We start from the raw sequence: 288,358 nt of genomic DNA, 5'->3' as shown, positions 1-288,358 counted from the left end.
GGGTTCAATTTTTGTAGCTCTGGGCAGGCATCAAGCCTGTATTGGAGTCGATGAAATACAGTGACCAAACTGTCCTCTTGAAATGAATTTCAGAAGAGCTAGAACTCTGCTCCTATTCCCTTCTGGAGCTCTGAAATTGCTTCCTTATCTTTTACCTTTCTTTTTTCCCCAGGAAGAATGATTAAGTTGATCTGCAGTTTCTCCTTACTCCCTAAAGAAAGACCAATTGCTCCAAAGGTATTTTGAACTCTTTCCTATTTTAAATGCTGTCTCCCTGTGAAGCCAAAATAGACCCACCTGTCTTTCAGTTTAACCCCTTGGGAGGAAAAAAAGTGAGTCAGAATCAAGTCTTTTTGCAAAAAGGACTGCTGAGTTTTCTACTCATTTGGGCTGGAAAACAAGATCTCCTGTCTGACAATGAGAATACACACAAGAAAGCAGGGTGTCCCCTTGTCCAAGCATCAGGCGCCTCTGTACTGGAGGTGGGCTCAGGAGACCCATCAGGCCTGTGTCATTTCTGGTTTTCTCGTCTGTCTTCCCCTCCACATGTCAAGCAGGGTCTGAGTCTAACTCATCTCTGCAAGGGCACTGCCTGTCACAGTGGATGGTGCACCATCATAAGGACAACTTCAATTCAACAATTCAACTTCAATCCATCCTGGGCACTGGGCCGGCTGCTCCAGGAAGGTACGGTGGTGCTTAATTTACTCAACATTCCCATTTTACAGATGGAAAGGATATGATCCCCATTTCACATATGGAAAACTGAAGCTCACGAGGTTTATTCAACTTACTCAAAGTTACATACCCAGGAAGTGTCAGCAAAGATTTGAGCTCACTCCTTATAACTCCAAACCCACACCCTTTCCACTCACCACGCTACCTCCAAAGGGGTGAACTGGTTGCTATTTGAGGGCTTCCATTCTGAGCTAATTCTCCAAAGTCCAAGTACTGTGTGTGGACTGATTCGCTTGACATAATTATGTTTTAAAGCAAATGTCTATAAGCAAATTCAAACTTCCATTTGACTTGCACTATAAAATTTTAAAATATATATATTTTTATTGGAAAAATATCCCCTGTAAGACCAAAGTGGAAACTTTTTAGCACAGCAACTGTAACAGACTCCTAGAACATGTTACTCAAAGGACGAGCCTCAGACCAGCAGCAGCAGCTGGGAGCTTTATAAAAGTGCAGAATCTCAGGGTCCACGATATTGGATCAGAGTCTACATTTTAATAAAATTAGGTGATTGGCACGTGCATTACCATTTTAGAAGCACTGACCTAGCCTTCTTAAACCTTCATAGCATGTTCCCCAGTTACCCCCTATGTTATTTATCTCACCATCCCCGCTCCTCTCCCAGACTCCAGACAGCCTTTCCATATATAGGATTTCTGTGACCTCACCCTCACCCATTGATATGAGTAGATTACATGGCATCATGCCTATGGTAGGTCTCCCTAAGGATGATTGACGAATGAATACTTACAAACAAACTCAGAACCACAATCTAGCCACGATGTACTTCAATAAACTGGTTTCCACAAATGGAATCAGTAATTTAATCCAGTGGTTCTGAACCCTGGACTCACATTAGAACCACATGGGGAACTTTCAGAAAACACTGACACCCAGGTTCCACCTAAGCCCAATTAAATCAGATTCTAACGTGCAATAGAGTCGAGAGCTTGGCCTGGCTTGTCAAATCCTGTGTCTAGTAAACACTCAATAAGTGCCTGTTGAATGAATGAATCCGTTAAAGTTGAAATGCCATTATTTACCCATAGTGATATTTAAACTCACTGAGAATCCAGTTTTTATTCAAGTCACTTATCCAACTGGAATTTTGCTTTCCCTGACTTAATCACAAAACGAATCCTCTTGTTTCTTACTAGAATATTGTGTGTCTAAATTAGCAACTCTGGATTTCCAGGCATTATGCTTACAAGCAATTCATGACAGTGACTACTCCACAATAGTAGTAGGAAGTGAGGACAGACACAAGCCGGGATGGGCGTGCTCAGGTAGGATTCTAGTTAGAGCTGCATTTGGGGTTTGAAAGCCTCTGAGCACGCTGTTAAATAGTGTGGCAGCTTCATGCATTTTCTGCCTGGGGAGTATGGTAGGCTGATTGCACTGATGGCCCAGTTAAGGCTTTCTGGGTCTCCATGCTCCCTGCAATGTGATTTATGGCTCCTCCCATCACAATCTGGAGTTTCTTCCCCACTTCCTGCATCTGAGCTTTGACTAACAGAACACAACAGGTGTGATGGAGCCCTTGTTCCAAGCCTGGTCCGCAGGAGTCCTTGCACATTCCCACTCTTTTCTTTTGAAACCTTCCATGACCATGTGAACAAATTGGGCTAGCCTGCTGGAGGATGAGACCACATGGAGGAGAACCGGTTATTCCAACAAAGCCCACAAAAGCCCAGCCAAGATCAGCAGAGCAGCATGCCCATCCCACAGCTGGCTGAAGTCACATTTGTCAGCCAGGCTAAGACCAGAAGGATCATCCAGCTGATGGGTAGACCATCGGCAATAAGAAATGCTTTTTTTTTTTAACATCTTTATCGGAGTATAATTACTTTAAAATGGTGTGTTAGTTTCTGCTGTATAACAAAGTGAATCAGCTATATGTATACATATATCCCCATATCCCCTCCCTCTAGCGTCTCCCTCCCACCCTCCCTATCCCACCCCTCTAGGTGGTCACAAAGCACCAAGCTGATCTCCCTGTGCTATGCAGCTGCTTCCCACTAGCTGTCTATTTTATATTCAGTAGTGTATATATGTCCATGCTACTCTCTCACTTCATCCCAGCTTATGCTTCCCCCTCCCTGTGTTCTCAAGTCCATTCTCTAAGTCTGTGTCTTTATTCCTGTCCTGCCCCTAGGTTCATCAGAACCATTTTTTTTTTTTTTTTTAGATTCTGTATATATGTGTTAGCATATGGTTTGTTTTTTTTTCTGACTTACTTCACTCTGTATGACAGACTCTAGGTTCATCCACCTCACCACAAATAACTCAATTTCGTTTCTTTTTATGGCTGAGTAATATTCCATTGTATATATGTGCCACATCTTCTTTATCCATTCATCCGATGATGGACACTTAGGTTGTTTCCATCTCTGGGCTATTGTAAATAGACCTGCAGTGAACATTCTGGTACATGACTCTTTGTGAATTATGGTTTTCTCAGGGTATATGCCCAGTAGTGGGATTGCTGGGTCATATGGTAGCTCTATTTTTAGTTTTTTAAGGAACCTCCATACTGTTCTCCATAGTGGTTGTATCAATTTACATTCCCACTAGCAGTGTAGGAGGGCTCCCTTTTCTCCACACCCTCTGCAGCATTTATTGTGTGTAGATTTTTTGATGATGGCCATTCTGACCGGTGTGAGGTGATACCTCATTGTAGTTTTGATTTGTATTTCTCTAATGTTAGTGATGCTTATTGTTTTAAGCTAATTTGGGGGTAGTTTGTTATGCAGCAATAGCCAACTGAGGCAAGGCAAGTGAGTGATGGGGCTGTTTCTTTAAGATCAGAATGGTTTAACTTGGTAATGAATGCTGTTGGGCTGCACCCCACAGACCTACAAGGACTGCACTTGCCCAGCTTCAAGACCGAAGAAAGAAACCAGAGTCAGCAATAGGGACATTAATGGGTTAATGGATGGGGGAGCTTACATGTCTGGAGCAAGGTCCTGGAGCGACACGTCACCATGTGCAGCAGATGGCGTGCAGGACATGGCGGCAGGCTTCGCTCCAGGGAGGGAAGGGGAAACTACCAGTTATAGGGGAACTGACATCAGGTGGGCTCATTAGTAATCAGGGAAACCAGCAGAGGGGCACACCCCTCACCGCCCCTTTGATAATAATCACTAGCTGGGGCCTGGGGCAAGTACATAGGAAGGTCAGTCTTGTGTGTGGGGTGTGGGTGAAGCAGGCACTGGTCAGGCAGGGGATGTACAGAGAGCAAGAGAACGGCCATCTTGAGTGGCCTGTCCATACAGAGGCTAAGTGTCATCTTCCTGGTTCCACATCAGTATAAAATCTATCTCTGTAAAAACTAGCAGTTTCTTATTTCTTCTCCCAGGAAACATTAGTATTATGAATGCATACATGCTCTGTTTACCAGTTAATATATATACTTTTTTCCTTATTACCCTGCCAGTTGAGCACAGAGCAATGATCGTCAAGTCTGTCCTGTTAATAACCACATGTCATATTAACTACTGAGCTGAATTAACTTTGGTGCTCTGCTAAGTTTTCAGTCAATACAACGGGCCAAGCACAAAGACTGCATCAACACCTTCACAGTGCTTTTCAAAGAAGTCACCTCTGCCCAGCTCATATGCAAGTCATGAGAAGGATTTCACCCTACTAAGCAGAGGTCATAAGCCCACAGTTCTTCCCTCAGGGAAGAACCAGACAGCTCCATTCCAGCTCTGAGCAGAATCCCAGGAGTTCTTCCCTGGAACACTTTGAGACTCCCCAGAGCACACAACAGCTCTTTGATCTTCTTTGGTAGAGACTCTTGTTTTATGAGTTAATATTATTTGCCATTTATTGAATTTTAACAATGTGCTGAGCACATTCAGGGAGCAAGGACTGGGTGCAAATCCTGACCAGAATGCTGGTCATATTACCAAGGCGAGCTTTCAAGTAATGTTATCTTCCAAAAATTCAGGAGGAATAGAACAGAAACACCTTTGCAGTTGAATAATGGCTCCAGTACGTGGTCCCTCTGGTAAACAGAGATATAAGAAGATGTGAACTAGAAGTTTTAGTTGAGGCACCAGAACTAAAATTGCCACATTCTAGAGTGGATGTGAGACAATCGTGTGTAGGATTTACATTCAAGGTGATCAGAGCTCATTCATGTGACTCAGACCTTTGAACCACTCTCATATCTCACACCCAGGCTTCTCTCACATAAAATGATAAGGGTTAGAATTAGGAGAAACATTTATGAGAGACCTATTGGTATGCTGAGCCCAGATACTTCTTCAGGGGGTCTCTGGCTTCAAGCCTAAGGACAGGGGCCGCAGCAAGAACACCTGGAGAGTCTGACATCTGGTATGGCTGCTTCGGTGGCACAGCAGAGGATGAGGGTGTGTCAAGCACTACAAGGCCGCCTGAGCACATCGTTGAGGACTAGACGCAGGTCCCTCTTGTGAGGGCACCAGCAGGAGGCCCTCTTAGATGCTCTCGCGGATGGCTGCCTAAAGGGGCAGCAAGATGCCAGAAGCACCACCAGATGCCTAGGGCTGAGCAAGAGGAGGCAACAAACCACACTGGGAGCACTGCCCTCTCTAAGAGAAAGTGCAGGTGAGAGATCACCGGCCGTTGGGATGAGCAGAAGCAGGTGGGGATGGGAGGTCTCTGAAGAACCTACAAAAGTGCAAATAAGGAAAGGAGTCCACTTTCAACACCTGCCAGACTCGAGGACAGAATGCCAGCTCCTCATGGCGTCAGTCAAGCTCCAGCTTTCCTGGCCTCTTCTCTTCTACTCATGCTGCTACCCTGGAGGGTCAGAAAGTGAGGTTAGCAAGATGGACAAGGGCAAAATATAATGTCGGGGAAAGTGAAAAAGCAGCCCAAAGCAAGGGCAAGGCTTCAGTGCGTCTTGGTGGGGGAAAATAACTGGAATGGATTCTCACAGTCCTGGAGGCCCAAAGTCCAAAATCGGTTTCACTGGGTCGAAACTGAGGTGTCTGCTGGCAAGGCCACGCTCCCTCTGGAGAGTCTACGAGAGGGTCAGTCCCGCTTCTCGCAGCTTGTGGTGGCCGCCAGCATTCCTTGTCTCGGGGCTGCATCACTCCAATCTCTGTCTCTGTGGTCACACCACCCTCTCCTCTTCTGTCCGTGTAATAAAACTTCCCTCGGTTTCCCTCTTATTAAGGATATGTGTGACGGATTTAGGGCTCACCCTGATTATCCCAGATAATCTCTCTACCTCAATATCCTTAATTTAATCCCATCTTTTGTCCTATAAGTTATAATTCACCCTTTTACTATATAGGGTAGTATTCGCAGAGTCCAGGGATTAGAAAGTCAAGGAAGTGTGAAGGAAATTAAAGAAGGTGTTTAAGGTGGGGTTAACACCTGATGAATAACCTGAGGCATAGAGAGGTTAAGGAACTTTCCTAAGGTCACAGAAGCTAAATACCGCATAAGTCAGGTCTTGAAGAAGCTAGTCAAAAGCTTTGCCTCCTATCATACGCTCTGAGCAATGGCATTGGAATCCTTTGCATGCTATAGCTATTTTCAAGTATTACTCAAGCGTCCTATAATAGTTTCCTCAAAAAAAAAAAAAAAATCTCCATTTGGAGGCTTCTAGGAAAACATGAAAGAAAGGAGATTCCTTCAAATTCAGTTCACTGGAGTTCTCATCCATTTCTACTCCAGTATCGTTGAGAGACCTCCAGGCCAAAAAAATAAAATATGGGATTTCTTTTCTGGGAGGAGAAGAGCTGGAGATACAATAAAACACCACCAAACAGAGTTCATGGAGTCTAACTGTGCAGAAAGTATTCAGTGTGTGCCTATTTCCAGCAGAACCTTGTCCGATCATTTACTGCAAAATTGCAGAAGGGACGGGCCAGCAGCCTTCCCTATTATGTAAATGTAGACAGGGAGTGCTCATTAGGGGTCCTTGTGCCTTGGATGTGTGACTTGTAGCCCAGACTGAAAGCAGCAGAGAGGACGAGCCCAGTGCTGGTGAAGGGTGAGGATAATCATCAACATTTGGAGAAGTCACCAAAGCACCTCCTCGCTGAACCTTTACAGGGCAGAACCTTTACACCTGTGCGTCTCCACAAGCCCTGTGTTAGCATGGAACCATGCTCCAGGGAGGTGCAACACAGAAACCCATCAGAGGTGACACAAGAATCCAAGAGCCCGAGAAAATGGAACATAGCCGTCAGCAAGTTAGTGTCGAGAGAGGGGCTGGAGTGGAAAAGAGGGGGGGCACCGGGGAGCTGTGAACTGAGGGTTGGCTCCTGGAGGCCACCTCTCTGGAGACCAGGAGACAGTGTGTGAAAATGGATGGACTGAGGTGGAACAAATTCACAGAATGTTGCAGGGATTAGTGCCCCAAAACAAGAGTGGGAAGCTTAATTTCCTTGACAGTTTTACATAGGGTGACGGTAAAGGAAAGCCAAAGACTGTTTAAATAACGTGAAAAGCTCTTGTCTTAGTCATCATGAGATCTTTGCAAACTGCGCTCATTTTTAAATCAATGGCTGTCAACATGCTAAATGCTAAAAATATAACCATTCCCCCTTTTTCATCTTATAGACATGAAAATATTGACGTGATAAGGGTGTTTCCACCTCTGCCGCCCACTTAGTGTCAATTCAAAGGAGAAACTGTTATAATTAGTCCTTTTCAAATGATCTTGACTTTCTTCTATCGTCTTCCAAATTCAGAAATACAAAATCTGTTGAAAGGGAACTTGCTTCTCTCAAAAAAACTTGTCATCTAATTATATCCTTGAGTTGAGCAAATCTTTGTTGCTTTTCTCTTCTTGAAATCAGAAAAATCACTCCTTCCCTTCCTGGGGTGCAGATGGGTGTAGTTACTCTTCCTGGATTTTCCACTGAACCCCGATCTCTGAGGTCTCCAGACCGACTCTCTAACAAAAAAGGGGAATCTTTGCTTTTATTGATTTTGTACAGCTTAACACAACACTGGAAGCAGACACAGGGGACCTGACCCTCACACACAGCCAATAGCAGTAGAAAACGTCTGAGCTGACTTGGACCAGTGACAGCTCTCATCTCATTCCTAAGCTCACTCTTTTTATAGTAGCTACAAAATTCTGCTCATTGGGCCCACTGGTCCCTTTGCTGACCTGTCCTGTGTTACCCTATTTTCCACATCAGTTTTCAGCGTAAAGTCAACGATAGCCAACCTTATAGCCTTTGCAGGTCAGAACGACGTTACCTTTCAACAGGCACATTGAGATTTTGCTGCAGACACTTCAGGCAGAAAACAAACCTTGCTTAGCATTTTAGACCACCTCTGGATCATAAATGGCAAAGAGGATCCTATCTGCTTATCAACACCGATTGAAATGAATTTAAAGCCATGCTGGGAAGGATTCTGAGGCTATAAACTGGCTCAGTGGGAAAGAATGCTGCGATCACTTAGCAAGGGCCTGGCAGCACCCAGGGCTATTAATTTGCCAATCTTGTTCAAGATGGAGCCGTCTTAAAATCAACATCACCTGATGAAGTGTATACTTGTCTCATATGCAGGCTTCTGGATGCTCGAACCAGACCTGTGGTTGACTTCTGTGATTTCAGACAATATCTTTGTTTCACTTCCTCCTGCAGGAACACATTCTGTTGACAGTAATCCCTCTCAGAGGTGCTTGAAGATGAATGGGTTAATTTTAAAGTATTTAGGGCTCTTTGAAGGAAAAGCACTATATAAATCCCAAGCAACTGTACTGTTATTGTCTGGGTTACCTATATAAAGAAATAAGTCTCTTAGGTCATTGGGCTTCTTTGACTGGATTTCAGTCTGTGAGGCGCTAAAAAAAAAATTGCTATCGTATGTGACTAAGACAAATTGACCAAAAAGAATACTATATGGGTTGGAAAGCTGTTGCATTTCTTTACACTAACAATGAAATATCAGAAAGATAAAGTTAAAAAAAAATTCCTGTTTAAAATCATGTCAAAATAAATAAATAAATAAAATACCTATGAATAAACTTAACCAAGAAGGTGAAAGACCTAATCACTAGGAACTAAAGAACGATGTTCAGACTTCCCTGGTGGTCCAGTGGGTAAGACTCCATGCTCCCAGTGCAGGGGGCCTGGGTTTAATCCCTGGTCGGGGAACTAGATCCCACATGCATGCTGCAACTAAGAAGTCCACATGCCACAACTAAGAAGTCCACATGCCACAACTAAGAAGCCCCCGTGCCGCAACTAAGAAGCCCACGTGCTGCAACTAAGACCTAGTGTGGCCAAAATAAATAAATAAATAATAAATAAATAAATATTTTTTAAAAAGAAAGAAAGAACATTGTTAAAGGAAATTGAAGATAATACAAAGAAATGGGAAAATATCCCATGCTGTTGAATTGGAAGACTTAATAATGTTAAAATGATCATACTACCCAAAGCAATCTACAGATTTAATGTAATCCCTATCAAAATACCCATGACATCTTTCACAGAACTAGAACAAATAATTCTAAAATGTATATGGCACCACAAATGACCCAGAATACCAAAAGCAATCCTGAGGAAAAAGAACAGAGCTGGAGGCATAACCTTTCCAGACTTCAGACTATAGTACAAAGCTATAGGAATCAAAATAGTGTGGTATTGGCAAAAAGAAATACATATAGATTAATGGAACAGAATAGAGAGCCCAGAAATAAACCCACACACCTACAGTTAATTAATCTTTGACAAAGGAGGCAAGAATATACAATGGATAAAAGACAATCTCTTCAACAATTGGTATTGGGAAAGCTTGACAGTTACATGTAAATCAGTGAAATTAGAACACTCCCTTACACCATATACAAAAATAAACTCCAAATGATTTAAAGACCTAAATATAAGACATGACACCATAAAACTCCTAGAAGAAAACATAGGCAAAACATTCTCGACATAAATTGTAGAAATATTTTCTTAGATCAGGCTCCCATGGCAAAAGAAATAAAAGCAAAAATAGACAAATGGGACCTAATCAAACATAAAAGCTTTTGCACAGCAAAGGAAACCAACAACAAAATGAAAAAACAACCTAAGGAATGGGAGAAAATATTTGTAAATGATGCAAATGACACAAATGACAAAAGGTTAATTTCCAAAATATATATACATACAACTCATATATACTCAATATATATACTCATACAACTCAATATATATACTCATACAACTCAAAATCAAAAAAACAAACAACCCAATCAAAAAATGGGCAAAAGACATGAATAGACATTTTTCCAAAGGGGACATGCAGATTGCCAACAGGCACATGAAAAGATGCTCAATATCGTTAATCGTCAAAGAAATGCAAATCAAAGCCACAGTGATTTATCACCTCACACCTGTCAGAATGGCTATCATCAGAAAGAACACAAATAACAAATGTTGGATAGAATGTGGAGAAAAGGGAACCCCTGTACACTGTTGTTGGAACTGTAATTTGGCGCAGCCACTACAGAAAACAGTATGGAGGTTCCTTAAAAAACCAAAAATAGAACTACCATATGATCCAGTGATCCCACTCCTGGGAAAAGATGAAAACTCTAATTTGAAAAGATACATGCACCTCAAGGTTCATAACAGCACTATTCACAGTAGCCAAGACATGGAAGCAATCTAAACAAACACAGTATAGTAAATCAACTATACTTCAATTAAAAAAAGAATACTATATAGGTTAGATCCATAACTGGATAGTTTGACATGCTCTGTTAACATCATCTGGTCAAACCTCTGGCATTTTGACTAAGAGAACACAGTAATGGTGAACGTGGTCCTCTCAAGAACAAGCTGGAGAGGGCCTCTTACTTTCATGCTGTGAGGCTAGTGGAGCCTGGAACTCCCCTGCATGCCCCACTGGACCATCGTTCTGGTGCTCATCATTATTGTTTCAGCCACCTGATTTAGCCCTGCGTCCAAGGAGCAGGGTCAACGGACTCACCAAAAAGTAATCCCATGGCTCAGTAATCCATAGGTTCAAAGCAGCAGATATGGGGACTTCTGTAGCTGGCACCCTGGATGGGAAGCAAGTATTTGCAATGGCCTAAAACATGTTTGTGTCATGGGCATTGGGGAGAGTAAGAAATAAGGACAAATCTGTCTTTAAAATGCTGTGTTATACACACAGTGACAACAGTAGAAAGAGAAGAGACATACTGCAGAGTTGGCTGGATAATGATGAGAACCTGGAATTAAGGAGATGAAACCCAGGCTCTGGTCCTTGCTCTGCTCTCCACTGGCTGGGCAGCCTGGGATGCGTCACTTTACCTCTTCGTTCCCTCATTGGTATAGGAAGAACTTGGACTAGATGATCTTTAAGGTTCTTCCAATTTGAACTTTCTGTGAATCCATGATTCTAGTATTAGTTACTAGGCAAGGTGAGAAGCCCCATGAGCATATCCTTCTGGAATCCACATGAAACCTTTCCACCCCCAAGGGATTCAGCCATAGTAGTTGGGCATTTCTAGGTGTGAGGGCCACCAGGGGAAGAAAATATCAACGCAGCTTCCTTCAGGAGGCTGGGGACTGTGTTGTCCTCTCTCCCCACACTGGAACCAGTAGAGCAGGAGGGCAAAGCCATCTAGATGCTGTCAAGGATGAGGGTGAACAAGTGGGTCAACCTTTGCACCTTCCGATGGGACCACAACCCAAAGAGACCCGAGATACGAAGTTTTTTGAACATAAAATAAAAAATTGGGGGAGCGAGTCACCAGAGCCACTTGGAGGTGAGATGGCCCCTCTGCATACACTTTCTGTTAGTCAAAAGGAATTAAACAGTGGGAGTTCCCCTGACCACTCCCCCAGTGGACTTCCACTCTCAAGGCCTGAGCTTCAGAAGCGGGAGGACAGCCTCTCCTCCGTAAGTGAGCAGAGGCACTCTTGCCCTCTGCGGGGGACGGTATGGGCAGGGAAACAGATGTCATGAACCAAAGAGACCAGGGAAGATTTCTTTCTGAGGCAACGATCCCCTTTGTCCCCTCTTGGGGTCAGACGCTGGCCCTGGAAGTCAGCAGTAGATCTGGCATTGCAGATTCCGCTCCTGATAAACAATGGTTTAAATAAATTGAAATATGACTTAATTACGCTTCTATGTAGCACTTCAGCCTGAGCGACTCCAAAAAGGGAAGCAACTGTTGTGCATAAACCCTACTAAAAGCCCAAGTCAGCTGCCCTACTTCGAACTCTAGAGAGCTGTCGTGGCTCATGACCATTCTTTCCCATCTGAAGAGCTCTCCTGAACTTTGTTTTCAGTCAAGAACTGAAGCCCTTTCTAATTGCTTCAGCATACAGATTTTTAAAATAATTTTGTTTTAAGTGTTTTCACATCTGATTTTGAAATAATATTCCCCATGATCTTCCAAAGGGCGTTCACCCAATAACATGACTACACATGGATATGGTGCTATATGGTTCAAAGTGTGCTTCCCAACGGGCTATCTCATACGACACTCAAAAGAGTAGACCCTCCTCCACTGTCCCATGTTACAATGCAGGCCAATTCCTTGTATTAAATAAGTAGATAGATGGATAGGTAGGTGATAGATAGATAGACAGACAGACATAGATAGCCTCTCTGGGGGTTGGTGACCCAGCGCAGCCCAGCTTGGTGCTTATTTTGCTCTAAGGTTACCTTTGTAGCACTTTAACCCTCTTCCTGTCCCCTGAGGAAATCCTGGGATGGCTTTGCCAAAAAGTCCCATACCCAGCATGAATTTATACTTATTTCTGGGAGCTACAGGCTGAGAAGGAAGAGCTGTGTTCATGATCAACTTCCCTTTTGAAACTTGAATAAACCTGACACAAACTCATGATAATAACATGGGCTTGACTGGCCAAACACATTACTGTAATTGTTTTCTGAAGGAGGATTTTTAAAAAGCATGAGTCAGCATAAGTTCTTGAAACTTCTGCGCTGTATCTTGGTTGGACCAGCTCAAACCAACCTCCAGGCATCGGTTCCCCTATTCAACTCTCAACTCTCCAAGAAGTGGAGGCTCTTCCTGCCCACGGAGCCTCCACAGAGGCTTTCCCATATTTCACCAAAATCTGAAAAAGAGCTGAATTAATCTGCTGTTGGCCTCTTGATGTGAACATGTTGCTTACCTTCATACCTCTCCTGAGTGTTTTTTATAAACTATTTTTCTAATATTGAATAAAAGGAAGATTTTTTTCTGTTGTTAATAACATTTTAAGCATTGGAAGTAGTTGGAGTATTTGGAGGGGTTAGGAGAAGGGACAAAGAAACTTCCCAGACCCCAGGAGGTGTTTCTTATCTGAGAAAGGCATCTCAGTACACACATTCTGACTCTGACCCAGAGTGGAGTGGTGCCCAGTTTTAGATGATACCCAGCAAAAACATGAAGTCACCCCAGTTATTAAGATGACTGACTTTACTGTCCCATTTTTCAAATTTTGCCTTTGCCTGAACTGCAGGAATTCTTGATGTGTAAATGTACATGTATGTGTGTGGAGTGTTGCATGTGTGTGTGTGCATATGTGTGTGAGTACACATGGGCATGGAGATGGAAAATTCTGCAATGTATAAAGCTTAAGCTAAATTGTTGTTGGGAATAATAATCACTTACAGGTGAAGAACCTGAGCGGCAAGGAAGGGGACGTGGCATTTTTGAGCCTTGAGAACAAGTCCCTGTGAAATGAGAGACGGGTCACCCATCCACAGCCCCCAAAGCTGTTTGCAGCCCACTGACTCCTGGCCCCCTGCCCTTAAGCTCAGTGTTTCTCAGAGTCTCACCAACATACTTTTAGTATTTTTCATATGGGTCACAACTGGGGTAGACTGTTATTCTATTTGCAGATTATTAGATTAGAAAATTATAGGTTTACTGAGTTAGCTTACTATTCCACAGTCCATAAGGAAGGACCAAGGAATGTGTTCAGACCTTGTGAACACTTGTTCAGCCTCTTTTTCTACCCTACACCTCATTCTAGGCCCTGTGTGATGAGTTTTCTAATGTGCCGACTTGGCCGGGCTATAGTCCCAGTTGTTCAATCAAACATTAATCTAGGTGTTGCTGTGAAGGTATTTGGCAAATGCAATTGAGGTCTCTAATAAACTGACTTTGGTTAGGGAGATGATCCTGAAGAATCTGGGTGGGCCTGAGGAATCAGTTGAAAGGCCTTCAATGCAGAGCTGAGACTTTCCCTAAAAGAGAAGAGAGCTTCCTTCTGTGAATTCCAGCTTGTGATCTTGGAATCCTGGATCCTGCCCTATGGGTTGCAGACTTGCTTTGCCAGCTCCAATTACAGAGGCCAATTCCTTGTATTAAATAAGTAGATAGATGGATAGGTAGGTGATAGATAGATAGACAGACAGACATAGATAGATACAGATATAGATATATGGGAAAACATACAGATATATAAATATATAGATATAGATCTCCTACTGGTTCTGCTTCTCTAATAGAGATTTGGTACCAGGAATAAAATATGAACAAATGAAGATATGGTTAAACCCTGACTAATATATCCAGGTCTCTCTAACGTCCATGACTGTGAAACTTGAAGCAAAACAAAGCAAAAACAAAAGTGAGAATTAAGGAGAAGAAAATAGCCTCATTGTCAACCTTCCCTGGGCTTTAAAGAAAGCTTGGGGGTGATTTATATAAAAGCTAAGTGACATTGTAAAAAGAAAGCAAAACAAATCCTTCAGCTACTTTTTCTAAGCCTCTAAAACCTAAAAATGTAAAGTGTCCTTCCCCAAGAAATAAAAGGTCTGCCTTCATTAAAATGCCAGTAAATTCCATAATAATAAACTGAATCCTAATCAGTGGAATCATTCCTCAACTGAAGGAAGAGACATGGTCCCCATGTGGAAGTCCCTGCCATCTGGCAGATGAAGATCTGATGACGAAGTCCCCTGGCCTCATGCACATGCCTTTCCCACTTTAACTCCAACTCTAAAGCCATGAGATGTCAGCTAAGAGTCTGGTGTATGTTTTCCTGGTTCTGCCTCTCCATTCCCACAAAGATGACCAAATCCATGGTCCTGGAAGGTCATTCACCAACAAGTTTTATTGACACCTACTCTCTCCAGGCTCTTCTCTGGGTGCTGAAGATAAGTTATTGTCTTTGAGAGCTTGCTTTGTGGTTGGGGAAATAATTTTTTTGTTTACTTTTATATATATTTTTTACTTTATTCCCTTATTTTACTTTAATATATGAATAGGTTAGTAAGTAATTAACTTGGGGATCTAGTAAGGGTTATGATGAAAACGAAGTTGGGTCATGGGGTGGAAGTGGTGACGGGGCGAGAGAGCACAGGGCAGACTCCCTAAGGAGATAAGACCTGGAGGATGAGGTGGAGGGAACCAAGCAGAGCTCTGGAGTGTGGAAGATTGTGAAAGCAGCCACAAAAGCTAATGCGGCGCTAGCAAACAAGATGCAGTGGCTTGGAAAGTACGTGCACATCAGGCTCACTCTCTTGCTGATCCAGAAATCCTGTGACTGCGAGCATGTGAAGACGCCTGGGCCAGCTAAATAAAGTGGTTGTTATTTTAAACTATTAAGTTGTGGGATGTTTGTTACATACCAAATGCTCACTGATACATGGAGGTCCTCACTTGTTACATTTGAGATGGGGTCTAGGGAATTTTATAAAGTCCACCTTCTCGCTCAGCATTCAGCTTTATCCACACCTCCGTGAGCGCCTCCTCTTTGTCCTGACTCACTCTTGGAGGTAGCTCTCAATGGGAGGCTGATGTTTCTGTGTGTCTTGCAAGCAGAGGCATTGACTGACTTTGTTCCAGAATATCTTTTCAAGTATTTTTGTTTAGTGAACAGCCTTGGGAGACAGAGATAGTGTGATGCTTCGGAGCACAGGGTAAGCGTGCTTACTCTGTAAAAGATGCGAGTTCCTTAAGCTCCAAGGTCCTTTCCTATATGTGCACATCACCTTGTCCTGTTCACATCACCTGGTAAGAATTGGGACTTGGGGAAGGGGGTACAAGAAATCGCCAATATTCTGGCCACTGCTGATGCTGTGAGCAATAAAGTCCTTTGTTTCTCACTCAGGAGTTTCCAGTCTCTGCCGGCATCCATGAACCTGGGGCAGGACAACTCGTTAAGTTGCAAGAAGGCAAAATCTTAGACCGTTCACATTTCCTGACACCAATTAATCAAAACTTCCATAAAACTATCAGCCAAACTCACGTAGGGGATGCTTCTCTGAGTGTCTGTAAAGGTACATTTCTCTGCAAATTACCCTGAAAACACATTAAATCATTAAAGAAAAAGGAAATGGTGGGCTAGATACAGATATACTAGAAACACAGAGCTTTAAAGGCAAAAGAAAAATATAGCTTGTCTCTCCACTTCCTGCTTTCTCTTTCCACCCACGCCCCCAGCACACAGCGAAAAGGAAGCTGACCCGAGCTGTATTATGCACGAACTCCATCACAGGGGCACGTGGAGTAAGAAACCAGTGAAGCCAGAAAACGTTTTAAGTCTTTATTATAACAACCTAAGAAAAACAATCAGAGTTCTCGCTCCATTGGCTACTTACACAAAATTTTCATGCATCCTAGCATCTTAACACAATTCAAATCTCCATTTTCAGAGCAAGAGAGATATATATTTATTCCTAACCCCATTCTCCTCAGTTCAGCCTTTCTACCAGGAAGCTGTGTCTATCCATTTAACGCGTTCTCAGGTTTGTCAGATAAGTTATTGCTCTTAGACTAGAACGCTGGTAGGGGAAGGTTGACGGAGGAAAGATGCTGAGGCTCTCAGGAGAATCCACTTAGGGCATCAGTTAAATGCCCGCTGAGACGTCCTACAGAGGAGCAGTTACTGAATCAGACCAGAGTTGAGCACCTGAGCTGAGCTTTCAGAAAATGTCCTTGTCTCCTATCTTTGGGTAAATGTGTTTGCGAGCCAATAGCTTTTTCCCACAAGGCTCAGCCAGGACATAATCCACCCACAAGCTCCATCAGCCATAAGGTACCAATTCCTCTAAGTATAAGCAGAATGGTGGTTTTCAACCTTGGTTGCTCAATAGAAACTCCTAGGGAGCTTTTTAAAAAATACTGATTTCTGTAGGCCCACCCTAGGCCAATTAAGTTAGAATCTCAGGGGGAGCCAGGAATGAAAACCTTGTTAGAGCATGACAGTAGAGTATAGCTCTGGGCATATAAATATCAAACCAAATGCCTTTCTTCCCAATCCATCCTATTCTAGAGGGGGAATTAGTCAAGTTTTAAGATATGTATTTCTTTAGCCTGAATTGGAGATCAGAACTCTCGTTCACTTGTTCATTCAATAAACATTTGTTGATCACCTGGTAAATGTCATATACACCCTCAAGGAGTCAGAATCACAGGGGAAGACAGACAAGAGAGCCAGCAACTTCAGTGCCTCGGAGGGGAAGGCAGATGCTACACAGCACAGCGGCGGGGCACCCACAGATCACGTGTCTTTCTTCTCCTGCCCATCTCAGTCCTTGGCCTCCTCGCCCTCACCCCTGAACCCCAATCCTGATGCACTTGTGATTGTTAGGTCCCGATTGTAAGGGGATGTTCATCACTCAACAATCATCTACCCAAACCAGACAGTGCTTTTAATAAATCTTGTGAGCACCTGAATAGCCTTTTCCTCTCTTATTCAAAACAGAAAGAAAAGGAAAAAACAACTGACATTCCTAAACCCCAAGGTTACATGGAAATTCGGAAGTGACACATTCTCAGTGGGTTTCAAGCTAGAGAAAAGGCTGACGAAATGGGCCCCTGGCATCCTCTGCATGGAGGAAACCAGTGCCCGTGGCAGAACCTTTTATGGAAAAATATCTGACCGGAGCACAGCTGCCAAGGAGCACAAACAAACCAGAGCTGGAGAAGACGAAGGCGCTCTCAGACCTATAAGATACGGGGGGAGCGGGTGTTACCTGTTCTCAGCACACAGGGAGTAACGTCTTACAGCCACATTATCAGAGAGTATAATCTGCCTTATTTTTTTTTTTTTACATAGACTACCAAGCATCCTCCACAAAATGAGCCAGACAGCCAGACTTCTTTTTTGGGAATGCTGAATCTTATAGTGTACTTTTTAACATTTTCTGGAATAAGCACTGCTATGTGTACCCTTCACGCTGTGCTGTGATGAAGAGGAAAATTGGACTTGAACATCTGCTCCATGACTTAATAGTTGGATATCTTAGGAAAGTAATTTCTCCGAATACTTACATCCCTGGTCTGTAAGTTGGGGAAAATGATCACAGGATTATTGCCGAGACTGAATGAAATGATACCTGTAAAGCCCTTACTTCAGTGTCTGGCACACAGTAGGTATTCAGAAAGAGTAGCTATCAGTGTCTCCACAATCCAAACCCACACTTGGAAGGAGACAAAATATAGCAACTTTGAATTTCTGGTTTCCTGCAGCAGTGTCCTACGTGTTTCTCCTTGCCTAATAAAGAAAAAAGAAAAATCCTGCGTTTAATAAACAGTATCTCCCAGATCAGGCCCATGTGGTACTGAGCAGATATGGGACAATATCTGGGATGACACATCAGGATCCTGCTCTCACACACTGTGAGACAGTAAAACGTCTGTAATATCCTGTTGCTGCATATCTGTGTAGACTCTTCCACATTATCACTTGTAAGCCAACTTTTCAGAACACTCCGGTAGACAAATGGAGAAAAATAGGACTTCCTCTCAAGTTAGAAAATGTTCCTTTATTTTATTTATTTATTAATATATTTTAGGTTTTCTTAAAATTTTTATTGGAGTACACTGTTGCGTTAGTTTCTGCTGTACAGCAAAGTAAATCAGCTATACATATACATACATCCCCTCCCCTCTTTTTTGGCTTTCCTTCCCATCTAGCTCACCACAGAGCACTAAGTTCCCTGTGCTATACAGCAGGTTCTCATTAGTTATCTATTTTATACATAGCAGTGTATATATGTCAATCGCAATCTGCCAGTTCATCCCCCGCCCTTTCCCCCTTGGTGTCCATACATTTGTTCCCTATGTCTGTGTCTCTATTCCTGCTTTGCAAATAAGTTCATCTGTACCATTTTTCTAGATTCCACATATAAGCGATATTATACAATATTTTTTTCTCTTTCTGACTTACTTTACTCTGTATGACAGTCTCTAGATCCACCCATGTCTCTGCAAATGGCACAATTTTGTTCCTTTTATGGGTGAGTAATATTCCATTGTATATATGTACCACATCTTCTTTATCCATTCCTCTGTTGATGGACATTTAGGTTGCTTCCATGTCCTGGATATTGTAAACAGAGCTGCAATGAATATTGGGGTGCATGTATCTTTTTGAATTATGGTTTTCTCTGGGTATATGCCCAGGAGTGGGATTGCTGGGTCATATGGTAGCTCTATTTTTAGTTTTTTAAGGAAACTCCATACTGTTCTCCACAGTGGCTGTATCAATTTACATTCCCACCAACAGTGCAAGAGGGTTTCCTTTTCTCCACACCCTCTCCAGCATTTATTGTTTATAGATTTTTTGATGATCGCCATTCTGACAGGTGTGAGGTGATAAATAATTCTGGTTTTGATTTGCATTTCTCTGATAATTAGTGATGTTGAACATCTTTTCATGTGTTTGTGCCTTTATTTCAATGTTCTTTTATTTAAAAACCCTTTTCCAGAGTCAGGCCCACCGGTGTGAACTGAAGGAAAAGAGCAGGGAGTGAGGTGATGATGAGGCTAAGAGTTCTTGAAGAGCAACAAACACAAGGAGAAGGGACAGAGGCAGGCACCCAAATGGGGCACATCTGGGACCCAGGTTCTCTGGGCCCAGGAACAAGCTGAGGGGAGCCAGCGCCCAACTGCGGGAGTTTTAAGTGGCACGTGCTCAATCCAGGCCCAGCATCCATTTCTTCAAATCTTCAGCATGGCTCCTCTAGGTGCAGAAGGACCAGCTCCAACCATTCATGTAGAGCAGCTCCCACAGGGACTTCCAACAGTTCACTGTGCAGCCAGAAATCAAGATCTCGTGGCCTCAGTTCCCACGATAAATGGAGCCACTTGTACCTGTAGAGAGGCGTTGTGTGCAAGCAAAGTTGGATTCGGGAAGCAACTTCTTGCCATCTTTCAGCCTAACCTTTTCTTGGGTACTGACTAAGGAATGCGTACAGTTAGACATTACGCTTTTTCCTGCCTTCTCTTAGTCAGCTGGCCACATCTCAAGCACTGAGCTAACTCTATATTGTCTTTTAGAAACAGGACGCTACTCAGGAACATACATCACTTCAAAATGGCATGCAGACACTCAAGGAGTCTGCCGTATTCTTGAGCCCCCAGAAGTGCAAACAAAAGGGAGACACTGAGGAGCAAAGAGACAGAAGAATAAAAAGTCCTCATCTCTATCATAAGCAGGACCATCATAAGTGGTCAATTAATTTGAAGAAATCAAGGCTGTAAGTCATGGAAACAGATACATTCTTATCATAAATGTGTTATTTTAGTTTAAAATATAGAAGTGCAGATCCATTCACCAAGGCCTTCCCACTGGGTGTGGGTCCATTCATTCAAACTTCCCACTGTCCTTCTTGCAAGAAACATTTCTAAGACGCATCCTTCTGGTGGAGACTGCTGCCTCTTCATCCAAATCCATTCTCACCCTCTCTCTGATAAAAGGATTTTAGCTCAGCATGTTTTTGCCCCCAAACCATACGTTTCCCAGTCTCTCCTGTAGTTAGGCATGGTTTAACTACAGTCACGTGGTCATGTGACTGAGTTTTTGTCAGTGGAGTGTTGGCAGAAGTGAGAGTGCCTCTTGTGACTGATGTCTTGAGATAAAGGTTATGCCTCTTCAATGCTCTCTGTCCTTTTCTGATTCCAGAACCCATAACACAGTTTCTACCATTTAGGTACCAACAAGGCCTAGGGGGTTGGCAGAACAAAATGATGAAAATCCTGGATCCCTGAATGACTGCACAGACCAACTCCCCTCTGAACTAGAATGATCAACTTGGATTACTACATAGGACAAAAAAAAAAACAACAAGCAAATAAAATTCCATCTTCTTTAAGCCAACAAATTGTGAGGCATATCTGTACAGCAGCCTTAGACCTCTCCTCACAATCTAATGATCTATGATATCCAGATTGAACTTATTAATAAAAACTAAAAGTTTTTTAAGTTATATATATATACATATGCGAAGCAATTGGAGGGTAAATCCATCACACTTTTTATGACTTTCCCTCTGTTTCTTTATAGATGTCTCACCACATCTTACTTGAAATTTTTAAAGGTACTGTTTTATCAAGTCTTTACAAAGCATTCAATTTAGTTTTCGTAGAAATAGTTTTCTTCATTTTCACCCTCACATTTCATCCTTTTATAGTAATATGTAATTACATTCTTAGTTAGAAAACAACACAGCTGGTATATACACATTGCTGAGCACGCCGACCCCTGGTGTGTCAGTTAGCCGTTGCTTGGTTGCAAACCATCCTGAGGCCCACACTTCCACAGTCAGCAGTGGAGACTGGGCTCTGGGAGCTCCTTGTGTGTCAGCTGCCATCAGCTGGGCCACTCTGCTTCTGGGGTCTGACAGAATGTTGGCTGAGGTGAAGGGGCCAGCAGACCACCTGGGCTTGTTCAGTGAGCCACAGCGTACTTGTCACTTCTGCCACATCCTGTGGTTCAAAGCAAGTCCCAAGGCCAGCCACTGTTCAAGGGTAGGGGAAGAGACTCCACCCTCTTAGAGGAATTGCAAAGGGGCATGGATACAAGGAGTGAGTGAGCTGTGAACATATTTCATAAACGGTTTCCACACCTGGTAAACACACCCTGGAGGGGTGGGAGTGGAAGCAAGTGGACAGATCTCATGAGTGACCCTCCAGCCAAGAGGGTGCCAACGGGTGTCAAGCGTGTCAGTCAGTATGATTCGTGGGGGAATGGAGATCCCCTGCTATTCTAGGAAAACTGTGAAGTGGACACTGTTAAAGAGAGCTCCTGCTATTCCCAAAACCTGAGAAGCTTTTAGAGCGAGACAACCTGCTTTTACCTTCCAAGTTACAAGCATCTGGGGGTAAGACTGACGTGGCAGAGAGAGTTGGATGGTGCTCACCAAATGCCCCCTGTGCATCCTCTTTCCTCACATTCCCTCACCTGCTGCAGTTCTACTGGGGCCACGTGCCTGGTTCTGGCTCATGAACTATGTCACTTATGGGCTGAAACAGTAAAAGCCAATGTGCCTCCTCAATCCCTCTTTTCCCTTTTAGCAGCCACCCTGAAATCCACACGTACCAAACGGTGTAGCTACAAGATTAGGGAGGGCCACACAACCCAGAATGAACTTTACATGACGGAGTATTCACTGTGCTGTGTTACACCACTGAGATTTCAGGATTTATCTTATACCCTAGCATATGCAAGTCTGTCCTGATTTATTCAAATGGTAATGTTAGGTTGAAAACGCACAAGGACTCTGGGGAGACCAAAATGATCTGCGAAGTGCATCCCGTGCTCAAGAATCAGAGGTCAATGATTAGCATGTAGAGTTCTTAAAATAGATTCCCAGGAACACAGAATTACTATAGTGTCAGGTTACTTATATTCCCAAAAAATAAGTAGTTTTTTTTTTTTAAAGAGAGCTCTTTGATAAGCCCCGAGTACCAGGAAAAGATAACATGAAAGACCATTCTCTGTGTGCCAAATTCACCTCCAACTCTAGAGCTTCAGCGGGGGGTCGGAGGGCTCAGGTCCTATGGTAGGCGGAAGGGGCGCAATGTGTCCATTTTTACTTTACTCTGAATAAATCCCATTGTTCAGGACCACTGGATACTGACTCAGTTTATAGATCACCCCACCAGTTCCCCAAAGGGAGGAATACGGAAGGGGCCTGGTTTCAAATCAATAGACTGAGAGTAGGAAAAGTTCTAGATAACCACAGACCCTCCAAGTAGGAGCCTAACCTCATTCCAACCCCATCCCCTGGAAGGCATGCTACTCTCACAACCAGAGCTCCCTGATTGTAAATGGGAAAGACCATGGTCAAACCCTAAACACAAAAGCTCCAGACACAGTGTTCTAAGGAGAGCTTCAGTAAGGCAGACAGTTCACTTGAGTGTAAGTGGACTCTACCCCCTAGGATGCCTTTTTGTCTCTTTGTGAGTGGGGAGAAAGAGTGTCAGCTTCACTACCATGATAATTAGAATTGGAAAAAGCAGCAGATAAATGTGTCTGTCCATATTGTGTCATCATGATACAGCAGTTACAAGTATTCTGAGACACTGAAACAAAACATGCATTTAGAAGCATGTGTAAGTTTTCAGGGGTTTGAGCATCTTCCTCAGACATATCACTTCAGATGACACTCCTCTAAATCTGTAATATCCCCGTAGCCTGGTAAATCTGGTGAGAATGGGGGAAGGATCAACTATAATGTATGCAGGTTAACAGAGAGCTGCACTTAAAGAAAAGGAAATAGTTGAGGAGGCTTGGGTTGGCATGGAGAGGACTAGACAGAGAAGATAATAACAACTAAAGAGATGATGCAAATGATCCAATTCTCATACATTTAAAATCAACAACCTGGGTTCTTTTCTGACACGAGGCACTAGGATTGGCACTAGAGCCCTGGTCACCTAACCTCACAGACTGCACCTGCATTCTCTGTAGATTACAAGATATCCCAGTGTCCCTTCTCCCAGGGATAATAAGTGAAATATCTAACAACTGGTCCAGCACGGTCAGCAGTGAATAAAACAAAAGCAAAAATCAATAAAGCACAGGCATGGACCAGTCTGAAGGAAGGACAGCCTCAACCCCCCAGGGCAGTCCTCAATCAGCTGCCACCCTCCACATACCTGGGCACCGCACTGACGGCCCTTGTACTGCCTCACCCAGCTGAAGCACATTCAGTTTTCAAAAAATTTGTTTCACCCCACTAAAAGAGAAAAAACCAAAACCATCTTCTAAATTGAGAAGGAAATATGCCATGTACATTTTTTAACCTTCTGCATGGCCCCTGGCATATTCAGCTCTCTGGGGTACCTGTTTTGGTGACTGAAGCAATAAGGATCTGGATGGCATTGAGGATCCTGAGAAGCTGGGGGACACTGTCAGATCCACTGTCCAAATCCTTCCCAGTCCTCACAGCCCAGTTTGGACACCACTTCAGTAAAATCTTCTCAGATACCTTGCCCAGAAGAAACCTCCCAGAGCAACTTCTCTGAAGTATTCTTATGACACTTATCCCATTCTGCTTTTTAAAAATGCCTTTCTCTCTTCCCAGAAACTTCAAATTCTGGGAAGGCAGGGCTCACACATGTTTTTTGTTTTTTTAATTTTTGAATTTTATTATATTTATTTTTTTATACAGCAGGTTCTTATTAGTCATCAGTTTTATACACATCAGTGTATACATGTCAATTCCAATCACCCAATTCATCACACCATCACCACCACCCCCGCCGCTTTCCTCACTTGGTGTCCATACGTTTGTTCTCTACATCTGTGTCTCCAATTTCTTCCCTGAAAACTCACACATGTTTAATCGTTGGATCCCTCACAGGCTGAGCATGGCGAATACCTGACCAAACAAGTGAAGGAAGGGAGCACAAGCCCAACCTGGGGGAGAGGGAATGGAGGGGAAGCTGAGGTAGAAGAGATGCTGGGGGTGGGGTTGGGAAGGGCAGGGAGGAGATTCATGTTTAAGGGTCAGGGAGTAGACATGGACAGACTCGGTGATGCCCAAGGCACTAGTGGACAGGGTTGTGACCCTGCATTTGGGGGAGATGCTCCCCATTTTCCCTCCTGGGAAATCTGAGAGCATCTCTTCCACTTTTTGGCACCTCCCCTCCCCTTTCACTTTGCTCTTTTCTACTGTAGGGTAACGTGATGTATATAGTATGACTACCAGAGGTCAGCATCATATAGGACACAAAATTAAACCAATAAGTTATTGGATACCTACTATGCAAGGCACTGTTATGGAACTAAAAGTCATGATGCTTATAGATCTTACTAATTGAGTGTGAAATGAAAAGGAAATTTCCCAGTCAGGGAAACTATCAAGTTCATTCCACATAACACTCATCAATGATTTGTCATCACTTCAATGAACTCTTTCCTGGCACAAGCACACCTGTTTGGGAGTAAAAGCTGTTAGATATTCAGTGTTGATAGGAGCGTGGTGAAAATGGTATACGCATACACTGCTGGGGGCATTATCACCAGAAAAAAATATAGAGCAATATAACTTTTTGGCTATAAAAATATTCATACATTTGACCACATAATTCCAATCCTGAGACTATGTCCTTTGGCAATAAATCAACAGAAGAAAAAAGTACATATTATAGCACCACATTCAACACCTTAAAACGGAAACAATTCAAATGTCAATAATAGGGAAAAGATTTTATAACTTTATGGTTAGTTTAATCACAATGAATTATGTAACTATAACAGTGGGTATTTATGGGAAATTTGTGGATATATAAAATATTTATAAATAATAGTAAATGACAAGAGCATACTTCAAAGTTTTTTGAGTACTACAGACATAACCGTGCAAAACTCTACGTGCATACGGACAAGAACAAAAAGATAATACTCAAAAATAATGAAAAAGATAACCACAGGAATTCCTTGGCAGTCCAGTGGTTAGGACTCCGCGCTTTCACTGCTGTGGGCCTGGCTTCAATTCTGGTCAGGAAACTAAGATCCCACAAGCCACAGGGTGAGGGCAAAAAAAAAAAAAAAATAGAAAAAGAAAAAGATAACCAGATGTGTTAAGGCAGTGGATTATTTTTAACTTAATTCTATTAAAAGTAAGGGTGCTACTTGGCAGAGTTCCACAGGAATGGAAAGAGGGGAGAAGTGAGAAGGTCAGTGAAAGACTAAAGGGGGAAGAAAGACTTTAGCCCACGACAAATTTCACCAACAACATACTGACGTTCACAGAGCTGCAATATCTGTTTGGCATTGAGTGTTTCCAATAAGGATAATGATTAGATAATTTGTAATAAGAAAGCATGCTAATGAATGAAATCTACTTATTCAAAAGGAGACTTATTCATGAATTCTTTCCCCTTTCCAAATTACATGCATGCTTGACTATATTAGATATGTATGGATATGTATTTGAATTTAATATAAAAAGAATGTGTTTGGAGTGGGTACCCTGGCTGTGGCCCCACCGTAAACCAGCTGTGTGGAGCTGAGAAAGTGACTGACAACCCCTGGGTCGCCATTTCTCCACGTACAAAATAAAAGAGCCAAACTGCAACTCTGAGGGGCCCTGGGCTGTAACATCTCCTGAAACTGGGAAATCTCCCATTTCTGGGAACTTGATGGAGTACACAGATCCAGCTCTTCTTTCCATTTAGCAATGTCCAGACTCCTGAATTAGGCAGGGAACCTGCCTTTAGGGGTTCTGACCACACCGGGTTAGAGCTTATCACCACTCATAGTTCTTTATTTATCAAATTACACTTACATGGTGCTTATGCCCTGTTAGGCGCTATTGATGAGTACTAACTCATTTAATCTCTCCAAGCACTCTAGGATGTAGAAAATACTCTACACTCGTTTTACAGATGAAGAAACTGAGGCACGAGCAGTTAATAATTTCTCAAGGTCACTCAGCCGGCAAGTAGCAGAGCTGGGTCTCAAGTCCAAACAGTCTAGATCCAAAGTTCATACTCTTAACCATGAAGGGATGGATTTGGGAGGCTGTTTTCTGTTCATGTGACACCCACGACCCCCAACTCTCCAGCTAGGAGTTCGCAATCTCATAAGAGGAAAAGAAGGCTCAAATATAAAATTGCCAAGAGCATCCTACCTAAGAATGGCTCAGAATACTCCAAACTTTATCCTTCACGTTGGTGTTAGATAAGACCTAATGGATCCTTGTGGACTAACTAGGTTTACCAACACCTTCTGTAAGTCTGGCATTAAGAATAGACCACGTGGAATTTGGAATAAGAGGAAAGGGCAGATAAACAAGATCAAGTGCACTCCAGGGTGGGCCATCTCAGGACACATGCTTAAAAAAATGAAACTGAGTATTCAAAAGCCAGCCCTGGTTCCACCCAGGTCCCTAAGTTTCCCCTACCATTCCCATTCCTTGGTGATCGTTCCCTCTTCTGAACCCAGAGGGAGGAATTCAGCAAATACTTGTAATAAGAATGTGAACCGTAGAATAACAGATCCAATGAAGACAGAATTTGGTAAATTATCTCTTTGGCTCAATTTAGACAACAGAATTGTCTTGAAAATTAATCTTTCCTTTTCTGTTTATAACAGCAAAACATGTTCATTACAGATATTTCAAATGATACAGAAAAATATATAAAGAAGAAAATAAATACCTACAATAGAACCACCCACTGTTAACCTTATGGTACATATCTCTTGATCTTTTTTCTGTGCATCTTTGTGTATTTTTGATACAATATTGGGATATAATTCGATAGCCTGCTTTTTTTCACTTAACAATAAAGCATCAGCTGTAATGACTATATGGAATTATATGTGAGTAGTAGGATTAAAAAATATGCAAAAACAAAACTGACAGTGGGTGCTTTTGCCTTCTAATATGAGAGGTTACATAATTTCTATCAGTGGAGAAAATTATATACTGTGTCATTCCATTTGGAGACTGGTTGGAGACCTAGAAAGTCAAATCTAATCATCCCAATCCTTCTGTGTTACTAAAGAGCTTAAACCCAGAGTAGACAAGTCCTTTGTGAGTGTTTGGATCTACAAGCAGAGGGCTAAAGTCATGGAGGGTGAAAGAGGTAGAGCAATATGATGGGGACCCAGAGTAATGGAACTTTTCAGGAGTCTATGATGACACTAAATAACAGAAACACCTACTCCAACCTTTAGTACAGGCTGCTGCACACCCAGATGCCTCACCAGAGTGGGCTGAGGATAAACCAAGAAAAGAGGACAAGCGATGTGTCTGGGCTGCCTCGCAGTCTGTGAGATGAAAACTGAGGTTGACAAAGCCAGAAGTCAGCACTGCAAATGCCTGTAAGAACTTGGCTCCTGGAAATTCATCAAAGTCCTAAAGAGGATATTGAATTTTCCACACGCTGTCAGATAAAGAGCTTGAGCCAATTTCATTTCAGTCTCAACAGATAGGGAAGCTCAGATGCCATGTAGCTATAGTGATGTCCCATAATTTATTTATTCAGTCTCCAACCATTGTTCATTTATATTGTTTATGTTTTTTCACTCTTACCAATGAAATGATAAACACTATAGCAGAGACTGTTAGCTAGTCACCAAATCCATGTCCTTCTCCTCTTCCTGAGCACAAAACTAGATTATACCTCCTAGCTTCCTGTATAATTAGATGTGGCCATAAGACAGAGTTAGAGCCAACAGAAAGTAAATGGAGGTGATGTGCTATCTCTTGGCCAAGGCTTTTAAATAGTGGTGGACTTCATGCCTTCTCTTTCTCCTTCTGCCCACTAGATGCTAAAAATGACAAGGCTCTAAGGAATGATGAGGCCACAGAGGGAGGGAGGCTGGATCCCTGAATTACTTCATGGAGGAGAGCCTTTTGCCAGCCAGGAATCCCACTTTGAAGCGTTTCATGAGTGAGAAAAAGCCATTCTACCTTTTTTTGGCTTATCTGGAACTGCATTATTGGTTTGTCCTAACTCTACAGACATCTTGAAACATCAGTGCCTGCACACCTATCTATACTAGTTAGGACTGTCACTAATTCGTGTTCAAGTTTGGAACATTTTAAGGCATTTGATAATCTATGGCCAAACCGAACCCAGAATTTTGCCTCTGATAATCATTTGAGGTCGTTCCAATTCCTGTAACTGTACATTACAGTGTATAAAATGGCTTTCAACTCATCCCTTTATAGAGAAGTAAAAAATATTGGTTGAGAATGACTGCACCCTCCCTCTGTACCGAGCATGTTATACACTTAGTTTACTACACACATTGAACCACAAAGAGCGACTTTCACTATTAACTGAGCCCAGCTCTTCATTAGAAACCTCTCAGCACCCTTAATCTACATGGCACATCTCCATCTCACACTGTTCTAATCCAGCACCATCTTGTCTGAGCCAGATTGCCCACTGTTGGCTTCAGAGCCCTTGTTATACAGTCACAATTTTTGCTTGCTTGTTTGTTCAAAGTGAGTTTCCAAGTACTTTTAAGTGTTGTCTCTATATGAACTGCTTTTCAGAAAAGGGCCTTTTAGTGGAGTCTTGAAAGCAAAATTTGTATGTTTCAATACTTAGAAATCTCACTGAATCACCTACAAAGAACAATATAAGATGTGGCATATTCAACCCTGTACATGTAAAAATTGTATATTATAATGTATGACATATAATAAGGACTATAAAAGTAACATCTAACTTTCCTCAATTTTTGCTATTTTTCTCTTTTTTATGCTTAAAGTATTGACAATTAAGGGTTTACTTTTCAAGACCGATCCTCTGAAGGCTGACCTCCCAGAACTGGAGTTGCTCTTCTGCAAGGTCCCAAGGAAACTGGCTAAAGCTCACTCCTTGAAGCAATATATTCTGGTCAAGCACAAGATTTAGACTCCAGTTCCCCATCTCACCAGGATGGAGCTGAGGTGGCTAATCCTGCCACGAGTGGCCAAACGTTCCAAAGGCTTGGACATCAGTCCCTCTAGCTACCACATAGAGAAAGAGCCAGTGATTCCCTAGTCATGGAGCTTAAAAGCTCCACAGCCCAAGAGCTCCTCTCTGGAGTCTGGTGCCTGGTTCTGCCAGATTGCCAGGCCCAACCTACATGGTCAAGAGTGGACAGACATGCCTTCTACTGCCCCATCTCTGTGGATTTCCCAGGAGAACACTGCTCCAAGAGATGTACCATGTGCTGCTGACCATTTGGCTTTGTTTGCATGAAAAACATATACTTGAATTTGCAGAAGTTAAGATATGGCTCTAACGTACTCGATTTCCTGTCTCACCTACTCTCCAATTCTGTCAATGTGGTGAATGACATTAATGGATATTCTAGGGTTCAACCATCTTTGCGTTTTTAAGATAAACCAAACTGGATCATTAAAGCTCTACCTACATATGTAAGTGTATATACGTTATACATTGTTGGGTTTTCATTTCTGCCTGACTCTTCTGGATCCCAAGATAATACTAACTTTACAAGGTGAGTTGAGGAACATTTACTCTTTTCTATTCTCTTGAAGAGCACTTCAAGATTAGAATTATGTTCCATGAATATTTGGTAGAATTTACCTATAATATAGGTGATTTGGAAGGATTGGTGATTTTTTTTATTACTGATCCGATTTCTGTAAGGATGTGGTTATTACCAGGGCACTCCAGGAAGCCTTAGGTAACAAGTTCTGTGATCATCACTACCTGTTTCTGCAAGTTTCCCTGTCAGAACGGAAGCTCCACGGGGAAACACTGTGTTGGTTTCATTGATCACGGGGTTTCCACCTCACAGTACCAGCTTGAAATATATGTGTTGAATTAATGCTTTGTTAAATAAAACATTAAGGAAATCTACTGAAAAGCTATTAGAAATACTAAAAATATTTAATAATATTAACAAAGTAGCAAGCTACAAAGTAATTATGTATAGCCCTCAAATATCAGTATTGACTAGTTTGAAAATATACTGGAATCAAAATTTCCACCCACATTAGCAACAGCAAAGGGTCTAGGAACAAAATTAAGATGAAATGCAGATATTAACAAAAGAAAACTAAAAACATGTTTGATGGACACAGAATATTTGAATAAATGAGGAGACGTACACATTCTGAAAGTGGAAGACTGTATCTTGTAAAGAGATCAGTGCTCTAAAAAATAAATCCATTAATTTACTTTCAAATAAAGGAGGGGAAACAGAATACAAAGCCTTATGAGCTAAAACAGTATGATAACAGCATAAGGTTCAGTAAATGGATAAATGGAAAAAAGATAAAGCTCAGTGTATATATATGATGACGGCATTGACAGTGAGAGCAAATACTTACACGTACTTACTATGCGCCAGCTACTGTTCTACATGTTTTATGTTTTTATCCTTAAAACAACGCTGGAAGGTAAAGTACTATTATTAACTTATCCCCATTTTTACAGATGGAAAAACTGAGGCCAAGAAAGTGGAATGGAGGAAGGGAGAGGGTTAGTCTGTAGACTTGCATGTAATCTCTGTTTTATACATTGTGCTCATGTCCTCTACCCAGTCTAACATCCCAAAGTCAGCAGCCTCTTTGAGGTTGAAGCTCCCATCTCCTCAGCAAGGGTGGCCACCTGGGGCGGTGGAGGCCATCGGGAGGCCTGACTTTTTATGCAGACTTCCAAGCCATCCTGCCTCAGTCCCCACGCTCTTCTAGGACACGTGGTACCTCCAATTCCTAAGCCTTTCAGGGTTTCTACAACTTACTGGGCTCCTCCTATGCAGGCAGCTTGGGTTTCAATGTTCTTCCTTTTGATCAATCTGTTAACATTTATCTTAATATTTTTCCATCTTTTAAATTTTTTGTGAAAGTGTCATCTACTGCTGTCTCCACGGTTAAGTTTGTAGATGTTGACTTTGTTGATTTCTTCAAATCAAAATTGGGTTTTAAGAGGCAGCCCAAGAAAACTTATTATTTTCAATGTACTATGTTCAACCAGAAGTCCACATATTAATTCACCCTAAGGAAATTATCAATGAAGAACACAAAGATTTATGTCAAAGAATATTTATTGCTTCTTAATGTATAATGGCAAAAAAATGAGGATGGTCAAAATAGCTAACAATAAAGGATTAATTAAAGAACTTAGGGGACTCTGTGGTGACCAGGAAGCGGTGCCGTTCAGATCTCCTTCAACAGACTATTCCACGGGGGAGAGTTGACGAGAAGCCTCCGGCTGCCATCCCTTTGGATCCACATCAGTGTTCGTGTTGCGGTCACGCTTCCTCCCTGCTGCCCTCCCCCACCATTGACTAAGCATGGGAGGGGCACCGGAGCCAGGCCGTTCTTGTCCAACATGAGAACTGTGCGGTGGGCAACCTCTGCCCAAGGGCTGACTCCCCATCAGCCTAGGCAAGCCCTTCTCAGGGCTGTGAAGCTCTCCCTGGCAAACCCTTCCTCTTGATCTCCTCTCACAGGTGTCACACTTGCACCATCCCCCTGCCTTGCCTGTTCCCTCTCCTTTGTCCTTCACAGAGATTTCTCCCGACATGTTCCTTGTACAGTTAACCCTCTCCTGGCATCTGCTTCTTGGAGGACCTGAACTGACAGAATACCCATCCACCGAATATTAAGGCAGTTTTCAAATATTATATTTATAAAAAATGTATAAAGATAGAAAAATAAGATATAATGCCATCAAAAAATGCCAGTATTCTAAATGCATACACAAAGGATCCTGGTTTTGTTTTTTTAAAACCACATAGAGTAAAAGGGGTGTGTGTGTGTGTACACAAAATCCTTCACACATACACATCACAACATTAAGAGTGGTTATTTCTGGGTGAATGAATTATGAGTTGCTGCTTCTTTACCTTTTTCTTTATTTTCCAATGTTTCAATAGTGAACATTATTACATTTATAACCAGGAGCAAAGATAAAGTGCACACACACACACACACACACACACACACACACAATACTCATAAGGACCCTCAATCCCCCTGAGGCAGGATGCTGTCTGAAGGAGCACACTGCTGGCTTCATCTTCGTAGGTCGGGGCACAGTAGGCAGGCACAGCTGAGCAGCAAGAGATACAGATTATAATGTCAGCACTCAACAGCTTCCAAACTGTGCTTGGCTGATTCCAGATGTTTTCAAAATCCAAACTGCATTTAGGAATCTTGATGGATCATCAGAAGGAAATAAAACAGATGGAGAGTCAATCCTACCAAGTCAGTATTTACCCAAACTACTTGATTTTCCATTTTATTACTTAACTGGTAAGCAAGAGTGGTGTCTTCTCCTCCTTGAAGGACAGGCGACTTTCCTCCCAAGCTTGCAAAAGTGAGGTCAGGGGACACCCAGCTGGCACAGGGCACTTGCGCTGTCCTTCCACTTGGTCACCCTCCAACTTGCTGTTTGTCTCTCCAGCACAGAGCCTGCCCCGGGTTTGCTGTTCTTGAGGAGCCCTTGTGAATCAACATGTCAGAACAATGTAACACACCACCACAAGAGGAAGAGCTGACACACATCAGATGCCTACTTTGTGCCAGGTAATGTTCTGAACACTTTCCACACATTACATAGCTCATTTAACCTTCACAAGAATCCTACTGGAAAAATACTAACACCGTTCCTGTTTAACAGAGGAGGACGCAGAGGTGTAGAGACGTAAAGCAACTCTGCCAGGACCGCAGAGCCAGTGTGAGGTGGAGCTGGAGTTTGAACACAGGACGTAACAGAGGAGAAATAAGATGGAGAACAAAATGCAACTCAGGGGCACAGCGGTTGTCCTTGACAGAAATGAAAGTTGGACAATGCCAGATAAGCAGCAGGGGAAGTGCGATTCCCCTGGGGAGCAAATCTGGCAAAACAGACCAGAGGATATGGACTTAAAAAACAGGGGAGGAAGTCAAGCAAGGGCCACTATATATGCACCGAGAGACACACAGGTAAAGTGATGCAGACAGGCATGAAGTGACAGCCAGGGGACACAGTGAACAAGTCCAGGAGGCTATTCTGTGGTGGAAAGGGTCATGGAGAGGAAGGGGGTGAGCATGTGAAGATCAGATCTAAGGGGTGTGAAATTAACAGGGAAATCGATGGCGGAGAGATGGGACTGTCAACCAAGAGGAAGGAATGGACACACAGGGGTACAGATATCTCCACTCTGAAAAAGCAAAAGGCCAAGAAGAGGGAAGCACTGATTGAGAGGGAAGTGCGTCATTTCCTTTTCACTGTTATTTTAACCCTTCCATGACGTCTTCCTCAGCTGCCCTGCCAAACAGTGAGAACAATGAACTCCTCCCCCAGGGCTTACATGTTATAGGATGAGAAGGGAGCACGTCACTGGAGGCTTGAGTGAGGGTGGATGGTTGGTTTTCTAGACATACTATGTGCTTTTAGGGATTCTTGCCAAGAACGAGGTGTGATTTCAGGTGAGTAGGTGCCATTTGAGAAGAGAATCTCCTCCTGCCAAATTATTGTGGCTGTGAAATAAGACCACACATGTGAAGGACACATGCACAGGGCTTGACACTTAGTATGTGCTCAGTGAATAGTGGTCGTGAGCAGGGGGCGTCTCTCTCTACTCGGAAACATTCAATGGCTCCCCTCTGTCAACAGGACACAAGTCCAGGTGCCCAACCTGGCACTGAAAGCCTGTCGTTGGCGAGGCCCCTGCTTACATTTTTATAACCTTAACCACAGAATTGACTCACTACATTTACATCTTGGCAGACTTAGTCTTACTCAGCAATGTCAAAGAGCCAATGTATACAAGAGGATTTAAGAATTAACTGACACGGGTCCCCTTCATCACAGAGCTTAGTCATGGATCACAGGAGTTTATCGGCGAACTCAGGTCCAGGTGGGTGAAGTGAGGGAACATCATGAGCTGAATCCTGAAATACTAGTCAAGTTTGCATGAGGTGTGATGCGGTGCTGGGTCCCCGCTGGAGAGCAGCTTTCTGTTCTGACAGCAGCAGAACAGGAGAGAGATTGGTGAGTTCAAGATCACAGGGAGAAGAGAGGAGAGCATATGTTGTGTAATTCCAATTAGAAAACAAAGCTGGAATATTGGGTTATAGGGTAGATGGCCACAAGTGGTCAGGCTTAAAAATAAGCGAACAGCAGTGGGGACAGGGCCCACTTGGCGAAGCCCAAGGAAACCTAGAGCAAATAAGAAGAAAACAGCTGCAGGCATTGTTCTCCAGGATAACGAAGACTAAAAGCCATTCCAGACACACAAACCTCTTTTTTACCAATCATTCTTTGGCTCAGTGCCAAGAAGCTACTTTTCTTTTATTTGTTTTTTGCTCTTTTTGCCCTTCTCCTGGGAGTTTCCTCCCCTGTGCTCCATCCCCATCCTGAAGATTCTATTCCCAGTTCCAAACACAGGCACAGGACGTAGGCTTGCCTGGCCATCAGGACATCTCATTCTTTTGGACCTAGTGATTGGTTCGGAGTTGGGTCTGTGGCCCAACAAGAACTACTCAGATGCAATAAGACCTTTGTTGGGGCACTAGGGGAAAAAGCACTTCTTCTGCTGGAATTTCCATAAGGAAGATGACATGTACCTGGAACTGCCCAGGAAGCCAACACTATGGAAAACAGAGCCAAAAAATGCCAGAAACTGGGTCCACACGACGCTGGATCAAACTGCACCTGTAACCAATATATTCCAACAAGGTCAACTAAGGGAGCCAATAAATTCCCATGTTTCTTAAGCCAGGTTGAATTGGGTTCCAGCCTCGCAACTAATGGAGTCACAACTAATGAAGAAACAGAAGCTGAGGATGAAATAAACTGATCTCTGCCAGAGAGGTGGGATGGCCCCTGGACACGGAGACACACTCTGCCTCCTGCACCTGCCCAGCATGCAAGAACCTTAACCAAAGGCTGCACCTCGCCGGAGGGACAGCAGGTGTGGACTCCCAAAGACCCAACAGCTCTTAGCCCAGACCTGCAAGGAAAATAACTATCCTCCCTTGGGTGCAGAGAGACCTCGTGCAGGCAGCCAAGAGGAAAAGCCAGCTGTGGGAGACTCTCCAGTTTCTGCCCCATAATCTTCACCACAGCCAGCCCCTCTTGCCCACTGTCCACTAACTCTATCTGTCTTCGCCAGTGGCACTTGTCTCATCACTGTCCCCTGACCACAGCGTGTGTTCTCCTGACTCTACGTGCAGGATCCTCCACGTCCTCCGCTTCACCCACCTACCTTGCCCATAATCCTGGCTCAAATCTCTGCAATTTTCTCTGGCCACAACAACACACATTTGAACTCAGTTTCCTTATCCATAAAACAGGACAATAATCTTTTAGATATTTAGCTATTAAAATATAATAATGATCATTGTAATACTGTAATAGCCAACGTTTATGGAGCGTTTTAATATATGTCAGGCACTGCCCTAAGTGCTTTATTTACCTCATTTAGCCTTTATGTACCTTTGTGGAAAAAAGCATTGTTTTTACACACGTTTAGGCAACAAAGGCACAGGGAAGTTAAGTAATTTGCACAGCGTCTTACAACTAGAAGGTGACAGAGACATATTTCAAACCAGAGCAGTTTGCTGCCAGAGCCTTCATTCTTAACTGCTACGTTCGTTGCTCTAAAGGGTATTAAGATAATGTAAAAGCATGGGATGCAGAAACATCAGAGTCCTGCCCAGACCACTTCCGTCTCAAACTGAAAATCCCCTCAGAGAAGTTTAATTACAGGTGACAATGGCAAGATGCTTTTTTTCCAAATAAATATTTTATGACTTCACACCTAGCTATGAGGCCTAAGAAAGACTCTCTCTTCCCTTAAACCTCTATAGGTCCTATCACCAGTCAGCTGCCCAAGCCCGAAGCAATGATAACTGTACCCCAGGGGCACTCGTGAGAAAAGGTGAACTAGGGCTGGATTAGGATCATTTATCTCTCAAACCAGGAACTAAACTAGGTTAACAAACATCCAGATTTGCCCTGACCAGTCCTGGTCTGTGTCTGTTGCCCTGGTGGGAACTAATAAGTACCCAAGTTTGGTGTGAACCATCAGTTAGTTGGTGACCCTAGGCCCACCTATGTGCCAACTAAGAGAGGGAGATCATCATAAACATCCTTTCCTTTCCTCCTATGACTACCTCTCAGATTCACGTTCCTGCTACTACATACCTTCCTGAAACCAGGGAGATGGCATTTCCATGCTGTGGGGGTAACTTCACAGCTTCTGAAGATAAGCTGTGAAATGGCTAAGAGCAGACATTAGCTCAGCAAGATGAAATCAAACTATGTTAGTGAGGTTGGGCTGCTATAGCAAAATGCCGTAGACTGGGTGGCTTAAATAATAGACATTTATTTCTTATATCCTTGGAGGCTAGGAAGTCCCAGATCAAGGTGCTGGAAGATTGGGTTCCTGGTGAGAGACCTCCTCTGGCTTGTGGATAGCTGGCTTCTCACTGGGTCCTCACAAGACAGAGAGAGAAAGAAAGGGCTCTGGTGTCTCTTCTTTTTATAATGGCACTAATCGCATCATGGGGGCCCCACCTTCAACCTCATCTAAACCTATCATCTCCTAAAGGACCCACCTCCAAATACCATCATGGGGGAGGAAGGGAGGGGTTTATGGCTTCAACCCATGGATTTGAAGGGAACACAAGATTCAGTCCCTAACAAACAAACCAAAAAACCTCACCCCAATTCCATTACCCGTCTCAAATAGTATTTAGCTGTGTCTCACTTCACTCAGGTCTCTGCTTGAATGTCACCTCACGAGGCAGCTTTCCATAACCAGCCTTTCTAAAAAACACTAAGCACTGCCAGCTTCAGTCTTCCCAGCCCTCACACACAGCTTAATCTTTCTTCTTAGCAACACTGTGTGTGTGTGTGTGTGTGTGTGTGTGTGTGTATAAAATATCTTTGTCTTGCCTAGTGAAAATATTCCATAAGAGCAGTCCCAAGGAGAAAGCTGTCTGGAATTTCGTGGCAGAAGCTATGCCAGCTGCTGTTTCCCCACCACACAGACCTTCCTCAGTGGGCGGCGAGTATAAACGTTTTCAAGCATGTGTGGTGCATATAAACTGACACTGTCAAATCATCCACGGACTCACACGAAACTTGTTTTATTTGTGTAACAGTATATTCTTTCCTTAACCAGGGAGGCCCGTTCCTACTCAGCATTGGCAAAATGAAATTTGCCCCAAACCAGTAAATTCAAACCACAGTGGCACGTTTTTAGTCACTACTAATTGAAAATGTAGTCCTTATGTAAATATTCAAATTCAGGTACTTTGTTATGACTGACTGTCCAGTTTAAAGGGCTTCCTCTGGTTAAACTCTAAGTTACCAGCCACCTCCTCTGGTTTAACTCTAAATCACCAGAGGGCCTCACCCTGGCCCATCACGGGGCAGCAGTGGCTGCTGGGGGAAGGTTAGGTTCATTTACATTACCAGTGGGCTCAGCTGCTCCGGCCTCACCCCACCTCCAGTGAGAGGCGGATACCAGCCTTGCTACCAGTCACCGGAGCCTCAGGGAGACTTCTCCAAGCTCTGACCTTGGGGGGGCCGAAATAGGCCAAGTGCCCCTCCCAGACACTCGACCTCTGCTTTCCAGGAAGCCCCCACTTCTCTTTCCTGCTTGGGGGCCAGTAGGGGCTGCAGCGGGGAAGGGACCAGGCAACTTCGCTGGGCTGCTGTACGGTTTCCTCCACTCCTGCCCAGGGTGCACCATGCCTCGCCTTGTGCCTCACCTCATGATCTGGGGATCTTTGTTCTCTGCAATCTGAGGGGGCTGGTGATGAATGAAGAACAGCAAGCTTCACAGCTTCACACTCCATCACAAATAAGGCCACAAGAAAAAGACTTTCTATGTACAGCTCTACTCCCCACACCCAAGTGCTCTGTAACACGCAAAGCTCTACCCGCCCATGAGGGAGTGCTGTGCCTGGTTCCAAACTTTCCTGATTTCCTCCTGCCTTGTTTTGATAACATTTTATCCTGAGGTGTTTGTTCTCTGCAGAGATGACAAGGCAGGAAGCATACGGATCCTGATTTATCCTCCACTGCACAGCCGTTGGAGCTGAAAGCCCAGCTTCAAAGTTTTGCTCTGCCACCTGCTTGCTGTGTGACCTTGAGTAAATCACTCAACCGCTTGGACACAATGTCTTCTCTGTGGAGGGGGTAGTATCATGAAAAGTAAACAAGTTAGTAGATGAAAAGCTTTAGGACCATTCTGGGCATGTAGTAAGTACTGGGCCATAGGTACTCAATGAATAAGGCTAGGCTCTGGAGGTCGGGGCTGCTGCTGTATCTGCAGAGCGTTCAAACAATTCAGCCAAATTGCATTATCTTCATGGCACGTCCTCTGCAGGCTGTCCCTGCATGCTCAAGTGGGATGGCATTAGTGACCCTTAGCAGGAAGGGGGGCCTGGTGATCTCAGAAGAGATTGTCTGACTTGGGTCCTGGGATGTTGGCAGAATTGCTTTTCAAAAATTTGGCTTTGCAATTTTTAATTGCTCAATCTTGGTTTTTCTGGCCCAAAGAACAGAGCTTCCTGCCCTCAGACCTCTCCTGAGAGAAGTCCTTAGCCTTGACAAGGAAGGTTACTTTGCACATGCCAACATCTGCTTCCAGCAAACACAGGCAGGTCATTTGCATAAATCACGCAGACCTGGCAACTACGAAAGGGTGATGGTGTTACCTAGACAGGATTCTTTATCTGTTTGAAGTAATCACAGTTCTGATATTGTGCTCTTTTTGCCTTTTGCCTGGACAGCAGTGAGATGCAGAGAATCTTGGTGAGCAGAGACAAGCTGGGCAGCCAGAGGTGGGCAGCCTTCCAGGGCCCGGGTCCCGGCCGGCCACATGTACACTGCACCCCGTGGACATGTGCACTGGCAAGGATGGCCTTAGAAGCTGGAGGAGGGAGCACCTCTCCCTTCGCCTGGAGGTTTTGGCTTACAGACCCATGAAGCACCAGTGTGGGCTCTGGCGGGTCTTTTTCTTTCAGACAACCCAAGACCATGCAAATCCTAGAGAGAGAGAGACTGTGCCTGTGTGTGGGGATGGGGCACCGGGAGAGGCAATGCATGCGTGGGAAGGCTGTGTGAAGGCCAGGCCAAGTGTGAGAGGCTGCATGGCACAGGGACGGGAGGAGGGATAGCACCTGGTGAGCACGGGTGAGGAGGCCGGGGAGGGAGATGGCTGATGGATGGTTCGTGGGCCGTGCAATGATGTGGTGAAGAGCACGGCCCGAGGTCAGGCGGCCCAGTTGATATCAGCGACCAGCCGTGGGACCCAGGGCCTTTCTCAGCCTATTTTCATAACTGGAAAATGGAGGAAATAATACTCACATTGTGAGAATCATATTAAATAGTACCACCATCAAAATGATCTTTGTCGTTGTTGTTTGCTGGATTACAATCATGGGTGCAGAGTGAAGGGAGGTATTCTTTGAGGTCTAGGAGCACCTAGGGAGTGACTCTGAACCACTCTGACTCTGACTCTGACTTTATGTGATTTTCCAATGAAAGCAGAATCCCATATATTCATCTACAGTGAGAAGTACAACTTGAGAGAAGACCAGACCCTTGTGTTCCACCAGCACACACTGTTTCTGAAGACGGGCTCCAGGGGGATAAGGGCCCAGTCGAGTTACCCCAAGGCTCTCTCTCCCCTGGATTTTATGGCACTGACAACTCCCATCTCTAAGGAGTCTGATCTTCTGGTTTGACGTGTTAGAATCACACTGGAAATTACACAGGGGGGTGATATGTAATTTGATATGATTTAATGGTGTTAGACAATAGTGGTTAAGAACTCTGCATGTGAGAGTAAGACAAGGGAAGGGTAAGCAGAAAGGAAGGACCAGGGAAGGGAAAGAGAGGCATAGGAGAAATACCCAAAGGCTGAGTAGCCAGGAGCATTAACTGCACAAGCTTTAAGCCACAGCCAGCCAGTAGCAGAGAATACAATTCAATCAAGTGTCCAGTCGGCCCCTGGAGCCTCTGTGGCAAAATATTATATCTTTATTTTACACCACATGGGGTTTGCTTAAATGTCTTTTAGATGGTTTATTGTGGGAGAGGGCAACCTTAATGAAAGAATAGGTATCATATACATACTTCAGGACTCTGAAAGAAGTGTAGAAGGAAGTATGACTTGCTACTTTTTCTAACAAAAATGGAAATTTGTAATTTCTCTTAATAAAAAGGCTGCCACCACATGAAGAGATGCTCAACATCACTAATTATTAGAGAAATGCAAATCAAAACTACAATGAGGCATCACCTCACACCGGTCAGAATGACCATCATCAAAAACTCTGCAAACAATAAATGCTGGAAAAGGTGTGGAGAAAAGGGAACCCTCTTGCACTGTTGGTGGGAATGTAAATTGGTAGGACGGTTATGGAGAACAGTGTGGAGGTTCCTTAAAAAACTAAAAATAGAATTACCATACGACCCAGCAATCCCACTCCTGGGCATATATCTGGAGAAAACCATAATTTGAAAAGATACATACACCCCAATGTTCACTGCAGCACTATTTACAATAGCCAAGACACAGAAGCAACCTAGGTGTCCATCAACAGAGGAATGGATAAAGAAGATGTGGTACATATATTCAATGGAATATTACTCGGCCATAAAAATGAATGAAGTAATGCCATTTGCAGCGACATGGATGGAACTAGAGCTTATCATCTAAGTGAAGTAAGTCAGACAGAGAAAGACAAATATCAATATGATATCACTTACATGTGGAATCTAAACAAATGATACAAATGAACTTATTTACAAAACAGAAACTGACTCATAGATCTCAAAATCAAACTTATGGTTACCAAAGGGGAAACATGGGGGGAAGCAATAAATTAGGGGATTGTGATTAACACATACACACTACTATATATAAAATAGATAACTAATAAAGACCTACTGTATAGCACAGGGAACTCTATTCAATACTCTGTAATGGCCTATATGGGAAAGGAATCTAAAAAAGAGTGGATATGTGTACATGTATTCTGGATATATGTACTGATTCACTTTGCTGTACACCTGAAACTAACACAACATTGTAAGTCAACTATACTCCAATAGAAATTAAAAAAAAAAAAAATGCTGCCGCAGTGTTTTCTGTTCAGTGAGGTAGAGACCCCAGAATGGCCTGCCCAGGCCTGCATTACCAGACCCACAACTGATAGGCTCTGGGTCAGTGAGCTGGGTCTGGCAGGACCTCAGGAGACTTTCTAGAGCTGGGAAAGCCTAGAAAGACTGTGGTCATCAACAGCCCTTGCAGTGAGTGTGCAGGCTGCCAAGCTCTCACTGGCTACAATGGAGAGTTTCCTCTAGACCCCCCTTAGTTGGGCCTGCGTCCCAGCTCACTCTGCTCTTCATGGTGGAATCTTGGAGGGTACAGTGCTCATCCCCCCTGCCCTAAAAGGCAGCCCAGAGCATCTGCCTCATGTCCCTGCTGCCTAGTAAAGAAGGCTCCTCAAAGCCAGTTGTGACAACTGTCCAGCAGCTTCATCACTGCCTCCTAACCTGCTGCCTTCCTGCCCAGGTTTGCTCTCAGCCCCTCATTATTGATTTTGGCTCTTGCCTATAGCCCTTATCTAGCTGTTTGGACTTGGAGCTCCTGGGTAGGGTAAGAGTCTGAATCTGAGTACTCTCTCCAGACTCTGGATCTTCTGCCCTGCGCGTGCTGAAGAGAAGCCATGCTAGTTTCGGTTCTTGGAATGTAACTCTGTGCTCTGGGTCATGGAAGCGTGGCCGGGCTGCCCTAATTACAACTGCCGAGATTTCTTCTTACGCTTCTGTCTATGGAGGAAGAGATGCAGGTACTCCCAGAACAGAGAAAGCTTTCCAAAAACTCTTGTCTGTCTTCTGATAATTTACTAAGTGGTTAGATCTTTCTTGCAAAAGAGAAAACAGCCAAGGGTTTAATGCCAAGGTTCCACATTTGTGGAGTTGTCTAGGAAGTACTGCTTCTAAGAGAAGTGAAGCTGGATGAATCTTACGAAGTCTAATCAAGTATATTTGATAAAGCCAGGACAGGAATCAGAACTAGTGAGAAAGAGTTAAGAACTAGTTAAGAACTAGTGAGAAAGCGTCTCTGCTATTCTTTGATGTTTATTCTTTTATGTATCTTTTTAAAATGCAGCACTTAGTAACGCTTACATAGCATAGCTGTTTTCCTTAGAGAAAAAAAGGTATTAATTGAAAATTTTACAATTCTCATTTGAATCTCATATATTAAAGTACATCTCTAAGTATTTATTCTAGTGGTTATAACCCTTTATGCATCAGAAATAACTAGGAAGCATATTAAAAATACAGATGTTGAAGCCTCATGCTCATAAATTCTGGACCCAGGCATTTGCTCTGTCAGCATATGTGATGTTTGAGAACCACCAGTGTAGCGCCTCTCAAATTTTAAAGTGCATATGAATCATCTGGGACCTTGTTAAAAAATATCGATTCTGACTCAGTCGGTTTGGAATGTGGTCTGAGATTCAGTGATTCTAACAAGGTCCCAGTCTGAGTCTGATGCTGCTTGGTTCGTACATCACATTTTGACTAGAAGGCATGGACAATGGAACCAGGTGCAACCGCTCACCTGTTGGCAGCTGGGCCCAAATTGGAGGCTAGGTACCTGAGAGAAAATAATCAGGCTCCTCAGGATGGACTCCTGACACTAAGTCATGGAATGATTAACAATGGACTTTACATACATCATCTCAGTAAATCTGCACATAAATGACACAAGATCTATCTATCTATCTATCTATCTATCTATCTATCTATCTATCTATATATATATTTTCTTTTTTTGGATGAGAAACCCAAGACTCAGAAAGTCATACAGCTAGTAAGTGCATATATTGGTTCTCTATTGCTATTTTACAAATTACCACAAACTTAGTGGCTTACAACACAACTTTATTATCTTTTGGTTCTAGAGTTCAGAAGCCCCCAAATCAAGGCATTGGCAGGGCTATATTCCTCTGGGGGCTCAAGGACAGAATCTATTTTCTTTCCTTTGCAGCTTCCGGAGGCCACCAGCATTCCTTGGCTCAAGCTCCCTTCCTCCATCTTCAAAGTCAACAACATCTCTGATCTTTTTTCCTTCATCTCCAAGCACTGCTGGGAAAGCATCTCTGCTTTTAAGGACTCAGGTAGTTAGACTGAGCCCCTCTGAATGATACGGGACACTCTCTCACCTCAAGGTCTGTACCTTAATCAAACCTGTAGAGTCCCTTTTGCCATCCCAGTTTCCAGGGATTAGGGTACAGACATCTTTGGGGCCCATTATTCTGCCTACCATTGGGGGTAAAGCAAGATTTGGAGCCTGGAATCAAATTCAGATCTGATTCCAAAGTCCACGCTCCTTCCAGTACACAACTCAAAACAGCAGCTAAATTGAATGTCGTTGCTGTTGTGTTTTCTGGAGGCCAAATGGAGAATGGAGCTTAAGTTTAGTGCACCTGTAGGCAGCCTGAATTCTATTATCATTTTTAATTGAACTCAATGGTGCTGAAGTAGATTTTATTTGTTGCAATTCATTTTGCATTCTCCTTAGACTCATCGAAACAGGCCTGCTGTGCTAGTGCAGATTCGCACTAACATCTAAGTGTGGTTCCTGGTTGTTACTTAACCTAACTAAAACATTAAGATGGAAACCAAGGAACATCTTTCAGATTTGGCAACGAATTATTTATACTTTCAAGCAACAATGTGGAAGCAAGATTAGTAAATGAACCTTGAGTATTCGAGTGCCTTGCAGGGAGCTTGTGACTAGTGAGGGGCTATGTTCACCACATCAAACTCCCCGCCACCATTGCAGCAAGGTGTTCCTGTCTGCAGAGATTCAGCCCTTAAACTGGGGCAAAACTCCTCCCACTCTTCGTGAGTGCATTTAGAACTAGGTTTTCTTTTTAAGAGCAGCAAGTTCATCCACAGAACTGGGGCTTCTAGTTATCAGAAACATTATCATCAGGACAATGTGAACAGAGAAATATTTAGTATGGGTTCTTTTAAATCCGTCTATTATGGGTTGAATTGTGTCCCCCCCAAAAATGAATTGTTGAAGTTCTAACCTCCAGCACCTCAGAATATGGCCTTATTTGGAAATGGGGTCGCTGCAGATGTAGTTAGTTGAGATGACTGTTGTCCTCATAAGAGGAAAGAGGCAGGGAGAGAAGGTGCCCATGTGACAAGATGCAGAGACTGGAGTGACGCATCTATAAGCCAAGGAACGCCAAGGAGTCAGTAGACACCAGAGAGGCAAGGAGGGATTCTCCCTTACAGGCTTCAGAAGGAACCACCCCTGCCCACACCTCAGTTTTGGACTTCTAGCCTCCAGAATCATGAAAGGATACATTTGTTGTTTTAAGCCACCCAGTTTATGGTACTTTGTTACAGCAGCCCTAGGAAACTGACATACTTATCTTTCAGGATGTTGTTACAATTTGTATTTCTCACTTTACAGAATGGATGTATTACTGAAAAGGTAAATGAAAGTACATCAAACAATGATTGGAACATGACTTAAACACTGGAGATGTATTCCCACAGAATGATTTTGACTACAAGATGTTACTTAAACCACACCACAGAAATCTTGCCAAAACACCATTCATGGGGCTTCCCTGGTGGCGCAGTGGTTAAGAATCTGCCTGCCAATGCAGGGGACATGGGTTCAAGCCCTGGTCCGGGAAGGTCCCACATGCTATGGAGCAACTAAGCCCATGCACCACAACTACCGAGCCTGCGCTCTAGAGCCCACGAGCCACAACTGCTGAACCCACGCACCTAGAGCCCATGCTCCGCAACAAGAGAAGCCACCATGATTAGAAGCCTGTGTACCGCAATGAAGAGTAGCCCCTGCTCACTGCAACTACAGAAAGCCGTGCACAACAACGAAGACCCAACGCAGCCAAAAATAAATAAATAAATTAATTAATTAAAAACAAACAAAACCACCATTCATTATGAAGTTGAACTTAGCAAAACAGGCATTTCCTAGTCTGGTTTCAGGAAGTTCTAAAATAACATTATAGAGCATGGACACAGCTCAGCAGTGGCAGTAACAGTCAAATGAGAACCCACTCACTTGTAAAGCACCTACTATGCTCCAGGCACTGTGCTAGGTGCTTTTCAGACATATTTTTCCAGACTATTACTCCTCCCTTTTGTAAAACAAAAAACAAACAAACCTTTTCCTTTGGATGTTGACCTCCTGCAAGGGTAGAAGCAGTGGAATGACTAATATAATCGAGTAGAAATCTCTGCCATGGTCCCACACTGACCCTTGTCATCACTGAAACTGCTCCTCCTTCTGAAGCAGTAACCTCAGTATCTCTGTCTCTCATTACCTCTGCCTGCCAGTCCTTCCAAGTTACTTATTAACCACTCCTGCAACCACTGTTCTAACCCTATCAGGATCTGCAGTCCTTTGGACTTCCCATTTACCCTATCTTTTGCCTTCCCCTATATTTACTTCCTTTTCATTAGTCTTAGAATTCATTGCCCATCATCTGGCTCTAAATCCTTCATCCTCTTCTAACAGCATCATCTGCTAAAACCCAACTCTGTGGCTACAGCTGAACAGAACAATACTGCTGGAGAAAGTCACACATGGCTATTTACCACAAACATATGTTGCTTTTATAATGAGGAAAAAAAAGTTATTAAAAAGCAATTGCTCCGCGACGGGAGAGGCCACAGCAGTGAGAGGCCCGCGTACCACAAAAAAAAAAAAAAAAAAGCAATTGACCATGTAATTGGCTTGAAAGGTTTTTGCATTTTATCAGCTTTTCAACTGCTATCTCTAAATTATTTCAGAAACAAAATTTCTAGTCTTTTGAGTTTTCCTTCTCTGAATGTTCATCTATAGGTTATTTATACATATATATATATATATATATATATATATATATATAACCTTCGGACTGTTTCGGCTCCAACATATGGCTTGGAAGTTATCACTCCAGTCCTTACAGGAAAAACCTGGACAAACTGAAAACCAATGACTTTTCTTGGACTCATCAGAGAACTGAGTTTGCAGGGCAAACTGTCTCCCCAAAATGTGGAGAGACAGGCAAATCCAGTCACAGCTAAAAGCTACTTACTTGGAGCAGAAGTGCCAGAGCCATAAACTGGTAGGATCAATTCTGGGGACCACAGTCTCAGGGGGAGCCCTTACTTTGGTGAGTATTACCTCCAGGAGCCCCACCAATTTCTCCTGGTAAAATCAGAGAAAGGTTCACTCATGGCTCCGGCAGGTGGAAGGGAAGGATCATGCTTGTGAAATATACCCAGAGCTTTCTCCATAACAAAGGCCTGATCCCCAGGGAAAAGACTTTACCAGACCCTTGTCCTAAAGCATGGGAAAAGGGCATTCCTCTCACTCCAGCCCCTTCTCACCTTCGTGTCTTACCTCAGCGGGACGAGAGGGCTATCCAAGAAGAAACACATGGGACTTCCCTGGTGGCGCAGTGGTTAAGAATCCACCTGCCAATGCAGGGGTCACAGGTTCGAGCCCTTGTCTGGGAAGATCCCACATGCCACGGAGCAACTAAGCCTGTGCGCCTCAACTACTGAGCCTGTGCTCTAGGGCCCACGAGTCACAACTACTGAAGCCCTCACGCCTAGAGCACGTGCTCCACAACAAGAGAAGCCACCACAATGAGAAGCCCGTGCACCGCCAACGAATAGTAGCCCCCACTAGCCGCAACTAGAGAAAGCCTGCACGCAGCAACGAAGACCCAATAGGGCCAAAAATTAATGAATGAATGAATTAATTTAAAAAAACAAGAAAAAGAAACACATGGTGGTCACAGGCCAGACACTCAAGCCCATTAAGACTTGAGATTTAATCATAAGATCAGAGAACATTCCCCTCCCACACACTTTTCCACCACACCAACAGGGCTCCAGTATAACGGTGGATTGCTGCTAAAAGAGATACCAGACACAGGTTCTCTCTGAGGAGAAGTACTTAGGGAAGCCCAAAGTCAAAGAGGGGAAACAAAAACAAGAACCCTAGGACAATTTGAAACCTCTGGCGCCAAGAGCTAACATTCAGCATTAAACACAGCCTAACTCCTAGCCAGATTAACATACCGGCTCACACTAGAAGATCATTTATCTCAGTCCCTATTACCCAACACAGTATGTCCAGCTTTCAACCAAAAATTAAAAGGCATGCTAAAAGGCAGATCAAGATCTGTGATCAAGCAAGAAATCAGAGATCTCAGGCAAGCATCAGAATGAGACTCATATATAACATAGATATTAGAATTCTCAGACAGGGAATTTTAAATAGCTACCATTAGTATGTCATGGGCTATAATGAAAAAGACAACATGCATGAAGAGATGGGTATTGTAAGCAGAGAGACAGAAATTCTAAGAAAAAAATCAAAAGTAAATGCTAGAAGTCAAAAACACTGTAACAGGGCTTCCCTGGGTTGGGAGTCTGCCTGCCAACGCAGGGGACACGGGTTCGTGCCCTGGTCCGGGAGGATCCCACATGCCGTGGGGTGGCTGGGCCCGTGGGCCATGGCCACTGAGCCTGCGTGTCCGGAGACTGTGCTCCGCAACGGGAGAGGCCACAGCGGTGAGAGGCCCGCGTACCGCAAAAACAAAACAAAACAAACAACAACTACATGAAGAAAGGATGCTTATTGGAGAAGAAATAAATGAAGGTAAAATCAAACCTTTGTGGCTTTTTAAAATTCTTAATTGATCTGAAAGGTAACTGTTTAAAGTAATAGTAACAATGTATTGGGTGATTACAGCACATAGATGAGTGAAATAAGCGACAGCAACATCATAAGGAGTGGGATGGGAGAAGTGGGAACACTGCTATAAGATAACTACATTACACAGGAATACTGCTATTTGAAGGTGGACTTAGATTAGTAAAAATGTAAATTGTAAACCTAGGCAACCATTAACATTTTTTAAAAAGAGATATAATTGAAAGTACATTGGAAGAGGTACTAGGAACCCAAGGCTATAGGCCTCACCTTTCAGGGCCCATTTCCTCACCTGTGAAATGGTAAGGTTAGAATAGATCCTCTCTCTCTGATTCCCTTCCTGCTCTGAAATTCTTTAACTAAAAACATTAAAATAAAACAAAAAAAAAAAATAAAAAGCCTATCTTCTGCCTTTACATATATCTACAAGGAGGAGCCTTTTGAAAGGTATAAAAATAATCAATTCCCTAATCTATTACTGCAGTAAGTGTAAGTTTGGGTTTCCATAGTTCCATACTGTGAGGTGCCTTTAGCAGGCTTATCTAGTAAGTATAATAAAATATTGGATTTGCTCACCTGGTTCAGCACTTCTCAATGCATTGTGTGTGAGTAAAGAACACACAAGGCTGAAGGAAAGGCCATTTCACACTATTGATTTCACTGCCAGAGACAGCACAAGACATATGCCTTTCAATCCAAAAAAGAAAGAAACCGAGCTGTTCCTTGACTAAACAGAACTCATAATTAGTTTGTGATTACCTCCTGAACTGTCAATAGACTTTCCTTTCCTGGCTGGTGTCAATACGCTTCTGAGCTCAGAGTATACATTTATGAGCTACAACTTCGCTGTCAATCAAAAAGTTTTGCTCTTCTAGATTATTGCTTAAGTTGCAATGTTCATTAAAAAGGAAAGAAAAAGAAGTCACTTTAGGGCCAGCCCAGAGAGCACTGTGGAAATGACCTGCCTCTTCTGAAATGAGATACTGATCTTGCCTCAGGCTAAAGCTATTGAGAAAACAAACAGCTCACTGGCAGATCTACTCACAGCTCATCTCCAGACTTAACCTGCTGTAACCCCTTTCAGTAAAAAACCCCAACAAGCAGACTTCTAGTCATAAGGCTAATTTCCAGCTTTAAAACATCATCCTAGTGGCAGACAGATATAAATGCTTTAAGCCTCACTGGACTCATAACCTGTTCTAGCAGTTACTTGCATTCTATTTTTGCCCTACAGGGAAATTAAAGTGGCATGAAAATCAATGTTTCACCTTGAAGGAAAAAAGGGCTAGATGACCAGACATCAATACATTCCTTCTTGGATTAGACCGTTCTTCAAAGCACACTTGGCTAAATAATTTTCAACAGGCCCAAATGAGTTGGATGCAGGCATTAACTGGAACAAGGAACAAATCTTGCTTGTTAAAGATCTTTGGCTAACTGGAGACGCTCTACTTGTTACAGTAAGAAAGGATTCAAGAGAAAATGTAGTCAATGACTCTCAGTTCTGAATTTTACCCAAGTGCTTCAGACCATAAGAGTCTCCTAGGCCAGGAGTTCAACTGGCCAGTAGCAAAATCAGAGAAATTCAGACCAATAGCTACAGCTCTTTTCCAGGGTATTAGGGTATTCACCTCAAGGGCTCAAAAGCTCAACCTCAGACAACTGCATGGGGCTGTCATGGGACATGAGGCTCTGCATACTAACCTGGATGTGTTTGGGACAGAATGGTTTCTTCTTAAGAGGAAAAAGGTAACTTTGAACTGCCGTTTCCGATGTCACAGTCCTATGGAAGTACCGAGATCAGAGATTCACATTTAAGGAATGATTACTTTCTTTTCTCTCCCCATTTTGCCAGCTGATCCTAAACCACACTAAAAGAAAATGTTCTAAAGTGTGGCATGTATTCTGCCTTTTAAGTTTAGACCAAAAATGATAACGTATTTGTGAAGTGTTAAAAAAAAAGAACTATTTGTTGCATATTTGCCTCTTTGCCAACCATTTACAAATCTAAAAACAACAAAGAGAAAGGCAGTTGTTTGCCTTCATTTCTTCATTTTTAGGTGGCATGTGAGTTCAGGTTACATAGGTGTTCACAAAGATCTACATATTTTTTAAAAATACAAGGGGGCAGGGGAGATAGAGAGAGGGAAAGAGAAAGAGAGGACTCTTGCCTGAGGTGTGCCATAACAATAATGGAGTTTATGAGATTTAGGACAGTTGATGAAATGCACACCAGGATCAATCTACCTTTCCATAGCTTGGTCATTGACTTACCTAGGTTAAAATAAAATTGCTGAACTTGCTGTAAATGAAAAGGCAAGCTAGTAGAGGTTAAGAGTTCTATGGCCAAAACAACAAAACAAACAAAAATACCACTGGAAATTTCTAGTACTGTAAGGTCTTTGAAAAATTATAGAGACGCCTGGTGAGCACCACCTTATCCACTGTAGCATCATCAACAGAGAGACAACCTGACATTCTGTGCATCCTGTGACATCATGCAAGTATATTACCGATGGAGTCTTGTTGCCAAAAATGTTAACCTGAATCCAGTTACAAGGAAACAATTAGAACACTGCAGAGTAACGGAGATTCTACAAGACAGCTACCTTGGATTCTTCAAAAAAGTGCCAATGACATGAGAAAAGGACTATTCTAGAGTTAAAAACTAAACCACCAAATGCAATATATAAATGTTCAGTAGATTCCAGACCATAAAACAAAACGGGCATGATATAAAATACATCTTTGAGGGCACTTGGAAAATTGGAATACAAACTATTAGATATTATTGCATTAATTTTCGTCAGTATATAGTGGTATATTAGTGGATATGTAGAGAAATGGCAGTCTTAGAGGCATGGAAAGAGTAAATGTGGCAAAATGGAACGATTTGGTGATGAAGGGTACACTGGTGTTCGTTATACTGTTTTTCTTTTTTGAATTTTTGAATTTTATTTTTTAATACAGCAGCTACTTATTAGTCATCCATTTTATACACATCAGTGTATACATGTCAATCCCAATCATCCAATTCATCACACCACCCTCCCCCCCACCAATGCTTTCTCCCCTTGGTGTCCATACGTTTGTTCTCTATCCCTTTGTCTCAATTTCTGCCCGGCAAACCGGTTCATCTGTACCATTTTTCTAGGTTCCACATATATGCGTTAATATACGATATTTGTTTTTCTCATTCTGACTAACTTCACTCTGTGTGACAGTCTCTAGAAGCATCCACATTTCTACAAATGACTCAATTTCGTTCCTTTTTATGGCTGAGTAATATGCCATTCTATATGTGTACCACAACTTCTTTATCCATTCGTCTGTCAATGGGCATTTAGGTTGTTTCCATAACCTGGCTATTGTAAATAGTGCTGCAATGAACACTGGGGTGCATGTGTCTTTTTGAATTGTGGTTTTCTCTGGGTATATGCCCAGTAGTGGGATTGCTGGATCATATGGTAATTCTATTTTTAGTTTTTTAAGGAACCTCAATACTGTTCTCCGTAGTGGCTGTGTCAATTTACATTCCCATCAACAGCGCAAGAGGGTTCCCTTTTCTCCACACTCTATCCAGTATTTGTTGTTTGTAGATTTTCTGATGAAGCCCATTCTAACTGGTGTGGGGTGAAATCTCATTGTAGTTTCGCTTTGCATTTCTCTAATAATTAGCAATATTGAGCAGCTTTTCATGTGCTTCTTGGCCATCTGTATGTCTTCTTTGGAGAAATGTCTATTTAGGTCTCTGCCAATTTTTGGATTGGGTTGTTTGTTTTTTTAATATTGAGCTGCATGAGCTGTTCATATATTTTGGAGATTAATCCTTTGTCCGTTGATTTGTTTGCAAATATTTTCTCCCATTCTGAGGGTTGTCTTTTTGCCTTGTTTATGGTTTCCTTTGCTGTGCAAAAGCTTTTAAGTTTCATGAGGTCCCATTAGTTTACTTTGTTTTTATTTCCATTACTCTAGGAGGTGGATCAAAAAAGATCTTGCTGTGATTTATGTCAAAGAGTGTTCTTCCTATATTTCCCTCTAAGAGTTGTATAGTGTCTGGTCTTACATTTAGGTCTACAATGCATTTTGAGTTTATTTTTGTGTATGGTGTTAGGGAGTGTTCTTTCATTCTTTTACATGTAGCTGTCCAGTTTTCCAGGCACCACTTACTGAAGAGACTGTCTTTTCTCCATTGTATATCCTTGCCTCCTTTGTCATAGATTAGTTGACCATAGGTGTGTGGGTTTATCTCTGGGCTTTTCATCCTGTTCCATTGATCTATATTTCTGTTTTTGTGCCAGTACCATATTGTTTTGATTACTGTAGGTTTTTAGTATAGTCTGAAGTCAGGGAGTCTGATTCCTCCAGCTCCATTTTTTTCCCTCAAGATTGCATTGCCTATTTCGGGTCTTCCGTGTCTCCATACAAATTTTAAGATTTTTTATCCTAGTTCTGTAAAACATGCCATTGGTAATTTGATAGGGATTGCAATGAATCTGTAGATTGCTTTGGGTAGTACAGTCATTTTCACAATACTGATTCTTCCAATCCAAGAACATGGTATATCTCTCCATCTGTTGGTATCATCTTTAATTTCTTTCATCAGTGTCTTACAGTTTTTGGCATACAGGTTTTTATCTCCCTAGGTAGGTTTATTCCTAGGTATTTTACTCTTTTTGTTGCAATGGTAAACAGGTGTGTTTCCTTACTTTCTCTTTCAGATTTTTCATCATTAATGTATAGGAATGCAAGAGACTTCTGTGCATTAATTTTGTATCCTACTATGTTACCAAATTCATTGATTAGCTCTAGTAGCTTTCTGGTGGCATCTTTAGGATCCTCTATGTACAGTATCATGTCATCTGCAAACAGTGACAGTTTTACTTCTTCTTTCCCAATTTGTGCTTCTTTTATTTCTTTTTCTTCTCTGATTGCTGTGGCTAGGACTTCCAAAACTATGTTGAATAATATTGGTGACAGTGGATGTCCTTGTCTTGTTCCTGATCTTAGAGGAAATGCTTTCAGTTTTTCACCATTGAGAATGATGTTTGCTGTGGGTTTGTCATATATTGCCTTTATTATGTTGAGGTAGGTTCCCTCTATGCCCACTTTCTGGAGATTTTTTTATCATAAATGGGTGTTGAATTTTGTCAAAAGCTTTTTCTGCATCTATTGAGATGATCATATGGTTTTTCTTCTTCAATTTGTTAATATGGTGTATCACACTGATTGATTTGCATATATTGAAGAATCCTTGCATCCCTGGGATAAATCCCACTTGATCATGGTGTATGATCCTTTTAATCTCTTGTTGGATTATGTTTACTAGTATTTTGTTGAGGATTTTTGCATCTATATTCATCAATGATATTGGTCTGTAATTTTCTTTTTTTGTAGTATCTTTGTCTGGTTTTGGTATCAAGGTGGTGGTGACCTCATAGAATGAGTTTGGGAGTGTTCATTCCTCTGCAAGTTTTTGGAAGAGTTTGAGCAGGATGGCTGTTAGCTCTTCTCTAAATGTTTGACAGAATTCACCTGTGAAGCCATCTGGTCCTGGACTTTTGTTTGTTGGGAGTTTTTTACTCACAGTTTCAATTTCAGTACTTGTGACTGGTCTGTTCATGTTTTCTACTTCTTCCTGGTTCAGTCTTGGAAGATTATACCTTTCTAAGAATTTGTCCATTTCTTCCAGTTTGTCCATTTTATTGGCACAGAGTTGCTTGTAGTAGTCTCTTAGGATGCTTTGTATTTCTGTGGTGTCTGTTGTAACTTCTATTTAATTTCTGACTTTATTGATTTGAGTCCGCTCCCTCTTTTTCTTGATGAGTCTGGCTAATGGTTTTTCAATTTTGTTTATCTTCTCAAAGAACCAGCTTTTAGTTTTATTGATCTTTGCTATTGTTTTCTTTGTTTCTATTTCATTTATATCTGCTCTGATCTTTATGATTTCTTTCGTCCTGCTAACTCTGGGTTTTGTTTGTTCTTCTTTCTCTTGTTCCTTTAGGTGTAAAGTTAGATCGTTTGAGATTTTTCTTGTTTCTTGAGGTAGGCTTGTATAGCTATAAACTTCCCTCTTAGAACTGTTTTGCTGCATCCCATAGGTTTTGGATCGTCATGTCTCCATTGTCATTTGTTTCTAGGTATTTTTTGATTTCCTCTTTGATTTCTTCAGTGATCTCTTGGTTACTTAGTAACATATTGTTTAGCCTCCATGTGTTTGTGTTTTATACGTTTTTTCCCTCTAATGGATTTCTAATCTCATAGCATTGTGCTCAGAAAAGATGTTTCATATGATTTCAATTTTCTTAAATTTACTGAGGCTTGATTTGTGACCCAAGATGTGATCTATCCTGGAGAATGTTCCGTGCACACTTGAAAAGAAAGTGTAATCTGCCGTTTTTGGATGGAATGTCATAAATATCAATTAAATCTATCTGGTCTATTGTGTCATTTAAAGCTTGTGTTTCCTTATTAATTTTTTGTTTGGATGATCTGTACATTAGTGAAAGTGAGGTGTTAAACTCTCCCCCACTATTATTGTGTTACTGTCGATTTCCTCTTTTATAGCTATTAGCAGTTGCCTTATGTATTGAGGTGCTCCTATATTGGGTGATATGTATTTATAATTGTTATATCTTCTTCTTGGATTGATCCCTTGATCATTATGTAGTGTCCTTCCTTGTCTCCTGTAACATTCTTTATTTTAAAGTCTATTTTATCTGATATGAGTATGGCTACTCCAGCTTTCTTTTGATTTCCATTTGCATGGGATATCTTTTTCCATCCCCTCACTTTCAGTCTGTATGTGTCCCTAGGTCTGAAGTGGGTATCTTGTAGACAGCATAAATATAGGTCTTGTTTTTGTATCCATTCAGCAAGCCTGTGTCTTTTGCTTGGAGCATTTAATCCATTCATGTTCAAGGTAATTATTGATAGGTATGTTCCTATTACCATATTCTTAATTGTTTTGCGTTTGTTTTTGTAGGTCCTTTTCTTCTCTTGTGTTTCCCACTTAGAGAAGTTCCTTTAGCATTTGTTGTAGAGCTGGTTTGGTGGTGCTGAATTCTCTTAGCTTTTGCTTGTCTGTAAAGCTTTTGATTTCTCCATTGAATCTGAATGAGATCCTTGCTGGGTAATCTTGGTTGTAGGTTCTTCCCTTTCATCACTTTAAGTATATCATGCCACTCCCGTCTGGCTTGTAGAGTTTCTGCTGAGAAATCAGCTGTTAACGTTATGGGAGTTCCCTTGCATGCTATTTGCCATTTTTCCCTTGCTGCTTTCAATAATTTTTCTTTGTCTTTAATTTTTGCCACTTTGATTACTATGTGTCTCGGTGTGTTTTTCCTTGGTTTTATCCTGTATGGGACTCTCTGTGCTCCCGGGACTTGGGTGGCTATTTCCTTTCCCACATTAGGGAAGTTTTTGACTATAATCTCTTCAAATATTTTCTCTGGTCCTCTCTCTCTCTCTTCTCCTTCTGGGACCCCTATAATGTGAATGTTGTTGTGTTTCATGTTGTCCCAGAGGTCTCTTAGGCTGTCTTCAATTCTTTTCATTCTTTTTTCTTTATTCTGTTCCACGGCAGTGAATTCCACCATTCTGTCTTCCAGGTCACTTATCCATTCTTCTGCCTCAGTTATTTTGCTATTGATTCCTTCTAGTGTAGTTTTCATTTCAGTTATTGTATTGTTCATCTGTGTTCTTTCATTCTTCTAGATCTTGGTTAAACATTTCTTGCATCTTCTCGATCTTCGCCTCCATTCTTTTTCTGAGGTCCTGGATCATCTTCACTATCATTATTCTGAATTCTTTTTCTGGAATGTTGCCTATCTCCACTTCATTTAGTTGTTTTTCCTGGGGTTTTATTTTGTTCCTTCATCTGGTACATAGCCCTCTGCCTTTTCATCTTGTCTAACTCTCTGTGAATGTGGTTTTTGTTCCACAGGCTGCAGGACTGTAGTTCTTCTTGCTTCTGCTGTTTGCCTCTGGTAGATGAGGCTCTCTAAGAGGCTTGTGCAAGTTTCCTGATGGGAGGGACTGGTGGTGGGTAGAGCTGGCTGTTGTTCTGGTGGGCAGAGCTCAGTAAAACTTTAATCTGCTTGTCTGCTGATGAGTGGGGCTGGGTTCCCTCCCTGTTGGTTGTTTGGCCTGAGGCGACCCAACACTGGAGCCTTCCCCCAGCTCTTTGGTGGTGATAATGGCAGGCTCTTGAAGGGCTCACACCAAGGAGTACTTCCCACAACTTCTGCTGTCAGTGTCCTTGTCCTCACTTTGAGACACAGCCACCCCCCCCCCCGCCCCCGCCTCGGCAGTAGACCCTCCAACACTAGCAGGTAGGTCTGGTTCAGTCTCCTATGGCGTCGCTGCTCCTTCCCCTGGGTCCCGATGCACACACTACTTTGTGTGTGCCCTCCAAGAGTGGAGTCTCTGTTTCCCCCAGTCCTGTCGAAGTCCTATAATCAAATCCCGCTAGCCTTCAAAGTCTGATTCTCTAGGAATCCCTCCTCCTGTTGCCAGACCCCCAGTTTGGGAAGTCTGACATAGGGCTCAGAACCTTCACACCAGTGGGTGGACCTCTGTGGTATACGCATTCTCCAGTTTGTGAGTCACCCACACAGCAGTTATGGGATTTGATTTTATTGTGATTACGCCCCTCCTACCGTCTCATTGTGGCTTCTCCTTTGTCTTTCGATGTGGGGTATCATTTTTGGTGAGTTCCAGTGTCTTCCTGTCGATGTCTGTTCAGCAGTTAGTTGTGATTCTGGTGTTCTCGCAAGAGGAAATGACAGCACGTCCTTATATAGTATTCTTTCAATGCCCCTATACTTTAAACGTTTTTTCCCTGAAGTTGGAGGAAGGAGATACAATTTTTTGTGACACGCATCTCTTGCCTTCCTTTCATCAGCTCTCCAACAACTTTTAAATTGCTACTCACTTGGGATTTATAAGGAACGTAGAAATAGAACAGAAGAATATTCCTCTCAGTAGGTGAGCCTTATGTTTTAATTAATGGAATTAGGAACTGGTTGAAAGGTACAGAATTCTAACATTTTCAAAATCTCACTGATGATTTTATGTCAGAGTAATTTCAAATAGCTCTGAGTCTGGGTACTTTTAAATAACCTTACCAAACTATGCCATTTGAGATCAATTTTTAAAGGGAGATAAAATTATACAGTGCCAACATCATTCTCTTTTGTGAAAGATCTCCTTCCCCTGCACGCCTGCTGCTCCTGAACACACACTTCCATTAGAACCACTATTTTCGTGTATCATACTGGCAAGTGTGTTCCCACTGAATTGTAAAACTTCACAAGGTAAGTACCATGTTCTAACCCCAGAATTTAGCATAGAACTATGGCATAAAACAGGAACTCGACAAACATTAGTTGAATAAAGGAATAGGTAAAATAAAGATATAACGTGAAGATTTTTCAAGGGAAACTAAAAACATGAATATTTTAACATCTAATGATGTTGCTTCTGTAACATGACTGGTAGGGGAAAGAGGAAGGAGGGACCACATATAATAACAACTTTAAAATGTTAACTGTTCATCACATGGGCCTTTGTCAGAGGGTTAGGAGAAGTCTCTGGAGTATAAAATAAATAGAAAAGGAGCACATGTAGGGAATGGAAATGATCATAACCTTGTATTAGGAAGCACAGTTCAACCAGAGGCCTGGCTGAGTTGTTTGTCCAAAACTTAATACATTTGCTATAAGGCTGAATTAATGAACAGAATTCTATAAATCAATAATTACATTTTATATCTTAATCGAGCACTTAAAAATTCAATAATTTCTCTTTTTCTCTGAGCTATTTACAAAGCCTATTTTAAATTCTGAGCTTTAAAAAATGAACCAAACTTTTCCCCTGAAATATTTTTTACATTTTTTGCAAGGTGGCTATTTGAGTAACATTTGCTATAACACTATAATGAAATCTGTCAGGAATTGGAAAGCTGAGTATTTTACCATAACTGAAAAATGGGAGCATGTATGTGTATTTCTGAAAACACTAATGGAAATAGTGCCTCAAATGAAAATAATAATGGAAATAGTGCCTCAAATGAAAGAGAAATTATTCTTCTTAGGCCAGTCTTGAGGACTGAGTAGTAATGATAAAGAAATAACACTGGGGGAAGGAAGCAAGATGGCGGAATAGAAGGACATGAGCTCACCCCTTCTTACAGAAACGCCAAAAGTACATCTAACTGCTGAAAAACCACCAAGAAAAAAACACTGAAACCTACCAAAAATGATACCCTACATCTGAAGACAAAGAAGAAGCTACACCAAGACAGTAGGAGGGGCAGAAATGCAATAAAATCAAATCCCATACACGCCAGGAGGGGAACCCACCAATTGGAAACTAATTATATCACAGAAGTTCTCCCACAGGAGTGAAAGTTCTGAGCCCCATGTGGGGCTACCAAGCCTAGGGGTGTGGCAATAGAGGGAGGAGACCCCAGAGAGTCTGGGTATGAAGGCCAGCGGTTTGACTGCAGGAATTCCACAGGACTGGGGGAAACAGAAACTCCTTTCTTGGAGGGTACACACAGGGTCTGGGTGCACCAGAACCCAGGGATAAAAAGTGGTGACCTCGTAAGTGACTGGGTCAGACTTACCTGTTAGTGTTGGAGGGTCCCCTGCGAAAGCGGGGGGGGGGAGGGGGCGGCTGTGGCTCACCTTGGGGACAGGGACACTGGCGGTAGCGGCTCTAGCAACTGCTCATTGGCATGGGCCCTCTAGGATGCTGCCATCTTCTCGCCAAGACCTGGCCCCACCCAACAGCCTGTAGGCACCAGTGCTGGGACGCCTCAGGCCAAACAACCAACAGGGCGGGAACACAGCCCCACCCATCAGCAGAGAGGCTGTTCAAAGTCTTCCTGAAAAAATAGCTGCCCCATAATAAACACACCCACAGACACTGCCCTGCCCACCAGTGGGATAAAACCCAGCTCCACCCATCAGTGGGTGGGTACCAGTCCCTCCCACCAGCAAACCTGCACAAGCCTCTTAGCCAGCCTCATCCACCAGCGGGCAAACAGCAGAAGATAGAAAAACTACAAGCCTGCAAAACGGAAACCACAATCACAGAAAGTTACACAAAATGAGACAGCAGAGAAATATGGTGCATATGAAGGAACATGACAAAAACCCAGAAGAACTAAGTGAAGTGGAGACAGGCTATCTACCTGAAAAAGAATTCAGAGTAATGAGAGTAAAGATGATCCAAGATCTTGGAAAAAGAATGGAGGCACAGACTGAGAAGATACAAGAAATGTTTAACAAAGACCTAGAAGAACTAAAGAACAAACAGAAATGAACAATACAATAACTGAAATGAAAAATATACTAGAAGAAATCAATAGCAAAATAACTGAGGCAGAAAAACGGATAAGTGACCTGGAAGACAGAATGGTGGAAATCACTGCTATGGAACAGAATAAAGAAAAAAGAATGAAAAAAATGAGGACAGTTTAAGAGATCTCTGGGACAACATGAAATGCACAAACATTCGCATTATAGGGGTCCCAGAAGGGAAAGAGAGAGAGAGAGAATGGGCCTGAGAAAATATTTTAAGAGATAATAGCTGAAAACTTTCCTAACATGGGAAAGGAAACAGTCATCCAAATCCAGGAAGTGCGGAGTCCCAGGCAGGATGAATGCAAGGAGGAACGTGCCAAGGCACATAGTAATCAAATTGACAAAACTTAAAGACAAAGAAAAAATATTAAAAGCAACAAGGGAAGAGCAACAAATAACATACAAGAGAACCGCATGAGGTTATCAGCTGATTTTTCAGCAGAAACTCTGCAGGCCAGAAGGAAGTGGCACAATATATTTAAAGTGATTAAAGGGAAGAACCTACAGCCAAGAATACTTTACCCAGCAAGGCTCTCATTCAGATTTGACCAAGAAATCAAAAGCTTTACAGACAAGCAAAAGCTAAGAGAATTCAGCACCACCAGACCAGCTTTTCAAAAAATGCTAAAGGAAGTCCTCTAGGTGGAAAAGGCCACAACTAGAAACAAGATAATTATGAATGGAAAAGCTCACCAGTAAACACAAACATATATAGTAAAGGTAAGAAATCATCTGCACACAAATATAAAATCAAAACCAGCAATTACGAGGAGAGCAAAAATGTAGGCTATTGGAAACTCATTTGAAATTAAAAGACCAGCAACTTAAACCAATCTTGTTTATATATAGACTGCTACATCGAAACCTCCTATTATCCACAAGCCAAAAACCTACAATAGATACACACACACAAAAGAGAGAAGAATCCAAACACAACACTAAAGTTAGTCATCAAATCACAAGAGAAGAGAACAAAAGAGAAGAAAAAACACCTACAAAAACAAATCCAAAACCATTAACAAAATGGCAATAAGAACATCCATATCGATAATTACCTTAAATGTAAACAGATTACATGCTCCAACCAAAAGACACAGACAGGCTAAATGGATACAACAACAAGACCCATATATATGCTGTCTACAAGAGACCCACTTCAGACCAAGGGACACATACAGACTGAAAGTGAGAGGACGGAAAAAAGGTATTCCATGCAAATGGAAATCAAAGAAAGCTGGAGTAGTAATACTCATATGAAATAAAATAGACTTTAAAATAAAGAGTGTTACAAGACACCAACAAGAACACTACATAATGATCAAGGGATCCATCCAAGAGGAAGATATAACAATTGTAACAATTGCACCCAACACACGAGCGCCTCAATATATAAGGCAAATGCTAACAGCCATAATAGGAGAAATCAACAGTAACACAATAATAGTGGGGGACTTTAAGACCCTACTTACATCAATGCACAGATCATCCAGACAGAAAATCAATAAGGACACACAGGTCTTAAATGACATATTAGACCAGATGGACTTAATTGATACTTATAGAGCCTTCCATCCAAAAGCAGCAGAATACACATTCTTCTCAAGTGTACATGGAACATTCTCCAGGACTGATCATATGCTGGGCCACAAATCAAGCCTCAGTAAATTTAAGAAAACTGAAATCATATTAAGCATCTTTTCCGACCCCAACACTGTGACATTAAAAATCAACTAAAAGAAAAAAACTGTAAAAAACACCCACACATGGAGGCTAAACAATATGCTACTAAATAACCAATGGATCACTCATGAAATCAAAAAAGCACTTAGAGACAAATGAAAATGAAAGCACGACGATCCAAAACCTATGGGACCCAGCAAAAGCAGTTCTAAGAGGGAAGTTTATAGCAATACAACCTTATCTCAGGAAACAAGAAAAATCTCAAATAAACAACCTAAGCTTACACCTAAAGCAACTAGAGAAAGAAGAATAAACAAAACCCAAAGTTAGTAGAAGGAAAGAAATCATAAATATCAGAGCAGAAATAAATGAAATGGAGACAAAAAAAAAACAATAGAAAAGATCCACAAAACTAAAAGCTGGTTCTTTGAAAGGATAAACAAAATTGACAAACCTTTAGCCAGACTCATCAAGAGGGAGATGGCTCAAATCAATAAAATTAGAAACGAAAAGGTGAAGTCACAATGGACACCACAGAATAAGAGACTACTACATGCAACTATATGCCAATAAAATGGACAACCTAGAAGAAATGGACAAATTCTTAGAAAGCTGCAATATCCCAAGACTGAACCAAGAAGACATAGAAAACATGAACAGACCAATCACAAGTACTGAAATTGAAACTGTGATTTAAAAACTCCCAACAAACAAAAGCCGAGGACCAGATGGCTTCACAGGCGCATTCTATCAAATATTTAGAGAAGAGTTAACACCTATCCTTCAGAAACTGTTCCAGAAAATTGCAGAAGGAACACCCTCAAACTCATTCCATGAGGCCACCATCACGCTGATAACAAAACCAAAGATACCATAAAAAAAGAAAATTACAGGCCAATATCACTGATGAATATAGATGCAAAATCCTCAACAAAATACTAACAATATGAATCCAACAGTACACTAAAAGGATCATACACTATGATCAAGTGGGATTTATCCCAGGGATGCAAGGATTTTTCAATATCTGCAAATCAATCAGTGCAATACACCACATCAACAAATTAAAGAATAAAAAACATGATCATCTCAATAGATGCAGAAAAAGCTTTTGACAAAATTCAGCACCCATTTATGGTAAAAAACTGAAAGCATTTCCTCTAATATCAGGAACAAGAAGGATGTTGACTCTCACCACTATTATTCAACATAGTTTTGGAAGTCCTAGCCATGGCAATCAGAGAAGAAAAAGAAATAAAGGAAATCCAAATTGGAAAAGAAGTAGTAAAACTCACTGTTTGCAGATGACATGATACTATACATAGAAAAATCCTAAAGATGCTACCAGAAAACTACTAGAGCTCATCAATGAATTCAGTAAAGTTGCAGGACACAAAATTAATACACAGAAACCTGTTGCATTTCTATACAGTAACAAAAAAAGATCAGAAAGAGAAATTAAAGAAACAATTCCATTTACCATCACATCAAAAAAATAAAATATCTAGGAATAGGGCTTCCCTGGTGGCGCAGTGGTTGAGAGTCCGCCTGCTGATGCAGGGGACGCGGGTTCATGCCCCGCTCCGGGAAGATCCCACATGCTGCGGAGCGGCTGCGCCCGTGAGCCATGGCCACTGAGCCTGCGCGTCCGGAGCCTGTTGCTCTGCAACGGGAGAGGCCACAACAGTGAGAGGCCCGTGTACCGCAAGGAAAAAAAAAAAAAAAAAAAAAAATTCTAGGAATAAACTTACCTATAAGGAGGCAAAAGATCTGTACTCTGAAAACTTTAAGACCCTGGTGAAAGAAATTAAAAATGACAAAAACTGAGGGAAAGATATACCATGTTCTTGGACTGGAAGAATCAATATTATCAAAATGAGTATACTACACAGGCAATCTACAGCTTCAATGAAATTCCTATCAAATTACCAATGGAATTTTTCACACAACTAGAACAAAACAATCTTAAAATTTGTATGGAGACACAGAAGACCTCAAATGGCCAAAGTAATCTTGAGAAAGAAAAACAGAGCTGAAAGAATCAGGCTCCCTGACTTCAGACTATACTACAAAGCTACAGTCAACAAAACAATATGGTACTGGTACAAAAATAGAAATATAGATCAATGGAACAGGATAGAAAGCCCAGAAATAAACCCACGCACCTATGGTCAATTAGTCTACAACAAAGGAGGCAAGACTATACAATGGAGAAAAGACAGTCTCTTCAATAAATGGAGCTGGGAAAACTGAACAGCTACATGCAAACAATAAAATTAGAACAATCTTTAACACCATACACAAAAATAAACTCAAAATGGACTAAAGACCTAAATGTAAGGCCGGACAATATAAAACGCTTAGAGGAAAACATAGGCAGAACACCCCTTGACATAAATCACAGCAAGATCCATTTTGACCCACCTCCTAGAGTAATGAAAACAAAAACAAATAAGACCTAATTAAACTTAAAAGCTTTTGCACAGCAAAGGAAACCATAAACAAGACCAAAAGACAATCCTCAGAATGGGAGAAAATATTTGCAAATGAATCAACTGACAAGGGATTAATCTCCAAAATGTACAAACAACTCATGCAGGTCAATATCAAAAAGACAAACAACGCAATCAAAAAGTGGGCACAAGACCTAAATAGACTCTTCTCCAAAGAAGACATACAGGTGGCCAACAGGCACATGAAAAGATGCTCAACTTCACCATTAAAGAAATGCAAATCAAAACTATGATGAGGTATTACCTCACACTGGTCAGAATGGCCATCATCAAAAAATCTACACACAATGAATGCTGGAGAGGGTGTGGAGAAAGGGGAACCCTCTTACACTGTTGGTGGGAATGTAAATTGATACAGCCACTATGGAGAACAGTATGGAGGTTCCTTAAAAACCTAAAAATAGAAGTACCATATGACCCAGCAATCCCACTCCTAGGCATATACCCTGAGAAAACCATAATTCAAAAAGAGTCATGTACCCCAATGTTCACAGCAGCACTATTTACAATAGCCAGGACATGGAAGCAAACTAACTGTCCATCAATAGAGGAATGGATAAAGATGTGGTACATATATACAATGGAATATTACTCATCCTTAAAAAGGAACAGAACTGTGCCATTTGCAAACACATGGATGGACCTAGACACTGTCATACAGAGTGAAGTAAGTCAGAAAGAGAAAAACAAATATCATACATTAACATATATATATGGAATTTAGAAAAATGGTACAGATGAACCTATTTGCAAAGCAGAAATAGAGACGCAGATGTAGAGAACAAATGTATGGACACCAAGAGGGGCGGGGTGGTGGGATGGATTGGGAGATTGGGATTGATGTATGTACACTACTATGTATGAAGTAGATGGCTGGGTGAGAGCCTACTGTATAGCAGAGGGGAAAAAAAAGGTGTAATCTGTTTGCAGGACATATATTAAGTTAACCTTAAAAATGCATTCCAATATATGTTAGGTGCAGACAAATACTGTTTGATTCCACTTATATGAGGTACCTAGCATAGTCAAATTCACAGAGTCAGAAAGTACACTGGTAGATGCCAGAGGCCGGGGGGTGGGGTGGGCAGGGTGGGGAGGGAGAATGGGGAGTTCGTTTTTAATGGGGAGTTTCAGTCTAGGAAGGTGAAAAATTCGGGAGATGGATGATGGTGAGAGTTGCACAACAATGTGGATGTACTCAGTGCCAGTGAACTGTACAGTTAAATACGGTTAAAATAGTATGTTTTATATTACGCATCTTTTACCACAATAAAAAATCATTCAATTAAAAAAAACCCAATCAAAAAATGGGCAGAAGGGGCTTCCCTGGTGGCGCAGTGGTTGAGAGTCCGCCTGCCAATGCAGGGGACACGGGTTCGTACTCCGGTCCAGGAAGATCCCACATGCCACAGAGCGGCTGGGCCCGTGAGCCATGGCTGCTGAGCCTGCGCGTCCGGAGCCTGTGCTCCGCAACGGGAGAGGCCACAACAGTGCGAGGCCCGCGTACCGCAAAAAAAAAAAGGGGGGCAGAAGACCTAAACAGACATTTCTCCAAAGAAGACATACAGATGGCCAAGAGGCACATGAAAAGATGCTCAACCTTGCTAATTATTAGAGAAATGCAAATCAAAACTACATGAGGTATCACCTCACACCGGTCAGAATGACCATGATCAAAAACTCTACAAACAATAAATACTGGAGAGGATGTGGAGAAAAGGGAACCCTCCTACACTGTTGGTGGGAATGTAAATTGATACAGCCACTATGGAGAACAGTATGGAGGTGCCTTAAGAAACTAAAAATAGAGCTATCATATGATCCAGCAATCCCACTACTGGGCAAATATCCTGAGAAAAACATAGTTTGAAAGGATACATGCATCCCAATGTTCATTGCAGCACTATTCACATGGAAGCAACCTAAATGTCCATCAACAGATGAATGGATAAAGAAGATGTGGTACATAAATACAATGGAATATTACTCAGCCATTAAAAAGAATGAAATAATGCCACTTGCAGCAACATGGATGGATGTGGAGACTATCAGGTGATAGTCTCCAGTGAAGTAAGTCAGACAAAGACAAATATAATATGGTATTACTTATATGCGGAATCTTAAAAAAAATGATACAAATGAACTCATTTACAAAACAGAAACAGATTCACAGACTTATAGAACCAACTTATGGTTACCAGGGGGTAAGCGTGGAGGGGAAGGGACAGATTGGGAGTTTGGGATTGACATGTACATACTGCTATATTGGAAACAGATAACCAACAAGGACCTTACTGTATAGCACAGGGAACTCTGCTCAATACTCTGTAATAACCTAAATGGGAAAAGAATATGAAAAAGAATAGATATACATATATGTATAACTGAATCACTTTGCTGTACACCTGAAGCTACCACAACATTGTTAATCAACTCTACTCCAATACAAAATAAAAATTTTTTAAAAATGAAATATCATATTAAAGAAGCTTCTGGTCTTTAAATGAAAAGAGAAACTGAAAGGGTAACTAGGATTTGCTACTTGAAGCACTGCCACCTGCTAGGACATAGTTAACACCAGAGTATGAAAGAAAACTTCCCTTTAAAATTCATTGGGCAATTTTTATGAACTCATTTTTTGTAAGGCAGGAAAAATAATCAGGCAAGCAAAGGTGAGGTATCTTTGGAAAATTTAATTTGGACCATATTTTCTTTCTTTTGCTTAAAACATCAAATATTTCCATACACTTTGGGTTCCACAACTTACAAAGGGGCAGTGGGTTTCCTGCAGTTACATACTGTACCCAACTTTCTATAGAAAGATCAGACATTTTCCAACCTTGCTTTTGAGTATTTTCTTAAAAATGCTTTAAAGGTTCCTTACAGTCAATGGCAAGTAAAACAAAGTAAGGCTTTATTTTCTCCTTTTTCCCCATTTTTGGTACTGCATGTTGGAGGAATAAGGAAGGAAGACTTGTCACATCAGTGTCGGTACCCTGGGGATCACTGCTGAGTCCTCCACGTGTATCCATATCATCGAGGCCCTGATGTACCCCTGCACAGAGGAACCTGAGATGGGTAAGTGCTGAACAGCCTGTCACAGCCATTTCGCAGCACAGGGGTCTGTGGCTGCTGGTTTCTGTCAGTGTTCACAGGGCTCCTGGACTCCAGGGGTAACAAAGGAACTAGGATCAAATCACGACCAGAGGTCTCCCACCTGGCACTGCAGTACCACAGGTTCACATCTGTGGGCCTTACAATGTGCATTTAAAGACTAAATGTAATTACTGAAAATAACACAAGAAAAAAACCCCATTACTAATTCCCATATCAAATTACTAGAATGAAAATAAAAGCATTTGTCTGATAAAACATGTTTTCTATGTCAGATGAAAGCAACTCCCTTGCAAGATAATCTCAGTAATGTATATTTGTCACTATTCATATACTTTTGCCTGGTATACAAATTTCCGTAATTGCATCATCTGAACAGGTTTGTCATTTTTCAAACTTGTAGTCTCATTAACTTAAAAAAGGGATAGATAAGGCAGCCAAATTTAACTAATTTTGGTTGCAGAAAAACATCTCAGACATTAGCCTTCTTCTTCTCAAGTGTTAAGAGCATATGATTAAAAGGTAACAGTTTCTTCTCTTAACAGGAAGCTAAGCAGCTATTGTTGTCAAATCTATCTTTAGTAAACACAGGGCCCTCATAAATATAAAATTAAATTCTTTTGAGGAATAGGTTTGTGATTTTAGGTATGCAGGATTTACATTTATTCGCTGAATTTTGTAGTAAACAAACATGTGGTCTTCCCATCTTTCTTTCAATACACAAGGGATTTCTCCATCGTCTCAGCAGGCTCTCACACACAGATGGCAGGCTGGTCATCTCAGCCACATGTCACGTGCTCTCAGAAGCCCTGCAAAAACTCCTGTAGCTGGGTGACGATCTCGGTGTCCACTGTTTCCATGAGGGACTGGAAGCCTTGCTCTCCCAGCAGCTCCTGCTGGGCCTTGAGCTTCTCGTAGATGAACTGCTGCAGTGACACGGTATGCACAGGGTCCTTCAGGGCCAGCTGCAGGACAGAGAGGAGCCACACTGTGTCAGAGAGGCAAAACAAGTTCCTCTTACATGTGAGTGACTCAATTCTTTGTAATGTCTTTCACAGCAACAAAATTGCTTCTGCCTCCCTTCTTGCAAGGGATTCTAAAGGAGCCTCATTGTGGAAAGTTTGTCAAAGAAAATTTCACTCAATTAGTCTAACCTCAGCTCCCTAGGGCCTCTAAGCATAGTCATCTGATTAGCCCAATTTCTCAACAATTCATCCATGTAAAGAATCAAAACCTGGTGGAAAGTATCCTAAAAGGAACATAACATGCCAAAGAGCACTTAAACACAACTGTCCAGGGTTCCTCGTAGGAAGATCAGGTACTTTATTGTGGCAGCTTAGTGAGGCCCTCAGGACTAACAGAGGAAACACTGCCCTATCCTGGATTGCTATGCTACTTATATACATGTATATTCTTCTGGTTAAAAAAGAGAAAGAAAAATAATAAATAAAAATAGATTTTAACAACCCAAACACGTGCTCCTCCTCTTCCATTGGGATATTTGAAAAACAAAAGAAATATAATTAAATAAAAATAACCCATCCATCCACTTCCTAAAGATAACAATCACAAAGAGAACATTCTGGCCTTTTCTGTGCCTGTGGCATGCACATACATACACATAAATATACAATTAGTTCTGTTCTTTGCACTTATACTATCACACAAAAAATTCTACTCTAACACAGTTTAAGAATTCTAAATCAACTTATGTCATAATTTTTTTGTTATAGGCATGTTGAAGTAATCATGGTCTAGATTAAATACAATTTTAACTATAATTTTGCTGAATAATCTTTCACAAACACTGTTCCATGTTACAATCTATACAGCCTTTCCTATACATTTCAAATTATTTCTTGAGGATATCTACCACTATTTCAGAAGGATTACTAGATTACAGTGCATAGACAATTTTATGACTCCTGATATATATTATCAGGTTGTTTTTCCTACAGTTTGTACCAACTTAAAAGGTATAAGAGTTTTCAGCTTGTGACACTGTTACCACTGGTATTATCAGTATTTAAATTCCTTAAAATCTAAGAATTGAAAAATAACACAACTTTGCTTTCAGCTATATTTGCTCTCATTATCAACAATGCTGAAAATGTGTAAGGCTTTAAGTAAAGTGCATGAGTTTCTGTGTGAGAAATTCTTCTCTTTCCTTTACTGAGACTCAATTCTATTCTACGTAGATGAAGTAGCTGAGTCAGATATGCAGTTTGAACAATGTAAGTAGATTTTATTTTATTTATTTTATTTTTTAACATCTTTACTGGAGTATAATTACTTTATAATGGTGTGTTAGTTTCTGCTTTATAACAAAGTGAATCAGCTATACATATACATATATCCTCTAGATTTTAAAATAATGACCACAAATAGAAAATGTAACTGAGAGGTAGAGACATAGGAGGCATGAATGTGAAATTAAACCCCTTATGTGAACATTCCAGAGTTACAGGATAAATCCAAGGCAAGGGTAATTTCAATACTCATTCTCCTGGAAGATGGATAGGAGAAAGAACAGCAAGAAAAACTGCAGACACAAAGCTCTAAATTCACAAGCCTGAAGATATCATTCTACAATATGCACAGAAATTGAAGATGAACATTTAAAAAGATCTACTCCCTTAAGCAACATGCAATAATGTTCAATATCATTTTAATTAGTAAGCAATAGACCTCTTACTAAAGAGGATGTGAACTTTGTTGAAATATCAGTCACTAAAACTACCTGCTACAATATGAGTGAAAAGAAGCTGAGCTTGAAGATGATGTTCAACAAGTCACTCCCACTATTGAAACAAAGCTTAAGAGTGTGGTTTAAATACTGTTTCAATTTGCTCTAAGAAACTGTAAACAGTTAACTTATCGTATCTCTACGCTTTAATTTCCAACAGACTAATAAAAAGGAAAAGTATCCCCATACTAAACCCCACCAGCTGTGGCATAACACGACATTGGTATATATTTTTTAAAGTGTATTGATCAGTCATTAGAAGATTAAAAGTATTTCTGTTTTGTAAGAAGAGTTGTGGAGGGAAGAAGGAATTTAAAAAAACATACAGAATCTCCAAATACATACCTTACAAGATCTTAAAAACAAAACAAAACACACACTACTTTTAGTGAAAAAAACTACACGTTCACAAATAAATGTCTGTTTTGGCTTCTGGCAGACATTCCTTAATCATGGTTATTAATACTCTTGAAGAAATATATAAAACAGATTGACCACATGATTCCCTAGAGAAGAATTATCATTGCACATGCACTAAAAATCCAGGTATCATTTCTTTGAATGCAATAATGCCTACAGTCACTAGAATTAAGAGACCCTGAAGTCACTAACAACATTTTCAAAACTATTACTTTTATGCAAATAATGTCCACCTAACATAATGAACTTAATTATATGATTTAATGTGAAAAAATACAGAATGCCTAGCATGTTTACTAGGTGGTATGTTCCTGAGAAAATAATTAGTTTTCTAACATAATAAGTAAATTATAAACAGGAAGATGTTGGACATTATATATAAACAAACATAAGAAGACTCTAAAAGATGGAGAGAAGAAGGCAGCACAGCACCCAAGGAACAACATGGTGTTGAGTGCCCTTTATTCTTGCCTCATAAATTCCAGATTTGGGGCTGAAGAAGCCAGCAACCTGGAAACACCAATGAGCACAGACAAAAAAAGCTAAAACAAATAGCCTACTCTCTAGCCAAAGGACCACGAAAGGGACCACAAAGCAAGACAAAAAACTTTTAGACAATAATTGCTCTACTTCAGCCAAACATCACAGAATAAACTGTGGCCCCAGTCCCACTGAGCTATTAGAAGGATTCAACCCACCTCCCATGTCTGTGGAGGTCCCTGGGGATCTTGAACTCTCCCCTTCCTCACCCAGGGAGGTATCAGTGGAGGCTTAGTGGGGAACACGGCCTCTTCCCCTACCTGGCAGTAACAAAAGTGGTACATCCACTTCTTCTGCCAGAGCAGTATCAGAAGAAGCCAGCTAAAACAGATTTAAGTAAGATGCAGAGTCTCATAACACAATACCAAAAATGCCCAGGTTTCAATAGAAATCACTCACAATACCAACCAAAAGGACAGGGCATGGGCAAGAGGGAAGTGGATTTAATTATAAAAGGGCAACTGAGAGGTCTTGTGCTGATAGAAATGTTCTATATCTTGGCTCATTAACGTCAATATTCTGGTTGTGAAGTCACAGTTTCGCAAATGTTATCACTGGAGGACATGGACAGCAACAGTATATAAACCAGAGAGATCATTAATCTGGCAGCCTCAACCATCAAGAATAAACTGGGAGGCAAGAAATTAACTTCTGAAGGTGAATGACCAAAATAGTTTGACACCTATATGTGCAAATTTAAACAAAGTACTCATAGAAGAATCTTACAAAATCAAATTATTTATTCTTCTTTCCCACACATTTCTAACAGGTGTGATTATATTTGTTTAGCTGCACGTTTGCTTAGATGCACAAATCTGAGGAGATAAATACCTGCTACAAGGAAAACAAAGGCAGCAATACTGAAGCTCAATTGACAATATGAAAATATTGGGGATAATGGGAAGAAACAGAAAACTATTAAAAAACAGATCCAGACTAGATACAATGTGTGGTATTTTGGATTGAATCCTGCAACTAAGAGATTAGTGGAAAACTGGTGAAATTTAAATAAAGTCTGGAGTTTAGTTAATATACCAAAGTTGGTTTCTTGCTTTGATAAATGTACAATACTAATGAAAGATGTTGATATTAGGGAAAACTGGGTGAAGGGTGCGTGAGAACCCTCTGTACTACCTTTGCTACTTTTCTGTAAACCTAAAACTATTCCAAAATAACAAGGTTATCTATCTTTATGCCAGTACCATGCTGTTTTTTGTTTTTTTGGTTTTTTTTTTTGTGGTACACGGGCCTCTCACTGTTGTGGCCTCTCCCGTTGCAGAGCACAGGCTCCGGACGCGCAGGCTCAGTGGCCATGGCTCACGGGCCCAGCTGCTCCGCGGCATGTGGGATCTTCCCGGACCGGGGCACGAACCTGTGTCCCCAGCATCAGCAGGCGGACTCTCAACCACTGTGCCACCAGGGAAGCCCACCATGCTGTTTTAATTACTATGGCTTTGTAATATATTTTGAAGTCAGAAAGTGTGATGGCACCAGCTTTGTTCTTTTTCAAGACTGTTTTGGCTGGCTATTCAAGATCTTTTATGGTTCCATATGAATTTTAGAATTGTGTTTTTCATTTCTATAAGAAATGCCATTGGGATTCTGATAGGAATTGCACTGAATTGGTAAACTGCTTTGGGTAGTATGGACATCTTAACAATATTAAGCCTTCCAATTCATGAACATGGATATCTATTTGTTTGTGTCTTTAATTTATTTCATGAATGTTTTGTAAGTTTTCAGTCTACAAGTCTTTCATTTCCTAAGTTAAGTTTATGCCTAAATATTTTATTCTTTTTGATGCTACTGTAAATGGGTTTTCTTAATTTCCTTTTCAGCTAATTATTAGCAATATAGAAAACACACCTGATTTTTGTACATTGATGTTGTAACCTGCAACTTTGCTGGATTCATTTATTAGTTCCAGCAGTTTTTTTTTTTTTTTTTGCAATATGCGGGCCTCTCACTGTTGTGGCCTCTCTCATTGCGGAGCACAGGCTCCAGACATGCAGGCTCAGCGGCCATGGCTCACGGGTCTAGCCGCTCCGCGGCACATGGGATCCTCCGGGACCAGGGCACAAACACGCATCCCCTGCATCGGCAGGCGGACTCTCAACCACTGCGCCACCGGGGAAGCCCTCCAGCAGTTTTTTTAATGGTGTCGTCAGGGTTTTCTATATATAAGATCATGTCATCTGCAAGAGCGGACAATTTTACTTCTACTATTTCAATTTGTATGCCTTTAATTTCTTTTTCTTGCCTAACTATTGTGGCTAGGGTTTCCAGTACAATGTTGAACATGCAGAGCAATGGAAATGAATAGAGAGATCAGAAATAAATGCACACATATAGAGTTACCTATAGATCTTCAATAATGGTGCCAAGAATGCACAGTGGGAAAAGTATACTCTCTTCAACAAATTGTGTTGGAAAACTGTATATCCATATGCAAAAGAATGAAACCCTCATCTTACACCACACATAAAAATCTACTCAAAATTAATTAAAGTCTTAAACATAAGACCTCAAACTGTAAAACTCTAGAAGAAAACATAGGGGAAAGGATTCATGACAGTGGCCTTGGCAATGATTTCATGGATATGATATCATAACCAAAATACACATGCAACAAAAGCAAAAACAAACAAAGGAAACTATGTCAAACAAAACTTTAAAAAGCTATTTTAAAAAAAGGATTCAGACTAAAAAAGTACATACCTCTGTGGCCATTTGGTTGGGGGACAAGCTGCCCTAGACACCTCAATTAGCTGACACAAATGTTCATTATATATACAGAATGTTTAAGCAGCAAGACTTGCAAGGTCATTTTCAAAATGAGAAAAACTGACAACCCTAAGCTTTGAATGACATCCAAATCTGATTTTTCTCATGTTAACGGCATCAGCAGATGCCATTAGAATACTTCCAAGTTCTTGGTTTGTTCTCTTTCTGTTGCTTCCATATGCCTAACTCCCATTCTTGCCCTTCAAGAAAGCACATGATTATTTAAGAAATATTTCCTTTAAAATGGTTATGATAACATTAGGAACCTTATAACAGGTTTCAGTTATTAGCAGAAGATAACTAGCTAGAATTCCTGACTCCAGGGTTATGCTTAATAAATGAAGTGCTAAATAACCTGACTTACTTCAAAAGTACATACATTGGATTTTAATAAGCAAGTCTGGTATTCCCTGGTTCTGAAATTATTACTTGAAGACAGAACGGTTCTGTATGGTTCTGTACAGTTCAGAATGGTTGAACTGTGTTATGAGGTCCTTCTCTTGGTCACTATATAGCCTTCTGACCTACAACAATTGACCCATAGGTGTTTAATCTTTAAAGCTGGTATAAGATTTTTAGCTCCTGTGGTGCTACTTACGAAGATGTACATTTCTTGTTCTTTGAGATTTTTATTCCTTAAAACTAAAATATAATTCACTGCATTAATCTTCAATTTCACCCAGAAGATACTCAGTAAAGCTGAATCTTCTATTTTTCTTAGGTTATGTGGCATATTGTGTAACTGCTCTCTTTTCAAGTCTCCATATAACCTATGATAATTTTCAGAAATTATTTACTGTAACATTTTTTCATATGATATTCTGCTAAAGAGAAGAAGTTTCCTGCCTTAGAAAAACACAGAAGATCTTTTTAAAAATAATATACTTTCTATGAAACCTGGTAGATTATGTATAAACACACTAGCTATGCAACAGGCCAAAAATATTAAAGAAAAATTTGCTTATAACAATGTATAATCATGTGGTCTTCAAAAATTCCATAGTTTGATGAAAATATCTTTTCTTTAAAATTATCTTCTTTTTTGACCTCTGATTGTTTCACCATAGGTAACTCAATTTCTAAAATATATCTAAAACGTCTAAATTTCTAGAATCTCTTAGGATATAAACTCTTTTAATTTGGTGGCTTAACAAAGAGTTTGAGGCCTGCAGATGCCAACCAGAACCCACCTAATTAATAGGGCTTGGCAATGCAAATTCAGTCACTAACGACACCAAGCGTGAAACCCAAATTCCAAGGGAGCCACCTGAGATTTTTACTTTACTCTATTTTTAAATGTATTTTTATTTTAATCACTGTTGTGGCTGTTCCCTGAGGAATTTAAACTACAATTTCTATCTGATGAGCTTGTAAGCAAAGGAACTATTTACACTGCTATGTCTAGAAAGACTGGGACCCAGACTTAATGAAATAAAAATGACAGCACACGCCTATCTCAATGACAAAAACTTAAATTTCAACTTAGTTATTAGCTTGTAACCTACGTTTTCTGATACAATTATTATTCTCTCCACCAGTCCTAGACCATTACTACTTGGGTATTTTTACTCTAGTTTTAATTTTTTTCTAGTTATACCTTTCATAGGAAGGTGCATCAACTCTTTGCAAAGTAAGCTTAAGAGAAATGCAAAATTTAAAGAATGAGCCCAACTATTTATTTCAAGTCCAGCTCTGAGGAACAGAACATCTACTTATTTCTTCACATTTGTCTCAGTATGGAATGTTCTTCATGAGAGCAATGAAATAGAAATCAAAATATATTTATATTTACTAAACTCCAAACACAAGCAAGGCATGTGCTAGGCACAGGCTAGGTCCTTCACCTATAGTATTTCCTTTAAAACTCACAATAAGGCATCTTAAGGAGGCAAGGGAGCCTTCAGCAATTTAACCAAAAATCCTTAAAGAACAGTGGTTCTCACCCTTGGCAGCACACTGGGAATCGTTTGTGAAACTTTTAAAAATGATGACATCGAAGTCTTACGTCTACAAATTCTGATTTAACTGGCTTCAGGCACGAGGATTTTTAAAAGCTCTCCAGGTAATTCTGATGCACATCTAAGTGTTACAGAAAAATTTGGAAAAACCAGCTTTGAGGACTAAGGTCTCAAGTGAACCTAAAAAAAACTCTATATTTTTACATTTAGTAAAATAAAAGAATACAGGTAATAGACTAAATAAAACATATGAAACTTAATTCCCATTTACCACCATCTATTTCTAGAAACTCTTCAGGGCTTCCTTTCTCCTTTAGTTTCAGTGAGGCATTTTTAAATTCCTTTTGCTTTACTTGTATGCATACTAGGCAATGTCAGTGTCTTTCTTTTTTTTATCATTGTCTGATTCCTCCACCATCCCAAAGTTTAATGCCCTTTGACGTTTGGTTTTTGACTCTAGAATTCATTATCCAGTGGTATGTTTGTGTTTAGTTTTAAAAAGTTATTTTTTTTAACATGTTAAAAGCATATTATTATTCTATTCCTATTTCAATAGAAGCTTTGCCAGGGATAAATGGTGAATTTAATGCTAGATTCAATTTGCTAAGGGTAATTTATATTTTTGCATCTATTTTTATAAATATAAAAATTTACTGTTTTTCTTTTTTCTGTTTCATTCTTTTCCTGACAATTCCCACAGCTTTCTAGGTTTTAGAATAGTTCAACTAGCACATTACCTGTTCCTTAAATTTTGATACTACAAAAGGAAGAAAGAAAGAAAAGAATGAAGAAAAAAAGAGAGAAAGAAGGAAAAAAAAATGGGGGAGGGAGAGAGAGAAGGAAAACTGCTGCCAAAAGGATGTCATTAGAAAAGTTAAACGCATTAAACTGTTTAATTGATAGTACATTCCAATAAAACCACTTGTAAAATGAGCACATAAACGTTACTGAGTACTGGGGGAGGGTGTTTTATTGTTCTTTTTTTCTGAGGAGTGGGGAGGCAATTTAAAACATTTCTTCCATGGCTATTATACATCTATTTCTACCTGGTCCTAAGTTTTTTGTTTTTTGTACTTTTTTTGTAATTTATATTTTATTTAAAAATTGTCCATTCTGACAAGATTTTCCATTGATTAGCCAAGAGCTGCATGTATAACTCCTGAAGTTATATGTGTCCTTATCTCTAATATTGATATTTATATTCACTCCCCCACCCCTTGATTGTGGCTCACCAGAGTAGCAGCTCATGGAGGTCAGGTGGGCAATGGAGTTTTTTTTTAAGCTCAGGTCCATCTCACAGTGGGACCAGTGGGTTGCCCATCTTGTGGCTATTTCCCAGTTCCAGAACGTATAATTGGAACACACATACTTAGCATCTGGAAGAATCCCCATATTGGGTTCTAGGTTTCCTAAGGCTGACTTTTGCTTTTTACTGACAACTTGAAATGAGTTTTGGGTTGATTTATTTTCATTCTTTCTTGTTTGATAATAACATTACTTAAGGCTATGTATAATTTAGTTGTACCCACATGTTTTTATGTGTAATAATCTCAGTGGAGTATGTCACCTAATTAAAAATTGCAAGCTTCCTCTTTAAGATATCATTTTAAAAACTTTATGTGACCAATATTTTTCTCAACAATTGCTTAATTTCCGGTTTCACTTCATTGCAGTCAGAGAATATGACCTATACTATTTCTACTCTGAAAAACTGGAGGTATTTTTGTAAGCCTCAACTATGCTCTTTTTTAAAATGTTTTATGAACATTAAAAAAAATGTATGTTCTATTTACAGGGTAAAATTTTTATTTACAGCTACTAAATTAACTTTACTGATTATATTATTCAGATTTGTCACTACACAACCACTAGGAGATCCTCTTAGGTTCAACTTTACGTAGGATCACAAGACTACTATAGGCTATCCTTAGCATCAGTTTACTCAGAAGGCCATGGGGATGACATGATATCGCAAAATGGAAATGTGTAGAAAGATAAATTTTGCACCAATAAAAATGTTATGATAATAGGTGTATTTTTAGAACCCTGTAAAAATATGCTGCCTTTTCAAATGACCATTTTCATGTTTTATGAAAGCATTTCTACTATAAACCAATTTTAGCAGTAAATAAAGCTAATTTTACTGTGTAAATTAAGGACTATCTCCATTCAATTTCCAGCAACAGAGTTATCTCTTTATATTAAAAAAAAATCAATTCTAATACATAACTAAATTAATAAATAAGAGGAAGATGCCCTCCTTCCAGTCATCTTAACATCAGAGTAAAATGACTATATAACAAAGTGTAACAGAATACTGAATTTAATAACATCAATGTTATTAAATTAGAACGGCCTGCTAGATGTCTAAATATGTTACCACTTAGCAATGCCTCTGATTCTACTTCCTACTCAAAGATAATATTAATATTCATGTTTGTCCAATCTGTGACATAATATACTATAAAACCAAATATGTGCCACAATACATTGATCCAATTATATGTAGTTTCCAGGTGATACAGAGAATGGAAAAGATTTATAAACAGAAACAGTGAAGAAAACTCAGATGAGATTTTCTATTTGCAATCTAAATGCTATCTTTGGATATGCTCAGTTTTCTGAATATCATTTATTTCTGTGTATAACCTTATTAAATAGGGACTGAGAACATCAGAGTGAGCCATCTATAGGCAACACCAGCTCCCTTCTCTCTGCTTATTGCTCCAACTGCTTCTATGGTTCCAAGGAGTGAGATCACTGAGCAAATATTACGAGAATCTCTACTTTCCTGCTAAGATGCTCTACAAGGTCAAGCTACCAGGTGAAGGATCGAAGTGTAAGTGCTATAAACAGGAAATTCCAAAAGAGAACTTTTAAAGCCAAGAACGTTTAATAAGGAGCCAGTCAGCGCCCTCAATCTACTTCAAAAACTGGGATTATCATTTATCAAATTGTAAACCGTCAATAATTTATAAAAATGAAAGAATATGACAGGAATGAAAACTTCCCATTCTGACCATCTGCTGATATAGCAAAATTGTTAGAGAATTTGCAGTATTTTAAGACCTGCACTAATTCACTATTTCTGTGAAGGGAAAAACTGTTCTATGGCTGTTTAACCTACATTTGCTGGAGTACCTGAAATGATCTCATACATGATTTAAATTACATTGTGTGTTTATTGTAGTAGGCATGCTTGGCACAAAACAAAGGAATAACTGCACAGCAGTGCCTCCAGAACTGAATTATCTGTGGAAGTCAAGTGGAAAACTCAAAAAACAGCAACACTATGATTAACAAAGATGTAACACTATGATGTCTTTAGAAAACAACACAATTCAAGCATTTCAAAATGTCTGTCCCACTATTACCTTTTAATGTTGGAGTTTATTTAAGTCTCAGAGAACCAAGCCTATCAACATTTATTTTGTTTACATAAAAACAGAGTAATCACAATCAGAATATCTACAATACCCATCCGATTTAAGACCATAAATGATCTTGTACCAGTCTCTGAGAATTACGCTTGTTCTTTATTCAAGGAATAAATTCATAATGAAATGAAACTAGTAGAGTTTTAGAAGCAATTCACCAACACCTAGTTACCACAGGCCAGATCTTTCCTAAAAAAAGGTCACCCAAATCTCCAGTTCATGTTAACTGCTGATTTATACACCTTTAAGAAATCTGCTACCACTAGCATCTAATTCAATGAAAAGTTACTGAGAATCCATCTTGTACCATTCTACATCCACACCCTGTATGTAAAACGTGTTTGGGGGGTAGGGTGGAATTAAGGTAACAGGAAAATTAGTGGTGTGATAAATTTTTATATTAAATGGTAAAAAGCTGCTGCATAAAATGTCCTCTGGAATGAGGCAGCACTGTGTGTATGTGTGATGAAGGGAGGAGATAAAGAGAGAAGATGGGGGAGGTGAAGAGGGTGCCGGCAGACAGCAAAGAGAAGATATTTCTCTCAGGTATCCAGGTCAGAAGAAAGCTAGCTGGTTATGTGGTACATCCAATGGCATCGGTATTCACTGGGTGGAAGCAGTTAATTTGTAGTTACATGAATGGCGTAGGAAATGAATGGAGTAGGAAAACACTGTCAAGTTCTCTTAGCAAGCATAACATTGCAAGCCTCTCCCCAACTGTATGGCTAAGCACAATCTCAAAACTTTTCTTACCAAAAGTTTTCTGCTCTATTTTTTCATTTACTGAGAAATTTTTTAAAAAGGCATCAGATGGTAAATTTCTTTTAAAATACATATATTGGGTTGGCCAAAAAGTTCGTTCGGGTTTTTCCAAATGAACTTTTTGGCCAACCCAATACATCTGGTCTACAATGAAAATAAAGGAGAATAGGATTTGCATGAGAAACACTGGCTTGATAACCAACTTAGTTAGAACATATAGGTATTCTGTAAAATAGCCAATAAGTGATTTTTTTCCCCGAATAATTTGAGTTTTACAACAACAACAAAAAAATGACAAAGTGAAAAGATCCCCTTTTATTTAGAGAAGCTCTTGACAGGATGCATTATAGTTTTTTTGAGTGGAACACAATTTTGTTTATAAAAGACAAAACCATTTATAGCATGCACTTATAGCTGTTCAGTTAAAAGAAAATCTGTGGATTTTTGGTGCAGTGGGCCCCACAGGTGGCAGCCTGTCAGGAATGATAAAAGGTAAGAGCTAATGGAGAGGCTATATGGTTAATAGTTCTAGAGCTTATGCAAATGAACAAAGGAAACAAAGAAGAGAGCCTATAGTTTGACAATCAGTCACATTACATAATGGCCATTTTCTTAAAGAAAAAAAGTGAACATCTATAAAATTCATATGTAAAGTATGCTAAGGAATTATGAGACAAATATCTATACAGATAACTTTAGTTCAAAGGAAAGAGAAGAAACAGTTATTAATAAGCAAGGCCTTCTACCCATGAAATGTGAAATGTAACAATGAAAATGTGGACATATTTCTGTAATTCAGGGTTTATACCCTAATTCACAAAATTTAAATGGTATCTGAAGTTTCATGGTCCACTGTCATTTATGCAGTCATAACAGATGAATAAGCAAATTCGTGGTAGAATATGGTTGTACAACAATCTTCTACAACACAATCTGACCAGGTCACTCCTCTGATGACAACTCTTTAATGGCTCCCTATTCCTACCAAATAAAACCCAAATTCCTAGCTTTCTATGGCTGCTGTATCAACCACAAATTTATTACCTTCTGGTTCTGTATATTAGAAGGCCAGAACAGTCTCACCGGGCTAAAATCAAGGTGTGTCAGCAGGGCTGCCTCCCTTTCTGAAGGCTTCAGGGGAGAATCTGTTTTCTTGGCTCTTCCAGATCTAGAAGGCTTCTTCCTCCATCTTCAAAGCAATAGCAGGTTGAGTCTTTCTGACACTGCATCATTCTGACCCTCTCCCTTCTGCCTCCCTCTTCACTTTTTTTTTTTTTTTTGCGGTACAAGGGCCTCTCACTGTTGTGGCCTCTCCCATTATGGAGCACAGGCTCCAGACGCGCAGGCTCAGCAGCCATGGCTCACGGGCCCAGCCGCTCCGCGGCATGTGGGATCTTCCCGGACCAGGGCACGAACCCGCGTCCCCTGCATCGGCAGGCGGACTCTCAACCACTGAGCCACCAGGGAAGCCCTCCCTCTTCACTTTTAAGGACTCTTGTGATTACGTTTGGCCCACCTGGATAATCTCCCTTATGATCAGCTGATTAGCAACCCTAATTCCACTTTGCTGTGTAACAAAACATAGTCATAGATGATACAACATATTCACAGGCTCCAGGGACTAACTAGGACACGGATATGCCTGAAGATGAAAGAGATTATTCTGCCTACCACACTTATCATATGGTATACCAGGCCCTCTACAACCCGCCTTTTTTTTGACACACAGTAGGCAGCTAAATAAATGTCTGAGTGACATTCCTGCCACTACCCACAGTTCAGTGAAATAAAACAAAGAATTACTTGTCCTGAGTATTGCAGGATGTTTAGCAGCATCCTTGGCTCCTACCCACTAAATGCCAGTAGCACTTCTCTGGCCTTGTGACAATAAAAAATGTCTTTCAATGCTGTAAGTCCCCTGGGTGGGGGGGGGGGCAAAATTACACTCAGTTGAGAACCACTATTAAACAAGGATCTACTGTTTGTACGGAAAAGTAAATGTAAACCTACTTAATTCACACAATGACATAAAGCCATTTTGACTAGGGTTAAGAAAGTCATCAGTTTCTTCATTTCTTCCAGCTCAGTAAGAAAGTGTGGGGAAGAAATTAATTCTCGTTTAAGTTAAAAGAAAGTTATAACTAACACCTGGATAGTTTCTAGAACAAAATCTTTCCTCTTTTATATCTGTTTTTATTTTAAAGTAATTTATTTCAAGGTGACAGTTCCTGAAAAATCCAATGACTTATTAATATGATCTTCACATAAATAAGTACAAAATTGTGCAAAGCTGTTTTAAATCATTTCACTTTGCTAGGGTTTATGTAAAAATGAATTAGAGTGGCTAGGATAAAATGAAATCCGTATCATTTAATTTGTAAATTCTTTAGTTAACAAATCCTCTTTCATCAGAAGTGATATTTTATTTGTGAACATATCACTTTATACAGGAGAATTAAATCATTTTAATTGTTTTAAATTAATATAAATGGACATGTTCTTTCTCATATTTTCTTCATTTGACTCTGAATCATGGTAGCACACCCTAGCTTTTGGTATAAGCTATGTCTTTATTCACATCACACAGTTAGGGTGAGACAACAAAGAAGCAATTGCTTTCAATGCACTGCTCAAAAGATCTAGCTGGAGTATGTATGTATGTATGTATTAGACTGATCTAAGGAATATTCTAAAAAGAAAATAAATCTGCAATTCTTAGCATCAAAATAGCCAGTCTTACGCCTCTGACTTTCAAACAATGCAGTTTTTGCTGTTTTCCAGCATAACTCTTTCCCACTTCAGACCAAGGTAATTAACAATTATTTAATAAGTGTTCAGTTTACCTTAAAAGTTATATTATGGTGAATTTTCAAGTAAAATATCCTTAGAAACATCATTATGAGTATTAAAACACATTGTTAGGCTACAGTAATTAAAATAGGCAGGGTTACAGACTACCATTTGGAGTTCTGAAATAAATCCATGTTAATCTGGCAACGGAGAATCTGATTGATAAAGGTGGCATTTCAAAACAGCAAAGACAAGACAGGCTACTGATTAATTTTGTGACACAAGCCATATGTGTATGTATGTGCATGTATGTATTTATATATTTATATACATATACATATACAAAAAAAGCTGATGCTCTACTTCACTCCTTTATCAAAAAATTTCCAGTTAAAGATTTAAATGAAGTAAGCCCATAAAAACACAAGAAATGATTTCTTAAGAGTGGGGTAGCCATTCCAATCACTCCATAAAACCATACACAACAAAAGAAGAGTTCGAAAACAAAGTCAAAAGCCAAAAAAATGCTGTCAAATTAAAGAGATGAAAACAACTACCACGGAAAACTCAATATACAGTGATGATCTCTCAAAGAGGAGTGCAGATCTGGATTGATCATGTCCTCAGAAGATAGCACTTCATCTTTCAGAAAGAGGGTCAAATGAAGTGAAAAGAAAAAAAAGCCTCACGGATAGTTGTGAGGGGGAATCTGAGAACTGAAGCAGAGACAATTTGCAAAACTGTACCCAGGACTCACAAAACAGAAAAACTATCCTAAACCATGACATGCAAGACAAGCAATCTAAACCCATACTATTTTACCACAGCTCATTTAGATCCACGTATTCCAAGACAAGAAAACTGACAACTGATCCAATGGTAACTGCACTGAACTCGTGTTAAAGGTAAGACCAATGACTGACCCAGCAAATTGACTGGCTTACAAATTCTAACCAATCCTTGACAAGACCATTCTGTAACTAAACTCCAGCTCCCAATGTGTACATTCTCCCTTGTAGTAACAAGCTAATAAACCTAACTTTGTTCCTAGTTTTAGATAGATATATAGACAGACAGATAGATAGATAGATAGATAGATAGAAACAAAGATGAGAATTAAGGGCTGATTTCTTTAATCTATAAACAGCTTGTTCAGGTTTACTGACTGTCGCCTAACAAACTAGTCCAAACTAGGTGGCATAAAATAACAACTATTTTTTAATGTTAATGGAGTCAGTGAAGCCGTCTTGGAGTTGGAACTACCTGAAGAGTCACTCACTCATGTGTCTAGCAGTTAATGCTGGTTGTTCTCTGGGATTTCTGCTGGGGAAAATAAGACCTATGTTCTCCTTGTGGATGCTTGGGTTTCCTTACAGCATGGCAACTGGCTTCCAAAAATAAGTGTCCCTAGGGAACAAGGTGGAAGCTATATCTAATGATCTAGACTCAGAAGTCATAAAGCACCAGCAAGCCTGACCAGTTTCAACAAAAGGAAATACAGGCCTAACATCTTAATGGGGAAGAATGTCAAAGTCACATTTTAAGAATGGCATATGGAATGGGAGATATTATTATGACCATTCTTGGGAAACATAATCTGTCAGAAAACTCTTATTTAAAAGCAAAAAAAAACAAATAAAATTTCTAATAGAAAAATATAAGTCATTCATCAAACAAAGGGATATAAATGAGCTACAAGCATCTGAAAAAGGCTCAGCCTCACTCATAATTAGAGAAAGTACATTAAACAACAAATTACCACTTTCTAACAATCATATTTTCCAGGGTACAGGACAACTCATGTACCACCACTGGGCACATAAATTTAAATTGTTAGTTGTTTTCCTTGAAGTGACGTGCTTACTTTCGAGAAAATGCATGCCAAATGCTCAAGTCTGAATGATCATATTTATCTTTCAGCTGCTCTTCCACTTCCACATTCAAGTAGTGTTCATGAAAAAGGTTTAATTCAGCTCCCAACTCAATCACAAAGGTACCTTTCCTCAAGACCAACCACTGTCAGAGAATATTCCCATTTTGACACAGAAAATATTTAAAAGATGAGCACTCAAGAGTGGAGATATATGAAAATTAATAATTTGTACTATGTCATCAAAGACATTCTTAAATGAAACTGGAGCTTTAAAAAACAAAAAACTAAGTGTATGGTAGTGGAGAATATGATGACTGCTAGTATAGTTTGCTGTCACTGACCTTATTAATGCTGAAGTGCCAGCAGTTATACCCACCACTGGGTACAAAACATTGTTTTAGCACCACCAGTACAAATGTTCACACAATGAAAAGGGAAATAATATCTTAGTATTATTATGAAATCATTATTATTATTATTATGAAACAATAATACTGTTGAAAGGGTTTGGGGAACCCCTTGTTATCTGTGGGCTACACTTTGAGAACTGCTACACAAGAGATGCATGGGATGGAGATCCATTCAATGGAATGTCATTGTGTGCAGCTATTAGAAGAAATAATGCAAATCTAAATTTATGTACAGGAAATATGCTCATGCATTTACTACATTTAAGAGGAATCAAGCAGCAAAATAGAATGTATAGTGTTTCTAATTTGTGAACTACATACAGATGTTTATATATGTAAACTAAATGTTTGGAAAGATACATATAATGTTAGTAAAGGTTGCCTTGGCGAAAGGGTATTCCACATCATACAACGATTTTGTGATTTTTTAAATTAGTATAGGTTACTTTTATAATTTAAAAAAAGTCTTCCAAATAGGAACTTCCTTACGTAGAACAATTCTTTGAAAAGGCTTCTTAAATTTCCCTTTCCTCAAAAGATAGACTCCTTATAAAAACACAGTTAGCATACTGATAATTTATTGAGAAAAAGAAAGAAGCAGAAGAGGAAAGCAGGAATAGAGTAGGAAAACCCATCAAGAAGACAGTCTAAAGTTCACTGTAATGTTACCTAAGTTCTCCCAAACCAGGTCATATTCTTCGTCTAAAAATATGAAGACTTTATTTATTGAATCAATACCACATTGCCAAAGTTTCCAAGTGAACAGTGGCAAATTACTGAACTCTTCCTGATTAAAGTTTTCAGTAACAATTCAAGTAAATAATGAATAATGAGAGGCTGCCTATTTTTTTAATACTCAAGAACAATACTGATGTCAGCAGGGAATTAATCTGAGATCTCAACTAAAAGCAAAAACTTAGAAGCCATCACTTTATTTAGTTCCAAGAGCATTTTCAATAGAATTTTCTTTTCTAGTGTCTTTTGATTACTATGATGTAGCTACTGTGAAAGATCTTAACCTCTTGATCTCAGACTATTTTTTGATTAACATTTTAGCTCCATCACAGGGAAAAACTGCTATCTCAGGAGGATGCCCGGTTATCAATTTGTGCCTTTATTACATCTCAGTTGGATTATTCATTACTTCCTATCCTCTTGGATGGTTTAATGTTACTTGCAATTCCACGGTTTGTAAGAGCTGAATTAACCACTGCAATAGCATATTTCAAGATACGGGTAAGTTTAACATTGATTTTGAAGTCTCACTTGGTACAGAAAGTTTTGTTCAATCCAACTTTGAAATATTTAGTATTTTTTATATAGCTGGCCTTAGGTATATAAAAAATATACCTAGGATAACCTTTTTTACATTTTAGCATCACCTAGAAATGAAGATAAGGATATATTAACAGCAGTATAGCAGTCAAACTTATAGGTAGAATCTAAGCAAAGCATAGATAAAAACAAGTAGATCCTCCCATTTTAAGAAACTGGCTTTGTAATAAGCTAATGGCATTGAATATTTTTAAAGAATATGTATGTATTATTTACCAACATACACAAGAAAATAGGTTCTGTGGGTAGATAAACATGCTATCAGAGAAAATACTGATTATAAAGATCAATGCTTTGTACATGGTGAGCATTCAAAAATGCATATGGAATGAATACAAAAGAAAAATAGCTCATTTTGAAGATGCTACTCTATTGCCACTGTGTGGAGGTCAAGAGAAGCAGTTGTGTAACTGCAGCAGGTAGAATTATTTGGTACCTGACTAAGAGTCAACAGAGAACTACTTTTAAGAGAATGGTGAACTGGAAGGATTTACACACAATTTTAATAAATTGGGCCTTAAGAGAATCAGAATGGTGAAAATATGTTAAGTGACAACCAAAAATAAGTGACAGCAAGCAAGTAATATAAAAATTTAACCAGTACAACTGCTTTACTTGCAAAATCAGAAGCAATCATTTATAGTCACTATTTTTCAAACTGTTCTTTAATATTAAAGTTTAAGAATTGAGTTTTAAAGCTTTCTAGGAGGCAGAGGAACAAAGACAAATTTTACCTATTTATAATGCTTTTTAAAATTAGATATCAATAAAAACATTCATAATGAACAATTTAGATCTGATTTTCTTGTTAACAAACCAGCTTCTGAATGGCTTTTTCCTATTATCTATCTACAGACTTTATAGATTACTATGTATCAAAGACTGAAGAAAAAAATGAAAACATCTCAGCAATTCTGAAGGGAAAAAGAAGAATCAGATGGCAGGCCATAAAGTAACAAATGTGAGTACTTCTATGTTAATGATTAAAAAGCATTCAAGCCTATACTTCTATAGTTTCAATCAAGCAGTAGCATAAAGAATATCCAGTAGTATGATAAATGAGAAAAATCTGACAATTAGTATAATAGATTTTCAGGGGCCATCTATGATACTATTATAGGTTACATAAACAGCCTGTAAATATTTCATATTCCTGTTGAATAAAGAAAAATGAGAAAACGGGACATCTTTCATTGTTATCAAAATAAAATTTGAAAACTTCACAAATTAAGCAGGGATTAAATAAAACAATTTTTATTTTCAGTAGTAAAAAGTTGTATCAAAAGATTATTTTAGTAATGTGAAAATAAGAGAAACGATTTTTTTCTTTCAATACTTTAAAAATGCTGCTCTGCTACTGCCTTGCCTGCACTGTTTCCAATGACAAGTTTGCCACTGGCCTTATCTCTTTCCCTCTCTATATAATGTGTCTTTTTCCATTACGCTAGGAGGTGGATCCAAAAAGATATTGCTGTGTTTTATGTCAGAGTGTTCTGCCTATGTTTTCCTCTGGGAGTTTTATAGTATCCAGTCTTACATTTAGGTCTTTGATCCATTTTGAGTTTATTTTTGTGTGTGGTGTTGGAGATTGTTCTAATTTCATTCTTTTTTTAAAATTTATTAATTTTATTTATTAATTTTTGGCTGCACTGGGTCTTCGTTGCTGCATACAGGCTTTCTCTAGTTGTGGTGAGTGGGGGCTACTCTTCGTCGCAGTGCGGTGGCTTCTCTTGTTGCAGAGCACAGGCTCTAGGTGCGTGGGCTTCAGTAGTTGTGGCACATGGGCTCAGTAGTTGTGGCTCACGGACTTAGTTGCTCCGCAGCATGTGGGATCTTCCCGGACCAGGGCTCGAACCTGTGTCCCCTGAACTGGCAGGTGGATTCTTAACCACTGTGCCACGAGGGAAGCCCCAATTTCATTCTTTTACATGTAGCTGTCCAGTTTTCCCAGCACCACTTAATGAAGAGACTTGTCTTTCTCCATTGTATATTCTTGTCTCCTTTGTCATAGATTAATTGACCATAGGTGTGTGGGTTTATCTCTGGGCTTTCTATCCTGTTCCATTGATCTATATTTCTGTTTTTGTGGCAATGATATACTGTTTTGATTACTGTAGCTTTGTAGTATAGTCTGAAGTCAGGGAGCCTGACTCCCTCAGCTGTGTTCTTCTTTCTCAAGATTGCTTTAGGGGCTTCCCTGGTGGCGCAGTGGTTGAGAATCTGCCTGCCAATGCAGGGGACACGGGTTCGAGCCGTGTCTGGGAGGATCCCACATGCCGCGGAGCAACTGGGCCCGTGAGCCACAACTACTGAGCCTGTGCGTCTGGAGCCTGTGCTCCGCAGCAAGAGAGGCCGCGACTGTGAGGCCCACGCACTGCGAAGAGTGGCCCCCACTTGCCACAACTAGAGAAAGCCCGTGCACAGAAATGAAGACCCAACACAGCCAAAAATTAATTAATTAATTAATTTAAAAAAAAAGATTACTTTAGCTATTAAGGGTCTTTTGTGTTTCCATACAAATTAAAAAACATTTTTTTCTACTCTGTGAAAAATGCAATTGGTAATTTGATAGAAATTGCAATGAATCTGCAGATTGTCTTGGGTAGTATAGTCATTTTGACAATATAGATTCTTCCAGTCCAGGAACACAGTAAATCTTTCCATTTGTTTGTGTCATTTTTTATTTTTTTCACCAGGGTCTTATAGTTTTCGGAGTACAGGTCCTTTGCCTCCTTAGGTAGGTCGGATTTTGCTTTTAAGCTTTGTTTGGCAGGAACAGAACAATACCTAATCTAGGGCTAATTTTGCTCCACTGCTGAGGTAATACAATTCTGAGTCCTCTACCTAATACTCTGTGAATTCTGAGATTTCCACTCTGACATGAGGCACTACTCCCTGCTCTGTGTCAGCTCTGAGTATTGTTCTCGTAACAATCCATTCTGGAGGTTCTTTCTCTGGACTTGGGTAACTTCTGCACTTGTATGTGCTAATCAGTACTCAGGTGAAGACTGAGAGGGGACCCAGTGAAGATCCCCAAAATTCTATGTGAGCAGCTTCCTCTTCTCTGGTAACCTGAGCCACTCTGGTGTCTTCAGATTTCCAGCTTCCTCTCCTCAAATCAGAGAGACCACTGGGCTCCCTAGGCCACTCCCTGGAAACTGAAGGCAGTAATATGTGGCAATCAGCGGGCTCACAGTGTTTGTTTTTTGTTTCTCAGGGATCATTATCTTTCGTATTCTGATCTCCAATATCTTTTTTAAAATGCAGGTGGTAAAGGCAGTCAAAACATACAGAAAAGTTGCTATGTAAGTCTAGCAGAGGGCAAGATCATTTCTGTAACTGGGTATGGGTAGGAAAGGTGATCAGTGAGAAGAGAGAGTACCTCATGAGAAAAATGGCAAAAGAGTAAGCTGAGTGGAGAGAAGGAGGATAAAGGGGCTACTCCAGATGGAAGGACTAGTATGAACTCCATAACAGAGACAAGAAAACATAGATATGAACGGAGATAAGTTATTTGGTTTAGCAGACAGCATGGGGAAAAAGGAAGACAAGCCTCAAAAGGTTGGCTGGAGTCATATTACAGAGGTCTGTAAAGATTAACAAGGAGTTAAATTCTTATTGCAGTGGTTCTCAACCCTGGTTGTACATCAAAATAATATGTGCCCCTTTAAAGAAATATGTATGCTTGATTCCCAGGCCCAGAAATGTAGTAGGTCTAAAGCAGGGAGGCAAAGGATATGGTTTGTCCAAAGTTTAAAACAGCAGAAAAACAAGGAAATCTAGGTTAAAAGCTGGGAAAGTGATTATGAAAACAAGGACAAATTATGGGGCTCCAGATAAAGGTACAAAACAGATTTACCAGGAGAAAAGGAATAGTTAGTGAGGAAGAAGAAGAGGTTGTGATGAGAGAGAAATGTCAGAGTTCAGGATTTTGGATGAGATCAGTTCCAAATTAGGATAAGTTCAAGATTTAGCATGAGAAATAGAGGGGAAAAATGTAACAGAACTGGGCGAGTTGAGGAAAAGCGAAAAGCTCTAAATTCATAACCAGAGTGACATTTCATGCAAGTTGAATACTAAAGAGTATTTTCAACAATTGTATAATTTACCTTGATTACTCAATGTTATAGGGTAAGGATTCTCAAAAGGCAGTTCAGAAACCACCAATAATAAGATAATGGATTAATCTCATATTATTTGTAAAATAAAAATGTCTTTTTAACATGCATTTCAAAATACTGATATTGAATTAAGAAGAAGACAGTACCTTATTAGTGACAAATACAGTTTTGTCTTTCTACTAGTTCTGCTGAGTTTTTTAGAGGTAAATGGGAACAGGCAAAAGAATAATCTTACTGGTTCTCAGTGATCAAAACTGTTCAGGCCTAGGGGCAGGACAGGAATAAAGACACAGACGTAGAGAATGGACTTGAGGACACGGGGAGGGGGAAGGGTAAGCTGGGACGAAGTGAGAGAGTGGCATGGACTTATATATACTACCAAATGTAAAACAGATAGCTAGTGGGAAGCAGCCACATAGCACAGGGAGATCAGCTCGGTCCTTTGTGACCGAGGGGTGGAATAGGGAGGGTGGGAGGGAGACACAAGAGGGAGGAGATATGGGGATATATGTATATGTATAGCTGATTCACTTTGTTATAAAGCAGAAAATAAGACACCATTGTAAAGCAATTATACTCCAATAAAGATATTTTTTAAATAAATAAATATTATGTAACAACCTAAAAAAAAAAAAAGAAAAACCTGTTCAGGGGGAGTTTACAATGTCCCATCCCAAACAACCACTATAGTGCATGCTGCTGACATTATATTTGAACTAAAAATTTACAAAACAACATTGTGGAATATTTGCAACTGATAATAAGGTAACTTTCCCTCCAACAATGTATTCTATATTCCAAATGTAAGTAAAAGTCTGAGGAAAACTGCTGTATTTCATAGTTATGCAAATAAGTTTTCAGGGAGAGTTGATGAGAAGGAAGGAAGCTGAAGGGAGAAGGAGAAGAGGGAGGGAAACAGAGGCAGAAGTGGAGGAAGAGGCCATCTATCTGCTCTCAGAAAGAGAAATATCAGGTACCTGAAGGGTATGGTTTTCAGACAAGTTCCACTCCCACAATGCAGCACTTGTCCCTCCCTGACCCAGCGCTGTATTTGGCAATAGTAGCACAGGACACAATACTCACTCGAAGGCAAAATGCAAGGCATGCTTAGGCTTTATTATATTTGCCACAAGACTTAGGATCTGGTCATGAATTTATCAAATAAAATGCAACCCAACCTAACATATCATCAATTTGCTTAGCTGTGCTACAGCAAAAGCAGAAGACCATATGAATGATGTTTAGATAGACCTTTATTTGTGCTACTGCTTCTACTAGCACAAGTGAGTGAGAAGCTAGTGTAGTTTTAATAATGTTCAACTTATTTATACCCCATTATCAATTAAAGCATCTCTTAAGTATGTATAAAACTAGATTATTATTTACAGAAACAGATTATCAAAATATTTCTAGGGCTTAAACTTTAACAGGAAAGCATGATCAACACAGCTTTACTTATTATATCAAATGTTTCATTAATAACGCTTTCTTAGCAGGTATCAAAACATTGCCAGAAAGCATTAATATGCTCAAAAACTTAAATTTGAGACGTTTCAACCTATAAATGCCTAGTATGTCGCATTTCACAAAAAAAGAAATTATAAGGAACTTAAAATGTTAAGGTATTAGCTAAGTTCTTTATAGAAGAGGTCATGAAATTACCATTCTACTACTGGAATATACTGGACTGAGAGGAAACTTAGAAATGAAGTGTAATGCTTAAGCCACGTTCAATCTTCTCAGAATTAGTTCCCCCCAAACAGAACAGAGAAGAGCTGGATAAAAAAGCACACAATCAAAAGTCTGGACCGCTTAATAGCTTTCCTGAACAGAAATTTCATCCTTATTTAAGATGAAATACAGAGAATTCTCATAAACTTATGGAAAATCATTTGGCACATTTGATATAATACTAATCATCCACCTTTCTAAATTATAATCATTGCTGCTTCACTCTACCAAAGCAGCTACTGAAATGAATACGCCACATTTTAGGGACTACTTTAAGACAACAATGACAGTCAGTAAATCAGACTTTCAACTATGTAATCCTGGAATCAAGCAGCTACACTTTTTCTTCCAAGTAAATAAAAAATTTCATTTTAAAATGAAAAAACTCGTTGATGCTAGATTGGTTTTTCTTTTGAATAATAATTCATAATCATCTACCAGCAAACACTTCCCTTTGAAACTACAACCAAGACACATTTAGATAATTCTCAAATAATTTCTAATGTTAAAGACATCACAGTACAAGAATGATGATATAATTACAGAAAGAAAGTACATAATTCATTCTTGTAATCCTGAAGATACAGTGAAACTAATCTTGTTTGTTACTGAAAAGTTACTGAAAAATTAGCACTGTATTCACAATTATATTTATTCAAGGCTAAGATACATAATCTCAGCATTAATCATAAACACTGTGGTATTTATCAGCATAAGACTAAAAGCCTTATGGCTAAGGCACTGGAAATCTTAATAGAGATGACAATATAAATCTACATCAAATAGCTACTGTGACAACTAATTTCAAATAAAATCAGCCACTTTAAAAAATAAAAGTTGTTCTATAAATCAATACTACCTAAAATAGAATAATGATAAAATAATGAGTGCTCAAATAAAACTAAATCAAAGAACTTTAAGGGTTATTTCGAAAACTATGTTCTTACACTGCTCTCTGAGATAGTACTGCACTTACCTTCAAAATAAAGTTAGAATTAAAATTACTACTCTATGATGTTACTAAGGATTCTATATGTAATGAAGAATAGACCTGGGTAGATCAATTTGCAAAGGGCAGATCTACCAGACTAACCGTGTTACTAAGTGTACAAAAAGCTGATCTGAAAGGAAGCAGAATACCTATTATTCATTTATAAGTTCAGAACATTATTAAGAAAAATGTTATCGTATTTTTCTATAACACCAATGATATATTCAAGGCTTAAAAAGTAGAGGGGAAAAGACAAATTGTTATGTTCTACCAAAAGATTATCATTATTCTAAGTGAAGAAAATACATTTTGCATGTATTTAGGATACTGCTTAGCAGTCTCATTTCATGGGAGAAATATTTCCAGAGATATATTCACAATTGAAAACTTCACTAGGACACAGATAGTGGGGAAAGAAAGGAATGGTATTAAGAGCTTTAAAGAAAAAACAAATAATTTTTTAACTCATAGGCCCTGGAATTTGCTAATCCAATTTCCCCCTCATTTCTCAGATGAGGAAATGATTCTCAAGAGACAAGGTGACGTCCTCAGGGTCATAATTAACAACACAAACAGGACTAGAATTCAGGTTTTATGAACTCTTGGATATTGTCCTTTCCTCTACACTAGTGCTAGGGAAATGACATCTAGCATAAAAACAAAGTAAAATGGATTAAACTCAAACACAGTTTAAAAGAAGGCTGTCAGAGCCATGCAGTATTAGCTGTACACCTAGGATGAAGCCCTTGAGGATTAATGTGGGATAATTCAAGAAGTGAATATCATGAGTAGACTAATGATAGCCAACACTTACAAAGTAATTATTAGGTGTTCAGCATTATCTATCTCATGACCATTTTATGTATTAATTTATTTATTCTATTTTTGAGGTAGAGAGTGTTGTTGTTCTCAATTGCGAATGAGGACAGAAAGTACAATGACGTTAATAACTGGTGAGGTCAGGAGACTAGAGCAGATTCCAAGAAAAAAAGGAGAAAAAGTTTATTTATGTAACTATTTTATATTCACGTGTCAAAGTATTTAAAAATTTATGATTATAAATAATTTTAGAGATAAGATATTTTAGATGTTTCCTATTTTTGGTTCCTTTTTCTTATCAGACTCCTGTAGAGAGAGCTATGGTTTTCAAAACAATTTAGCAGTTAATTTAAAGGCATTCTTATAAAGGCTTGTAATGTATTTCAGAAAAAAATCATTATAAGATCCATGAAATAGGGAATAAAGAAATTTCAATAAATCTCAAAACAGAAGAATTAGCATTACAATTTAAATAAGGTTTGAGGGTCACATGGTTCCTGTAAGTAAAGGAGTAAACCCTCTGCTAAGACAAGAAACAATTATTTCAGATCAAAAGTTAAACTCAACTTCCTGTACTATGAATGCAATTTATCTGTTTTAGGAGTATACCCCAAATTTCAAAACTCAGTTATGTTACATTAATTCTGCAACAGGGTCAGGCGAATGGATGGATGGATGGACGGAAGGAAGGAAGGAAGAATGGACCACCACATATTTTGAAACCTCCAGAATATAATGACAATATATGGTTTTCCCGGATTTTAGAAGCTACTTTTGTAACTCACCATCTTTTTCCTCTTATCCTGTTCTGTGGGTGGCTCTTCATCTTCTGTTACTTTCGGTTCTTCAAGATGAGACATTAACATACAGCTGCAGTTTTTAAAAAAATGTTTTAAATAAATAAAAAAGTCTATAATATACTAAAAACAAACCTCAAAATACTGAGAACAATAATGCTTCTATGTACCAATATGTGAGGAATAGCTAGATAAATTAGATGTATAATTAAAAAGTTTAATTATGAAAAGATATCTCACTTTTAAAAGGGTCACACCAAAAAACATTTAGAGCATTCTGCTTCAGTATTTAGGTAATAAATTGTAAGAAATTTATTTATAGGCAACTTTTGAACCATAAATCACTTGACAAAGCAAGGGGTACCTTTTATATCTTTCTAAAAAATGATACTAAAAAAAATACTTACACTTAAAATTAATACTTCTTTTCTACTAATCTTCATGTCTAATTATTTATGTTTCATAACAGTAACAGTAATTTAAACAGTAACATCATTAAAACATTAATTATTAATTATGTAGCAATCTACTTTGTGCTCCAAATTACATTACTATGCTATGAGGAACCTGTCCCTGATAGCACTTGTACCAGCAGGGCAGTTATAAATCATTTTATTTTGATTATCTGCACTACTGCTCTTCACCATTAGCAGAGATAATAGAAATACAGCTTCCTATTCAGTCAACATTGGTTGCAGGGAGACAAGATATGAATATTGTCTAATGAATCAAATGTCACTGTTCCTAATTTAGAATAGAATTCAGTAATTTATCAGAGTCATAGGTTCTTAACCAATAAACTGTGGCAAAGAAAGCTTGGTTTCTCTTATGTTTTGTGGCAAGTATAGGAGAAGGACACTTCCTAACTCAGCCGTGTAAATAACTTTTGATTCAGGGTTAAAGACAAGTGCTGACACCAGAAACCTGATCAGGCTCACTCCTCCAGGGGACATGAATGTCCTTTTATCCTTAATCCCCCACCATTAAAAAAATAATTTTTGGAACAACTGTCTCTGATGAGTCAGTACACCTGGTGGGATCAAACAGTAAGAACCTTAAACTGGAAATCAGAAGCCCTGAAAAACAGCAAGAGTTCAATCGCTAACCCACTTCATGGCTTTAACCTCTTGGAACTGCAATGCTTTCGTTCACCATGATATACAAGTTGACTCTTCAACAACATGGCTTTGAACTGCAGGGGTCCAGTTATACGCAGATTTTTTTCTACAGTAAATACTACAGTACTACATGATCCCTTGTTGGTTGAATCCAAGGACGTGGAACCAGAGGAACTGTGGGTATGATGGCCAACTATAAGGCATGCTTGGGTTTTCAAATTCAAAGAGGGTGGGTACCCCAATCCCCGAGTTGTTCAAGGTCAACTATAAAATGATACAGCACAACTAGTTGGCCAAGGAACTCTGGCACAAAGTTGGAAAATTATGACATTATTATCTCAACCCAAAAGGTATTTAATTTAATAAAGTAAAATGTTTAGAAAAAGTCTAGATCCCAGTTTGCATTTTAGAACTGAAGTAAGATGGAGTTCCTTCACTTAAGCTATTTTAAGTCTGCTGCAGACTTGAATTTTAACTGCAATAGATCTGGATCTCCATGGAAGTATGCTTTGTACTGCATCAAATCCCTTCACTACATCCCAAAATCTGTCAACTTACTTGTATAGTAAAAAACTCTCTGTTCTTCCTTCCCTAAGTTAAAAGATTTATCACACTAATAATAAAGTATATTCTGGATATAAATATACACACTTTTTCCCCAAAGAGCAGGATATTTTTACTTTGCAATTCTGCGAATTGCATTCATTTGGGTCTCTGAAAGGAAGAAAGTGGAGAAAAACAACAAAAAAGATTGAACTGAAAAGCCCAAAGCTGAAATTCTCTACTGCAAGAAAATCTCCAATTAAAAGTCAAATCTTGGGGACTTCCCTGGTGGTCCAATGGTTAAGAACCTGCCTTCCAAGGCAGGGGACGTGGGTTCGATCCCTGGTCGGGGTAGTAAGATCCAACGAAGCCCGAGTGCCCGTGTGCCACAACTAGAGAGCCGGTGCACCACAACTACTGAGCTGTGTGCTCTGGAGCCCAGGCACCACAACGAGAGAGGAGCCCACGTGCCGCAATGAAGCACTCCCGTGCTGCAACTAAGACCCGACAAAATCCATAAATAAATACATACATACAGACATACGTACATATATAAATAGATGTCAAATCTCATTTTGTTTACAAAGATTAAAGATAGGGAATCATGTTTTACATAAAAAGCATGGTGAGAATAGAATTCTAGTAAACTAAAATGTGTGCGCTGTGAATGTAGCAATAGTAATAAAATAATAATAACAACAGTTTAAAATAGGGACAATTAACATGTGAGCATAGGCAGCCACCCCTCACATCCTACTCTCATCCACTGAATACATCCAGGCACTCTAGTCTGCTAACTCGGAATCTTTCCCAACAAGAAACTCCAACCAGCCAAACACAACCAACAGTGTTAGCATGCAACATGAAATCTTTTAAATTATTTCTGGTTTAAAGGTACACCTTTCATTTAATCTATACAAACCCACTTCTTTTTTTTTTTTTTTTTTTTTGCGGTACGCGGGCCTCTCACTGTTGTGGCCTCTCCCGTTGCGGAGCACAGGCTCCGGACACGCAGGCTCAGCAGCCATGGCTCACGGGCTCAGCCACTCCATGGCATGTGGGATCTTCCCGGAACCGGGGCATGAAACCGTGTCCCCTGCATCGGCAGGCGGACTCTCAACCACTGCGCCACCAGGGAAGCCCCAAACCCATTTCTTAAGGTTATAATAAAACTAGAACTGACATTATTCCATTGGTCTCTGCAGTGGACACTTAGGTTGCCTACATAATCGCCCTCCTTCCTAATAGAGCCCTGAACTTGTCGGTTACCCTCCTCTTCCATGTCACCATATGCTTCAGAAAAAGGTGATCTGAGCCCCAGGTGCCAGTGGCTCAGTAAGCAATCATGGCAATCCTATTCCTTTAGTTAATGACTGCTTTCAACAGGAGCGTGTTTAAGAAATTCTAGCCAATTAGACATGAAGGGAAGTCTGATGAAATGCCTTCTAGAAAAGTGTCCTATGATGTTAAAAAGACATAAGGAAAAAAAAGATTACTTGGTTGGCACTGGCATTGTCATGAACTGTAATGCCTAGAAGTACTTTCTGACGATTAGAGAAAGTAGCCTGCATATGAAGTTAATGTGTTGAGGGGATGGAGTAGAAAGAACCTGGTCTTTAAAGATATTGTGAGGTCACAAGTAGCTAATCCTAGAGCCTCTTACCTGCAGTTGTTTTGTTGTAAGGGATAACAAATTTTTTTACTGTTAAAGACAGCTGACTCAGGGTTTCTCTTACTTGCAGCTGAAAATCCTTTTACAGTCCTTTAAATAAATATCTTATCAAAAATTCATTTCTGGGCTCAGGCCAAGAAACAGTCTCCCTCTCTTGATACACCTACTTCCCTCTACATGAAAATAGGAACGAGGTAATTCCTAATGTATCTCTTTGCCCTGGTAGTTAGCAAGATCAGGGCTGTTTTACATCTAGATGCCACATGTTTCGCCATTCAACCTTGTTTAAATTCCTTCAATCCTGTGTTAATAGTTTTCAGTCATAATGAGCATGAGCTTTTCTTATTCACTGCCTCAAATCCTCTAGACTGAAAACAAGCAACTAACTAAAGGTTGTATATTAGCAGTATGACAAAGTGCCACAAGGGAACAGAGAAGGATGCGATGACTTCTTCCTGAGAGCATGGAAAGGAATCTTAGAGGTAGGTATTTGCGAAGAAGGGCAAAGCTAAGGGTGTGACATACCAAGAAGAAGAAATGTTGAGTCAAGCCATGTATATAAAAGTGGCACATTTGGGGAAGAAGGTAGAATCTAGGGAGGAAGAGACAAGGCTAATAATGTAAACTGAGGATCAGCAAAGAATACTGCCCCATCAACTTTATAAGAAACTGGGCTTTTAATTTTAAGACATGGAGCAGAATGGATCAAAAGGGTAAAATTGGAGACAGAGAGACGCCAAGGAGGTCACTGAGACCAACATAAGTTAGGATAATATACAGGGGATAATTTAGAGTCAAGGAACCAAGGCTTCTTCTGATATCCTCTATTCCATTTTGAAGAGCTATCTGGTGGGTTAATGCATCAAGTGAAGGAAGAAAAATGCTTATATAAGCCTAAATTTTATTTTTGTTTAAAAAAAGCTATATCCTTGATGGCTGATATGTTTTATACTCTCTAACTATAAAAAACACAATTTATGAGTCTTTTTCAAATAAATTTTAGTGCCTCTAAGCTTCCTGAAATGCTGGCTAAATCCTTTCTTCCTTATTACTTCCCAAATTTTGGCAATAGGTTGTCAATCTCATCTCCCTTTGTGCCTAAAAACAATGCATAATTTAAGGAAAAAAAGGGAAGCCACTCTAACCAAAGACAAGCAGAAAGCAAATTACAGGTGTCATTAATATATTTTCCTGGTTTAATAAAATAAGAACTCTACTAACTAAAATACAAACATATAAAGAAACTCACGCAAAAAGATGAAACTAGACCATACACCATACACAAAAATTAACTCAAAAGGAACCAAAGACTTGAACATAAGACCTGAAACAATAAAACTCCTAGAAGAAAACTAAGTGGTTAGCTCCTTGACATTGGTCTCGGTGATGATTTTTTGGATCTGCTCCAAAAGCAAAGGCAACAGAAACAAACAAGTGGGACTACATTAAACCAAAAGGAAATCATTCAAAAAAATGAAAAGGCAACTTACTGAATGAGAGAAAATATTTGTAAATCATGTATTTGATAAGGGGCTAATATCCAAAATATATAAAAATCCAATTCAATTCAATACCAAAAAAATCAAACAATCTGATTAAAAAACAGGCAGAGAATCTGCACAGACATTTTTCCAAATAAGACATACAGAGGGCCAACAGACATATGAAAGGTCTCAACATCACCAATCATTAGGGAGATGGAAATCAAAAACACAATGAGATATCACCTCACACCTGTTAGAATGGCTATCCTCAAAAAGTCAAGAAATAGCAAATGCTGGCAAGAATTATGGAGAAAAGGGAACCCTTGTGCATTACTGGTAGAAATGTAAATTGCTGCAGCTACTATGGAAAATAGTATGGAGGCTCCTCCAAAAATCAGGACTACTACATAAATCAGCAATTCTACTTTTGGGTATTTATCTGAAGAAAAACACTAATTCAAACAGATATATGCACCTCCCAGATCTGGGAGACCAGATAATGGTCTCCCAGTCAGTTTGTTGTGCTTACATCCAACATTTTCCTTTTACAAACCAAAACTTCCCTCATGGCTGAGTGTGGCATATAGAGCCAAAAGACCTTGGTTCTAGTCTTGACTCTTCCACTAATTTGCTGTGTCACTGCACTTTTCTGAGCTTCTGTAACCTATCTTTTAAATAATGAAACTACACTAGATAATTTCTAAACTTTATTTCTAACAACTTCCTGACTCTCAGCGCTTCCAGTTAACACACTATGCCTTTTCTTTCTCTGACATTCTATTAAAGCACAATCTGGAATACTACTGTTTTGTGTGCTTTGTTCAAAACATATATCATTGTCTTTACACATTACTAGTGTTTTCATGGTGCTATTATTATACACGCCCTCCCCCTAACTAAATTATATACTCCAAAGAAGACAGGGAACATTTGAATATATCCTAAATATTTCACAAAGTTGTAAACTTTGTCACCTATTATATATGTAAACACAATATTTATAGTCATGTGCCATATTCCGTACATTAACTTTTTTTTTTTTTTTATTTTGCGGTACGCGGGCCTCTCACTGTTGTGGCCTCTCCCGTTGTGGAGCACAGGCTCCCATCGCGCAGGCTCAGCGGCCATGGCTCATAGGCCTAGCCGCTCCACGGCATGTGGGATCTTCCCGGACCGGGGCACGAACCCGTGTCCCCTGCATCGGCAGGTGGACTCTCAACCACTGCACCACCAGGGAAGCCCCCTACATTAACTTTTTAAAAACTGCCTACACACATAAAATGGTTTGTTATTTTGGGTTTGTAATCACAAAAGTCTGAGGTTTCCACTTCATCTGAACTCCTATGTTCCTGAAAGCTAAGTTACACGCCAGAAACATTTTGTTTATACATGTTTAATAAGATTCAACTACACATATCTACTTTCCATATTTTTCAACAAAGTATGATTCAAATGGCAATCTTTCCCATTTGCTATAGATGGTTTTATAAAAAGCAAGGAAAATGGGCTAAGTACATTATTGAGAAGTCAAGCAGTATGGAATCTCATGAAGCCTTGCTTATCATTATATGAAACATGCTTTAAATTAATAGCAATATTAAGAAAGATATGATAATTCTCCTATTATAAATAACAGGATATAGTGATAAAAAATTTTTTTCACATTAATAGTTATATAAATGTGAGATTATCAGCATTCCTGATAACATAATTTTAACTAATCTCCCGAAGAATACACAGTTGACCCTTGAGCAACACAGATTTGAACATGTGTAGATTTTTTCAATAAATTCGTATTACAGTGCTACACATATTACAGTACTACACAATCTGTGGTTGGTTGAATCCATAGATGTGGAATCGCAGATACAGAGAGGGTCAACTGTAAAGTTATACGTGGAGTTTAGAGGGTTGGTGTGCAGAGGGTTGGTGTTCCTAACCCCCACGTTGTTCAATAATCAACTGTAATTTTAACTACACTCTTTTGGAACTAGTCAAGTACCATATGACCCTCTAATATCTTAAAGGTGCCAGTGATGCTTCAACCAGTCAAATACAAATATAAGATGCTAATCCATTCCCCTTTCTCCATAACTCACCTGAAGGGCAGGGGAACATTGTTAGCGGAAAAAAAGAACATACTATTCAAGATATCTTAAAAGAGGAATTTATATGTTAAAATACACTTGGAATTTTTTTTAAAAACCTAATGTCAAATCATAAAATGATGATTAGACCAAAGAAGTCCAATTGAGAATTTCACTATAACAAAACTAAGCTTATCTCAAGATCCAACAATATTATAAGTAACAAAAATATTTTTCTTTTATAAAGACAAAATTTAAAAGTTGCCATACCATGGCAACTTATATGGTTACAGTAAACAAAAATAATGCAGGATATAATTAATTACTCTCCAAGTCCAAGTGCAATTAATTAAATGATCCACCTACTCTTTATAAGTTCCCGTTTCAGGATCTTCTGTCATGACATCATGTAGGCCCTCCACTGAGATGTTTATAATCCCACAGAATTTATCTTGGATAACACTAGAATAAAAGAAGAGCAAAATAGGTTAAAATGAAGTATTTCAACAGGTAATTCTTTTTTTTCCCCTCAATTATCCTCTTGAACATGAAGAGAAATTTTAGTCTGAAAGTACAAAAGAAACTTTCAAAATATATTTCTTAAAGCAGAAATTGTACTTTGCATATTACAGTAAAATTTTCTTTCAGTAGATTACCAGTATGCTTAAATACTTAGGTGGGTAGATCAGATGGGAAAGAGATGCTTTAATATTCTTTAATTTATTATAATAGTCTTGTGTTAATGTCATAACTAAAAGAATAAAGGTACAAAATTTTGAATATCCAAAGTCTCTACTCCTGAGGAAAAAGACAAGCGATAGACTGGGAAAAAATATCTGTAAAACATAAATCTGATGAAGAACTTGGCGCTGAAAACTCAGATGACAAATAACTCAATTTAAAAATGGACAAAAATTTGAACAGATACTTCACCAAAGAAGATAATACAGATGGCATATGAGCACTTGAAAAAATGCTCAATATCATTCGTCATCAGAGAAATGCAAATTAAAACTGTAACGAAATTTTTTTTTCTTTTGGCCGCACCATTCGGCTTGCTCGGGATCTTGGTTCCCCGACCAGGGATTGAACCCGGGTCCTTGCAGTGAAAGTGCCGAGTCCTAACCACTGGACTGCCAGGGAATTCCCTGTAATGAGATTTTAATAAGTAAAATTAAGAAGACTGACAATACCAAGTGCTGGCAAGGGTGAAAAACAACAGGACCTCTCATACGTTGCCAGTAAGAATAAAAAATGACACATCCATTTTGGAAAACACATTGGCAGTTTATAAGTTAACACTCCACACAACTAAGCAATCCCATTCCTGGGTATTTACCCAAGACCAAAACAAGTATTCGCAGATCTGTATGTAAATATTTATGGTACTTTTACTCATAATCCGAAACTGCAAAGATCCTAATGTCTACCAACTAACAAATGGATAAACTGTGGGACATTTATCCAATGGAATAATCAGCAATAAAAGGGAACAAACTACAGATACCTGCAACAACTTGAATAAATCCCAAAAACATTACACTGAGAAAAATAAAAGATTTGAAACGCTATATACCGTATGACTCCATTTATGTGACTTTCTGGAAAGGCAAAATTATTTAATCAGTGGTTGCCAGGCAAAGGGACACAAGGGAACTTTTGGGGGTGATGGTTATGTTCTGTATCTTGAGTGTGGAAGTGTTATACACTGTGTACATTTGCCACAACTGTATGCTTAAAAGAGGTTTTACTGTATGTGAACTATACCTTAATAAGCCTAACTTTTAAAAAGTAGAAGTATATGACCATTTACTGGCACACAAAATTAGCTAAAAATAACTGAATAAATTATAACTCATCTCCAGGGAACTAATAGCATCATTCCTGCAAGGGACATACTGTGTTTCTCATACTGCATTAACATGCATAATTAAGTTTTAAAATGTTCACTAAAAGTAGTTCCCAAAGTCAACACAGTTTGGGTCATGTTCTCACCTTTGTAAAGTCAAAACCTTCTGTCTGTACTTTCAAGTGTGATCAGGTTTTAGAGAACTAAATCACCAGATGGGCAAAATAACCAATAGTTGTTATCATTCCGTTGCATTTTAATATGTATGTAACAACCTATTGCAAGAGTATATATTTTTGATATCATTATATATCCTTCGCATAAGAATTTTTAAAATCTCTCAAGAAAGAAACACACATACAATCTGCCTTATCTGGTTTAGCGAGAAACACCTTAGAAAAAGGTATTGGAGCCAACAGGCACATAAAAAGCTGCTCGACATCATCATTATTAGAGAAATACAAATCAAAACTACAAGGAGGTATCACCTCACATCAGTCAGAATGGCCATCATCAAAAAAGCTACAAACAATAAATGCTGGAGGGGAACCCTCCTACACTGTTGGTGGGAATGTAAGTTGGTACAACCATTATGGAGAGCAGTATGGAGGTTCCTTAAAAAACTAAAAACAGAGTTACCATATGACCCAGGATTCCCACTCCTGGGCATATATCCAGAAAAGATGAAAACTCTAATCCAAAAACATATGTGAACCCTAATGTTCGGAGCAACATTATTCACAATAGCCAAGACACAGAAACAACCTAAACGTTCATCTGCAGATGAATGGATAAAGAAGATGTGGTACATATATATACAATGGAATATTACTTAGCCATAAAAAAGGATGAAATAATGCTACTTGCAGCAACATGGATGGACCCAGAGACTGTCATACTATGTGAAGTAGGGTAAACAGAGAAAGACAAATATTACATGATATCACTTAATATGTGGAATCTAAAAAAATGATACAAAGGAACTTATTTACAGAACAGAAATAGACTCACAGACATAGAAAACAAACTTATGGGTACCAAAGGGGAAAGGGGGGTAAGGATAAATTAGGGATTTGGAATTAACAGATACACATGACTATATATAAAATAGATAAACAACAAGGACCTACTGTACAGCACAGGGAACTACATTCAATATCTTGTAATAACCTATAATGGAAAAGAATCTGAAAAAGAATATATATATGTGTGTATATATATATATATATAACTGAATCACTTTGCTGTTTAGCTGAAACACTGTAAATTACCTATATGTCAAATTTTTAAAAGTCATATTAAAGTAAATGATTTTTAAAAAGCATTAGAAACCAAGATTGTGCACTAAAAGTTCAGCCACTCTCTGTCATTTCTCTAGGTGTTGGTCTTCTTGTCTGTAAAGTGAAGATTGGACTCGGGGATGGCAGATACATGGCAAGGAATACAGCCATTTTCCCTTCCCACTGCAGAGTTAATTCACCACTAATCCATCATAGCAAGCTAAGGCAGGCAGGGCCTGACATTCCTTTCTAACAGAGCAGCATTCTGGATAGCTATCAACAACTGATTTCAATTAGCTGAAAAAGACAAAAGCCCTGTATTCTATAGCTTCCAAGGCTCTTTACCAGGCCTTTATGTCAATATTATTTAGGGACAATCCACTCAGGCAGCTGCCTTCTCTGCTCAGATCACCTCCAAGATCAACCCCACACCTTCTAGGGCTAGAAATTTCCCAAGAAATCAATGGAATTTTTGAGTACTGTGTATTTTCTCAAAATGATTATGAATTTTCCTAACAGGTATCTGACAACCCACGTGTGACCATGTTCTACTATGTGTGTGAATGTTAATTATAAGGCAGTGTAGGGGAGAGAGAGACTTAAAAAAGGTATAATTTGACAACCAGCTCATTTGTTTACATGTTTTACTTCAAATTACCATATTGATCAATGCTGGGGCTACCAGCATGGTCACACATGTTTCTGAGGAGATGGTAAGAAGTTATATCTTTGCCATAATTAGAAAATGATACAGTGCTACAGCACTGGGCCTCAATTCAGAGATGAACATTTACAGAATGAGCCTTGAAGGCTCAGAACAGATTGTGATAAACTGCAGCATGGATAAGGTAAACTTTTGACTGCACAATTCTTGCCAAAGGCAGTAACTTCACCCCTTTCTCATAAATGATCGGATTATTTAGATGACACTGCTAGAACCAGAATGAAGCTTGAAAAATTCTGAGAGAAATCTAATAGGTTCAGGAGCCTGAGGTTTACAGAAAGCCAAAAGACAGTATTAGTGAATGATTGACAAAAAAGAGTGTTAAAATCAAACTAAAGAAGAGATAAGGATACTCACAGAAGCAGACTGGACACAGGCCAGAAGATATAGGTCCAACCTCGGCTCTACCTGCACATGCTAGTCAGGAAGAAAGACTATTGTCCTGGCCCATGCTTATTCAGGCTTGGAGGAGAAGTCAGTCATGTGATCACTGTGATTCACACTCCTTCCCTCCCCTGCCTCCAGCTGAATTTCTAGCTCTACCAAGTGAGAGGCTTACATGACTATCTTGTAGGGGTGAAGAAGGGAGGTGAGGCAACCTCAGTCAGTCATTTTTTTCACTGAAATGTCACCCATACTGCATAGAAAAGGACACAAGAGGCAGAGATCTAGCCTGGGGGAAAGCGGGGGAAAAGGGGGGATTAATTCCAGTAGACGGGGGAAACCATGCTTACCCTGGGGTACTTAGTAAGTGCCAGAGCGGGTGAGGCTTGGACTTCAAGTTCAGAAAAGGGGAAAATGCCTATGGCACAGAGTAGAAAGGTATGTAATCTGGCTTTGAATGAAAAGAGTTGACTCTAGAAAAGGAGACGGACTGAAGAAAAAGAGTGGAAAAGGAGATTCTATGCCACATTTTGGGATCAATAAAAGGAGAAGTTAAACAAAAATTATCTTCAGAGTATTCAATTTCAAAAAGCACTCAGAAGGATGCAACTCAACTACCACTCATTAAGCAGTTTGGGAAAAGTACCCCAAAATAATACAGGTAACAAAAACCTAAAAGAGGCTTGTACTTTCCTTGCATACAGATGTTTAAAGAAAACAAGCATTAAGAAGTTACAAATTCTTTTCCTCCTTTTTAAAGTATTACAAAAATGTGTAAATGTTACATTTAAGAAGAAGTCTTCAAAATAAAATTTTTATAGACAGTATTCTTTATGACTCTTTTTGAATATTAAGCATTTGTTTCCCTTTTTATCCACACAATACTCTCAACCCTGTACTTTATAAATTAAGAATAAATCTTGTTTTTTGTAATATACAATCTTTCTGAATTACATGCTTTAAAATGTAATTAGACATCTAAAATGGAAACAATCAAAAGAGAGCTGGAAACCAGGAATGAAATAGCAATAGGTTTGGAGGAACAAAGGGAAGGAGAAAAGTCATTGTACTTTGATAATCTTATATACATTATTTCTTTAAATACAACAAGCCAGGAACTAGGTATTATATTGTTTTTGTTTCTTTATGAAAAAAGCTCAGTTTTTTTCTTTTATATGTATTACATACTGGAGTTACGAGTAATACTTTATTAGAATTCTCAGTGTATCATCTCCTAATAGTAGTCTTCTTGTGTATATCCATTCAAATCTGGTGTCTGGTATAATGTGGGAGAAGTAAAGGTAGCCAGAGAAAACCATGTAATTTTAAATCTCACTCAACTTTTAATTCTCCAAAATCAGTGCTTACCACGAAGTGGCAGTTCACATTAACTAGGGCACGGCAACCTAGTATCCCTGAAAGAGACAGCCAAACTCCATGCTAGTCTATACAATGGTCCCTCGATAGCCATGGATGCTCAAGTCCCTTATACTATAAAATGGTGTAGTACGGTAGGCCCTGTGTATCCATGGATATGGAACACGCAGGTTTCTACAGCACGGTAGAAAAAACAACATTCAGGAGCTTAAAGAAAAAACAAAACACTGATTACTGATTATTCCAGCCAGAAGTTTATCTTGGTATACTCCCATGAGCAGACTTCAGAAGACTGGCTTACTGAGTATTAATAAGAGGTGGATTTATACCAGGATACCAATTAACTCACAAAGAAAGAAGTGATTAGAGTAAGTGGTCATATTACCTAGGCCAATTCTTCCTGGTGTATAGGTCACCATGGTCAAGTTCATTCACTTTAGTGGACATTTTATGAGCTCACAAAACATGTTAGACATCCTGAAAAGCCCTGGGGATAAAAAAGATGGCCACCTCAGGGAACTTAGAAACTAAACGACAAAGAAATGAAGTAACAAAAGAGATGTTCCTTTTTGTTCTAAATCAGGTTATGATATCCTGAATAACTGACTTTCTCAATTTTACAGGTTTCTGACTTACTGGGTGGGCCAAAAAGTTCCTTCAGGTTTTAAGTAAAAATAAAAGACGCATTGTTCATTTTCACCAAGAACTTTATGGAAAAACGTATTCACCGTTTTGTTCCACTACCTTCTGCCAGTTTTCAGGTAACTTCATAATTCCATCTTCCCAAAACTTTTTATCTTCGTGAGCAAAGAACTGTTCCAGGTGCCTTCCAGAGAATTGAATTTTTTTCCATTAAGAGAATTTTGTAAAGATCGAAATAAATGGAAATCTGAAAGTGCAATGTCTGGTGAATAAGATGGATGAATCAGAACTTCCCAGCCAAGCTGTAACAGTTTTTGCCTGGTCATCAAAGAAACATGCAGTCTTACGTTATCCTGATGGAAAATTATGCGTTTTCTGTTGACTAATTCGGACGCTTTTCGTCGACTGCTGCTTTCAGTTGGTCTAATTAGGAGCAGTACTTGTTGCAATTATTTGGTTTTCCGGAAGGAGCCCAAATTAGAGGACTCCCAATTTCACCATATACACAACATCACCTTCTTTGGATGAAGACTGGCCTTTGGTGTAGTTGGTGGTGGTTCATTTCACTTGCCCCACAATCTCTTCCATTCCACATTATTGTACAGTATCCACTTTTCGCCACCTGTCACAATTTGTTTTAAAGACAGAACTTTTTCAGTACGTTTAAGTAGAGAATCGCACGTGGAAATATGGTCAAAAGGTTTTTTTTGCTTGGAACCCAAACGTCAAAGCGATTCATATAACCAAACTGGTACAAATGACTTTCAATGCTTGATTTGGATATTTTGAGTATGTTGGCTATCTCCTGTGTGGTATAACGTTGATTGTTCTCAATTAATGTCTTGATTTGATCTCTATCAACTTCAACTGGTCTACCTGACCACGGAGCACTGTCCAGCGAGAAATCTCCAGCATGAAACTTTGCAAACCACTTTCGACACATTGTCAGTCACAGCACCTTCTCTATACACTGCACAAATCGTTTTTTTCGTTTCAGATGAGTTTTTACCTTTCTTGAAATAATACAGCATAATATGCCGAAAATGTTGTTTTTCTTCCATCTTCAATATTAAAATAGCTACAAAACTTCACCAATTTTGATGTTTTTTTTTTAATGCACGCTGATATGACAGCTGTCAGAATACAATTTAACAAAATTGTTTCAAATGAAGTTAAAGACAACTAAGAGCTATCTTACGGAAAAAACTGAATGAACCTTTTGGCCGACCCAGTATTTACTGGCTTAAGTCAGTCTTGTCAGTCCTGTCGTCTGGATGGTGCTCATGAAGCACTGGCAAATTACTATTCTCTAAGCCTCATCACTGGCCTCTAGAGACTGGATCATTCTACCACCACTTGAGATCTTAGAATTTTCAAGTTAACTTATCTTTTATTTATTGCATTAGGATAGATGCTTCTCCTAAAGGAATCCCAAATTTGATATAAACTTATTTTCATTTCACAATGCTAAATGGGACCCAACTGATTCTATTCATTCCCTTATTATTGAGGGCTTCAAGGAGGCAAATGGGTGCCTTCTTTTCTTTCTCCTTAATTTAAGAACTTTCAAGGCCTATCGAGAACCTCAGCAAGCTCTACTAAAACCACCTTTCCAAAGTGGTATTGAACTATTCTTCCTTTCACTGCTCTCAGGCATTAAGTCATCACCTCCTGAATACAGAAGTTCCTGACTCCAATAACTGCTTACCCCCTTCCTGCTCCTCACAATGTTCTCCCTCCTTTTTTCTATTCAATGTATAATTCACATTTTCTTCACGAAGTCTTCCCTTGACCACTCTTTACCTCACTGTAATTGAGCACTCTGTCCTTTGAATTTCCAATAGCATAAAACCTCTGCACTACTCATTTGGCGTGCCACTCATGTGGCACCTTTTTTATTACTTTCTTCTTATGTCCTTTAATTTTTCATGCCTGCTCTCCCTAAGATGGTAAGTAACATGAAGCAGAGCCCATATGTTACGTTTATTTCTTTATGTCTCTTAGGGTAACATTATGCATCATGTGAACACACAATAAATAATCATAGGAATTTATGATCCCCAAAGCTCGAAAACTGCCCTCCCTTGTTTTTTTTTAAACAATACTATTTTTACTTATTTCTTTTTAAAATTACAAGTATAGGTAACTAAGCTGTAGATAACATATTACAATTGACTAGTCTACACCTGACATTAGGCAGAAAATAGAACAGAAGGTGGCTGTGTTGGAATCTACATCTGAAACATTCATCTTAGAAAATGCAAGGAAAGTTTAACATCAAGGATGAAAGGAGAGAATAAAAGTAAAACTGAAGGGCAAGAAGTATTAGTAATCTTCCTTTTTACCTATCATACTTTTCCTTTTATTATTTTACATACTTGGTTGATACATTAATTTATTTGCACAGACCAGAGGTACAACTACGCTACAGAAAGAAGACCGGCCTTTTTAAACATCTGCTTGTTTTGTTCTTCAAGTATGTGGTAAGTGATGTTCTATATATATACAGACACAAACATTAAGTAAGTAGGTGAGAGCATTAAAAATTTTACTCAGTGGGTAAAGACCATCTGATCATTTAAAACAATTCCACATAGTTTTTAGTAAACTTTTCTTTTTCAGTTAAATGCACATGAGTAAAACTACAGCTCTTAATCTTGACTTAGTATTTCCTAAAGGTATGACATTTTCTTGGTGTGTAACAGTATCTGTAGAATATGTGAATTGCAGAAACTTCACACAGAGTGATTTTTTCTTGCTTTTGAAAACTATGTACTAAAGAAAAAAAAATCCACCTTTCTCGTGTTTTTCACCCAACTTAAAAAATCACGCTTGCTTAAAATTATTTCTGTCCTTTTGTATCACTATGAACCCAACCACAGGTGTCCAGAAAACAAAATGCCCCTAGATAGTGCAAAATTTTTAATCCCAAAGGCACAAATAAAAGAAATATTCTAATATTCATTTGGTTAGCCTAAACAATAAATATTAGGTTAAATGTGAACAGGACTCTAGTTTCTTTCCACTTATCCAATTTTTATCAGTATTTTTCTAGAAAGCATTTTACACTTCCAGTTTTTAGATTAACTGATCCATCATCATAGAGCCTGTGCCTTAAGTAACTTCTCTGTAAGTGATGGATTTACACATTTACATCACACCTTCATTCCCTTGGGCCTTGGAGGAAAACAGGAATGCAGAAACACCAAATTTTCAGTTACTTTTTCTGAACAGTTTTATAATCGAAAATTGATGATTTAAGTTTTTCATAGTAGCAAGCCCAAGAAAGAAAGAAATCAGAACTTCAGATACTCTAAAATTTTCTCTGCTCTAACCAGACAACAATTATACTATTTGTACACTGCACCTAATAATATCTGAACCCACTCACATCATTAAATCCTAAGTCAGAGGGTCGATGAAGTTAAGGTAATTTAAGAAAATAAGTTTTTAAGCACTAAAAGACACAATCAAATAAAATATTCTGTAAATTATACTTTTCTGCTTATATTAACAATATTAAGCAAAGAACAGCAGTTTACTAAAAGAAAAAGGAAAACGAAAAAAGCCTTGATTTATCGGTCTTATTCCAGAATTCCTACCACACCGGAAGTTATAAAAGTGGTGACATTTATACTAAGATCAGGTTTTTCCCCTATTTTCCAGGACCTAGGCTGGAAATATTTCTGTCACTTAAATGGAAACATACATCTTTTCTACATAGTTAATTCTCTTCGTGGTCATGGAACAGTGTATGTGTTAATAAATCTAGTTCCCTTGACAAATACTGGGCAAGGAAATAAAAGGATAAAAAGTTCATAATGGAAGTTCACTAAGTTATTTTAAAATTAAAGTTTATACAACAATTATCCTTACATATTATAAAACATTCCCCCAATTAACTTTTTTTCTTTTTTGACTGCATAGAGGTGGGGGGGAAAAGCAAGCCGTTATCTTTAAGACAATAAGAAATAACTACAATGATCTATGTATAGTGGGATGAGAAGAAACTGCCATATTATATGATTTTCAAGAGGAAGACTATGCTTTAAGAAACACTGCTCAGTGAAGATATACTAAGGTTCCATTAAAAAGAAGATGATCAATGACTGGCACAGAACTGTTTGGAAACGACATTAGGCTGAAAAAACCCAACCAATGCTTATTTTCAAAGCTTATAGGAGTCACCTGACAAACTTTTTTTTTTAAAGTGATACAAAAGAATTTAATAGAGATTTAGTAATTATTGGGTTGGAGGCACGACCTCACCATTATAAATGGTGGACATTGTTGAAAACAGAGCTATACAAGTTATCACAAGGCAATTGAAGATAATGTGCTCTGTAAAACAGTGTTATGTGATCAGAAGGGAAGTCTGTGATGATGAGAACATTGATGTCAAAGATTTACATGCAGCATTTGAATAAAACTATCATGAAATAACAGGGGGAAAAAATCTCTCTATTTACATTATTTTAAAATATGTATATGGAACTAAACTAACAATATAATAGGCATTTGACTATTTTGTTACAGCTTTGTAAATACAACACATTCAAGCTGACCAAAAACCTTATGTAGATTTTTCTTATAGGGAAAATGAGTTAAATGCCTGCTATTTAGACCTGCCTCATTCAGGCACACTGCCAAATTCCTCCTAAATACTGCTAGCACTCACAATGACCTCTCTGAGCTTTGGAACCCTATTACATCTACATCCTCCTTATCCACTCTTGGCAGTCTCACAAGCATCTCTAACTTAAGGTAGCCAACACCAAACTTTTGAGTGCCTTCCCAACAAAAACAAAGCAAAACAAGATAGAAAATCAAAATCAGGCTCTCTTCCAGTTGTCCTTATCTGACTACAGAGCAATTCTAAGCACCCAGTGACTCAGGCCAGAAGCTGGGATTCAGTTGTGACCTTTCTCCTCATCTACCCTTCAAAAACCCAATTTATCATCAAATTCTGTCACATTTATCTATGAAATTTTTCCACTTCTCTATATTCCTACTGTGAACAGCGTGCTGCAAGTCAATTCTGTCTCTACTTTGAACTATTGCATAACTTCCCACATGGGGACCCTTCCACTCTTTGCTTCTTCTAATTCATTCTCTACACAGTGCTCTTTTGCAAAATCTGATCATGTCTCCCTTGCTTTAAAGTAAGGGTTTACACATGCTAACACATATATATGGAATCTAAAAAAAAAGAAAAAATGGTTCTGAAGAACCTAGGGGCAGGACAGGAATAAAGACGCAGACGTAGAGAATGGACTTGAGGACAAGGGGAGGGGGAAGGGTAAGCTGGGACGAAGTGAGACAGTGGCATGGACATATATACACTACCAAATGTAAAACAGATAGCTAGTGGGAAGCAGCTGCACAGCACAGGGAGATCAGCTCTGTGCTTTGTGACCACCTAGAGGGGTGGGATAGGGAGGGTGGGAGGGAGATGCAAGAGGGAGGGGATATGGGGATATATGTATACATATAGCTGATTCACTTTGTTATACAGCAGAAACTAACACAACATTGTAAAGTAATTATACTCCAATAAAGATGTTAAAATTTTTTTAATAAATTAAGTAAGTAAGTAAGGGTTTAACCTTTCAGTAACTTCCCATTACACATAAAAATCCAAACTCCTAATCATGGTTTACTCAGCCCCATCTGACCTGGTTGCTGCCTACCTCTCTCTGACCTCACCTAACTTTTCATACTACTCTCCAGCTATACTAGCCTTCTTTCTGACAAACACTTTCTTAGTCTTAGGACTTCCATGGAGGGATTCCATCTGCTAAGAATGCTATTGCCTGAATTTACCTGGTTAGTTGTATTTACAGTAGGAATGAAACTCCAGGAGGGTATGGTCCTAAATGGAAAAAAACTCAGATTTTTCCTTCCCAAGTAGGGAGAAACCTTGTCCTTCCCTACTATGTTTCTCTTCTGTGAGTCTTCTTTACTCACAGCACACTTTACTTCTGGTCACCAATTGTGTGGAAGATTTTCCCAACATGCCATTCTCTGTGACACCCGCTGGATGACCTACAATTTAACTCAATTCTAACACTATCTCCCTGGAGATAATGTCAGATCACACAGGTTAAGGTCTCAGACCCACAAGACTGAGCCACCCCCCAAGTACCTCAGATGCCAAAGGTTCCAATGACTCCTCCCTAGGTTCAACTAATTTGCCAGAGAAATCACAGAATTCAGGGAAACATGTTTACCAGTTTACTAAAATATATGATAAAGAATACAGATGAATAGCCAGATGAAGAGCTACAGAGGGCAAGGTCTGGGAGGGTCCTGAGCACAGGTGCTTTGGTCCCTGTGGAGGTGGGGCGTATCATCCCTCCGATGTGGATGTGTTCCCCCATCTGGAAGCTCCTTGAACACACTACTATTGGGATTTTATGGAGAATTCCTTACATACATACTCAATTATTAACTCCATTTCCAGCTCATCTCCCCTCTGTGGAAGATGGGGCTTGGAGCTGAAAATTCCAAGCCTCTAGTCATGGCTCAGTCTCTCTGGTGACCTCAGTCTAGGAGCCCACCCCAGAGCTGCCTCGTCAGAACAAAAGATGCTCCTAATGTTCTTATCACTTAGGAAATTACAAGGGTTTCAGGAGCTCTGTGCCAAGAATCAGGGGTAGAGACCATACATATTTTCTTCTTTTATCTCACAGGTCCCCATCCTAGAGGACAATGCCTTAGGAGGCTTTCATAGATGAGAAGCAGATGATTTAAGAAAAGGGGTTCTGAAAGCCAAAACATGAGGAAGCTGAACTAGAACATAAAAATATTTGCTCCATGGGACCTCAAACAAAATACAAAGAAAATGTGAACTTATGTATTAAGAATAGAATTAACACTAGGAAGAGTATCAGAGAAGGTATCTGGCAAAAAGTTAGATTTTCCAAAGCCAATATCCAAACTAAGAACAGGCAAGGGTTTATGCTCAGGTACCGGAAACTCAAGACATACGGGAAGACATGGAGATAAAAGGAAAGTACTGTATATTACAATTACACACTATTGACAATCAAAAAAACTACTTCCCACTAAAATATAGTGCCGTCTACTATGTCACATGATGCCTCAAAAGTCAGGAACAATGAAACAAGGCACATTTGGACCAGTAGAACGCATACTATACATTCCTTTCATTCATGCTGCTTTCTCCATATTTATCTTTTAACCCACAAGGCTTCTCACATTAAAGTATGCAGCCACAAGAGCCTACCAACTTCAGTAGAGTGATGACTAGAGATGGAGGGCACTTTTAAAAAACTATACTTGAGACAGTATAATACTGAAAACCATGGGCCTATCACTTGTTAATATTGCTCCATAACTGTGAAATCACTAATAAACTAGATAATAATTTGAGACAACTGATGCATATCCCTCCCCACTCACCTAAGGCCTTATCAGCAAGTCCAGTAACAGAAAAGAAAAAGTTTTAATGAGAAATAAAATGGGCCTTCTCAGGAGGAAAAAAATTAAGTTACTATTCAGTAGGCGATGCATAAAAACAAAGTCTAACCGGTAAACAGAACAACCTTCTCTTTGGTTTCACGTACCCCGTTCTCTTTCCTTAGTCCAGAGCAGCACAACATATTACAAGTCCATGAATACGTTTTCCAGTCTGGCCCAGTAACAGAAGACAAGCAAGGAGTGGGATCCTTCTAACAAGGGAGAACAAGAAGTACAATAGGATGTGGGGAAATGCATGAAGGACCAACTTGGTAGGAAGACCTAACATCAAAGCTCATTTTCAGAACCTTGTAAAAGGTTTCCAGGCTTTCTTTTCCCATTTTGCCAACGCTTAAAAACAAATATGGCAAATTTTACTGTTTTTGTTGTGGTGTGGGTAAGAAATGGAGTGAAAATGCCCTTATTACATGTGGGTCCCCCTCCACCTTAAAGCTTAAACACTTGGTTATTTCTATAATTTTTAAGTTCAAGAAATGTCCACATATATGTTATGTTTGAATGTTCTATTTCTTGACCTAAGTAGTGATTAAAACAGGTGTATTTACTTCTCTATGTGGTTTATAAATAAACAAGAGTTTTCTAAAATGTTGCCTGTAGTCTAACGGCAAATATTTTCCAAAAACCTAACATCTGATTTCTCCCTCACCTGCCATGCCTCTGCCAATCACCAAGGCACCTTCCAAAGTAGCTCTAGAATCCATCCATCCTCTCTGCCACCACCCCAGTCCAGGGCTCCAGCATCTCTCCCATGAATCAGCGATTACTGCATGCGAGATTCAGATTAATCCTGTTTCTAGTCTTGTTCCTTCCAGAAAGAGTGCACTTTCAGTTTGTATTTGCCAAATGCTAAATGTTTAAAAGAATCCTTGGGACTTCCCTGGTGGCTCAGTGGTTAAGAATCTGCCTGCCAATGCAGGGGACACAGGTTCGAGCCCTGGTCCGGGAAGATCCCACATGCCCCAGAGCAACTAAGCATGTGCGCCACAACTACTGAGCCTGCACTCTAGAGCCCACGAGCCACAACTACTGAAGCCCACGTGCCTAGAGCCTGTGCTCTGCAACAAGAGAAGCCACTGGAATGAGAAGCCTGCGCACCACAATGAAGAGTAGCCCCTGCTCACCACAACTAGAGAAAGCCCGCATGCAGCAATGAAGACCCAGTGCAGCCATAAATAAATAAATAAATAAATTTATTTATTTATTAAAAAAAAAAAAAAAAAGAATCCCTGAATGTGTAGCCAAACAGCAGCATTAGGTTCCCTTAACAATGCTTAAAATCCTTCCATGGCTCCCTGCTGCCCTAGGGAAAAACATGAAATTACAACATCCTTCATCGTCTGATTTCTCTCTCTAGCTGCAAATCTCATAATATACCACTCACAACTCCAGTTGGACTGAATTTTAGTTCCTGAAAAGCAGTATTCTATTTCTTCAACCCTCTACCTACTACTCAGCTCTCTTTCGCTGGGCTAATTTCTACTTAGCCTTTGCAATCCAGTTTCAATGTCATTTTTCTCATAAAGCTATCTCTCACCTCCACATATGTTATACAAGAGAGTACCTTCAAGTGCAGTATTTATCATACTGTACAATAACCATGTGTGTCCTCCTCTACATTTCAAGCTCTACTGAGAATAGGAACCATGTCCATGCTATTCACAATTATAACCCTAGCACCCAGGCAGCAGTATAGTATAAAATTAAAAGCATGGGCTCTGGAATCAGACAGACCTAAAAAGTGTCACAAGCTGTGAGAATATGAGACAGTTTCTTAAACTCACTCTGCCTAAATTTCCCTACCTGTAAAATGTAGATAGTACTACCTTATAAGGCTTTTTAAGGATTAAATGTTATATATGAAGTATTTAGCATAGTGCTTGGTACACAGAAACATTAGTTATTATTAATTACTTAATACAGTGATTATCAAAGAAAATATTTGCTGAATGAATACAGTATTCACAAATTATTAAAAACATATTTATTAATGCTAAGCTCATATAATTCATTATATATCCAAATAAAGTCTATAATTCTATAAGGATGCTTCAGTTTTATTCATGTCCATGACACTGAGGTTTTCTTATAGTCAATATTCAGTTGAATTATAACGCAGAATGTTCAAAGAGAATGACCTGTGCCTCACTTTCAGGAACAATTTGTTTATGAAGTCGAATCTGCTCCAAACCAGGGCATTCTAGAGAATTTGGGGAAGTGTTACAGATTGAAGCTGTTACATTATACCTTGCTGACTGATAAAAGCTGTAGTATTCAAGTCTATTTTCCCCTGAGTTTTCTGGTGCCTTTAGTTTTTGTTTAAACTGAACAACTTTGTAGATCAAAAAAACGATTACAACACAAGCTAAAATAAAAAAAGCTAGCAAAATGTCAAAAGCCTCATTCAACTTTTCAACTTCTTGTGTACAAATTACAGATGTTTTCCCTGACACCGAAGCAGCATCAATCGGTAGAGCACTGTTTTTTTCCAAGTTCAAGTTAACAGGAGAAGTAAGCTGTATTTGCACAGGTAACACTGCAGTAGTCTCTAATGGATTACCAAAGGTATTCTCTTGAAAAAATCTACTGGCAGGTGAAGTACGAATTCGTTCCCAGAAAGTAACACTCTCAGTGTTTTCCAAATGTTTCCCATTTGTGGTTATTTTATGCCAGGCCATCATTAATGCAGTAGTCTTGTGATGAATATGAAGAGATTTTATAGCCCAAGCTCTGGATACATTTGTTGAAGATGTAACACAATTTGTAAAGTCAGTCCATTTAATATAATGCAATGCTCTGCCACGCATGGATGGGGGATTCTGACAACAGATGTTTAGAGTAATGGCTGAAGATGCTAACCAGTCGCGAAGACCCAATAGTTTGCAGTTACATTCCCAAGGATTAGAATTTGCCTGAAGATGAGTCAATGAAGACAATGGCTTAAGGACCCTTGGATGTAAGTCTGTAAGATTATTAAATGACAGGTTAAGAATCTTCAAAGATGCTCCCATGTTTTCAAATGTATCATTATCAATGCTGATTATTCTGTTTCTATCTAACTTAAGATAAATTAAATTCTTTAACAAGCTAAATGTGTCAGAATTTAAATTTTCTAAATCATTATGACTTAAGATCAAATGTTTAAGATTACTAATTCCACTAAACCCATCCCTAGTAACATTTTTAATTCTTGAATTTTTCAGGAGGAGATACTCCAAACTGACAAGTCCTTTAAATGCAAAGGGCTGTATTTCTTCAATATGGTTATGAGACAAAGAAAGTCTTTTAAGATTCTTAAGAACTTCAAAAGCATTTGATGGTACTTTTGTTAAATTATTACCTTCTAGATACAAACAATCCAGGTTTCCAAGGTGTTGAAAGCCTGAGTCTGATATCCTCAAAATTTTATTGTTTGATAAATCAAGTATCCGAAGAGCAATCATACCAACAAACGTACCACTCCCGAGGACAGTGAGGCGATTTCTTTGTAGATTTAAGTACTGAACTGAAACTAGATCATGAAATACTCCTCTTGGAACAAAAGATACTTGATTAGACTGTAAATATAAATTACGAAGATTGGAAAGTCCCTCAAATATTCCAGGATCCAAGCGTTTTATAAAATTATTATTCAGATATAGAAAATATAGCTGCCTCAAATGAACAAAAGCTTTTGGATACACATACACAATGCTAGAATTATCTAAATACAATGCTACAAGAGAATGAAGTCCAATTAATTCACTTTCATTTATATGAGATATATTATTTCCAGTCAGATATAGAAAAACTGTACTTTCAGGAAAATTCTTAGGAATGCTTGAAAGGCCTAAGTTACGGCAGTTAATTTGTCTCCCAGTGCAGAGCTGGCAAACAGACGAACATCCAAGTATCTCTTTATGGAATAATAACACAAGATAACAGGTAACAAGTAGAAACAGTCGTAGGCAAGGCAGAGAAAAACGTACTCCACACATAGCCCTGTTCTTGGTTTTTCTGTTCATATCAAAATTGGCTATAAAAAGAAAAGGTAAAACTTTAAATCATCAAAAAGTTCTTTAAATGAAAGTTTTATAATACTAGAAATTCTATATTTTATTTTATTAGGATCAGCCATAATACTAAGTATCATGAATCATACTATGGTGATAGCATAAAACAGTAAGGCTGAAATACGTTCTAGAATTATTAGCACCTCCAGGCCATTAACCCACTGTTTGACAAAATGATAATTCAAATTTAATGAACTGCAAAATAAAATGTTTGCTAACTTAAATATTACAACTGACTATAACTAAAGTGACAAATGATGATGCAGGGATAAAGATCTTTGGATATAATATGCCCCTTTATCAACTTAAAGTCTAGTATCAATTAAACAACATTATAATTTAGGAATTATACACATTCATTACAGAACAATTAAACTCTCTTTAAACTACAGGTTTTTACAAACCAAATTATTTTTTGTTTCAGCTAAAAGTTCATATTTAAATAAATAATCTTACCAAGAACAGGAAATTCATATTATTAACACTCAGCTGATTCAAGTAAAGGTTTTCTTTCTATATCTGAAGAGCGACATTTCTAAACTCCATTTCTTTTGTGGCACTGTTGACCTCCACCCCTCCACCTCTTTTTTTTTTTTAAGTCACAATTTGCTCAGGAAACACCACTCTTCACATTGGTTCCTCCACACTCAGTGTGTAAAACAGAGGTTGCCATGGATACAGGAAACTGAGAGACAGGAAGTAATGTTATCTGTGTTTCAAAAGTATTGTTAAAAGGAAATCTCAGGAACTTATTTTTTCAGAATGCAGTTAACTTGAGTTTTCCTAACGCACAAACCTAAATATTTCATTTTAAAAGTATTTTTTAAACATGAAAATTTTAAATATTCAGAACGAACAAACTCTGTATACATCAACAACAAATAGCTATCGAATGGAAAAAGCAAGTTGAAGTAAGCAGGCAGACTCTCAACCACTGCGCCACCAGGGAAGCCCAAGAGTAATGTAACTTTTGTGAATTTTTTAAATGCATAGAATATTTATATTTGTATTGTTTTGAATATATAGTAGCGACTTCAATTTTGCTTTATTCCTTAAAAAAAAAAACAAGTAGCAAAAACAAGTAATTTAGGACAATGAACTTGACAGATGCTGTTCTTCTGTGTTGTTCTTTTTTAATTAAAAAAAATTGGTGCATATAAAGTATTGAATACGACCAATTAGTACCTTAATATATTAAGGTATATGCCTTGAGTTATAGACTGATATCAGGTTGCATACCAAGTTACTGACAAAGGTTATCTTTGACAAGAAAAGTTGAGGAGAGTGAAAGAAGCCCTTTAATGACTTTTGACCATATATACATCTGAATTAACCCGAATTTTTTACAATAAAAATGTATCTGTGCATAATGTAATATTTTAAAGTAAGGATTTAAAGAGTTGACTATAAACTATATATTATACATTGTTTAGTCATTAATTTTCCAAAAACCTGACTTAGACTTTCTAATTCTGACATTTATTAATATTACTAATACCCTGACAGTGCACTTAAAATATCAGTAATAATATATATAACTGTATACTATAACTCCCTTTTGATATTAAAGCAGCTTTATTTCACATCAAGACAACTACTTCAGATAATAATATAAATTATTTCCATATTAATATTTTGTATAATACCCAGCACTTTCTTTCAATTACAATAAAAAATCAGAGGTGCATACTAGATAACAGATCTTTATCAAAATGACTTACAAATCTCACAGCTATCCTTTGTGGCTGGTTATTGTTACTGCTATTTTATAAACACAGAAATTAGAAAACAACAACCAAAAAACCAAATGACAGAGAAATGACATAAATTAGAGGTAAAGATGGAACAAGAGCTAGGTTTTTCAAGTTCATTTTGTTTCATATTTTCAATAACATACAAATCATAATGAGATACGTCTCACAGATTTTTTTCAACTGTGTCATACAACTTAAAGAATTATGATGGGGTTCAGGACACGATACCCCAAAATATACACCTTGGCATACTGAATACTTTAAGCTGAAGGAGTCTGAGCATACAGCATGAGCAGGAAGTTCTCTCTCTGACCTCTCCCACCCCTAGCCACACCCCCATAGTCCCTGCCCTTGTCCCCTGAAAGAAGTCATTAAACCCTCAAGTGAGAACTGCCCTCCCTATAATGGGAGGAATCCTTATCTCCAAAGACAAGAGGACTCAGAAGAATCCAAACAAATGGGACTTGTAAAATTTCCCCTGGTTTATTATACTTACCTCATACACTTTTCCCTATCGTATCTTTCCATGACTTGCCATTCTACATCAAACACAGGTTTAACAGTTTCTTTGAGTCTTCATTTCCTTATGAAGACTCCCATGACATGTAAAATGTACATTAAATTTGTATGCTTTAATCCTGTTGTCTTGTCTTTCTCAGTTTAATTTTCAGACCCAGCTAGGGACCCTAAGAGAGTCAAGGAAAACTTTTTACTCTCCTACAGTCTAGAAAAAATCAGAGAAATTGGTCCATTGAAATCAAAATAAAATTTAAAGAGGGTAAACTACAAGGTAACAAGATCAGAACATTCATTAATTAATTTTGTCCTCTGTTCTAGAAATATCCAAAGCAGACAAAAATATTTATTCTTACTAGATCTTGAAGTAAAGATCTGTTCATCTAGGAGGTGCTGCTCTTAGACACAAGTGATCACTACTAAAGAAGACCGCAGAAATCAAAACATGAAAAAAGTTGATGCAGGGAAAGAATCCAGAGACCTCTGCATCTTTCTTGCTATGAGCACATCACTAATTAGTGGCAAAATTGCCCACTCAAGGTTTAGATAAGAACTCAAGTTTCCCAGCTTCCCACTGCACTTACCGGAGTGTACATTTCCCTGTGCTTTAAATACTTTCATTTCACAGTAATCTGTATTATTTAGATAATTTTAAATCCTCTCATGAGCTTTAAGTTCTATAACATGTTTAATAAAATCTTCATATATCTCCAATGCACAATAATTCTCCCCAACTGAATTGTGACATTTTGAATTTGCTCTGGAATAATACATCAAAATGATTCCTCGTATCCCTTTTCTCATTCCTACTAATATTCAATAGAACTATTTCTGAACACTAAGCCTCCTAAGTAGGCATCCTCCCTCTTCTTTCCAGGAGATTGGCTCACTAAATTATTTCTCTCTCATTCTTATTGCTAAACCTTCTTTTGTACTACCTCTATCTTTAAATAATCTCATGCCTTAAGTTTCAACACGTATCTATTTCCTTTCCATTCAGCAATTCCATCACAAGTACAAAAATACAAAAATAAGAGGAAAACTGTTCTATTACCATCTTTTACATATATGCCATCTACATTATTTAGACATATAGCGTCTATGTATAAACCAATCAAGATGGGTTTACATCTAAAGAATGGTTTACAATAGCAGTTACTGACCTTATTATGGATCTTAAAAATTACTTATAGATCCTAAAATCAAAAGAATGAAAACTTGAAACGGGGTTTACAATAAAAATTAGTCCAGTAACAATAAAAAATATTATCATTTTGCTCAATGTAGGGGAAAATTTTAATGAGGAGCAGTAACTCAATACAGATTGCTTAACAGTTGCCAGGAAAAACAAAAAAAAAGTATCATACAGCGGAGAAATCGGACAACACCTTGACCAGAATTGACATGATTAATGAGAAGCAGGTAGACACCACATACTGCTAGATGCGATATTTCAAGAAGGACACATTGCTTATGTAATATTCCAACCAGGGATGATTAACTTGGATCTAACCATGAGGAAATATGAGACAAACCCCAAATGAGGAACATTCTGGGAGAGAGTAAGGGAGAAAGAAAGGGAGAGAAGGAGACAGAGTAGAACTGTATTTTTCAAAAATGTTAGTCGTTAAGTGAGAAAGACTCAGGAAATGACATTACAGTGTAAAAGAGACTACAAAGACATGACGACTAAAAGCTGAAGTATTTAGGAGTAAAAGGCCATGATTGATGCAATTTACACAAATGGTTCAAAAATAAAGCACCATGTATGGTTGGTGTGTGTGTGTTGGTGCATGTGTGTAATGTCTGTATACACACACATAGAGACAGAGAGAATAAGATACGGAAAGAGAGAGAGAGGACACATGCTAACAAGTCCAGGCTGTCATGCTCATGGAACTTACTGAGAAAATCATTAAAATGTACTAGAGGGACTTCCCTCGTGGTCCAGTGGTTAAGACTCCACCTTCCAATGCAGGGGGTGCAGGTTCAATTCCTGGTCAGGGAACTACATGCCCCACAGTGTGGCCCAAAAAAAATGTGCTAGATACCCAAATGTCCTTCAATGGCTGAAGTGGTACATCCATACAATGGAATACTACTCAGCAATAAAATAAGAACATTCTAATAACATACACAATAGCTTGGATGGATTTAAAAGACATTATGCTTCAAAAGGATATATACTGCCTGATTCCATTTATATGACATTCTCAAAAAGACAAAATTATAGTGAAAGAGAACAGATCAGTGGTTGCCAGGAGTTAAGGGTCAAGGGGAGGATGACTTTCCTAAAGCATATAGCAGAAGGGAGTTTCCTCAGGTGATAAAATTATTCCTTGTATTCTAACTGTGGTGATGTTTTCACAAATCTACATGTGTGAAAATTTACAGTAGTGTATACCCCCAAAAAAGTCAAATTTACTCTATGTAAATTAATAAATAACAATTTTTAAGTCCTTTTATTTTCAAATACAAATATTTGTGGGTAAAAAACAAAATACATATAAAAAACTGCTAGACAAACACTTGTTTGATTTACAATCATGACCAGTTTTACAAAGGAAAAACAAAGAGTACTTTGAATGGAGAACAGGGAACCCTCCTACACTGCTGGTGGGAATGTATATTGGTGCAGCCACTGTTGAGAACAGTATGGATGTTCCTTAGAAAACTAAAAATAGAGCTACCATATGATTCAGCAATCCCACTCCTGGGAAAAGATGAAAACTCTAATTTGAAAAGATACATGCACCCCAATGTTCATAACAGCACTATTCACAGTAGCCAAGACATGGAAGCAATCTAAGTGTACATCAACAGATGAATGGATAAAGAAGATGTGGGGTATGTGTGTGTACACACACACACACACACACACACACACACACACACAACGGAATATTACTCAGACGTAAAAAAGAATGAAATATTACCATTTGCAGCAACATGGATGGACCCAGAGATTATACTAAGTGAAGTAAGTCAGACAGAGAAAGACAAATATTATAAAGATATCACTTATATGTAGAATCTAAAAAATGATAAAAATGAACTTATTTACAAAACAAACAGTCTCAAAGACACAGAAAATAAGCTTATGAATATCAAAGGGGAAAGAGGGGGGCTGAGGGATAAATTAGGAGTATGGGATTAAATAGATACACCAGTATATGTAAAACAGATAAATAACAAGAATTTACTGAATAGCACAGGGAACTATAGTCAATATCTTGTAATAACCTATAATGGAAAAGAATTTGAAGCTGTACACCTGAAACTAACACAATATTGTAAATTAACTATAGTTCAATAAAAAAAAGAGAGAGTGCTTTGAAGGTACTGAAAAGCATGCCAATTTACAGAATTTGTCAAGCACAGTCCAAACACAGAGAGACTAGCCAGCAAGACTGGTGCAGAATGACTGAATAGGATAAGACTCAAGAAGTAAGCCAAAATTTTGGCAGACCCTGTAGGACAAGTTACTCCATGAAAGCCACTGAAGAGTTCTCAAGTAGGAGAGGGAAAAGAACATCTTTGCTTTTAAAAAAATGGTTCTGTCTTCTTCTTTGTGAAATACGACTTGCAGGAGATATAAGATCAGTTTAGGAGACTGAAGCAGTAGTCCAGGAAGAAGAATAAGATAGCTTATATAAAGATGGTGGAAGTGGAAATGGAGGCTATGGATCTGAGATACATTTACAGGTCTAGTTAACAGCTTTGGTGATGGATTAAATGTGGGAAGTTTCTGACAAGAGTAACTGGGTGTTCAGAAGTATCCAAGACTGAGAGGGGCATAGTACATTGGTTATCTCACCTCCATCAAATATATCCAATTCAATAACATTACTGAGAACCTACTATGTGCCAGGCATTGTGCTAGACTATAAGGATACTAAAGATAAACAAAATCCTGGTCCCTGATCTCAAGCAGCTCAAGATGCCCTGAGAGAGAATAAATGTTCAACTGAGATACTCATTTTAACAATACCCTTCCTGACCATGTAAGGTATTCTGTAAGCAAGTATCCTATGTTTAGTGTTAAACAGAGGGAAAAAAATGTGTACAACATTATCATCATCACAGGCAACATTTATTTACGGAGCATATACTACTTCCCAGGCATTGCTCTAAGTATTTTAAACGTATTAGCTCACTCAACATACAAAATAATGCAACAGTTTAGTTCCATTTTATAGATAAGCAAAGAGACAGGGATAGGTTAAGTACTTTGCTCAAGGTCACACAATTAATTTTAAGAGCGAGAATTCACATCTACCCAGTGTGGCTCCAGAGCCTGGACCTTTCAGCCCTTCACTATATCTCAACACATGGGCCTAACTTCTAAAACGCCCAGGAGGTAAAATACAGAAAGTAGAAATAGACAAGTAATCCAAGATAAAAGATGCATGATTCAGTCAAAAAAATTCAAGGAGGCAGAAATCACTTTTAGACATAGAAATTGGAAAGAGTTTTGACAAATGAAAAACTGAGAGATAAATAAAGAAATATCAAAGGAGAGCAAATGATACCGTGAGCCAATAAAACTGTACCTTTAACTACCTCAAACTCTACCCTCTACCCTCTTTCTCCAGTTTCCCTTCAACCTACAGACTGAATTCCAAACATTTTTCTCTGGTCTATAATAGATAAGGGCGTTTAAGGGCCATCACTGAGGAATGTTAAGAGTAGCAAATACAAACTAAGGGTCAACTCTATACAACCACTTTGTAAAGAGTAGTCAACAAAAGCTTCTTTCTGGGTTGAAATATCTGTCAATTCCTGAAAAATGAAATGGAGGCAACAACAATAATGAAAAGAATAATGAGTAAGTGCTCGCACGTGTGCCCAAGGGATGTGCATGAAACAGCTGCAGGGAGATAAGAGTCTTTCCTCAAATGGTGGTGGCATTGGTCACATTTGGACAGACTGAATGGGGGAAGGACTCAGAGTAAATGAGGGAAAGCCTAAGATGGTACCTTCACACACTTGGTCAAAATGACTGATGTAGTAACATTAATAGTGGTAGCATGTCATGAAGAACCTAGGGGTAAGACAGGAATAAAGACGCAGACCTACTGCAGAACGGACTTGAGGATATGGGGAGGGGGAAGGGTGAGCTGTGACAGGGCAAGAGAGAGTCATGGACATATACACACTAACAAACGTAAGGTAGATAGCTAGTGGGAAGCAGCCGCATGGCACAGGGATATTGGCTCAGTGCTTTGTGACAGCCTGGAGGGGTGGGATAGGGAGGGAGGGTGGGATAGGGAGGGAGGGTGGGAGGAAGGGAGACGCAAGAGGGAAGACATATGGGAACATATGTATATGTACAACTGATTCACTTTGTTATAAAGCAGAAACTAACACACCATTGTAAAGCAATTATACCCCAATAAAGATGTTAAAAAAAAAATAGTGGTAGCAGCGTTACTTGATAGATAGTAACAATGATTGATAGAGTAACAATCATTTTGTAAGCAGCTTTTGGCAGGAAAGTGCTCTCTACAGGAGGCCCCTTTTGTCACTTTAGCAGAGCTATATTGTCACTAACCTTAAACCATGCACTCCCATGCTCTACTCATCTCCAGCCCTAGCACAGCTTTCAAATCTTTTGATCACACAATACCCTGCCTAACCTGTTGGTTCTTTCCATAGATCAAAGAAGTAGAAATGAAAAATAAATAATTAACAGATGACCAGATCTCTTTCCCAGCTTCCCCTTCAGTAATCTTATGAGCAAACTGTGTGAACAAGGTAGCATCTAAAGAGAGATCACAAGAAGCCGACAAGCTGGCAAGCAGGGAAAGATGGTGATGACTCTGACTCCGAATCTCAATGATGAACTGAGATTACCTCCCCTTTTTTTCTTTAAAAACTTTCATGGCGGGCTTCCCTGGTGGCGCAGTGGTTGAGAGTCCACCTGCCGATGCAGGGGACATGGGTTCGTGCCCCGGTCTGGGAAGATCCCACATGCCGCAGAGCGGCTGGGCCAGTGCGCGTTCTGGAGCCTGTGCTCCTCAACGGGAGAGGCCACAACAGTGAGAGGCCTGCGTACCGCAAAAAAAACAAAAAAAAACCAAAAAAAAAACCTTTCATGGCCAAGCAGAAACTTCAGAGTTGGTTTGGGGACACAAGGCCGCCTTCCCCACAGATTGCCAGCTTTCCGGTTAAAAGCAATGTTTTCTATTTCTACCAACACTTGCCTCTTGAGTATTGATTTTTGAGTGGTGAGCAGCCAGACCTGTTTGATAACAATTGATTGAGCAATCATATGCATTACACTTTAATAGGCATTAAATATACATTCTCCAATTTATCCTAATAATGACCCACAGGTACTAGTTCAAATGCCTCACTGTTGAAATATGAGAAAACTGAGGCCCAGAGAGGAGTAAGTGGTCCAATGTCATACAAATAGTAGGTAGAGCATGCGTCTCAAGCTAAATTTAGCTTTCCTCTCCATCACACTGTGTCTTTTTCTCTCTGAGACTCAGAGTAAAAGCAGAAGCCCAAAGAAAAGAATCCCAAAAAGTAAGATGCTCCTCAAGCTATGAAAGTATTTACCTACACAGGAAAAATCAGAAGTACATAGGATTCATGATAGAAAAAGTCAGAGGACTTTTTCTATTCCTTAGTTTTTATCCCCTTGTTGAAACTAGCTACTCTGTAAAGATTATTTTTCTATTTTGCTTCAGGGCCTATACCCAATCAATACCTCATTCTCAATCAGAATCTTCTCTTATTCTCATTAAACAGTTTAAGGTCTTGAAACTTCAAAGCAATCCTATTCACTCACAGTATTGCTTTCTTGGGTTATCTGTTTAAAAGAAGCTTGATGCCATACAATGGTTGGTGATTAGTTAACATTACCCATGGTCTATAAGATGACTGCCACATTATCAAAAGTTTGTCAGAAGCCCTTATCTAATTTGTAGACATGGCGCTGGTCCTAGATGTGAGGAGAGCATTAAGAGTGTAGTCCCAAAGTCACAAGCATTCAGGAACTCTCCTAAGCAACTAGGACAGGAGATGGAAGACGTATGTAGTTGTTGTTCTAAGAAGCCAGGTTGCACTGAATAATAATGTGTAAACTGAATGCACAGCATGGTGCCCTGGCACATGATAGAAACTTCAAAAATATTGCTGAATGTCTGTTGTATCAGTATCCCAGGCTTGATATTAGAAAGAAAGGTAGGGGCACTTTAGTTCTGCTGTATGTTTCAAGGGTAAAGTGAATTTGTATTGGAAATGAAAACCAAAATGGACTATTTCCATTCAAATTCTAAGGTGAGAGGATAGAAACACTTCAAAATACTTCCAAATCTACCGAACTTTTGGGTGGGGGGAGACACTGGGTTTTCAAAGGACCTGCCAGAAGAACAAGTTGACGTTTGGCTTTAAAAAGAAAGTTTTATAAATGATTATAACCCTTCAATAAAAAAATCACTAAGCCCAGGAATTAATAATTTACTTCTATTTTTCACAAAACTACTCAGTGAACATGCAATTATGGCACCAACTGTCCATCTTCCTAAACCATCTTGTCTACACCCTCCAGCTTCTGTTACCAAAAGATACATGTGCATAGCCTAATCAAAAAAATAAGATTAAAAGCTGCATTATAGAGGGGTTTTTCCCCAGTTAGACTGAAATGATTTGAACCAATACTTACTGAAAATTGCATTAGGTTAGATGCAAAGGAAAACGTTAATAATCCAAAGATTATTCTTTTGGAAATCTAAAAGCATCTATTCCATTAGTAAAACATATTCACAAGGAGATGAGGAGCAGAACCTCAACAGCTGAGGTCCTGAATCCTCAAAGTACTCTTTCACGTGTTTCTATTTTCCCTACATAACAATGAGAGAAAGAGAAATAGTCATCATTCAATATACCCAAGGAGGATTATTCATTGTGTGGTCAACTCTGGCAAAATAAATATTCTAAACAATTTCCCCCTTGACACCTCACTGCCCCTTTCCACAAATTAGTATATAATCAGATAATACTAGGATATATACTAGGTTCTAACTAGGTTAGAAATCAGTTCAAGCTAAATCTTCAGGGGAAAAAACAGCAATAATAAGAGCAAACATCATAAAACAAAAGCCCTAGACTATGCAAGGACATGTCCGTTTTCCCCACAGTAATCTCACTATTTAGCATTCCACAGACATTCAGTAAGTATTTGATGGAAAAGAGGAGGGAGTGATCATTCACTTAAAGGGCAGAATAATCACCTTTAGGGGTGATTATAATTATAATAAGGGTGCCTTCTGCCACTCTGATTCTGCACCTAGAATACTGTATGGCACACTGAAATAGCTCAGCCAAGGCTTGATCATCTTGCCTATTAAGTACACACAAAAAGTAAAGAATAAAATGCTTTCCATCAGTCGTCTCAGATTGGCTTCTCCTATCTCTTCTCCAGAGGGGATACAAGAGTTTGACACACATACACAGCATAGCTTTTCAGTGGCAACTTGACTTCCAATGCCATCTCAACCTACTTACGGAAACCCATTTATAAAATCATACCTCTACAATGTATAGGAATCTGTTGTTTGAAATTACCCATTGCTCTAATCTACTTTATTGAAAACAAAAGGTAATTCATAACTAATTCACTTTAGAAATAATGTCTCATAATCTCTCATCTTTTAAAAAAATTATGGCACATAATATGTGTAAACAAATGTGTTCACTGATGACTTTTAATTCCAAAATTAACCATCATTATCATGGAAACAACAAATGATGCAAAAGGACTGTCAGCATTTACTGAATGTTTATTATTAAATGCCTTGGGAATTTCTTTAACTATATTCTTTGTATAACCTGTGCATGTATTTTTTTAACTGTAGCATTGTAGAACACTATAAATTGTTTATTATTCATTACAGTAAACTGATATTCCAAGAAACCAAGTGACTTCCCAAGTGTATGAACAAAAATTCAATTCCAAATCCCACAATCTCACACTCCCTCCTCTCTAAATTTATGAAACTATATTTAATGCTCAAATGACCAATTTAAATTTAAATGACACATCCTTTTCAAAGTAATACATCTAAATTCATTCCACACTTTTTTTTTTGCAAAGGGTATTGGTCAGGTATTAAATAAATAAATATATATATATATGCATGTATAACTATACACACACACGCGCGCTGTGTATGGGTTGTCCAAAAACTTCCGTAGATCTTACAGAAAACCCAAATGATATAGATATATGTATATATATATATATATATATAGAGAGAGAGAGAGACTTTAATAAACAGATTAAAAGTATGCCTAAAGTAGCCCCATTCGAAGAACTCCTAATTTGCAACAATACTACAAATCAGAGTATACATAAAAACACCCCTCTTAAAGGGCTGCTAAATGTGAACATCTTTTTATGGTGTGTTAATATGACAAAATTAAAGAATGATCTATTTACCTCAAAAAGTGCACTTTTTAAAAGACTGACCAAAAAGTATGCTTTACTTCCAACTAGAACTGACAAACTGAGAGATCAAATTAGCTTAATTTTTCAGGCATAAACATTCTTTAGATGTTCAGAAAAAAATGTTATTTAAGTGGGAGAAAAAATAACACCCAATTACAGTGTAAATATTTATTAAATTCATTCAATTAACTTACCGTGCACCTACTATGTGTTAGTCATGGTGCTAAGAGACAATTAATACTCAGTGTATTGATTATGCCTTTTTATTTTCTGTGTGCTGATGCTTTGACAGATGGGACCTGGAAAGACTGGCCCTCTTAGGGTTAGCCAATTCCGAGAGATAGAAAATGGCTGCCTTTGAGCACATATTTCATACACAAACTAACTGATCCACAGCTCTTACTCCAACTATCAAGCTCTTACACTCCATGCCACTATCTCCCTTCTCCTAACTAACCTAGGGCCAGGTACCAGACAACTCATGACAGTCCCTACATCCTGTAGCCTATTAAAATTACTCAAACTTGCCAGTCCTAAACCGGCTTACCCTTGCTTTCGCATCCCTTCCCACAGAAACCACAATAAAGGCTCTTGCCCACATTTCCCCCTCTCCCTCTATCTCTTGACCAACTCTGGTGTTTCCCCATGTGGTTCTCTGTGGTGTGGTATGCTCCTTCCTCTTGCGAACGAACTGTAAGTAACAAAAACCTTCAATGGCAATTGTCCCTGATCTGCTGGCCTTGCCGTATCTGAAAAATATTAAATCCTACATTTTAAAGCACCCAGGGTCTACTATGGAGGCACCTGTATTTCATAATGTTTACTGAACAAATAAATGAATGACTAAGCCAAGAATGAATGCTGGCAGCAAACATGCAAGCAAACACTAGATCAAAAATTAAAGACCTGAATTCTAGCATAAAGACCTGAATTCTAGCATTTTCAATATGTGGTAAGTTGGGCAGCAGCAAATTTACAATGAGTAAATTATGCGTAACAGTATTGCTAGATGAAAATTAGTAACTGCCTGATTCATCTCAGAGAATAAAACTGACTCTCCCTTGAAGGCCTTACTTTCCTAGGATTTATGCTCTATTCTCAGCCTAGCTCTCCAGCTTTATTATTCTTACTCTCTTCACTCTAATGGCTGCCACACTGGCCTTCTTTCAGTTTCCTGAAGGTGTCCTCACCCCTCCAGCTACAGAGCCTTTGACCAGGTTGTTCTGCCTTTTTGGAATACTCATTCTCTCTCAACTCAATTAACTAGAGTTAATTTCTCTCAACAAACTAGAGTTAATTTCTCCTCTTCATATCTCAGCAAACATTTCTTCAGGAAAGTCCTTCTGTACTGCATTAATGCCCTAATCTGGCAGCTGCACAGTATCCATGTCAACTGTTATCATTTTTATTCTGTAGTTCTGTAATTCTTTAACTTCTGTCCTCTTCACTTGACTGTTACCCCGCAAATACAAAAACCACATTTATCCTCATACTGTTCCACTACTACTCATTAACATTAGGATATTAGAAAGCAAACAGGTAGCTGGAATGTAATTAAAATAAAGCAGTTTTATGCCTCATTGGTCAAAGTATTTAGAGAACATTCCTGGTAATAAAGAAATAATCTCTCGGACGCTCCACTCCATGCTCTGAGGTCGATTAAGGTCTGCGCCTGCACCAGTGCTGGCTAGCAGGCTCACCAACCTGCAGGCGGGGGCTACCAGGCAGTTACCTGTTTTAACTCTGGTTAAAACAGGACAGGAATCTGACAAATCTTTTCAGAGGTGCCCATCTCTTGGGGCATAACTGATGCAACTTATGAATTCTTGTTAAAGATTATATGAAAGAAATCAGTTAAGTGCCACTTATCAACTGATTGTGATGATGGATGCACAACACTATGGATATGCTAAGGAGTACTGAACTGTACACTTTAAATGGGTGAATTGTACGGTCTGTGAATTACATCCTTATCAAGCTGTTACCACACACATACACACAAAAGATGTTTCTAAGACATTTTTCTTGTGAAAGACGTAAAAAATTAAGAACTAATTTTTACTGTAGTAAAGCTACTAAAATATTAGGTTAAGAATTTACAGGGTTTCCCTGGTGGCGCAGTGGTTGAGCGTCTGCCTGCCAATGCAGGGGACACGGGTTCGTGCCCCGGTCCGGGAAGATCCCACATGCTGTGGAGCGGCTGGGCCCGTGAGCCACAACTACTGAGCCTGCGCGTCTGGAGCTTGTGCTCCGCAACAAGAGAGGCCGCGGCAGTGAGAGGCCCGCGCACCGCGATGAAGAGTGGCCCCCGCTCGCCGCAACTAGAGAAAGCCCACGCACAGAAAAGAAGACCCAGCACAGCCAAAAATAAATAAATAAATGAAATTAAAAAAAAAAAAAAAAAAAGAATTTACAGATAAAAGAAAATAATGTAAAATGCTAAATAAGAATACATGACCTAGGAGTAAAAGATGCATCCTAGTGGCGCAGTGGTTGGGTGTCCGCCTGCCGATGCGGGGGACGCGGGTTCGTGCCCCGGTCCGGGAGGATCCCACATGCCGCGGAGCGGCTGGGCCCGTGAGCCATGGCCACTGGGCCTGCGCGTCCGGAGCCTGTGCTCCGCAATGGGAGAGGCCACAGCAGTGAGAGGCCCGTGTACCGCGAAAAAAAAAAAAAAAAAAAGATGCATCCTACTTTAAAGGATGAAAATAAAATTCTGTCACATTAAATACTCACTTAGGAATGGTCAGTTTAAACCAAACATAATTCTGGTAAAACAACACATCCACAATTTAAAAATTTTAAACTGCCTTTTATTTAGCTATATTTAAACTATAATAAAATACTACTCTTTGGAACCTGTTACTACCTTGATTCTACTAGCCTGTTTTAAAAGCTGTAAAATGACTTAGAAAATTATCTTAGAAAATTTGTACAGAATAATAAATTTCCAAATGCTGATCATAATATATACTATTCTTGAGATAGAAGAGAACTATGGAGAGGTACTAAGTGTCCAACCCAAACCTGTGTAGTATATCTGATACCAAGAGGACTTTATTATAAGGTAATTTCACCTGGAAAGCAAGCCATCATACCTAAAAACCCTGCTGCTTTGTCAACCTCTTTTGAATTATTCAACTAGCTTAAGTAAAATATTCCCCATTAGTGACTTCCTTAAATCTAAAAAAAAAAAAAAAAATCAAAAAATTCAAAATTCTTAAAATGCTTAATCTCCGAGAACACTTATTCACATCTGAAATTATTAGAACTGCATTATAAAAATGTGTCTTTTAAGTTAGACAATGAATTGCTGTTTCAGAGAACAGAGTCAAAGGCAAGTTTGATTATTCTCATTCTCATCTATAAAAGTTTTTGTTTAATCTATGCCTTTGGAGGAAAACATTAAAAGAGTTATATGTAAATAATGTTATTTTCATATAAAAATTGGCAGAAAAAATATTACTCCCTTTATGTATAAATAATATGGACCCTAAGAAAGGGAAAAAATTCAAACTTGAAATTATTCCAGCTACAAAACAAAAAGGACACAAGACAGTTGTACTACACAACTACAGAAAAAAAAAAAAAAAAGGATTGCACTATGTTCAGAAGGTGACCAAGAAGATATACTAAGAACGTCTGGAGAAGACATGGACAAAATCATGTATCCTTAAGTTTAAGTGACAATGCAGAATACTACAAAAGATCATCAAGCTAAAGGTGACATGCCTTTGACATATGTGGTTAGCATATTTTTAATGAATTAACGAACAGATAAACAAATACTCAATATATTAAAAATGTCCTGAATTTAAATTAATGCACGTACACAGAGACTTAAGCTTTTAGAACTTTACAGTGCAGTAAAAGGACGGATGGATGAGAAAGAGAGGAAGAAAGGGATAAAATAAAAACAGCTAACCTCATCTATCCAGACAGTTTGACCTCAATATGTAAACTCATTTAATCTTTATAATACTCTCATTAGGAAGATACTATTAGTATCCTCATTTCAGAAACAAGGAAACAGGCACAGGCAAGTTATTTGGCCATGGTCATCAGTGACTAGTGGCACTGGAATTTAAGCGTGGTCCTAAAGCCTACAGTCTTTAACACATTTCTGAATCAGAAGTCGTGGATCATGGTAACAGACAGCTTAATACAATAGTTTCCCAAATGGTCATTCTTTAGATCAGTGATTCTAAACTGGAGGTGGGAGGTTCTACTGGCATCTAGTGGGTAGAGGCCACAGATGCTGCTAAATATGCTGCTATGAACAGCAGCCCCAACATGAAAAAATCATCTGGCCCCAAACTGTCGATAGTACTATGGCTGAGAAACTGTTTTAGAAAAGCGTTATTTCTGCATGTGAAAATCCATTATAATAAAAAAGAAGAAAATAACATTTCCCAAGGTAGCCTGATTCAAAATATCATTATCAATACATTATTCTCTAGACCTGCTTATTTCAGGCAAAGGAAATGTTACATTGCAAAGTCTAAAGAAACACAGGAAGAGGAAATTACTATTATGTAGGAGGTTAACCAAGAAATATCACTGGGGATGTGGATGGGGGAAAAAATTTCCCCAGACTCCATCAACTATGTACCTATAAGTAGAAGAAAGGTGATAAAACTGCTGACCTAAACGTCAACATTACCTTCCACTAGAGCATGTGACCATAAATTTTCCTAAGTTATGTCATGGGCCAATGATAACGTGGCAAACTTAAGTTTTTTTGGTTGCTTTTCAGATGGTCACATTTTCTGTAGCTATCAATGCTTCTTTAGTCATTAATCCATTAAGGACTATAAAGTTAAATCATTGTTCTTTAAAATTCTATTACATTATTCAAGACTTTCTTGGTACTTAAAATGACATGAATTCACTACTGCCCAATAGATTTTTCAATACTTCATTTTAAAAACATAAATAAGATCTGATTTTCCCATTCACAAAGCTATCTCTTCACAATTTTTACTTTCTTCTTTAAAACTTTTAAATTTATTTTTCTATTGAAGTATAATTTATGATGTTGTGTTAGTTTTTAGTGTATAGCAAAGAGATTACATACATGTTTTTTCAGATTCTTTTCCATTATAGATTATTACATGATATTGAATATAATTCCCTGTGCCATACTGTAAATCCCTGTTGCTTATTTTATATACAGTAGTGTGTATGTTAATCCCCAACTCCTAATTTACCCCCACCATAAGTTTGCTTTCTGTGTCTGTGAGTCTATTTCTGTTTTGTAAATAAGTTCATTTGTATCTTTTTTTTAGATGCCACATATAAGTGATATCATATTTTTTAATTTGAAAATTTAATGCTTAAGAAAATTTCAAGCCTTAATAAAATTCTGTCCCTCAATTTATGCAGACTGACATGAGCCCCAGTCTAAGTATTCTTTTAGACTTATAGAAGCCTTTTTTATTTTCTTTACAGAACCCAACTATTTCCACAACTTAAGTATCAAAAATGTTTTTGAATCACACACATAAAATTAAATATTGAAGGCAACAGTATTATCATAAAAAGTGTAAAACGTATATGCTTTAGATACAATTAGGTATCCTTCTCACTTTTTTTTTTTTTTTTGCGGTAGGCGGGCCTCTCACTGTTGTGGCCTCTCCCGCTGCGGAGCACAGGCTCCGGACGCGCAGGATGAGCGGCCATGGCTCACGGGCCCAGCCGCTCCGCAGCATGTGGGATCCTCCCGGACCGGGGCACGAACCCACGTCCCCTGCATCGGCAGGCGGACTCTCAACCACTGTGCCACCAGGGAAGTCCCTCTTTCTCACTTTTTAATCTGTGTCATTTCAAGTTTTCCCTCAATAATCTCAGTACTTTATGTTACAGAAAACTCTAACATGTTCTATTAACCTTAATACTTTTTTTCCATCCATTAATTTACTGAGCAAATGTTTACAGTGTTGACTACTGCCAAAGAACAGGTTCTTTAACATTTCCATTTTAAAGGTCTGAATAAATCTCTAGTCAGTGTATTTCCACTAAGAGAAAAGAAAAGAGCAGTAAGTTAAAATGTTGGTAACTTCAATTTGGTTTCCAAAAATAAATAAGACGCCACTCAGCTTCACAGTGAGGAAATAATGTTCGTCTTCTGTACATCCACCTAGGAAGCAGCACACCTGGTAGTTCAAAGAGCAAGCTCTGGCATCAAGCTGCCCAAGGTCAAACTTTGCCCTATGACATGTCACTTGCCAGATCCTAGGCAAGTCATTTAACATTATTTCTTTGCTCTATAAAAAGAAGACAATCATGCCTCTAACTGAGGACAGTTTAAAAATTAAATGAGATATAAATGTAAAGTACTCAGAAAAGTATAATGCATATGATAATGTAAGCATATAAGGTAGGGGGTCCCCAGAGAAAGAGAATCAGGCATGGCTTTGACATAAGAGAAGCCATTTTTGCCCTAAGTCATTCTGTGATCTAAGCCTGGCCACAATGCTTAACCTTGAGCAGCACTTGGTAATAATGATCTTAAGGAAACAAAAGAACAAACTGTTATCAAGCAAGAGAAGTAGCAAGAGCAAAGATAACAAATTAGTTGTAAAAACTCACAGTTCTGTTTCAATAGTAAAGACTAGCATGAAGCACTCTTGAGCAGTTCTGCAGAATTTAAACCTCCTAGCCACTCAACCTCCAGATCAACTGGAACATAAGGGATGATGATGACCTTCACTGACCCCCATGACTTCAATCAACCAAAGCTTGGACTCTGTCAAACACCCAAGCACCTTCACAAATATGCATGTACTCTTAGCTTAAAACTTCCCAAATTTTGCTGTTCATGGAAACACTCCATTGGGAAAGATCCCCAGTGCTCTTCTTACTTGTTGCAAGTAATAAATCCTTCCTTCTCCCAGTCTTTGACTTGGTTCTACCTTTTGGCTCCACACCCACCAAGAGGCAAACCCGGTTTTTGGCTAACAGTAAGTGCTCAAAAATTATTATCTATTGTTATGGTGTTAGGACTAAACAATTACCTGTGTTCTTAATCCAAATTACCATACCAGAAATAAATAATAAATTTTTAAGAAGAATTTCTAAAGCTAACTGCACTTATTTCACTAATTTATCACTAGGATAAATGTGCTCTAAAAATTCCCTAAGACAAAAAGATATATCATTCTTCTCACACAGTATCAAGTCTTAAAAGGCCTGCTTTTATGCCTTTAAAATTAAAAGTAGCCCAAAAAAAGCATATAATGCCAAACAAAAACAGGGATAAAGGCAAAAAAAAAAAAAGCAAAACCAAGATACTCTTCGAAAAATGTCCAAAATCAAAGCATTTTGTATTTGCTTTTGGAAATGAGAATTTTAACAAAGCTTTACTGTAAAGTATAATATAATGACTTCATCTAAGAAAGGAGAAAACAATAACTTGTAAGCTTCTTTAGAGATAATCCAAAATAAATAACAACAAAATTATGTAACAAACTTTTGAATTACCAAGAGGATAATATATTTTATGAAGTGCTACTGACATTGAAATATTATATATTTAATATATTCATATAAAAAGAGGACCTAAAATAAGTCTAACAAAATCTGGTTATTTTAAAAATTGGGAATTCAGACAAAAATGAAATTGGTAAAATGAACATAACCAAGTTAAATAGCAGTGCCCACCACTCCATGCACATCTCTTTAGATCTAGACCAACACTTGCCACATCATTATCTACTAACAAAATTAGCAATACATATGCATAAAACAGCACTGCCAGCAACATACAGCAATACCAATGGCCAAAACAGTGCTAACATTTTGATGCTTTAACAAAACAAATTTTAAGAAAACATTTCCTCACCTATTATCAGATGGCAGAAGAGAAAGCAAAGCCAAAGCCGAAAGTTTTCTTCTTTCAGGCTGGGTAATATTGTCCATGCGATCAACCCACATTTCAATCATATTTCCCAAAAGCTGGTCCATCTGAAAAAAGACCAGGAGGCATCTCAAATATTTGAAATGCTATTTACTTGTGGATAAGTACTGTTAAAGGCTAAAACCTCATAAGGAATGGCTAAAGTTCAATTCCAGCAAACCAGAGAATTGGAATATAAGAATTTGGGGCAAGCCTTGAGCTGGAAAAAAATAATTTGAGCAAAACCAGAAAACGACTCTAATTAATCTTGAGAGCCAATTAACTCTGAGAGCCAAAGAGACTTATTCAACTCATCTAGGCTAAGGGTCCAGTTGTTTGGTCAAATACTAGTCTAGATGTTGCCATGAAAGTATTTTGCAGATAAGATTAACATTTACAATGAGCTGACTTTAAGTAAAGGAGATTACCCTAGATAATGTGGGTTAGGCTTCATTCAATCAGTTGAAAGCCTCAAGAGCAAAAACTAAGGTTTCCTAGAAAGAAGAAACCCTGCCTCAAAACTGTAACATAGAAATCCTGCCTGAGTTTTCATTTGCAGCCTGCCCTACAAAATTAGAAATTGCTAGTCCCTGCAATCATATGAGCCAATTCCTTAAAACCCACCCCCCTTCTTGTGTATGTGCGCCTCTACATGTGTATATTCTCTCAATCTCTCTCTCTCTCTTTCCATATACACAGAACTGGTTCTATTTTTCTGAAAACCTCTAACTGATACAGTAAGAATCTATAAAGTAAAACAGGACCAAGTGTACTCATCATGTAGACTGAAAGTGGGTCCCAGGGTTTGCTTATAAACACCTGTACACTTCTTGCACCTTTTAAAGAATGCATTTAATATCAAAATCTGTATTTCATGGATTTTAGTAATATAAGATCAACCTTGAATTCCCATACTTTCCTACTTTTGTGCTTCTACATTTGTTTCCAAAAAATGTTTCAACACATTTTTTTTCCAACACATTCTGAAAAATAATAAACAGTCAAGGAAACACTTATTAGTTTAAGGCAATTATTTATACTTGAGTTCCCCAAACTGTGTGCATCCCAAGATGCCACAGTAAACTCACAAAATATTTAAAATTATTCAGAGAAACCTAACGACATCCGTCAGATATTGCAAAAACTACTAGTTCAAGATAGTTCCTAGTTTTAACATTACACTCCTTTTGATGACTTCATATCTTTGCAAAGTACTACCAAAAAATCAAGGTAGAACAGAAGATGAAAGTGGAGGTATCCAACATGATTCTAAGGTTTAAGAACTTGGGTGTTGCCCAATAGGCATACACATTCCATTAATCAGTAATTGTGTTTATTTAAGAATGAAACAAAGATATTATTCTTTAGATTTTTGTGTATAATTTTCAATAGATACTAAGTTATTAGGACGTGAATACAAATTAATTTGTTTGGATCTAACTACTTAATAAAAGGAACAGTTAGCTATTTATATTTCTTTTAGCCTAGAGGCATTGTGAAAATATTACTAACATATTAAGGGCACAACGAAGCAATACAGTCCAGTAACTGCTGATTTATACCATGTGTCTTCAATTTGTACTTAATTTGGAAACAAATGGCTCAGATATTTTATAGACTTACTGCAATTAATATCTAGTAAGCAAGATTTAAAAAATAAAGCATAACCATACAAAAGCAAATATCCAGTTATTAAAATGTAATATATACAACTAAAGCTATAGTAATATATGTGGTTGAAATGAAGATGCAATCAGCAAAGACAAGTATCTCTATGGTCTAATTTTATTTACTTATAACTTACATTTATTTCCTCTATTATAAAAATATTTAACAACAGCACATAACAAAACATAGAAACAAGACAACTGTAACATATGTTGATGACCATTTATAGCGAATCATAAAGCAAAAAAAGAATTCTGCAGTATTTCAGAGAACTAATTTCTAAAATCAAGGTATTTCTTAAGCAGCATAATAAAAAGATGATGAGATTTCTCTTTGATAATGTATGCTAAAATCTACCCTGGTGGATCATGCTGAAGATACCACGATTAAATAAGTATCTACTATAGAAAGACAGAATTTTATTTCTGACTGGTTCCATCATTTTTACAACTTTAAAGAATATGAGTTATAAATGTTGTCTATAAGAATTAAGTAATTTTATATAATTATATTCCCTGTAGGAACAGAATAATATGTTTATGCAAATGGCGATCTTTTTTTATTTCTCTCTCCAAATGTTATCTTCTTAGTCTAACCTTCATACCAGTTGCTATTCAAGCAATAAAATGTCACTTTTACATAAAATTTCATGAAACATCATTCATTGTGTGGAAACAAAAAAGTACCTTCAATCTCTCTAGTATTAGGAAGATGTGTGCTGTTTCAAGTCAAACACTTAGGACTGATTAAAAAAAAAGTCTTATAATCAAAGTAGCAGGTCCTGAGGAAAGTCATCTTCTTACCTCGTAGAACTGAAGTTAACAAAATGTTTCACTCCTCCCCCCAAATTTATAAAGTCTAAATTAAGGGATATTGCCAGAAAGAGTAAGATGACAATGTTTCTAGAAAACAAGGAAATACTTAAGGAATAGTTGAGTTCAGTCTTAGTTTTATAGAAAGATAAACAGATAATATTACTCCAATTACGCAGCTGCACACACCTTATTGCATCTTTATAAAAAAGTTATTTACCCTAGAAGCATACGACATTGTGAAAACAATTTTAGCTTTGAACATATGCATTTGCTGGCTCCCTCTGAAATCCCACTAAAATGAGAGTAAAGAAATATAAAAAGCAAACAAATAACCCCCCAGGGTCTATAAAAGAGGAGAAACTACATGGGTAAAGATGGCTACAAGTTTTTGGAAGATGGCAGGTGAATGAAAGAGTGGTAAGTGACTTGGCCGAACAGAAAAGCCTGGAACCAAACTGCCTGCCAGAGGAATAATAATCTAATGCAAACAGACTTGGTTTTCAGAACCTTGCAATCATCAGGCCACAAAGAAGACAGAGGTGAGGCACAGAGCTCAAAACAGGAAAACTAGCTGGGAATCTGTATAAAGAACACTTAGAACCTTCTAGATTGCTTTCCCCACTCCTAAAGGAGTCCAAAGATACAGTATCTGCAAAAATAAAATCCAAGAAGCTCCAACTCAAGGCATCAAGAACAGGGGGAAGGCAAGGTGAGAAACAAATTAAACAGATGACTTAAATAAAAATCAGGACGCTGAATGGCGAAACACCCTCATCCCAAAAGCCTGTTTTCCCATCCTGAATTCCACAACACTTGTTTAAACCAAGATAGATGCTATCCCTCAGAAGAAAGAGGAAGCCTAAAGAGAAAAAGGGCCTACAAATACTGTCATTTTCTAGCAAATTTCCCTACAGCAAAAGTACCATTCTTCAATACCCTAAGGCTCTAAATTCTAAATTACGTTATCAGTCTAAAAAGTTTTCTTCATTCAATATAAAAAGACTCTGAAAGACTCTGACTAGCAAATGCTTAGAGGTGGAACTGTTCTAATGGTGACTTCTGCAATGAACCCAACTTCTTTCCTAAAGATATTAAATCACTCTTAATTAACTTGGTTTTCTCTACTATCTGACAACTGTTTTCAAGTGTTTAGAAGAGACAAACCTTTCTGCAAAATCCTTGCTTGCTTCAAAGCTATCTGGATTTACTGGAACTCATTTTCCTAGTCCTATTTGATTCTGATGTTCTTTAAAACTGTGCTCACAGTCAAAAGTAGCCATTTGAACTACAATAATATTTCATTCTCTTTCATTTCCGTAGTCTCTAGACTCAAACATGATGGCTTGACAATTTTTGGTCAAATTCTTCGTGAAAAACATTTCTTCTTCACATTGAAAAGTGAAAAAAGAAGTGTTCCATGAAAAGCCAGTGCTCTAAATACAGTGAGAGAAATAAGTCTGAACCTATAACATCTCTCTTCAATCCTTCATATTGTCAAAGGGTTGAAATAGTAACAGCACCAGCCACAGGTCATTATTTCTGTATATTTTGATGTTTAACACAATGGAGGTGGTGGCCTACTCTCGTGTATTTTTTTAAATGTAAACCTAAGACATTTGCGATAATAGAGAAACATAGGACATTTCAGAAAATTTTCCACATGACTTTTATTTATTTATTTTTTAATTTAATTTTGATTTTATATTGGAGTATAGTTGATTGATCACATGATGACTCTTAAATGCACGGCACCTAAAGAACTATCCATAAGTTAGTCTGCCCTGGATTAGCAAAGCATATTATTTTGGGTAGAAAGATGGTGTTAAGCACAGGATAGCACACAGGCAAATTTCCTTTAAGGTCTAATAACAAGTAAAGCTATATTTTCAGATCTTCTCCATTCATGCAAATACATACTATGCTAGGTGACTCATTTCCAGATTCAAATAATGCTGCTACTAACAATCACTTGAAGTAAAATGTAAATATTTAAAAATGTAAATATTTAAAAATCAGAAAGTAACTATAAATTTAAAATTTTTAATATAATCTTTCTTATTTTTTATACAAATTGATATTTTAACACTGTCTAACAAGCTATGTAGCACAAATCATTATCAAACCATTTTAATAATTTCTGCCTTTCCACCACATGAGGACTCAGTGAAAGGTCAGCAGGTTACAATTCAGGAAATGGCAGAATCCAACCATGCTGGCACCCTGATCTTGGACTTCTGAGCCTCCAGAACTTTCATCACCAACTGAGGTATGTACCCCTATATACAGATGAAGCCATGAAAAGAAAAATATGGTACATCTCCCCAACTCTACCATCTCCTAGCTTTGTGACCGTGGAGTTCACAGTCAAATGGAGAAGACAAACAAGTAAGCAATTCTGTAATTCAATCTGCAAGACCATTCAGCTGACCTGTAGAAGAGGGACTGGAGGAAGTCCAATATTAGAGGTTATGGTAATATTCCAGTCACGAGAAAAGCACTTGGGCTATGGCAGCAGCAATGGAGGTGAAAAGAAGATGGATTTAACATGGCTTACAAAAATACAGGGGATGAAGGAATAAGTTAAATGATACCAGGACAGGGCTCAAAGTTCTTTGAGATAACTGGCCCAGGCCCTTAAATAAACTAAGGCGACAGGAAAAAAGGATGGAGGTGAGAGAGCTGTTCTACAATAAAAGATGAGAAAACTTTTGAATAAATGAGAGAGAAATACAGATTAAGCATAATGGACACACAAAAGAAGAAATGTCAGAGGACACTGAGTGCTCAAAGAAGACAGAAGACCTTGACGTAAAGATACTGGGACTGGATTGTAAGGAAAAGGTCAGAGTTGGCCTCCCTTAAAGGAGTGACTGTGGCTGCAGATAAGCAGAGTCAGTGACTAAGTCTTAGAAAATGCTTATGGTTTACTAGGAAGTGAAACCCATGAGACCAAGAAGGAAATCAATGGGAAATTAACTTACAGTGTCCTGGAACCTAAAGAAGGGAAGAATTTCAAGGAATGTGTGAATGAGTGTGTCACCTAAAACCAAAACAGGAAGTTACTGTGCCCTCCAATGAGGTTTATGTTATACAAATATAAAACACGTATATAGTTACACACATATACACATAAATAAATACATATGTATACACATATATGTTTGCATGTTATAGGTCAATCTACCTTGATTCATCTAAAAGACTTGTCTTTTTCTGGACTTTCCTGGTGGTCCAGTAGTAAAGAATCTGCCTTCCAATGCAGGGGACTCGGGTTCGATCCCTGGTCAGGGAACTAAGATCCCACATGCCATGAGGCAACTAAGTCCACGCGCCACAACAACTGAGCTTGCGTGCCACAACTACTGAGCTTGCACACCTCAACGAGAGCCTGCGTGCTGCAACTATAGAGCCCACGCGCCACAACTAGAGAAAGAAAACCCACATGCCACAACTAGAGAGAAGCCCGCGCCACAATGAAAGATCCTGCAAGCGGCCTCAAGGAAGACCCCGCGTGCCGCAACTAACACCCAACACAGCCAAAAAAAATAAATAAAATAAATAAATAAATAAATAAAAGACTTGTCTTTTTTGCATTAAATTTCCTTGGTACATTTGTCAAAAATAAACCGACCATTAATGTGTGCACCTATTTTCCAACTCACTTCTGTTTCATTGACCTAAATGTTTATTTTCATGCTATCCCACTTTCTTGGTTAGTATATATAAGTTTATAATAGGTCTTGAAATCAGATAGTATTATATATTCTTCAACTTTGTTCTTGTTTAAAGTAGGTTTGGCTATTCTAGGTCCATTACATTTCTATATAAATTTTAGAATTAGCCTGCCAATTTCTACCAAAAAAAAAAAATTTTTTTAGGGAAAATTTTTATCTTAGCAATAACGAATCATCTAATCCATGAGCATACATATACATTTACTGAGATGTTTTTTAATGTTCTCAGCAATGTTTAGTAGTTTTTACTGTACCTGTCTTACACACATTTTGTTAACTGTATCCTAAATATTTCTAGGTTTGAATGTTATTGTAAATCGTGTTTTGAGAATTTCAGTTTCCAGTTGTTCACTGGTAGTGAAGAGAAATAAAATTGTTTTTTACATATTGACCAAGTAACCCATGACCTTAGTAAATTTAGCAGTAGTTTTACTGGAGACTGTAATATACAATCATGTTGTTTGCAAAGTGAGTCAGTTTTACTTATTCCTTTCCTATCTGTATGCTTTTATTTGTCTTCTTATTGCCTTGTTGCACTGGTAGGGCTCCCAGTATCATAATGAATGGAAGTATTGATATATCAAATCTGTTAGAATTCTGCTCATTCTACTGCAAATATTTTGGATATTAAAGCTGAGAGATCTGTGATAGATACGTTAAATCACTTTTTTGTAATTGACCATATAAAAGAAAAAATTATGAAAGTGAAAGATATTATGAAAATTAAGAAATGTGAACTATCATTCAACCAAAACGAAGTATTAATTATAAGAAAAATTGTGTAATTATGTGACCGCCCCCCTTTTTGATGACAGATGAAAAATATATTGAATCTTTAGGTTCTTTCATTTACTGTATCCTAAACTTGGCTAATGATAGTTGTAAAGCTCAGCTCACTGAAAATGAAATAAAATTAAACCAATTAATATGACTTTTGGATAAACAAATATGACTTTTGGATGAAGTCTAAATATCTCTAAATATCCCAAACAGCATTTAGAAGAGCTAGAAAAGCGCTGAATAGAACTGCATTTAGTTTAATATAAGATGAGAGGTGATTCATGACTAGAAACATTAAGACAAATTACTACTTTTTGAGACTACAGGTTGGCTAGTGACTAATACTTAGGGAGGAGATTGTTGAAAATATTTGATGTCATTTTTTTATGTAAAATCTTGACTCAAACTAGAGTATTATTCAGCTAGTGTGAGCAGCATCAAATAAAGAATCATATTTACAATTTTTAAATATCAGCAAATGATTTAGAAATTACTGTTTCATGTGCATGTGTATAAAATAAATTGATATCTTTTTCCTATGTTTTCTTCTGGAAGCTTTTATAGTTTTAGTTTTTTTGATCAATGATTCATTCTGAGTTAATTTTTTTGTGTCAAGTACTTCTTTGAAGAAATGATCTGGTGATGTGCCCAAAACTATTTGTGGAAATGTTGACACATGTTTAGGATTTGACTACATCAAAGAGTAGTTTTGAACATCTCAGCTTTATTGCAAGAAAACTATCAACATTTGCTTAATAGCATTAGTACATATGAGGGAGAAATGAAAAGAAAAAGTAAAACTGCAGGGTTAATATTCTTCCAATTTCATAATTCAATTCCTGATTTGCAGGTATATTATTTATGTTTCTCTGATGCTTAATCAGTATGATAGTAAACATGAAATTTATTAAGAAAAGCTTTCTGATTTGTTTGATTTACATCCCTCATTGCATATGATTAAATTTAGTGACTTAGAACCAAATATGTGGAAAATGTTTTTTTAGTTTTGACTGAAACTATATACAACTTCTCCCTAGAGAGACACTGGCAATGAGGTTTTCAGTTAAATATTTCTTACTGAAATATTTTTCTTAAACACCATATTTATTATTTCAAATATTGTTTCACCTAGCTATATGAGTTCAATAAACATCATTAAATATCTTCAAAGTCATGAATTTCTCATTTTAAGTAATCTATATAAATATTTCAAAAAGCCGTTTTCTCATTTCAGTAAATACATGTTAGCTAGCAGGTGAAAAACAAATTTAGAATATAATGATAGTCCCATAAATATTAATTTTTTGAAATTTCTATTAAATATTTCATGTCTCTTAAGATACTGTATTAAAACTGCATAGTTGACAGAATTTTTTAAATGCTGATGGTACTTTTCCAAATGTTTTTGTTCACTCTGACAGTGGAAAAACTTTATTATCTCAATCACTTTATTATCTAACATAAATTCATGATGTTTCCTTAATTTTTTTCCTCACTGACTGCTGCAAAAATTCTTTACTTTGCCAGAAACATTAATAGAACATGACTGACATTCTGATGAAATGTATTTAGAACCTTCAACTTCTAATGATACAATTCTTAAGCACCTTTGCATCCAAAGTTTATATCATTAAGCAATAACAAATCACTATATTTTGCTGAAATAATAAAAATATTTTTCATTCCAGAAATAAAGATTACTTTTACTTGGCACCGAGTCCTAAAGTTTCAAGAGGTTCCAGATCGTTCTAAATTCTTTAACATATCAGAAGATGTTCTACACTGCAATTTATTGTTAACATAATTTCTTCATTGTACTCCTGCACATTCAAAAGATTTATTTACAAAACAGAAATGATAGGGACTTCCCTGGTGGTCCAGTGGTTAAGACTTCGCCTTCCAATGCAGGGGGTGTGGGTTCATCCCTGGTCGGGAAGTTAAGATCCCACATGCCTCGCAGCCAAAAAACCAAAACATAAAACAGAGGCAGTATTTTAACAAATTCAATAAAGACTTTAAAAATGGTCCACATCAAAAGAAAAAAAATGATAAACTGCTTCACAGTAAAATTTGTACTATTAATTATTTACAGCATTTATCAAGGTTATTATTATACTATTTTCTAGTTAGCAGGGACTTATTACAATATTTTTAAAATTTCAATTTTAAAAATCAAAGAGGAGGGAACACATCCTAACTCATTCTATGAGGCCAGCATTATCCTGATAATAAAGCCCAACAAAGATAATACAAAAAAGAAAAGCTACAGATCAGTGTCTCTTACGAACACTAATACAAAAATCTTCAACAAAGTACTAGTAAACAGAATTCAGCAACATATTAAAAAGATGATACACCATAACCAAATGAGATTTATTCCAGGAATGGAAGGATGATTCAACATATGAAAATCAATCAAGATAACACCCCACATTAACAGAATAAAGGATAAAAAACCCATGATCACCTTGATAGATATAGAAAAAGCATGTAACAAAATTCAATACCCTTTCATGATAAAAACAGTGAATAAATTAGGAATAGGGAGAAAATATCTCAACATAATAAATGCCATATATGAAAACCCATGATGAACATCAGACTGAATGACAAAAGACTGAGAAGATCTCATCCTTTAATACCAGGAACAAAACAAGGATGTCAAATTTCACCACTTCTATTTAACACAGTACTGGAAGTTCTAGTCAGAACAATTAGGCAAGCAAAAGAAATAAAATGCATCAAAACTGGTAAGGAAGAAACAAAATTATGTTTCCAGATCATATGTTCTTTTATGTAGAAAATCCCAAAGATTCCTCCAAAAAAACTGTTAGAAAATATGAACTCAGCAAAGCAGCAGAATACAAAGTCAACAAAAATCAGTTGCATTTCTATACATGAGCAATGAACAATCTAAAAAAGAAATTACAAAAACAATTCTATTTTACTATCATCAAAAAGAATAAAATGCTTAGGAATTAATTTAACCAAGGAGGTGAAAGACTTGTATAATGAAAAATATAAAACACTCCTTATTAAGACATAAATAAATGGAAATACATCCCATGTTCATGGACTGCAAGACTTAATATTAAGATGTCAATACTACTCAAAGCAATCTACAGTTTCAATGCAAGCTCTGTCGAAATCCCAATGACACTTTTTGCAGAAATAGAAAAACCCATCCTAAAATTCATATAGAATCTCAAGGGACCCTGAATAGACAAAACCATCCCCCAAAATATGAAAAAAAGCCAGAGCATTGACACTTTTGGATTTCAACATGCCTTACAAAGCTTTAGTAATCAAAATTATGTGATAATCATACAAAGATAGACATATAGACATGGAACAGAATATGGAGCCCAGAAATAAACCCTTGCATATATGGTCAAATGACTTTTGACAAGAGTGCCAAGATCATTCAATGGGGAAAGGACACTCTTTTCAACAAATGGCACTGTAAAAACTGAATAACCACATGCAAAAGAATGAAGCTGGACCCTCATCTCATACCATATACAAAATTCAACTTAAAATGGGTCAGAGATAAATAACAAGGACACACTGTATAGCACAGGGCATTATAGCCATTATCTTATAATAACATTTAGTGGAGTATAATCTGTAAAAATATAATGAATCACTATGCTATACACCTGAAACTAATATAATATTGTACACCAACTATACTTCAATTGGAAAAAAAAAGGGGAGGTCAAAGAACTAAAGGTAAGACCTAAACTATAAAACTCGTAAACAAAAAAAAGTACAAAAGCTTCACTACACTGAATTTGGCAGTGATTTCTTGGATATGGCACCAAAGGCATAAGCAATAAAAGGAAAAAACTAAGATATATTGAACTTCTTGAAAATTAAAAAATTTTGTGCATCAAAAGATACTATCAACATAGTAAAACGGCAACCCACAAAACTGGTGAAAATATTTATAAATCATATATCTGATAAGAGATTAACATACAGAATACATAATTAACCCTAAAACTCAACAACAGAAAAACGGATTCAAAAATGGGCAAAAGGGCTTCCCTGGTGGCGCAGTGGTTGAGAGTCCACCTGCTGATGCGGGGGACACGGCTTCGTGTCCCGCTCCGGGAGGATCCCACATGCCGCGGAGCGGCTGGGCCCATGAGCCATGGCCGCTGAACCTGCGCGTCCGGAGCCTGTGCTCCGCAAAGGGAGAGGCCACAACAGTGAGAGGCCTGTGTACCGCAAAAAAAAAAAAAAAAAGGGCAAAAGACTTAGACATTTCTCCAAATAAGATACACAAATGGCTAACGAACACATGAAAACATGCTCAACACCACTAATCATTAGGGAAATGCAAATCAAAATTACAATACGACTTCATACCCATTAAAGTGGACACTATCAAAAACAAAAACAAGTGTTGGAAAGGATATGGAGAAACTGGAACCCTTGTGCACTGTGGATGGGAATTTAAAATGGTGGAGCTATGTGGAAAATAGTATGGTGGTTCCTTAAAAACTTAAAAATAGAATTACAACATGACCCAGCAATTCCACTTCTGGATATATACCCAAAAGAACTGAAAGCAGGTCACAAATAGATATCTGAGTACCCATGTTCATAGCAGCTTTATTCACTGTAGCTAAAATGTGGAAGCAACTCAAGTGTACACTGACTGATGAATGGATAAGTAGAGTGTGATAAATATATACCATGGAATATTATTCAGCCTTAAAAAGGAAGGAAATTCTGACATATCCTACAACATGATGAACTTTCAGGATATTATGCTAAGTGATATGTTAGTCACAAAAAGACAAATACAGTATGATTCCACTTATATGAGGTACCTTAGAGTAGTCAAAATCACAGACATAGAAAGTAAAATGGTGTTTCCAGCAGCTACAGGGAGAGGGTAATGGGGAGTTATTCTTTAATGGATATAGAGGTTCAAGTTTTACAAGTCTGAAAGAGTTATGGAGAAGCATGGTGGTGATGATTGTACACTGTGAATATGTTTAATACCACTGACCTGCACACTTAAAAATAGATAAGATAGTAAATTTTATGCTATGTGTATTTTATCACAAGAAAAAAAATTGGACAAAAAAATTTAACAGAGTAGACAGCTTTTCTTTCTCTTCCCACAGCACGATGGACAAAACTCTAACATAGTATTTATAATAATATTACAAAATTGCCTGTGTAAGTACTCTCTCCCTTAAAAGAATACTATCGGCTTGTCAAACCAGGTGTCTTCAGTGTCTAGTGGAGAAGTGCCTATTGCAGGATGTATAGGAGGCAGTAGAATGTGGTCGCTGAGATATCAGCTCTGAAGTGAGGTTGCTGGGATCTGCATATCAATTCCATCATTTGCTAGCTTTGCAAACTTGACCAAGTCACTAAATCTCTCCAAGCCTCAGATTTCTCAGGTGTAAGATGGAAATAAAAATATTATTATCCATTGGGTTGTTGTGAAGAATTAAAATAATACATAAAATTTATATTGTTAAATATATTGTTATTATTAAAACCACTCAACAGATTTTGCTGAACTCAAGTGAATAAACTCTTTAAACTTTTAACATTATTCCATCACAGTTAAATTTAATGAAGCTAATGAAAAATCTGTCCTGCCTATTCATCAAAATAAAGTCTAGATTCTCTAATTACATTAGTCTAATTCTGGAAAAACTATATACATTCTACAGTTCACACTTCCTTACTCTGATTTTCATTAAAAGTGGAAATGGTAATACCTATTTCAGCCACAAACCAAAAGCTTTCACAAACTGCCCCTCCATTCTAGAGATCAGTCAAGTACATTCCACCTTCTACATTTTATAAATCTTAACAGATTAATGACTTAAGACATAAAAACCATATTTTAATATAATGTATGTAGTCTCAAGTAACCAACTCACTTAATAACCTATTCCACACTTACTCAGGTAGTTGGTTTCAGTTACAGTATATTTTTAATAAGCTTCTGCTGAAAAAGTCATTTCCCACAATAATGATGACAGAAACTCATTGCATGGCATTAAGAACAAGTTCATTAAGGAAATGAAACAAAGGTAGTACATGATTATATGTAAAGTATTCCTGTTTCATTTTATGTATGAGTTAACAAAAACGGCAACCATAACAAATCAAAATTCTATCCTATGGCTAAGCAGAATAAAATTGCCTCTTTTTGAGAGAGAACAAAATTTAAGTTTCAACTGCCATTCACAGGTTTCTTTCTCCTTCTCCCAAATTATAGTATCAATACAACTTACTAAAGATTTAAAATAACAAAAATATTTATTTCAAAATCATCTGTTTGTTGAAAGTAATTCTATGAATGACTCAACTATGTACTATTTCATTTCGTATTCTTGAACATAATAAAATTTGATTCAGGGAAATAAATAAAGTTTAAATACTACAAGACTTTTATAGACTCATTATTTCACAAAATTATTTCCAATCTTTATTTGAATAAAGACCTCCTTCAATTTAAGTAAATTGATTCTTACCTCCTGATTAAATTTATGTGCCATCTCATTAAGTAGTGAGGAAAAGAAACTAGTGTTTTGTAGCAGGACTCGACCCATAACGCCGAGATACGTTGACATCACTACAGGATACCTCTGTACAATTAAAATACAGCATATGTAAAACTGTGTTATGGTACAAATATAAACAATCATTGACAAAAAGTAACAATCAACAGGGATATGAAATAACAATATTCTTCTTTACACTGCTTCTTCAGAATGAACACCAATATTGCCTGAGTTCTAACTAAATATATGTCATACAAGGTAATATATATGTATTATGTACATAGTTATATGGATTACATATGTGAAGAAGAAATAATTTTTCAATGAATAAGGAAAATAATTAAAATAGAACCCTAGAATCCAATGCTAACTTCAGAAGCTTAAGAAAAATCTTACCTCCCCTTCTATTATACCTCTGAAAACACAGGGTAGAATTGGTTGAAACATTTGCGGGCTTAATACTGGGTTCACTTTAAGGGCATTTTCCACAACCTAAAAACCAAAATGACACATTGGTAATGCTTAATAATGCAAGTCACTGCTTTATGCAAAACACAGGTAAAGAAAACAACGTATTAAATGTCACATATATATAAGTACATGAAGTATTCAATATTCTAGACACACTTTTATAAGATAATCCATTAAAAATTACAATTCGATTTTAAGTATGTAATATTTAGACAGTTATACATCTTACATAGAATTATAATTAATCCCATTTTGATAACAGATATGTTGTTAATGTACTTCTTATCTTTGCATTTTAAATAAATAACCCTTATAAAATGTTAATGTCTATTTAATGTTTTATAATGTTTATTGTCTTATTGAGGCAATAAAAGGCACTTCAAAAGTATTTTAATAGTGAAAAGAGAAATCAGTAACAACTACACTCACTATCCAAAAATAAGTCTACATTTAAATTTATCCATAAATTGGATGGAAAAGGGCATGTTGCATATATACTGCATATTTACTAAATGAGAAATAATCTTATTTTATTTATAATACAATCATACAGATTATTAACCATGCACATTGTTACAGATGAAAATTTGAAACATAAATTACTTTTATCTGAGTGAGATGGGCTCCCTCTATAACAAAGACAGGCAGCATGAAATTCAAACTGGGGTGGGATTTGTTTGTTTGTTTGTTCCAGGGTTGGGGGGGAGGGGTGGAGTGAGGAAGGCAGTGGTCAGAAAGCAGCAGTGAGGTCCAAGAACAAATGTCTATACTTCTAGCCCCACTGCTTGCGGGGTAAGAATGAAAGCAGACACCATTTGAGAGGGTTGTGGGCAAGTACCAGTCTCAAGGCAGAGCCAGGTTTCCCTTAAAACGTCCAGCAATGTTTTTCAAGACTGACTATTGGCATTCGGAGTGGGACAAGTGTTTACTGCACAGGACTATTCCACCTATCGAGGGGTTTTTAGCATCTCTGATCTCTGTTCATTATGTGCCAATGGCATGCTCCCAACACAGCAACAAATACACCTCGTGCATTTCAAAACATTCTCAAGGTAAGCAAACAGTACAACGAATGACAACATCCTCTAATTTTGTGCAAGAAGTAAAAGGAATGTGCAAAGAAAAGTCTAAAAATACAATAACTTTTACTGTGGGCCGAACACCATGCTATCTAATAAGAAATACAGGATAAAAGATACCACAGTTCCTGATTAAAAGCAACAGGAGATGATGAGACTCAGAACATGATTAAATCTGACCTCAGTAAGGTTTACTTTGTCAAAAAATTAGATTTGGAATAGAGGGGGAAGGTGTAGATAAGCTACCCAGAGGCAGATGTCACCGGACATTTTATCTATGAATGGAAAGCAAGGCCATCTGCTGATTGTTAGACACACTATAACTTCATTCCCTCCTAAAACCCCACTAAACTTATATAAAAAGATTTTAAAGGGAGGGTGAATAATTTTTAAAGGACAAAAGGAATGAGAGATGAATACTGGAAGGTACAAAGAAATTCAAGAGGTAAATGACTTATCAGATGAGAGAAAGCTGAAATCTAAGGTTACAATAGAGAAAGCTGAGAGCAACTCGATGCACATCAGATGTATCTTCTCCCTACCTCTCCCCACCAAAAACCACAGAAATTAGCAGAGCCATACATCTTTGGAAAGGAGGGTAAAGGAAAAGCTAAAAATAAGACAGGTTGGAAGTCTACTTAGGAAACAAATTGCCAGATATTCCCTAATCTGCATATTTGGGCAACTGACCTTCCCCCACTCCAGGAGAAGACAGTATATTTTCTTTAAAGGGTCTAAAAGAGAGACTTTCCAGACTAAAAGGGCCCAGGAGTGCCTGGTACTATTAATTAAAAAAACCCTAAATCAAGGTACATCACTGTAAAATTTCAGAACACTAGGAAAAAGAAAAAGAAGCTACAAGCTTGGGGAGGGGGAGCAAGGTGGGGGAGTTAGCATGGCTCTGAAAGAGACTTCTTCAAGAAAATTAAAGTAATAAAATCCTTATGGGTCAATGTGTCTGAACATATTGAACAGAGGCAAGTGGCAGAGAACTCAGTGCACTTAAAAAATTACACTAAAAAAATTATTAACTCCAAAGATTACAGAAGTTTGTACAGAAAAGGAAAAGTAATCACATATTTAAGATTATGACTTTTAAAATGTAAATTCACTGAAACGTACCATTCAATACAATCCAGCTGTCATTATGCACTTTCTTTATATATAAAGGTACAGTATGTAAAGGATTCACTTATTTCAGAACTAAAATGGAGTCTTTGTATTCAAAAAGTTAGGAACCATAGAAACAATGAGATCCTTTCTGAAAAATTATGCAGGAAAATGCCACTATCAGACTTGGAAGCAAGGACTGTGGATCAGAATCAAGAGAAAATCAGAAAGCAGAGCTGATCAGATATAAAAAACCAATTGAACAGCTGACCAGAGGTGAAGAAGTCTGGGATTACTCCTAGTTTTCACGTTTGGTCAATGGGTACAATCGTGATGCCGTTAATAGTGAGGCTTCACTTTAGACATGGTGAACTTGAGAAACCTGTGGGAAAATCTGTATAGAATGGTCTTATTTCCACACACATAACACTCTATACAGTCCAATTTCTAGGGAAGGTATTGCAGTTGTGACCTAAAAGTCAGAGCTCAAATTATGACTATTTCCATAATGAAGAAGGTTCTTTCATAATGATCAGAATCCTACCAAACATTTTGATCAGCAGCGCTGCTTTCACTTCTAAACAAGATTTTGAAAAATGCATCTAACGATTTCAGTGGTAATACACAATTCTGTATATTTTAAGTGAAATGCACGTATAGCCAGATGGCCAAACATGTCCAAGAAGGAAATAACACCAAAGACAACTAAAGCAATAACAGGTAGTTTATTAAAAGGTAATTTACAGATACTGAGAGAATTTAAATCATAAGTTACTCTTCTTGGGGAGAATCATTATGTTCTCAGGGATTTTAACATGTTTGATATGTTTTAATCCACTTAGTTTAGTTTTGTTTTGATGCTCAAACTGTCCCATTATTAGGCAGTGGGAGCTCCTTCAAGTTGACTCTTGCATCCTTTTGAGAAAATCCCACCTTCTCTTCCTTCCGGCACAAGGAGAGGTCCCCAGTTTATGTTGTGTCTCTCTTGCCCGAGCTCTGGAGTCAACCAGCAGGACACAGTATTTACAGACCATAATCTAGGTTCTAAGGTGCTCATTGCCACTGGATTGACACTGCTTCTAGGTCTTTGCTTACACAGATTTAGGAAATTTATTTTTCTCTTCCTGAGAAGTATATACCAATAATTCACCAAATTCAATTTAAGACTATAGCACTTTATATAACTTCTTTAATAGTTCCATCCTTCTTCCCTTATATTGAAAAATCCCAGATTCTAATAACCTTAGCTTATTTGCTTCTAACTGCTGTGTACAAAAATGCCCACATATGTACATATGGGTTTCAAAATAATAATACCGATATTACTGATAACAATAACAATACTGAAAGCAATTTATAATTTCCTTATGTTTCTTTTTGTTCTAACGTTATATCCCACCAGGGAGGTACATGTAAAATACTATTACTTGAAATATTCTCAGATGACTTATGGCACCAACATAATAATAGTTAGATTCAAATGTTTCCTTTTTTTTATGTTTAGAACTGCTTTTACTTTATTATTTTAAATCATGTGAAACATCTCTATGGCTTCAAACCCTAAAGTACAAAACATACATCCTGAAAGATCTAGCTTGCATTCTCTGTCCCTCTTTCCCCTACATAACTACTTTTCTTAATTTGGTTTATTTTTCCATTGCTATCTATGCTGCACTCTTTAAATACAAGAAAACTCTAAACACTGTTCCTTGCTTAACTCTAAAACTGTATACAGAGGTCATCTTCATTCCTTTCTAAGGCTGCACAGTACTCCTCTGTGTGGCTAAATAAGGTGCAGTACCGCCTATCATCCAATCACCTATTACTAATTATTTTTATCAGCATTTTGCTATTACAAATAGAACTTCTTAACTTTACTTTCAATCCACCCCCTTTCTGAATACCCCTGAAATAGTTTAGAAACAGACTATGTTTTTATAATATAATCCCTGTGAAAAATGTAGGCTTTTAGTTTGTGCCTTACACTCAAACAATTTTTTTGATTTAGGCTGACATTGCATACAAAGTGGTTAAGACCACAGATGCTTAAGTCAGAATGCCTATGTTTATAACATGGCTCCAATACTTACTAGTTGTGTGACCTTGGACAAGGTATTTATCTTTTTGTGATTTAATTTCTCATCTGTAAAAATGGGGAAAAGAACAGTACCACTGTCACAGGTTTATGTGAGGATTAAATGAACTCTATGCTATGTGCTTAGAAATGTGTATCATAGAGTAAATGCTAGTATTAGCTATAATTATTACAGAATAAATTATACCTTAAAAATATGCGTGCCATCTTAAATAAGGCTTATCACAGTGAATAAAACCAACATGGCTCACTACTGCTTAATAAGACCATGATAAAAGAGATAATTTCTAAACTCAAGTTGGTATGTATACATATGTATAAATTTCAAATTTAAAAAAAATGTTAAATTTGAGTATTTTTAGAATATAATTGTATTCATCTAGATAACTTGTTCCGAATCACAGAATACATTAAAGCCTATTTTTGCTCTGAAGGCAGGCATACTTGTCTCTCTATCCAATTTTCATAACATTGTAATTTTCTGCTTCAAAACAAAGAAGTTGCTTCCAGATACTGTCAGAAATTAGTATAACAGTGACACTTAGTCAAAAATATATTAAAAATGTGCATACTATATTAAGAAACAGTATCTGAGAGGTATTAAAAAATGGGAAAAAAATGAGCCAATATTAAAAACTATTATAACTTTATTGGAACTCTGAGAATAGGAAAATGCCAAAAATGTTGAGAGTTCTCTCAGCTTTCAAGTACAAGCATAAAAGAACCATTATCCTAAAATATTCTTTTATATAAAAAAAAAACACAAATAATTTTTTCATGATAATTAGTATATTTCTAGTATTTAACATCCATTTAATAAACAATAAAATTCAGTTTCTGGGATTTCAAATCAAATACAGAGGTTTAGCTACAGCAATGTTATATAAAAATACAGTCTTAAACATATGTTATATAATTCAAGTATTTATATCCTATTTATGACCCCCTGGCTAGCATACTTAGAAAGAAACTGGTTTAATGTGTAACGCATGTTAAACGTTACAAATATTTCAATGTATATTTGGATGGTAACTGATTTGTGCTGAATCATTCAATCAAAAAATATTAGGCACAACTGGGGGACAAATAATAACATTACCTTCTCTCAGTTCAAGGAAAAAGGAGAAACAAATAGATTTCCTTCTAGTAAAACTGTAAGGGTAGTGCTGTACATTATATAAATTTGGAATTTTTCATAATAAAATTTTTTAAAAGAGCATGTTATTTTGAAAAGAAAGAAAGAATTTAAAACAATTATTTTTAAAAAGCCAGCTGAGATAACATGGTTCTAGAAAAAGAGTAAAATTCTATCGCTGTGCAAATCATCTACTTAAGTTATAAAAAATTTAACTAATGTACTATTTTAAATAAACATTTATTTACAAAAGATGGTCAAAGGAAGAGTTCCCTGGTGGCCTGTTTTCCCCCAAAGGGAGATTAAATAATTAGATAACTATATAATTAGATTAAAATAGCCAACACTTGTATTAGCTGATTACATGTTAGGCAATGTTACAAGTGCTTTATACATATAAGGTCATATAATCCTCACCACAACCTAAGGAAGTACGTAACATTTTTATTCTCATTTTACAGATGGAAAGTGAGGAGCAGAGATTAACTGGTTCACCTCACACAGCTGTGAAGTAGCAGGGCTAATATTCTAACCCTAGCAGTTTTGCTTAAGTCACCTGCTAAGTTACACTGGTCTAATTATTTTGTAAGAATATAATTTAAAACAAATAGTAAAAGAAAATAAATATTCTCCTTATGATATATCCTAAAAACTTGCCTCATTTTTCAAATAAATTTCACAATCCCATTCCATATGACTCAGAAAAAGTTGTCTTTCAATAATTACTAATAATATTGCAGAAAAGCAGGAGGAAAAAAACACTTTCAATTCAAATTTTTTCTGGTAGGTGTTTATAAACATAAGAAACAACCTTTTTTCATCACTTAGAATTTATAAATTATAATTTGTCACAGGGATTTCAGATAATATATAGTTACAGATTATTAAAAATAATATAGTACAACATCTTATATAATAAATAAGAGAATTTAAGTCCAAAATGTACTCAAGAATGTATAAGTAACAGAGCTGGGTGTACAAAACCAAGGCACAGGTCAAGGAGAGAACAACATTCCAAATGCGGTTATTATTTACTAAACTTAGGATCATGGAAAAGCTTACAGTCTAGTAAAGGAGAAGAAGATAAAACACACACATATTGAAAAATCTACAAAGGCAACATCAAAATGACACGACAATTTTCTCTCAAATTTCTATCATCCCACATTGCCAATCAGTTATTCCTCAAACAGAATTAAGTCCAAAGTATCAATTCCTTATATCCCTACTTTCAGAGAAGAAATTATCACCAAGGCAAAAGATGAAGCTGAGATTCTGTAAGACAGATGGAAGTTCCTCAACATAATTATATACTGCCACTATATCAGTTTGGTAAGGGCATAAATGCAATAAAAATTCACAAAAACAGTTTAGCAAACAACATGTCTAATGTTACTTGCTTGTAAGCTTTGGAGCTAGAACACTTTGAAATCAGTACAGGTGAGGATTGATAGACACATGGCGGTAGACTAGGACTCCAGTATCTGGGGTCTTGACAAGCCACACACACAGATTCCTGTTATTACTCCTTCAGAGCCCACAAGCTTCTCAGTAACAAGGGCATACATTCCCATCCTTTACCCCCTACTCTAAAAAAGAAACTGAAGAACCTATGAAATTAAAACCAGAGAGTTCTGCTGTATTTTCACTCTATATTTACCCACTTCTTAGTTTATAACAATATTTTGGATTTAAGTTTCCATTGTGATTTCAAATATAAAACAGCAAATCAGAGAGTGTGAAAAATGTAATATGTTTGATAAACAATCTTTCTGGGAAAAATCAGAATTTACCAAAGTACTTTTTATTTCAACTCTTGTTAAAAGCCTTTACTTTACAAGATTTCTCTTACAAAGTCTAAGACGACATTCTAATATAACTGAAACATTCTTAAATTTTAACCTAAACATCTGTAAGACAGAGTTCATTTAAAAATGAATACTGAGATGAATACTACTCAGTCCCCTCTCCCTCCTCAATAAGTGCAGACGTACTAATCATCCTGTAATGCCCCTCTGCCTCATAGTGACAGGCATCAGGCAGCTCTGACAATCTTGTCTTTTTATCTGGAAACACCAAGGTCATATGCCAGTTTCTTACTCTCTTCACCTAACATTATATCTACAGCTTCAATCACTACCAGTCTGGCCAGCTCTCTTAAAAAACAAACTCTTGCCCCTTCTACATACGCTCTAGACTTAAAATACCAATCTCCTGTATCATTCTGGCGCCATCTTCCTTTCTATTGGGTCACTTTTACCTACAAAATCTACTCAGATCAGATTTTCCTCACTGCCTCTCCACACACAAAAGCTATCTTTTTATTTTTTAACAGTAAATTCTTGTTATGGATTGACTTGTGCCCTGCCCCCTGCAAAAGATATGCTGAAGTCCTAATGCCAAGTACCTGTGAATGTGACCTTATGTGGAAATAGAGTCTTTGTAGATATAATTAAGTTAAGATGAAGTTATTATGGTAGGCACTTAATCCATTATGACTGGTGCCCTTATAAGAAGAAAAGACAAAGATACAAGGAGAATGTCATGTGACAATCGAGGCAGAGACTGGAGTGACGCATGTATAAGCCAAGGAAGCCAGAAATTGCTGGCCACCACCAGAAGCTAAGAGAAAGGCATGGAACAGATTCTCCCCTAGAGTCTTCAGAGAGAGTATGGCCCTGCCAACATCTTGATTTCAGACCTGTAGTTTCCAGAACTCTGTGAGAGAGATAATCACTATAAATATTATAAATTAGTTCCTGTTGTTTTAAGCCACCCAGGTTGTGATACTTTGTTATGGTAGCCCTAGGAACAAATATAGTTCTTAATAATATAATCATTTTCTCATCACTTTCTAATTTAACACTTCAGTAATCTGGCATATGAACCCCTCCAATTTATAGACACTAAAGGTTTTAAATAACACCATTATCCCCACCTTCAACAAACAATTCTCACAGTATTCTCTCTGTTCTTATTTCTGTTCACTTCTCTGCAGTACTTAACACTGTATTAATCTAATTCACCCCACTAGGATTGCCAGAATTAGCAAATAGAAGTACTATGTTTTATCTGGTAACCCTAACCCTACCAAACATTTAAGACCCAGGTCCCATCTCAACCCTTTCTCCCTGAAAAATGTTCTCTGCAAAATGCTGGGTTAGATGACCACATCTATACTCCCAGAGTAACATAAAGCCAATGGACAGCAATGGCTCACACTAGAAAGTGCTCATGAAAATCACCTAGGGAACTTTTTAAAAAGAAATACCAACATCTTATGTCCTACCCAAATTTTCAAAAAGTTCACCAGGTAATCTGAGATACCTCTAATCCAAAACAACATAACACACTAAATATGGGCTGATTGCTTACATGCCTCCTTCCCCCAAAAGAATGAATTACTCAAGAGCAGAAACTGGTTTTTCTATCATGTATGCCTACCAGAACGCACTGAATACCAGTAACAGGGGTTGGCAAACAATGCCCTTGGGCCAAATCCGAACAACTATATGATTGTGTAAATAAAGCATTTTTGGATACAGCCACAGTCATTAACTTACATACCATCTATGCCTGCTTTCAATCCACAACAAAACATATAAATAGTTGAGACAAAGACTGTAGGGCCCACAAAACCTAAAACATTTACTAGTTGGTCCTTTACAGAAAAAGTTTGCTGACCCCTGACCTATATGGTGAATGACTGGATAATCAACAATGATAGTAAATGCAACCAATTTGAAAATCAAATTAACATGCATATTAACACAGATATCTGGAGCTTTAGAGGTGCATACATGTGTATAATGTCCAAAGAACAGCACATAAAATAGTGTAATGCTTGAATAAGTGCCAACTGATGATTACTCTTATTGGCTATTATGAAAGACTTTACTGCCTGCACAAACTTATACCCACTTAGCCCCCCAAAATGTACTACGGGTTGTTGCTATGATTATTGTGGTTAACACATTTCTTACAATGAAACTCTTTGGGCAAACACTTTTTCATTTCACTGGGAGGAAATCAAATTGTTTTTAGGATCTAAAGCAATGCCATAGTTTTCACACAAAAAAATGCTACTTGGTTAAGCTATAGTAACACTTCACCTAACCAGCTCTCATATCTGACTTAAAACATAGCTAAGAAATTAGAAACAAAAAAGAGATGCTTTTAACAAAGTACACCTCATAATATCCATACAAAATATGTGTGTGACATACATGTGAAGATATATTTATATATACATTTATATTTAAATATATACATTTGATACTCCTTTATCTTTAATATATAGATATATAAACATACAACTCAGAGACTGTTGGTTCTTAATTATACATAATTATATACAATATATAAAGATAATATATAGTGATTCTATAAAGATATAGTGCATAAAGATTAACTCAGAGCCCATGGGTTCTTTTTTTGTTTGTAAGTTTTTTTTTTAATTCAGGTATAATTGACATATAACACTATATTAGTTTCAGGTATACAATATAATGATTCAACATTGGTTCTTAGTTATACACAGTCCATAAAAACTTGGTACTCTAACTTCTAGAGCCGATCCAAATTAAAAGTACCAAATTATAGTGGGAATATTGTGTCCCAAAAGCAGGCTAACAAACTGGACAGGTGAGAAGTATCAGATGTCACCAGGCTTTGGATCATTTATAAAAGTTTTTAAAGCCTTGCTACACAAAGTGAAGTCTCAGGATGAGGGGGAGCTTTGAGTGGGGTCCCATCAGCAGAAAGTTAGTTAGAAATGTGGAATCTGCATTTTAACAACATCCTCAGGTGATCTATATGCACAATCAAATTTGACACCCCTGGTCCAGAGGTATTAGACCAATTTAATACAGCTGAAAGAAAATATTCTGTCTAGAATTACTCTTCCCCTTCTTGCCCATCATCTAAACCCAAATGAAGGTCTAATTTCACAAAATACAGATGGAAAATGTACAACAATATTCATTAGAAAGATGACAGTACCTTTAGCACTTGAACTTGGCCTTCTGTAGTAATTTCGTTTAGCAGTTCACAAAAGGACTGACATAGACCTACTGCGTATGTCTGAAATTCAATGAAAAGTCAAAATATACATATGAATATATCTGCAATATCAAAAAAGGTATAAAATTAAATTGGGGACTCATAATCTATTTGAGAATTAGATACTAAAGCTCTAAGCATATAAAATTTCAATTAGAACTCTTTAGGAAAAGTTTAAGAAATAAAAATACAGTTTATTGCTATTCTAATTTTTGTAGAAATATAAGGATATATTTACATGTAGAGCATTTTTTTTATGTTAAATAATATAATTCATGAGACTACATCACATCTGCCCCACAGTAGGCAATGCTTATGACGTTTTTTCCCCCCTTAAAGTAATAAATCAATCTATTAAATTTTGAAAAGGTTTCAAAATAAGATTCCTGATTTCAAATAAGAAACAATCAAAATAATAACTATACAAATTTTTACAATGCAAAAACTACAACATACCTGTAAAAATTCTGTTGATGATAAAAAGATATAACCATTGATGATCTTAAAGCAGGTTCTGAGACTTTCTGAACTTAGTTCTGCCAAAATAATAATTGTTTTAAAAAGAAAAAATTAATTCATTGTTCAAAATCAGTTTAAATGAAGTGACTTATTTAAAGCTAAGTTACATGCCCTTCTTTACAAATCTTTTCTGAATGCTATTCAGATGGCTAGTATATAAATATCTATCTAAAAACTGGCATTAACCTGTAACTTAATGCTTTCCCATATACCTCCCATTAGTTAAAATAACTTAGAAAATACGAAGCTCCCTTTTCTTTCCTTTCAGAAAATAACTACATGATCCAACCTTGCATTTGAAACTAAATTTCTAGTACCAGCATGGCAAACGACATGCAACTGAATCATTTTATCATCATATTTTGGTATCTGCTTAAATGGGTTCACTCAATAAGCATTTACTGAGTGTCTATTGTGCTGGCACTCAACATGCTACCCTACTTACGAAAAGAGTCCCTGTTATATTCCGAAAATTATACTGTGTTTAGATATTCTCAATTCTTGGGCTTTGTTCTTCAAATCCACTCCTCTATGAAAAACCTACACATAAAAAATCTTCTTTAAAATGTTATTACCAGAATAGTATAGGAAAAGGATATTGTTTTTAATTATTCTTTTTCAAGTGCAAAGCAGAAAACTTGTTAAAAACTGAAAATGATCAAATGTTTATGCAGTGTTATTTTACATGTCTTGTCACATACAATAATGATACAATAGAACACAGATTACAGATGTATATTAATTATACAGATCAAAACATGACCCCAAAATATCATCTATATCTAAAATCTTTCATTCTGTATTGCTACTATTTTAGAAATCGTATTCACTTGCAATAGGACAGATTAAAAAATGTTTCCTGGCAAAAGTGTAGGCCCTGGGTTCTTACCTAACTCATATCCTAGCAAAGTGACAAGATATTCTATTCAGGTGAGAATTACCCATACACTTTCACAAGAAAATAACAATCCCACTCAAAGCTCAAAATGTGTTTTAAAGGCATTATTTTCTATACTTTAGGAATTTAACATATTAGTTTAAAATGAGAATGTAGAGGGGACAGAAACTAACCAACTTGTTACCATGCTAACAGAAGACATAAAAAGAAATAATAAAGGCTGTCACCTAAATATTTTTCACAACAGAAGTAAGACAAAATCTCAGGATAAAGGGGTAGGCCATTACATTGGATAAAGTTATTCTTATGAACAATTCACATGTCCTTTTCTCCTCAAGGAGCAAGTGCAGTCAACTCTAAACTTGTGCACAGTTTAACAGACCAACAATAGCAGACTGTTTGGCAACCACCGTTTTGGCAACCACCGTGATAAATAAGGCAGAGGGTCTACATTTAAGTGAGAACTTAGAATGGCTACATTCCAGGTATGTCAGCGAATATAATTTCTCAATCACTGCCATCTAAAATTTTATCAAGATCTATGATGAAGGAGACAATATTTAAGAAAGATTTATTTTAAAAACCATAGTACCAGGACTTCCCTGGTGGCTCAGTGGTTAAGAATCCGCCTGCCAATGCAGGGGACACGGGGTTGAGCCCTGGTCTGGGAAGATCTCACATGCCACGGAGCAACGAAGCCTATGCACCACAACTACTGAGCCTGCGCTCTAGAGCCTACGAGCCACAACTATTGAAGCCTGTGCGCCTAGAGCCCGTGCTCTGCACCAAAAGAAGCCACCGCAATGAGAAGCCCACGCACCGCAACGAAGAGTAGCCCCTGCTCACCGCAACTAGAGAAAGCCTGCGTGCAGCAGTGAAGACCCAATGCAGCCAAAAATAAATAAATAAATTTATTTAAAAAAAAAACCTAAAAATAAAAACCATAGTACCCATCTCTTCTTACAGATATTTTAAAAGCTATTTCTAGATTAATTTATATAAGCAAATAAGCAATTAGGTCACTTCATACTGTTTTCCATGCCTCCATCATGCAAAGGACTTTTACTAAATTTCCTAAGGCATGCTATCATCAGCAAATATTAAATATCAATAGTAAAAAAAAGTCCTAAAAGTAATAAATTTATCTATTTTAAAGTATATTGAACATTGTTCATTATATCCATGAGTTCCTAGTAAGACTCTGATAAAAAATTATTTTCTGGTCCTAGTATCAGGAAGAGCTGCCCATACAACAGATCTGTATTTATTTTCAGCCCTGTGAATAATTTAATTCAAATGTTCTCAACCATGGGCAATTTTGCCCCCTAGGGGACATCTGGCAATGTCTGGAAACTCTGGTTGTTAAAAACTAGCATCTAGTGGGTTGAGGCTAAAGATGCTATTAAGCTTCCTACAATGCTTTAAACAGTCCCTCACAAGAAAGAATTACATGGCCCAAAATGTCAACAATTTTGAAAATCCCTAACTTAAGTGATCAAGTTTTTCTCTCATAGACAGAGAGCTCTGATTCAAATCTGTAACCCATCAAAGTATCTAGTTATGCTGTGTGCAAATATGATTTATATTTATTAGTCTAATTATATTTTATATTCCATTCCTCTCTGTTTTTCTCTATTCTTTGGCTCTTATTTTTAATTTCTACTTTCATGTTACATTTTACTTATTCTTTTTAATCATACTATTTAATGTTTATGTTTGGAAATGAAACTATAGTAGTTTCTTCTTTTATTTCAAATTCTGATAAAATATGAAGGCTAAAATGTGTAAAATAGCCTACACATCATCAAGATGTCAGGTGGGAAAAAGTTCCTTCCAAATTAGAAAAATTTTATTGGTCAAGGAACATTAGCTTGGCACTTACAACAACATGGACAAGAGTCAGTCAGGTGTTCATCTTTTAAGTAATGAGAATACTGAGAAAATTAATACCATAAAAAAGATTTAAAGGATTTTAAAAATAAGCCTTTAGAACTGAATTATTAGAATTAGTTATAGCCAATGGTTCTACTTAAAGTATCTCCAGTTCTACTTACATTTGGGGAGAAGGATATGAAATGAATTTTAGCCTTGGATTTATTCACACTTAATTAACATATCCTAAAAATCATTAACTTAAACACCAATATTGTTGGTTTTATGTGTTTTAAATGAAAATGAGAAACTACCAGCCAGCAGCTTTATTTCTACTTGGAAAAAATAATAGCTATCATATTCATTAAATAAATGTTTAAAAATCACTGATCTAATAGGAAAAAATGTTTTCACCTTTAAGAAAAGTGAATATTCATTTCGATCTATATTCTTAAAAGATTAAAGTAAATATCCTGGTTATATTTCAAAATAAATTTTAAAGCTCACCTGAAAGAATGTGTATGCAAAAAGCTACATATCAAACAATATTAATTAGTTGTGCAATACTCAAACAAAAATAAAGGTAATACTGATGTCGAGGTATACTAAACATTCACAGATATAATTTGTATACAAAATTTCTTCATATTATTAAGTTAACTAACAAATCCTACAGAGCCAGTGGTTCAGTACTTTTTCTTTTAAAATAGCAATAATGTTGACAGTAATAGTAGTAATACATATAATTACAAAACACTTAAACAGTGCTTTCTATGTACCAGACATTGTTCTAAACACATAAAAGTTCTTATTGATTTAAAGGACTATGCATCAACTACAAAGCTTTCTATGGTAAAACTGTACTTTAGTACCTACCTAAAACTACACTCAAAATAGTGTCATATGGTTATAGGAGGGTTAGTTATGTGCTTTTTTTTCAGTCTCTTCTTCCTGGCTACCAATCTTCTCTCCCACCACATTGTAAAGGCCAGGCAGGATGAATTCGGAGTGGAATACAGAGATGAAGTGAAATCACCTTGTGAAGTTACCCATATGTGAAAATGGCTGAATCCTGTTCATGACTAAGTTGATAATGGGCCTGGTCGAGGTTTCCATTCTCAGGGCAAGTATAAAGAAGCACTGTGGATTACCCAGGATGGTACTATATATGGTCTCCAAGTTAGGTAGACTAGAACTGGATGGCCTTCACTGAGAGTAAAAGAAAGTAAAAGGACTTTGCCTATTCTCTTCCTCTATGGTATCTTAGCTACAAAACTTCCTAGGAGACTAGCAATAAGTGACTGGTCTATTGCCACTGTCTTCATGTTTGAAAATTTCTTCCATAATTTTATGGGGATGCTAGATGATAAAACATCAAATGGCTTTTTATTAGAAAACAGATGGCATCTTGGTATTATCTGAGGTCTAATTTATTCTGAAGAATGAGGTAGAAGAACAACAACAACAAAAAAATCAGAAAACACGAAGGACTAATCACATTATCTATAGCCCCCATGATCATCCAGCAAACGAAGACAGATGTTTTTTATTTTTTTAATAAATTTATTTTATTTATTTTTAATTTTTGGCTGTGTTGAGTCTTCATTGCTACACACGGGCTTTCTCTAGTTGTGGCGAGTGGGGGCTACTCTTCGTTGCAGTGCGCAGGCTTCTCATTGCGGTGGCTTCTCTTGTTGTGGAGCATGGGCTCTAGGCATGCGGGCTTCAGTAGTTGTGGCACATGGGCTCAGTAGTTGTGGCTCGCAGGCTCTAGAGCGCAGGCTCAGTACTTGCGGCGCACGGGCTTAGCTGCTCTACGGCATGTGGTATCTTCCCAGACCAGAGCTCGAACCCGTGTCCCCTGCACTGGCAGGCGGATTCTTAACCACTGCGCCACCAGGGAAGCCCAACAGATGTTTTTTAATCAGCTATAATTATGTTTTAGTCCACACTTGTTGATTTTATCAAAGAATGTGTCTACCTTTCTGGTGCATCATTATACCTCAGTAATACCTTCCCTCTAATAAAACTGCTCACTACAAGTAAGTTCTCAGAAAAAATAATTTTGAGATATTGCCATAATAAGTATGCCTTTTTTCCTAGTTTTTTCCTACATGAATGCCCTCTCCTGACAATATTAATCTATTCAGTCAGTATACCCAAAGTTCTAATGAAGGAATTAAAGATGCTTCATGGGTGAGCCTTAGAAAGTGGGAACTCTGAACGGAATAAATGTAAATAATTTTTACATTTTGTAAATAAACGATTTTTTAAAATGGTAGTAATCTGCAGACTGAAAAAGAAGCAAAGGGCCAGTAAATAGCACCGTATACAATTCTTAAATACTCAATGAGGTTTAAATGTGAATCTGCACTGGTAAAATCGCTCACAAAAATAACCCTGTGAACAAAATATTTTTTGTAAATTTAAGGTATTACATACTTGTGAATGGTAGCTGATATGTAGCAGACAAGTATTGGCTTTCTATGACTAAGTATCATCAGAATACATGTTCAGAAAAGAATCTAACCAGGTATCCATGGTGGCTAACAGAGACTAACAGCCTACTCCTAGCACAGTGGCCAGTTCTCTGGTGTCACATGCCAAAAGTGTTGCTTTAAAACATTAAGCTTCCTGATTTCAAGCTTCTACATAAGCAATACCTCAACAAACAATAAATGATTTTCTAACATTTAATAATCTTTATTTTGGTGGTTCCTTAGCTAAATCAGAAATATGTACAGAGCTCATTTGTTAACAACTGACAGCACAAAATCAATTTTCAATTAACTATAAGTTAAGTAAATTTAGTGTTTGCTCTTTAATACGCAGAAATAACTCTAAAAAGTTATACTGTAGGAAAAAATCTAGGAATTATTAAAACACTACACAACTTATTTCTCAAAATCAAGGGCTTCAGTAAAAATGGAAGGTATGATTTATAGTCACCTATAATGCCCCAAATTATGGTTGCATTCAAAAACAGTGGTAATTTTATGATTTAATACATACCTAGAAGTGGTGACATATTCTGAAATATACGAAGTAACTCTGGTGTAATACATGGGCTGTTTTCCAAAGTCACTAACCTAGGGAAAAAAAACAGACAATTAAATCACTTTCCATAACCATTAAAGCTATAACTATAAAAAGAACCAAAGATACCCAACTTGACCAGTAATCAAGAAAATATAAATTATAACCAAAACAAGGTACAATTTTACCCCACCAGATCAGCAGAATTTTAAGTGTGACATACCACGTATTGTTAAAGCTATAAAAGTGGGAACTCTTGCATACTGCTAACAACAGTGCAAGTTGATATAATCACTTTGGGAAATAATTATTATCTGGTAATACTGAATATGTACATGTGTATACACCTATGACCTGGCACTATATCTAGGCAGAAATGTGCACAGGGCATAAGGTCTTATACATTTGCTCTAGAAGTCATGCACAAGAATGTTGCATTATTTGAACAAACAAAATGGCAAACGAGTAAATGAATTGTTACAGTCACACCATTAAGCTCTTCACTATGGATGAATCTCCAAACAGGAAGCCAAAAAAGTAAGTTAGAACACATATGATACAACTTATATAAAGTTAAAATATACTGTTTAGAGATACACGTGCATATGTGATTTTAAAAGCATTAAAACACAAGAAAGAAAACCAAGGAATGAAAACAAAAAAATCAGTACAGTGGGTTATCCCTGGCATGGATGCAGGAAGATTCAACAAACATGCCACACCATGGGCTTCACAGACATTCCTATTGTTGTATTTCTTACCCAGAGTATGGAAAATTGATTTTCATTTTATGTAAGTTATAAATAATTATAAACAATATGACCTCATATTATTTTGTGTCTATGAAATACTTCACAAATTTTAAATGACAAAATCAGGAAATCTGGGCAGGATATTACACAGGGAAAACCAGCTACCCCCAAAATGAAGTACTTCCAACATGCACAAGCAATGATGTCTTTGACACCTTAACTTGATCAACAGTAACAGGATTTTAAAGAGAAAGACGAATACCATATGATATCACTTATATGTGAAATCTAAAATATGGCACAAATGAACCTATATGCGAACAGAAACAGACTCAGAGACATAGAGAACAGGCTCATGGTTGCCAAGGGGGAGGGGCGTGGGGGAGGGATGGACTGGGAGTCTGGGGTTAGTAGATGCAAACTATTACATACAGAATGGATAAACAACAAGGTGCTACAGGGAACTATATTCAATATCCTGGGATAAACCATAATGGAAAAGAATATAAAAAAGAATGTACATGTGTGTATAACTGAGTCACTTTGGTGTACAGAAGAAATTAACACAACATTGTAAATCAACTATACTTCAATAAAAAATAAATCTAAGAAACAGCAACAGGGGCTTCCCTGGTGGCGCAGTGGTTGAGAGTCCGCCTGCCGATGCAGGGGACACGGGTTCGTGCCCCGGTCCGGGAAGAGCCCACATGCCACAGAGCGGCTGGGCCCATGAGCCATGGCCGCTGAGCCTGCGCGTCCGGAGCCTGTGCTCCGCAACGGGAGAGGCCACAGCAGTGAGAGGCCTGCGTACCGCAAAAAAAAAAAAAAAAAAAAAACTGAATGGGGTATTTTAATACATCAGGGTCAAGATGAAAAAGCAAAATAATGTGAACTAACAATCTACAAGTTAAAAAGAACAGATATACATGAAAGTCTGCATCTTTGATACTATCATTACTATTTATGTGAATATATTACAAAAATAGATACTATAAGAAGTCACTAAAATTCACATTAAGTTTAAAAAAATTTTACAAGTGGTATGTTATATTTACAATGCAATAAATCCAGGCCTGAACCATATATTTTAATATCAGCAAAAAAATAAACAATGTTGGGTCAAAGAACTCATGAAAAAAAAATCACATAATCTGTCTGAAAAATTTTTCATTGTAAACAAGACCACAAACATCAACTGGTACTGGTAAGCCCTACCAGTTCAAATTTCCATTCCCCAAGATAACTATTTTATACCTTTGTCCCCACAAACCTCTCTCATCTTATAAATACTCCCATTCCAGCCCATGACACTCAAGTGATGACTATACTTCATATTTTGTTGAGAAAACAGAAGCTATTAGATGGAACACCTTCCCATCTCATTCTACTACAATACAGAAACCTATCTTCCTGCCTCGAGTTAAAATGGACGAAATACCCCTGCTGCTATTTAAAGAAAAAAAAAAAAAATCAACTCCTTCCACTTATGCTGAATCCCATCCCTTCTTGCCTCCTTCAATTATCTCACTCTCTTGAGCCTCATCATACCTCTAGATCTTCATTCCCGCACTAGCCAACTGTTAACGCAATTTCAACACCCTCTTCATAGTAAAAACTTTCAAACAAGCTGTCAATGCTCACAGTCTGTACTTACTTAACTCCAATTCATTCTTCAATCTACTCCAATTCTTCCTTCTGTTCTCACTACTCCACTGAAACCCCTCCTATCATCTCCATTCACTTCTCTGTACACCCTTACAAGGACAATCAGCAACATTTGACATAGTTAACCATTCCCTCTTTTAGGAAATATTCTCTCTTGGCTTGGTTTTCCTCCTATATCATCTCTGATGGCTCCTCGTGTGACCTCAGAATGTATTTTCTTCAGGATTCTGCCCTGAGCACAAGGCTCTCTATCTGCCCTTTTCTTCCTAGGCAATCTCACCAATTCTCAGACTTTATAAATCATACACAACATGCTAACCACTTTACAAACAGTATCTCATGCTCACAACAACCACATAAGGTAGAAATTATTTTCCTCATTTTACAGAAGGCTCACAGAAAATGATTACAAACCTAATGCAGTGGTATACGTGGGATTGGCCACCTATATCTGCTTCCAAATACGACTTCTAACCCGTTAAGAAAATTATATTAAGAAGTGTGTACCCTGATTCTCTAAATAATCTTAGCTTTAATAAATTTGATAAATTTTTAAAATGTATCCTAATGATTTAATTTTGTTTACATATAACGAAAGGCTAGGAAAAAAGAAATTACCATTAGTAGAGCAATGCACTTCTCATGCACTGTTCATATAATGCACTGTTCATATAATCCCTAAAAAATTTATATACCTCTCATTAACACATTAATATACTAAATCTGTAATTATATTGATAAGTATATGAGTCTGCCTCTTTATTATAATATTTTTAATCTTTATGATAGATATCATATACATATGGTTACAGAAAAGTATCTGTGTGCCAGAGATTAATGTTTTAATTTGTAATCTAGAGTAGAAGGTGGCAAACTATAGCTCATGGGCCAAACCAATACCCTTTTTCTGTAAGTGATGTTTTACTGGAGCATAGCCGTGTCCATTTGTTTATATATTGTCTATGACTGTTTTGGTGTTGAAACAGCGGAGTTGAAGAGTTGGGACAGAAAGTACATAGCCTGTGAAGCCTAAAATAATTACTATCTGCTCCTTTAGGGAAAAAGTTTGCCAACCTCTGATCTAGAGTAATCCATCCTGTACGAATAAAAATATATGAATATAAGAGGCTCCAACATATGCTAATTTACAATCATTTAAGTCACTTAAGTTCAAACAACATAACCCAGAAAAGAATATGAGAAACACAAATTGCAAATTAATAAGTATCTACCTTAGTTATGTTTTTAAATTGTTCATCTAGTATTCTGATACAGATCATTAATTTTACCATTTGCATCAAAGACAATTTCTTAGAATCAAAAAACTGTTCATTCCTAGACATCCAAGCAAAACTGAAGGAAGGGAGGGAGGAAGGGAAGAAGGGAGGGAAGGAGTGAGGGAGGGAGATACCACAAATGTTTATTTTTTCTGTGGTTACTTTCTATGATTTGCTTTTTTAATTCCAATACTAGGTTTTTAATTAGAACTTTAAAACCTTTCCTGTATTACTAATTACATCTTAAATAAAGATTGGCCCTGAAGAAAACTGCTGCCATCAGTAAGACGAAGAAAAAAGATTTCTAGTCAATGCTCAGTCTGTACTTACTTAACTCCAATTCATTCATTTCACAGTTTGTAGCTCTGAGATGCCACAGAAACAGGGTTTGTTTGTTTGTTTTTTACCTCTAAACACTATATACTACTTACTCAGTAAAATAATAAGCCAAGACTAAGTAGCATTAACATTTAGGGCTGAGGTATTCTATCTCAGTACTTACTGGGTAAAGTAGTAAGAGGTTGAAAATACCTCAATATCCCCCAAAACATCTCATTTAACACGCTGGAAGTTTTATGTCAATTTTTAGTTTTGATCAAGATTCCCCATTTTACATTACAAATTCCAAAAGAAATTCAGAAATTCAGCTGAGTTCTTACTGAAACTTCCTGTCTAACTTTGACTATTATAAGCCTACACTGAGTGACAGCTGCCAAGAAAAGCTGGAGCTACGTATTATGCTACCCAGTTCAGGGAAACTGACTTTATGTTTTTTGTTTTTAAATGCTGAGTTTTTAAGCCCTATTACATGACCTTTGCTTTATTGCCATGAGTAGGGAAGGCCAGGAAAATAAATAAATAAGATCCACGGTATCAAGTTTTTCCTCTTACCATAATTCTAAACCATCTTCCAGAAGATAAACATGTGGAGGCTGGGAAACATCTGTACTCAGTTGAATAACTGGGAGCAGGAAAGGGTACAGGTTCTTGCTGTCTGCTCCTAATCCCTATGGGAAGTATAAATAAAACTTAACATAAGATACTCTAAGGTCCCACCTCCCACCAAAAAATCACCTATCATATTTAAAAGCCCTAAAACCAACTTATAAAAAATCAATCAATCAGATTTTAAAAGAATGGTTCTAATTATAAGCACTACTAAAACAAAATTAGTTCTGTTTACAATTGGAAAAAATATTATTCAATTGCCTAATGGTAGTAAAACCATATACACCAAAGCTACACACATCTGTTCATTTTAAGAGATTTCTCATATAAATATTTATTTTTCCTTCTCTGACAACTGAAGAGGTGTTAACAATGATGTAGTAAATTCTACAAATTATCTCACCTAAATAAGCTAAAATGAACCCAATCTAAATGTTCATCAGTAAGATAATTAAATTATGATACCTTCATATTCTAGAATACTGAGTAGCCATGAAAAAGGATTAGGCATGGAATGAAAACAATCTCAAAAATAATGACAAATTGGGATTAAAAAGAAATGTATATAACAATTCCACATGCCAAACTATTTTTTTAAATAGCTATGTATCTGATATGAAGATACACGCATAAAAATGTTTCTTGGGAGCAAACAGAAAAAACTGTTAACACTAGTTAAATATGGATATTGGAAAAGGATGTTGCAAGAAGGTAAAAGGAGTCTTTTTTTAATGTGTGCATGTTTTTTAACGAAGAATTTCTGCTAAAATTTTTAATGAATTAAGAATACAAAGATGGGGCTTCCCTGGTGGCGCAGTGGTTGAGAGTCCGCTTGCTGATGCAGGGGACACAGGTTCGTGCCCTGGTCCGGGAAGACCCCACATGCCGCGGAGCGGCTGGGCCCGTGAGCCATGGCCACTGAGCCTGCGCTCCGCAATGGGAGAGGCCACAACAGTGAGAGGCCTGTGTACCGCAAAAAAAAAAAAAAAAAAAAAAAAAAGAATACAAAGATGGAAGAGGAGGGGGTTTTAATTTAAAATTCTACTTTGACTAATTACTGTCTTATGGAGGTTGACTCAGTATATCACACTAAATCTAAGCACTTTGAAAGAAACAAAAAGGATAGAAAGTCAATTTTTAATTCATAATAATCTCTGTAATCTGATAAACACAGAAAGGAAACCAAACTATCAAACACCTCCTCACTTAGAAAATAATTCAGATGTCAATATAGTTGACATATAATTACAATGCAACAAAATACATATATATTCCCCTTTTGATGACATATATATGTGTATATATATATGAATTTTTAACAGTGAGGTATAGATACTTCAGTGGAAATACATAAAGCTTATCCTGAAATATGTTAAGTTTGGCCCTTTCTATAACTAAGCATCAGTTGAAAGACTTTATTAAAGATTTTTCCAAAGGAAGAGATTTATAAAAATGTCACATTTCATAAAGTAGTAAATTGGGCCTTAAAATTCAGTTAAATTTCACTCTCCATAGCTCAATTCTTAACAGAACAAAAAAAAGAAAAAACATGAAGAAAAACTAGTCAAGTTCATTTTTAATATCAAGTAGACTTAATATTCCTAGGAATGTCAGAATCTACTTACTTAGTGCACATTCCAATGAGCACAGTATGCTAGCATTAGCAAAACTAAAGTAAGCAACTGCTAAAAACATAAGACTCTCTCAGTTAAAGCCTGAAGAAATTTACCTTTGTAATCTAGTGGCTTGAAGAATGTGTCCAATCCCAAATATGCAGCTTTAAGTAAATTTATTTGAACATTCTTTCAATCCACAACTGTAACTGTAAGACACTGTCTACAATACTATGAAATAATTACAGTTAGAGCTACAAGATGTTGTCTACAATACTATGAAAGCTCAAAAATAAAGTCATCAGTTATTAACAAAATTATCATAAATGCTTGAAGGGGGGAAATCATATTGTACTATAATTACATAAAACATAAAAGGAATTTAAAATTAGGTGAAAGGTATAAGGAAATCTCTCTGTACAATCTTTGCAACTGCCTGTGAATCTATAATTTAAGTTAAGAGGGGAGAAAAGTACAACACTCTCTAAAAATTGCTATTTCTCAGGTTATTGTCTTTGGTTCCCTTCTCATGTCCCATGTACATGCTGATAATGTCCAAATCTATTATCTCCAACCAAAACCTCTGAACTTCAGATACCCCAAATGACAGAGGACATCATCACCCAGAAGGCATCTCAAACTCTCAAGTATACCAGTGAACCAACTCATTGTCTTCCTAAAAAAAATGGTTCCTCTTCCTGCATTTCCTAACTCAAGTGACATGAATCACTGTCTATCTAGAAATAAATTATATCACAACTACCTCCTGGTTCTTCCTCCTCCTCACTCCCAATCTAAACAATCCTTAATTCTATCTCCCTAATATTTTTCAAATTTTTCCCCTTCTTTCCATGGCTTTACTTCAGGTCATCATCTCTTTCATGGTTAACAGAAGAGCCTCCCAACTATTTCCTTGACCTTGGTTTAACTCCATTCCAAACCAGTGTCCCCACTGGTACACTGATTACCTTTCTAAAATACAAAGGATAACATTTCTTCCTCTGAACTTCAAGAGATGTTCTTTATGCCTTCCTAACCAGACCCCTACACCCAAGCTCAGGACTCTATGTTGCAGCTATACCAAACAACTCCGTACCAGAAATCACTGTTAACTTCCGCAGAAAGCTGACAGACTTAACACATGCATTTACTACTGTGCTCTCCCAAGATCCACTAAAAGGATATATGAGGATGTGCTTTTAAAGACCTAAAACCATAAGTACAAAGACAGCATAAGAAGAGATAAAAGCAACTCATTTTTGGAAGCGGGAAAGAAAAACAGATTTAGCAGACTCAGAAAATGAAAGCTCAAAGCCAGCAGTGAAAAAGGGCAAGAAACCACCTGATTTATATCACAGAAACTCCAAAAGACTCAGGAACTGATAGCTCAAGGTATTTTGGGAAGGGGAAGTTGAAGAGGAGGTATTAAAAATAATAGGACCTCTAGAAGGTATTTTAAAAGACATCTGATGACAAGATCTCATCCAAGTGCAACAGTCAACAACTGGCCCTCTCCTGAACCCAGTATAGAACTGGCCATTTATTTTCTGGTTAAGTAAAACAAATCGTCTAAAGATAGGGAGATATCACGTAATCAAGACTAAGGATACTATATAAAACAGGGAGATATAACGTAACAGACGGGAGACTGATGGATCTTTCACTAAGGAAAGATCTGAAAAACACGGAACCAAAACATCTGTCCCATACAAAAAAAACCTCCAGCTAGATTATCCTAAAGAAAAAATCCACAATCAGCAAGCTTCGCATACATACTTAACCCTTCCAATTAGCTTTTTAGTGCTCACTCTTAAATTTATACAGACAAAATGTTGATATAGCTCTTTTAGTTGGGTGATGGTTACCTAACGATTCATTATATTGTTCTTCCTTCTTTTGTACATGCTTCAAATTTTCACAAGGGGAAAAAAAAAAGCAGGCAACCAAGGATCAACATATAAGATTAAAATATCTAATATGAAAAACAGAGAACAGAACAATAAAATAGAAAACAGCAACTTGAAGGAAACAGAGACCACACATAGAGATGAAAGCTTAGAAGAATACATCATTAATATCCTTGTCAGAATAAAAGATAACATTGTATTCATGAAAAAAAAAATGAAATGCTGTAAAATGATTATTCAACAATACAAAAAAGAACTCATCGAAGGGGGAGGGGAAAAATAGGATATGGGATGAAGAGACACAAACATGTATAAAATAATCAATAAGGATATATTACACAGCACAGAGAAATATAGCCATTACTCTGTAATAACTTTAAATGGAGTATAATCTATAAAAATATTGAACTATGTTGTACACCTGAAATTAATATGATATTGTAAATCAACTATACTTCAATAAAAACAAATAAAAATTTTTTAACTTAAAAAGAAAGAACTCATAGACATTAAAAATATTATAGCAGGAAAGAAAAACTCAATAGAAAGGGTGAATGATAAAGCTGAAGAAATACCCCAGAAAGTAGAGCAAAAGGACAAAGAGAAGAAAAAGCAGAAATGAAGAAAGATACAGGGCTGGTTCATTCATCTATCATCTAAGTAATAAGAAGTTCAGAAAGAGACAAAAGAAAAACATGAAGGTGCAGAAATAATCAACAAAAAACAATAGACTTATCTAGAACCCAAGAACACGAGTTTCCAGTTTACAATATACATCACATGTCCAGAACAGTGGAATAAAAATACACCCACATCATCATGAAATTGAAAACAGGAACACAGAGAAGATCATACAAGTTGTCAAAGGGAAAGGAGAGATGAAACATTCAAGAAACGAGAATTAAAATGGCTCAGGATTCCTAAAAGCAACTCTAGAAGCTAGAAGACAAAGGAAAAATGCCTCTAAAATTTTGAGGGATAATCTAGAATTTTACACTCAGCCAAACTATCAGTCAATGTGAAAGCTGTAAGACATTTTCACACATGCAAAATCTGAAGAAAACTTACCTCCCATGTACCTTTTGCAAAATGCCACTGGCATTCATGGGCTCCAACAGAAAGAGGAAGTAAAACAAGGAAGAAGACAGGTACAGAAAACAGGCATCCTATAGAAAGGATAGGCAAGAAGAACCCCTTAGATGACACTGAAAGGGGATCCAGTTATAACAGCTGTGAACAAACAGAGAGTAAAGCCAGGCCAGACTAAAGCACGTAAGAATCTTCCAGATTCCAAGATGATGAAAGTAATAAAATACCTGATGTGTGTAAACACACTGAGGGAATATTTAGATAACAAGTGGAGAGAATGGATTCAGTTACACAGAAAACTAAATGTAGCAGGCAGAATACTAAGATGACCACCTATGATTCTTAACCCCAGTTGTACACACACCATTTGCCAGTTATTCATTCAAGTGCTAATTTAGATATTACTTTACAGATGTGATTAAGGTCCCAAACTGAACGACCTTATGACAGGAAAATTATACACGTAAGCCTGACCTAACCACATGAATCCTTTAAAAGAGAGTTTTTTTTAGTTACTTGCATAAAAGAAAGTTAGAGATTCAAAGCCTGAGGGGATTTGACAGCGAAGAATCTCCCCACTGCTGACGCTGAAGATGGAAGGGGCCATGTATCAAGGAATGTGGCTGGACTCTAGGAACTGAGAGGTGCCCCAGCTGACAGACAGCAAGTACACTGGGACCTCAGTCCTACAGATCAAGGAATTGAACTCTGCCAACAAGGGGACTGACTATAAAGACAAGTCTTCCTCAAAGTCTGCAGGGGAGAACTTAGCCTGGCAGACACCTCAATTTCAGCCTGTCAGACCCTGATCAAAGAGTACAGACTAGGTGTGCTGGACCTCTGATCTACAGAACTATAAGTTATTTTGGATGTTGTTTTAAGCCACTACTTTTGTGATAATTTGTTACACAGTAATAGAAAACTTATAAACTAAGCAAACAAATTATTATATAGGAGTGAAGATTAGGAGGATGATTGTACAATAAAGAAAATTAACCATAACATAATGATATATGCCTTCAATAGCCTTTATATAGTCACACAAATAAAAACACTAAATAATGACGTAATTTAAATTACAATCTAACTATATTGGGAGGATGGGAGGAATAGGAGTCATACAGAGGGAAATGAAAGAATTAAAATTTCATCTTCTAAACAGGGTGGTCAAGAGATAATGCCTAAAATGCTTAAATCAAGAATGAACAATATAAGTATGTTACTTAGAGCTAGAGATAAAAAACCAAAGAGACAGGGCTATAAGTGTTGAAAGTAGATTCCTCCACCAAATAGGAAATGGATATACTGCTACTTTTCATAAAAAGTCTTCAAGAACTGACTCCTTAACCTATCTACATACAAAACTAATCAATACATAAACTCAAGGGCTTCCCTGGTGGCGCAGTGGTTGAGAGTCCGCCTGCCGATGCAGGGGACACGGGTTCGTGCCCCGATCTGGGAAGATCCCACATGCCACAGAGCGGCTAGGCCCGTGAGCCATGGCCACTGAGCCTGCGCGTCCAGAGCCTGTGCTCCACAACTGGAGATGCCACAACAGTGAGAAGCCCGCGTACCGGAAAAAAAAAAAAAAAAAAAAATTTATATATATATATATATATATATATATATATATATATATATGTATCCCATATATATATATGTATATATAAGTATATAAGTATAAGTATAAGTATATATATATATAAGTACCCCATTCTCACATGTCCAGGGGGCTTTACATATGCTGGTCAATTTGTTTAAAATATCTTTACCACTCTCATCCCTGAACCACCGTATCTCATTAACACCTCTTGTTGAATACTATTTGGGTATCACCTATGAAGGAAGCCTTCCCTGATGTCCCACCTCACCCTCCAGTCTAAGATGGGTAACCTACCAAGTGCCCCACAGCATCATGTTCTTATTGCTAACAGAGCACTTAGCTATTCAGTCTTCCCCTAGACAGCCACATTCACAAAGAGCTTGCCCTATTCATTTCTGCATCCCAGTGCCTAGTACCATGTATTGCATATTGCAGCTGTTCAAAAAATCTTTATTCAATGAATGAATGCCTACTTCCACTGAGGCCAACTACTGCAGACGAGTAAGTTTATTTTCATCCATTATTACACTCCTCAGTCAGAGACTATCAGTCTGGGTTCCCAGAATTTAAAAAATGAAAACAAAAATATACAAATACCTACACTAATATCTGCCTATTAAATTCAAAGGGTGGCTTGTACACGAACTATATTTCAATAAATAAATAAATAAAAATAAAGTCAAAAGATGAATTGTTTTCCATGAAAGGAAACTTACCTATAACCCTAGTATAATCTTCTCAAAGGACTGAAAAACTTATTTTTTTAAACACCTTTTTTTTTTTAAATAGATTTATTTATTTATTTCTGGCTGCGTTGGCTCTTATTTGCTGTGCGCGGGCTTTCTCTAGTTGCGGTGAGCAGGGGCTACTCTTTGTTGCACTGCGCGGGCTTCTCATTGTGGTGGCTTCTCTTTGTTGCTGAGCACGGGGTCTACGTGTGTGGGCTTCAGTAGCTGTGGTTCACGGGCTCTAGAGCGCAGGCTCAGTAGTTGTGGCGCACGGTCTTAGTTGCCCCATGGCATGTGGAATCTTCCCGGACCAGGGCTCAAACCCGTGTCCCCTGCACTGGCAGGCGGATTCTTAACCACTGCACCACCAGGGAATCCCCTGAAAAACTTATTTTAAGCTAGTCTCAATTTTAATATTAAATGTTATATGCTTTCTCTAGGAAGGGCAGATGATTACTTAGACGGAGGTTTGTATCCCTGGCCTATACAAATACACAGGGTACTTAAATGTCAGGATTAAAGAAAAAGGTCCTATATACTCCAAACATTCCATGCAAGTTACTATGGCTTCCTAAGATTTCCTGAGGTAACATTGCCTGAAGAGACACACCTCCCTCACAAAAATTGAGTCTAAAAACAAATTTGGCAGGGATATAAAGCAAAAGATATGGCGATCACTCTTTGTTCTGACACTTAAATGAGCAATCTCAGGCTACTTGTTAACCTTCTCGTAGCCTTTCTATCCCCATCTATAAAAGGGATATAATTTTTCAGGATAATCACAAGAATTAAAGGATAGACAAGAAGAGATGCTAGGCCAGACATTTATTAAAAAGAAAGTACTTTAAAAAAAATTTTGTATCACTAATCAAGTATCTAAAGCTGCCTCAGGAATTTGTAACTGCAAAACTCATCCATAAATATTTAGTGAAAGAATGAATTTATGTTTCAAAAAAGTACCAAGGTAACAGAGAAAGGTTTTTTTAAAACTAATATTAGACAGGGTTTTTTTTAACTTATTAGAACATTTCATAGTATTAATTCTTAATTTCAAAAGAGAACTCCCCATTGGAAAAAATCTATCAAACTTTGGGGCAAGGCAGTAAAAATCACTTGTGCATCCCTGTAGCCAGATATTCTAAGTCTTGGCATTAAGTGCTTTCCTCACCATACTCTCACCATCAGACTATAATTCACTGTAACAGTTCAAATGAGGACTACAGTCCCATCCCTCTCTCTCTCTCTCTCTCTCTCTTTCTCTCTCTCTGAAATTTTAGGGTCCTCTCTTCCTGCTGCACATCCCCATACCTCAAAGGCAAGATACTGAAAATCAAATTCATTCCTTCCCTCAAAAGCAATTCACCTGTTTTTCTGCCTTCCCAATATGTGAAAGGGAAAATTTTTATATTAAATCAAGGAAAGAGAGTGAAAATGGAGAGTAACTTTATGCATAAGAGTTCTGAATACCAGGGAAGCTGCATGCAAAGAACAAGTGACTGACTGCACAAATCACAAGTCTACCATCATTGGGGAAAACTACATCCAGTGAAAGAAATCGTCTTTTAAAAGTAGAGAATATTTTTATGTCAAAAAATGCCCATAGTAAACATATAAAAGGTATTTTTAAACTGTTTAGATCACACATGAGACAAATGTAAGACCTTTTACTATCACTGACAAAAACCACATGAAAACAGTAAAAAAATTTTAAAGAAGAAAAAATACTAAACTAAGAAACTGTGGAGAAGTAACTTACCTGAACAAGATGAATAAGTGTTGTCAAAATAGCACATCTCAACATATTGTGTTCTTCACTCTGCTTCCAAAGAAGAGGCAAATACTGTACCAAACACCCTACGTATGGTCGTATCTATCACAACAGGAGTAGAGGAAGCAAAAGAATTATATTAGTAAAGAAGGCGACTTACTTCAAGAAACACTGACAGACTTAATAGGTCCCAGGCAGCAAATATTTAATATTTACTAGATGTAATGTATTAAGCACATATCCTTTTAAAGATAAATTAGACATTACATAGAGACACAAAGCTCCATGGTAAATATTAACAATTTTAAACAAGTACCAAATTTATTGCATGAAATAAAATTTAGGAATAGAAAACAACATACTGAAGCCAGTTATTTCTTTAGAATTTAATAGAAAATGCTGTTACATCCTGGTTCTTTTTAATAAACCAGATTATCTAATTGGATATTATACTGTCTTAAAAAGAGTTAGCACTTACTCATTCATTCAACAATTACCTAATGGCATCTTCAAAGTATCAGGCCCTGAAGACTAGGCACCAAAAAGAAGAGGATATAAAGGTAGACACACAAATCCTTACAATGAAAAACAATAAATGCAAGGTGAAGGTGTTCACAAGGTATGGTAGAAACACAGGAGAAGAAACTCCTCTTCAAAGGATAAAACTGTTAACTCCACTATGGATTAAGCTCACCAGTTTTAAAAATATGCCCTTAAGCACAGCACAGCTTGACATTGAGCTTTTTGGAAAATGAAATGGATCCACACAGAAAATGGACACAGTGCTCCAGCTTCAGGCTTACAGTCACACAGTATTTGGAACTGATCTGATGAGAGTACCCTTGGTGATAAAAAGAAGTACTAGACTTTCACAGCTTGAGTACTATCTATCAATCCCACGGATTAAAATTAAAAAAAAATGCTCCCAAAAAGAGTAAGAGTTTCTTTATTCTGCTTATAGAACGTCATACACTAAAAGGGTAGCCAGAAAAAACTGTAGGATTTCTTCCCCCCGAGTTTGGGGGAGGAGGTACAGAAAGATAAGAAGTTAAACATTTGCCTAAATATTTCAGTGAGATAAAACTGAATAAATATTAAGAGACTATTTACATATAAATTCTCAATCATACTATTAAAATATTTATGGAGCACTTAATTTTGCTGAGCACTTAATTTTGCTAAGTGCTCTATCTCAAAGATCCCTCCAATTAATTTATAAAGGCAAACCAATTAACACATAAAGACACAGGTTTCAGAGTACCTAATGCATTCATATTCAACTAAAAGCAGCATATAACAGCATGTTCTACTGATAAGGAAAATAAACCAGCTTTTGTTTTGAACAAATTAGAGAGAATACTTTCTAAGGCATGGAAGAAAGGAAGTATATGCTATGAATTATAGATAGGGTAAGTAATAAAACCAAAGCACCCAATTACATTTGAAAGTCATGAAATATTTATATCCCAGTCCTAGTTATTCATTAGAATATATGATGTTCTAAATTAAAATTAATGCTTCAAAGACACTATTTCAAAAATCACTCATAGATTCAGTGTTGCAAAAGACAAAAAAAGAGTTAGCGAATCATCAAAAAATCTACAAACAATAAATGCTGGAGAGGGTGTGGAGAAAAGGGATCCCTCTTGCACTGTTGGTGGGAATGTAAATTGATACAGCCACTATGGAGAACAGTATGGAGGTTCCTTAAAAAATTAAAAATAGAACTACCATACGACCCAGCAATTCCACTACTGGGCATATACCCTGAGGAAACCATTAATTCAAAAAGAGTCATGTACCACAATGTTCATTGCAGCACTATTTACAATAGCCAGGACATGGAAGCAACCTAAGTGTCCATCAACAGATGAATGGATAAAGAAGATGTGGCACATATATACAATGGAATATTACTCAGCCATAAAAAGAAATGAAATTGAGTTATTTGTAGTGAGGTGGATGGACCTAGAGTCTGTCATACAGAGTGAAGTAAGTCAGAAAGAGAAGAACAAATGCTGTATGCTAACACATATATATGGAATCTAAAAAAAAAAAAAAAAAAAGGTTCTGAAGAACCTAGGGGCAGACATAGAGAATGGACTTTAGGACACAGGGAGGGGGAAGGGTAAGCTGGGACGAAGTGGCATGAGAGAGTGGCATGGACATATATATATACACTACCAAGTGTAAAACAGATAGCTAGTGAGAAGCAGTCACATAGCACAGGGAGATCAGCTCCATGCTTTGCGACCACCTGGAGGGGTGGCATAGGGAGGGTGGGAGGGAGACGCAAGAGGGAGGAGATATGGGGATATATGTATACGTATAGCTGATTCACTTTGTTATACAGTAGAAACTAACACACCATTGTAAAGCAATTATACTCCAATAAAGATGTTAAAAAAAAAAAGGGCTGGCGATTAGAAAACAAAGTGATGACATGAAAGCCAAACACATTCCCTTAGGGCAGGAGGAAGGTGGTTAAAAAATACATTATTAGGGCAACTGAGGAAATCTGAATATGGACTTGATATTAGAAAACAGTACTACATCAATGTTAAGTCCTCTGAATCTAATCATGGTTATAATTAAGAAGGAGAGGTCTAATATACTGGGTGAAGTGTCATGATGAAATTAGGTGAAGAATATATGGGTAGTGATTTACTGCAACTTATCTGTACATTTAAAATTTTTCAATGAAATGATGCGAAATAAAAAATACTACGCATATACATTCTGAAAATGATTATAACATGAGTTTTTTGGTAGACCAATTATCAGTTATTTATATAATATTTAAAAAACACGTGGAATTAAGAATGTTTTATAGACATTGGGCTAAATAACCCTATAACAGAAACTGAACTGCAAGCATTAAACAATTGAGACGAAACAGCTCTCACCTTTTGGCACTTCTCCAAAGAAAACAGAATGGGGGGCTGGGGGGGTGCCTACTATGAGCATTATAATTATACTCTTATGAGTTAGTTCATTCTAGATAGGGAGATACCCACTTTCATTCATAACACATTAAGAAAAACGTGATATATACACTACTGTGTATAAAATCAATAACTAATGAGAACCTACTGTATAGCACAGGGAACTCTACTCAGTGCTCTGGGGTGACCTAAATGGGAAGGAAATCTAAAAAAGAGGGGATATGTGTATACGTATGACTGATTCACTTTGCTGTATAGCAAGAAACTAACACAACATTGTAAAGCAACCATACTCCAATAAAAATTAATTTTAAAAAAGGGGAGAAAAATACTTTGAGACAATTAAAAAGAAAGAAAAACATGTGAAAATCAAATATGTGACAGCCTAAAAAATGTTTTAGCAAAGGCTCCATTCACAGGGGAATTTAAAAAGTAAGTCTCTAATGAAACCTCATTTTAGGTAACATTTTCAACCGAACATTTACTATTTCACGCTGGCCCTTTAATTTTTAATTTTGTTCTTTTCCTTTAGAAATGCTTAAGTCCAAAGACTATCTACCTGACATTACACCTGATGATTAACACATTTTTCCTGACTGTGCATTTATGGGATCCCTGCACCAGAATAATTTAATTATAGGTTTTCAACTATGCTTTTTAAAAGTAGAGGAAATATAATCTTCAAATAATTGCAAGCTATGGTATAAAAATTGTGAGTTCCCTAAAACTTCAAAAACTATTATGTGTCAGAAAGCACTGTTGTAAGATGGCTCAAAATGTTTGCAACCTAGTAAACAAAAATCAAATTCATATGTAAATGATAGCTGAAGGATATATAAATGATGGTGTTATTCAAAGGTTAACACGGGAAAATGTTAAAGAATCTACTAAAAACATTTTTTGTAACCCTTTCCTACCTGCATTCTGAAAACAAAAAGTACTACTGGATAACTATATCTTATTGCTATTTACTAATGATATAGACACCTGAGCTGCTTAGGCTATTTGTGTTACGAAAGATGAGTATGGATAAAAACAAAAGCATTTTTAAATTTACTAAGCAAGAGTAATGGGGGAAAAAGGTTTAAAGGTTTGGAGAGATGGGGGTAAGAAAATACATTTCTAAAAGAAGAAAAAAAAATATTCTTTAAGAAATTCCCATTAGTCAGATGATATCTAAATAAAATTATAAAAATGTGCCAAATCTTTCTTATATAATCAATTTTTAAACAACTTATTGCAATTGTATGGTGATCTAAAGCATACAGAACATCTGTAATAATTTCGCACTCAGAAATCATTTTTTGTGTTTGTGAGTTATCTTTAACTTTACCATTTTATACATGGGGACACGAGGTTAAAGACCTTGCTCAAGATAAAGAGCAGAGACAGGGACTTGAAATAAGTTTAAAACAGTCTCAATGACCAAACTCTCTCAATGTTGTTTATAAACCAATATCAAAATGAAATAACGTAATTAATGTAATAAGAATCCCAAGTGTTAAGAAAACTGTAAGATATTACTACTTTGAGACACCAGGACTCAGATCTGCTTAAAATGATCAACGGTCACTCAAAACTGCAACTGCTGTTAACATACTATAATGCTGAGTTTGAATACTGTCAATGCCACTCAGATGTCTGAACTTCGGTAAGTTTCTTAAAGCCTCTAATTTTTTGAGATAATACGTTCTAATTCCCACCCAAAGGTTTTTGTGAGGATTAAGTAAGAAGTAAATGCAAATCATCTGGCACAGAAGTTGGAAACTTGTCATTACTCAACAACTGATAGCAATTTTCATCAACTGCTTTAGAATTAATAAACAGGTTCAAGGTGTCAGAATTCACTAATGAATTCAGGAGCAGTCTTCAGGACTGTGGACTCGAGGTACTATCTTTCCCTAATACCTCACAGATTTACTCAGCGCTTTTCAAATAAAAATATGCACTGGTAAACTTGGATATAAGAAATTACAGAAAATTATACTGTGATTCCTGGATTATCAATTTTTCACAAAGATTAGGAGTGATAAGGGAAGCTGAATACAGTTAAATAATAATCTACTGTTAAGAACTTTACATATCATTTTTATATTAAACCAATCATGGATATAATGTGGACTAGACTGCAAAACACACTCAATTTTTAAGGTACAAATAATAGACTTCTGCGAATATTTGCATTTGCTGACAGACACTTGTGACTATGCACTCAAACACACTAAATTTTAAGAAGTATTATTAAATATAAACTGAATTTTCTAAGAGATATATAATTTTGCTTTCTAATAAACACCTCTACATTGCTGATCCAAGTTTTTATTTTTTAATTTTAATTTTCTTAGGTCATTTTATAAAAACTCAAGCATAAATGTCAATTTTGATACATAACTGAAATCACAACCTATGAGAATCATTTTAATGATGTTTTAACACTTAAACAACATATATAAAGCAAAGATATTAATGAATTCTATATATACTCTACTTACTCCTCTAACATCTATTTTCATGCTTTACAACAAAATTACCTGCATGTTTACTCTTTCAATCACACAAGAAAGGACATGTAAAACATGCATCTTTGTGTCACATTCTGTAACTTGCTGCAGTAACTGAAAAAGTAGTGTGAACATGGTTTCCAAATACTGTAGGTAAAAAGAAAAAATAAAAGTTTGGAATAGAAATGTAAAAACTTTTACATAATGAAATAAGAAATAAAACTAAATCATAATATCAAAGCAATACAAGACAAATAGACAAAACCTTAGCATTACCTATACAACTTCAAAATGATCAAGGTGCCAATATTTAGGGCAGTGATTTTTTTCTTTATTGCTGTTAAATGTGTCCATTTTAGAATTTAATTCATCTAGACACTGAGTAATGTTTTCAGAGGAAAACTGTATCTGAACGTTTTATGTATAAATTTTATACTGCTAAACCCAACTTTTAACAGCGCTTTGTCATTGGTTTTCCACATATGCCTATTGTTCTGCAAAGTCTACTCATTAAAGCAAAAGGAATGCCATTATTGCAATCACATACCAGCTGTCTCATGTGGCCCTTAACATATGCTGCACAGAGATATAAACTTTTGTAGATAAATACTTATAATTCTAAGAACAACAGAATATTTCTGATTAGGAAATCGAAAACAAAAATCCTATGTCTGGCTTTTAACTCCTACATCTTGAAAATTATAGTAGGAGTTAACAAATCACAGGATGCCAGATACATAAACATTTGTTCTTTCACATATCTGGTTCATTTTTATATAGATTGGTAAAACATATTTCTTTCATCCAAAAATACCTAGTGATTCTTTTATTAAAGAAAAATTTCTGCTCTACAAGTTTTCCCATCTATGACCCCATAAGAAATATAAGTAGACATTTTATCATAAAGTTTTCTTCTTGTTTAGTCCTCTCAAGAAAAACAAACACTAACGCGCCAACCTTACTGACATATTTAACAAGAGCTCACTGAGTACCAATTATGTGAAAACACCACGCTAGGTGCTGAGAGTTGAGTGAAGGAAAAAAAGAAATGAGTAAGACTTGGTATTCTGCTTTTCAAGTAATTTGCAATCTAGTGTAGGATAGACATACATACACAGACAACAGAGGGGGATAACCTAAGGATGAAAAGTAACAGACAAACATGAAGTGAAATTACTGTTTTATAATTGTGAGAAAAAAAGTTCAGCAGTCCACTCCAAAACAGATGACAAGATAACTAAACAAAAAACAAGCAGAATAAAAGTAAACTATTTCAAATTAAAGTTACCAATAAAAGCAATCACTTCCAAAAAATCTAATATACTTTTCAATGCAACTTTAATAAATAACTGATACTACATATATAATTTCAGCTATAAAATAACACAACATTCTAAAAGACATAAGCAGAAATTGTTATAAAACCTAGAAATAAATATTCTTACCGGTAGAAACTGATCTGTTCTAAACTCAAAATCATCAACAGGTGAAGAGCAGTTAAGGAATACTGAGAATATATGAAATTCAGAATATATGAAATTTATCAGGATAAAGTATATGTAAAAACCAAATACAACAAACCAATCCAAAATTACATTTTAAACTACCTCATAAATTAATTTTAAAAATAAGTAACAATTTTAAATTGTTGTTAAAATTCTTTGCAATGAAGTGTTTTAAAAGTTTTTAAAGGATATTTAACTTCAGAGTGGTAGCTGTTTCAATACGGACCTAAAAGAAAGTATACTGTGAATTACGAATCATTCTAGAATTACTAAACATCATTAATAATGAATGACAAAAAATTTACTGCAAATCACTTTCTCTACTTAAAGTCACAGAGTACATTAACATCTAGAAATAAAAGGACATTCTCCTTATTTAGCAAGGACTAAAAAGAAAAAGTAAAATAGTGTCAATTCCCACCCTTCTCAGTTTCCCATAGTTTGCTTAAAGGAGTCTTTAATCCAGTGAGTGCTTCCAGGAAGAAAACTAATTTGCCATAACACTGTGGAGAGTGTGGCACTGAGAGAAAAGAGTGTGAAGATGGTGTCAGAGGGAAAGGGAAGGTTGAGAAGCAGAGAAGAGAAGCAGGAAAGCAGGGTGGGCTTGGAGAAGCCGGTGGATGTATAAGTGAAGAGTGAGGGAGGAGAAGAGAAGGAAGAGGGAGGAGGAAAAAGCACACAAATTCCCATTTGTAACCTCAATTACAGGAAGTCCCTGAAATAACCAAAAGATAAAGTCTGATATTTTCTAAATCCCAAAGTTCACAAATACAGAAAGGTTTGTACAAGCTCTTAACCTTGCCAAATCACACTTTCTTTGTGTATCAGCATGTTACCTGGGAAAATCATATCATGACAGCATAATCTTCCTATTTCTTTTAGAGTTTTACCTGTGACTTGACCAGCTAAATGGGCATGGGCTACCACACTCAGTTTCCACACCAAGTAACATGAACTCAAGCCACGATTAAATGCTATACGCTGCTCTGTAAAATAATGTATCTAAAACTTTTATTTCCTGGCTAAGAGCCATTACTTTCTTAGATTGCTGCTATGCTTCCCACACCTGTAACAGCAACTGGTTTTTCCTTTGCAGCCATTTTCCACAAAGAAACAGTTTTGATCATTTTATAGGAGCTTCTGAGGTCTTGAGGTGCTGATTAGGCATATTCATCAAATGTTAAGTACTCTAGTTCCAAATCCACAGATTCTAAGAGCCTAGAGTGCAGATGTTTTCTCACCTGCCTTTTCTTTTTATTCACTGTTTCTAAAGGTAATATGAATATTTCTAGATTTTTTAATGATTTAACAAATGTGCTGATTATCCAATACATGCAAAGCACTATGCTAAGTGTTCTACTATGAAATGACCTAATGAAAAGATGACATACTCATGCAATTAAAAATATTCAACAAGGAACTATAACTCCCAGGCATTGTGTTGGGTGCTGTGGGAAAAAATGCTGAGTAAGACACACCTAGTCCTTGTCCTCAAAAAGCTTACAATCTAGCAGGGGAAAAAAACACCCAGATATTAAATAATTATCAATAAAAATGGCTAATGTGAAGAGCTTAAGAACAGGATAATCCCCCTGAGGACATGAACTATTTCTAGTCATCTTCAAATTGTCAGCATTTAGTACAGTGTAAGGCATATAACTGGCACTGTGGCAATAATTTAATTCACAAACACCAGGACTTGAAAGTGCCCCCCAAAAGGAAATCAAACTGTCAGCACACTAACCCTTAAATCTCTCTTGATCTTCCTCCACAAAAGGACCAGAGATGCATTTAACCCATAACGATGACATTTACATAAATAAGTATAGGAAAGAGACATCTGAATGAAAACTATCTGTGTTTTCCCTCCTAACAAAGGGAAGAAGTCAGTGCAGTACTGCATGCAGAGAAAAAGATGAAATTAATCATGATGCACTCTAGCTTAACTGCAAGACTAGGAAGCCAGATCATAAGGGAAAACAAAAAGCACACAGTTTAAGAAAAGAGAGAAGCATTTAAAATATGACAAACACAAATAAGAACAAAATTAGCTATTCCTGAGCTATAAAAGAAATAGGAAGTACTTACTGCATAGAGACAATGAACTTTGCAGCAATTCACAAGTAACAGGGAAAAAAAATCAGGACCTGAATTTACAGAATGAATAGTTGGGGACTGTGACAGAAGATTGGCAGAAGATCATCTAACACAACTTCCAAGACATGATTCAATATATACTTGATAAATAAATGCAAGAATACGAAACAAAACAAAAACAATCTTCCCTTAACCAGACTCCAAACATAACTTTTCATAGAATAAACCTAGCTTTTTGAAGGAGAATGAAACCCGAAGTATCCAGAACCATATCTAGACTGTAACTCAGCCTGAGTCTACCCTACCCCTTCAGCTGAAACATCAGAAAAGTTCTAAGAAGATAACAAACTAATTCCATACTGGGGCAAACAAGTGCCATCAAGCCATCAGAATCATTGGAAGAATCCCAGAGAAGCATGACAGCAACAGAGAAATGAACAAGAAGAAATCACAGGTCAACACTACTTCCAAAGAAGACTGCTACATAAAGGCAAGAGTAACCAGAAACTTCGGTGTCCAGCATGAGAATGAGCCTTGGCATAACTGTCAGGGTGGTTGATTTGAGTTCTAGGCTTGGAGCAGCCTAATGCTTGACCACTACTACAGCCTGCCCATAGCAGTGAAGGGAATTCCACACACTAGAGGAGTGAGCATGGAGCTGGGACCTGAAATAAATGGCAATGTCTCAGGGACTTAAGACCACCAGGAAAATGTAAGTAAGGCAAACATGAGAGAATAATTATGAAATAGATTATACTTCTCTGCTGAAAAGAAACAGAATAATAATTTTATAATGTTTTATCCTTATCTCTTAACTCTTTCAATAAACATTTTATAACTTTCTGATTCCATGCTAGGCATGGAAAGAGATACTAATATGAATAATATTATCCTACTCATCGGCTCTTTTATTACTTGGTACTATTATGGTACTATTTTTACTCTATTATGCAGTCAAGATCACTGAATTACATATTTTCTTCTGAAATACACATGTAAATAACTTTCCTAAAAGGATAAAAAGCACCTTCCATATTTTCATCTCCTTTTAAGAAAAACATTCTAAAGCTCATTTTCATATAATATGGATACCACACACATCATTACAAAACCAAAATGGACTATAAGAAAGTTACTAGATTAATGTTTCCTTTCTTCCTGGTTTTAGAGTGCCCTAATACCTTGATGTCTCAAACACATTTTTTTTTTTCTTTTTGCGGTACACAAGCCTCTCACTGTTGTGGCCTCTCCCGCTGCGGAGCACAGGCTCCGGACGCGCAGGCTCAGCGGCCATGGCTCACGGGCCCAGCCGCTCCGCGGCACGTGGGATCTTCCCGGACCGGGACACGAACCCATGTCCCCTGCATCGGCAGGCAGACTCTCAACCACTGCACCACCAGGGAAGCCCTCAAACACATATTTTTGATATTTCCTTCGGAAATTACTGGGTTGGCCCTAAAGTTCGCTCGGGTTTTTTCCACAACATCTTACCCAACGTATTTGCTGAATATAAGTGAATTTAGAATTCATTTTGTGAAAACACAGACTAACACAGAGTTTAAAACCTGTAACAGTTTTTTTGAGACACAAAGGATGGTCAAGTGGGAAAACTTGAAACTGTAAGAAAGTGTGACAGAACTGGGAGACCCATATAAGGCAGAAGAGTGGAAAGACAGGAGAATTTCAATGTACCTTGTTAAAAATACCTCTGCCCAGATCCCAGCTGCACCTCCCACAGTGAATTCAGGGTTTGCTACAGTCATGTACATGCCACTCAAAAGTCCCTTCTTAAACTCCATCAACTGGCTTTCCACCTGAAAAACTCCCTATTTCTATGCTGGTAGTCAACCTGCCCATGAAGATGGCCTTTCCTCTGCCTGACAGACAATAACCCCCACACACCCCACCCCCAAACTATAAACCTTCTGGCTGTACCACAGTCTACATTATACACTGCCTCTTACAAGGCTGAAAGAGTACACTGATGCTAATTTTTAAGTAGCTTCCTGCTTGTTTTATTGAAGGTTGCATAAATAACCTAAGTAAAACAAAAAAAATTTTTAATTACTTATAATTTCCGAAATTGAAAGGTTATTACTGGATCAGAAACCTTACCACTAAAGAAACCAAGTATGTAAATCAAATATTCTGGTTAGAGAATCCTCTGGGGTTCCCAGGAAAAGAAAGTTCCTTTCACCTAAAATTTAGTCATTCTGTTTACACTGTGGTAACAACATTCTCAAATCTGAAACTTGCCATAAGCACTGCATCTACTAAGTAACATGTTCTAAGAGGGATGGAAGAAAGCATGCAGAAGATATTTTTTAATGGATTTTTCAATAAAGCATTGTACCACTGTTGTCCTTATAAAAAATTAATAAAAATGGAATCTTACTTGATATCATGTCGAAAAATAAATCCCAGATGGAATAAAGAACCACGTGTGAAGAAAACGGATTTATTAAACAAGAAACAAAAAGAACAAAATCAAAAAAAGGAAATCAATAAATCCAATTATACTGAAATTAAGAACCTCTGCTCGGGACTTCCCTGGTGGCGCAGTGGTTAAGAATCCCCCTGCCAATGCAGGGGACAGGGGTTCAATCCCTGGTCCGAGAAGATCCCACATGCTGCTGAGCAACTAAGCCTGTATGCCACAGCTACTGAGCCTGCGCACCACAGCTACTGAGACTGCACTCTAGAGCCCGCGCACCACAACTACTGAGGCCGCATGCCACAACTACTGAAGACCAAGCGCCTAGAGCCCATGCTCTGCAATAAGAGAAGCCACCACAATGAAAAGTCTGTGCATCACAGTGAAGAGTAGCCCCCGTTCACCACAACTAGAAAAAGCCTGCAGGAAGCAACAAAGACCCAATGCAGCCAAAAATAAATTAATTAATTTAAAAAAAAAAAAGAAGCTTAGAAGTTAAAGTTTTCAAAGTAGCATTATCTTACACCGAATCAAAATTCCCAACATTTATTACAAAAAAAGTTTCCAAATACTGCAATATTATAAATGCTTGCCCATTATGCCTAGATCAAGTTTTAATTGCTAAATACTGATGAAAAGTTATAACACTATTTCAAATAAACCAAAAAATTTTCACTCAATTTGCATTATATTCCTCCAGATCAAACAACACTATCATGCAACTATCAGAGATATTTACTCTACCCAGTAGCTTCTGACATTATAAAATTTTATAGAGTCCTGAGTTAGGGGGTTTTGAGCACAAGTCACCCATTCTCCTTGTCTGGCCCTGCAATAAACCTTCTTCTGCTCAAAAAAAAAAAAAAAAAAAAAAAAAAATTTATAGAGTCCTATACCAACTGGGGAAGTTGCTTTCTCCAGTTGCTGCACTATTTCTATTCTGCCACAGCAAGCCTTGTAATAACACGGCTATAAGACTAGGAAGCCATGTAGACAACTAGTTAAATGTATCCCAACTCCATAACAGCAGCAATCAAGCAAGAGAACATAGACTCTGAAAGCCAAAGAAGATTTAGATTCATCAGAATCTATATACTTTGTGTGTGTATATATGTGTATATACATACAAATGCACTCATGTATGTTTGTACATGTATGTCTGAATGCCTGTACATTGTTGTGTATGTCTGTATGTATAAGGTATCTTCCCACACTTCATTAGCCAGCGTTTCTCATAGGTTGAAGAATAGTATATCTTATATACTATTGATCTTAAATGTACTTAAAAAAAGGGGGGGGACACAATGTACGCACCATGAACTTAGTGTCTTACAAAACACTGTCTTCTTAAGAAGTTATAAGAAAATAATTCTGGCAGGCCAAAACTGTAAAAGTGTAAAAATGAGATGCAGCCACTGGAAGACATACAGGAAAAGGGCAAATCTATATCTACAGCAGCATTTCCTCCAAGTATATTCCTTGTATATTAATGTTTTTGTCACCTTGGATAGTCACTACACAGATGTACATTTTAAAGATTCTTATGGGTCCTACAGTAAAGAGGATTATTTGAATATTTAGTCCAGTGTTTTCCAAACTTAACTGGCCATGAAACCCTTTTCCCCCAATAATGTTTACTGATGTGACAGATTTAACGTTCTGCTTTTAAAGTGCTGACCTAAATGACTCATTTTCTCTTCACTTCTCTCCTAATAGACTCATTAAAAAAAGAATATAAGATCCAAGAAATTTCTCTTTCCCACAGAAAACTGACCTGAAATTTAAATCTTCTGTAACACTTTCATGAAGCATTTAATGTCTTCTCTCTGATACCACTGATAGAACAGCAAATAATATTTCCAACTAGGAAAACAAAACTTAAATCTTACAAATGCTTTATTCTAAAGGTATTACAAAAGTAAATTAATTCCAGCAAATAGTATTCTTAGAAACAGCTAAGTTTTATTATATTAACAAACTTCTAAGAATTTAAACATGGTAAAATAAAACTGGATTCTCTTGTTTAAGCATGGGATGCTTAAACTATTTAATAATTACAGAATGATATTTAAATTCTCAATTATTTACACAAAGTAGGTAACATTTAAGTAGAAAATCCAAAAATCAGTTCTATTTGCTTTTAGAATGTGTCACTGCTTCTGCAATTATAATGTTTTCTTAATTTTGTAATTTCTCTAATTATGTTTTCCTTTGTTGAACATTAAAAGTAGTTTATATTATCATGGCACACATGTGAAAACAAGAAAATATGACCCAAGCCTTTGCTGAAAAACAGGATAATTGGGTAGGTTCGAAATTTTTTTAGAAGGTGGTATATTGAGAAATGATTAAACAAGATCTTAGCAAAATTTGGGCAGGGGGGGTGGAATCATTTAATTTTATCTAAAAATAATTTGAAGCTCAGAAAAAAAATCAACCAGATTCACTTTTTAAAGACTATGCTGGAGTCAAACCTAAGCACAAGACAAAGAAAATGTACAGTAAGTCATGAATATATTTACTCAGGCATAAAATAAAGCACCAACGGTGGGGGTGGGGTGGGGGGAGGATACTATTCCACACTATGCTGAACTTCTTTTCAAAAACCTCTTTGGCGGGCTTCCCTGGTGGCGCAGTGGTTGAGAGTCCGCCTGCTGATGCAGGGGACACGGGTTCGTGCCCCAGTATGGGAAGATCCCACATGCCGTGGAACGGCTGGGCCTGTGAGCCATGGCTGCGGAGCCTGCGTGTCCGAAGCCTGTGCTCCGCAGTGGGAGAGGCCACAACAGTGAGAGGTGTGCGTACCGCAAAAAAAAAAAACCTCTTTGGGGACTTCCTGGTGGCACAGTGGATAAGACTCCACGCTCCCAATGCAGGGGGCCTGGGTTCGATCCCTGGTCAGGGAACTAGATTCCACATTCATGCTGTAACTAAGAGTTCCAATGCCACAACTAAGGAGCCTGCCTGATGCAACTAAGACCTGATGCAACCAAATAAATAAATAAATATTTTTTAAAAAAACCCTCTGAGTAAATGACATACAATAAAGCAGCAAATCTACTTGCCTTGAAGGGGAACAAAAGAAGCAACAAAGACGTCATTATCAAGTTTTCAGTAACACAAAATCAAGAATATTATGTGAACACTATACATAAAGTCCTAAAATAAACAATTCCAAAGGCAAACAAACAAACCCCAAAACTGAGAGACAAAGAAAAAATCAATAGTAAGGGTGAAACAGATTATGGTGTTATCTTAAATGTAAAAATGACAAATTCTATTCTGAATAAGAAAAAGGACACGTAAAGCTATAAAAGGATTTTTTAAAAACTGCCTTCTTTTATTCTTATTAAAAAATTATAATTTTAGATTAGTAGAGTTTGGTTAAATTTTTTTTAATTTACTAGTGATGAGAAGGGCAAAAAATAATCAAAGGACTTTTTTCCCTCAAATCAAACTACTCACCAAGGAATAACTACAGCACTGAAAGGCCACCAACATTCTAAAGAAAGATATAAACCACTTCTGAATTTGAACTTTAACATACGTTAAACTTATAAAAATAACTCTTTTAAAACCTTTAAGCAACATACCACTAAGTCTTGATCCTGAAGCAAGTTACAAATTGCCTCATATAACATGGGTCTTAAGTCAGACTTGAATTTCACAGAAATCCACTGACCAATGAGCCAAATCACCCTGCGTCGCAATGGCTTATACCTAGATAGGGAAAATCATGAAATTAAAAGGTTACATATTTTAAGAAGCCTATTTCACTTAGTATATTTCATCGTTTAAATCTAAAATGTAGTAAGAAAACAATATGCATTTTTATGTAAAAGTTTAAAAGCACTTTTAAATGTACCACAGTATAAATACTAACAAAGTTCTGATTTGAAAAACTGAAAATTCTTAGGCAGATATATTGTAAATCTGATTATTTTGTATTAAAGAATTACAACATAGTTATGTACATAAAAACCAAGTCCACTTCTGTTCCTTAAAGTAACCAAAAAAAGTTAATCTAAATAGGTATAACTAGCAAATGTTCCAAACTCTAAGGCTGGACAGGCCCCAAAAAGTAATAATAAAGGAATTTTCCAATTCCAATTCTGTTAATCTCATAAAAGATTATTTTCAGAACACTGTGAGAAATCTCTAGACATATAAAATATGCATATAAATTTATACTGATTTCAGCTAAAGTTTCTAATTTTGTAAAAGGTGCCCAATTACAAATTGTGACTCAGATTACCAAAATAATGATTTGTATTTTTTAAGTTATAAAACATTTACAGTAACATGTACATATACTTGTTTCTCTATGGCCATCTTTGCTAAAGAAAAGGAAGGTTCTTTAGGCAAAGAGAAAAATCACTTGTGTCCAAGAATTCCACCCACAAAGTCTCTTCTTGATATTATATTTATTTTAGTGGCAAGATGATATTTATTTCTGGGTGAAAATGTAGCAAACTAATGAATATACCACATTTTTTAGAAAATTATAATCTTATATGATTAAACATGTAAAAAGAATTATTCACTAAGTTCCAAAAGAAGTGTATTCCCTGCTTTCAAAATGTTTAACATACCTAAAAGAATTAAAGACTACAAACCTATATACTAGGATTGCAGAAACGAAAGAGAGAAGAGCAGGCAGAAGGAGATGGGATTTGAACAGTCTTTAAGATAAATAGCATTTGGGGCAAAAAACTGAAAAGACGCCACTTCAGGGGACAGGGGCAATTTGAACAAAGTCCCAGAGGTGGAAGTAAACAAGACTTGTGTAGAGTAAAGGAAGGAACCACAGAGTCTTTAATTTTGGATTGAGATCTCTGGGATTACCACATTCAACATTCTGTTCTCGACAAAGAGAATGAAGCTCAGAAAGGTTCAAATTCCAAGATGACAGTCACTTCTGGGCAAAGTTAAGAATAGGAGTCAGTTTGTTCCTCAAAGTGTGGTTCCTGGACCGCAGTATCATTATCTGGAAGTGTGACAGAATCACACAATCTGACCCAGACTGATAAACTAAACCAGAACCTGCATTTTAACAAGATCACCAGGTGATTCATATGCACATTAAAGTTTGAGAAATACTGGTCTAGTTCAATTCTGTCCAAAAGAAATATAATGCAAGCCAAATATGCAATTTTAAATTTGTTAGTACCCACATTAAAATAAGTAAAAAGATACATGTGAAAATTTAATATTTTTATTTATTGCAATATATCCAAAATATTATCATTTCAACATGTAATTAATACATGGTTGATCAGTCTAGACTAAACAGCCTATAAGGGTTTAAGGACAAGCAAAGTGCACATGTGTCTCCCTACTAAAGGCTTTCTCTCCAACAGAGGCTCACTAGCTCTCTGAGGGCAGAATTGAAGCCCATCTTATTCACCACTGCCTCTACAGGACACAGCAAATTCCAGTGCTGAAAATATTTGATTGAATAAATGACTGAATAACTGAATGGATAGCTACTTAATGGTCAAAATTACTTTTAAAGTGTCTCCAGCTCTACAATTCTATGGCTCTAAATATTTATAAAATGATCCATATATAGATAGTTTTCTATTCATTTATTAAAGTAGTCAAGATATGTTAACTGATCTATGACTATATGCTAGGCATCCTGACAAGTACCACATCTACAGAAATAAATCACTAGAACTGCACGATTCAAAACAAGAAAAAAGTATCTTGGAATTTTTTTTAGGTGTCTAATTTTAAATGAAGAAAAATTTTAAAAATTATGAAAGACCCTTTCCCTTCCATTTTACTCATTCAGTACCTAAAATTAAAATAATTAGGCAAGTATTTAAATGTATATGCAACAAAAGAATTGGGCAAAAACCCTACTAAATGTCAGATAGATCTGTACTACTGAATTAGGCACCTCAATACAAGCCTAATGTGTGTCCAAATACTTTTTGCCATGGTGTCTCTGCAACTCCTTCTCCCCAAAGACTTGCAGTATGCTCTCTCCGTGTGATCCCAAGGCAGTCACCTTTGATAGATGTTACTTTGGTTAGGCTACTTCTGGCATCAGGCCTAGCCTCTATTAAGTCTCCAATTGGCTTCCTTTTGTATACAATTTCTTTCTAGAATTCAAGAGATCTCCATCTTCTGTTACCTCTGCATAAAATTTCCTCCTGCAAATCCCATTACTGGGCATACAGCTGGAGAAAACCATAATTCAAAAAGACACATGCACCCCAGTGTTCACTGCAGCACTATTTACAATAGCCAGGTCATGGAAGCAACCTAAATGCCCATCAACAGACAAATGGATAAAGAAGCTGTGGTACATACATACAATGGAATATTACTCAGCCATAAAAAGGAACGAAATGGGGTCATTTGTAGAGACGTGGATGGATCTAGAGACTGTCATACAGAGTGAAGTCAGTCAGAAAGAGAAAAACAAATATCGTATATTAACGCATATGTGTGGAATCTATAAAAATGGTACAGATGAATTGGTTTCCAAGGCAGAAATAGAGACACAGATGTAGAGAACAAACGTATGGACACCAAGGGGGGAAAGCGGGGGTGGGGGGCAAGGGGGTGGTGGTAGGATGAACTGGGAGACTGGGATTGACATGTATACACTAATATGTATAAAATAGATAATTAATAAGAACCTGCTGTATAAAAAATAAATTAAAAAAACAAAACAAAACAAAACTAAAAAACAAAAATTTCCTCCTGCAAACTAGCTTATGTAACATCAAATACTTCATACATGTCACAATTCACATTTGAAGTAAAATAACAAGAAACGATTTTGCTTATTTTTCAGTTATAAGATTCACAAGTCTTATTCCTTTCTACACTGGACACTATCAGCTAAGTCAGACTATGACTTTTTTAAAATTTTAAGCAATTTTCATGCTTTCTTGTCTTCATTAGAAAATCAATAAGATGAAATAAGTATATAACAAACACAGAGTTTTATACTTGCCTATTGTGAATGACTTGTAATTCTGGAAGAAGCTGGTTTTTAAACCACTGATCAAAATCAACACTGTCAAACAGCTCATAAGCCGCTAATCCAACAGCATTATACACTAAGAAGAAAAAATTTAATTTCAGATACTGGGCAAAATGCTAATTGTCCTTATGCAAGAAAATAAGCCTTAAGGACTACTTTGAAATATGTAATATGTTAATAGAGAGAAATCTACAATATGTTCATCTGGGAAATTATTTAAACAGACATTTTAGAAACATTATTTAAGTTACTTTATGTTTTTCTTAAATACTCAGTGCTTTCAAACAGAAAATTACATTCATTTAAAAATATTCAAGTCAAATTATAAAAACAACATCTGCTTCCAAATAGATGCAATATTTTATGCTATGGGGTCCCTAATTATCCTCTTTCCAGCCTCTTCTCTCACCACAACCCATTAAATTCCATGTTCCAATTAAACAAAAATACACCCAATTCAAAACTTAACTGGACTTGTTCCTCTTCCCTTCAAGTTTCTGTCCCTACTGCTCCTTCTGTCTGGAACCGCCCCCTCCCCCTTATTAACTCTCATTTATCCTGTGTTCGCACAGAACACTTCTTTAGGAGCCTTTCCCTGGGTACACCAAAACTACCTTGTAGTTTTCCACAGTACTACATAATTACCACCTATTGTAGCATTAATCAACTGATACTATGTTATAATCAACTGTCTGTTTACTTGGCTATCTCCACCACCAGGCAGCTCCTAAATTTAAGGTATCTTTGCATCCCAACTCTCCCAGCATAACACCTGCCACAAAAGAGACACATCATCTTCTGAAGAAATGTTTCTAAATCATTTTCGTTTAACATACCAGCATCTTTGATTAACAGTGCATTCATATCTTCCACGTTAGTGGGCCCTGAAAAAATAAGTATCAGCAAACGTAAATAAAACGAGTTTTTAAAAGATATTTAAATTCAATTTGTTAGTTTCTCAATTCATTAAGTACAATATATTTTGTGATATTACATGTAGGTGTAAAGAGAAAGTTTAAGTTTTGTTACCATCACCGTTAGAGAACACAGATACAACATGTAAAGCTATATTACAATTTTAAAAAATCATTATAACATATATGGAAAATGTTATGTCAAGCAGCGTTCTAGAAAAATGTATGCCAAATTGCTAACTATTGTATTGTACCCTGATTATAAGAGATAATTCTTAGAAAGAATAAAAAGATGAATCCCACAATAGAAAAAAAAAAAGAACAAGTATGGGCAATTCACACAAGAAGTTCTAAACATAAAAAATAAACCAGGTTATGACAATACATTAAAGGGTTAACAACAAAATGCAAAGTACAAACAGAAAAACGAGAGCCATTACATAATGTGAAAACTTCAGAATAAAAGCCGGCAGTCTCTGCACTACTCTCCAGAAAGGAGACTACCATGGTTAAGACAGGAAAAAATACAGTTTACTTAGTTAGTATATTTCTTTAGAATAGAAAGTTTTCTAGCAAGTTTATCAAAGCACCTTTCTGCTGCTAAATATGATTTCTTAAGCTCACTAGTCCAAATACTAGAGTTAAGTACAGCCCCAAATAAGCAAATCGCTCCAAAACTAGAAAGAAAATAACTAAACTGAAATTACTGAAAACCTTACCACCCCATAGAGCAGCTTACCACAGTGTAACCTAATTAGCTTACCCACTTTCCTACAGTGGTTCAAGAAAAACTGAAAATACAATTATTATTCAAATTATCCTTAAAAACGAACACAAAAAACTTGATTGATAGCTCATTTCTTCCCTTGGTTTATAACTTAAGCAGGAATACTCTATTAAATTTTTGAGAAAACAAAAGCCTAAAAAGTGAGCTACCCTTTATAATACTACAAACAAGATCAGGAATCTCCTTCTCTACAGGAGATTCTCTTGCTGTTATTTCCTTACATTACTACCTACTCAATACTTGAACCCTTATAATGTGACTACTGCCCAAACCAATCAAGTAACCTGTTTAAGACTCTAAAGTTCAGGATAGTCTTTGATAGCTTTCCCTTGCCCAGCAGTCAGTTAATTGCCAAAAGTCAATCAACAGTTACTGAGTGTGCTAGGCGCTGGGAACAAGGTGTGAACAACACAGATGTGTTCATGGCCTCCTCTCTGAAATTTATAGTATAGAAGAATAGTCAGTGATAAATCACTTTTTACAAATGAATCTATTTACAAAACAGAAGTAGAGTCACAGATGTAGAAAACAAACTTATGGTTACCAAGAGGGAAAGGGGGGTGGGGTAGGGATAAATTGGGAGATTAGGACTGACATACACACACAACTATACATAAAATAGCTAACTAATAAGAACCTACTGTGTAGCACAGGGAACTCTACTCAATACTCTAATGACCTATATGGGAATAGAATCCAGAAAAGAGTGGACATATGTATAACTGATTCACTTTGCTGTACAGCAGAAACTAACATACCATTGTAAATCAACTACTCTCTGATAATAAAAATAACTAAAAAAATGATAAATCACCTGACACTTAAAAAATTTAATTACTTGTGTACAAAGTACAATCATCAAGCGCTAAAAATTTCACTTCATCATTTTCTCTTAAATCCATTACCTTCTTTCCATTCCCACTGCCACTATTCTAAGGCTAATAACATTTATTATTTTAACTTCTTCTCCCACTACTTCCTACAGCATGCTCCAAATAGACTATTTCTCCAACCAATATACTTGACTGCTATTTTGTTTATGCTGCTAGTATGCTTACCACAGCAAAATCTAATTACCACATTCAAGGCCTATCTCATTTGTGAATTGCCCATCCTTGCTTTCTATCTTGAAGGCCACTCTTTCAGAAAAGCAAACATTCTGTCTTTTTCAAATTCATGTCTAGTATATGATCTAGGAAACACTGCACTGCACATAGTAGGCACTCAAAATATTTTACTGAACACTAATTAAAAGATAAATCAAAGTATCACAAAATATACCTCACCTTGAAGTGTTTGCATCATTTCTAAAAGTACAGGAGTAAGAGTCTGATTATATTCATGGAATATATCTATAAATAATACTTCAGTGCATGGCTGTTGGGGGAAAAAAATTTCTAATGAAAACAATGGTATACTGCATTGATTAATTCTACATTAAAGCAAAGAATACTCATTCTTAAAACTCTATGTTTCCAATTCTTGATGTTTTTTGAAAAAAAGTTTATTGCTGTTTTTTGTAAACACAGTCAGAAATAAAATCAAATTTAATAATTTAATTATTAACATGGAATGTTTATTTCACTATTTCAATCATTTGGCATTATGCATTCCAAAACGCCAAACTGTGAAGAGGAGAAATTTACATGTTTAATTAATAATTCTTTAAATCTAGAAAGCAATCTGGAGTCACATTCATTTACAGAATTATAAATGACTGTCCAGGAATTAATGTTAAAAACTGTATATTTTCTTGGCCATGACTTAAGTAACAACAGCAATTCATGAATTCAATTCACAAGAGTTGTTCTTCCTTTAACAGACACAAAAAGAAATCACAAATAAAAAGAATGATTCATTTTCATTCTTAAAAGTACTGAATCACTAGATGTTTCATAATATAAAGTATAATTAAATGTTGAAGGTATTGTGCTTTATGTTTAAAAAGGAATCTTACAGATATACAGACTGAAATATGTACAGATGAAATGACAGGTCATCTCAGATATTTACTTCAAAATAATCTAAGTGGTTTGTAAAAGAGTGCTTCTATGAAACAAGACTAGCCATGAGTTGATAACTGATAAAATAGGTTTCGAATACAGAAGAGTTCATGATATTATTCTATTTTTTAATATGTTTAACATTTTCCATAAGAGAAAGTTTTAAAAACTTAAAGCAACAAAATTTTTTAAAAAAACTTTTAAGTGGGATTCCCTGGTGGCGCAGTGGTTGAGAGTCCGCCTGCCGATGCAGGGGACATGGGTTCATGCCCGGTCCGGGAAGATCCCACATGCTGCGGAGCGGCTGGGCCCGTAAGCCATGGCTGCTGAGCCTGCGCATCCGGAGCCTGTGCTCCGCAATGGGAGAGGCCACAACAGTGAAAGGCCCACGTACCGCAAAAAACAAACAAACAAAAAAAAACTTTTAAGCACTAATATTTTCTATGGAAGCTTATGAAACTAAAAACTGTAACACACTTAGGAAAATAATGGCAAATTACGTAAATTATGTAAACACAACAAAAAGAATAGTTCAAAGACCACATTTGATAAATCTTCCTCAAATGTTGCCCTTATCAATAAATGTATATTTAAAAAGCATTCTATAACTAAAAGCAATGGGCTGGTCTCTGAGAATCATATTAGATAGTAAGAGAAATAATGTATCAAAAGGAGCTTTATAATTACTGAAATACTTAGGAGGAAAAAAATCATTCTAGCCAAAAAAAGGTAGCTTTCACTGCAAAAACATTTCCTACTTCTGCAATGACAGTTATTTCCCAATCAATTTGTAAAATGAAGAAAAATTCAGTTTGCAAAGCTCCAACTTAAACAAAAATTTCAGATCTAAGTTCATAATTTAATTAAGTACTTTCCTCTCAAATATGGACTCTTGCAATTATGAATAAATGTTCCCTGTCTGACTTAATGCTTGAAATCTTCAATAGAGTATCATTCTCTACTAAGAGTTATAGAAGCATTAAACTTTTCCCTATCAATTTTTCTTTCAATCAATACTCACCCTCAAACTGTATTTCCAAGAATCTCCTCCTGTTTCTTCCACTGCTGCAATTAAAAATATAACAAATGATGCTCTCCACAAATGCAATAATGATGTTTCCAAAATCTCAGTTTGGAAAACAAAGACTTTAAATAATATCAATATAATATAGCTGTGAACTGCTTTAAAATAACACTGAGAGCGCATGCTTGGGAACACAAGGCCTTACAAAGATTTCTTTACTATAACCTACAGATCGTATCTGTGTACATCATAGTCATCTATCAAGTGCTCATATCCATAAGGATTCTTACTTTCATTAAGAACTCTGTATGGAGGAAAGCTCAAAGTACTTGTCACTCCCAGAGTATGTGACATCACCTGATACACTATCATTACAATCCTGAGAATCATTTCATACAATAATGATGTTTTACAAGTTCAAATGATTAGTCATTTTCCATAAATTTCCTATATTTAAAGTAAAATACTTCAGGGACTTTTAAAACTCTAGGGATTCAGTGTTTCATCTTATAATATTATATTACTGCATTAAAAAAAGCAATAAGAAGCATAAGACTTTAAGAGAAAAACAAAATATGCATTATACAGTGTAGTGCTGTATTTTCTAAATGGATTAAAATATTTTTAAATGAAAAAGAGAAAGAAGATAAGTCTTACAAAAATGTTTAAGGTGTTCTAAAAATATTGGAAACACGTGTATAACTACACAAAGGCACCCAGCCAAAGGGATGAGTAGAGGTTAAAATCTAGCCTATGTCTGACCATGGCTGAAGCAATTCACACACGAACACTTTATTCACACACAGGTACTTTATCAGGTACACAAGTCCTTGATTTTCTGTAGCAAAGGACCTGATATTCTATCTAGTACTAAAATTCATATAGATAAAAAGAACTCCTATAAAAACATTTTAATCATCAAAAAATTAATTTTAAATTAAAACTTAAATAGGTAATCCATTCGGCAATTCAGAAATTTTCATCTCCAAACTTCGTTCTGAAGTAAAAATTTCTACAAATAAAAAATAATACAGAATGAACCACAAAGATAATAGAGAAAGACAGTTAATTTTATATTTTTGTTTTAAACTACAGGATATATTCATAACATCTAAAAAATTTTATGTTTTTGGAAAAAATTTTATATACTTGAACATGCATTCATTTTCTCCTTCTCAATTTGTACTAATGGCTAATAAAGAGAGAATGATAAGCTAACTTTTAAAAACCAAGATTCTCAGAAAAAAAGTACTACATTAAAATACAGTGTTATTATACCTGTCATTCAAACAAATGATATCTATTGATGGAAGGGGGAAAAGAACCATGCAAAGACTGAAAAACGGATACTTACTAAAGCCTTCTGGGTCTTCTTCCCACATTGTCAGTTCTTCTTCAGTTAACAGAAAATAATGAGAGACTAATCTTCTACATATCTCTGTCAAAGTGGGATATGTGAAGAATGCCATCTTAATCTTATGAGCTTCAAGAGTTTCAGGGCTGCTATCTAGAAAAATAAAATTTCCAAGTCAATTGTACAGACATTCTACCCAAGTTGGATTATGTAACTTAAATTAAAAAATACCTCCTATATAGTGGTGTATAAATTTTCATTTATATTATGGACAAATCTCAAAGATGCTCTTGCCTTTATTCATACCACACACACATCAGTCTTGCTTCGTCTTACCACTATAGCTTGTACATTTCCATGCTATATTATCACACCACATTGAAGTGAGTTACTTATGTATCTCTCTCTCTGTCCTACAAGACTTTCTCATTCATCTCGATATACATGTACATGAATGAATTCCAAATACAGTTTACCCTTGAACTTTGCGAGGCCATTTACACTCAGATATTTCAACAGTAAATACTACAGTACTACATGGTCCGTGGTTGGTTGAATCCTCAGATGCATAGGAACCGCAAATACAGATGGCCAACTATAAGTTATACTCAGATTAACCTCCTCATTGTTGGAGGGTCAACTGTAATACAACAAACAATTTAATCTGTCTAGAAGCAACATCACTTTATACAAGGTCAGAGAAAAGTTTTAATTGTACAAATAAATACAGCCTACAAATGAGCTGCAGTGGTTACCGGAGGGCTTCAACTGATCTTCTACTGTGTTGCAAAAGAAAGTTTACTAAATGCACTGTATGGTTTCTAAAAGCTGGCATTCACATATTAAAGGCTCAAATCCTTATCTCTATTTCATGTCCCAGCAATATTTTATTTTTCAGACTTAAATAAATGAATTTCAAAAAACTTACATAAAAATAGCAATTGCTTCATGCTTAGATTAAAATAAGGAAGTGAACAAAATAAAACTACCAGTAAAGCATTACCTTCAAAGTTTTTGGATGGCTTATAAGCATAATTTTTGACAATCATCTTAATAAGATTCATGCACTGGACAATGAATCGTTCAAATGTAACTCCTTCACCAACTTCTGTAAACACATAGCTTACAGAAAATTCCAGTGATCTCTGAATTAGAGGAGTAAATGAAAAGGGATGCTGATCCAAGAAGTCCAAAAGCTATAAAGAAATAAAAATTAAAATGTATCAAATTCACATAGGAAATATAATCATTCATAGGTATATCTCATAACTTTGGTAATAAACACTTAGCAAGTTTTGAACCTTGGTGGGAAGTCCATGTATATATGTATATGCAGTTTCACATGTAATAGACATGTAATATACTTCCTGGGATACATCATACAACAGTGGATTAAATCAGATTATATCTCATTACCTGAACTCTCTATTATTTCTAGTACAAGGTTCAAAATAAACTTACTTCATACTTAATTTGATATCAATGGGCAAATGTGATACAAAAAGTACAAGTATACAAAAGATAGGCTTTTAAAAAAGTAATAGATAAAGGCAAAGAATCAAAAAACTATCCTGCATCAACTGTATTTCAATGTATCAAACAGTTGATGAGACAGATTTCTTCCTTATAGAAGAATTCCAGCTAATAAATTCAAAAGGAATAATAGAGTTACATTGCCATCATTTTGTAACCCCTAATCAAACAACAGATCTAAGTTATGATCATCAATGGCTGCTAAATAAGGGAAAGGCTACTGAAGAACTTTACAATAGCTCACTCATCAATTTTAGACAACCAGACACTGTGCATTTCCTGATGTGATACAATAAGAAATACACAGCATCACCTGTAAAGTATTCTTGTCACTGCCATCCTCCTCCCAAAAAAAAAAAAGGCCTGAATGTGATCAAGCCTCTGTATCTAACTAGAAATTTATAATAAATATGGGAGTAGGAGGGGTATAGAGACAAAGAAATATGTTAAATAACACATCAGGATGTAGGCAGCCAAATCCACGACATGGAAAACTCTACAGGAAATGATCTGTTATCTCAACAAATAAGTAACAAGAAAGAAAGAAAAAAAAGACATAAAGAGAACCAACACTACTGAATCCTTATTCAAAAAAAAAAAAACTATAAAAAATTTATGAGAGAAATCTGAAAACTGACTAAATATTTAGATGATATTAAGAAGTCATTCCTACTTTTTAAATGTGATAATATTGTTAGATTATATGTTTTTTTTAAATCCTTCCTCACTTAAAGACACATATTCAAATATTTATAGATAATACTATGTGATATCTGGGCTTTGCTTTAAAACAAACAGAAAGGAAAGAGAAGCAGCATACAGGTAAAAACAGAATTGACCATGACCTTATTTTGATAATTGCTGAAGCTGAATGATAACCTCATGTGATTCAAAGTTACTCAGTTCTATTTGGAGGCATACTTTAAATGTTCCAATTTAAAAAGCCTTAATAAAGTCATAAGACCATAAATATGAATTTCATAAATTATATACTCACACTGTGTAGTCCCACTGCCTAACCACATCATTTTGTTTTACTTTGCTATGTGTTTTTTGTTTTTAACTTAAAGGATCTAAGTCAATTTTATCTGGATCTTGGATGAGGTGGGCTTTGCTGCTGAGGCTCTTTGGACCATGAGAGTTGGAAATGAAGACAGAAACTGAAAGTGAGTTGGAAATGAAGACAACTGAAACTGAAAGTAACTGCTACCCAACCACAAAAAATAAGAACAGCTCATTTCTACTCCTTTGCTCCACTGGCCCCATCAGGGAACAGACAACCTCAACCCTATTAATGATCCTTCAATGAAAAGGGGGAAATATGCTACAGATTTAGATATTGCCACCTATCTTCAAACACCTGTTTTAGGGCTATGCAGTCCTCCAACCAGGTCTTCCTCACTGCTATACCCAATTCTTTGTACGTTTCCCAACCTCCAAGACCAAAACTTTGTAAAAATTAATATTTTTTATAAAACTTAATTTCATCAGAAATACATACACACTGCCTAGTACAATGCACCCATATAATTATATTCAAAAGATATTTGATATTAATGATGATAATCTGTCATTATGAATATAATGATTTCCTAGTATTATCTACTGCGACATCTTAGCTGCTTTCTGCTGAACTGCATTGCTGTCTTCTTTATCTCTGCTTTTTCCAGTGGGTTTGAGAATAATGAGCCTTATGGGAATCAACTTCTCTAATATTTATTAGGACTGATTTTTTTTTTACATCCAGGTGACATACACTATGATATATGGTATATAAATTTAATTTTTATATGCATTCTAAAGACTTCAAGATACAAGGGTTTTGGGGTTTTTTAGCTTTCTTATACACAGTAAGAAAATAAGTTACCTTAACACTAAAGTGAAAGTGTATGCTTATTAAAAAATCATTTTCCTTCCTAAATTTGAGTATGTACATTTCATTTGAGAAAACATACTTAAGATAAAAAAAAAACTTACCACTTTAGTAAAAAGAATGATGGTCTTTTCCAGTCTATCTCTACATATATTATCTGTACCTATACTTCTACCTGTTAGAAATACATTTCAAATATTAGTAAAAAATTTATAATATTCTAGAAATTCACAACCAAGACAATGACAAAACTTTTTACAAAAATACTGCTCAGATTTATTTTTGCACATTTTGCATTATGTGCATTTTTGCACATTTTGCATCACTAGTGTGTATTCCCAACTCTAAACAAATAAACAATAAAAATTAAGTTTTTAAAAAGCAATACCAAGGCTTGTACTTGACACAGTAAACTTCAGTGCCATATTTCATAAAATTAATCCTAAAATACAAACTGAGCCCATTTCACAGTAAAAGGATAGCAATTTTATCCATAAAATCAGGAATCACAGTTTCAAAATCTAAACTAGTTATATCTGAAATACCTATCAAGCAACATAAGTAAAAACACAGAATTCAAAGATTAACATAATCATTATTTTTCCTATATCGTCTAACAATTTTCTTCTGATAATTTCCCTGGTATAATTAATTTCTGTACATTCAGAATAATGTCCATCAGCTCATTAACTATCTTGCTCCCTAATCATACTAATCATATTCTGTCTCAACAGTTATGTCATTCTCTTCTCCTGGAAAGACTTCTATTCTTCCTTCTTTTTCCCCCAGGGGGATGACCAGAGGAAAATGACCATTTTTAGGGAAAAAAAACTGTATTATATGAGCTGTCTTATTCATCTTTACATGCACAGTACCCAGAACAATACCTGGCAACACACTCAATAATGATTCTACTAAACCGAAAATGACTGACATAAAACAATCAGCAACTCCCTAAAAGTGAGTACACTAAGGTATCTTCTCAGGATAGTAAGTCTCCCAATACACTCACACATAAAAAACATACACGTATACAGGTTATACATACGTGTGTGCGCACGCATTCATGTGTATCCTGTGTATGTTATGTGTGTGTATCCTGAGCAAAGGTGCTTATAATCATAGGGAAGAGAAAAGGATAACAAACAGACCACCAGTATAATACAACACAAATGCAAATGCTAAATTCTTTCGTGTGGGAGAGTGGATCAGAAAGGGTCCTATAGGTAAGTCAGAAAGGTTAATAAACAAGGGATTTACAAAATGAATGTAACCATTTAAGAACATTTATATCAAACAGATACATAAAATGTACTAAAAGAAACAATCAATAAAAAGTCTTAAACAGCATTTGACATAGGGTCTACACTTATTATCTGCTAAACATACTACCGTTGTGGATGTCTGCATGGAACGAAGTAGTAGCAGCAGTAGAAATACAGAGGAAGGAATGGATACAAAATAATTTTATTTTTTAAAAAACATTTCCTCAATACTTAGGACAAGACAGGTATATGAAGACAAAGCTGAGCTTCCAATTTAATTTCAGATAATTAATTACCAAGATAACAAGATTTTAGCCACTCCAGATTTGCAAGTGCCAAGCGGAAGCTATTAATGAGTAAGGATTCTACAGTTAAAAACTACTATCATGGAAGTACTTACTGCACTCCAGAAATTGTTTTAGACGTTCAAATATTCCATGTAAAAAACCCTAGAAAAGAAAAAAAATTTTGAAGAGTCTCAATTTATTGTTATAATTTTACCTTACACTTTTTCAGGGAAACTAAAACATACTTATCACATCATATTAAAAAGTTAAAATTAGATAAAAATCATTCCATTATTATAAAATGTCTTCAGTCTTCCACAACAAAATAACTATTTCATCTCCTCAGTGTCTCATTTCAATAACCTAAATCATTTTGCAATAAATAAAAAATTATTTATTAAGCATTCTATTTCACTACATATTCTCTATTCTCCTTACTGTTTTATTTTTTTTATAGCCTTATAACCCCCTGACATACTGTTTATCATCTGTCTCCTCCCTCTAAAATGTAAGATCCTTAAGAGCCAAGAACTTTTCCTTGTTATTTTGCTCTATCCCAGAATCCAGGAATGGTATTTAGCAATAATAAGTACTCGTAATATGAATAAATGGTAGCAATTATTTATAGCAGAGTTCTCAATCTCAAGTATTAAAAACATTAGCCTTCAGATACCAGAAAAGGCAAGACTCACCATTTACCATATGGGTCCAATACACCTTTACCTTTTAATATATATTTTAAAATATTATGAAAATTTCACAGAAATAGGGCTTTCCTGGTGGCACAGTGGTTGAGAATCCGCCTGCCAATGCAGGGGAGACACGGGTTCGAGCCCTGGTCTGGGAGGATCCCACATGCCGCGGAGCAACTAAAGCCGTGTGCCACAACTACTGAGCCTGCGCTCTAGAGCCCGCGAGCCACAACTACTGAAGCCCACGCACCTAGAGCCTGTGCTACACTACAAGAGAAGCCACAACAATGAGAAGCCTGCACGCCGCAACGAAGTAGCCCCTGCTGCCACGACTAGAGAAAAGCCTGCGCACAGCAACAAAGACCCAACACAGCCAAAAATAAAATAAATTAAATTAATTTAAAAAACTTTACAGAAATAAATATAAAGGAATAGTGAAAAACAACTTTATTAAAAATTTTTAAGAATTTAATTATCACAGACTTCTTTGTATCAATAAATTCTGGTGTATAAACATCATAAAAGATGTCACGTGTCCTGCTAGCAAATGAGATGGTCCAGGTTTTTGTCACAAAATACTACACAATGAAGGCCTTCCTGATGAATGACTAACTAGAACAGAATGCTCTATTTCTTCTTTGAAATATAGAAATATATTGTTCACTCATCAATTCCTGAACCTGAGACAATTCAACTAGGATATCATCACCTGAAGACACAAAGGCTGGGATTTCACTTAGACAATTTCACTATCATCACTAGGGTCTAGAGTGCTGCTACTGGTCTCTCTGAGAGCATCCATCTTCAGATTCATGTAAAAATTATAAAACATTTTCCTGTTAATTTTCTTTTCTCAGCCATTTCGAGCAGGAAATGAAAAATCCTGAACTCTCGACTGTGTTAAATGAAAGCTAATAGTAAAGAGATAGTGTTTGTGGTCTTTTACACCTTCCTAAAAGACGATGCAATACAGTAGACAACACTGTAAGAAAACTTCAGGACAACAACAAATTTCACTATTGCCTCATCCTCTGGCAATCTCATCATTCTTTCATTTTCATACTATTTCAATCTTTTTAAGCACAGTTGAGAATAAGTAATGATAATTAACAATAAAATAATTCCTAGGATGATGAAACAGCAGAATGTTTCAAAACAGGAAAAATAAAATCACCGAGATCCCATATGTATGTTAAATTTATACAGGGGTTCAATGGTCCCATATAGTAGCTACAAGATAGAAGGAATTTTATTCTATTTTCTTTTAAATATAATTTGTGTACCAGTCAGGGTTCTCTAAAGAGAGGAGAAAATTATAAAGGCCATCAATTTTAAGCGCATCAAGAGGATCAGGAACTTACAGAACTGGACCATCGACTAATCTGCAATCCAAATCAACTAATTCACTTGACTATTGTTATGTAATAATAAAGTAAGAACCCCTTAAAATTATCATTAAATGGTCATTTACAGAGCATTTTAATTAGGTGCTGAACTCATTACAAAAATCATTATCTCCCTTAATCCTCACAACATCCAATGGGATATGTACTATTATTTCATCTCGTATTACAAAAAAGGAAACTCAGTATCAAGGAAGGTAAGTAAATAGTCTGAGGTCATGTTATCAGGAAAAGGCCAAGCCAAGATTCAAATCCAAATTTATCTGCCTCCAGAAACCCAGATCTCATGACTATCATATAGTGCTTCTTAAGCATCTTTTAAATTCCATGTTATTTTAAAGATCTTTATGTTATTTGAAAAGTTGCCCATAATTTGTTAAAATTCTATTCTCTTTACAACTAGTCAATATACATTAAATGCCACAACACAGCATTTATAACTGAGTAAAGGCTGACGTACAATTTCTGAGACAGAAGAAAGACTCTCAAGGAAAAGCCAAAGGCTCACAAAATAGGGATAGTATTCACTGAAAACTATTATTCTAGTTTACAGAAATATGATTCAAATCAATTCATTTTCACTAAAAAAACCCTGACATATTCAGTATTTTAGTTAATGTTATGGTACTCAGAATAATATTACATAACAAGATAATCACTGAGTCTTCTGACATGTTTCTACCATATCATATAGTCATTCATTTAACAAATAACTACTGAACATTTTTATACTGCAGAGATTGTTCCAAGCTCTGGAGTGAACAGTGAATGAAACAAAGTCTCTGCAGTCATGAAACTTACACTCTAGTGAGGGAAATGAGGGGGAGTTGTCAAACTGGTTTCTGGAAAATGTTCTTTGACAGCATGGCAATAAATATAGATATTTAAATGTATCAGTATTTAAAACTGGGATTGTTTTTGATATATCGTCAGGCAATTTGGTAATATATATCAATATCATCAGTGTGCATACACTTTAACCCAACATTTCCATTTCTAAGAATTTATCCTAGAAGATCACTTAGAAAAGTACACAATGACATATGCATCCAAATGTTCATTCCAATACCATTTATCAACAATTAAAAACTGGAAACAACCTACATGTCATCAACAGATAATTGGGCAAGTAAATTATAGAAAACCTATGATTAATTTTATCATTTTTAAAAAAATTTGTACACGACAGCAATCATATGGATTTACTATACAATCATTAAAAACATGACATATAACAATATTACTGACATGAGAAAAATATCCCTAATACACTGAGTTTAAGAAAAAGCCAAGTGGACTTCCATGGTGGCACAGTGGTTAAGAATCCACTTGCCTATGCAGGGGACACAGGTTCTAGCCCTGGTCCGGGAAGATCCCACATGCCACGGAGTAACTAAGCCTGTGTGCCACAACTACTAAGCCTGCGCTCTAGAGCCCACGAGCCACAGCTACTGAAGCCCGCGCACCTAGAGCCCGTGCTCCGCAACAAGAGAAGCCACCACAATGAGAAGCCCACATACCGCAACTAAGAATAGCCCCCACTCACCACAACTAAAGAAAGACCTTGCGCAGCAACAAAGACCCAACACAGCCAAAAATAAATAAATAGATGAAGGGAGGGAGGGAGGGAGGGAGGGAGGAAGGAAGGAAGGAAGGAAGGAAGGAAGGAAGGAAGGAAGGAAGGAAGGAAGGAAGGAAGGAAGACGGACCCAAGTAAGGAAACAGCTTGTAGGTCTCATTCATATAAAATTGAGGAAGAAAGTATATCTGAAAGAATATGCATAAGATGTCTTAAAGGATAATTAACAAATGTTAGCAATATCTCTGATAGTAAGTTTTTAAATGATTTATTTCCTGTTTCCTTTTCTGAGTTTTTTAACCTTTAAAAAAATAAGCATATAATGCTTTTATAGAAAAAAATCATCTTTACATTATAATGATGTATATTAGCAGTTTCTGAACTCTTTTAACAATAGAACCATTATTTCAATCATAATCTTATGGAAATACAAAATATAGTAAAGATTTAAAACAAAACTGTGACTCCGGTCAAATCTAGGACAGACCCAAAGACCCAATTAAATATACTCTTTCCACAATTCCTATGCAGCCCCCAAGACAATCCAGAGAGTAACATCTTAGCTGACCTAAACTCACTGTGAAAACTAATATAGATCTGAGCAAGTATAATACAATTCCATTTTGTTAAGGAATAAAATTTATGCAGCTATATATTTCTGCACATAGAAAATGTAGATGACGTGATACCAAAAATGAATATATTTCACAACTTGTTGGGCTTATCAATGGAATTTTCCCCTCTTATATACATAACTTTTAATTGAATGCAAAGAGCATAAATGTTATGATTCAAGGGGAAAAAAACACATTTTAAGAACATAAAAACAGACAAAGGAAAATACCAAGGATATAAATCAATCTACACTGACCCTGGTAATATTATCATAGCACTCAAATTCATAAGAGTTCACTTGAATTCAAAGTAACACTCTCAATGCACCACGGCATCTTGAGAACCATCCTAGTTCTACTTCCTCTCCTTCACATAATATTTCTGCTTTAACATAGTTTCTGTATGTCTAAAAACAGACCACAAGTCTAAAAGTGTAGTATAATATATACAGAATAGTAAAAAACTAGGTGGTCATTTAATAAAAAACTTTTAAATGAATGCCAAGTAAAAAGAATAAACTTTGTAACATTCAGGAAAATACCAAGCACTTTTCCGAAGTTAAAAAAATTAAATGATTTCTTTCACTTACCATCACCTCCATATTCTTATGAGGTTCCACGAATCCATTAACAGTTAACTTACGCAGCACTGAAAAGTAAAATCAAGCTTTACTTACATCTTTTTTTTTCATATTTTTTCCTATTAAAATCATAATCATAATAGACTCAGAATCACAAAGCCTCATCAAGCCTGGAGGTTAATCTAGCTTAATCCTTTCATTTAATAAAGAAAGGTAACTTCTGGTCACTGGTTGGTTATGAAGTGGGAAAGATGGAACTAAACCCCAGTTATTGTGACTAAGAAGCAACGCTCTTCTCACTTATCGTAACTACTCATGTTTTTTAAAACCATACTGCAAAATTTAGTTCAATTTACATAACTGTTAGCACTTCTCACTTGCAATAACACCTACAGGCTAAGTTGAGAAGGTTACCTCTATTCCATAAACTTGAAACTATGACTCAACAGTGACCGAAAAGGTTTATTCAGTTTCAGGCTACATTAATGAAAATATAGTACCTGCAAAAAGGGATAAAAAGATTAAACTCTATTTCCAAATCTGGAATAAACTACAGTGCTCAATTGCGAGCATCACATTTTACAAGTAAACCAATGTACACAGGGAGACAAGCAGGATTAACAGATTTGAGGTCAGATCTAGACTTAAATCGTAGCTCCAATGTCTAAAACTGTATTATTTTGGGCAACTTTTCTGACCTCACATTCCTCATCTATAAAATGTGGTTATAAGTCCTACTGCATAGGGTTATTAAAGAATTCAATAGTACAATATATGTAAAACACTTAGCAGAATTCAGTAACAACAAGCATGATAGCAGCATAAGACTACCACCTTATATTATCAAATTTAAAGTCACTTCACTTTAAGAAAACAACTTTATAGACAGCATTGCTTTCTATATAACTAAAGACTTAGTGTTCATGAGGTGAAGTCTAAGGGCAGTGTAACCCACATACCTACAGTCAATTAACCTTCAATAAAGGAGGCAAGAATATACGATGGAGAAAAGACAGTCTCTTTAGCAAGTGATGTCAGGAAAGCTGGACAGCCGCGTGTAAGTCAATGAAGTTAGAACATTTCCTCACACCATACAGAGAAATAAACTCAAAATGACTTAAAGAGTTAAATATAAGACATGAACCATAAAACTCCTAGAAGAGAACATAGGCAAAACATTCTCTGACATAAAGCGTACCAATGTTTTCTTAGGTCAGCCTCCCAAGGCAAAAGAAATAAAAGCAAAAATAAACAAATGGGACCTAATCAAACTTAACAGTTTTTGCACAGCAAAGGAAACCGTAAACAAAATGAAAAGACAACCTACAGACTGGGAGAAAATGTTTGCAAATGATGCAACCAACCAGGGCTTAATTTCCAAAATATACTAACAGCTCATATGACTCAATAACAAAAAACAAACAACCCAATCAAAAAATGGGCAGAAGACCTAAATAGACAGTTATCCAAAGAAGACATACAGATGGCCAATAGGCACATGAGAAGGTGCTCAACATCGCTAATTATTAGAGAAATGCAAATCAAAACTACAATGAGGTACACCACCTCACACTGGTCAAAATGGCCATCATTAAAAAGTCTACAGGGACTTCCTTGGTGGCACAGTGGTTAAGAATCCGCCTGCCGATGCAGGGGACACAGGTTCGATCCCTGGTCCGGAAAGATCCCACATGCCGCAGAGCAACTAAGCCTGTGTGCCACAACTACTGAGACTGCACTCTAGAGCCTGTGAGCCACAACTACAGAGCCTGTGAGCCACAACTACAGAGCCTGTGAGCCACAACTACTGAGCCTGGGTGCCACAACTACTGAAGCCCATGCACCACAACGAAAAGCCACTGCAATGAGAAGCCCGCGCACAGCAACAAAGAGTAGCCCCCACTTGCTGCAACTAGAGAAAGCCCGTGTGTAGCAACAAAGACCCAACACAGCCATAAATAAATAAATAATTTTTTTGAAAAAAGTCTACAAGTAATAAATGCTGGAGTGGGTGTGAAGAAGAGGGAACCCCCCTACGCTTTTGGTGAGAACGTAAATTGGTACAGCCACTAAGGAGAACTGTATGGAGGTTCCTTAAAAAACTAGAGTTGCCATATGATCCAGCAATCCCCTTCCTGGGCATATATGTGGAGAAAACCATAATTCGAAAAGATACATACACCCCAATGTTCAGAGCAGCACTATTTACAATAGCCAAGACATGGAAACAACCTAAATGTCCATCGAGAGATGAATGGATAAAGAAGATGTGGCATATACACACAACAGAATACTACTCAACCATAAAAAAGGATGAAATAATGTCATTTGCAGCAACACGGATGGACCTAGAGATTATCATACTAAGTGAAGTCAGAAAGAGAAAGACAAATACCATATGATATCACTTACATGTGGAATCTAAAATATGACCCAAATGAACTTATTTACAAAACAGAAACAGACCCACAGACATAGAAAACAAACTTATACTTACCAAAAGGGAAGGGGGTCGGGGAGGGATGAATTAGGAATTGAGATTAGCAGAAACATACTATCAGTACTATATACAAAACAGATGAATAACAAAGTCCTACTATATATATAGCACAGGGAACTATATTCAACATCCTGTAATAAACCATAATGGCAAAGAGTATGAAAAAAAATGTGTGTATATGTGTGTGTGTGTGTGTGTGTAAGTGAATCACTTTTCTGAATCATCAGAAATTAATACAACATTGTAAATCAATTAAACTTCAATAAAAAATTAATAAAGTCAGTGTATTAAAATTAGGCTTAGAATGCAAATGTCTAAAGACCTTCAGTTTCATACTCTCAATTATATACAACTCAAGTTACTGCACCATAATAGGAGAAAATAGGGCTCAAGCTGAATCCCTTACCCTGGACAAGATCTTTCCCACCACAGGACCTTGGTCTACACTATCTGGGACAGTGCTTTCTTTCTCCCTTTATCACCTAGTTAACTTCCATTTATACTTTATGATTTTAGTTCAAACATCAGTTTCTCAGGGAAGTCTTTTCTGACCTTATTATCAATCATCATAACATTGTAAGGCCCCCCGTCACAGATGTCATTTTACATGTACTTGTATGACCATTTTATTATATCTGTCTCCCCAGAACCAAGCACCTACCTATAAATATGATGAATGAAGTAATGAACATATGCCTGTCTAAAGGATACTAAATGCACACAGGTATAAATGCAAAGATTACATGTGACAAAAGCTCTAGTCCTAAGTATTTAAGTCATAAAAGCAAAGAAATTTACAGCTTGACAGAGCAAGTATTTTAAAGAAAAATGCTATGAGATTTTTCCACGTCAGGATGCCTTAGAAATGCTAATGTGTATCTAAGACCTTGAGATGCTGTGATATCGAAAAGCCTAAAGCAGGTTAATGTAGAGTAGAACAGCATCATTTGGGTCAGGAGTTAGGCTTTGAAGTCAGTGAGACAAAAAGACTCTACAATCAAAAGGATTCATGAAAATTCCTTAATCATTAAATACAGTACTTACACAACGCTTTATGTATCTAATCTTGTATCAGTTTCTCTAATTCTTTCTGTGTAAACATTTCTAAGGCCTTTTAATGTCTTCCTCAAGAATGTTGGCAAAACCATCTCCATTCACTTGTAAAACCACCTGTACAATGGATTGGATTCTACATGTCAACAGTCCTTTAAAATAATTTGTCCACAAGGTTCCCCAAAATGTGTTGACAGTTTGGGGTTTGTGCATCCACTATCTTATCGATGTAAGTGATGCACTGGAGTAGTGCCATTGTAAGGTGCTAAGGTGAGTATGATAAAAGGGTTTACAAATAAAACAGAGAATGCAAAATGAGCTGCAGTAAGAAAGAAATAAAGGTTGCTTGAGCTCAAACTAAGAAACACAAGATAAAAGAGCCTCAGCAACCAGAACAGAAGGAAGACAAAGAAAATAAAATGATGGTGAATGTTTTAGAAAGGAAATGAACCTCGGAATACATGCATCAAGATAAGCTCAGCTCAGGGAAGGTGACAGAGATTTATGCTAAGGGAATGCCTATAAACAAAGCATAGGAAAACACAGGCCAAGATAGCACCCCAACAAGCACCTTCTAAAATCCAAGTGAGCCTAAGGTACAAACAAGAAAGATGAGTTCTCAGGGAAAAGAGAGCTGGGAGATAGAGCTCAACTAATAAGCCTTGGGGACAGAAGTTTAGGAAAGTCGGCATGACAATAATAATGGTAGCAGCCCAGAATGAGAAATGAAGCAAAAAAGAAGTGCAAGTATTTGAAAGGTATGCATTCAGAGCCATGAAACTCCAGTAATGTGAATATAACTTCAAGCTATCCATCTGAACTATGTGTGCTCTCATCAATTAGCGTAGAGGAAGAGCTATTCTTACAAAAGAAAAGCAAACTACAAGAGCCCTTGTCTCTGAGGGAACTATTAGCGCCTTATTCTTCCACCAGTGCAACTGGAAACAGCAAGTCCATACAGATAAACTATTCGGCCACTATTCTGAGGTATGTTGTTTCAAAAATAAGCATGTCAAGTTTAATAGTACCTTTCAATGACAGTAGAGTTCGTTCTAGTGAACTTAGAACTGCAGCTTCATTGCCAGAAGAAACTTGTTGAAGGAATGTGTCTGTGTGGTGATTCCACAGAGAGCAGGCAAAACTATAAATTCCAGAAGCTAACTGCAAAGATATCAACAAATTTGGTCACAATATTATTACAGATTTCAGTAATCAATTAGACCTACGTAGTAATACGTTTTGGTTTTAAAACTGAGCACACATTTTCAATTCTTGACTAAAATAGTCAAGAATCACTTACAGCAACATTTTAAACTTTTTTTAGTCACAATGCACAGCAGTAAGTATAGTTTACATTGGCTGCTGCTAAGAACACACACACACATGCCCCCCCCAAATATTAGTTTCTTGAAACACTGCTTAGCCTAATGCCTGCATTGCAGTCTGATATTTCCTATTTTTACTTTTTTTTCTTCCACTAATAGTTGTAACACTCAGCTTTAAAAACAGAACTGTCACTGAGTTTATCAGATAAATCAGTATACTAAGAATACAAAGGAGTTAAATTTCTGTGTTCTGCCAATTCTACCCATATGGTCTTGGGTATTTAAAGCCAAGAACATAACAAACCACATCACTTGTCAGGCCGCTTGCCTAATATGTACCAGTATTTAAAAACCTGACTCACACTAAGAACCACCTTCCAGTGGTATCTTCATTTTTTTTCCAGAAGGTCTAAGAGCAAACCACCTGAGCCTACATGGCAATCTTCTTCAAATAAAATTATACATAAGTGCATATGACTAGTTATCATTAGTACACTTCAGAATGATTTTTTCTTATTTGAGGTATGTCATATCAACTAATTAAACACTGTATTTACTAATGTGGTCAGGCATCAGAAACCAGTCAGAAACACAATCCTATAAATATAATATTTCTATGAAAAAGCAAATTCCACTTGTTATTTTAATTCAGTAATCTTAATGGTCTGTGTGTCCAGGTATAGAGAAACAGCTTCACCATACCCCTTGGAAACTGCACATATCTACAGAGGCAAAGGCTTAAACCTCAGCTAATCCGAGTATTGGCAGAACATCTTGTGATCCTCCTGGAACACAAGAGGAAGCAACTGCTAGAACACCAATCTCCTGCTCACCTCCCTATCTCCTCTGTTAGATGGTTTCTCATGGCCTCCTGGAATCTGATAAGGTATAAAGTATCCTATCCCACCCCTAACTCTCTCCCCCAGAAGAGAGCTGCAGAATATAATACCACTTAGTTACAGTCCAGAATTGGCTTCCCAGCAATGGGGCATTCCACAACCTGGACTGGAGTCATCCAGCCCCTATTGCTTTGTTCATTGTTTTTAGTGTGTAGACATATAGCATTTGTGACAGAAATCAAGAAAGAAACAGCAGTATGAAAAAACTTTAATATTCTTCTTTGTTTCACACTCCAGTTCTGGAGCTAAGCACCTAGTTTAGGCATTAGGCATCTATTATGCCACAATTCATAATTCTTTTTAGCTAGCCTACAAAAGGGGTCTGCACAAACAGCGATGGCTGGAATGAAGCAGCAATAGCACTACACTTTCAGCCCAAGGGTAAAAGGAAGGAGACAGACAAAGAAGGAAGAAACCACAAGAATTTGGGACGGAATACTGCTAACTATCCTGTAAACACAAGCCCTCCACAAGCTTCTATCTGCTCCAGAAAATACCAACTGATACATGGTCACAAAAGGCTCATCTGGAAAAGAGAAAGTAATAATAAAGCAAAAATAGGAGGGATAAAAATATTTATTCTACATTTTATTCTCAAAAATGTAGAAGGGGTAGGGAATATTCAGTTAGACAATATAAAAATAAATTATTTAATGAAACATTTTAGGTAGTAGTTCACGAAAATCCCAAATATTTGCACTTTTCTTTTTCTAAACCAGAAGAAACAGTGCCACCCACTGACTGCTTAGCAACTTTGTAGAAGCATACAGACTTGACTCCTTGAATATCAAAGGCAAAACATTACAGGAAGTTTTATTTCTTTTAGCATTTTAAATATTCTTAAACTTTTTTAGCCTCAGGACCACTGTCCTCACAATTTTCCCTTAAGAAAAGTGAGCACCAAAAATGTTTAAATCAAAGTCTTGTAATTCATCACTAATAGTGGGGCAATGAATATTATCCACAAACTGGAGCTTTCAAAACCTGATTAACCTAACTCTAATCAACAAGATAGGGACTTCCCTTGTGGTCTAGTGGTTAAGAATCCATCTTGCAAAGCAGGGGACACCGGTTCAATCCCTGGTCAGGGTACTAAGATCCCACATGCCGCGGGGGCAACTAAGCCTGTGCACCACAACTACTGAACCCGGGCGCTCTGGAGCCCACATGCCACAACTAGAGAGAAGCCCATGTGCTGCAACAAAGAGCCCGTGCACCACAACTAGGACCCTACACAGCCAAATAAATAAATATTAAAAAAAAAAAAAAAGATAACCAAAAAATGTTTCAACATGTCAATGGTGCACCAATAAAAAAAGAAAAAGAGAGAATACTATTCTAACTTAAAAAGGCTCCTAAGAAGGAATTAATTCCCTGGCGGTCCATTGGTTAGGACTCCGCACTTTCACTGACAAGGGTGCAGGTTCAATCCCTGGTCAGGGAACTAAAATCCCACAAGCCGCATGGTGTGGCCAAAAAAACAGACACTTAAGAAACATGATCAAATGCTATATACCTGCCATATTCATTTTTCTGGCTCAAACACACCACCTGTAAACATATTTAAGAACAACGTAGAAAACTGGCTAGAAGTATTACATCATATTAAATCACTACTTTTACGTGTGTCAAGTATGATAAAAGTTAAATGATTATATAAGCTAAGTAACCAGATTAGGCTCAAGATGGAATCACTCATGCTAAGCCCCACAGCAGCAAACCAAAACTTAGAACTAAGGTTCTATGCTGGGCTCTCTCAGAAAAGGCAGGTCTAGGTCAACCAATCAGTGCCTGCCTGCTCAACACAAGTTACCTGACCCAGCTCTAAGACTTCTCTTTGCTCCATATGAGGAAAATAACCCTGGATTTAGCTATTCAGCTAATTCCCAGTCTAGCTTCCTTGTTCCTGCTCGCTTTTGTACAAAAAACCCTTTCAGCTTGTACAGCTCTTTGGAGCTCCTATCTGCTAGACTGGATGCTGCCTGACCCATGAATAGTTGAATAAAAGTCTACTAGGGGCTTCCCTGGTGGCGCAGTGGTTGAGAGTCCACCTGCCGATGCAGGGGACACGGGTTCGTGCCCCGGTCCGGGAAGATCCCACATGCCGCGGAGCGGCTGGGCCCATGAGCCATGGCCGCTGAGCCTGCAGGTCCGGAGCCTGTGCTCTGCAACGGAAGAGGCCACAACAGTGAGAGGCCCGAGTACCGCAAAAAAAAAAAAAAAAAAAAAGGCTACTAAATCAGTAAACTGTCAGTGGAAAATTTTCTTTTAACCTTTAAAAAAATAAATCTATCTTTTTACAAATGAATACTCAAGTATTTAGTAATAAAATATCGTGAAATCTTTAAATTACTTTAAAATATCTTAGAAAAAGCAATAAAGCAAAAACAGCGAAATGTTAACTGCTAAATCTAGGTGATGGGTATATGGCAGTTAATAGTTTTTCTTTATTTTTCTATATGTTTAAAAAATTCACAAGTAACTCTTAAAACATCCACACATTTGTAACAAAAAAAGGTAGTTACTTTAGTAGTAGTCAGCTTTTTCCTTAATATTTAAATATAAATTTGTTTCCACTTAACCATGACATACATATATATCAAACTACCCAAATGTGTCAGGCCAGAAGCTTTGGTGGATTATAAGGTTTCAAAAACAATTTCCAAAGTGCCAATGTCTCTCAACTGATATTTATTAACTTTCAATGAAGGACATTCCTAAAGACCTGTAACATCTGTTACCTACATATTTTTTAAGTAAAATCTAATTTTTATTTTGTTCTCAAACTTGCCACTGGTACACCTCAGGCCCAGGAAGGTCACTGTGGCCCATCTTCCAGATCCCTCAAGTCCTCTAATCCTAGCAACAGCCATAAGGCTGTCCTTAGCTACTGATGTCTAGACAATGCTCTCAGGTATACAGAATATGATCTCAATATGAGGAAGGAGGAAGTGAATCTACCCTCCTCTCCATTTGGGATCCTGCCTTTGTTCACAGCTGCATTTCAGGCAGCCAATACAGTGACTGGCAGAGTAGGAACTCAAATATTTGTCAGACAGATAGACATGGGCAAAAAACAAAGCATAAATCGGCAATGCTTCAAGAGCCCCTTTTCCTAGGACCCAGACAAGAGTCCTTGTGAACCATCCAGAAAGGATAAGCACCATGCTATACTCAAAATCTCCTCTTCTGTTTAGTGCACAGCTTTTTTTTTTTTTTTGATCAAGTTAGTCACCTTGACTCTCTCCTCCATTAAAACTTCCCACCAAAAGTTTCCTCATATTTATATAAGCCTAGACTCACACGCATGCACGCACGCGCACACACACACACACACACACTTAAGTCCCCATACAGGCTCATAGCAGAGATGATCCTTTGTGTATTATAGGAGTCACTCTTTAAACAACGTGATTAAAAGCCAATTTGAATTTGGCAGAGCAAGAGACAAGATCTAGAATCAGCATTTAATCAGTACTTGGCATTTAAAATCACCCAAACGAAACTGAAAACAAAATGAATTTAACCTACTTGATGATTTGCTTACAAACACATTTATCTTTTAAATAAATTTCACTATTTTGTAAATTTCCTGGAGGTTCAAGCTATACCATATAAGTGGCACCTTGGCATTCTCAAATGTAACATTCATAACTTCAACTATTTGGGAATTTTCCCTAAGGACCACATCATGAAATTATAAATTTATAAGAAGTTAAGTATGAAAATCTCTTTTACGAGGCTGAGTGAGCTTATACTAACCAACCCATCTCAAAGTAGCTATGTGGTTCTGTTTTGTTAGTTTATTCAGAAAACAGTAACTCATCAGGAAGACTCTTTGGTAGTATTGCAACCTGACTTCACCTTGCCACAGTTTTCTCTTATCTTCACCATGCAAATAATACATATGCTGTTAGTGGGAACATTATTCATCATAAACCCTTCAGTTTTTTATATTTTCCTAAATGTTAGCTTTGACTATAACAATGTAATACAGTATTTAGTTTTCTTCTGTGGCAGATTTTAATAAATTACTAAATGAACTTTGAGGGTTTGTGTCTTACGCCTTTCCCCATGAATGTCAAGAGACGACTATTTGTCTCTTTCATCTTCTTCAGTACCTTAGATATCTCTCGTACACAACAGGCAAACAATATCTGCTGACCTACTCTCAGGGAGAAGAATTTAAGATTAATTCCTAACATCCAAACTTTAAAAATTCATAATAAAAACTGGTTATGGAAAATGTCCTTTTTAGAGATTCATACTCTATAAATATTATTGGATGAAATAACACATTAAGATTTGCTCCAGAAAAGAGGAAAAGTAAACGTGGCAACTCCTTAAGAACTGTTAAATATGAGTGAAGAATATATGCGAGTTGTTGTATTGTTCTCTCAACTAGAGTATATTTGAAATTTTCTTAATTAAGAAAACGATATAACTGGTTGTATGCCAAAATTCCACAGAAAAGTATCCAATAAAGTCAGTAAGTCAAGAACTTAACTGTATGCTAAGAAAATACAAAAAAAATAAAACTAAATGTACAAAGGTCTTGGCTTCTAGAAAAAACAGTGATTGAAAACGCAAAATTGGGGCTTCCCCGGTGGCGCAGTGGTTGAGAGTCCACCTACTGATGCAGGGGACATGGATTCGTGCCCCAGTCCAGGAAGATCCCACATGCCGCAGAGCGGCTGGGCCCGTGAGCCATGGCCACTGAGCCTGCGCATCCGGAGCCTGTGCTCCGCAACGGGAGAGGCCACAACAGTGAGAGGCCCGCATACCGCAAAAAAAACAAAAACAAAAAAACCCGCAAAATTGATATTTAAATTACACCATAACTAAGATTTCCATCTCAAAACTTTAATGGTGTTTGTATAGATTAACTTGGAATAATAAAGATTATAAATTCTCAGAATCACACAACTTTAGAATTGAAAGAAAATTTTGAAGAATCATAAAGTTTAAATGTCTTACTCAAAATTCCAAAGCTGCTCAGTACAAAGAAACATTCTTCACTGGAAACCAGGTCTTCTCATACTTGTTAACCCATATTTCTAAACACAAGTGAAATACACTTGCTTTCAAAAAATCTTTTCTTCTTTTTTGAGTTTCAGATTACTTCATTTACCATAGCATAAACATTTGTGGGTTACACATCATGTCTACAAGGTATTATTTGGTTAATACATTTACAAGTACATTAGAATTACTATCTGTACCTTAAATCCCTTGCTTTTGTAGACTTTAGATTTTAACTGTACTTAATGCCAACTTTTTTATATTCAGGTTTGTATGAAAAGCTTATGATTTTCTAGAAAATGAATCCTCTTTGTGTCAAATCAAGCTCAATTTTGTAACTGCAAAGCAATTTTCTCTCCACTGCTGATTTAGTAGTTTGTCACCCCTGAAAAAGACTTATTTTAATGTGGAGGGAAAACAAGATATAGAAATTGTTGGGGCACGCAGAGCAGTAGGGAAGGGTTTTAAGTGCACACTGCACTACTTTGCCATACCAACTAGCTCAACTATGACCTTACACTTAATTTTAGGTGGGAAACTAATTTAGTACATGAAGACCATCTTAACAATAAAGTAAACACATTACTAAAAGGAAGGTTTCCCCACACTTCAGATTACCAAAATAATTGGAGTTGCTTTATTAACTAGCAAACTTGCTCTTTATAATAGTATCTTCCCACACATGCTACCTTCAATTAAAGTACACATCTTGTTCCCCAACCCCATGAGACAAGACTCCCCTCCTAGTCCCTACTGTGCTCCATGTTTCCAGGTTCAGATACTCCATTCCAGAATGAAAGGGGCTAAGCTGAATTATTTCTTCCCGGTATCTTGAGTTTTGTATATGCTCCTCAAACTCCTGCTTTTTGAAGTTTTGCACTATACCACTTTGAAATCTACAAGGTATCTAAGAACAAATCTCTTCTTTTACCATTTATTCATTTAACAGTTACTGAGCACCATCCACTGATGTGCATTCTCCTGGGCTGGATAGTAGGACTATAACAATAAGAGCTACAGTCCACCCTCATAAAATTCAGTGTGGTGGATCTCAAAAAGGTAAGTCAACAATTATAATGTAATTACAATGCAATGTACAGTGTAATAAATACTCTGCTGGAAGTAAGTACAGGACGCTAAGGAGACCTATATTTCATTTTATATGGAGAGGAAATAGCCTCACACTACAAGAAAACCAAGCAAGAAAGTTGAAGTGGACAGGAAGCTAACGCAAACAAGCTATACAGACTAAGGCTAGTTTAGATACAATTTGTAGAGCCTGACTAGGCTAAATATAAATTATATCTGAAAACCAAGGAGGCAACACATTAAGAGAGTACAACTTCAGAAAGTCAAACTAAGAAGTAAGACTTCTATAGAAGGGGACCCTTCACTATAGAGTAACTGTAACCCAGAATCTTCTACACATTTGATTTTGGAAAACGTCTATATAAAAGAAATTGAAGGGGCCTAAGATGGGGATAAAGGTGAGAAAAATCAACAAGAAATTCATAGAGTGACTTGAGAAGATAAAATGTCCATTTCTTTAGTCCTTGTTAGATATCAAGCAAAACTGACAAGGATTTTAAAAGCAACCTTTAACAAAAAGAATTTCTTACACTCAATATCCTCAGATAAATAGAAAATTGGCTATTTAAACCTACTGGGTTAAAAATAAAGAGAACATAATGTGGTTCTGGTTTAAACTTTGGTGTATTAAGAATCACCTGGGGAGGGCTTCCCTGGTGGCGCAGCGGTTCAGAGTCCACCTGCCGATGCAGGGGACATGGGTTTGTGCCCCGGTCCGGGAAGATCCCACATGCCGCAGAGCGGCTGGGCCCATGGGCCATGGCCGCTGAGCCTGCGCACCCGGAGCCTGTGCTCCGCAACGGGAGAGGCCACAACAGTGAGAGGCCCGCGTACCGCAAAAAAAAAAAAATAATCACCTGGGGAACCTATCAAAAATGCAAATTCCCAAGCCATATCCTCAAAGTGAGGATTCCAAAGGTAAGCAAGAACACTTAAAAACACTTGGAGACTCCCATTGTTACCTGGTACAGTTCAAAATGTTAGGTTGAATAATATGAAAATCACTGTTCTGGTAGTTCAAAACAGTGAAATACAAACAAAAGCACCAAAGCAACTGAATAGAGAAGGTAAAGTTTTTTCAACAAATGGTGCTAAAACACCTATAGACACCCTCAGTCGTGTCAGACTCCTTCCTACATCCACCGATTACCCAGGCGTGTCAATTGTAACTTCCTAAATTTCAACTCTACATGCTTCTAAATGTTCTCTTTACCGCTGCTTCATTTAAGAGCTTTATCATCGAATCTGAACTGCTTCAGATAGCCTCAAACCAGTCTCTTTGCCTTCAGACTGTTCTCCACCAATTTTTCCCCCTCACTGGCGACTAAGTGACCTTACCAGTCATATCACTAACAAGCTTAAAACCTTTTGGGTGTTATCTATTAGTATGAACCTTTTGAGGTCAATTAGAAATTAAAAATCCTTCAATAAGATATTTAGAGGTAAAATTACACACCTTTTAATACAAGTAGCACAGTTTTCATTATCAAATTCTTTGTTAAATCACTTACATCATAAAACAGTTTTCTATCAGCAGCCAGTCGTTTAGACGCCAGGGTCTTGGTAACATGATAAAAGGTAAGCAACGCTCTGTGCTGTCGAAGATCATCTTGTACTTTGACAGATTCTATAAGAGTGGGAATCAGTTCAGGCCACTGTCTAGGACAGTCCAATCGAGCAACTTTTGCAATCAGCACGGCAATTTGAGTTGCAATCTAAAGGAAAAAGAATTAATCTTCAGAAATAAACATATGAAATTAAAGCAATAGATAAGGAATGCATTCATAGTTGAAAATTACCTTTTTGGTTAATTATACATTTAACAAAAATGAGTAAGATTTCACTGAACAACTGCTTAAGATAGTAGTTCTCAAAGTGTGATCTATGGATCCCTAGGGGGCCTAGGATCCTTTCTGTGAGGTCCTCCCTTTCCCAATAACGTACTGGTGTGAAGCTAGATTTTCATCACATAGCTTCTGCCAAAATAATATCACAACATTGTAAATAGCAGATATATTTGAAAATCTAGATGTCTTCTTTTAAATAGCCAGACACTAAAGAGATAGGCAAAAATGCCAAACAATGTTACTCTTCTCATTAAATATTTATTGTTTGGGGAAATAGCTATTGTTCACTTTTTAAAATTCTACTTATGTTAAAAAATAATAGTTTTTTAGATTTCTCAATTTTAATTTCTAATACAATAAATATCAACATATATAACCATTTCGTGTTTTACTTTAGCAGTATAAGGAAGTTCTAAGAATGCAAACTTTGAGAACCAATGACCTCAGAGTAGAAATGAACATCAATATTAGGTATTTACATAACATTTGTTCAGATCAGTTTCACAAATTCTGGTTGACAGAACACCTAAGCAATGGTTTACCCCTCAATCACCCAAGACCCTGACCCCCCATCCACCTCCTGCCCCACGGAAAGTAACTCTGTTCCTCTCCATCTTCCCTCATCTCCCTCAGCTGAAGAAATGCACAGCAAAAAACTCAGATCACTTAAATAGGTTTAGATAAAACTGCATTGGATACACCACCTAATACAGTGTGCTTTAATATTCAAATTAATGAATCAAATGTAAGAAATAGTAACTTGGAAAAATAATTTTTGTATCATAAGCAAACTTATTTTATTCTTAAAAGAAAAATCTCACTATAAGGGAAAGAAAAATTCAATTCCCACAGAGTAGTGAGAACTTCAAATGTGATGAAGGAAAGAGACAAAAACCAGAAGCCATCCTGTAGTTTAGGGGAAGGGGGGATGGGAGTGCTAAATTAACATCTATAATTAATATATAGAGATGTGCTTTCAATATTGGCTCAAAAACTGAAGAAGTTAAAAAATATCCAAGTATATCTATCTTCAAATGACTTCTGAGTTTTAAATCATTAACAGCCAAATCTAATCAAAATTCTTAACAGGTAGACTTGAATCTAAAAATTAAAAAACCATCAGAGAAATGTGTATAAACATCACAAATGAACATTATAAGATTTTATTTTTAACGCCAAGAAACAAAGTTAGTTTGGAAAAGAAGCAAAAACTAAGGGAAAAGAAAGAATAGTTGGCACTCATTTTCTCACTAACCTGGTTTATTGGTTCATTGAAGTTGGTGATTAGCCCTGCACGCAATGTAGATTTCTCTTCCTCTGAGAGAGCACTGTAAAAAGATATATTTGTTATGCAAGAGAATGCTGCCTAATAATGAATGCAGGTAAGCACGACTGAGAATTTTAGCAATAAAAAGTCTTTCAAACAATGTGTCCTTGATTGTTTTGGTAATTAAACAGAATTATTTCCATTACTTGTATATTGACACATCAGGTAATACAAAAGCACAAAATTCCTTCACAACTGAATAAACAGGAAGCACAAAACAGTAAGCAATAGGAAATAAGATAAATCCAGAGTAAAGAACGTGATATTTTGATGTTTCCTTCTATTGATATAAAAACAGTTGCTTACCAAAAAATTAATGACGGTCTTTAAAAAATCTATGAGTAAATATTAGTCTTACACTGACTTCTTTTACAAAATTCTATGTGGAAAGGGATCAGGAATCAGAGAATATTTGGGATGGAAGACTTACTAGAAATCAACTAGTTTAAAATCTCTCATTTTACATGTCTGAAAAGAATAAACACGATACTAATAAGTCTGACTGCAAATGAGGAAGGAAACTAGATAGCAAAAGGAAAGAGACGGAGACTATCCATCTGTATAAGATTGTATACATTTTGAATTTTGAACTATATGAATGGTTTTATTTATTATAAAATTAAATTTTAAAGAACTGATTTTAAGGTTGTCCATTCTGGCTATGATAGAGTAGCTGGCACTGGATGAATCATCCCCCCAAAAATGTGCTATCGGGCTTCCCTGGTGGCGCAGTGGTTGAGAGTCCGCCTGCCGATGCAGGGGACACGGGTTCGTGCCCCGGTCCGGGAGGATCCCACATGCCGTGGAGCGGCTGGGCCCATGAGCCATGGCCACTGGGCCTGCGTGTCCGGAGCCTGTGCTCCACAACGGGAGAGGCCACAACAGTGAGAGGCCTGCGTACCGCAAAAAAAAAAAAAAAAAGTTGCATACAATTTTTTAAAAAAATGTTTTAAAGCGTCTGTTGAGTTGAATTGTGTACCCCTCCCCAAACCCTCCAAAAGCTATGTTCAAGTCCTAACCCCATATACCTGTGAATGTAACCTTATTGGGAATTACGGGCTTTGCAGATGCAATCAAGTTAAAACGAGGTCATACTGGATTAGCGTGGGCCCTAATCCAATGACTGGTGCCATTTATAGGAAGAGAAGAATTTGGACAGAGACACAGAGAAGATACTTGAAAATAACACTATGTAAAAATGAAGGCAGAGATTGGAGTGTTATTTGGATATTAACATACCTCTCTCAGTAACTGATGGAAAAGGTAGCTCAAAATCAGTAACAACACAGAAGACTTCAATAGCATAATTAACAAATTTGACCTGATATATAAAACATTATAATCCACAACAGCAAAACATACTTTCCTTTCAAGTGCATATAAAACATTTACCAAAATACCATATGATGGGATCATAAAACAAGACAACACATTTCAAAGAATGAAATCAGTAACAACAACAAAAAGTCCCACATGGTTGGAAATTAGGTGAAATACTTCTAATTAGCCTATGGGTCTAAAAAGAAATCACAGGGGAATTTTAAAAATATTTTTGAATGAATGGTAATGAAAGTACTACATATCAAGGCTTGTGAAACTGAACTAAAGCCATGATTACAAAAAAGCCTTAGTGTTTTAAATGCATATAAAGAAAAACTGAGTATCAATTATCTAAGCTTCCATTTCAAAAAACTAAAAAAAGAACAGTAAATTAAATTCAAAACAGTAATCAAAAGTACATCAAGCCTTATAAAGTACAATACCTAAAGCAAAGATAGAAAAATAGGCCAATAGGACAAAATAGAGAATCCAAAAACAGATCCATATGTATAAAGTGCCTGATTTATAACAAGGGAACCACTGAAATGCTACTGGGGAAAAATACATGGTGCTGCCCCTACTTCACATCTATAACTTACACAGAAACTGTAAGTTTACACAGAAATCACACAGACATACACCAAAATGTGAAAAGTAAAAAACAAAGCTTCTAGCAGAAAAAAGAATATTTTCATGGCTTTGTGTTGAGGAAAAATTTTGTAAACAGATCCCAAAAGAATTAATTATAAAAAGAAAGGTAGCTAAATTGAATTTCATTAAAATTACAAACTTCATCAAAAGATGCCAGCAAGTAAGTGAAAAGGCAAGTCACAAAATAGAAGATATTTTCAATATATATATATTCAACAAAGGACTTATATCCAAATATATATATAAAGTCCCATAAATCAATAACATAATCAATTTTTTTAGATGTGCAAATGGCAAGCCCTTCACAAAACAGGATTTCCAAATGACTAATAAGTATACGAAAAAGGTACTCATTGTTTATCAGGAAAATGCAAAAATTACCAAGCACACCAGCATGACTAAAATGAAACAGATCAGACCAAGTATGGTGAGAATGTGTAGCAAATGTCAACACCCATGCTACCAGTGGAAGGGCAAACTGGTACAAATAGTTTGGAAAACTAATTGACAGTATCTACTAAAGCTGAACATACACCTAACCATAAATGACAATAAAATACAAACTTATATGCAACAAGACATGCAAAAGATTTTTCAAAGCCGCCTTATTTTTAGTAGTCAAAAACTAGAAACAACCTTCATACCCATCAACAGCAGAATGGACAGATAATGGTGGTATGTTCCTAAAATGGGACGTTATAAAACATAAAAGAGCAAACTACTGTCCCATGCAACTACATGGATAAATCTCACAAATATAACACTGAATAAAAGTCAGACACAGGGCTTCCCTGGTGGCGCAGTGGTTGAGAGTCCGCCTGCCGATGCAGGGGACACGGGTTGATGCCCCGGTCCGGGAAGATCCCACATGCCGCGGAGCGGCTGGGCCCGTGAGCCATGGCCGCTGAGCCTGTGCGTCCGGAGCCTGTGCTCCGCAACGGGAGGGGACGCAGCAGTGAGAGGCCCGTGTACCAGAAAAAAAAAAGTCAGACACAAAAGAGAACATACTATAAGGTTTCCATTTGTATGAAACTAATCTAAGGTAAAACTAATCTATGGTGAGCAATGTCAGATCTTTGAGGAGGACATATAGGTGACTGTGAAAGGGCAAAAAGGAAGACTCTGGCGTGCTAGTTCTAGATTAGTTCTGAGTGGTAGTTACATGGATGTGGTCACATTACAAATATTCAAACTGTACCCTTCGTTTGTGTACTTTTTAAGTATGTTACATACTATACTTCAATAAAAGTTTTTTTTAATCTTAACAGTGACTTGCTCAAGATTAGTAAACAAATGAGAAGACAAGATTAAGATAAACATGGGGGGGCATGTGGAACAGGTGAAGGGAGTATAAAAGTACAGACTTCCAGTTATAAAGAAGTCACAGGAATGTAATGTACAGCAATGGCAACTACACTTAGTAATATTGTACTGTGTATTTGAAAGTTGCTAAAAGAGTAAATCTTATAACTCATCACAAGAAAAAAAATTCTCTAGGTATGGTGACAGATGTTAACTAGACTTATGGTGGTGATCGTTTCACAATACATACAAATTTTGAATCATTATATTATATATCTGAAACTCATATAATGTTATATGTCAATTAAACTTCAATTTAAAAAATAAACATTTAGGCAAAAGGAGTTAAAGCCCAATACAATTCTATGCTTTCCCATTAAAAATGATCTCACCTGCTGTATTAAAAAAATTAATAAAAAATTCAAAAATTAAAAACAAAAAAACAACTAATACTAAACTTTCTTTGGGTTATTTGTATGGAAATATGTTAATATAAATGTTTCAGACATTACTTGAAATTCCTAAAAATCTTATATGTTCTGGTATAATGTTATAAGTCATAATTCTAATTATTATTTTAAAATGTATATCTCAGAAATAACTAAATTTCCTTGTCAACTGCATTATTCTGAACTATCATCAAATCTTTAACCGTGAAGGACCTCCGGGAAGATGGCGGAAGAGTAAGACGCGGAGATCACCTTCCTCCCCACAGATACACCAGAAATACATCTACACGTGGAACAACTCCTACAGAACACCTACTGAACGCTGGCAGAAGACCTCAGACCTCCCAAAAGGCAAGAAACCCCCCACGTACATGGTTAGGGCAAAAGAAAAAAATAAACAGAGACAAAAGGATAGGGACGTGTCCTGCACCAGCGGGAGGGAGCTGTGAAGGAGGAAAAGTGTCCACACACTAGGAAGCCCCTTCGCGGGCGGAGACTGCGGGTGGCGGAGTGGGGGAGCTTCGGAGCCGCGGAGGAGAGCACAGCAACAGGGGTGCGGAGGGCAAAGCAGAGAGATTCCAGCGCAGAGGATCAGGGCCGACCGGCATTCATCAGCCGAGAGGTTTGTCTGCTCACCCGCCTGGGCGGGCGGGCGGGGCTGGGAGCTGAGGCTCCGGCTTCAGTTGGAGCACCGGGGGGGAGGACTGGGGTTGGCGGCGTGAACACATCCTGCAGAGCGTTAGTGCACCGCAGCTACCCGGGAAGGAGTCCAGGAAAAGTCTGGACCTGCCTAAGAGGCAAGAGACTTTTTCTTCCCTCTTTATTTCCTGGTGCGTGAGGAGAAGGGATTAAGAACGCTGCCTTTAAAGGAGCTCCAGAGATGGGCATGAGCCACTGCTAAAACTGCGGACCCCAGAGACAGACATGAGACGCTAAGGCCACTGCTGCCGCCACCAAGAAGCCTGTGTGCGAACACAGGTCACTATCCACACACCCCCTTCCGGGGAGCCTGTGCAGCCCGCCACTGCCAGGGTCCCGGGATCCAGGGACAACTACCCTGGGAGAACACACGGCGCGCCTCAGGCTGGCGCAACGTCACGCCAGCCTCCGCCGCCACAGGTTCGCCCTGCACTCCGTGACCCTCCCTACCCCCGGCCTAAGTGAGCCAGAGCCTCCGAATCAGCGGCATCTTTAACCCCGTCCTGTCTGAGCAAAGAACAGAGGCCCTCCAGCGACCTACATGCACAGGCGGGTCCAAATCCAAAGCTGAGCCCCTGGGAGCTGTGAGAACAAAGAAGAGAAAGGGAAATCTCTCCCAGCAGCCTCAGAAGCAGCGGATTAAAGCTCCACAATCAACTTGATGTACCCTGCATCTGTGGAATACATGAATAGACAACGAATCATCCCAAATTAAGGAGCCCTGTGGATGAAAGGCTCTTGGTGCTGCAGCCACGAGTTAGTGCTGTGCCTCTGAGGTGGGAGAGCCATCTTCAGGACACTGGTCCACAAGAGGGCTCCCAGCTGCACATAATATCAAACAGCAAAAAGCTCCCAGAGATCTCCATCTCAACGCCAGCACCCAGCTTCACTCAACGACCAGCAAGCTAGAGTGCTGTACATTCTATGCCAAACAACTAGCAAGACAGGAACACAACCCCACCCATGAGCAGAGAGGCTGCCTAAAATCATAATAAATTCACAGGCACCCCAAAACACACCACTGGACGTGGTCCTGCCCACCAGAAAGACAAGATCCAGCTGTGCCCACAAAAACACAGGCAACAGTCTCCTCCACCAGGAAGCCTACACAACCCACTGAACCAACCTTAGCCACTGGGGACAGACACAAAAAACAACAGGAACTACGAACCTTCAGCCTGCAAAAAGGAGACCCCAAACACAGTAAGATAAGCAAAATGAGAAGACAGAAAAACACACAACAGATGGAGGAGCAAGATAAAAACCCACCAGACCTAACAAATGAAGAGGAAATAGGCAGTCTACCTGAAAAAGAATTCAGAATGATAGTAAAGATGATCCAAAATCTTGGAAATAGAATAGAAAAAATGCAAGAAACAGTTAACAAGGACCTAGAAGAACTAAAGATGAAACAAACAATGATGAACAACACAATAAATGAAATGAAAAATACTCTAGATGGGATCAATAGCAGAATAACTGAAGCAGAAGAACGGATAAGTGACCTGAAGATAAAACAGTGGAAATAACTAATGCAGAACAGAATAAAGAAAAAAGAATGAAAAGAACTGAGGACAGTCTCAGAGACCTCTGGGACGACATTAAACGCACCAACATTTGAATTACAGGGGTTTCAGAAGAAGAAGAGAAAAAGAAAGGGACTGAGAAAATATTTGAAGAAATTATAGTTGAAAACTTCCCTAATATGGGAAAGGAAATAGTTAATCAAGTCCAGGAAGCACAGAGAGTCCCATACAGGATAAATCCAAGGAGAAATACGCCAAGACACATATTAATCAAACTGTCAAAAATTAAATACGAAGAAAGCATATTAAAAGCAGCAAGGGAAAAACAACAAATAACACACAAGGGAATCCCCATAAGGTTAACAGCTGATCTTTCAGCAGAAACTCTGCAAGCCAGAAGGGAGTGGCAGGACATATTGAAAGTGTTGAAGGAGAAAAACCTGCAACCAAGATTACTCTACCCAGCAAGGATCTCATTCAGATTTGATGGAGAAATTAAAACCTTTACAGACAAGCAAAAGCTGAGAGTTCAGCACCACCAAACCAGCTCTACAACAACTGCTAAAGGAACTTCTCTAGGCAAGAAACACAAAAGAAGGAAAAGACCTACAATAACGAACCCAAAACAATAAAGAAAATGGGAATGGGAACACACATAATCGATAATTACCTTAAATGTAAATAGACTAAATGCTCCCACCAAAAGACACAGATTGGCTGAATGGATAAAAAAACAAGACGCATATATTTGCTGTCTACAAGAGACCCACTTCAGACCTAGAGACACATACAGACTGAAAGTAAGGGGATGGAAAAAGGTATTTCATGCAAATGGAAACGAAAAGAAAGCTGGAGTAGCAATTCTCATATCAGACAAAATAGACTTTAAAATAAAGACTATTACAAGAGACAAAGAAGGACACTACATAATGATCAAGGGATCGATCCAAGTAGAAGATATAACAATTGTAAATATTTATGCACCCAACACAGGAGCACCTCAATACATAAGGCAAATACTAACAGCCATAAAAGGGTAAATCGATAGTAACACATTCATAGTAGGGGACTTTCACACCCCACTTTCACCAATGGACAGATCATCCAAAATGAAAATAAATAAGGAAACACAAGCTTTAAATGATACATTAAACAAGATGGACTTAATTGATATTTATAGGACATTCCATCCAAAAACAACAGAATACACATTTTTCTCAAGTGCTCATGGAACATTCTCCAGGATAGATCATATCTTGGGTCACAAATCAAGCCTTGGTAAATTTAAGAAAATTGAAATTGTATCAAGTATCTTTTCCGGCCACAACGCTATGAGACTAGATATCAATTACAGGAAAAGATCTGTAAAAAATACAAACACATGGAGGCTAAACAATACACTACTTAATAACGAAGTGATCACTGAAGAAATCAAAGAGGAAATCAAAAAATACCTAGAAACAAATGACAATGGAGACACGACGACTCAAAATCTATGGGATGCAGCAAAAGCAGTTCTAAGAGGGAAGTTTATAGCAATACAATTCTACCTTAAGAAACAGGAAACATCTCGAATAAACAACCTAACCTTGCACCTAAAGCAATTAGAGAAAGAAGAACAAAAAAACCCCAAAGTTAGCAGAAGGAAAGAAATCATAAAAATCATATCAGAAATAAATTTAAAAGAAATGAAGGAAACGATAGCAAAGATCAATAAAACTAAAAGCTGGTTCCTTGAGAAGATAAACAAAATTGATAAACCATTAGCCAGACTCATCAAGAAAAAAAGGGAGAAGACTCAAATCAACAGAATTAGAAATGAAAAAGGAGAAGTAACAACTGACACTGCAGAAATACAAAAGATCATGAGAGATTACTACAAGCAACTCTATGCCAATAAAATGGACAACCTGGAAGAAATGGACAAATTCTTAGAAAGGCACAACCTGCCAAGACTGAATCAGAAAGAAATAGAAAATATGAACAGACCAATCACAAGCACTGAAATTGAAACTGTGATTAAAAATCGTCCAACAAGCAAAAGCTCAGGACCAGATGGCTTCACAGGCAAATTCTATCAAACATTTAGAAAAGAGCTGTCACCTATCCTTCTCAAACTCTTCCAAAATATAGCAGAGGGAGGAACACTCCCCAACTCATTCTACGAGGCCACCATCACCCTGATACCAAAACCAGACAAGGATGTCACAAAGAAAGAAAACTACAGGCCAATATCACTGATGAACATAGATGCAAAAATCCTCAACAAAATACTAGCAAACAGAATCCAACAGCACATTAAACGGATCATACACCATGATCAAGTGGGGTTTATTCCAGGAATGCAAGGATTCTTCAATATACGCAAATCTATCAACGTGATAAACCATACTAACAAATTGAAGGAGAAAAACCATATGATCATCTCAATAGTTGCAGGGAAAGCTTTTGACAAAATTCAACACCCATTTATGATAAAAACCCTGCAGAAAGTAGGCACAGAGGGAACTTTCCTCAACATAATAAAGGCCATATATGACAAACCCACAGCCAACATTGTCCTCAATGATGAAAAACTGAAAGCATTTCCACTATGATCAGGAACAAGACAAGGTTGCCCACTCTCACCACTCTTATTCAACATAGTTTTGGAAGTTTTAGCCACAGCAATCAGAGAAGAAAAGGAAATAAAGGGAATCCAAATTGGAAAAGAAGAAGTAAAGCTGTCACTGTTTGCAGATGACATGATACTATACATAGAGAATCCTAAAGATGCTACCAGAAAACTATTAGAGCTAATCAATGAATTTGGTAAAGTAGCAGGATACAAAATTAATGCACAGAAATCTCTGGCATTCCTATACACTAAGGAAGAAAAATCTGAAAGTGAAATCAAGAAAACACTCCCATTTACCACTGCAACAAAAAGAATAAAATATCTAGGAATAAACCTACCTAAGGAGACAAAAGACCTGTATGCAGAAAATTATAAGACACTGATGAAAGAAATTAAAGATGATACAAATAGATGGAGAGATATACCATGTTCTGGGATTGGAAGAATCAACATTGTGAAAATGACTCTACTACCCAAAGCCATCTACAGATTCAATGCAATCCCTATCAAACTACCACTGGCATTTTTCACAGAACTAGAACAAAAAATTTCACAATTTGTATGGAAACACAAAAGACCCCGAATAGGCAAAGCAATCTTGAGAACGAAAAACAGAGCTGGAGGAATTAGGCTTCCTGACTTCAGACTATACTACAAAGCTACAGTAATCAAGACAGTATGGTACTGGCACAAAAACAGAAATATAGATCAATGGAACAGGATAGAAAGCCCAGAGATAAACCCACGCACATATGGTCACCTTATCTTTGATAAAGGAGGCAGGAATGTACAGTGGAGAAAGGACAGCCTCTTCAATAAGTGGTGCTGGGAAAACTGGACAGCTACATGTAAAAGTATGAGATTAGATCACTCCCTACACCATACACAAAAATAAACTCAAAATGGATTAAAGACCTAAATGTAAGGCCAGAAACTATCAAACTCTTAGAGGAAAACACAGGCAGGACACTCTATGACATAAATCACAGCAAGCTCCTTTTAGACCCACCTCCTAGAGAAATGGAAATAAAAACAAAAGTAAACAAATGGGACCTAATGAAACTTAAAAGCTTTTGCGCAGCAAAGGAAACCATAAACAAGACCAAAAGACAACCCTCAGAATGGGAGAAAATATTTGCAAATGAAGCAACTGACAAAGGATTAATCTCCAAAATTTATAAGCAGCTCATGCAGGTCAATAACAAAAAAACAAACAACCCAACTCAAAAATGGGCAGAAGACCTAAATAGACATTTCTCCAAAGAAGATATACAGACTGCCAACAAACACATGAAAGAATGCTCAACATCACTAATCATTAGAGAAATGCAAATCAAAACTACAATGAGATATCAGCTCACACCAGTCAGAATGGCCATCATCAAAAAATCTACAAACAATAAATGCTGGAGAGGGTGTGGAGAAAAGGGAACCCTCTTACAGTGTTGGTGGGAATGTAAATTGATACAGCCACTGTGGAAAACAGTATGGAGGTTCCTTAAAAAACTACAAATAGAACTACCATATGACCCAGCAATCCCACTACTGGGCATATACCCTGAGAAAACCATAATTCAAAAAGAGTCATGTACCAAAATGTTCATTGAAGCTCTATTTACAATAGCCCAGAGATGGAAACAACCTAAGTGTCCATCATCGGATGAATGGATAAAGAAGATGTGGCACATATATACAATGGAATATTACTCAGCCATAAAAAGAAACGAAATTGAGCTATTTGTAATGATGTGGATAGACCTAGAGTATGTCATACAGAGTGAAGTAAGTCAGAGAGAGAGAGACAAATACTGTATGCTAACACATATATATGGAATTTAAGGGGAAAAAAAATGTCATGAAAAACCTAGGGGTGAAACAGGAATAAAGATACAGACTTACTAGAGAATGGACTTGAGGCTATGGGGAGGGGAAAGGGTAAACTGTGACAAAGCGAGAGAGAGGCATGGACATATATACACTACCAAACGTAAGGTAGATAGCTAGTGGGAAGCAGCCGCATAGCACAGGGAGATCAGCTCGGTGCTTTGTGACCACCTGGAGGGGTGGGATAGGGAGGGTGGGAGGGAGGGAGACGCAAGTGGGAAGAGATATGGGAACATATGTATATATATATAACTGATTCATTTTGTTGTGAAGCTGAAACTAACATACCATTGTAAAGCAATTATACTCCAATAAAGATGTAAAAAAAAAAATCTTTAACCGTGGTCATTTTTAAGTCTTTTGTCATTTACAGACAGTTCTGGGTGTACTCTGATGCTTTTGCAAAAATGTTCCTATAAAAGGGTTTCATCGGGCTTCCCTGGTGGCGTAGTGGTTGAGAATCCGCCTGCCGATGCAGGGGACATGGGTTCGTGCCTCGGTCCAGGAAGATCCCACATGCCACGGAGCAGCTGGGTCCGTGAGCCATGGCCGCTGAGCCTGCGCGTCCGGAGCCTGTGCTCCGCAACGGGAGAGGGCACAACAGTGAGAGGCCCGCATACCGCAAAAAAAAAAAAAAAGAAAAAGGGTTTCATCTTCAAGGAATTCATGCAAAAGACTCTGACAAGCACAGGTTTCTGGTAACTGACTATACTGCTGAACTGAATGAATAAGATAAGCATTTTCAGAACTCTAATGGAAAACTGATGAATTCATAAAAGTGCTAACAAAAGATCAAGATGAAAAAAACATTAATTACATGGGACTGAGTGAACTGATGAGGATGATTATAATTTTTGTGACTTTCTGTTTGAATAAAAAAAATGAGAAAAAAATAAACCAATATTGATACATTAAAAAAAAATAGTTCTTGATATGATGCTTCAACTCAATTCTTCAAATAATCTATTTACATTTAAAAAGTATGTTTTCATTTTTTTGCTTAATTATTTGAATCAAATATAAGCATTTCTAATTTCATGGAAACAATCACTCTCTTCCTAAAATTAGTAATTCATATTTTATCGTTATGTGGATTTAAATTATCTCTTAGAAAATATGATTCACAAATACCATTGTTAAATCTTTTGGGTTGCTTGGTTTTATGTCATACATGACACAGAAACATACAAATTTATAACATTTCTTGCAACAATGCCTTGCAGTATTATAAATACAATGTTGGATCCCTATCAGTTATACAATTCTTCTGTAACTTAATAGCAGATATTCTAAATTGCATAGCAGATAATGTCATACAAAATATGAAGAGAATGCACAATTTGAAAAATTAAATTAACTACATTCTTTAGATGTTTTGTTTCTTCATTAACTAAAAATCTTGTATATTTTCTGCCTCCTTATTCTGATTGTTTTCCTCACAACTTTCTATAGCTTTTATTATTTTTATTAAGAAACACATGCTCACTTTATAATCATTAGAAAAGAAATAGTGCAGATAGAAAGAAAAACCCTAGAGTCCTATCATCCTGAGATAACTCCTTTTATCCATTCAATTTCTTTCTCTGCCTTTCTTTTACTCCTTAATTCTCTCCTTCTGAGAAGTGTGTCACACACACTTTTTAATAAAAAAATGATCTCTTAAGCTCTGTCATAAATTTATTTCTCATATTTATATGTGAAAATTTAGATGACATAATTATTAGCTCATGCTTTAATGATGTAATTTAACACTTAGTTACCTGATTTTTTAAATTGTTTCTAGATTTGTTTTTCCTGTTATCAACAACAAACATTGCATACACATTATACAGTTGTTTGATTATTTCCGCAGGGTAAATTTTTGATGGGGAATTTTTTCGGTGAGGAATATGTACATTTCCAGTCTTTTTAAGGTATATTACCAATGTGCTCTCCCTAACGGTGGTGGCCATATATAATCCCTCTGGCAAAGGTTCAGTGTGCGCTCTTCAGGACTGTACGTTACATTCCTTTTTTAAAAAAAAAAAAAATTATTTATTTATTTCTGGCTGCATTGGGTCCTTGTTGCTGCGTGCAGGCTTTCTCTGGTTGGGGCAAGCGGGGGCTACTCTTTGTTGTGGTGCATGGGCTTCTCTTGTTGCAGAGCACGGGCTCTAGGCGTGGGGGCTCGGTGGCTGTGGCTCACGGGCTTGGTTGCTCCGCGACATGTGGGATCTTCCCGGACCAGGGCTCGGACCCGTGTCCCCTGCATTGGCAGGCGGATTCTTGACCACTGTGCCACCAGGGAAGCCCCCTACATTCTTTTTAATATATGCCATTTCAACAGGTGTGATCTTCTCATTGCCTAAATTGGAAAAACTTTGACTACTAATGATTTAAACAATTTAAAATATATTTATTAGCCAAATGAATTCCATCTTTGAGATTTATCTACTTTTTCTAATCTATTGTCCCTTTATTCTATTTATGGGAATATAGGTCTCCTTTATGGTTTCTTTCTTTGACTTTAAGCTTAGCTTCTGCAACACCAAATTATATACATATTAACCTATATTTTCTTTAGATACCTTTATGTTTTGAGTTTTTTACAATTAAACTTTTACTTCACTGTTGTGAAGTAGAGATAAGGCTCTAAATAGTAGTATTGAAGAGCGCATCTTTCCATCCTAATTTGAAATGTGTTCTTTATTATGTACAAAATACTTACATGTACATGCATCTTCTGGACTTTTTCTTCAGTTTTGTTGATCTGTTTATTTTTGAAAAATGCTACATTGTTATGATTGTTTATTTCTGATATGTTTATAATGTCAAGTAATACAAGTCCTGTGTATTACAAAAAAAATAAATAAAATAAAAATGATCTCTCTAATCTTTTTATAACTATGCTGCACTTTTCAATTTTAATAGCTTCCTTCTATCAATCAAATCCCTGAAACAATGTTTTCTCCTATAATATTTTTTTTTGTTTTTTTTTAGATGCTGGGGGTAGGAGTTTATTAATTTATTTATTTTATTTATTTTTGCTGTGTTGGATCTTCATTTCTGTGCGTAGGGCTTTCTCTAGTTGTGGCAAGTGGGGGCCACTCTTCATCGCGGTGCGCGGGCCTCTCACTATCACGGCCTCACTTGTTGCGGAGCACGTGCTCCAGACTCGCAGGCTCAGTAGTTGTGGCTCACGGGCCCAGTTGCTCCACAGCATGTGGGATCCTCCAAGACCAGGGCTCGAACCTGTGTCCCCTGCATTTGCAGGCAGATTCTCAACCACTGCGCCACCAGGGAAGCCCCTCCTATAATGTTTTGATTCAAGCTTGAAATTCAAGTTTTCTTCTATGTCAAGAAGCCAGGTTCAACAGTTTTCATGTAACTATATGCAACTGTATTAAACTATATAACTATTAAAGAAAACAAGCCATTAACCTGAGAAATCTCATGTTTTTAGCAATTCTACAATAAGAGTTAGCATTCCACCTTCAACTTCATGCACTTGTTATCATTAGATGAATTCAGACTATATCCCAAGCAGAAATTGGGTAGTATCTAATTAATTAGGACCCAGTAAGAATTGCATTTTACATAGTAATGATATAAGCTTAAATTAATCATTCTGTGCCAACAGTGGTAAGAACAGAAACTATAAGAAGGAACTTAGATAGGAACACAGTTGTTTTTTTTTAAGTGTCTGAAATTTAAATGAGTTTGATAACTAATCTTTGCTCCCTGCTTTACGTTCTTAGCATCCTTCCTGCCTAAGTACATTCATCTCCTTTCTAGCTTGTATCTCAATATATCACTAGAAGAGACAGCTTGGGGTTTAACTACTTATTGTAAGATATCTCCCTTAACTTTTAAAATTTAAACTAAATTCCAGTTTCTAATTCTTTACATGAAAGTACAATCTGAAATATTTAACTATAAATTTACTCTCCCATCCAAGACAGTCACTTATAACCATATTCTTCATATAACTAGTAAAACAAAATGAATTTTAGGGTACATATAAAATTTAACTGGACATAGCAGTAGAAACATATCTTGTTGCATTGTTTCCTACAACTCAACAACATACAAAATTTCTCATCACTAAACACTCCATTTCTCTCAAAATTATGAATTAATTCTAAAATAAATAGAGAAGGGTTTGATTTATACTATAGTATCCTAAGTGTAGCCTTAAAATACTCTAGTTACTTCCAATATTACTCAAGAGCATATTTTACAAGCACTATGAGGTATTCATTTTTTTTAAAAAGGGGCTTATAAATATAAAAGCTACAGAGTTGTGGTGCCATCTACTGGAGGACAAAGACTATGTTACTCCTTTGGCAAAGTTCACTGTTTTCTATCCAACGAATTCCTGGGTCCAGTCTACACTGTCTTTCCATCAATTATATAACATGTAATTAACTATTAAGAAAAATTTGTTCACTTAACCACGTAAAGAGAAGTTACAACTGAATCTGATGAGATTACAAATATATACTACCCAATTTCCACCATAGAGGCAATTATGCAGAAGACTAGAGAATTAACATCAGTTGGCTCAGAAATGACCTGGGAGTTCCTTCTCAATGACATTTTCCAGAATTCAAGCCTTGTACTTCCTTTAAAAAAAAAGGACATTTCTGAACATGATTCATTAATTCAGCATTTGTTTTATGCCCATAAAATCAGAGATCCTCTAAGACAGAAGGCCAATGAGAAATCCACAAACCCTATGCCCATGGGGAAAAAAAAAACTCACAGAAAAAGGCAGTATTATAGATGTTGACTTGTAATTAACTATGTAGAACACTTTACTTCTTCAGTAGTTAACACACTTCTTTTCTTTTAAATATCAAACACATCACAAATCTGCATATCATCCTAGAGCAGGGAGCATGTTAATCTCTGTACTGTTCCAATTTTAGTACATGTGCTGCTGAAGTAAGCACAAATGAATTCTTTCACGTAAAGAATGAAGATTAACAGATAACAGTCTTACACCGCCTTGAATTTGAAAAGGATGACACTGAGGGGGGGAAGAGGTGGAACTTACTGAGGTGCTACACGTCTCCAGTAGCGATCAATTCCATTTTTAAAATACAGCACAGCAAGCCACCTTACATTTATATCCAGAGTGTGGTTTGTGAAAATATTCTGTAAATAAAAAACAAAGCATCAGAATGAACATGTAATAAGTTAAAAGTATAATTAACATAACTCAAAAAAGTATGGATAGATTTTTAATTAAATGCTTCACTTAAATTTTATCACTACCCATATCATATCGTTATTTTCTAAATATCTATAGCTCTACAATTCATGTAAGAAAGCATATCTGCTCGGGAGCATGTTAATTATGTAAGCTGAGTAATGGGTATGTGGAGATTCATTATACTATTCTATATTTAGGTAGGTTTTAAATATTTCCTAATAAAAAATTAAATTCAGAAACAAATCTAATTACACAGCATAATCTACACGCACACACACGAAACTAAAATAAACACTGCTAAATTAAAAAAGAAAAAGCAGACCCACCACAGCACAGATTCAAAGAGCCAAAGCCCCTGGGTTATTAATTCATGCTATGAAATAAACAATTTCAAAGCATCCTCCTTATCAAAGCAATTATGCTTACGAATGAGTTCGACAGCAAAATATTTTCAAGTAATATAAAGGCAGAAGTGATATGAATAATTTCAACTCAAAGTTAACCATTACTCAAAAAATTTATTCACTGTGTTAATCAAATACAGGCAGTCCCTGCCTTGCACCATAGTGGGACAGTGTAAAAATGACTGTGCAAGCTAAACCATGCAACATGACCTTGAAGTCAAAATTACAACTGTTCTATAACCTTTAATTGATTTTAAAATTTATTAAAATTGTTATCAAAAGCTTATAAGTGACAGTTATAAATGTATATGAAATAAAAAGAATAGTAAACCTAATACTAACACTGTAATTTAAAACATCACAGTGAGAATTAAAATGTTTTACTGCTTTCTAAAAAATGTTTCTAGAATAGCGGGTACATAGGACAAACAGGATTGTAGGAATATGTTAACTAACTAAAACTGTACTACACCTCACACCAAAAACAACTCAAATCCCTGGAGTTGACCTCTTAAACACAACCTTGTGTGGGAAAACCTCAAAGCCAAAAACAATGATGTGGAAGTATCTCCTTTACTATAAAAACAATTGATGTTAAGTATTAAAAATAGGTATGTATACTATAAACCTATTTTTAAAAAATCATGTGCAACGAAAAAAAAGTTACGAAGATAGTTGTGTAATGCCCACTTATTCCTTAAGACCCCTGACAACTGAGTCAGAGTCCCTCTTTTGGGTCTCCTTTGCAAAAGAAAGAACAGATTCTCTCACCACATTAATTGCATAACTAATTAATTGCATTCGACTTCAACACTTTACATGCCTACCTCCCACACTAGATTGAGTTGTGTCTTATGAGTGGAGTCTAGCACACAGCCCAGCAAAGCAGAAACTTCATAAATTTCAACTGAGCAAATGAGTGAATGAATGAAAGTAACGTGGGAATACTGCGGAAGTTGGCGGATCTCAGCCGAACTCAGCTACACTTAGGAACCAAGAAAAGTCAAGCTGCAGGTGTCAATCCAAGTAAATATATATTATATACTGAATAAACATATTGAATAACAGGATTGGAACACACACCTGAGATCAGATATACAAATGTAGGAATCTCCAGACTAAACTGGATGGCTAAGGCTCAAACAGAGCAAATGTGGCAAGACAGTGAGTACAGGGAAAAAAGAAAAAATAAACTCAGCAGTTTTTACATCTATTATAATCTATTCTATCTAAAAGAAATTTTACTATCCCTCTAAGAAGAAAAGTATACCTAGTAAAAATAAAAACAAAAAGGTCTAGGCACTTAATATTAATAATTCATACATTACACAAAAGGTATCAAGCAAGTCTATTGGTTTTTCCAAGGTCAAGCAGTAACCAAAATAAGATAAAATGTTTTCTATTTTGGCCTGAAAAAACACAAGGCTAAATACAGAGCACATTCATTTAAATAAGCATATAGTCAGAGATTTTCTAAAGATTTATACTATGCCCCAAATTTACAAACATAATGCTGGGATTATCTACAAGAATAAGATACTTTCTTTAGTATCTTTAGAAATTAATGTTTTTTATCTTTGTGTTATTGTGTCAAAGAGCCAACTTTCATGTTATATATTCAGAATATCAAGTATGACTCCAGATATTTAATTTCCCTTCCAGGCATGACTAGGAACTTCTTAAATGTAACAACTCAAAACTTTTTAGTCATGAAGTCAAAATATGTATGTAATGTCATAATTTTCTATTTTACAAGATATAGTAAACAGTTCTGCTCTGAATTTTTGACCCAGTCACACATACTGAATTGGTTTTTGATCCAACTGGTAACCTCCTTGCCATGGCCAGAAACTAAATCTCACACACTAATCAGAGTTCAGAAATTTTCCGAAGAAGAAAAGAATAAGAAAGGCCTTCAATACAAAAAGACATCTTTTCATTCTGGCATTGAGAAAACGATTTTCATTAATTAACCAAAAGCTTCTAACTCGCAGAAAGATATAGTTAAAGCACATATTGTTAATTATCATACTATTTCCCATAATACCCAGGAAAAGATCAGATATGTTAAGAAAATAAAATTTTTAGACAGGGGAAAAGAAAATGGCGTTTTAAAGTGAAACACACTGACCAAGGTAGACCTGACAGATGCAGTGGTGGGGAGACCTGAACAACTCTGACAACATAAATTAACTGGGGCAAGGATAAGGATGAAGACAAAACATCAACGTGTACTACCTAAAGTCTTCAGGTCAGCATTAACACACTAAAATAGATTATCAGCACAGTGTTGTCTACTGAGCAGATTCTACCAGTACCCTGCTGGGTTATTTATTCAATCATCAATAAACATTTTTTAAACATTCTCAAAGAGCCATGCTCTGAATTTATACGTGGCAGGAGCAATGGCAGGCAAACATTTGGATCAGTTTCACTAAAGTAAACCACCAATACAAGTAAGTTTTTAGAACAATTAAAAATAATAGTGTCTCATTTTATTAAAATTTATAGTAAACTCTTTTAGAACAACTTACCAGCAACACTGAATAGAAACCTGGCTGCGTCTCCCACTGTTTCAACTGCTCCTCAGCTGGTTTTAACACAGCAGTATCCTGACTGGTGGCCTGTGTTAAGACCTGAAGAACGACAGTACTGGCACTATTGAGATCCATGGAAACCTGGCAATGATAAGTTAACATACTTGAATGTATATTATACTTAAAAAATTAACACTAATAAAAGGGAGAAAAGGGGCTTCAATGTTCTGAATTACCCCATACTTCGTATCTACTCTTTCATGTATCTGCTGGATTTCTATCTTTTATGTACCACCCATACTCTAACTTAAAACTCCCATAATTCAAATCGCCTTTGCTTAAATCAATTTATTTCTAAAGGAAACTGCCTTTTATTGTCCCATATATAGAAGGTAGTAAATTGGGGGGAAAAAGATGACAAACAAAAACCAAAGTTTCTAAATTCTGGTTAAATACCACTGCCTGCCCAAGACTCTAATCATAATGCCTTCTTTGTTTGTTAGTTTGTTTTTAAAGATAAGCATTATAGGGCTTCCCTGGTGGCGCAGTGGTTGAGAGTCCGCCTGCCGATGCAGGGGACACGGGTTCGTGCCCCGGTCCGGGAGGATTCCACATGCCGCGGAGCGGCTGGGCCCGTGAGCCATGGCCACTGAGCCTGCGCGTCCGGAGTCTGTGCTCCACAACCGGAGAGGCCACAACAGTGAGAGGCCCGTGTACCGCAAAAAAAAAAAAAAAAAAAAAGATAAGCATTATAAAAGCTATAAAAGTATTAACTACTTTATTCCTAACAAGACCAGGAGGAAGAGAACTGAAAAAGGAATGCTTTGACAGAGTGCTAAGTACCTCACATTATCATCTTAGGTGCCACCAATAAAACATGTCTGAAAATTCTTTTTTTTAATATAAAAGACAAATGCATACCCAAGAAATATTGTGGAGGGGAAATAAAGAACTGAACCAACAAACAAAATAAAACCCTAAGTTAGAAAGGATCTTAAGGGTTGGATGATCTAATCCTATACCAAGAATCTGAAGCCATTCTAAAAATACATAAGCAATTTATTGAATTCTCCAGGATTCTGTTTCTAATCATCCCCAAAATTGTGTACAATTGTTTACTCAGAAAAGTATGTATAGTTCACAATACACATATACAAAGTATGCAAGATTAAAACTGAAAACTAAGAGTTGATAAAAAATAGTTCCCAGTACAGAGGTGACTGGGAATTAGCTTTATGACAGTAGTTACCTAAAACTGAAGAATGTTCCAGACAGTAAAAGTCTAAAAGTCATTAACCCATAAGGAATATAGCCAAAGCAAATTACCTCCTTTGTTAAGAGTTGTAATTAAATTGCAATGACTCATGAAAAGGGAAGATTCCAAAAGTTGATTCAACAAGAAATTTTACCCAAATGTTACAACTTTTAAGGAAATTAGTCATTTTGAAGTCTATGTGAGTAAAGCAGCGCTAGGGCATAATAACTGGAATCAGACAAAATATTACCAATTAGCAATGGAGCTGAACTACTTTTAAATTAGTAGTCTGTTGTCTGTATTTTAGAACTGACTAGGGTGGTACCCTGTAAATATATATTGTCTCCCTCACTAATTAGGAGTTTTGGGGGTGTTTTGTTTTGTTTACTTTCTTGGTAAATTTTTTTTTATTGAAGTATAGTTAATTTACAATGTTGTGTTAGTTTTAAGTACCCAGCAAAGTGATTCAGTTAGATAGATACATAGATACTTTTTCAGATTCTTTTCCATTATAGGAGTTTCTTGAACAATGTAAGTTTCCATGTTTCATTACCACTTGGTAATAAGTGAATGGATTTTTACTCAATTTAGACGGTTTGTTGGTAATGTGTGATTTCAAAAACAGGCTATATAAGAGAGACTCACTTCATGGAGGCCCTAAGAAGATACTTTAAAGAGATAGGCAGTATGTCTTCCTGCCTAGTTGAAATATAATGCAAGCCACAAAAGCAAGCCATATATGTACTTTTTACCTTTTAAGTAGCCACATTAAGAAATAGAAACATGTGGAATTAGATTTATTATATTACATTTAACTCAATATTTCCAAAATGTTATCCTTTCAACATGCAATCAATATTTTTGAAAGTAACAATGAGATATTTTACATTTCTTATACTAAATCTTCAAACTCCTGTGTATATTTTATACTTAAGGCACATCTTATTTCAAACTAACCACATTTCAAGTACTCAATAGCCACATGTGGCTAGCGGCTATACCATATTAGCACAATCTCACTGAAAGTGTGGCCCAAGGACTGGCAACACCAGCATCACCTCACAGAAATGCAAATTCTCAACCCTCTCTCCAAACCTAGCAAATGAAAATAGGGGCTGAAGGCAGGAGGCAGTGGGACAAAAAGCTGTGCTTTAGTAAGTTCTCTAGGTAAATCTTAATAATTGTCAGAGTTTGAGAAGCACAACTTTAGAACATCTAAAACTAAGGTACACCTGAAAGTCCAGCTCTACTGCTAATGCAGTGAATGACAAGATGTACAGCAGTTTCGATTATACATTCTTACTAAAGAAGGTAGACCCAAGACTTCCCTGGCAGCACAATGGTTAAGAATCCGCCTTCCAATGCAGGGGACATGGGTTTGATCCCTGGTCCGGGAAGATCCCACATGCCTCGCAGCAACTAATCCCATGCGCCACAACTACTGAGCCCGCAAGCCACACCTACTGAAGCCTGCACACCTAGAGCCCGTGCTCCTCAACAAGAGAAGCCACTGCAATGAGAAGCCCACGCACCGCAATGAAGAGTAGCCCCCAGTCGCCACAGCTAGAGAAAGCCCGAGCACAGCAACGAAGACCCAATGCAGCCAAAAATAAATATTAATTAATTTTTAAAAAAGAAAAAGCTAGGGCTTCCCTGGTGGTGCAGTGGTTAAGAATCCGCCTGCCAATGTAGGGGACATGAGTTCAAGCCCAGGTCCGGGAAGATCCCACGTGCTGCGGAGCAATTAAGCCTGTGCGCCACAACTACTGAGACTGCGCTCTAGAGCCCGTAAGCCACAACTACTGAGCCCGTGTGCCACAACTACGGAAGCCTGTGCGCCTAGAGCCTGTGCTCCGCAACGAGAAGCCACCGCAATGAGAAGCCTGCACACCACAACAAAGAGTGGCCCCCGCTCACCACAACTAGAGAAAGCCTGTGCACAGCAACAAAGAACCAACGTGGCCAAAAATAAACAAATTAAGTATATTTTATATATATATATATATATATATTTTTTTTTTTTAAAAAAAGTTTGACCCAGCACTAATTTGCAGTTCTCACAAGGGAACTGAGGTATACAGAGCAGGAATTCACTGATTCTCTCCCAAGCAATGTAAGAGCAACCAGCTTTAAAAAAAAAATAATAAAATAAATAAAAACAAAAGCCAAGATCTGAGCATATATTACATGCCAAGCATTGTACTAAGTGCTTTATTCATTTATTTATTCCTAATAATTATTCTATGTAGTAGATACTCTTATCCCCATTTTTTAGGGAGAAACCTAAAGGATCAGAGACCTTACCTTGCCAAGGTCACAATCTACTAAGTAGCAGTCCCTGGACTTGAACACCAAAGCCACTATTCTTTATTTTATTCTTTTTTTTTAAATGCTGGCCTTAGACAAGAGGCCAGGATGGGGACTCAATTGTTTGTTTGCTTATTTGGCTGCACCAGGTCTTAGTTGCAGCACGTGGGATCTTCATTGCGGCATGCGGGATCTCTTAGTTGCAGCGTGCAGGCTCTTAGTTGCGGCATGTGGGATCTAGTTCCCTGACCAGGGATCAAACCCAGGCCCCCTGCACTGGGAGCGTAGTCTTAACTGCTGGACCACCAGGGAAATCCCCAAAGCCACTATTCTTAATCAATATCTAATACTGCCTTCCTTGAGTGACAGAACAGACATTTAAGGCATCTCTGTAGTCCCAGGGCCCAACAAGATACATGACATATGCTTAATAAATATTTGCTGAATTAACAAAAGTGATCAATTTCGAGCAATAAAGGACTTCACACTGAACCACACAGGAGCTAATTAACTGATTTATTCAATAAAACTGCTGAAAGCCTGCTGCATACCAGGCACTGTTCTAGGTGCTGAGAAAATAGCACTGAACAAAATGGTGTTCTGACTTCATGCAGTTTACATTCTAGTGGAAGAAAACAGATCTGTTTTTTAAAAAAAGAAAGAGGTAGTGATATGAAGAAAATAATGTTAAAAATTGACTCTAACTGAATGTGTTACTTCAGATTGGGTGTTCAGAGAAGGTTTCTCTAGTGACATTTACAAGAGACATGAGAGTGACAAGAGAGACCCACAAGCAAAGATCTGAAAGCAGAGTTCTGGATTGGGAAAACAACTGAAAACAAGGCCTTAATATTATAAACAAACTTAAGAAAGCCAGTATAATTGGCACTTAATGAGAAAAGTGGAAAGTAGTACAAGATGAGATTGGAGATGTAGGCAGGAACAGATCATGTGACGGACGACCTTGTAGGGGAAAATAAAGTGTCTGGACTTTGATACACACACAAAAAAAGTCACTGGAAGATAGGAAAAATATACGAATATAATAATAGAGAAAGGCTATACCAGAACTCATCCCTACCCCAAACTCAACCTGCAAAAAGAAAGAAAAAAGCCATGTCTCTGTTTTGGGTTACTACTTGAAAAATAAAATCACTGACTACTGCCAACCCCCAGAGCAATTGTTACCTAGAACAAAGATTGTGCAGAGCACTCACATACACACACACCTTCACACTTCTCTGGACCTTCGCAACAAAGCAATCCTTAAGTCTATGTTCTCTTATCTCTGGGACTTCCCTGGTGGTCCACTGGGTAACACTCTGTGCTCCCAATGCAGGGGGCCCAAGTTCGATCCCTGGTCGGGGAACTAGATCCCACATGCATGCCGCAACTAAGAAGCCCACATGCTGCAACTAAACACGCCACAAGGAAGATCCTGCATGCCACAACTAAGACCCAGCACAGCCTAAATAAATATTTAAAAAAATTTTAAGTCTATGTACTCTTAACTTTATGCCCCACTTACTCTCGCCATTCACCTGTTCTAATGGAAATGCTAGAGTTCCCCATCCCTACCTCCCTCCAGCACCCTGCTCCATCCAGGTCTTCCCCAGCAGTATATGCCCTGTCCTCTCCTCCTCTTGCTTTGATCCTTGCTCCCAAAAAGCTCATCCAGTCTGGGAAGGAAAGCTCAGCTTATATATTTTTGGAGAACCAATTCTATGCCAAGCACTGCAGTAGTTGTTAAGATAAGAATTAGAAAGGGTCATTTTCTCTCCCCAAAATATGGGAAATAATGAGGTGGGAGGCAGAGAATTATTCTTACTAAAACAAACTACAGGACTTCCCTGGCGGTCCAGTGGTTAAGACTCCAAGCTCCCAATGCAGGGGGCACGGGTTTGATGCCTGGTCGGGTAACTAAGATCCTGCATGCCACACGGCATGGCCAAATAAATAAATAAATAAATACTGATGCTGCTAAGTATTAAAAAAAAAAACTATGAAAAATAAGTTTCTAGAATACCAGTTGGAATCAGAGTATATTTCCCCCACAGAAACAATATTATGAGTGATTTATCTATTGGGTAAAAAGGCTTTTCGGTCTGAGAAACAAATCATCATTCATAACTTATACTGGAAATATTTCCAAGTACTAATCAACTTCCTGAAGGGAAGCTTCAGGCAGCAATCAGTTCCTAAATTGCAGATTAAGTGCATCATCAAAAATAACAATCCAGACCCATAATGGATTATTAAACATACCACATTACTAAAGCCTATTAATTTTTTAAAGATCCCATAACAAACCTATAAAAAAGCAAATCTGGCATGTGTACTAATATCACTGTTTTATAGAGGAAGAACTTACAGCTATCAAGAGAACTGTCCAGGATCATTGTAGAAAACTAGTACATGGCAGAGTGAGCCCTAATAACAAGGTGTTTAGAATCCCAGCTCTTCCTACTAAAACATACCACCCTACTCCCTAATAATTAGAAACACACCAGGCTCTCCCATAATAGGTTCCTGGAGAAAAAGATTCCTAAATCCATCAGAAATCTGAAAGGACTACATTTTCTATGTATTAAATATTCATACAGTACTCAATTGTGGAGTTTTCTTGAGAGGACAACAATGGCAACAAAGAACAGGGGGAGAAATGTACTGAGTCATTCAAATGTAACAGTGTGGAAATAAACTTCATTTGGGATAAAAGATAGATGACTGCTGACTAGCAGTAGTCAGTTTGGAGGGTAATACACCTGGAAACTAACCTTCAATATCTTTCTCTTGGAATTAGCATGCAGAAATATAACAGGGCTACTACTGTTATTTGCACATAGTAGTGAAGCAGACACACAACTAGTCTCCAAAAAAGCCAGAGACCTGAGACTGACAGAGAAAGAGAGGGAAGAAGAAAAGAAGGGGGTAAGGAATGAGAAAAGAAGGGACAGGGTAGAAGGTAAGAGGAGAGGGAGAGACAGACACAGACTAACTGGTGGGAATGGGCAGAGGTATTTCTCAAAGAACTTGACAGGATCTTCATGGTGATCAATCATCATGTAGGCCTGAAGGCCATGGAAGCTAGTCTCTCACAGTAGAAGTGCTGTTACATCTCCTCTGTTGAGGTCTATGTGTAGTGAGAGAAATCCCATACCTATGTTAAAACAATGTATCCTTTCCCTTTCTGTGCTCCTATAAATTATCAAGAGACAACCAAGCAAACAGCAAGATTAAATTTGCCTAGGTCTTCTAATTAATAGTGTATACACTGAGGTTGCTTTGATTTTCATTAATATGTATAGTTTCAAAATCATAAGCAAGAGGAAACACTGCTTGTGAGCATTTTATTAGCTCTCAACTACACTACAGAAGAGCATTATTCAAAATCTAAATGCATACTCTTTTTTTCCTCTAAGAACAATAATACGAAAGGAGAAGGTGAAAATTAAAAGGGCAGGCATTTCACCCTTCTCACTATTTCACAAGTCAGTCAGTTCAATTTATTCATTACTGAACTTTATTGTAGGCTTTGATTCTATTAAAGTCTAAATAATCTAGCAATATGTGACCAAGAGCCTAAAAATACTCATACCTTGTAACTGGACTTTCTAGGCTTGATTCTATAAGATACTTTGCCAACTGTGGAAAAATCCGAAGTCCAAAGATAATACAGATGCACCTGTAGTTGGAAATTTACCAATTTTCATTAAAAGAAACAAATAGGGAAAACTCAGTACCCCTGCCTGCCACCAACAAACAGACTTCTCAGGCCTGCATCGACTTTAACTTCAGCCATGACAATTTTCTTTAGACTACTACATTATCTGTGCTTGTCCTTAGTTTTAGGACATTCCACACAAACAATAACCACACCCCACTTTTAAAAGTTAAAGCAGTAAGTAAACTGACTGAAGAAAAGAAGGTGTAAGATTACAAGAAAAATTGAAGAAAAAAGAATTTCAAAATCAAAAAACGTTCCCTCAGTGAAATAATTTATTCAGGCATAGATCAATATGGATGCTAAAACCATTAAGTGAAAGAAGAGCTGTTGGGGAACAGAATATTCCCAGTGTATCGCCCCACATATTACTTGCTAAATACAATGAAGAAAGAAACAAACCTTTAAAATGAAGGGATCTGTCAGTCTCCGGCTCAACCAAGAAAGCAACTTTAGTATCACCAACAGCTGCACAACTTGAGCTAAAGTGCCTCCTGATGTGATGATGCAAAAAGAAGTATACAACCTCATCTCTGAACTACCAAAACTGATCAGCCACAATCTAATCAAGACTCTAGATTCAATTTCCAGTTTAAAAGAAAGGAGAGAGAATACTTCTGGGATGGTGGCATGAAGAGCTCCACAGATCCTCTCCTCAGTTAAACAACTGTAACTGATAAAAGTTATAAAAAGCAACCATTTACAGTCTCTGGAAAGCATATTTAAGGACATACAGCAAATGGAGAAACATTTATGCAAGAAATACTACTAAATCTTGGTAAAAATAGCAACAATCTGTGGCATTTGAGCCACAAACTCACTCCTGCCCCAGTGTGACAGAAGCTATACTCCAGGCAGAATGAGCCAAGAACATGGGGCCCTCTCACTCCGGCTCTTAATCTAGGGCTACAGTTTCTCCCCAAGAAAAGCAGACAGCTAGCATTTCTTTTCTTTCTTTCTTTCTTTTTTTTTTTTTTGCGGTACGTGGGCCTCTCACTGTTGTGGCCTCTCCCGTTCCAGAGCACAGACTCCGGACGCACAGGCTCAGCGGCCATGGCTCACGGGCCCAGCCGTTCCGCGGCATGCGGGATCTTCCCGGACCGGGGCACAAACCCGTGTCCCCTGCATCGGCAGGAGGACTCTCAACCACTGCGCCACCAGGGAAGCCCGACAGCTAGCATTTCTCATCTAACTGAGCTACATACTGAAGCTCTATTCCAGACAAGCACAGCCAAAAGGTCTGGGGTACTCTTCTTCCACCCAGGCATCAGTCATGGGGCAGAAGCTCTACCCCAGGCATATCAGGCCAAAAACAGTGGGCCTCAGTCATGTCCAACCCAGCTTGCTCAGCCAGGAACAATAACAGTTGGAGATTTCAATACTCCACTTTCAAAAATGGAGAGAACATCTAGAAAGATCAATGAGGAAATATGTCTTGGGAATTCACTGGCAGTACAGTGGTTAGGACTCCACACTTTCACTGCTGAGGGCCCCGGTTCAATCCCTGGTCAGGGAACTAAGATCCCACAAGACACACGGCATGGCAAAAAAAAAAAAGAAAAAAAAAGAAAAAAGGAAATATGTCTTGAACAACATTATACACAAACTTGACTTAACAGACATTCCACTCAACAGCAGAATGAAAGCAACCATTCATCTCAAGTGCACATGAAACATTCTCCAGGACAGACCATATGCTAGGCCACAAAACAAGTCCTGACAAATTTAAAAGGGTTGAAATCATACAAATATGTCCTCAGATTGCAATCAGTAACAGAAATGTGGGAAATTCACTCACACTTCCAGATTTCAAAGCTTACTACAAAGCTACAGTAATCAAGACAGTGTTGGTACTGGCAAAAGGACAGATACACACATCAATAAAACAGATTTTAAAATCCAGAAACAGACCCTTACATCTAAAGTCAAGTGATTTTTGGCAAGGGTACCAAGACAATTCAATGGAGAAAGAATAGTCTTTTCAACAAATAGTGCTGGAACCACTAGATATCCACATGCAAAAGAACAGCTGGACCTCTTCCTTACACCATAGACAGAAATTAACTCCAAGTGGATCATAAAGCTAAGCATAAAGAGGCAACTCTATAAAACTCTTAGAAGAAGATCTAGGAGTATACTTTCATGACCTTGGGCTAGGTAAAGCATTCTCAAATATGATACCAAAGCACATGCAACTAAAGTAAGATCAGTTAAATTCATCAAAATTTAAAACTTTACCAAATACCATCGAGAAAATAAATACAATTCACAGGACAAGAGAAAATATTTGCAAATCATATACCTGATAAGGGGCTTATAAGCAAAATATACAAAGAATGTTTATAATCCAACAATAAAAAGATAAACAATCGATTAAAAGGCAAAAGATGAGGAGAGGTTTCTCAACCTGATAAAGACAATCTACAGAAAACCTACACATAACACCATACTTAATGGTGAGAAACTCAAAGCCTTCCCACTAAGATCAGGTACAAAGCAAGGATGTCCCTTCTCAACACTCCTTTTCCACATGGAACTAGAAGTCCTTGGTCATGCAATAAGGTAAGAAAAGAAAATAAACGGTATACATATCAGGAAGGAAGACATAACTCTGTCTCTGTTCAGAAGTGACATGATCATCTATGTAGAAATCTGAAAGAATCAACCAAAAACTTCCTGGAACTAATAGGCAATTTATAGCAAAGTTGTGGGATACAAGGTTAATAGACAAAAGTCAAATGCTTTCCTATATACCATCAATGAACAAGTGGAAATGAAAATTAAAAACACATTAAAATCATTTACATTAGCACCCCTAAAAATGAAACACTTACGTATAAATCTAACAAAATATGTACAAGATCTATATGAGGAAAACCACAAAATACCAATGAAATGAAGGAACTAAATAAATATTGAATAGATATTCCATGTTCATAGATAGAAAGACTCAACATTGTCAAGATGTCACTTCTTCTCAACCTGATCTGTGGATTCAATGCAATTCCAATCAAAATCCCAACAAGTTAACTTACAGATATGAACAATCTGATTCTAATGTTTACATGTAGAAACAAAAGACATGGATTAGCCAATACAATATTGAAGAACAAACTGGGAGGACTGACACTACCCACTTCAAGACTTACTATAAAGCTACATGAATCAGGAGAGTGATACTGGTGAAGGGTAGACAAACTGATCAATGGAACAGATTTGAAAGCCCAGAAATAGACGCCCATAAATATAGCCAACTGATCTTTGACAAAGGAGCAAAGGTAGTACAATAGAGGAAAGATAGGCTCTTCAACAAATGGTGCAGGAACAAATGAACATCCATGCAAAACAAAATGAATCTAAACCCAGACTTTACACCCTTCACAAAAATTAACTCAAAATGGATCATAAACCAAAACTTAAAACATAAAACTAAAAGACTCCTAGAAAATAACATAGGAGAAAACCTAGATGACCTTGGGTATAGTGATTTCTTTTTAGATTCAACACCAAAGACACAATCCATGAAAGAAATAATTGATAAGCTGGACTTTACTAAAATTTAAAACTTCTGCTCGGCAAAAGACAATGTCAAGAGAATGAGAAGACAAGCCACAGACTGAGAGAAAATATGTACAAAAGACACATCTGATAATGAACTGTTACCCAAAATATAAAAAGAACTCTTAAAACTCAACAACAAGAAAACAACCCGATTAAAAAAAATCAGTCAAAGACCTTAACAGACACCTTACCAAAGAAGATATACAGATGTCAAAATAAGCATATGAGAGGATGCTCCCCATTATATGTCATCAGGGAAATACAAATTAAAATGACGATGAGATACCACTACATACCTTTTAGAATGGCCAAATGCTAGCAAGAACGTGCAGCAACAGGAACTCTCAGACATTGCTGGTGGAAGTACAAAATGGTACAGCCACTTTTGGAAGACTGTTTGGTGGTTTCTTACAAAACTAAACATACTCTTACTATAAAATCCAGCCATCGCATTCGATGGTACCTACTCAAAGGAGATGAAAACTTTATGTCCACACAAAAACCTGCACATACATATTTATAGCAGCTTTATTCATAACTGCCAAAACCTGGAAGTAACCAAGATGTCCTCTAGTAGGTGAATGGATAAACAAACTGTGGTATATCCAGACAATAGAGTATTATTCAATGCTACAAAGAAATGATCTATCAAGCCATAAAAAGGGATTGGGGAAAAATGTGGAATGACTTCAGTTTGAGGTGATGAAGTGTTCTAAAATCGATTGTAGTGATGATCACACAACTCTGTGAATATACTAAAACTCACTGAATTGTACATTTGCAGTGGGTGAATTGTATGGTCTGTGAATTATATCTTAATAAAGCTGTTATTTTCTTTTAAGTGCTCTGACTATGTAAATGCCAAAGTTAGCAAGAGACCAGGAAAAGCTGAAGAAATGAAAAATGTGGCTAAAGTAACAACAAGTGATGTTAACTGAGAGCAAGGAAGAGCACTTGTTTAAGAAACTAAAGCAAGATGAAAGGACAAAAGACTTCTGACATAAGCCAGAAGGTTCCAAAGATGCTAGTCCTATTCAAATTCACACTGTACCATTTGGATTCATTTCAGTTTCTCAACAGAGACTGCTTGGCAGGAAAATTCTTCTCTGTGCATGCATTATAGGTTGTTTAGTATCCCTGCATAGTATATGTAAATAACACTTCCTAGGGATTGTTTTGACTCAAGATGCTTCCATATATCTCCAAATACCTTCAACTCAAAGAACCACGAGGGCTATGGAAGCATTCCCTATGAGACATCATGCACACTGTCAAAGACTGGTCTATTCTGGAATAAAAGATACACACTAAAACATACAGAACAAGGAGGAGAGGAGACATTCCCTTGCCTTCTCTTCTCTACTCCTAAAATATTCTACCTACTCAAGAGTTTCAAAGGACTTACAAACTCCTGCTTGGTGGTAGAAACTCAAGCTTAACTCCTAAATCAATCAGGATTTTAAAAATACTCTTAGTCTATTTTGTAATTAGAGGAATATCTATAATGTCAAATAAAAAATACCACATAAACATAATAAAGCTATACAAATATAAAAATGCCTAAGAATAAAAGACAAGCAGGAAACATAAGATTATAAAGTGTTGTGCTAAGGTAGTCCTAGGAGTTATGGGGATTCTAATAGTCTACACATTTTACCTTAACGATGAAAAAACATTTTTTTTAAAAGGCCAAGAATTTTCACTTTACACCTACTCTAAATTTCCATGGGAATATTTGCTTGATTTCTCTTCTGTAATCCTAAAACTTATTCAAACTCCTCAAGAGTTTCAAATCATCATGTATTTCTCCTGTCCAGCACACACCAAGAAATCATGGTAATATATTATATATACACATTTAAGTAGATAATGTAGTCAATAACTGCACTCTCATCATAAACATTCAGGACTTGGTTTTCAGTAGCAAGAGTTGATAAGCAACAGTTCTGCCATATTACCTGTATTTGTGATGGCAATATTTACCAAAAGACATTTTCCTCATGCAGGGGACTCTGAGTCTTATATTCTAACAGCAGTTTTACCTACAAATATTCATCTCTAAAAATTCTTACTATGTGACATTCATAAAAACAAAACTTTAAAACATTTAACAGTCTGAGAAAAATGAAACTAAGAAAAAAAATTCTGATTTATTATTTACTTTCCTTTAAGCTTCACATATATACTGTACACTTCCATGATATAAAAGGAAAATAAATTTGTGTTTGTTAGCAATATCGTGTTTATCTTTAATTTCACTTCCAAGTATTTTCCATGAAAGGTTCCACATCAACTTGTTCCTTTACAAGATAACATCCTACTAGATCTACTATTTCTAAAGATGTAGAAATAAACTGATTAATCTGCAGTGCCACCTGATGGTAAGAAGTAAGTAGCACATCCCAAAGAGTGTGTTCTAAGCATCCTCAGCATCCTCTTCCCATCAACGACAGGGGAAGAGAAGGACACTGGAATTCTCAGTGACCACTTGGCCAGGACAACCATCTGCAAAGTGACAGGACAAACTTACAGCAAGTGTTTTCAGGGTTCAGGAAGTTAGGGCAAAGAATGCTGAGAAAAGCACTCCTGAGGGAAAGAAATGAATGGGAGCCTAAAGAATAATGTAATACAAGATGGGATTGAAAACATGAAAATGAAAACTTCACAGAGGCAAAACATGACAACAACTTTACAGCACTGTCTCTACTTCTGTACTTAAATAATGCATCATTAAAACTACTCTCGGAAGATGGAGGAAGAGTAAGACGCGGAGATCACCTTCCTCCCCACAGATACACCAGAAATACATCTACACGTGGAACAACTCCTACAGAACACCTACTGAACGCTGGCAGAAGCCCTCAGACCTCCCAAAAGGCAAGAAAGCCCCCCCGCCACGTACCTGGGTAGGGCAAAAGAAAAAAGAATAAACAGAGACAAAAGGATAGGGACGGGACCTGCACCAGTGGGAGGGAGCTGTGAAGGAGGAAAAGTGTCCACACACTTGGAAGCCCCTTCGCGGGCGGAGACTGCGGGTGGTGGAGGGGGGGAGCTTCGGGGCCGCGGAGGAGAGCACAGCAAGAGGGGTGCGGAGGCCAAAGCAGAGAGATTCCCGCACAGAGGATCAGGGCCGACCGGCATTCATCAGCCGAGAGGTTTGTCTGCTCACCCGCCTGGGCGGGCGGGCGGGGCTGGGAGCTGAGGCTCCGGCTTCAGTTGGAGCACCGGGGGGGAGGACTGGGGTTGGCGGCGTGAACACATCCTGCAGAGCGTTAGTGCACCGCAGCTACCCGGGAAGGAGTCCAGGAAAAGTCTGGACCTGCCTAAGAGGCAAGAGACTTTTTCTTCCCTCTTTATTTCCTGGTGCTCCAGGAGAGGGGATTAAGAACGCTGCTTAAAGGAGCTCCAGAGACGGGCGCGAACCGCGGCTAAAAGCGCGGACCCCAGAGACAGACATGAGACACTAAGGCTGCCACTGCCGCCACCAAGAAGCCTGTGTGCGAACACAGGTCACTATCCACACCCCCCCTTCCGGGGAGCCTGTGCAGCCCGCCACTGCCAGGGTCCTGGGATCCAGGGACAACTTTCCTGGGAGAACGCACGGCACGCCTGAGGCTGGTGCAACGTCACGCCGGCCTCCACCGCCACAGGTTCGCCCTGCACTCCGTGACCCTCCCTACCCCCGGCCTGAGTGAGCCAGAGCCTCCGAATCAGCGGCTCCTTTAACCCCGTCCTGTCTGACCAAAGAACAGACGCCCTCCCGGCGACCTACACGCACAGGCGGGGCCAAATCCAAAGCTGATCCCCTGGGAGCTGTGAGAACAAAGAAGAGAAAGGGAAATCTCTCCCAGCAGCCTCAGGAGCAGCGGATTAAAGCTCCACAATCAACTTGATGCACCCTGCAGCTATGGAATACATGAATAGACAACGATTCATCCCAAATTAAGGAGGTGGACTTTGAGAGTAAGATTTATTATTTATTCCCCTTTTCCTTTTTTTGTGAGTGTGTATGTGTATGCTTCCGTGTGAGATTTTGTCTGTAGAGCTTTGTTTCCACCATTTGTCCGAGGGTTCTATCCGTCCGTTTTTTTTTTTAATTCTTTTCTTAATAAGTACTTTTTATTTTAATAACTTTATTTTATTTTACTTTATCTTCGTTCTTTCTTTCCTTTCTTCCCTCCTTTAGACAACGAATCATCCCAAATTGAGTAGGGTGAACTTTGAGAGCAAGATTTATGATTTTTTTCCCCTTTTCCTCTTTTTGTGAGTGTGTATGTGTATGCTTCTGTGTGAGATTTTGTCTGTAGAGCTTTGCTTCCAGCATTTGTTCCAGGCTTCTATCCATCCATTTTTTTGTTTTTTGGTTTTTTTTTCCTCTTAATAATTATTTTTTATTTTAATAACTTTATTATATTTTATCTTACTTTATTTTATTTTACTTTATCGTCTTTCTTTCTTTTCTTCCTTCCTTCCCGCCTTCCTTCTTCCCTCCCTCCCTCCCTCCCTCCCTTTCTTTCTTCCTTTCTTTCTTTCTCCTAATTCTTTTATTCTACTTTTTCTCCCTTTTCTTCTGAGCCGTGTGGATGAAAGGCTCTTGGTGCTGCAGCCAGGAGTTAGTGCTGTGCCTCTGAGGTGGGAGAGCCAACTTCAGGACACTGGTCCACAAGAGACTTCCCAGCTGCACACAATATCAAACGGCAAAAATCTCCCAGAGATCTCCATCTCAACACCAGCACCCAGCTTCACTCAACGACCAGCAAGCTACAGTGCTGGACATCCTATGCCAAACAACTAGCAAGACAGGAACACAACCCCACCCATTGCAGAGAAGCTGCCCAAAATCATAATAAGCCGACAGACACCCCAAAACACACCACCAGACGTGGACCTGCCCACCAGAAAGACAAGATCCAGCCTCATCCACCAGAACACAGGCACTACTCCCCTCCACCAGGAAGCCTACACAACCCACTAAACCAACCTTAGCCACTGGGGACAGATACCAAAAACAACGGGAACTACAAACCTGCAGCCTGCAAAAAGGAGACCCCAAACACAGTAAGATAAGCAAAATGAGAAGACAGAAAAACACACAGCAGATGGAGGAGCAAGATAAAAACCCACCAGACCTAACAAATGAAGAGGAAATAGGCAGTCTACCTGAAAAAGAATTCAGAATAATGATAGTAAAGATGATCCAAAATCTTGGAAATAGAATAAACATGCAAGAAACATTTAACAAGGACCTAAAAGAACTAAAGATAAACAAACAATGATGAACAACACAATAAAGGAAATGAAAAATACTCTAGATGGGATCAATAGCAGAATAACTGAGGCAGAAGAATGGATAAGTGACCTGGAAGATAAAATAGTGGAAATAACTAATGCAGAGCAGAATAAAGAAAGAAGAATGAAAAGAACTGAGGACAGTCTCAGAGACCTCTGGGACAACATTAAACGCACCAACATTCGAATTATAGGGGTTCCAGAAGAAGAAGAGAAAAAGAAAGGGACTGAGAAAATATTTGAAGAGATTAGAGTTGAAAACTTCCCTAATATGGGAAAAGAAATAGTTACTCAAGTCCAGGAAGCACAGAGAGTCCCATACAGGATAAATCCAAGGAGAAAATGCCAAGACACATATTAATCAAACTGTCAAAAATTAAATACAAAGAAAACATATTAAAAGCAGCAAGGGAAAAACAACAAACAAGGGAATCCCCATAAGGTTAACAGCTGATCTTTCAGCAGAAACTCTGCAAGCCAGAAGGGACTGGCAGGATATACTGAAAGTGATGAAGGAGAAAAACCTGCAACCAAGATTACTCTACCCAGCAAGGATCTCATTCAGATTTGATGGAGAAATTAAAACCTTTACAGACAAGCAAAAGCTGAGAGAGTTCAGAACCACCAAACCAGCTCTACAACAGCTGCTAAAGGAACTTCTCTAGGCAAGAAACACAAGAGAAGGAAAAGACCTACAATAACGAACCCAAAACAATTAAGAAAATGGGAACAGGAACATAAATACCGATAATTACCTTAGACGTAAATGGACTAAATGCTACCACCAAAAGACACAGATTGGCTGAATGGATACAAAATCAAGACGCATATATTTGCTGTCTACAAGAGACCCACTTCAGACCTAGAGACACATACAGACTGAAAGTAAGGGGATGGAAAAAGACATTTCATGCAAATGGAAACAAAAGAAAGCTGGAGTAGCAATTCTCATATCAGACAAAAATAGACTTTAAAATAAAGACTATTACAAGAGACAAAGAAGGACACTACGTAATGATCAAGGGATCGATCCAAGAAGAAGATATAACAATTGTAGATATTTATGCACCCAACATAGGAGCACCTCAATACATAAGACAAATACTAACAGCCATAAAAGGGGAAATTGACAGTAACACATGCATAGTAGGGGACTTTCACACCCCACTTTCACCAATGGACAGATCATCCAAAATGAAAATAAATAAGGAAACACAAGCTTTAAATGATACATTAAACAAGATGGACTTCATTCTCCAGGACAGATCATAACTTGGGTCACAAATCAAGCCTTGGTAAATTTAAGAAAATTGAAATTGTATCAAGTATCTTTTCCGACCACAATGCTGTGAGACTAGATATCAATTACAGGAAAAGATCTGTAAAAAATACAAACACATGGAGGCTAAACAATACACTACTTAATAACGAAGTGATCACTGAAGAAATCAAAGAGAAAATCAAAAAATACCTAGAAACAAATGACAATGGAGACACGATGACTCAAAATCTATGGGATGGGGCAAAAGCAGTTCTAAGAGGGAAGTTTATAGCAATACAATCCTACCTTAAGAAACAGGAAACATCTCGAATAAAGAACCTAAACTTGCACCTAAAGCAATTAGAGAAAGAAGGAAAAAAAATCCAAAGTTAGCAGAAGGAAAGAAATCATAAAAATCAGATTAGAAATAAATTTAAAAGAAGTGAAGGAAACGATAGCAAAGATCAATAAAACTAAAAGCTGGTTCTTTGAGAAGATAAACAAAATTGATAAACCATTAGCCAGACTCATCAAGAAAAAAAGGGAGAAGACTCAAATCAACAGAATTAGAAATGAAAAAGGAGAAGTAACAACTGACACTGCAGAAATACAAAAGATCATGAGAGATTACTACAAGCAACTCTATGCCAATAAAATGGACAACCTGGAAGAAATGGACAAATTCTTAGAAAGGCACAACCTGCCAAGACTGAATCAGGAAGAAATAGAAAATATGAACAGACCAATCACAAGCACTGAAATTGAAACTGTGATTAAAAATCGTCCAACAAACAAAAGCCCAGGACCAGATGGCTTCACAGGCAAATTCTATCAAACATTTAGAAAAGAGCTAACACCTACCCTTCTCAAACTCTTCCAAAATGGAGCAGAGGGGGGAACACTCCCCAACTCATTCTACGAGGCCACCATCACCCTGTTACCAAAACCAGACAAGGATGTCACAAAGAAAGAAAACTACAGGCCAATACCACCGATGAACATAGATGCAAAAATCCTCAACAAAATACTAGCAAACAGAATCCAACAGCACATTAAACGGATCATACATCATGATCAAGTGGGGTTTATTCCAGGAATGTAAGGATTCTTCAATATATGCAAATCAATCAACGTGATACACCATATTAACAAATTGAAGGAGAAAAACCATATGATCATCTCAATAGATGCAGAGAAAGCTTTTGACAAAATTCAACACCCATTTATGATAAAAACCCTGCAGAAAGTAGGCACAGAGGGAACTTTCCTCAACATAATAAGGGCCATATATGACAAACCCACAGCCAACATCATCCTCAATGGTGAAAAACTGAAAGCATTTCCACTGAGATCAGGAACAAGACAAGGCTGCCCACTCTCACCACTCTTATTCAACATAGTTTTGGAAGTTTTAGCCACAGCAATCAGAGAAGAAAAGGAAATAAAAGGAATCCAAATTGGAAAAGAAGAAGTAAAGCTGTCACTCTTTGCAGATGACATGATACTATACATAGAGAATCCTAAAGATGCTACCAGAAAACTATTAGAGCTAATCAATGAATTTGGTAAAGTAGCAGGATACAAAATTAATGCACAGAAATCTCTGGCATTCCTATACACTAAGGATGAAAAATCTGATAGTGAAATCAAGAAAACACTCCCATTTACCATTGCAACAAAAAGAAAAAAATATCTAGGAATAAACCTACCTAAGGAGACAAAAGACCTGTATGCAGAAAATTATAAGACACTGATGAAAGAAATTAAAGATGATACAAATAGATGGAGAGATATACCATGTTCTTGGATTGGAAGAATCAACATTGTAAAAATGACTCTACTACCCAAAGCAATCTACAGATTCAATGCAATCCCTATCAAACTACCACTGGCATTTTTCACAGAACTAGAACAAAAAATTTCACAATTTGTATGGAAACACAAAAGACCCCAAATAGCCAAAGCAATCTTGAGAACGAAAAACAGAGCTGGAGGAATCAGACTTCCTGACTTCAGACTATACTACAAAGCTACAGTAATCAGGACAGTATGGTACTGGCACAAAAACAGAAATATAGATCAATGGAACAGGATAGAAAGCCCAGAGATAAAGTCACGCACATATGGTCACCTTATCGTTGATAAAGGAGGCAGGAATGTACAGTGGAGAAAGGACAGCCTCTTCAATAAGTGGTGCTGGGAAAACTGGACAGCTACATGTAAAAGTATGAGATTAGATCACTCCCTAACACCGTACACAAAAATAAACTCAAAATGGATTAAAGACCTAAATGTAAGGCCAGAAACTATCAAACTCTTAGAGGAAAACATAGGCAGGACACTCTATGACATAAATCACAGCAAGCTCCTTTTAGACCCACCTCCTAGAGAAATGGAAATAAAAACAAAAGTAAACAAATGGGACCTAATGAAACTTCAAAGCTTTTGCCCAGCAAAGGAAACCATAAACAAGACCAAAAGACAACCCTCAGAATGGGAGAAAATATTTGCAAATGAAGCAACTGACAAAGGATTAATCTCCAAAATTTATAAGCAGCTCATGCAGGTCAATAACAAAAAAACAAACAATCCAATCCAAAAATGGGCAGAAGACCTAAATAGACATTTCTCCAAAGAAGATATACAGAGTGCCAACAAACACATGAAAGAATGCTCAACATCACTAATCATTAGAGAAATGCAAATCAAAACTACAATGAGATATCAGCTCACACCAGTCAGAATGGCCATCATCAAAAAATCTGGAAACAATAAATGCTGGAGAGGGTGTGGAGAAAAGGGAACCCTCTTACAGTGTTGGTGGGAATGTAAATTGATACAGCCACTGTGGAGAACAGTATGGAGGTTCCTTAAAAAATTAAAAATAGAACTACCATATGACCCAGCAATCCCACTACTGGGCATATACCCTGAGAAAACCATAATTCAAAAAGAGTCATGTACCAAAATGTTCATTGCAGCTCTATTTACAATAGCCCAGAGATGGAAACAACCTAAGTGTCCATCATCGGATGAATGGATAAAGAAGATGTGGCACATATATACAATGGAATATTACTCAGCTATAAAAAGAAACGAAATTGAGCTATTTGTAATGAGGTGGATAGACCTAGAGTCTGTCATACAGAGTGAAGTAAGTCAGAAAGAGAGGCAAATACCATATGCTAACACATATATATGGAATTTAAGAAAAAAAATGTCATGAAGAACCTAGAGGTTAAACAGGAATAAAGACAGAGACTTACTAGAGAATGGACTTGAGGCTATGGGGAAGGGGAAGGGTAAACTGTGACAAAGCGAGAGAGAGGCATGGAAATCTATACACTACCAAACGTAAGGTAGATAGCTAGTGGGAAGCAGCCGCATAGCACAGGGAGATCAGTTCAGTGCTTTATGACCGCCTGGAGGGGTGGGATAGGGTGGGTGGGTGGGAGGGAGACGCAAACGGGAAGAGATATAGTAACATATGTATATATATAACTGATTCATTTTGTTGTGAAGCTGAAACTAACACACCATTGTAAAGCAATTATACTCCAGTAAAAAAAAAAAATTATACACCCAAAAAAATATATATATATAGAAAAATCTATAGTTATATTTTACTAAATTTATTTTACTAAAGAGACTATAGTATTTTACTATAGCCTGTTAATGGTGATTACATTAAAATAACAATGTTTGAAAAAAAAAAAAACTACTCTCTTCTCGGGAATTCCCTGGCCGTCCAGTGGTTAGGACTCTGCACTTTCACTGCCAAAGGCCCGGGTTCAATTCCTGGTTGGGGAACTAAGATCCCACAAGCCGTGCAGTACAGCCAAAAAAAAACAAAAGGAAGATTAAAAATACTCTCTTCAGGACTTCCCTGATGGTGCAGTGGTTAAGAATCTGCCTGTCAATGCAGGGGACATAGGTTGGAGCCCTGGTCCAGGAAGATCCCACATGCCGCAAAGCAACTAAACCCATGCACCACAACTACTGAGCCTGTGCTCTAGGGCCCACAAGTCACAACTACTGAGCCTGCGTGCCACAACTACTGAATCCCGCAAGCCTAGAGCCCATGCTCCGCAACAAGAGAAGCCACTGCAGTGAGAAGCCCGTGCACCACAACGAAGAGTAGCCACCACTCGCCACAACTAGAGAAAGGCTGTGCGGCAGCAACGAAGACCCAATGCAGCCAAAAATAAATAAATAAATTTATTAAAAACAAAGAATACTCTCTTCTCTAGCAAAAGAAAATGTGAGATGAAGACATAAATATGTTTGAGCTTTACACAAAATAAATATGACAGAACTTAAGAAAATGTAATATTCATAAGCAATATTGTAGCATAAAGGAGACTGAGAAATTGTAGAACAGAACAGGCAGAGTGATATGAGGAGCAGGATGAAATCACCTAAGGAGAAAAACATGCAGTAGTTTGACAGAAGGACATTTGACAGAAGGACAAATATTCAGAAAGAGGAAGAAAAGCCAGATACAAGCCATTGAGACAGTGGCATAAGAACTTGAAAGCTCCAAATTTCCTCCTGGAAGAACAGGTACTGGGCGAATAAAAACTTGAATGGCGAGTAGCCCTTTTTGTGAAATGTATAAGCAATATAGTATTTACCATGAATCACTGGAACATTTCTTACAGAGAGATGTGAGGAAGATGTCATTTTTTCAAAGATAGTTAAAACTCCTGCAAGTCAAATCATGATCTATAGCCCAAGTCTAAGAAAAGAACAGTAAGAGGCAGAAAACATTCTTGAGGAATTATGGATAGGAAATATTACAAAACTGTTCAACTGCCTGGAGTCAAAAGCAAACTAGAGAAAGACAATGTGTCAAAGACAAGAAAGAAATGAATTTCTGTGAAGACCAGGGGAAGAGTTCAAACTCTGAGAAACAGAAATCTTAAAGCAGCTTTGCCAAAAAAAAAGTTAAACCTGAAAATGACCAAGCTTCTAAACAGCACGACCAATGTAGTTAGAGCGGAAGTAGGTGGAGGTAAGATGAAACAAAACTGACCATGAGCTGACAACTGTTAAACCTGGGTGGTGAGTAGATAAGGGCTCATGATACAATTCTGTCTATTTTTGTGTATGTTTTTTAAAGTGGCAGCTAATGGACCATGATACAGAGAATACTAAAGCTGCTGACATCAGCCGCTCTGGAAATCTTTTTTTTTTTTTTTTTTTTTTTTTGCGGTACGCGGGCCTCTCACTGTTGTGGCCTCTCCAGCTGCGGAGCACAGGCTCCGGACGCGCAGGCTCAGCGGCCATGGCTCACGGGCCTAGCTGCTCCGCGGCATGTGGGATCTTCCCGGACCGGGGCACGAACCCATGTCCCCTGCATCGGCAGGCGGACTCTCAACCACTGCGCCACCAAGGAAGCCCTGGAAATCTTTAAATGCACTAGATAGTAAAGTGCTCCTTCCTCCACACCACTCTTCTACATAGAACATACTTCTGTTATTACATCTATTTCCTTTTGAGTCCCATCTACAAAATCACGAGCTACTTAAAGGCAAATATTGTGTCTTATTCATCCATACATGCGAGCACCTAATACAGTGTCAGGGCTATAGCAAATGCTCAGTAAATGTTTGATGAACTGAACAAAGCAATAATGTGATTGTAATTTCTAAGAGCGGAAGGCAGGCTTTTAGAAATGATGAAAAAGAGGTCAAAGAACAACAATATTTCTGGAAGTACAGAAATTATATCACAGTAAAGAGAGAAATATCTATAAAAGATACTATGAAAGTAAACAGTATGCTGAAGAGATAAAAAAAAATTGAAGGAAGAAATAAATGAATGAATAATTCGCTCAGTATCTTCACCTACTGAAATGAGGCACATTGAGCCAATAAAATTTAACAATGCTTTTCACTGGGAATATCTAACATCCTCTGTTCTAATCCTGTTCTCTCAATCAGGTTTCTGATACTTATTGGCCTGTCATTAGACTTTTCCACATTCATTCATTCAAATATTTACTGAACACCTACAATGACAGACATTATTCTAGGCACTTAAGATACATCAATGAACTGACAAAAAATCTCTGCTCTCATGGAGAGTATATGCTAGTGGGTGGAGAGAGAGAAGTAAATTATACAGTATGTATAATTTACATACAGTATACAGTGCCAGAAGACGGCTGTGAAACAAGTCCTGTCCAATAAACCCAAGTATTCATGTCGTACTGGGGGTTTTTAGTAAAATGGCATTGATAAACTTCAATAAGTCTCTTGCCTGTTTGGTATACACGAGAGTCCCCCATGACTGAACACCTCCTCATAGGAAAAGTTAAGGAGCTTATCCTAAACAATAGTGACACCCACCAAGGTAGTATCAGCAGTGAGGCCGCAACTAGTGTCACCACCAACTTCTCTGACACCTCTTTAGGTGAAAGAAATAAAATATACAACTGTATAAAAACTATTAAAGAACAGCAATTATGCTTATTGGTTTTAAAGTTCCTTCTCTGATGTCAAAGAAATAGTAAGGAAAAGCTGTACGCTTGATTTTGGGAAGATACTGTTCTTTGAATGGCAGTAATAGCACAGCCTAAATTTAACAGACCATAACTGACCAAATTTTAGTCAAAACTTTTTGCTAACTGTTAAGGGAACATCAGTCCTCTCCAAATATACGTATCTTTGATTAGTTTCCAATTACTGATCCAGGATATCATACAACTCGTCTTAGAAGAATCTCATTCTTGTTGTGAGAGTTCAGCCTAAGGACTCACTTGAATTTATAAAAATTCACTCATTAAAACATGTATACGGCTTCCCTGGTGGCGCAGTGGTTGAGAGTCCACCTGTCGATGCAGGGGACACGGGTTCGTGCCCTGGTCCGGGAAGATCCCACGTGCCGCGGAGTGGCTGGGTCCGTGAGCCATGGCCACTGAGCCTGCGTGTCCGGAGCCTGTGCTCCGCAACGGGAGAGGCCACAACAGTGAGAGGCCCGCGTACCGCAAAAAAAAAAAAAAAAAAAAACATGTATAGGCAGTATGCCAGTAACACCCTAAAATTAGAAACTGTTCTACATTTTATCATTAGAATTATGTTCTGAGTCATTAAAATAATTTTCTATCACCTTAGAGCCATCCACATCAGTTCTCTAAACAGTAAGTATATCTAATTTAAGCATTTTGTTTTACTGACCAAGAAACTGTGCCCTAAAAAGGTTGAAGAGAAAAATTGTGACTCTTGTACAGTCACACACAGGCAAATTGGTGACATTTCTGGAAACCTAGAATTCAAGTCTCCTATCCCAACCCAACACTCTCTATTGACTACCACATTTTTCCTTTAGATCACAGCGTTGTCAAATACCAATGAAATTAACCAGTTTTTAAAAATCTTTAGACCTGAGAACCAAAATACAATATCAAGACTAGAGCTTATCTTCCTGATAAATTCTGTTACAGCAAAACTGAAAACCAAAATTTAAAAAATCTTTAGACCTGACAACCAAAATATTGTATCAAAAGACTAGAGTTTATATTCCTGATAAATTTTACTATAGCAAAATTGAAAACCAAAATTAAAAGTCAATGAAAATACCATACACAAAGTTAACAAGATTTATCAGGAATATTTTTAAAGAGGTATTACTTTATAATCATCAGATTGGCAAAAATTACAAATTCTGAAAATATTCAGTGCTGGCAAGAATGTATGTAAATAGAAACCTTTATGCACTGCTGCTAGGAGTATACATTAGTAAAACCACTTTGGAGAGCAATCTTGTCATCATGAATGAAATGTGCTTGTGTGTGTGGGTACATTCTATGATCAGGTAATATCCTATGACCCAGCAGTTCCACACTTGGTACTATACCTAAAGAAACTCCTGCATAGGCATACAAGGAAGAGACAAGGATAAGGGTGTTTGTCTTGGAGTTGTCTACAGTAAGAGAGAGCTAGAGACAATATGCTGTCCACCGTTAGTGGAACAGATACATAAAATATATCTTATCCTCCCCTTGCAGAATATGTTCCCTCTGGCTGCAAATCTCCTGCCTCTAGATATCTGCATGTCTTGCTCTTTAGCTTCAATCCAGTTTCTGCTCAAATTTTCAACTAATCAAATAAGTCTTCCCTGACTGCCCAATCTAAAATATCTTACCTTTCAATCCAGAATCTCTCTAGTCCAGATATCCTTCCTTCTATTTTCTAATCTTCCATTTTTCTGCGTAACACTTTTAACTGTCTGACATTCTAATACACATGTGTTTATTGTTCAGAATCCCAATTAGAATGTAAAATCCAGACACCAGGAGATTTGTTCAAAGGAATACCACCAGAATCTAGAATTAGTACCTGGCACATAGAAAGTGATTAACAAATATTTGTTCAACAAATGAATTCAATGACTACATCCCAATCTCCGCTTATAGCTGTGTAAAGTCACATAAATGAACCCAAGTCTCTGACTTTTCAAACCCACTCACAGTATATAACCTGAGTGGTTATATAACCTCCAGAGTATATAACATTCCACATTTTTTTCAACTCCCTGGCAATTCAATTTGCATTCACAGTATTCAGCAATGAAGCAGCTTCTCATGGCCAGGCACTACTCTGAGAAATAAATAAGGGAGTCTTTGCATTCAAGTCTAGAGAGGAAAAAAGACAATTACAATATAGTATAAGCGCTATGATAAGCTGTTATGGAAGGAGGTCAGAAGATGACCTAACTCACCCTAGGAAGGCTGGGGAGGGCTTCCCAGAGGGGAGCAAGGCAGCATTTGTGCTGAGTAGAAGTTATCCAGATGAGCACATTATGGGTATTTGTCAGATAGGTGATGGCTACATTCTAGGCAGAAGACACACAACATAAAAGTGCCTCAATTTTAAAAAACATCCTAACACTTTTGAAGAACTGTAAACAATTCAGCATGACAAAACAATGTGAGGCAGGAAATAACAGAAGGTGAAAGCAAAAACAAGCAAGGCTCAAATCATTAACATCCCTATTTCCAAGGCTTGGTAGTTTGGATTTTTATCTGAAAGTCTGCATAGAAGGATTGCAGAATAACAGCACCATCTGCCTACAGAAAAGGAAAGGTACAGAGGGATGGTATGCATTCTCAGAAGCATGGAAATTATTTAGAAGGTTTACATAGAAGTCCAGATAATAATGATAATCTGAACCAAGGCAGTAGCCACAGAGAAAAAGTAGATGAAAGAGGTAAAACAAGATTTGGTAAACAGTAATATAGTTAAGTGTGGGAAGGTTAGCACATAAGGGTAATAACAGGGAAGAGTTAAGATTCTAGTGTCTCTGACTGAGTGATGAGCTGCATGCACGAATCACAGGAAGAAGAGAAGCAACTTCAGAAAGGGTGAGATACATAATTTTTTTGACATGAGTTTAAGGTATCTTAATATAACCACAATGTATCAGAGTTGATCTGTGCTAAACAGATCTGGGAGTCATCAAAATAGATATAGAAGTTGAACTCATAAAGGATGAAAGCCTTCAAGGAGAGTAGGCAGAGGCAGAAGAGAGGAGAAGATAGTAGATAGAGTGAAATGAATATTTAAAGTGGCCAGAGTGGCCAGAGAAGAGAGAAAAATATAAGGAAAGACTGACCAAGACATGGAAGGAACATAAGGAGACTACAGTGTCACAGAAACGTAAGAGAATTTCAAGGAGGACTAGTCAAAATGTTAAATGATTAAAAAGATTCCATTAGATTTCAGAATAAGGAAATCAATAGTGAGCATCACCCCATCAAATTCAGTGACTGCAGTGGATTGGCAGACTTCAACACACTAAAAAATAAATAAATAAATAAGAAGAAGGTGGAGATAATGAACATAGACAACTTTTTCAAGAACCTTAAAGGAAATAATTACAGATAAAATTGAAGAGGAATCTAGAGTGAAAAGAGTGTATTTAAGACAAGTGCATTTAAATCCTGGTAAGTTAGTACCAGTTGAGAGTAAAAAGAATAACCAAGTGTTATGGACTAAACTGTATTCCCCAAAATTCATATGTTGGAAGCCCTAACCCTCAGTATCCCCAGTACTGAAGATAAGAATTTTGAAGATGTGATTAAGTTAAAATGAGGCCATCAGAGTGGACTCTCATCCAATATGACTGGTGTTTTAATGAGAAAAAGAGACACTAGAGGTTCTAGTGCACAAAGGTACAACCATGTAAAGAGGCAGAAAGAGGGCATCTATAACTCAAGGAGAGAGGCCTCAGAAGAAACTATTTCTGCCCTAACCTTAATTGTGGACTTCCAGCCTTCAAAACTGTGAGAAAATAAATTTCTCTTCTTTAAGCCACCCAGTCTCTGCTTTTTGTTATGTCAGCCCCAGCAAACTAATACACCAAGGAAACACTGTCCCTGAGGAGAAAAAACTCGGAACACAATTACAGATGAACAGATAGAGGTAGACAAGTATGCAGGTGAAAGAGGGCAAAAAGCAATGAAGTTCCCACCAATGTATTGCATTTCCTCTGTGAAGCAGAAGACAACATTATCCAGGAAAGAGGAAGGAAGGAAGGAGGTGGTGGGCTAATAACCACCATGGGAAACAAGAGTAGTTACTAAAGACACAGAGGATTATTAGGCTGCCTTTCCATTAGTCAGTAAATGTTTGTTACGTAGTGTCATTCATGAATGCTTTAGTAATTTCAATACAGTGAACTCTAGCAGTAACTAGTAAAAGAAATGCATTGCAATGAATCAGAACCTGGTTTAAAAATCTAGATAACATGGGACCTTGTGCAAGTCACTTACCATTCTGGGCCTTAAGTTTCTTCAACCAGACAAACCAGACTTGATAATCAGCATAAGATCACCTCAGATTAAAAATAAGAAGTGCTATAATGTTTATGCAGGTTTGTGCATGACCTTGGTCTTCAACTTTTACCAACCAAGGTAGTGTGTCTCAAGCTGTAATGTACATTCATCTGGAGAGCATGTTAAAATGCAGATTCTGATTCAGTAGACCTGGGGGTAAGCCTGAGATTGTGCATTTCTAACGAACTTTCAGGTGATGCCTACACCATATTTTGAGCTGCAAGGGTGTAGAACACTGATCCAGATCAAGTTCTACAAAGCTTATAATTATCGGCTTATCTGTAATCAGCCTGATATTTAGAAAACCAAGGAAAAACATTCTAGACTCACACCTGCACGAAATGTCTTGCCATTCCGTGAAACACTCTGAAATTAACTGATAGTCCCCATTTGGTGCAGACAGGAAAAGAAAGGAATCATAGGAAAAGAAAGGAATTGCCATCAATAACACTAAATTAGGAGAAGCCCAAGATTAAATACAAACACACACATGTACACAGATATACAACACAAAGGTTAAAACCTATCTAATCAAATACATTTTCTTTCTCAAAATATGAACATTTCTGGAAAAACACATGTATTTATCTCTAGAAAAATCTTCAGTATACTTTAACTGTCACATGTCTACAAAGATTCTTTTGCATTCTGGTTTGATCCTGAACGCAAACAAATTCTACAGTGTCACAAAACCTAAAGTTGTTTTTTTTTAAACCTAAAGATTTTTATGTTAATTCCCAAATAATCTTCACCTATTTGTTTAGAACCTCCAATTGTATTATCACAACTAAACTTGTTTGTGTTGAGAATTCTCTTCTGCTTTAGGAAGTGTAACTAGGGCAGAGACAGCCCAGCTGCCTTAGGGCTATAATACATCGCCACAAATCATTGCTATAATTAAACCGGTTTTTACTATTCCCTGTGCTAGGGGTTACAGGAGGTAAATTCCACAATCCTATCACAACCAACAGGGAGAGATTTTCAATCTAATTTCACAGAAATCTTCTTCAGTGACAAAAGACCTAAGAAAAAATGTCATGAAATGGATGCCTCATATCGTAGAGTCACTCTGCCTTTAACCTGAAACCTCTGTACTGAACAGAGAAGTTTGAAATAACGTGAAAACGAAGTAATGAACTCCCTATCCAAGAAAAAATAAAAAATATTATGGCTGTAAACTACTCTTCCTTATTCCCTTCTGAAGAATAACCAAATCGCAAGGGCACTAGCGCACTACAATCGAGCCCGTTCAAATGGGGTGGGGAGGGGAGATCAACTGCAACCTTGGTACCAGGAGGCAATTTAGCAGTCCTATCTATCTAGCCAAGTCACTCTGAAAAAATAAGACTTCCCTCATTCACCACCAGGTCACAAAAGGATTTTTTTAAAAAATGACAAATGCAATGGGCCTCAAAATAGTTTTGCTGAATCACAAATACCGTCAAGTTATAAAGCTGCAGAAGTCGCTGGGCTCGAGCACTGTCGGCCATACCTCAGCAAGTAAGTCCTCTATGAACATGTATAACTTCCTTCACTTGTTCGTTAAAGTCAAGCAAGGGTCTAATGGTCAATTAAAGCTTTCACAGTATTACTATTAGTAGCAATACTGTGGGTGCAATCACAACATACAGTGGTTTTATACTAAAGATGACCACGTTCTCTGAAAAGTGGCACCACCGATCCCCCAAGGGCAAATGAACCACCCTAACCCGCAACGCAGCCACAATGAGCACCCTACGTCCTCATTCTGGCACCCACTCCCTGCCTCCCCGCGCCCTGATTCCTCCGCGACCATGCTTCCCGCTCCCGGGCTGACTGGGGCAGCCTCGAGCTCCCAGGGGTCCTTGGGGTAACGGAGAGCCAAGCCTGCAGGCCGCCCTTCTCCCGCTAATGCTATGCCTGGCCTCCCACTAGCCACACGTTCTTCCCTCACCTCTCGGGTCTCCGCTGCCCAGCCCACTCCTCCCTTCCGCTCGCCCGCGCTCTGGGGCTCTCAGGCCTGGGCCTCACCGTTTGGTTCGGTCCGGAATGGCCCGGCTCTCCCACTTCCACGCTCCAACACGAAGCGGCGTCAGCTCGTCCTGCGCCCCACGCTTCCAGTCCACACGCCGCCGCCTACTGATGCCGAAAGCCGCTTCTAGTAACGCGCCATGTTCCGCGTCGCGGCTCCAAACGACGCGGGCGCTCGAATACTGCGTCACAGACACCCGGAGCGCGTGGACTAGGCAAAGACAGAAGACGATAGGAGAACGGCGAAAGGAGAGGGAGGAGCTTTCCCTTCGAAACCGAAGGCGCCGGGCGTCTAAGGCAGCTCTGTGCGCTTGCGCAGTATAGAGAGCTGGGACCCCCCCCCCCCACCGGACGCTGAGCGACCTGTAACCATGGAAACCATAGTTCGGCTCTGCCCCACTCCTGGGAAAATCAACTGTCCTGGGTTGACTGAAGCTTAAATCAGAATCATTTTCCCTTTCTTATTCCAGATATCAGCTGCCAAACTGCATTGTTTTACGGATCTGTCTCGGTAAAGAAGAATTATTTAAAATAATCCTACTCTCAGCAGTCAGCCCTTCCACGAATATTTATTTTTTTAAGGTCCTAAACTTGCTTGGCGCTCCAGTCCAGAACGATAGCAAGAGTGGAAAGATTAAAAGGGAGTAAATCCAGTTCTCTCTGCCTCTGCTTCTAATTAGCTTAGTGACGTAAGTTTTCTTACATTTAGAAAAAAATAGTTTAGTGTTCACAAAGATTAATAAAAATAATAGATAACATTCATTAATCATTTAGAATGTGCCAGATACAGTTCTAAGATCTTCAGATGAATCATGTATTTAAATCCTTAAAACAACCCTAAGAGGTTGAAGAAGCTGAAACATTAGAAAGATCAAGTAACCTGCCTAAGTTCGCACAGCTAGTAAGTAGTAACTAGCAGTGTTAGGTTTGAACCAGGCAATCATAAGCCTTGCATTACAAGATGCTCATCACACAAGGGCTATTTTTGAAAGTAAAAATATAAAAATATAAAATATATATAAAAAATATAAAAATTACCTAAATGACCACCAAAAGGAATGACTAAATCATGACACATGCATATATAATACAAATTGGCCATTAAAAATAATGTTGAAAAAGAATCTGAAAAAGAATGGATATATGTGTATGTATAATTGAATCACTTTGCTGTACACCTGAAACTAACAAAACATTGTAAATCAACTAACTATACTCCAATATAAAATAAAAATTAAATTTAAAAAAATTTTTAAATTATGTTGATATGTTAACATGTTCACAATGCATTAGGGAAAGAGTGGGTTACAAAACAATATGCTCAGTATGGTTACATTTTTGGAATAAGTATATGCGAAAATGTTAGGGTTTGTCACTAGTTGGATGGTATTATGGGCATGTTTTATTTTTAAATTTATTTTGTTTGATTGTATCTTCTGATTTTACTGAAAGGTAATACTTCTCAAATTTTAAACGTGCATAGAATCACATGGGGGTCTTGTTAAAATACAGAACCTGATTCAGTTGGTCTGAGGTGGGGCCTGAGAGTCTTCATTTCTAATGAGTTTCCAGTTAATGCTGCTCTTCATAGATCACACGTTGTGTAACAAGGCTGTAAGGAATATGCAATAAAGCAGGAAAAAATTGCCTAATTTTAATTAAAATGAAAAAATTTGTTTAGAAGGATCTTTTCTGTTTGGAATAATGGGTTCGTCAGATATTGAAGGAAACCTGTAACTCAGAAAAATACACATACATAAATTTTGCCTACAGTTTCAGGGCACCAAATTAAGATGCACTTGGAGGTCCTAGCTTCAGCTACTATGAATGTAAAATCTAGTAATATAGTATGTACAAAACAAATATGTACAGCTGGATAAATCTCATATGACTGCATTTTGTTGCTATATTCTCATATTCTCACGTTCTTTGAAGAAAAAGACAAATATTAAATTAATTTAAATTACATGATCATTGGGCTGTTCAGAACATATTTAAAATATAAATATATGTTCAGTGCTTTCCCCCCAAAATGGTTGAAAACTGAAAAGGGAAAGCAGAAAATTGATGGAGCAAATGATAAGTTAAAGAAACATTAGCTTCCCTCACCCCTCAGTCTCAAGTAGGTTCCAAAAAACAGACATACATAATAACAATGCAAATTATTTGCCTCAGTAATATTATGATTGCTAACTTCTAAATATTCCCTATGTGCCAGTTACTGTTCTGTTTTTTAAGTGCCTGACATTGAACTGTAGACATTTCATGTAGTTTATTATCCTCATCACCACCCTATATGGAGATTATTCTTTCCCTCATTTTACAGATTAGAAGATGATGCTCATGAATTAAGTAATTTCAAATTCTTAACTGGAGAAGCACAGACTCAAATTTAGATACATGCTTTGTGGTAGATAGAATAAAAGATAGCCAAATCCTAGTCCCTGAAACCTGTGAATATATTACTTTTCATGCCAAAAGGGACTTTGCTACTATGATTCAATTAAGAATCTTGAGCTGGAAATATTATCTTGTGGGCCCAATGTATTCACAAGGGTCTTTATAAGAGAGAGACGGGAGTATCCGAGAGAGAGATGTGACCATGGAAGCAGAGGTCACAGCGACACGGGGCCATGAGTCAATGAATACAGGCAGCACAGAGAAGCTGGGAAAGTCAAGGAAATGGATTCTCCCCTACAGCCTCTGTAAGAAACTCTGTCCTGCAGATGACTTTAGACTTCTAACCTTCAGAACTCTCAGACAATAAATTTGTGTTGCTTTAAGCTACTGTTTGTGGCAATTTTTTATAGCAGCAATAGAAAACCAATATGTGCTCCAAAATCATAAGGTTTCGAATTTGCTACACTTCATTTAATATTGTAACTTGGGTAAAATTGGGTCTTGGGCAACTCTATAATATAGTTCATTAGCTGCTTATAGATTAACTCATTAGAAGCTTACCAGCTTGGGAAAATAAGTCTTTGAGAAACTAACTGATCTGCCCTTGGTAATATAATTTTGTAGCAGCTTCAGTTTTGTTTATATTTTTTTAAATTTATTGATTTTTGGCTGCATTGGGTCTTCGTTGCTGCGCGCGGGCTTTCTCTAGTTGCAGCGAGCAGGGTCTACTTTTCGTTGTGGTGTGCGGGCTTCTCATTGCAGTGTCTTCTTTTATTGCGGAGCACGGGCTCTAGGCACGCGGGCTTCAGTAGTTGTGGCTCGTGGGCTCTAGAGCGCAGGCTCAGTAGTTGTGGTGCACAGGCTTAGCTGCTCCGTGGCATGTGGGATCTTCCCGGACCAGAGCTTGAACCCGTGTCCCCTGCACTGGCAGGCAGATTCTTAACCACTTCGCACCAGGGAAGTCCCTGTTTATAATTTTTAAAAAATTTGAAACAGTATAAGTGTCTTTCACTAAGGATTGATTACATAAATTATGGTACGTTCATACAATGAAATACTCTCTACCTGTTAAAAGTGGTGATATAGATTGATATTCATTAACATTAACAGATGTCCATCATATTTAGTTAGGTAAGAACAATAGGTTAAAAGAATTTTTTATATCCAAAAAGTCTTGGAAAATATCAATAGCTTAATGGAGGTGAACTCTGAGTGATAGGTTTCACTTTCTAAAATCTTTTTGTACTATCTAAAATTTTTTGCAATGTTTAAGTATTACTTTAATAATCAAAGAAATATAATAAATAAAATATTTCTACTTTGGAAAAATAAATATAAGAATACCATGTAGCTTTGTATCTCTTAAGGTGAAATGGCATTTTTTCATATTCTCCTGGTAAGAATGAAAATTGATTCAACTGTTTCAGAAAATAATCTATTAGTATATATTCAGAGACTAAAATGTTCATATATTTTGACTAAATAACTCCATTCTTGTAAATCTCTACTAGGGAAATAACCCAAAGTATAGAAAATATTTTTCATAAATGCAGTAAAATGTGTATGGCTCTATTTTGTACAACAGTGGTATAGGAATGATTTAGTGAACTCTTACACAGTCACAAGATGAAATCTTCTGCAGCAGCTTTCAATACTGACTATCAAGATTGTACAAAAACTAGAAAAAGTGCTTTTTATGTTACTGTATTTTATAGAAAAAAACCAGTAAATTATATGATCTCAACTATGTAAAAATATGTATTGCTAAAACAATAGGAGAAAACAGTGTGTGTCAAAACCTTCACAGAGGTTATCCCAGAATAGTGAGATTAGACGTACATTTTTCATCTTCTTTCTACCTTCTGTATTTTCCAGGATTTTTGCAAGTTAAGTTTTTGGTTTTGTTATTTCGTTTACAATGTAGTTGTCCTATCTTTGGGGCCCAGGAAATGCATAAAAGGGGAAAATAAAACCAGTTTTACTTACTACATCTCTGTCATTAATTGTTACTTTGTACACAATTTATTCTTAAATTCATGGTAACCAAAGATTTAATTTTTTAACTCCATACTTTAGAATTCACTTGACTCTTACATTAGCTTGTTATTAAAGAGTGAAATTAATTTAAACTGTATCTAGAATGACTCAGCTAGTATCTTTTGCTTTCCTGCCATTCCATCAGTGATGAGAGTACAGTCATCCCTTGGTATCCACGGGGAATGATTTCAGGACCCTTCCTGTATACCAAAATCCACGAACCTCCAAGTCCTTTGCATAAGATGGCCTAGTACACTGGGTCCTCTGTATCCGCGGATGCGTAACCTGCGAATTGACTATGATGGCAACACTCAGAAGTAGAGACCAAAGGAGCCCACAAAAGGCAGCTGGTGTCCTGCTGTGGCAAGAGCACAGGCTTCCACCCCTACTTCTGCTGCCAACTACCTGAAAGACCTTGAGCAAGTACCTTTAATTTCTGTGAGACTCAGTTTCTTCATATGTAAAACAGCATAAGCATGCTTGCCCTAACAATTTCCCAGGGTTTCATTGAAAATCTAATTGTGTGGAAAGTACTTTGAAACCCATAAAATGCAATGTGAAAATATAATATATAAATACAAATATTAAAAATATAATATGAAATAGGCTCTATAATAATCCACAAATAGAATTCTTAGTACAATAATTTTCCTGTTGTATTTGGAAAGCTTCAAAGTGCTTCATTTTGCAACAGAATATATATTATTTTATGGTAATGATATGAACACATTTATCTGACAGATGCTTTTGGTAGGTATCAATGATTCGATATTAGATTTTCACTAACAATTATTAGATATTCACTGACAATGCTTAGACTCATCATGCTGGTATTAAACAGAGACCAAAGTCTTCTTTCTTAATTAATTGTATTAATTTAAAATAGCATTTTAATAATCTGAAAAAAATTAGAACATTTTTTATAGAAGACTCTTGCTCATAGTATTCAAGGTATATTACTTCTTTCAGCCAAATTTCATCACATTTTTCTGTTAAGATTTAGACAGCATAGTAGAAATTGTCTCTAGGTACTCTTTGAAATTGTTCTACGTTGTAAGGCAGCACTTCATTTTAGTATTGGATATTGGCACAATATTTTTTTTGTTCTAATCAAATTAAACAGCTTGATATTAAGTAAATTTCAATTTGATTTTGTTTTATCTTGTCCAGGTGAATTAATTTTTCATAGAAATATTGTATTTCAGTTAATAAATCCATGTTAAAAGTGTGAAATTCAAACATTCTTAATGTATTTATGACTTTTAAATATATTAAACGTCTGCAAGGAACTATAATTTATACAAGAAAATGCTCACAATGTTTTATTTTTATTCTTTATTATATTCCCTGGCACATTAAGAATGTTATCATTTCAAGCATGCTGTGAATTTAAATAATCCTCTTCTACCAAAGCAAATGTTATTGTAATTATTTTTCAAGTTATGATACACTTTGTTAACAAAAAACACTATAAGAATGGCAGTAATCAATTGTGCACACCCAAACTGAAAAATAATTATTTTTAATTAACAAAGGATATAAATATGAAGCAGAGAAGCATAAAATTATTTTTCACAATTACAAAGCCATTCATAGCTGCAAAGATAACTCAAATACATTCCAGCATAACTTGCATACACATTTCTTTAATGCAGCTCATATCCCAGCCTCACACATTCCCTAGGGCTCATGGATCCATGCTGCACCCAATACTGTCTCACTTCTGAATGTTACCTTGGTGCTAACAGAAAAAAAAATCCCAACAATTGGATGCAATTTGGCCACAAAAATAAGCAATACCAATTATTAGAACAATTTTCCTGTACTGATGAGGGTGCCCTTCCCATCCTTTTTCAGTTCTGTAGAAATTCCTCAACCAAATATGTTATTTTAGTGCAGAAAGTAGTGAATCCCTACCTGCAGTGTGCATCAGAATCTCCTAGAGGGTCTGTTAAAAATGCATTTGCCAGGGCCAAATCCTATTCTGATCCAGAATGTTTAGGGTGGGCCTTGGGAATGTGAATTTTCATTACATGTGGTATTTGTTTGTGAGGGCTGCCATAATAAAATACCCCAGACTGGATGGCCTAAATAACAGAAATTTATTTTCTCACAGTTCTGGAGGTTAGAAACTCAAGATCAAGGTGTCAGCAGGGTTTGTTTTTCCTGAGGCCTCTCTTCTTAGCTTGCAGATGGCTGCCTTCTGGCTGCGTCCTCATATGGTCTTTCCACTGTGTATACACATCCCTGGTGTGTCTATGTGTGTCCAAATTTCCTCCTTTCATAAGGATACCAGTCAGATTGGATTAGGTCACAATCTAAAGGCCTCATTTTAACTTAGTAACCTCTTTTAAGGCCCTATGTCCAAATACAGTCACATTCTGAGTACCAGAGTTTAGGGCTTCAACATATGAATTTTGGGGAAACACAGTCCACTATGTAACATGTGCCCTAGTTTTTCGGATATAGGTGACTCAAGGTTCATACCTAAACAAACACCAATTCAGTCTGTAGGTAAGCTAAATGTGCACACTCACCTCAGTCATTTAGTTTTATGTGGCTTATTTTGTGACAACTTCCAGGAGGGTCTTGCTATTTCACTCCTAAAGAAAATTATCATTTGGCTTCCATCCTTATTGTCTATCATGCTACATAAAATAGTCTCTCCCACCCACCCTGTTGATCTCTTTCTCCTCTACTTTACTTTTTTCTTCATACTTATCATCACCTGACATAATGTCTGTTTTTCCTCACTAGAATGTAAGCTCCACTTTGTTTTGCTCACCACTCACTGTACACACCCCCGTGTGCAGAAGAGTGAC

At 37.4% G+C, this 288,358-nt stretch overlaps 2 protein-coding genes across 2 annotated transcripts; both read right to left on the bottom strand.

The window, feature by feature from the left end:
• Positions 1–66,383: 66,383 nt before the first annotated feature.
• Positions 66,384–281,242, bottom strand: IPO11 (importin 11). The gene is made up of 30 exons (XM_082651230.1): positions 281,100–281,242; positions 250,850–250,993; positions 247,753–247,853; positions 232,195–232,267; positions 230,604–230,807; positions 221,786–221,918; positions 217,214–217,272; positions 212,449–212,497; positions 210,888–210,958; positions 208,381–208,573; positions 207,378–207,530; positions 206,021–206,064; positions 204,283–204,373; positions 202,132–202,179; positions 201,266–201,371; positions 197,886–198,012; positions 189,954–189,987; positions 189,702–189,763; positions 188,287–188,403; positions 182,799–182,912; positions 174,046–174,161; positions 169,437–169,513; positions 163,592–163,671; positions 163,076–163,156; positions 152,581–152,676; positions 152,155–152,268; positions 138,592–138,713; positions 101,577–101,672; positions 94,295–94,379; positions 66,384–67,757 (listed from the first exon to the last, which is right to left on the bottom strand). The coding sequence occupies exons 2-30, from the start codon at positions 250,985–250,987 to the stop codon at positions 67,593–67,595; spliced, it is 2,949 nt and encodes a 982-aa protein (XP_082507356.1). The 5' UTR covers positions 250,988–250,993; positions 281,100–281,242; the 3' UTR covers positions 66,384–67,592.
• Positions 117,023–119,574, bottom strand: LRRC70 (leucine rich repeat containing 70). Its single transcript, XM_082651229.1, has 2 exons — positions 119,475–119,574; positions 117,023–118,981 (listed from the first exon to the last, which is right to left on the bottom strand). Exon 2 carries the CDS (start codon positions 118,968–118,970, stop codon positions 117,075–117,077), a length of 1,896 nt encoding a protein of 631 aa, XP_082507355.1. The 5' UTR covers positions 118,971–118,981; positions 119,475–119,574; the 3' UTR covers positions 117,023–117,074.
• Positions 281,243–288,358: the final 7,116 nt, after the last annotated feature.

Source organism: Grampus griseus (genome assembly GCF_964374135.1).
Source record: "Grampus griseus genome assembly, chromosome: 3".
NCBI lineage: Eukaryota > Metazoa > Chordata > Mammalia > Artiodactyla > Delphinidae > Grampus > Grampus griseus.
Note: the sequence above shows the minus strand (reverse complement) of the source record. Positions and strands in the feature narration are given on the sequence as shown.

Coding starts and splice junctions, on each gene's coding strand:
- LRRC70 (XM_082651229.1), bottom strand. CDS start 118,970: ATGAACAGAAAAACCAAGAACAGGGCTATGTGTGGAGTACGTTTTTCT.
- IPO11 (XM_082651230.1), bottom strand. CDS start 250,987: ATGGATCTCAATAGTGCCAGTACTGTCGTTCTTCAGGTCTTAACACAG. Junction 217,273..221,785: donor AACTCTACTGTCATTGAAAG/GTACTATTAAAC, acceptor TTTACTTTTCAG/TGCTGCGTAAGTTAACTGTT. Junction 163,672..169,436: donor GAATATGTCACCACTTCTAG/GTATGTATTAAA, acceptor TTATTTTGGCAG/AACTAAGTTCAGAAAGTCTC.